Genomic DNA, 243,793 nt, shown 5'->3' on the forward strand with positions numbered 1-243,793 from the left:
GCATTTTTGAGCTCATTAAACTGGCTGCAATTGTTGCCATGCGTTGCGTGAGTACTCTGCTGCAGTTTCTGCCCTTTTGTTGGCCGGCAATCAATTTGCAGTCAGCAGTCAGCAGTCGACAGTCTGCAGTTTGCAAAAGTTGCAGAAATGCAAAAACGAAATTATATTTGCGGGGCCCAGGCACATCATTAAAATGCATCGACCTGCAGAACAAACGAGTCGAACACCTCTCGGCAAAAAGCTTCGCCTGCATTTGTGAGGAATTTCAGAAAATCTCCCAGCATTTCGAAGAGGAAATGGCCCGAGCCGTAGTCCATAATGTTTATAATCAGTTTGTGGCAAGCATGAGTTTTCCTCCACTCGGTAAAAACAAACTGTGAACAAAGAAATGGGCAATTCTGGCAGAGGTGAGTGCAATCAAAACAAACGAGTAGCCTATGGGTCTTAAGAAATTTTCAAATAAAATTCATATATTCAAAGCAATTTGAAGAAGCAAACGTTTAACTATGTACTTTTCAATTATTCTAAGCTGAATTGCTTAGAACGTGGCCTGATTGGAAGCCCTTTAAAATGGTTAAGCTAACTTATTTTATTTAATTACACATATTTCAATTTCTACTCTTTGTACGCAACCTGTGTGATATCCCAGAGAATTTTAAGTAGTTCTCCCCCTCTTTTGTCAACTTTGGTCCATGTTTTGTTTGGCTGATTGACTTTTGCATGCAATTTCCATGTTTTTGCTTAACGCCTCAATGATTGCCAACAATGGCGGCAGAAGTGGAAATCCATCCCGTAGTTTTGCCAAGATGGCGTGTGGCAGGGCCATAAAACAGCCTAAACTGCTTAAACAACCGTCCTATGGCGATTGTAAAAAGGGCCAGTCACACACAGTCGCAGCGACTTTTTCTTGGGAATGCGCTAAATGAATGCAATAAACCAACTAGAAGGGTCCCCAACTCTTTGTTTATGGCCACACTTCGCTGAACTTTGGTGGCAGCTTCGATGCCCTGTCTCTTTCTGTTGGGCTGTCTTCGTCTCTTTCCAACTTATCGGTCTCCGATCGCTGGCAAATGGCAACAATCAGCGTCTGGGAATTGCAACTGCAATACCAAAAGCTACACAAACTTCTGCTTGGACTCCAGCTTGTCCGATTTTGTTGCTCTCGAGAAGCGGGAGCAATCAACGCATTGTCGACAGGTGGAAAACTTCATGGCCAATGAATTGCAGTTGCCAAGTTTTAACCCTTTCACATACCCTTTTGTGGGGTATTTTCATTTGGGGTTTAAGATCTCATAAATAGTAAACGGATCTGTAAGCAGAAATATTGTATAATTTTTAAGGATACTTATAGAAATTGACGTACATTTTATCGATTTCAGCTTATCTGTTCCAACATCTTATACGATCTTCCCTGCCAAGGAAGGGTATTCAAAATGCTGCTGTTCGAAACTATCGTTGTTTTCCACTTTATTTCGTTGCTGGTGTATTTTGCTTGGCCTGAAGCTGATTTTGCTGCTGCCGCAGACTGACAGCCGCAGTTTTAACCTTTTTTTCTCTGTGTGTTGACGGCCAGTAATTTGTGTTGTTGCTGTTTGTTGGTTGGCTGTCGGCTGAAGGGAAACGCCAGCAGCAACAACAATGGCCACAAACACACATGCAATTTTGTGCATTAAAATTTCACACTGCGTTCGCATGTTTGTTTGTTGGCTTGTTGGTTTGTTTGTTTGTTAGCTTGGTTCGGTTGGGTTGGTCGAATGCCTTTTTTTTTTTTGTTGCTTTTCGGTCCCTTAACTTTTTTGGTTTTTGGCCAGGGGAGAGCTCCTTTGGCCTGATGCATTTACTGTTTAATTTGGCATGCATTTTGTAGCCACCTTCGTCCTTTCCCAACAGTTTCTGCTGATGTCGCCCGCCAGAAGCAGCTGACAACAAAATGGCGATAGTGTCATCCAACCCCTTCTCCTTAGTCATTGCACCTGGCTGAAAGCGAGGACATCATCGTCATCGTCTCCTGTTAACAGCCACGTTTCTGGCCCTAGTGGGCGTGGTCATGACCAACTGGGTTGGGCAAAAACAGGTTAAAGAGGCAAAGGGCGCCTTTAATTTGCCACAAATTTAATTAAGGCATCTCACCTGCAATCAACTCGGATGTCGACGAATACTGGCTAAAAGGAAACGGACTGTCTTCACAAATTGACAAATATGGTTAAGAGAAATCCTTTTACATCAAGCTCTTGAAAGATTGCCACTCACTGGAATTAATTTCAATAAGCACTAAATAAATGGGTATGCAAAGAATGTGATATATTTTTCATATGCCACTATTTTTGACCACGCACTTTCCGACATCAGCTACATATTTTTAATAAAGGACTCAGTGTACTGGTTATTTGAGTATACAAGTTAATAAGTGACTTCACTTTGGTGATAACCTCCCCGTAGTATTGAGTATATGTAAATATTAATAAAATCGCACGATTAGCCCAGACCTCAGTTCATTTTATTTATTTGAGTCGCGATGAAATCAGCTGCCTTTCTCGTCATAATCTCAGTATGCCAGTGGCTTTGCCGCTTTGGAGAATCTAGACTTCTGGAGCCAAATTGCGGAATTCGGACTATGCCGTCCTTTCACCGAACGAGAATCATCGGCGGCAGTGATGCTGAGATCACTTCCCATCCCTGGATGGCCTATCTGTACAACGAGTTTCATTATTTCTGCGCTGGCACACTGATAACCAATCGTTAGTATATTTGACATCCTCTTCAGCACACCACTAATAATCTTTAGCTCAGAATTCGTCCTGACGGCCGCCCATTGCATTGAAGCGTCTAAAAACTTGTGAGTAAATCGAGCTAGAATCCATTCTTAATTGGAAACTGAACTAATTCCTCTTACAGAACAGTTCGTTTGGGAGGAAGTGGACTTACACGAAGTGACGGATCCATGTGCCAGATCACAGCTGAGGACTACTCTGTCAGCATGGCCATCAAGCATAAGTACTTCACTCCTTCGATCATGCTAAACGACATCGCCATGATTCGCCTTGCGAGAACTGTGAAATTTTACGGTAGCTTTTATTTCGCACCCATTAATTAGCTCCAAAATAAAAAACATGATCCACTTCATTGCAAGATCACATCAGGCCGATCTGCATTATCCTGGACCCGGCGGTGAGACTCTTGCTGGAGGACGGTATGACGCTCATGGCCACCGGTTGGGGATTGGCTGACAAAAGAATGCATCCACATCTTCTCCAGGAAGCCCCCATCACAGTGATGAATAGGAATGTGTGTAGCAAACTGTATGACGTCGCGATAACACAGGGTCAAATCTGTGCCGGAGACAAGGAGACCAACACTTGCTTGGGCGACTCGGGCGGACCACTTGGAGGTGTAGTCAACTACTATGGAGATCTTCGGTTCGTCCAGTACGGGATAACAAGCTTCGGTGATATCGAATGCCGCTCACCGAGTATCTATACAGATCTGAGCACCTACTCCGGATGGATTAATATGGTTGTGAGTCAATATAGAAAATAATTTCTATTAATTATTACCATTAGGAATCTATTTTGAAAATAAATACATATTTAATATTTAATTAATTCGTTAAAACAAGAGATCCTTTAGTCGCTTCGTATTTCATATTTAATGCGTTTGAAGACCATATCTTTTTAGGATTAAAAAGAACTCAGAAAGAAATGAGCTTTAGATGGTACATTCATTTTCCTTCATAAATATATATCATGTTCGACTTATATATCAAGAGGTAGAAGACATTTGGAAAGTTTCATGACGATACCTTTAAAACCAAGAAACTGTTCTTGATACTGGTCGAGAATCTATTCTGACTAAAATCAATGTACCCTTTGGTGAGTATAAACTATGGGCAAACTATGGGGCAACCTGGGGAAATAGTGAAAGTGATTAGATATTAGGGTATAAACTGTGATCTTTGGACAGGATTCTGTTACTCTGCGACACTCTACGTATTTGGCAAAACAGAATATAAATTGAAAAGCACTCAGATTTCTTCAGAAGGATTTCTGAGAAATCCGAATCAACTGAGTTTTAAATAATAAATACTCTGGCTTCCCGATAAGTCCCATAATTTTACATATAAACACACTTTCAGTGAATAAACAAGTTCCCCATAATCGAAGCATGATAAGCACGGTGGTGGCTATAGATCCCAACGAATCACCAATCAGTTGCAAAATGAATGTCGTTGTGGTAGGACTAACGTTTTTCCTACTCCCGCTTCTGGGATCGACTCAATTTCTTGACATGGCCTGTGGGATTCGAGCTCATAGCCCCAGTGTTCCACGGGTCAAGAATGGAACTGTGGCCAGCTTGACTTCGAGTCCCTGGATGGCTTTTCTCCACTCAACGGACGGAAGATTCATTTGTGGCGGATCTCTGATCACGAATCGTAGGTAAATTGCACCTATTCGACCAGCCGTTTGTAATCTTGGTATTTTCGTGCAGGTCTGGTACTAACTGCCGCGCATTGCTTCCTTGATAGAACAGAGTTGTAGGTTTTGAACTAGTAAATCATTAAAAATATAGTTCATATAACATAATTTTATCCTGTAGAGTAGCTCGGCTAGGAGAGTATGACAGAGAGGAGTATGAGATGTGTCACGATAGTTACTGTACCTATAGAATAGAAGCTATGGTGGAGAGAGGCTTCCGGCATCGACATTACAATCCAATGACGATGGCCTACGATATAGCAATTCTTCGTCTGTACAGAAAAGTGCAGTACACAGGTTGCACACTATGTAGACTAAAAATATGCCTTTTACTAACACTCTATCCTATACAGATAATATAAGGCCCATCTGTATTGTAATAGACCCCAGATGGAGGAAGTACATCGACTCCTTGGACCCATTGACTGGCACTGGATGGGGCAAGACGGAATCTGAGGGAGACAGTGCCAAGCTCAGGACCGTCGACTTGGCTCGCAAACATCCGGAGGTTTGCCGGAGGTATGCCACACTATCCCTGACGGCCAACCAGTTTTGTGCTGGTAACGAGAGAAGCAATCTGTGCAACGGCGATTCCGGCGGTCCGGTTGGGGCATTGATCCCGTACGGAAAATCGAAACGTTTCGTCCAGGTGGGAATCGCTAGCTTCACAAACACACAATGCGTGATGGTTAGCGTTTTTACAGATGTGATGAGCTATGTCGACTGGATTCTCGCAGTGCATAACTACCACAAATAACTACTTTCCTGAAATGATTCAATGAAAAAAATAAACGACTCATAGCTCTTTAATGAGATTTTTAATTTAATAATTTAATGCTTGTATATAAAAACTTATTGAAAACACTTTCAGTTTGAAACGCAGCCCTAAAATTGTCATTCTACAAAAGCTTGTTTTGCATTTGCTTCACATCTAATGCAAATCCCCCATTTTTGGTAATAGCAAAACACTTTTCACAATCAGTGGGCCATAAAAAGGAAGTTTTCCAACGGAATGCATTACGCTAATTAATTCTTGATATATGGCTAGGGAGCTGTGGCCAAAACGAGGCCACAAACCTGCAACTGGGCGTAAAAAAGAGACGGCGGCAATAAAGGGGAAAAAATAACACAAAAAAATGGAGTTTCATTTGCTCCATTTTTTTTTTTTTTTATTCGTAAATTTACTGGACAGTTTCTTCTTGAGCTCTCTGCAAATTCGCAAAGGCAATTAAAATTTAGCAGACTTTAAAGCTGCGCTCCAGTGACAGATGCCGCGGTAAAACTTTAATGGCAAAAAGGGAAAAATATGAAAAAGCCAGCAGGCAGGGAGGAAATGACGGGGGAAACAGCGAAAGTGAACAGTTGCCAGGGTCTGGGCGGTGTATCCTGGCACGGATTCTGCATCTTCAGCCTTAAGTTTTTTATTCATTTTTGAGCGCCACATGTGTCCCCATACACAGAGGGCACTCCCCATTCACTTGTCTTAAAGTTTATTCATAAGTTAAAGAATACGCATTGAAATATTTAAAACCATGACCAACGTTTGTTTAAGTACTTCGAAGTGGTATCCTTTGAAAGATTTGAGATTTAATCTCTATATATATTACATTATCCCTAGTCTGATTTCTGGCAGTGCATTTATACACTTGTGGCAACGTATTTCCGACAGGAAACCATTCGCAGCCACCGCCAAAATGTGGCAACATCGCCAGAGACAACAGAGGATGAAGGAAGCTTACTTCCTATTCCTCTATGTAGACCCGCGCCTGGAACTCCACATACACATCCTCGCACTCCTCGTCCTCCTGGTACTTCGCTAACCAACTGCTAAACGCACTGAGAACTTTCCCACACACATACTATACTATATGCCACATTCTGCCGCAGCGAAAGTGCGCGGAAGTAATAAAACATGCGTGAGGCGCGGAGGCTGCAACTTTGCGACGCTTGTTGCACTCGCTATTGCAATTGTCTGGAAAGTGTTGCGACATTGGTGGTGCAGCAGGAAGATGGGGTGCTACAGGGGGATGTGTGGTGGGAGGGGTGCCCGGTGGGTGGCAGCATTTGTGCTTAAGTGCCGCAATATTTGTAGAGCGGCAAATATTTTCCATGTAATTTATGTCTGCGGTTAGACAAGCATATGGAAGCTAAATCATAACTATATGTCTTAGGATCAGAACGCTAAATCATAACTATACGTGTTAGAATCGTGGAATCTATTATGCAGTTAAATGCAACAATTATAAAAATTCAGTTGAATTTAAAATTCGCTTTTATAAATTTCGAATATTCAAAAGGAATCAACCTTTTTTGAAGACATATGTACCTATGTATACAAAATAAATCACACAGTTCTTCTGGCATATCCGCTTTAGGGCGAATAATTCAGGACCTTTGAAATGGGCATCTTGCAACCGATAATTGCCAATGAGGCAACTGTATCAGGTGCTATTCAGCATGATTTGTGTTTGCCAAAATAAGAGTAGGAATTAAGTCATCGAAAGTGAAGTTAATGGCTGGCCGCAAGAGTCAGGCAGGATACACCTACTGGCGATTCGACGGAGGAGGATCCTGGACAACAGCTGCCACACAGGCACACCGAGCACCTCGATCTCGATCTAATTTAGGCGTATTAGTTGCCCCGCAACAAAGGGCAGGGTGAATTCGAATAAAGGCAAGAACAATACTTAGACGGACCTTTTGTGCTCCGACTTGTTTCGTTTCGAGGATCCTTGAGCACTGCGATAAGGCGCTGCTAATGGCTTCATTAGGCTGTGCAGGTTCAAGTGAAGGTTCATCTTGAGGTTCTCATCTGTTTGCCACATGCCGGGAGGCAAGAACCCAGCGATCTGTGGATCTCTATGAGGACTTTGAAGTAACCGCCGCTGAAGATCCTTCGTCTTGCGTCTGTTTAGATGCAATGCAATGATTACAATTCGTTTCGTGAAATTGCTCAAGAGGCAGCAGCTAATATTTTGGCATCGCTTGAAGAGCATATGAGAAATACGCGGCGAAGGGGAAGAGATTTCCTTTTAGAAAAATATCCCCATAAAAAACGTCTGATGATACAAATCAAATTGCCAACTCATAAAGTGCCATGGATAGAATGAAACATTTAATGTCGGAAAGTTTTTATTACAGTTTTCGTTTTCGTTTTCCTTTGCTCCTTCAGCTGGGTGAAATGCCCAGGAAATTCACACCTTTTGGCCACAACAAGGGCCACGGCCCGATCTCGCCATTTTATAGCCCCCACATTCGACTTTTATGGGCAGTTTTCTTTTGAAAAGAAATTAAAATTATATAACCGCATATACCAAATATATAAATATACATTATCCAATAAAGATGTGACCCAGCGGAGAAATCATTTAGGGAAAAATGCACAAATTGTGTTTTTGATTTGAGTGAAACGCATTCCTCGACAAGTGTCATTAAAAATGTTCTCGACTACACCGCACTATATGTACAAAGATACAGATACTTAGAACCGAATTTGTATGCAAAAGCAGTGTTTGGGGTCTCGTAAAGCATCGTCTGAAGTGAGTGCACATAAAATTTGTAATCACTTGGAGTACTTACATGCATAAGAAATGTTTCTTTTGTTTGAAGGGTTTCCCCAACCCAATTTCCCCATCCATTTTTTTGGTCATGTTACTTGATTAGTCAGAGGAATCGTTAAAATTGCTCATGAACTTGAATCGTAAAATCGTATATCGGAGCAGATATGTGCATCTATATTATTTCGTTTCATAGAGTTATGATTGCTGTTTGGGTTATAAAAATGTTAATTGAAACTTGAGGCGAAGTAAATGCACTTGTAAATTAATAGGCGAGATATATATGTATATCGCGTTTTCCTAAGAAAGCAGATGTATCAATTCACTATTTTTATGTTATAAATGTAATAAATCTTATTCACGAATCAATTCGCATCGCAATCAACACTTGCGATCCGAAACTCTTTCTTCCAATCCATAAAACAAACATCCAGCCTGACATCACATTGTTAACAAATGTTTTCTTACAAGTTCACACCAAATGTTCACACTTCAGAACAGAAGGCAGTCGATTCTGATTCAAAGCAACAAAAAGGGAAAAGGTGTTAGAAATCAAAGAACTTGGCGCCGCCTTAAAGATGCAACAGCCAACGAGCCATGGAAGTGGCATATGTTGGCCATATACATAATTTTATTTAAGGCTCCTTTTATGGGCTTTAATTGCATTTCGATGGCCAATAAAACGTTCAGATTCAGCCAAATTAACGACGGGAAGTGCCAACAAGCCTACAAAGCTGGAACTTAATTAGCGTCTTCTCAAAAGTCGGGCCCTTTGAAGACCTGAAGTCCAGGTGGCGCCACAAAAAAGTACTCATTATTATTGTGGCATAAAACCACGGTTCAGATTACAAATTCAACCATTTTTGCATTGCAAATCCCAGTCGATTAATTTGTAATTTCAATCTCTGCTGCATTTGTGCCATGTGTAATGCGTAAAATGCAAAAATTCAGTTTAGTGGAAAATTATAAAAATTATATTGCCACATTTTGAATTGCACTCGGCCTATGCCTAATTGAATATTTATCAAATGGATAGTCTGGGGGCCAGTTTATGCAAATAATCATGGCAAATGAGCAGCGAATGCCCGGCATTAAATGAATAAATTGTTGATTTCGATTGGGGAATTCCGGTCGAGGGATTCGAAGTGCAGAAATGCTATGTAAACTCTCGATGACAATTTGAGGCTTATATTGATTGCTGGATATGTATCGCAGGCCCTTTCCACTATCTCATTCATCTGCTTCACATGGATAAGCATCGCAATTAGCCTGTAAATAGTAATTGTTTTCTCGATAAGTTACCTTCTGCCATCTATCCTAGTAGCCAAACTCCCTCGATTACCGAGTGTGTGGATCTACCTCATTAAAGTGCCGGTCTGTAATGGTTCCAATCTCCTTAAACGATTTTCCATACATAAGTGTATGTGCCGACAATAAGTGTGTCTGGCTTTGGTTACCACTGCCACTTGAGAGTAATTAAGAATCCTTTAGCATATTTTCTTATCTCGCTAAATGGCCTGATGATAGAATGGCACGACAATCATGGTTGGCGCTTAAGGGGGATCCAATGCTGCCTGCGCTTGATTAATCTCACTTAAGGATATACTATTGATATACTTAATATTACCTTCGTATGTGATAACCGTCTTGGATGGCTTCTTTTTTCACGATCCATCTTCGGAGTGCTCCCAAAGCCGAACCAGCACCTGCCTGAATTATCGCAACCTCTTAACTGCTGTGTTTACCTTGACCAGCCCACACGTTTTTCTCTCTACCGGGAATCCCTTTTACAAACAACGCCCCTTCTCCGTGGACGAACCTTCAAGTGCTCAATTGTGCAAACTCCTTGAATGGCCAGTAGATGGGGAGACCCGCCTCTGCTTGGCCAGCTGCTCCGCCACTGACTCCCGTGGCAGAGTCTCCGATCCTAAGCTCGAGCTCAGACTAAGGCTGGAGATCATTGTGAAATCGACACTGGGAAAAACAATTACAATAGCTGTCAAGCTCGAATATCAATAAAAGAAATTTTCAAACTATAAGAGAGCATTGAAGTTGGAGCTGGTTTCTTATCATATCATTCCGCAATGTTTCTTACTGTTTAAAATTAAATATATCAAAACGCAGTAACATGCTCCATCTATATTTTTCCCAGTGCATCCCCAAAGTCTCAGGCAGAGGCGCAACCCAACGCATTGATGTCGTTTGTCGTCCGTCTGGCTTATCGCCACGCACTTATCTTCCTGGCTGACGACAGGCGGATAATGGTGGCGGGATCGGGTAATCGGGAGGGATGGCAACCAGGAATTGGGATTCGGAACGGGAATGGGAATGGGAAGGCTTGAGGACCAGCGAGGAACGCTTGAGCGATCGTTGGCTAGATGCGATCTTCCTGGCGGAGGCTCCTTGGGCATGTTTGTATCTTAATTTCCAGGCGCGCATACGTGGAATTCTCGTGGGTTGTTGTTGTCCGGCGGCGTCTGAGTTACGGGTTGATGGCGCTGAAAGTGACACAAGTCATAAATTCCTTTTGTTGTCCCTTTTTGTTCGGTAATCGTCCTACTTGAATATTTACCTCCGCACACATGCGATCGTTTATATCGTTGACAATTTCGCCTGAATGGAGAGCTGAATCGGTTTGGTTTCGGGTTTTGGGAACGTTTCTTATCTGCAGTCCATTGCTCACCGATCTCAGCTGAGCTCTGGATGGGATTACCCAAGACGATCGATCGGTAGCAATGTCAGTGGTTCCTCCTTTATTTATTTTATTTGTACGTTTTTATTTTTTAACCTCTGTTCTGAGGATTTTTGTGGTCAATATTTGAATTATTTTTCGGCGCCTCGATCAGACAGGAAGTGGGTCTAATAAAATCATTTTGTGTGGCTAGGCTTAGGTGTTTGATGGCATAGATTGACATGTTGAATAAGATAGTGTGTTTTAGGGTTCAAACGTGAGGGTATCTGAAATTATCCCAAGAACTATTCACCATGCTTTCGCTCAGGGATATAGTTATAGTTATGAAGAGATACTATTTTATTTCCTATCACAAGCACTCATGGAATGTCGAGCCGTATACATTTTTAAATAGATCCCTTCATGGCATCGTCGCCTTCCATGTTTTCTTACCCATCGATCTATGGCTTTCCCTTCGGTCATTATTCATATCTACACCCCAGCATCGCACTCATAAATAAGTATAAGCCGGGAAAATGCATCCCATTGGCACCGGCTACTACTACAACTTGTTTACAATATCCAATTACCCCCAGAAAGGCCCCCCGAAGTGACAACCAAACAAAGCAAACAAACACGAATCGATCCGCGGAGATCCCAAGGAGATTCCAGTCAGAACCTCGCATGCAAGGAGTAGATGTCAACAAGTCGCCTGACTGGCAGCTCAAAAAGTAATTGTCAGGGGGGGAAATCGATGTTGGACCCCGACTTCACCTGACTACCTTCTATAAATTATGGAGAGCAAAGTCCCGAGACCCAGAGTCCCCATCGCGTGTGTCTCTCGGAGATCACAGACTCCCTCGACTGCAGAGTCCAGCCATCTCACTTATCTGATCATTGAGTGACTGCCTCCAAGTACGCTGAGCTCTCTGTTATCAACTCGAAGTCATCTGGGCATCAATAATGTCTTTGTTTAGGACAGCAGAGCCTCGTGACAGGTCCACAGGTAACCTGTACCCGTACCGCCCCCTGTCCACGTCCCCGGATCTGAACTCCATCTGCAATACCCCGACTTGGATGGGGAATAAAAATTCAGTGTTGACATTGCGCCATAAAAATAAAAACAATAAGGCAGACTTGAGTTCGGTGCGGTTTCCAGGAATTCTAAGGTCTGTGTAGCAGTCTGCGGCATAACTAGCAACTGGACCTCTTGATACACTGGAAAAATTAATTGCCGACTATGAAAATTGTATCGCAAAGCAGACCCTAAGGAAATTGTATCTTAGTTGCAGAGGAAGTACCTATTGCTGTCAGTTTGGTAGCAACCACTATTTCTCTCAGTGCACAGATGGACAGGTGAGCTGAAGGGGAGGAAGGGCCCTCGTTCTGTCGGTGATAAATGTGGATGTTGACATGTTTGTTTACACAAACTAATTTCTGGCTCCGTCTGCGGAACTCTCTCAGCCGGCAGTATTACCTAGATGTATCTCTATCTAATAATCGGTTGCTTTTTTCCCTCGGAATTCGCCTGTCTCTTTCGACATGTAAATTGCTGGGGCTGTCAAGTTTTTCCTTGCTTATTCTTTTATTTTCCATTTTCCAGCATTCGCGTGCTGTCCTCCGGTTGAAGTTATTTTTTTTGCACCCTACATGTTGTTGGGGGACTCCGAGTACTCTGGTTTATTAATTCGGGGATTTGGGGAATTAGCTTGGAGAGCTTGCTGGCAGTTCTGTTCTGTTATTTGTTTGCATTCGAAATGGACATAAAATAAATTTTGCTTCATAAATATGCATAAATTTATGTATCTGAAATAAATATATTTGTCCAAAAATGAAGCCTCATCTCGAGGGGATCAAATGAAGCGCATAAACAAAATTAATTGGACCAGGGACTTCGGCCAAAAAAGAATTGGGCCTGAAAACCAATGAAACAGAATCTGGCCAAATTAATGCAATCAAATGTGAAATTATATTTGGCCTAAATGTAGCACAGAAACACTTGGCAGTCTTATGAGATTAACTATGTTTTCTTGACTATTCAAGGTGGCTTAAAACCAATTGGTAATTGGCAAACTGTGTAAATTAATTGAATGTCCTGTTTATTCAATCATCGAATTGGGCCACTTAAATGTGAAATTAGTGTAGGATTACAAACAACTTTTGCCACAACCCAAATTAAATATGCATACAATTACTCTCGTGTAATATATTTATTGACGCACCTATCGGTTATGAAAGGTTACTTCATAATTGTTGGCCTACCAAATTGAAAAATTAAATTCAATGGGGCTTAATTAGATTCGGCGGTTGGTCCTGGCTTTGGTTTCCTGATTGCTTAATTCAATCGAAATTGCGGATTGCGGTCCACTCGATGACTGTGGGTGTGTGAAATGCAATATCATTCTAGTTTCCGCCACCAACAGACCACAAATGACACAATTACTGCAGCAACTTGTCAAACCATATGGGGCACATATCAAATCAAATGGCTGCCCATAGCTGAATAATTGCAACGAGGAGCTGCCACTCCGCCAGTTGCGCCTAATTTAGCAAGTGCAATGGCAGTGCCACAAGTGCCGCATAAATGTCTTGTCAAATGATGCGACTTTTTCGAGGAGCAGCCAAGAGCCCAACAGCAAATTGCATTATTAGCTGCAGCCGTAAAACGCCAGGGCCAGGCACCCAAGCCATCATCATCATCATCATCATCATCGTACTCATCATCGCCATATTCCGAGGATGACTTGGAGACGAGAGGCGCAACTCCTGCATCCCATCCTCCCCATCGAGGCCCATTCAGTTTGATGTCTGCCTTTTAACGGGAATGTCATGCAAAATACTTGCAGATACTTTGAATATTCTTTCCGTGCTTCACCCGCCGATTCACTCCTCGATTCTTCTGAGGCTTTGACAATTTGCCTCCATTGAGGCCAACAATGGATGCAGTTGGCGAGTGGAGTGGGAGCACCAGAGGCTCCAGCTCCATCCACCAAAACACGGTCGCACTGAAGAGCAGCACTGTCAAATCATAATTGGTATATTCTGATCATAATGGGTAATATCGCGATGGGCAGATGGAATTCCTTAAATTGCACAGCATCGCGCTGAAATTACCATTAAAAAGTGATCGCAAATTAATGATAATGAAATGTTAATACTTTCAATATAGAAAATCTTTGAAATAATCGTTTCTTAGTATGTTCATAAAATGGGTTTTCTTTTTAGACCAGAAATGAAGACCAGCTGCTTACATTTTGCAAAATCATTTGAAATTTCCCCAAGTGTCATTCATTCATCAATCAGTTTCAGCCCGAAATTGCACGTGCTGGAACGCACCAATAGGAAACTGAAGAGTCTGGTCGAAATCTGATTGTAAGCCATCGATAACCGATGTGCATATCCCGTTGTGCCCCCGTGGACTTCAGACAGTGAAACCGTTCCCTGCTGACCATCAAGTGCATCCTGCAACATCTCAATTTCAATGCAACACGCAGCGGGGCAGTGGCAGGGAAACTGAGGAAGGTGCCGAGGTGCTCGTTGTTCGATGCTCCCTTTGCCCAAAAAACCCGCCCAGAGCTAATGACAGGTTATCCACAAGAGATGCAAAAAGGAAACTGGGAAGCCACTAGTAAGCCAGTGGGCAGGAGAAGCTGTTCCAGTGGCCAGAGCTGATCGGCAGCTCCTGGCTACCTGCTAACAGCAATTTTCGGACGTTCGGAGGGGTCCTGCCCCTGTTGCCAATAAGTGTCTAATGTCTAAATTTCTGTGTAGCCTCGAACTCAATGGGACCTTTTACTGGAAATTCTCCCCTTGAGACGGAGCGGCTTGAGTTGGTATTTCGATTTTCCTTGTGTTTTTCTTTTTTTTTTTTTGCCATTGCATAACCCATAATTACCCAGGGACTGGAAGTCGGATAGAGTGAGTGATGTGATCCGACGCCTTTTGTTTTTCGTATCTTCCTTTTTTTTGTGGTTCCCAACTTTTGCCTGGTTTGGCTGGTTTTGGGCGCTGGGCTGGCTGCTTGTCTTGTTTTTCGGGTTTAACAACTAAATTTGAAAATTTGACACAAACAATGTCCGCAGTCGGGACTCTTGACAGCGTCTGAGGACGAGGATCGAAACTCTGCCTCCGGGTAGCCCGATGATTCCGATTCCGCAGTCGGAGCAGGTCTGGGCATATTTAATTAATTTATTTCCATCCGAGAGTCTGGCTGGCTGGCTGGCGTCGTGCCTGCTTTGAAGTGTTTCGAAATTAATTCGGATCGTCAGATCGCCGAGGTTGAGGCTGTGGATGAGGCCCAAAGATGAGGATGCCCTAACCGCAGGGGTGCTAAGCACTCCACTCCAATTTCTGACTTTGGACAAAGGCTTCCTGCGAGGCGCGTGATTTCTCGGCTCTGCTGCCCATCTGATCCCTATATGCGATATATATATATGTATTTTTTTCGATTGAATTTCTCGTGATTAGCACACGAATGAGAGTTGGGTTTTTAGTGGGGGCGTGTCCATGTGATTTGGCTGCCTTGCAGCTGCGATTCATGATCGCTTGAATATGTATGGGATTTATTTGGTTTTGGAGCAGCAGTATAACTCAGATTTTATTGGTCTTATTTTGTGAAGCGCAGTCTGGCAGGATTCGAAATGCATTCTTCTTTATTTTACCCAATTTAAATCCAATTAGTTACAAATGTTTATAAGCTTTACAGCAAAATCGAAATAATTGTTTGTGTTTCCCACACTATCGCTTGTTTTCTTAGTTGGTTTTAGGAAAAATTTTTGCGTCAGACATTTTTATCCTTTGAAATTCCTAAAGTGACACTTTTATTCCTTTCGACACAGCACACACCTCCCAAAATTAATCCCTGTCATCTAGAATCCCCAAACTAATGCAACAAACTCCCTAAAAGTGATTCCCCCTTTTTGCTGAATAAGCCCCCATTGTCAGCTTCCACATCTGCTACAGATTATATAATTATACAATTATATTTACATTAAAAATCTGTTGCTTTCAGTAATTTGTTACACAAATCGAGAGAAAACACACAACATCCAGAGCTCATTGAGTTCTGGAGAAGTAAACTAAACACATGTTTCTGGGGAAACCACCCCAGCGGTCCACGATATGAACTGTAAAACAATTCTTATTTTGTATTTTCTAAAATATTTCTGCTTTTTGTTATTTAATTTTCGAGAGCGTTGACAAAGAATTCTGGACAAACAAACAGGAAACCACAGAGAGAGCACCTCGATCGCCCGGGGTGACATTTGTTATGTCAATTCCCCGTGACACCCATCAATCCAATATCCAGTGTGCCATGTTCGACGGCTGTCAGCGCTTTTCCTCTCGGGGGACCTCCCTGAAAAGATCCCACCTTGTCCGAGGGAAGCGTTGAAGACCTTATCTTAAGTGCTTCTCCCTGGCTGCGCTGAAAATTGATTTCTGCGGTTGCGAAAATGCATTAGTTCCATGTGGCATGCCTAATTGCGTCCCTTTCACGATGTTCTAACTGTACTTTCTTCTCCGTGAAAGTCACTCAATCATCTATCTAACCGTAGCCAGTGCATATTTCTGCCAAAAATCGCCACAGGTAACCGGCCACTGTTGCCGGCTACCTGCAACACTCACTACTCAATGGGGCACTGCGAAAATTGTGCGGATTTCGGTTGGGTTTTTCGACCTATTGTTGCGGTTTTCCCAATGCGGATATAAAATAATATTATTCTTATTTAATTTTTAACAACTCGGAATTTTCATTCGTTTTTTTTTTTTTAATCTTAATTGCTCATCAGACCAACTGTTGTCCTTACCCCTCCACGGGTTTTTTTTTGGATCCTTGCAACACATGTTGTCCTTTTAATTTTTGTTTTGTTTTCCCTTTTGCTGATGACAATTTCTGTTCTAGTTTTCATGTCTCTGTCGTTCAGATTGTTATCTTAATGACTATATACCTTTTTGGACGGGAGACCCACCAAATGTTTAGTGAAAAATATTTCATTTCGTATTTTATTTCAACAACTGTTCTGCTCTCGAATCCTTTTGTTTGGCTCACATTTTCCACTTGGCCAGCGATCTTGAAAGGAAAATGTTCAAGTGCTTCAGCGTTCCTAGGGGGTTTTCTCATGCGCAGTACGGATTTTCCGGATTGATTTATCAATAGGCTTAATGTAATAATTTGTTTCTAATATGTGGTTTTTAACAGAAGGCAGGTAGTCGAAATCTGGGATTTTTCGAGTGCTTCTGGCCACCAGATGGAAGAGATCAATTCCGATGGTCTATCCAGCTCTCGGCTAAATTCTGCATGGATTAACTTTGGGCAGAAATATTGCTGACTAGATTTCCACTTTCCGGTGACCTGTTTGACTTTTCATGGCGCCTTCAATCCTGGTGGCAGCAATTAAACCCGTCACTGAGACACGTTTATGAGGAGCATTGAGCACCATTGTTTAGCTCTGGGGGCCACACACATGGAGCAACCCATTCAAGGTGTCCAGGAGTGGCGTCATCCATTGACACACACGTACGGATTCAGGAAACCCAAGTTCAGCCTCAAATGGGGAAACGCTCCCATCAAAAGTTACGATGGGGGGAAAGCGTTCAAATCCCAAGTTGCAGTTCCCCCCTTCAAGTACTCCTTCCCTATTACTCACTGCCCCTCTCACTCACTCATTCATTCATTCATTGCTATTCATTTAGGTTCTATGCAGGGTACTTTCAGAAATAGGGGTATACTGTACGCAAATATTATACAAGCAGTAAATGTTGATTGTTGTAAAATTATTTTAAATTTTTACTTTCACCACCATGTTGTGTGAACAAATTTATCAATTAAATTAGAAGAAAACAAGTAATATTTGTATTATCATTCGCAAACATCTCTATATGTAGAGTAAAATAAATGTTCCCTAAAATAATTTCTTAGAGTAACTAATGGATAAAGGGTATCTGGTAGCCAAAATCCCCAACCATTTCTTTCTCACTTGTTGTTACTGTTTTCATTTCGCTTTCAAAATGTGCCTTCTTATTCCCCTTGGAGCGGCAAAAACTCGACGCACTTTTCCAGTGCGTTTTGACAAACGACTGACATTCATCAGTGTCAGCCCAGTGCCGACACCCCCCATCCGTCCCCCCGAGTCACTGCATGGTCATACCCCCAAATCCCCTCATCCACCACTGGATTGCGGAGCCCCAACAAATCAAAGGCGCATTCCAGCCGCACTCCTCTCGTTTTTGTGCGAGTGTCTGTCAGAGCATCTGGAGCGCATTAATCGACACATTTTGTATGAGTTGATCAGGCGGCACACAAGGGCAGGGGGTTGGAGCTCGAAGAGACACTAAAAAAACCAACGCACATCCTGTACAAACGCTTTGAAGCCGCCCCCCAAAAAACGGGAAAAAAGGGAACCGAAACAAAAAATTATAAAACACTGCCGCATGAGCCGCACAAGCAACTTTTATTATAAACAAACGGGGGCAGCACCAACCACCCCCCGCCCATAGGAGGCACACCGCCGCACCATCTCCCCCTCACCCTGGCAAACGCGACTTGGAGCGGCAGTAAATTTTTGCATGACAAATTGCCGATAAGATCAGCGGCAAGCAGCCAGCGACAACGGCATCACTTCTACTAGCATCCAAAAAAGAGCAAGAAATAACTTAACTTAGTTTCGGAAATTCTCATATGTATACTCTTTCCAAGGACAAATAATTTAAAATTATATTCAAAATGTGGCACTATTATTTGGGGACCCAATTTAAACGATTCATGAATAGCTTATCAAAGTATTCATTTTCCTGAAACTTGAGTGAGTTATAATCTCTTTATAATAATTCTACAATCTTATATATTATACCTTATAATATTTTCTAATCGGCATCGTGGAATTGCTTTTTCAGAAAAAAAATACCTAAAAATTAGGTTTTTATATTTTTTTTGTTAGTTTTGCGTATGATTGTTACTCCTTAATTTTAAAGGGTAATGCCAAATTGAAGGGCCAGAAAACTCTCAGCGAGTGTGACGAACGATGAGTGCAAGGTTCTGTTGCCTTCACTTCTTGGGCAATCCATCTATCTCTTTTAGCTCACTGTGTCTTTCTCTTTCTGCGAGTGCTTTGTCGTGACGTCGTGTGCTGTGTGGGGGCTTTTGATGCCGGTGTTTCTGCTGCGTGGAGCGGTTGTTGTTGCACAACGCAAACAATTTCGCTGCAGCTCGTTGAAGTACAGTGGTTGCAGGTGCAATGAAAACATGCATTCATTGCAAAGTTAATGAATTGAGTAGACTGCTATTTCATAAAGTAATCTGGAAGAGAAGGTTATGTGGCCTGTTACATCTCACTGAGCATATATTTTCTTACATTAACAATGCTGGTCATATGAAAGCGTTTTTCCGAATAGATTGATGCATCCTTTTTCAACGACTTTGAACCACTGTGCTGCAAGTACCGCCTATCAGAGGGGTACGTAACCGTTTTTGCCCCGGGCTGGCGATGCAAAAGAAGGGAGCTCGCCTCCGAAGACAAGACTCAAAGTGAACTCAAGCCAAGCGAGTCGCGATTCGCAATTCCTTTTAACGATCGCTCATTTAACGCGTTTTGCTGTGCATCGTGGTTTTGATGAAGACATTGGGCCCCTTCTCTACCGCGATTCCCCCTTTAACGAATGCAGGCAAATTGAGACATTAAAAAACGCCAGTTTCGCTCGTTTCTTCGGGCTTCGTGATGATCTTCGTGTGGCCAGGAAATTTCACGGTATCAAAAATGGGGGGGGGGGGAGGGAGAGGAATAATATGGGGGCAACCTGAGCGAACGGAAGAAGGAAAGCAGAAACGAAGGGAAATTTAATTAAGGGCGTTTGCATTTCATTTGTTTTCATCGATGCGAGATCCTTGCCGAGTGGATGCCACTTCCAGCTGCATCTTATCTGTGGACAGAGGCGGTTGCATCATCCAGGCCTTTGGACATCCTCAACCGCAGCATAATCATCATCAGTTGGTCATCAATATGCTATCAATGTTTACGCATACATTTAAAATACATATCAAGTTACGCCACCCTCTGATACACAGAGAGAAATGGTTATAAATGCGAAAATCTAACTAAGATACTAAAAGAAATTGTGTTGGGATATTAGCATCTTTACCGGTAATATTGTCCTAGTTTTATGGTTATGTTGATTAGTTTTCACTTTTGGTGGTATTAATATAATATTAATATTAATATTAATTATATTTTTTCCAGTGCATAAATATAACAAATTCCGCTTAGACAGCCGCCCGCAGATCTTGCCGTGGTCCTCTCTTTCACAGGGCTAGACATTAACAAATGATATTTGATTATGAGACAAATTGTATGAAGCGCCGACAGAGTATGGATCTACCCTCTCTTTCTCCGCACATATAGCCATCTCTCTCGCTTATCAGTAGCCTGGCTGCTCATCCTCGCACTCCCAGCCTCCTGGGGATCATCAGACACTAGATGTGTTTGCTTTTAATTAGGCAGCGTGAAGTGATAGAGGGGGATGGGATGGAAGGGGCCACGTTAACGAGAATTTATGGGAAATTATTTTTTGTTGTTAATTTTTAATATTTCCCTGATACTACCAGCCAGCGCTTTTCCAAAAGTCCCCCCCATCTTTTGTTTGTCGAACTTTTCGTTTTGTTTGTTATCGCATTAGGATGGCGACGGGGGCGTGATGCACTCGTATTGCTTTTCTTTGCAATTAAATCAATTAACGCTGGCCTGGGTCAAATGCTTGCAACTTGTTCTCGTTGTGGTTTCGAGTGGGTTTTGTTGCAATTGAATTGATATTAATGCTGGATTAATATCGCAATAAATCACGAATTAAGTGCACTGTACGAGCAGAAGCAATAAAACTGCATGATTTGAAAGCAAATCTTTTGAAATTTTTGGGCAGTTTTCATTTTGAATTTTATATTTCAAGCGATTTTAAGTCGGTGAAACGTATTGGGTTAAATTCCTGTGAAACGATCGATAAGTTAACCAAATTTTCCGAATTTCGTGTTACTCCTATAAATGTTTCACCATAAAATTGATTTTAGCTAACCTTCAAGTGATATACAGCCCAGTTTGCCCAGCATCAAACCCCAGAACTGTGTGACTAACGCGAATTTGGCTAACCGTAGAAGCATAAGGAGCAAGGCTACCTTGCCAGAAACTTGACCTTGGCACCTCTGGAGAGGTCGGTGGAAAACCGAAACCAAATCGGAAACCAACTACCCAGCTGACAGCTACGCCATATGATATCATACTGTTTTAACCGTCGATAATTTGTTTATGCTCGGTCATCCCGGGCATTAGATGAATTCCCGAATGCATCATGCTGAGAGTGAATCTCTTGAAGGTTGTAGTTTAACAGCCTTCCAAGGTCGTAAATGTGCAAGGGCAATACAAATTGGCAACTACTAACTGGGCTCATAGAAAACGGGGACAAGCTCATACTGTGGCTAGCTGCGATGGATTTACGATCTTTGCCACGTCATAAACCATTTGGGTTCTTTTGCGACGAGGCCAAGCAGCTACAATGACAAAGACCATAAAAATCAATTACGACACGTTTGTCCCTCAACTTTGACATGACCATAGAGACCATAGAGAGCTGTCTTCTCTGTTAGTTTCCCTTCCCTTCCCTTCGACTACGACTTCGACTTCGACTTCATCTTCATTTTCATCTCGGATGCTGACTTCGACTCTGACACTGAGGATTTTATGACAACTCATCATAGCGTGACATGCCTCGGAATACATAGCTTCAACTTCAGCTATTCCACAAAGTCCGTCTATAATTAGTCATTAAAGCGTGCATTGTGAGGAAGATCCCTTGCTTTCCGTTCTATCGGAGATCTTGGGTGATTAGATCGGATTGTAGACCCAGAATTCGGATTCTCGGCGCAGAGAACAAAAATATCAGTACACAGCATTGAGCATATGCAGTGCATAAAAGATACATTTGGGATTAAAGATAGATGTAGTTGGAGTTATAGGAAAAGTTATTATTACATTTATTGATTATTTTTCGATATGGATAATTTTTCAGTAACACTGAAAACTTATATTCGTTTTCTTATTATTAGGATAATGTGTATCATGTCATGTGATGCACAGTAAGGGCCCAGTTGGGGTTGAGGTTCCATTTGAGGTTCCTTTGCGTGCTGCAGATTGGCGTGGAAATTCTTCACGCTACCATTATCTCGGCATCGACAAGTTTACAGCTCAATTGGCGTTAGTTCGTTTCCCGGATAGTTTAGCCATGCTGGATTGGGTTATCAAACTCCGTTTGAGTTATGGTTGCCCATAGGATGTTGTTTCAAACATTTTTGTGCCCAATATCCTGGTGAGTGGGTCAGCGACTCTAATTTGCTGCTAATGACGTCGGTCGACCGTCGATAATTGAGTGTGAACATTTTCCCAGGTACCCGCTGGCGGTCAAGGACATTTAAAGTGTTTCCGATTTCCCGAAAATATCCCGCTGCTCGGCCAGCCTCAAAAACTCTCAGAAAAGTTGTTAGGAATCATACTCGGCCATTAATTCGTTGCGGTAACAAGGTCGAAACGGAACCAAGCGACCCACTCACAAAACTCTATTTCAGCACTCGGGCTCCTAATTTCATAAATCCTGCGTCATAAAGTTATATTTATACATTTTCGAATATTAAACTAAAGCCCACGGAATCCCCGGCTCCTCTGGGAGTCCAATGTTTATGGCTAATGCCACTTCCATCGGTGCTTCGCCAGCCCCCAAAGGGGTGTAATTACGAGCCATAAAAAGCGACCTGACCGAGAGTCGACTGAAGCATGCTTTGGGTATTTTGCGCCTCGACTGCGTCAAAATTTTCCAAATATTCTGACACACTCGTGGAGAGCACAAGGAGTAGGTATGATGCACTCAGCAAAAAGTTGAGGAGTTGAAACAGAAACAAACTCAAGAGAGCCAATGCAAAATAAACAAACAATCTCGAAAGAATTTAATTGGTTTCCCCCCGTGCCTGATTCTTTATTAGTTGAATTTTATAATAAAGATAATAAAGATTTTCCAAAGTGTATAAATTCTCTAGCTCACCTTGCAACTCTCGTCAACGCTGTTGGTTACCTTTGACCCCTTTTCCGCGCCAGGACGATGCTTTAATCAAATTATGCTACTGTAGTGAACAGCAGTGGCCTTGCAAGCGGAATTTTCCGCTATTCGCAAGCCAAACATTTTTGCCAGCGCGGACATCAATTTTAATTATTTGAAGAAGGAGCAGGTTTTGCATTTCACACGGCCGAGGTTAAGGCTGCGGTTTAGGAGCTTTTCCTTTTCCGCGGTCGGTTTTACCCCACCCGATTAACGCGAGCTAACCAAAATCTGCTCAAAGAGATTCCCCAGATTGCCGGTGGATTTCCCAGGCAAACTGAGCGGCTTCTAAGGCTGCCGCCCTAAAAATAGTTTTGAGGTAACAATTGTTTGTTTGTTTCGCAGTCAAGCATAAACATTTTGTGACAAACAATCAAACAATTTGGCCTTTGATGTTGGATCGAGTCCTCTGCTGATTTCTGGCGAAAATCTCCAACCTCAGAGAAGCCGCCGCCTGCGATGTGACTTGGTTTTATGTTTAATTGTGCCAATTGCACAATGAAGTTTTCGCCGTCTTGTGTCCTTTTGTGCACTCGCCTGTGAAAGTGTCCTTTGAGGTTTGGTTTGGTTTGTCCTGGCTCTGCTCAGCCCTACCTGTTCCCTCAGAATTTTGGCCTTAGATAAACGCCGCCCCAGTTAAGATAGTAGAACGATGATGACAATGTCTGAATGTCTCAATTGGAATCGAAGCCCTGTCAGTGTGCTGTCTTTGACCCCAGAATTGAGTTGTCTGTGCGGCAGGTTAAAGGATTACCTGCTCATGTGCCGACCAGCTCCCAAGTCAGCACTTTTTACTGGCCTCTTCGGAGCGGGCCATCATTTGTCAGCGGCCCAAGCAGCCGAGCAGCCAAGTCGCCTGTCACCTCCGCTGTGGTGACACCATAATTTCTCGGCTAACTCTGAATTGTGGCCTTAATTGTTTGACTGACTTGTGGAAATGGGTAGCGGAATCAATGCAAGTTGCCCGGCGATTGTTTATTGACGTTTGAGCCAGCCGACAAAGCCGATCGGCTCGGATGAAACTGCCGTTTAATGGGCTACTTTAGGGCCCACAAAGGATTACGGATGGAGCGAAAGGAGCTGGAGGAGCAGGGGCACCGATAAGGTTGCCTAATGAGAAGCAAAGGTGTAGCCAACTTTTCCTCTGTTCCGACAAAATTAAGGTGATAATCAGACTCGAGCCGAGGACAATTAGTCGACGGGCTCAGGTGGCAAATCAATCGCGTATAATTCATGGATTATTTTGTCTGGCATTTAGTCGAGCAAAATGGGGTGAAAGTGATTGGATTAAAGGGAAATCCTGGCTGATATCGGTGGATATTTCACAGGAATTCCACGATTACATAAGAAGAAGGTGATGCAGTAGAAACATGAATAGTATTGTAAGTAAAAGGTTTTGACCCTTAGTCCAAATTACTTCCTATATATATAAAGAAAATGTTGAAACGCGTATGAAACTGTAGTCTGTAACATATGTTGGTCTAAATAAATTACGAGTTTCCAATGAGTATGCTCATCAAAGCAATATCAATTACAAGCTACAATTCCATTTTATTTAAAGCAATTAACGCAGCAAGGAAATGCGATTCGATTTCCCCAAGAGACTTTCGCTTTCATATTTCCCGCTCCCCTTTGCTTTCTCAAAGGGGGCAACACTTTGTGCGAGACTGTCTCAATTTGACACTTTGCAACTTTATTTCGCAGTGCCAGCCAGCCCCCGCTTTGGCCCACCTAGCACCCCTTTTTTTTCGGCGGTGCACACACCATTTGCCGGTACAATGTAAAGTGCCGTTGGAAAAATGTTCGAAATTTAATTAAACTACGCTACTTGAAGAGTGTTTGCCTTGGCACTTGTAAAAGCCCGTTGCCCGCACGCCCGCTCGCCCACTTTCCCGCTTTTCCAGCTGTCAGTTTTTCGCCCCGCCCCACCGCGGCAGCTGTTAAGTGAGCGTTGCCAATTTCTGCATGCGTCACTCAAAAAGCAGCAACACCAACACCAACACCAATAGCCAGCCAGCCAGCCAACAACTCAACTCGACTCGACTCAACTGAACTCTTTTTTTCCGCAGCTCGGCCCGGAACCCCCTGGATTTTTCCCTCTTTTAGCCAATTTGCCGCGCTTTTGTTGTCCAATGCGACAGAAGTGGCAATTTCTAATTAAATTATTCAGTTTTTTGGCCCCGCCAGCGAAAAAAAAAGAAACCGAACTTTGATGGCGACCAAAGGGGCGAAGAGGTGCGGAAAGGGGGCTAAAAGGGGGCGGATATCGCTGCGGGTGGTCGACTTCAATGGCCTTCTCACTTGCATTTGAGAGACAGTCCAGCTGTTTGCCAAGTTTCCTTATTTTAATTTGGCGCTCCTCAAATTTTTATGAAATGGCTTTGTGAATATTTTCCTCGATTGCCTTTCTGAGTTTCTGAAGTTTTCTTTGTTAAATCTTGGCATTCGTTGCTTAAATTTTTGTTATAGGGTAATATATTTTTAAACATTTCACATGCTTAAGTCTGTCAAAACGTTTCTTAAGCCTTAAGCTGCAATTGATATACTTCAATACAAAATATGTATGCATTTTTAAAGAAATCAAGAAGTGATGAATTGAAATATTCTCGATGCTCAAAAAAACTTTCAACAAAACCGACCATTTAATTCAGTCCGCAAAGGAAACCATCATTATATCCTAATTAGATTGAGATATCTAACAATTTCCACCGCAATCCGTTTGCAGCAAAAAATAGACTAAAGAAACTTTTCTTATCACATTGCCAAAAGGGGAAAAAACTGGGAAAAATACGGAAAATTACATTTGTAGGAGGGGGTGCGGTGGGGGCTAAGGGTAGAAATGGCGAAATAAAATTGCAGACGCAGTTTGAAATTGAACAACAAAAATGCATTTAGAAAATATGAAAAGAAAGGAAGGGGCGAAAAAAGGAACCGGAAAAAGGGACGATTCCAAGGCAGGAATGGCAGATAGACAGAGGCAAACTCTGGGTGGAAAATGTGGGTGGAAAATCGAGAAGGGCGAACCCACTGCCAGTTGTCAGATGTTGGGAAAAAGTGTTTTCCACTTCTGCTGGCTGTTGTCTCGCCCTGGTGCGAATATTTCCGTTTCCGCATTTGCCAAATATGTTTGCCTTGGACCCTGCCACGCCTCTACCGCCCTTGCCGACCACCCCGCCCCCTCGCTCTTGTGAGACAACAAACACTCGCACTTTCGAACTTGCTTCTCTGGATTTGAGGCACAAACTTTTATGGCCATGCATCGCACATAAATGAAAGTTTTCCTTTTTTTTTGCCCGATCCTGGATCCTTGTAAAATGTTGCCAAAGTGTCTTGCAAATGGTCATGTCGTAGTCCCCTGATGAGGGGAGGTGTTTGCGGTCAATGGGAGTGAGTGAAATCAAAGCTTTTGTCAGGCAAAACAAGTAGTGTGGAAACTACTGAGTGTGGAAATAGTCGACCGAAATGGGAACGGAGTTAAATGAGGATAATATGTGGTGGGGCAGCAAGTTTAAGTGCGGCTTAATGTGGTCTTGAATAAAATAAAATTATTCAAGCACAAAACTCCTTTTGCAACATACTGCTCATGAAAATTCTAAGGAGCAATCACATAGTAAGTTTAGTTCGGTATTTAAATTGTTTCAGAATGTTTTTAATGAAATTATATTAACTATCTCTTAAATAAGTTCGAAGATATTGGTTATTTGCTCATACTCACCCACTCTTAAGTGCAAACTTATCCTTCCAGTTGATTGGCAAACTTCGCTGATGTCGCCGCATATATCTTCCTTGGCCATCTACTACTCCACCTCCAACTGCCATCATTCCACCCGCTTCTGGGTCATAATTCTTCGCATTTCCCGCTCTTTTCCCCACCGATTGCACTTCAATTACACGCTTGCTCCACCCTATAAATTCTTAACACTTCCTCTTTCTGGCCAGGTCAAGTCAAGGTGGAGAAGCCCCATCATGCCCACTTCCAGTGCCCAGTTCCTCCCCCAACTTAACTGGTTTCCCCATTGAGGCTTAATCGTTTAATTGCCTGGCATAATTACGAAATGCAGCTCATCATCAGATTTCAGCTTGATTTCTTTTCACTCCCTCCTTTTCTCAGGCTTCTTTTCCGCTCCTTTTCTTCTCCATTTCAAGGCAAAGTTGCTCGGATTGCAAATTGACCCCACAACTCTCACTTAAACTCGCCCATTTGACCAGCCACACCCCCGAAAAAGTCATCGAGCTAAATTGTCCTGCCGCCTGTGGGCTTTCCCTTCAGATAGAAAAGAAGCTGTCGGAAAAGAAGCTGGAAAAGTCAGAGGTTCATAACTCACGTCGATCGGAAAAATGGGGGCAGGGAGTGTCGCATGAGGAGGGGAGCTGGAGAAGCTTATCTAACTGCAACAACTATAATTCGCTTTCAATTGATTTTGTTGGCCCTTTTTTCACTCTTCAGCTCAGCACATTTTTCTTCATTGATTTTCCCGTTTTTCTGTTGGGCATTTTCATAAATCGTTGCCATCCCCCGGTGTTTTTTTTTTTTTTTTGTACAGGGTGGGGCTTTGACACTTGTTACAGTGTGTCCAGCCCACACCAGATTTCCCGGCCTGGACAAATGTGCATTAACGCCTTTGACCTGCATTTCCCGGCTTTCCATTTTGGGGGTGGCTTTTCCTTCGCTGGGGGGAGTGATTGAATTTTGGTTGTTTTCGCAAATATCCTTCTGCCTTGTAATGCACAGCTGACAGCTGCTTTTTCTTCATTAGCCAAGTCAACCCTCGTCCGGAAAACCGTACTCCCCCCCATTCAAATGGAAGCCCCCTTTCCTTTTCGCTGGCCAACGTCTTTTGTTATTTCTTTCGGTGGTGATTTTGAGGCGACCTTTTAAATTAGTTTACATGGCTGCTTGTAATGGGTTTTTCCTCGGCCTGCTTCACTCAGTTGGGTGGCAACTCTGTTCGATTTGCTGTAATGTCATATGTCTCAGCCACAGGCGGTCTTTTCGAGCGGGTGGACATGGGAGGGTGGGGTTCATGGAACCGGGACCGGGAGCAATGTACAGCAAAACTGTAAGTAGTTTTGTGGGCAAGTGGCCATAGTTGGTGTGGCATTATCTTACGGGTAGTGGTGAGCGGGGGCTGCTTTGTTATTGATGTCCAATAATTTGTTTTCTGCAATATTCATTGCACGCCCTGCAGCCAACGGGATGTTAATTAGGGATAAACTTTATATGATGTTTATCCAGCTCACATTGCGATACTTTCATCTGATTATAAGCTTAAACTTATTTGGTTGGGCAAAACTTATTAGTAATTTGTATACTTTAAGTTGTATTTAAGTATTGTATCCATAAAACGTAAATTGCCCTTAAATCTTCTAATTTAACACCTTAAACTCTCAATGTGGAACTGGAATCCTCAATAGATCAGGCTTTTAGCAGTCCCCAACGCCCATAAACTGGTGCTTTCTGGATTTCTTTGCAGCCAAGTTCGCCATAAATAGCAACTACTTACAGGACATAAAACACACCTCTGTATGTGCCTGACCCCGAACAATTTATGGCCGCCCCGATAGCAGAGTCGGCACAAAAGGGGGGATTTGGGGCCGAGTGGCGAGTGTAATTATCAACGGCATTAACACCTTTAATTACGGCCAACTGCAGTGTGGAATGTGGGCTAAAAGAGGCGAACGCCTACCCATGGCAGGGAAATGGCCAAGGTGGGCGTAGTTGAGAGTTGGCTAAAAATGGACCAGCTGAATATGCAAATCACTCCCCACAACCGAACGCACCCACCACTCGCATTAAGGTCGCAGATCGGACAAAACAATAAGGAAGCCCAATGCCCCACATGGACATTAGAATAATGCAACAAAAGCGTATCAAGGATATGCATGCGAGTGCAGAAGGCAGCAGGATGCCAGCATGGCAAAGAAAAACCATTGGCAAATATGCTGAATACTGGACACAGTTGGAGAGATTTTTGGACGTTGCGAAAATCCCCTCGACTTCCCCACAAAAGGTGACACAGTTGGGCGCTGATTTACGAGCCATATATATCTGCAATATATGGGGGACTAACAACTATATAGGTAGCACGGTATCTTTGTAAAATGCAGAGAGAAAATCGGAAGTATAAAGCCGAAAGGTAACAAATTTAAAATAATATGGAAATGAATTCTTTTTAAACTTATAAGCTCAAAGTTATGAATTGTTATAAGATATATATATGATTCTTTCGATTTAAGTTTTTGTTATAATTATTTGTTCAGTGCACCTATGCTGCGTGTGTTTTCCGCTTCTGGTGACTTTGCATATTCCACTTGGGCGGAAATTTATTAGAAGAGGTCGAAAAACTGTAAAGTCATGTGCCGAAGGACGTGCAGGACACACTTGCACACCTCCAGTCGGCAACCTGTCCCCAGATCCACCCCTTTCCTTACCCCTTTCCCAACCCCTTTGCCCACCAACCTTCCAACCTTCCGTTTCCCGATCCCGATCCTGACCGCACCGCATATATATGTACATATATCTCACCGCTCTTTGTATCTTCCTGCCACTCATGCATATGCAAATTGCACTGGCTGGCCATGTGACCCAGTTTGATTGTGGGCGTATAGCCAGCCCTCCAACCCCTCCACCTCTGCCTACGCCTATCGTCCTTGGAGCCTTGCCACCACCCACACTTCGTGCCTCGTTTTGTTTGCGTATTTTTCCCCATTTTGTCGCTGGAGCCTGCCGTTTCCCATTGTCGATTGTTTTTGCCTGTTGATGTTTTTGCATGACAAACAAAAATTATAATTGCACTTGAAATTGGCACATTGGGGCGGTGGATGGGTGCGTTTGTGTTATCTCACACGGGAATTGTGCGAAATCATTCGAGAGATTATTTCAGAGTTTCATTTCCCCACATGCTTCATGCCACAAACGGAATGTGTAGAACCTTGAACTACATAGATTGGGAAAACTCTCTACGAAGGTCAGAAAGTTTGTGAGTGATAACGATAAGATATAAGAACTGTCTGTTTTCTTAAGATACGGATACGGATGCAAATAAAATGCAGCCTTTTATCTTAAGGTTGCATTTTCAATGATGAACATATCATTGAGATATTTAGATAATACCCATCGGCATCGGTAAGGGTTCACCATTTTTTGCAATTAATGTCTTTAAACTGTTTTATTTTCGCAAAACTATATTGTCTTCTCAAAATGTGGAAAAATAATATTTTCCTTAGACCTAATGAAGTTGCAGCAATAAATGTCAAATGTGGAGGGCACATGAACAGCTGGTAAAGTAAGCAAAATTTCAATTGAAAAGGGGAGAGGATGGCTTGCAGGATGTCCAGCTCAATCTCATACAATCATTAACAGGACCTCTTTTCAGGGGCGGGGAATCGGGCTCAAACCCAATCTAAACGTATTTATGCAGATGGTTTTGAGCGTTTCGAAATGTTTTTTGGCTGGCTCACTTTTTCCGCACACAGATTTCAAAATTCACGTGCGTGTGTAGGTGTTTTTGTGTTGGGTTTTTGCGAACACATTTTTCTCCTCTTGCCGTTTTTGGACCGTATCACTTTGACAAACATGCAGATTATCCCGGAATTATTAATTATTGTATCTGCAAACAAGCCTCGCCGTCAGCTGTCTTGTCGTGTGTTCATGGGAGAGTATGCCGATATACATACATACATAAAAGAGCATTTTGTATTATGAATTTTTGGCAACCGGCAAACAGGATGGCTAATTGGTAGACCACGTGAGATTTGTTATCCAAATTTTACATAGCAACGTTGAAGAGTTTTAGTGCTTATTGGCATTCAATTAAACTTCAGAAGGCCTATATGGCACGGCTTATAAAAGAATATGTGCATTTTTCAATTAAAATTTATCTTTTTCTAAACATTTCCAATTTAAAGATGAAATACAAAATTTCTGATCCCATGTATATTTATATGTATGTATTTTATAACTTTTGTGTGCTAGCAAATACTTGCGAAACTATTGTACCCACTAGCTACTTTTCAGCACTCGCATTTTCATCCGAAAGATAAATCTAAGCTTAAAAGATTCTTTTGCAAAATGTTTGTTTTGGCTGGAGCTAAAGCTATGTTATATGAATGTTGTATGAACACATTTGATACACTTTTAAGTCGCTATACTTTGGTATCTCTGGGTTTGGCAATTTCTCCAGAGTGCTGGCAGCCTTAAGATACTTTTCAGTTTGCATCTTTTCTGCGGTTTTGCTCGAAAAGTTCTTCGAGTTTTCAGAATGTGCGTGTGGTCGCCATTTCCCAGCAATACCCCGCAGTTTTCCCCCCTCCGTTGGGTCAATCACTTAATGCGCCTTTAATTTGCATGGCCTTTTCTGCTTTTGGCCCCCAAGTTGCAGGGAATGAGCCGCTAATGTGTTTCGGTTTGGTCCCCGGGTAACAGGCAAAGGCAAACATATCACTTGACACGCCTAATGAGTCTGGGAGGGGTGGACTTTCCGGGGGGTTGGGATTTTCCGAGGAGCGAAGCATGGATATTACCGTTAGCGACTTTGACTAAGTTGCGGCCAAAAGCATTTGTCGCTGCTGCTGTCGACAAATAACTATTTATAAAGAATTTCCCTCCGTTCTGTAAACAACTTGTAAGTGCACAGAAACAAAAAGTAGTTATAATATTTTTGATTATATTTGATGATATTTATTGTAAAGAAATAAATAAATAAATTTTAATTTTTGTTACATTTGGTAAATAAAAGATATATATAGAACTATATTAGGCCCTTAGATATATTACATCAAAATTCCTTTAAGTGTAGCCCATTCAAAAGATAGGCTTCCTCATTTTCCACTCTCCACCTAATTTTTTCATCTGCTTTCAGCAACTGGCACAATGGAATTGCATTGAAAACAAACGGTTAAGAATGTTTATAAACAAAACACAGAAGGAATGCGGTGGGTGGATGGTGGAAAAGTGGGCGGGGCTGGGGCCAAAGTGGCGCAGAAGGTGAAAGTATAACGATAAACGTAAACAGTAAGTGGAGGTGCGAAAAAAATGCGTAAACACAAATCGCATTGCAACAAAAAAAGAGTGTGCACCAATCAGCAACATGTTGCTAAGACACCAGCAACTTCTACGGCAATTGAGCGAGAGAGAGAGAGAGTGAGCGCGAGAGAGACCGAGTTCATTTTCGAAGTTCAACTTCGAAAGAGAGTACTTCTTGGGTGATATGAGAAATAACATTGAATTTTCATGCCGGCTGGTGTTGTTGTTATTGCACTTTTACATGCAGCTGAAAAACAGCAACAAAGAAGAAAAAACCAGGAAAATGCTGAAATCGCTGCCTCCCCCTGTTTTCGCCACCACTCCCATCAGACATTGACCTTGATAGTGGTCGTTGTTTTTGTTGCTCTTCTTCACTTGATTGAACGACAAAAAGTTGTTATTTTTGCTTACCGGTAAAAAAAATGGTAATCGATATGATGAAGTATAATTTAGTTTTATTGGGACATTTTCGAATGATACATTTTTAATGGACAGGTGCAGAAATTGATACACTTAGATGAGTAATTTAATGAGCTTATTATTTAAAAAACTAATTGCTAAATCTGTTTTCAAAAATCAGTCATACTTATTATCGCTCGACTGTCTTTAAATCTGCTTTAAGTTTTTATGTGTTTAATAAAAAAAGAAATTAATCCCCAAGCTTAAGCAACATGAGAAATGTTGAGTTACCATTTCAACATTATGTGTTCATATTTTTACAATGGGCTTGGCTTTTCTCAAATATGATTATGATGTTTATCATGTTATTGACTGTCACAATATCACAGCCAAGGAACTACCTATGTTTTCCTGAAACTTTCCATAAATCGTCTTAATGGGCTCGGTAGATAAATAAAACGAGAACAAATAGCAAATACATACAAGTTTTTGGGTGACACTCAAATATAATTGGAATTGATTAGGAATTAAAATAATACTTTTCAACGGTTGCTAAACTACATGATTGTACATCTTTTGGGATATGTACATAAGAGTTCAACGGCATACGATTTTAAATGCAAGGTAAACAAATCGTAAACATTCTTTGGTTGGAAAAGACAGAGCTAGGTGTGCACTTTTAAATAAAAATGTGCCAAGCAATATTTAAAGTAAATTTTTTTATGATTTTATTTGTACTTTCGCCAGCAACATGGACAATTTTCCAGCGCCAGCGAATGTCAACTGCAACGAAAATGTGCGAAAATGCCGATTAGAACGAGCCCGAATGAGTTCATCCTCTCTCTCGGGAAGTTCATTTCCCCGAACTCTCTCTCTGGATTCGGCAGCGGCAACCGATGTCGATGTTGCTGTCGTGTTGTTGCCGCTGCACATGTTGCAGATGTAGCTGCCGTCGTCAGTCGCTCGAAACGAATTTGGAATTCAGTTTTTGACTCGACGTCGCAGGAAACGGACGTGAGTGTCTCGCATGTTGCCACAATAATCGAAAAGAAAACTCTGAACGGAATACGAGACTTTTTTCAAGATATGTGAATCACTAGTGGATTACTGAAAACGAAAATAAATACCAACGAAAATATTTACCACAAATCCCAAGCAAACGATACGCGCGTCGTGCAAACTAATAATAATAAATCAAATACCACAAATATTCTGTGTTGAGTGATACTCGAAAAGTTGTCAAAAATCAAAGCGAAATTCGCAAGCAATACATTGGATTAACAATTGGCTCGAAACCGATTTGATTAGCTAGCAAAAGACAAGCAGAAACAGTTTATCAAACCACTTGACAAATATCCGTTGGACTATAAAAGCAGAAAAGCGGGTAAGTGGGCAGGGAAATGGAAAATGAAAAATCAAACCTGGATATGCCGCTGAGAAATTGAAAACTTTTACGCACCGGATTAGTTGGCGATTTTGGGTTGAGCTTCTGTAGGCGAGTGACAATCTTCTTAGCAAAGATCAACGGAATTTCCCTTTGATTTGGGAATTACAACATTAAAGTATGTTTTAAAGTTGAGTTTTCTAATCTTCAGAGTGCAGTGCTTACTAATTGAAACGAACTGAAAAAAGGCATTCCAGCGGAGTGAGGCCGTAAAAAACGAGATTTATAGGAGGAAGTTGGGGAATTATTCAAATAAGCAAGTGAAGGATTATATCCGATTCCAAACAAAATTCCCCGAAAGTGTGCGTTGTGTCTATCGAACAGATATGTTTATCCATATAAAGTTACGCCCGAGTGATGAGTGATTTTTGTGGAAACAGCAGATAGCTGTGCAGCTATCTGCTATCAAGCCATAAAGCACAGAACTCTTGTGGCGACCCATGCGGCTCCATCAGAATGTAAACAAATCATCTCTGGGTTTCGCTGGAGCTGCGGCTTCTTCCCTTCTTCAAAGCGTAGAAACCGCCAAAGAGACGAGAAAATAAAGAGAAGAAAAGACTGCGAGGGACCTTTAATTATAACCAAATACTAGTTGAGGCGACACCTTTGTTTACCTGCATTTTCGAGCGCTGTGTTTTTCCATTCTGTAAATTTGTTTAAATTATTAGCAAACGCGCAACAAGTGCAGCCAGTCGAAGTTCATTATTTTCCCCAATTCTTTGGCGTGTAAATCCTTTGGTAAATAAGTAAAGTATACCCCGCCTGTCGTCGGCGCAACTCATAAATTCACGCAAAATAAAATTTATGCTTATGGCTGGAGCTGGGGAAGTCGGACAAGAAGATGTACGAAGGATCGCGATAAGATCTGGTCTTAAATGAGTTGTTAAACGGGAATCGTGGTCGCCATGGATATAAATAATAATAACAACTCAATCTGGAGTGGCGTGGGTAGCTCGAAAAGTCCTCGGACAAGTGAACTGTTGCTTGCGGTCACAATGATTCTGGGTACTGGATTTTGAATCGATTTGAATCGTGTGAATGGGAAGCATTCTACCTGTTTGGCAAAATGAATTTTAATTCGGAATTGAGTCGTACACATGTCGGCCCTTTTTCACAGGATTTCCGCTTGCTGTTTAGCCTTTTTTTTCGAATGAAATCCCTCGGCTAATTAGTATGCCAAGCGTGTGCCCCTGAAATTTATAAGCCAACTGACTTTTCTCTGTAGTTGAAACATAAATTTCAGTAAAAGTGTCGTCTGTGCACTAGAGCACAGCAAGAAGTATAGGCCTTTTTATAAACTTGATGTGCCAGTGATGAATATTTGAGTGCAGACGATGACTAAAAATATCTTATTTGCTTTCTGCGGCAAGTCTGCATCAAAGAACTAAGTTCATTGAATAGGCCAACTTATGGCAATTCCTAAGCTACTTACAAGGTAAACTTCGCTCAGACCTCAAACAGAAAGTATCTTATGCAAATAAGTCGCTATATGGCGGACAGAAACAAAACATTCGCGCAGGAATATTAAGCAGTAAGAAATTGTAAACACAAAGGAAAATATTTGTTATACGCTTGTAAATTTATAGCGGCAGCAAAGTCCAGCCAAGCAGAGGAAAGCGTAGGAAAAGCGAAAGCGCACAGAAAAGCCGGGGAAAATTCAGGAGGCTGTTTTTCACGCTCAGCTGCCCGGCGGCCGAAGAGGAACTGGCGAAAAAGGAGGAGGCGAGCCTGAATAACAAAAAAAAAACTTTATCGCAGTGCTCGCAGGACATGAATTTTCCCCTCATCTCCCACCACTTCTCTTTCAGCCTTAATGCTGAGTGACATTGATGTGACATGCCGTCATCTTGCCTCTCCTATTGCCCACCAATCTTTGCTTTATTTAAAAGTTTTTCCTTCCCTCGCATTTTTCTCGCCCAACGCCTCGGGGGCGTGGCAAGTTGTGTTTGGTTAGTAGAGCACTTACACCTTGTGGAAAACAAGGCACCTCGGGACCCTGGCCCTCGCAAATAATAAATGATATGTAAACTAAGTCAAAAGTTGCCGTAGGTTGGGTAAATCACAACTGAGGGGCTAAAATCCGGGCCCAGATCCCAGTAATTTGTGCGTGTGGCCAGGCCCTAAGGCATTTCCATAGATTAAAGATGAAAAACTAGGGAAAAACCGGCTTTAATGTAGTTTAAAATGCGTGCAGAATAAATCAAGGAAAATCAGGACTTATACTACAATCCTGGACAAGCTACTGATAGGACAGCAATTAACATTGAAGTAGTTTAAACATAATTATAGTATCATTCACCAGTTAGACAGTACTTATCTGAATCTCATAAACCCTCCAAGATTTCGCAACCATTATTTCCGAGGATAATTCCAACTGTCTGCCACATTTGTTCCACTTACGAGTCCGACAATCCCCCGCTGTGATATCAATGCCCTAACTATAATGTCTCAATATCCGAGCGACCAAAAGTAGAACGAGTGCGACAGAGGAGAAAAGCGAGATACAAATTCTTACCTGAGCCTGGCTTTCCATGGGCCAGACAACAACGACGCACCCATATCAATTTCCTTCGTGCGACCCAAACGAATTAAAATTACACATAGACTGGCGGTCAAAAAAAAAAACAAAAAAAAGTAGAGAGGGAAAATATACCCAATAGACGGTAGGGATTTCGGAGATCCTTTGCCTTGAATCCGAAGGCCTGTCGCCAATGCCGGAGAACATTTATCATGGCAGCTAATAAATGCGTTTCCCTTACCTGACCGACACGAACCCAATTGCAATTGAGCCATATAGCCTATAGCCACATAGCCATATAGCAACCCCCGATATGAGGCTTGACTTTTGGGCTGTGTCCATCTAATTTTACTTTTTCCATTCTCTCTCTTTTTATTTTAACAATTTCCCAATCAAACAATTCAATTATGAAAGTGTATAAATTTGAGCCAGCTGTTCTTGTACTTGAACCGCAATTGTCTTTGTCAAGTAGTGGAAAGAAGTTCTCCCGGAATAAATCAACTGCGAGTTGAAAGTGCGAGAAAGTGAAAGGAAGACGGGAGAAATTGCATTCATTTTGGGGAAGAAATGGAAAACCCTTTAATTGGTCTTGAAGTGTTTGAGTTATGATCAGAAGGGGCAGGGAACTCGTAATCCCGAGCCGATCCAATTCTATTCGATCTTAGAGACAGCTGTCCTATAAGTATGGCCAGCTTTAAAGCAATTATCCGAGTGGGCCCGGCTTTAAGACAATTATCTAAGTGCTTTTGCCCCTGCCTCTGATTTTGGGTCCATTCATTCTTATCGAAACGAGTTGCCCACGCTAATTGCCCACCGAACTCCTGCACCTGATTCGGTTAGGACTTTGATTTCCATTACGCTTCCTTTTGAGCCTGTCCATAACATTTCCGTTTTACGCTTCAGTTAAGTCCGTTTCTTGGCCGAAAAGGAGGAAGAGTAGAGAGTTGGGATTGGAATAGGGATGGCATGGAATGGGATGGGATACGAGCAGTCGACTTAATCTCAAAACAAATCGATTTCGTTGACTGTCTGTCTTGCGTTTGGGTTTTCTCGGGACTCCCTCTGCTTAACTTGGCTCTTTTTCAACACGATTTATTTCATTATTCTCGGCCGTTGTTTTTTTTTTTTAAGTTTTTGTCTGCTCAAGTTAATCACCCAGACCAGACAATTCAATCGATTTCCAAGAGAGCCCAGCCGTAACTAAAGCTTTAAGTTTTGCTGAGTACATTTTCTTGAAATTCAATCTTGTCTTTGGAGATTTCTTTTCCGTTTTTATTTCGATTTTACTTTTATTTTCGTACGATTTCTTTTGTTATTTATTAGTTTGGTCTGCGCCGGACTTCAATTCAATTCAATTCAATTTTCTTTACAACATTTCATCTTTGACATGTTTTGTGTGTCCGTCGGACTGTCTGTTTGTCATTGTGTTTATATCCAAGAGCTCCTCCTCCGTCGCCGTCCTCCCGTTTCCTGCCGCTTCAGGCCGTTGTCGTCTTCGTTTTTAATATCTTTTAATCTCCAATGTCAACAGCGGCTTACATTTGATTGCAAGACAACACACACAGATACTGTGTGTACACACATATACATTTTTTGTCGAGATCTTATCAGGCTGCAGTGCCTCGAATCGAGACTCTCTTCGCCGTTCCTCTCCAGAGCTGTCAGCTAATTAAACGAAGCCAACTGGCAACATATGTTGGGAATGGGAATAAGATTCAGCCTCAGAACGAGATTCAGAGTCGGCTTCGGATTTGGATTCGGAATTGGAATTGGAATCGGACTCGGGAATCACAATGCCAACCTTGGACTTGGACTACCCCACACAACAGATGGGGAATTCTTGGGCTGTCAGTGCAGCTGAGCTGAGAGACAAGTCCCACAAACAGCAGCCGAATGTTGAATGTTGAAGTTTCGATTCAAACCCCATCCACTCATGTATCTGTATCTACCTACCGCGCCTCATAATATATCGGATTGCCACGCAGGACCATCAATCATCCGTCCTAACTCAATTGAACCCCCGAAACCTTAACGCCGAAAAAGGTTTCACCAAGTCAACCGTTTTTTCTCAATTATTTTGTCAGCATATGTGTGAAGAAAAAACACAACCGCAGCCAAAAAAAAAGGATAATAATAATAGAAGTATTGAAAATAGAAAACACGAAGCACACACGCTGAAAAAACCTGGGGTAAAACAATTGCTAGTGAGTCGACGGAAATCGGAAAATCGGGGTGCAAAGGGATAAATATAGCAAAGCTAGCGAGCAAAGTAAATAAAAATAAATAGCAAAAAATGGAAACGCATTAAGGAAAATCAATAAAAATTAACATTTGGCCACAAAGGGGGTGCTGTTGGAGGTGCCAGGGGGTGGTTGGGTGGACGATTTTGTTCCATTTGATTTTATTTTTCAGTTTGCATTGGCTTACAGTCGTGTTCGCGGGGAAATGGGCAGGATCAGGCCAATTAAAGATAGAAAACCCGGCAATTGTTACGTGCCAGGACATCCATGTGTGAGATAATTAGCACACAAAAGGAGACAAGGCCGCATGCTGAGTACTTTTCAACTAACCAGAGTCCTTTTCTCCCTCTTCCTTTTCAGCTACAAGGCCGCCAATGAAGGCTGTCCAGATGACAGCGATCGGGCAGCGAATTTGACACGCACCCAAAAACATCAAAGCGACTCGCAACCGAAACGGTTAACCCCCCTTATATAGATAATTCCCCGCAGTCCCGAAGATCGAGGAGGTATACCACCTATACCACTCCCCGTCCAGCCGAAATCACACGTACTCAATGTGGAAAATGCTGGATATGATGGAACTGTCCGAAGCAGAGCTCTTCATGTTCGACTGCGACGATTGCTCGGGCACGCCCCTTGCCCCACCGCCCCAGTTCCTCATCCCACCGCCACCAAGACCGCCGGCCCTGGCCGAATTCACGGTGGTGCCGCAGGATTGCAACGAGGAGCAATTGGCCCAGCAGCAATGGGAGAGCGATGTCTGCCAGGCAATGCCGGTAAGTGGGAAAATCTACCCAAAATATGATAAGCCCATTATAAAAACTCGAAAAATTCTCCAATATTAAATCTCTTGCTATTTAAATTAGTTGAAAACAAAACATTATTTATTCAAAGCTCAAAACTGTATATTCCTGCTAATGCGCAGAGTTTTCATTCCTGACCTTCGATGACATTTCCTTCCCCAGTGCAACTTAGGCTGATTATAATTTTGAGGGCGTTGCAAATGGGATTTTCCAACCCGACCCCACGGGTGGATGATTATGCAACCCAACCCTCTCCGCAGTGCCATAATGAGGCCTGCATTTTGGCACAGCTGTCGAGATTTTCCCCTGTCTGTTGATTTTCCGCTCGCCGAAACGAGTTGCAAGTGATTTGGCTTTTTGTGTGAGGTGTCAGAATTGTATGTTGCCTCATTGAATTATGTGCTATATGCATATTACAATAACAAAAGCCTTCTTGTCGCTTTTCAAGTGGTGGGTTGTGGCTGTGGGCGTGGCCGGAGGAGTTGATTATGAGCTGGTAGAGCTGAAAATAAATGTTAGCAGTTGAGTAGGCACTCGAAATACCCGGCGAAGGATGCGAATTGATTTATTGACAAGCTAAAATTATGCCACCTGATCGAAAATCTGTTCGATTTGTGGCCTAAGAGGATAATTGCTGGATAACAAATTATTATTGACATTATTTTGCTTAGCCAACAAGCCGCCTGAACTGGAAAACACATTCGAGTTATCTGAAATACTAGTAGAAGGCATTCAAAACTCTATGACCTCTTTAAGGCCATTAAACTTTAAGTTAGCCATCCGAAAGCACAAAAAAGGACTCGATGAAAAATTGCCAACCTGCCACGCCCACTCGAACAGACGTAGCCCACAATTCGGGTGCCGGCAGGAACCGCAAAGGAATCACTTTAAAGCAAAGTGAAACAAATTTCTTTTCGTTTCAAGTCCTTTTGGCCTCCAGTTGCCGGAGCAACAGCTGTTGCGCCTTGGCGTGTTGTTGTTGCCCCCATCATTATAAGGACGAATAAGGACGATACCGACGATGCTGGCCATCCCCTTGGACAGTGGAAGCCCAGTAACAGTTACACTGGAAATTACAATAACAATGAAAAGTTAAACGGCAGCAACACAACACAAAAAGGACAACAAGGAGCATTTTTCGGCCGCCAGTCGTCGGCAACATATGGCCCGAAATCAACCCTCAACTTTAAAAGGTTGTCAGCGGTTACAAAGGCAAAAAACAAAATAGATATTTCTATATAATTTCTGGCCTCAGACCGAAAACAGCCAGATAGATAATTTTCCATGTGGAAAAACTGTAACTCGGCACTCGTCTAATCTGGGGCAAGTGTTTGTTTAGGCGCTGGCGATGATGGCTGGGGGTAAACTTCTGGTAAAACAAAGATCAAATTCCACATATCAACACCGCAGCGGTCATTGATAAAATTTCACGTGCTCCAAAAATGGAAAAATAGAAAGAAGAAAAAAAAGCGGCTCCAACCCCCAAAAAATCGTTCGACTCCAAGTGCTTTCCACTTAATTCTCAACATGATAAATTTAAATAAATACGAGTATAACCCAAAACGAAACGAAATGGAGCGGGGGGAAAAATGTATCCATATAAACCGGATCTGTGTGTGGTCCCCGTCATCTTAGCGCATTTTCTGTGTGGGCACTTGAGGCTGTCGCCGTTGATTTATGCTGACAAATCAAATGTTAATGTTAACATGCAGTTGATGTCAGAAACTGTATCTCACGGCCCTCGTCTATCGAGAAAAGTATCTAAAATCCAGGCACGGGATTATTTTGAATGTAATATGCGTTTAGATCAATGGGGAATTGCAAGTCCGCATAAATCGCAGGTAAACACATTAAAATCTCGACGAAATCAGCTTAAAATCAATTTGAGCAACCGAATCAATTTAATGGATTAGCGTTGACGAATAAAATTCAATGGCGGAAAGCTCTGTCGCCCATCAAATTGATAAGTTTATCGGGAATTGTGCCAATTTGGGAGTGTGCGAGTGTGCGTGTGCCTGTGCATGTGGATGTAATTGTCAACTGGCAGAAGGAAAAGCAGCGAAGGAAAAAGCCGAGAGGGGAAATCTTGAAAAAATCGGCGAGGAAAAACCTTTAAAAGGCAAGCGGAAGTGGCATCCTCGCCAGACATGCGAAATTAAATTTCCACCAAGAGTGTGCGACTGTGTGTATGAGTGTGTGTGTGTGAGCGAGCTAAGGAGCAAAAATACTTGACAAGCAGCTTCTGATTTGCTCCAATGGGCGTGGCAGCAAATAATCCTTTTTCCAGCTTTCGCTTCCTTCTTCCTCGTCGCAATATATGTGAGCATGTATGTGTGTTGAACCGCTCCTTTAAGCAGACGAGAAACTGTTGAAGATGATGACAAAGGAGAGTATTTCGGGGGCCGAAGGACATCCAGACTGGGTGTGTAGCAAATAGCATGACATTGATATCAAATGTCGTGAGAATGCGAAATTCCTCAGCTACATCTTCGTCTATATATAGCTAAATTCTGTTGCCTTTGGCTTTTGTTGTAGTCTGCTTTTGGGCGCTTTGGCTTTTGGTTTCCGTGGAGTGAGTGGGTTGCTGGCCTAGTGGGCGACTGAGTGGGTGGTGTTGGCATGGAATGACAAGGCCGTTGTTGTTGCTGCTGTTGCTGCTGCTGCTGCTGTTTAGTGTTGATGTTGTTTACAGTTGACGTAGCCAGACACAGCTGCAGACAGTCGCAGAAATCAAGCGGAGAAGGGGAGCTGAATGAAAAATATTTGTGTGCACAAAAATTGAATTTTCATGTGAGAATGGATGTCCTGTTGAAAAATATGAAGGCAACTCTTTTGCTCGAGCAGGCAAGATATTTATGTGGCCAGAGGAAAACAGAAGATGGCTTTTAAAATTTGAAGCTGCCCTAAGCAGGTTTACATTTAATTTGTAATACATTGGATTTCTCACCATCATCTTGTTAAATTCCATATAACCTGACTGCGTTTTCCATTTTCCGATGCACTTTTCCACTACCCCATTATCGGCGCCATCGCAGCCACATCGGCCCAACAAGTTTCGCAACTCATTACACCCCCCGAACATCTTATGGGAATGGGGCTCAATCACGAGCTGTTTCCAAACAATTGCACTGCCAAGTGGTTACAAAAACCCCGGGGGTTTCAAGGAGCTCCACTGGCGGGGGGGGAGCTATCCACCAGGTCGATTCCCGATATGCACGTGCAACGGAATCGAAGTTGGCGAGGGGGTGTTAAAAAAAAAAAGGAAAAGGGGGGAAAAAAGAAATAGAACGCAAAGGCGCCATCCACACATGCATCGCATGTTCGAAAAACTTTTGCCATGTTATCAAAGCAGTCAAGTTCTGGCCTTTGTTGCTGTTGCTGTTGCAAAATAGTTTTCATCCTGCAAGTGGCACGTGCTTGTTGCTGGCTTTTCCTTTTGTCGTGTTTTGATGGTGAAAACTTTTGTGTTTTTCTCATCAGGCACGAAAATGAAAACGCGCTAGTCGTTGACTTTGCCAGCGAAAAGTTGTTAACTTTAAGTTTCAGGAGCGGTGAGAACTTTTCCATAGGTACGAATGGGTGGCGGAATTCATTTTGACGACTGATTTTGATGACTTGCCAAACGGTCTTCCCAACAATGTTGCTCGAGCTTTTTTATGCACTTTGGGCACACTTAAAGATTTAGGTCAAAGGCAAACATTTCACTTAATGGCCTACTCAGGCCGCCTACTCAGGCCGCCTGTCGGTTGCCGCCCTTGAGCCTGGTGATTTTTCACGATTAAAAAGTTGCCACAAGGCCGGAAAAACATTTTCAGCACACACACACACACACACACACACCAGCCCACAGAAGCTCACACGCATAAAAGTAAACAACATTTTCCAGCTTTGGCTGCGTTAATCTCACTTTGCCTTATTCCCGCTTTTTATTATTATTATTTTTTCGGGTGGGTGTAAACTTTAAGCCATAATTTTATATTCCGCCCCGCCCGAAACCCGTCGACTAATGGCTTTTGTTGTCTGCGACTTGAAGGAGGGCTTAATTATTTTATCGGCCAAGTTGTTCTGGATGCACCGAGAGAAATAAACGCACACTGTTTGCGTTAAAATTGCACTTATAACTTACTAAAAACTCATAATGAATTGGAAGAACTTATCAACATGAGTTGATGGGATTGATTTTAAAATGTCTATTGAAATAACCTATTTTTTCGAGTGCCCACTGTTTGTTTGCCTTGTTTGCCTGTATTCCCTAGACATAAATCGTTCAAACTCTTATCGTTATCTTCTGCTTACAATGCCTACTCCTTTTTTCCTTCTTTTCTTCTTTTCTTTATTTAATTTAATTTATGGAATGCCCAGGGGCCAGGGAGTGTGTGTTTTTCAATGGGTAGCGAGGGGTGAACGGGCGGTTATTACAAACGGCCTAGATGGAAAGCCTTCAATCATACCGGTGGCACTGCTTATCTGGGCAAACAGCGAGCAACTCTACTTTTGTTGTTATCGATAATGCGACTCTGTTTGCTCTGCCGCTTGTATTTTTTATATTTTCATTTTTATCTTCGGGTTAATCCGTAAGGCAGCTGCTGGAAGCGTTTCGGTGGCAATCGACAACTGTCGCAATGCATACAGTTATTGCCCCCGCCTCGCGATTCCAGAAATAAGCTACATGCATTTGTTTGTTTGGCCCCAAAATGGGCATTACAAATAGGTAAACGCCTCGCGAGTCCAACAGCCCTAACACATGTATGTATTTTAGATTTATCGATTATCAACGCACGCAGTCGCACACAATGCAGTTCAAAGTTGAGTGGAAAATGTGTGAAGCGTACGAAATGAAAGCGGGAAATGTTGGCAGGGCGAGACAAAAGGAAATTGTTTCATTTTCTTTGCACTGATAGAAAAATATTGTGTGACGCAAGTGTGATTTCTATAAATTCAATTGTGAACTTAAGTTATTGTAGGGAATCGAGCGGGGCATATGCGTGCTGATAAATGTTACGTAACATTGCAAGCAATCATCAAATTAAAGGGCTGTTCATATAACAATATTCCTCAAAATACCTTAAAATATTCTATAATTTCCGTTACCTCATACCACCTTGGCGATTCACTTCGATCCCAGCAATGCTCCAAATTCAAATGAAATGATGAGAAAAGACGGAGGGAAAAACTCGTGTCAGGTCTCATTAATCAATTTGATTACGAGCATTTGAGCAGTTTTCCCCCTGCCAGATTTCCAGCTTTTGGCGTTGCACTGCACACACATGCCACACATAATTGTTTAATTTATTATTATTTGTATTTGGCTTTCGCCTCGCTGCGGAATCGATTTGTCTCTGAATGGGTTTCAAAATACAAATTTCTTAATTTTTATTTGTGTGCGTTTGGCTTGGCTGCGATGATAAGCGATCCAAATGCGAGCAGCTTTCGGGGATGCCCCGTTCCCCTTTTCCACATCCCCCCCCCCCCCCGGATTCGATAATTTAAACAATTTCGCCATGTGGATGTCGGCTGTTGGACTTCAATATTTTAATGGCTTATCTCTGGGGGCTAGATGTAAATGCTCTCTTGTAATGCTGTTTGTTTATGCTCTCAATCCGAGTCCGTATTTGTTGCTCTCAATGAAATATGAATAATATTTATATTTGCTGCGAGCGCATGATTAATTACTGCAGCCCAGCTGATAAGCGTTTGAATCGCTTTGTGAGTGCTTCCGCATTTTGCCGCGAACTGTGCCACTCGTGTTTGTGTTTGATGTGGGCAAATAAATCAAAATCGGAACGTTGGAAAAATGCTTTTAATAAATTAGTGAATGCACAAAATGCATTACGAGTTAAAGAGTAACCTACATTCGAAGACAAAGAGGGCCGCCTAAGTACACACACGCATACAGTCGCTGGCAAAATTATTTGCACAGCTGTCAAAGTTTGACCCCAATTTCCGTGTTTGGCGAAGCTGCGTCGCTCTCTTTCTCGCTTTCTTTGATTCCACCTCGCTCGCACACTCTGTGTCTCATGGCCAAAAAATATTTTCCATGTTTTTGAATGATTTATGCCACGCGTGTGTGTTTGTAACCCGAACGACAGGTGCATTTGTGGAGGAGTTTTTCCCACTTCTTCGTTTTTCGCTTTGCCTTTTCAAGTTTGACTCTCGGGTCAAACGGCCAACAAAAATGAAATAAAATGTGAAACAAATAAAAATACTTAATGCAAATATTTCACATTCGGCTTATCGTTTTTTGACAGAGACGAGTGAAGGCGGAGACCTGATAGGCAAATGTTTTGGGTTAAAAGATTAGGAAATGTATTTGAAAAAAAAAAACATTCAATATTTAAAACGTTTTTATCTTTGCTAACTTTTTTATTTAATTTGCTTTTTGCCTTATCCTACGCTTCATTTCCATAGATAAACCATTTCCACTGTGTCCTTATCAATCTTTATTCACTTGTCGTATCAACTGATTTCCCTCATTTATTCCCGACTTCATTATTTATTTAGCAACTTTTTTTGCATGCCCAAGCATAAATTCAAAGGCAAATTGCCTACCTTATCCCCACTCCAACTGACCTTAATTTCCTGGGCCTGGTCAAAGGCAAAAAAAAAAAGAAAATAGTTGAAAAAGGTAATACGCCCACACTCCGCACTCTGAGTTTGAGGAAAAGCCAAAGTAACCGAAAGGTTAACAGCGCAAGTCGCGTGCGCTGCGCTTTTGTTTGCATTTCGTTAGGCATATTTACGAAAATATTTCCCTGCCTTACCAACAGCTTGGTTTTCCTTTCGGCCGCGCGTTTTTGGGCCTTTGTTTATATGCAAAATGGCTTTGTGTTTGAGTTGAGCGTTGATTTACTCACACTCAACCACTCAACTTTTACTCTTACTTTTACCGCCGACTAAGACCGACGTTTCCCCCTCTATATCTTTGCAGATCTTGGATGCCAGCCTGTACAGCAGTCAGTCGTTGGCCACATCGGCCATGATAGCCGTGTTCTCGCTGCTCTTGGTCTTGATTGTTCTCATCTCGTCGCTGTTCGTTTGGAAGTAAGTACACTTAACAAAAATGTATGCATCAAAGGGGGAATTTCAGCTGAAGGCCGACAGAAGAAAGCTTTCATTTATGTATATAATAGATATATGACATAACTGCAGATCTTCGACCTAATAGGTATTTTTTCCAGTGTCCTGACCAAAGATATCCGCAATGACTCAATTACTTGGCCTGGCCCACACTCGATGATTTTCCCCTGCGAACGCGTTGTGTGGCTTTGTCTTGACTATTACAACGGCTTGTCCCCTTCTGGCAACTATTCTATTTTTTTTTTCCATTTTTCCTCTTTGCTTTGCCGCAGTGGAAGCTTTAAAGGAGGCGTTAACCATTGCCTGCAACATGTTGCTCTTTTGCCTTTATGATTTATGTGGCTCCAAACCGCAGCAGAAAAAATAGAGTTTTCAGTGGTAGATAGCTGAGATGCGATAAAGAGGCGGAGTTGCTGCATTTCATAGGAATTTCTTTCGTTTTGCGCTAAGGCGAAGCTTTTCCAAAGTGTTAGCCACGTAACGTAACAATTCAAATTTAAAAGTTAAGCCCCAAATTAAATTCTAAATATTACAAGCATGAACATATTTTAGCTCCTCCCGAAAAACATAATCAACTCAGGGGATAATAAATTTCGGGCCAACGCTGGCAAATAAAATACAGTGCAGGTGAAATCGCGGTAGCTAAAAGTGTTGAGCCGCAAAAATGTTCACGCCGTATAAAAAATGCAAGCAATGCATAAAGATTATAAAACTATATCAAAAATGTATGCAAACATGTGAAAAATGTGAAAAATAGAAGAAAATAAACTAGAGGAATAAAAATCCATTTGGTAAAGCTGTCGAAACAGGGCTAGCGAGGGAAAGAGACGGGGCAAGCGGAAGAAAGAGAAGCAAAAAACGCGTTGCCAAACGAAAATTAATGTAGTCTACTTTTGAGCGGAGCCACACTGACCTATATGGCAATGTAAACGTGTGCATTGGGTGTTTGTGTGTGTGGCTGTGTGGGTGCACTTAAAACCGAAACTAAATTAAATTGAAATTTTAAATAAATGTTGCTGCAGCAGCTGCAAGAAAAAAGCACGTGAGAAATGGCTCAGGCACACACACAAATCAACTTTTAGTTGGTGGTAAAAAAAAATCCGGACTCACATGCACAACACACAAGTAAAGATATAAAACAATTTACTTTTACAGTCTCCGCAAAAAAAAAGCAAAGCAAAACCAAAAAAAAAACACTCGAAAAAACTCAGTCGGATTGCAAACGAAATGAAATCTGCTGCAGAAATAAACCACAAAAGAGGAGCTGCAGAAAAAGGGGCGAATGAAACGAGTCCTGGACATTGTTTGCATGTAATGCAGTGTGAAAACAGAGCCATGAAAAGCTGGGAAAGCTGGAAAAGATTTTTGCACGCACAGCAGAGTAGAAACGAGAAAGGGCCGGCTAGATAATGGCTATGGGCAAGGCCAAAGCTTTACACCACATTTTTTGCCCTGCTCTTAAAGGGTTAAAGAGGAAAGCGGAAGGACCTTAAGGATGTGGGACTTCTGGGGGATAAGCTCATGCCCCCCGCTCATTAACATCAACAAGTGTTGAAGTTATATGCTCCCCAAAAAACCCAAGGCTGTCCCGAAATCGATTTTCCTTTCACCAACAATACGCAACTTGTTCGGCAATATTCATGGGTCCATGAGAAAAGCAGAGGAGTTATGGCTACAAGCGATTTTCATACATATTCATTAAAGCTTGCTGACCGCACACACGCACAGTGGGTGGAAAATGGTGGTGGTTGGGAAAATCGGAAGGTGGCGGAGAGGGAGGAAAAACAACACTGACTCTTGTTGTTGTGCTTCATCATTTTTGAGGTTATGCCTCGCCATAACAAAGGCAGCAAAAAATACAAGACAAACGGGCATCTTTATTACATAGTTATCTATGCATGCGTCTGTGTGTGGGTGTGTGGGCGTGGGTTTTCCAGCTTTAAGTGTCTAACTGACCTCCCCCGGAAAACTGTGTCTGTATATTTATGTCTGCGTGTGAGTGTGTCTGTGTTCGTGCCATTTTTGTGGCATTTATGATGTGGCACATTATTTTTGCGTTTATGTGTATGCGTGTCCTGGACCCTAACATTCGAGGAAAAGGAAAAGCAAGGAAAATAAACACACAACTATGAAGAGCCATAAATAAAATAGCAACTAATATTATTTATATTTCTGTTTGAGCTTCGAAGCAAATCAAATAATCATATTTGTCACTGTAAGAAAAAGTCGCTGGCTTTGCTTCATAGAATTCCAGAATCTCGTTTTTTGCACCCTCTGTAGTGCGTTTAAATTCTTTATAAATAATTAATTAAAATGCCCCGGACAGATTGCCCCCAACCGATTATCATATAAAATCCAAACCATAAATTGCATTTATTATGATGCATTTTGCCTTTTATTTTTTGTTCAACCCCGCTACATTTCCGCTGGTAATTACCTTAATTATTTTAATAAACCGCCAGAGTGTTTTCAGCACTCTCCGATTGCCACACACTTTGGTGCAAATGTTTGCATACTGGAACTTTATTAATTACACGAGATTCGAGTGCCATGCCATACCAAAAACCATATGCAACACGTGTGCGTGTGGCGGCAACCAACAAAAAATGATGATCTTTGAAAAAAAAAATCTGAAGCCCTTGTTATTAAAATTGTTAACATTGTCGTCAGTTAATAATAATTCAATAAATGTATATGCTTAATTTGTAAGCAAACATTTTCCCCCAACCCAAATTCGGGGAAATATTTTACAAATTTGAGGCCGCAACAAAGTCAAGGCCCCGTCGAAATGTTCATTCATATTAAATGAGCAGGGCAACCCCGGAAACCAGGAGAAGTAAGAGTTATGGCAGCATTAACATTGTTGACTGGTAAATAAGTAAAATCAATCTTTTTTCTCACTGCCTATTTGACTTGGGTATAACCTGTGTGTGCACGTTGTTATCAAGTATGCAATAACAATCACAATTTCAGCTGATTACGGCCAAGGAGCGTGGCTCAGCACGGTTGCATTGACGATTTCCCATTTAATCAAATGCAACTTCCAGAGTTGCCATGTTACTGTGTGACTCAAGCCGTCAACAGGCGTTCCTTCCACTTTTCCTGCTCTCCGTAATTTGATGCCTAGTCGGGTCTTGCCCTGCGGTTTTGTTTCTGCGGTCAATTTGTTTGTTGGCTGGCGGGCCGGCCGGCCAACTGCAGTGAAATTATGCAATGGTCATTCCGATGGGGCTTTCGAGTGTTGATCGGGGGGGCAATGGCAGGGGGAATGCGGAGCAGACCACCAAAGTGGCGGTGCTGGTTTTGTGGCCGGAGTAAGCAGTCAAATAGCATTTACTTTGACTGCAGTTCAAACGAAATTATTGGTTGGGAAAATGTATTCATTAACTGTGGTCGTCCAAAAACTCAGGAAACAGTTGACCTGCAAACAGAAATGAAAGTGTCGATTTTTTTAAGATTTTAATACAGCTTGAAAAAATATTTGTCTTAAACTTGAGTTTATTGATTTTTGAGCAGGCTTATTAAATTTCCAGTTCTTTCTTGTGTTTCAAAATGCTCCTTCATTCTCTGGCGACCTATGCAGATTATGAGCTTCTGTTTCCCTTGTTTCAATCTCTTTCGTAGCAATTTCCATATCAAAGTATTAACACGCCCGCTTCTGGCAACCATCTCCACCCTTTTTGCAATACCTTGGGAATATTTGTAGTACTTCTCCTTATTCTTTTGCCTATTTCTATTTGGTTTTGTTTTCTTTGTAGTTTGCTTTTTTACGTGTCAGGCTTTAGACTCTGCAACCCCCAAAAGGCGAGTGTGAGTGTGAGTCTGGAACTTTAGTTCAGAGTTCATAAATAAAAGATTCACTTCTTGCCAGGCAGTAACTCCCTCACACGCACACAATAACATTGTTGCCCCTTTCGATTGCCGGCTACTTTTTATTGTAAATTGCTTATGCCAAAGGAGAAACCCGTGTCTGTTTCTGCCCCCCAAAGGTATTTCGCATTTCGCATTTGGCTTAAGTCTCGCTTCAACCCCTTTCTGCATATATCGAGCATACAAATGGTTTACTTTCTTGCCAAATTGTACGACACTCTGGGGGATGGCCCCGAGTTCCATGGCCTCTCTTTATGGCCAGTTGGCCATAACGCTTAGAAATCAAACAAGCCTCTCAAAGGGTTAAGCCAACAGGGCCAGCTCCTCCTTCCACTTCTCGCATTCATCCTTGATTTCGTTTTTACGCCTCGTAAGTGAAATGAAATGAAATCAAGGGGCACGGGGACAAAAGTCGAGTGCGGAGTGCCTTGGTTTGTGGCATGCCACATTATTTAATTTACTTTTAAGAATATTCCAGCAGGCAGACAACTGGCAAGAAGCTCAATCCCCATCCCAATCCTCATCCTCCCATCTTCATTCCAAGGCATCTCCTCCTTGTCTTACTCTCACCCAAAAGTCAACAAGCTGCTCTTCAGCTGGCTAACATGAAATGTGAGAGGCGTGTGTGTGTGTGTGGGCTGTCTATTATATCCTGCAGGAAATCTGGAATACTATACTACATTGCCAAATAGAGTTTGTTAGTCAGCCAAAAAGACTTGGTGTATGTAATCTCGAAAGACGCAAAATGCTTCAATTTTAATTAGATCAATAGGCTCAACTACGCTTACTTATGAGCTCAAGCCTTGAATTATATTTTTAATGCAAAGTAACTTTGTAACGCTGTAAGAAATGTAGTTTACAAAATCCTAGGTCAAAGAAAATTCGTATATTCTTTTCCATCCTCCTTGGGTAAACTCTTAAAAGTAGACAGGCATTTTTAATGTCTTCCCACAATCAGTTTTCACGTGTGCGCCAGTGTTTGTGTTGGCTGAGGGTTTTTACGAAACAGGGCTGCGTCGAAAGACGCAAAATGCTTCAATTTTAATTAGATCAATAGGCTCAACTACGCTTACTTATGAGCTCAAGCCTTGAATTATATTTTTAATGCAAAGTAACTTTGTAACGCTGTAAGAAATGTAGTTTACAAAATCCTAGGTCAAAGAAAATTCGTATATTCTTTTCCATCCTCCTTGGGTAAACTCTTAAAAGTAGACAGGCATTTTTAATGTCTTCCCACAATCAGTTTTCACGTGTGCGCCAGTGTTTGTGTTGGCTGAGGGTTTTTACGAGCGACTTCCGTTTTGACATCGCAACATGTTTACCTACAAGACATTACAAGGATGTTTGGGGCTCATCCTTCCCCAGTTACGTGGCGTCAATTTAATTTCACATTTTTCATTATGCTTATGGCTGCACGAAGGAAGGAGACGCTCAAGGCTCTCTGTTTTCTTTGCCAGGGGCAACACTTAATTATGTTCATTATTTCCATGGCACGCGGTTGTCGCTCCTGGGGAATCCCCAGCTTCTCGAGCTTCTCCAGCTCATCATCATTCTGACAAGCCCGACGCTTTGTGCTCATTTAAATTGAATTTTTGGCTGTGGAGTGTTTTGTGCTGCTTTGGCATTCTTTATTAATCAAATTGTTTTCGGGCAATTTCGCAAGGAGGCGATAGCCCGGCCTTTGCCTTGTTTACCTGACATTTATCAAGGTTGCTCTACACCCTGTTGGTCATTACAAATCGATTTATCTTTGGCTTGGGCCAAAGAACTTATGGCTCTATTAGGAGGGGGGAGTTAAACCTAAAGCAACGCTAAATGTTTGCTAAAGCCGAGCAACATCATCATCATCATCAGTCTTCTTTAGCCATCGTAGAAGCACTTATTAATCGCTTTCTTTCTCTCATTTTTTTTGCAGAAACAAGCGGAAGGTGCAGAATCTGCTGCCCTGCAAGACACCCACACGAGGCCCCCTCAATGGAGCCATGCCCCTGGGCGGTGGCACTTTGGGATCGGCGCACCACCATCATCATCACGGGATGTACGAGGATCCTGATGCGCACTTGGGCCACCATAGACCCCTGGTGATGCATCGGCATCATCATCACCAGCAGCTGGCGCACCATCATCACTATCAGCAGCATCACTCCGAGGTTAGTATCTTTAGATCCATTATGAAGTACATATCCTTTCTGGCTTTCCCACCCTCGCTCATCAGCTGACAAGCCAACTGACAAACATTACGACAATCGCTGTCAAAACATTGCGCAGTCATTGTCTCGCGTTCAGGTTACTACTCTGTTTTTGATCCTGTCACATGCAATTCAATTGTAAGACGAAACCACATTTCCTTCTCGCCGAGGATATCCCTTTCTGCATATTATTCATTTATGTCTATGGTCCTTTATGCGCCCATTGTACGCCTCAATTTACACTTGAACTTGACATGGCACAACGTACAAACGGCGGACACATTCATAAGATATGTGAGAGTATGTCGTATCCTGTTGTTTGTCCCCTACCCTCCACTCAGCTTAATTTCAGCTCCTTTGTGTGCCTAAATATTTTACGACTCTGACGCCTCGAAGGCTTTTTCTGACCCAAAACGTGTTTTCTTTATGACGCGCTCACCCTCGGTTTTATTCCATTTTTTCATATTTTATGTGCGAGTTTTGCTCATTTTTTTGCCTGACTGAAGTGTGTGTTTATTTTATTGTCTGATAAACAGCGCCTGTAGGGGCCATATATGAACAGAAGTCTTAAGTATATTCCAGTTCAATTAGTTTACACATTATCCCTTCTTTTAAACCAGTTTTCTTGGCTAGAATGCAGATCCGACCTAGTTTTTAAGGTTCAATTGGTGGTAGGATATAACCAACTTAAACTTTTACTCTCAATACTTTAAATGGGTCGTTTTTTGCTTCCCCGTTTTTTTTTTTTTTTTTTCTTACCCATTTATTATTCATTTTCCCGTGGCATTTTAAACTTCTTTTTTCTGCCTTTGTCAGCTTTGTTCTGTTTCAACAACTGCTTATGCTGCTTGGTTGCCTTCCCTTCGACTTGCCCCTTTTACTGCTGCCGCCTTGTCCTGTCACATTTCAAAGTCCTGCCCGAGGGTACGTGGCAGTAAAGCGGCTTACCAAGAACAACCTTCTCCTTTCCCGCAAGAGGGTTGCAATGCCACACGGAGCACAAAAATGTCATAATGACAAACTCGACATTATTTATAAACATTCTCCTCAGCTTTGTTTACTAAACTTGCATTGAAAATCGTTTGGTTTTCAGATGAAACAGGAAACAACTATGATTGTGGGCAATGCAAATATTTTTCGCAGTGCAGTCGAGAAAGTAAAAGTAACGTCAAACGCGCTTTTCCTTACCCCTTTTAAATTTTCTTTTCTTTTGCAACATGTATCTAATTTATTTTTCCTCTTTCTCTTACAGCTGCTCCAAGGAAAGAGTATTCACTATCCCAGCGGCTATCCCATGACGCGTTCGCCACCGTTCTTGGTCAGCTCCTCACCTGGACCCGATCCCTATCGCTCCAATGACAATGTCTACGAGGAACTGGGACCGGGACGCGTTGATTCCGATGGCGAGTCGGAGCCGCCACTTCATTCAGATGACGATTTCGCCGAAGATGAACTATCCCTGCCTGGCGAATGCAGTTTCCAGAAGGAAACCAACCTGCCAGCGGCAGCCGGTGCCACGCCCTATCACGAGAGGGCGGCGGGAAGCAGCAGCAGTGGCACAGGAGTAGCAGGAGTAGCGGGAGCCACTGGATCAGTGGCTACATCCGCGAGTCTGCCACAGGCTGTTCAGGAGCGTCACAGTGTCCTGAGCAGTGGTTCCTCAATGGGTCAGGACACGTCCACCGCGACAGCATCCTCTGCCAGCAATAACAATCACGAGTTGGCATCGGGATCGAACAATCGCCGTACTGGCCGCACGCGACAAAGTCGCAGCTCTCAGGATCAGGATCTCAACAACAGCACCTCCACGGCGGATATTGCCGACCTGGCGCCTCTGTACGACAACCGCAGCAATCTGATGTCCCTGGGCTACGTGGCTCGCTCCACAGCACCGCAATTCTATAACACCTTGGAGCACGAAGTGGAGCGCAGAAATCGGATTAATGCGCAACTCAGCAAAGCCCCAGTTCCTCCGCTATCCACGATTTACAGGGAACGCATCCGCTATCCCCATGCCAGCCAGCAGTATCCGTCGAGTGTGGCCAGTGGCCTGATGGCCGCCACGATGAGGGCGAGAACTCAACCGAGGGTATTGGACCGTCGATTAGCACCACATCAGCATCAGCACCACCGCATACACGCTGCACCAATGGCCCAGGAGCCATCCTACTGCTACGCAGAGCCCATGTACAATGCCAACTATTACTACGAAAGTGCTGGTGGCGCCCGGCCTTATGCCTCCACCTTACTACCCACTGCTGCGGACTATAGGCATCCGTACGGGGACTCCAGTTTTGGATCCGATTCGGGATACAGCCACCATACGCCTGCCAGCTCGATTGGGCGACAGGACTATGACGTAGCCGAGCCACAAGTGCTAACCCAACCGAAACCAAGCAAACTTAGTTCCGCCCTAAACTTCAGTTGGAATCGCAACTCGCGGAGCAAGGGAACAAGTGGAGGAGCTATTGCCAAGACCTCGGGAAATAGCAGCAACAGTAGTGCCACCAGCCCCAACAACAACAGCAGCGCCTGCTCCACCGTCACATCCCAATTGGAAAACAACAATACTGCCAGTCTCTCACCAGCGTAGATAAACTAATCAAGTATACCCCATAAAATATCCTTGTAAATAGGGGGGTTTGAATACTAAACCCTTGTACAGTTAGTCATATCTCTTGAGCTAAGCATACTAAATATCAAAACTGTCCTGCGTGTACATCGTCAAAGCAATAGTTGTTTAACCAATATATATACTAAACTCGAAGCGGAGAGCCCAAAGTTTCTTGATAGGATTATCGGAGATGGTTGCCATACCACCAAGTTTTCGCTCTGTTTCAAAAGCAAGAACTTGTCGCAAAGCAAAGAACTTATAGGTCTTAAGTGTTTTTCCAATGTGATTGCCAAATTCTACATTATAATACTAAACTTTATTGAAACCTGCAAAACTAATTTATAATCTAGTTGTAAAATAGATATGACCATAATGTTACTTTTAAGTTTAACTTTAGTTTTGTTTGTTATTTTAGTTTTTAAGTGAAGTAGATAAAGAGAAGAGCTCCTAAAAAATAGTTGCACAGAAGGTCAACAAAAATATACCAAAATATTAAAAAACAAAATGAAATCAATGAAATGGGTTTTTATTTTTTCAAAATTTTACAAATTTTTAGTTGCTTGTATTTTGGGTTTTTAATGTTTGGCCATTCCAATTTAAACGCAGAACAAATATTTTTCTTTTAATACGTACAGCATACTTTTCGGCGCTGCAATTATCTGGACAAGAATTCTTTTGGTCTACATACTTTTCAGAGAAACTGTAATGTTAACTAACAAAGGCTCTGTTAGCTTACAGACAACAAAATAATATCATTTCGTGCAGCTGACTTCTTTTAACAATTATAATATTAGCACATTGTGGTGCACTGTTGATTTAATAGTAACTTTGTTGGATTTTGTTAAGCATAAGTGGCAATATGTATTGCATTTAACCGCATCCTTTGAGTAACGACAACCAAAGGCTCTAAAAAGACTGTTTACATATAAAAGAACAACATATTTTACTTATTACCGAAACAATAATATACTGTATAAACTAAATCATAGTTGGTAAAGCTTTGTAAACTATATCTTGGTAAGGAATCCATGCAAGAAGCGCAAACGAAAATCAGATAAAACACCCATTAGGTATATCGAGTGAACCACTTTAGCGGGTGCCCTTGTCAATGAATTCCCGCGACATAGAGAACACTTCCTAGGTTGTAACAGAACTGTAAATAGCAGATGGGGATCACTGCCTCCCCCTGCCAACGTAATCGGTAAATATATCCATATATCCTTACAGTCCCCAAGCCCATCCAGCCCATTTGCCCCAGCGATGTGTGAGCTGAAGCGAAATGTTAAATTTTCTTATATGAGCACAATGCAATGTATCCTATAAACCGTAGTCTATACATACATATTCGTACGTAGAGTACATATAGCTTAGAATTGAACAATCCCAGGAGGAGATATGCTTATATTGATAAGGGCCGATACCTAGACCTCCCCTCCCACGAGTAGAAACTTAAAAGGATTAAAACTTAGCCTAGATTAACTTCTTCAGCCATCAGCCATATGATATGCAATAATTGCTTTAGATCAAGTTCAAGTCGTTGTGATTTTTGGAAAACAGCCTATCAAATTCGAGGTCCCTATAAACATGATAAGGGGTATATACACATACGGAATCGGTATGAAAAGACCCAGACATTTAAAATGCAGTAGCACAATCATCGAGCGAGTGACAAAAAAAACGAACAAAAAACAGCAGCTTACAAGGACTAATCCTAAAATTAACTAGATGTATGGTTATCAGCCTATCATTTTATACAAAGTAGGGTATTATTCTCATCCGTATTTCTTCTCTTTTCAAATGGTTTCCATCGAACTCTATTTCAAAACTATTTTAATTTGAATTTTACATATCAACGATCGTATTTATGTAATATAGCACACCTGGTTTCTAATACTATCAATATCAGTACAAACACTATATTAAAGACGACAAACTTTTATCCTAAACTTAAACCTTCCAAGCAAACCAAACTCGATATGAAATTTTCCTCCATCGCAAGTTGTACATACGGACATCAAAAAGAAAATGTTGCTGTAGCTCTTCCAAACAAGTAAACAATAATTATAAAATGTTTAAAAAATTCCATAAAAACTTAAGTTAGGCAGCAAACTAAATTACTCTAGGTATGTAAATAATTGTTTTCATGTTAAGTTACTAATAAATTTTGGACAGCATATCAGGCCAATGACTCTAATTTAAGATCTTTCGTATACCAAATAATTTTCTACAACCGCTTGGATTTTAGACAATGAAGAGATTCTTTTCATTCAAATGCAAAGTGAAATAACTAAAAGAAGCGATTTAATCGAATTTATAATGTTTAATGACAGTTAATCGAAGTAAACAGGTGTGGAAAAAAAAACTCAAACATCAATATAAATATCAATTAAATTAACAAAATGATTAGCAATTAATTATGCCCCAACAACTAGTTAGTTTATACATTTTTTGTAAAACAGATTAAACAATTAGTTACACCTTTTTCTATAAGCAGATATTGATAATAATTAAAAGAAAGAAAAAGAAAATCCGAAAACCAATCAAATTATGAAATATAAAAAATTGAGTTTTATTATCCCTAAGCCGACGGGGGTGATAATTTTAATGGATATGAAAACAAATTTGTTTTCAAAACTTTAACGATTTGGGTTCTTTCAGCTTTTAAAGATTATACATTTTCTTGCGTGCGCCGCACTACTTTCTCTAGGCCTTTCTCCAAATAAGTCATACCCTTAATAGGGCGCGTGAATCTGCAACAAATTAAATATGCGCGCGTGAGCTCCGTGGAGAAAAAAAGGGGAGAAAGTGAGGCTACATATATGGTTGAGTTTGTTTTAGCGCTTGTGCATGCAGTTAATGTGCTTATTTTAAAATTTAAATTGGCTTGCGCAATGCGCACTTGAGTGGCAACTCCACAAAGGAGTGCGAGCTGGGTGAAAGGATGTGTGTGGAAGGATGCACACTCCGGCAGGACTCGCTTTAATAGAAAGTTTGCAGAGCTCTTTCTTTTACTTGGGGTTTTGCATAAAGCTCATGGGGTAATTAACAGTCACTTGCAGTGGCAGAAATGAGGAGCGATAGCTGGAGCCAGTGTGGTTGTGCCAAAGATATATGTATGTATATGTACATATACATACATGCATATACTCGTATGCCGGCGCTAAGAAAACCAACTTAATTATTTTCTCAAGGCGGAAGAGATGCACTTTCGCAGAAAAGGGAAAGCAGCCCCACTTCTTGAAGGCTGCAAGCTGTTGATGGAAGCCACAAGTCCGCAGTAATTTATCATATAACGAGCTCATTTGAGCTATTCGCGAGCAGAGTAGAGATAGTTAACCGCCAAATCTAAAATAATGTCAAGTCTATTTTAAGCTTAATCAAATCTATTGTTGTATACGCACACGTGTCGGCACTTTACAAGTAATTTTCCCGCACAAGGGACTTAAGTAGCTAAATTATATTCAGCTGTTTTGAAGCAATTTAATTAGAATTGAGCAAAGTTCACGTTCAAAAGCATAACTAAAACTGACCTACGCAACAAAGGTTGAGCACTTAGAATTAGCATTCAACAACTTGTAGATACATTCAGAAAACAATTTTAACATAGTAATTACAGACAATTTAGAAAAGGGTCATCATTAGTTAAAAAATATTAAAAGCTTAAGTCGGAAAGTTAAATTAATGCAAAAATTATAAATGTTTACAAATTGTATTATTTGTGTTTCTAAACAATATTCCACTAGAAATGCAATTAGTCCGGTCTCCTGGAAACCTCAACTCTATTCTGTGTTAATCAAAAGTTGCAGTGTTCTCTCACTTTTATCCCCGAAGCCCCTCACCTTTTACCGGCAAACTCGGAAAGTTATACTACCAGTTGTGCCGGAGAGCGTTTTGTCATTCATTACAAATTTTCACACATGGCCCAATTAAATTATTTAGCCCCCTACAAACGCTCATCCAGAATAGTTTTAATTAAATAATACATACAAGCTACCTCAGCTACGAACTCCAGCTGTGGGCGTGGCACTATTCTGCCAACTGCTAAGGCCATGTTTTTTTCCTCATCTGGTAGTTAACTTTTGGCAGTTGGAAAAGTTTTCGAGGATAAAATGACTCCCGAGACAAAAGCCTATGGCCGAATTACGTTGAATGTATGTCAACTGTACCAGAGCGCTCGGCACATGTTCATCTACCTATCTCTCTCTCTCTCTCTCGCACACCCATCCCCAACTCTTTCTTGGGGAGCTTGTAAGGCATTTAAAATTAATGTGCTATGGAGGTGTTTGAGAGCCTTACAAGACATGTCGAAGACAAGTCGAGGACATGCAGCCGTTAACATAATCGCTCGATCTAAGAGCCCTCTTATTCCCACCCACTACATGTCGCTATTCAACACTGTTCGTAGTAGTTGAAAGTTGACAGTATCAGCGCACAAAGCATATTTAATTCAAAAGCTGAAGATTTTCCTCGCAAAACTTCAGGTGGTCTTACCTAGATAAAAAGTTTGCTTTAGAACTGGTTAAAGTTTTTACAATATGGGTCAGTGTTGAAAAATGAAAAATAATCAAAAATGGACACCGTTAAAAAAATCTTTTAAAATACTTCAAGTAGTAAATTGTTCATAACTTAAAGTGCCGAATTGCTAAGAGTTTATCGAACAATGCCAATTCATTCATAGCATTTTCTTGGTAAACTTGAACAGCACACTGAAATGAGAGCAAGTTGCATTGTGCCACATTTTGTTTGCTAAACACTCAAACTGTATTGTGACACAAAAGGTCTTATTGGTTATCTAACTGACCGTAAGAACCTGAAGGCACATGTCATTATCATTATCACTCTTAGGGGATATTAGTAATTGCGACCCACGGTAGCCATAACACATACATATGTGTTTCACAATTCCTTTGGAAATAGATATAGAATATCTAATGATAGGGGGATTTATTAAGATAATATAGGATTAATAGAAAACACAATGTGTGTGTTCACAAATTTACATCGATAAAATGTGTACATAAAGTAATTCATTTATTAATCGTAATCACGCACTGTTGAGATAGTACTTGATTGATTACCGACGTATGTCAGACAATTACCTAATTACCAACCGTGAAGTATTCATTTCTTCAGTTCTTGATCTGAAGCCGGGTCACAAGCAACACCTTCACAATGGTATCAAATAGCACTTATGCTTTGGGTCTCCTTTGCATTTTGGTTTTTCTACAAGGAAGTACACCGATCCTAGCCCAGAGTAATGATTATGTGGCCCTATGTAACTTGACCGATAGCATTGCGGTCGATCTTGATCTGGTAAAAGACTAAACAATTTGGTGAATTTTGCTAAGACTAACTAGACATTTTGCCAAAGTTCTCTGGAATTTGGTGGGAAGTGGCTCGTCAGCCGTCCGGCATTGATTTTTGCACTGAGGTGAATATTACGGTGCTGAATAAAACCGAGGATAATGTGCTGATCGATACCACATATGCCGTATCTCCCGATTACCCGTGGGTGAATCAAACCATGAACGCAACCATCACTGTGGAGAATAACACGGCGGCCGCGGATGGCTACAACTTCACCTACTGGAACCCACCTGGTTATACCACCTATACAGTGTACAAGGTCCTTTACACTGACTACACCGATGTGGCCTTCCTTTGTGGCTATACCAACAAGACGGATAACGGCACATCCTTTGGAATTATCCTTGCTAGGGATCGTACCCCCACCACACAAATTTTGAATAAACTCGAGGGTCTTGGCTCTAGTATATCTTCAAACTTTTTAAATGGCACCATGTCAGCGATAACTCAGGGCGAATCGTAAGTTGAAATTGTATTATCACACTCTGAAATTGGCACTGATGAATTGGTAATGGCTATATGCTAGCCATAAAATATTCACAAAATATTATTGTAGAACAAATTGGTATTCTGTAATTGCATTCTGTATCAATTTGTGGTATAATGATCTCCAATATATCTTATAGTTTTGTTTTTTACAGTTGCTATGCACCATCCGGATCCAATCCTTCGACCATTATTTCCACAATGTTGATTGCCATGGCTATTATTCTTGGCATTTTTGCTGACCATCAAATAAATTAGATTATATCTTGCAAGGTAGATAACAACAACGCACCGAAAATATGTTTTGTTATCTTAAATGTTCTTTAATTTTTGCCTTGTATATAAGGTCCATGTAAAAGCTCTAATAAATAAAATTCATTCATTATCGGTGTAATCAATTATTTTGTTCGGGACTTACATATTAGGAAAGGCTTTAGCTAAAATTAAACATGATTTTATGTTTGCCGTACCATTTCGAACTGCTGATTAGAGTAGGAAATGGTGCTGATTGTTACTTTTTAAAAATGTTTCTTTATCGAAATGTGCGCTTCTTTCGACTCTCGCTTCTGTTTTCTTGTTTTTGTTTTCCACAAATGACTCACAGTCTGCCAGCGATAAAGAAATTTAATCCAGGAATGAAGACGTTTCCTCTGTATATGTATATTTTTTATAGGGTGATAGATCACAAAAATGCTTAGATAAAAGGCCCAGAGAGGGGGGCTTCAATTAAATTAATATTTGTTTCTGGTATCTACATTCAACGATAAGAAAACTTACCTTTCTTACAGCGTTGACGATTGTAAGAATGGGTAATGATGAGTAATGGGGAATAGTACACCAACTTTCTGACTGGAAGGGAAGTTCGATAAAACTAAAATAGAGTAAGATATCTACAACGCACTAAAAATTCGCAGTCTAAGACGTCATTTGGGCACAGAAATTAAATATAATGTTGAGCCTTTATAGAACACATAAAATTCGTAGCATAGTTGTAATGATCATAACAGACAATTAAACAATAAACAAACACCGTTTGTTTATACCTTTCAAGTGGCCATGAAAACCATAAAGATAGTTATACAAATTAAATGAGTACAAATGTACTTTTAATGGGGTTGCAATTGATATCGGGTCATTTGGACACCGAATCTATTTCTGGGCAGCAGAATCACTTCCTGGAAAAACATGTCAAAGAGCTTTGCAGGTAAGACAACCTATTGGCCAATGTGCAGGGGAGTTTTCAACGCAATAACAACACTATTTTATTCGCAGAGCCTCGTGGGGATTAGTCATTCCACGGGGCGATAACAGACGTCAGATGTACGTAAATTGGTGACAGAGCCAGGCGCTCCACAAGTGCAGGCATCGATAATGGGCGCAAAAATAAGGGAAAAGATACAAGCCTATAAAAGGCCGTTGCGGATGGGCAGACAGTTCAGTATTAACGACGCATTCGCAGCGAACCGATCGCAGAACCGGAACCTTAAAGCGGAAGATATAGAACTCATATAGACAGTGACATCATGTGCAATAGTGCGATCATCTGCCTGGCAATCGTGGCCGCCGTGGCCTCCATCTCTCAGGTTTCGGCCCAAGCCCAAACAACGCCACAATCCTGCGCCCAAGCCACCGGCATTAGTTTTAACCAGACCGCTGTGAGTGAAAGGCTCGTCATGTATTGTTACAGTCATAAGAAAACATGTATATGAACAAAATGTCTGTTTATAATGACATCGGATTTGCTCTGAATGGACACATCATCGCATACATTTCTAGGATACCTAAATTCCATAAGTGCTTTAAATTTCATACAATCGTAAAAGGATAGCTACAGTTTGATAGAAACTTTACCCAAGCGAATTAATAATTTCTTATTTAATTATCATAAACATCAGTGTGCTAATTATGATATATTAAATATTTTTCCTTAACTTCCAGTTTAGTGGTCAGTGGGTCGAGTTGGCCCGCAATCCCGCCTCAAATGTCTCCTGCATTTCCCTTAACGTGGCTTTCTGGAACAACAACAATTACATGCTGGTCAATGTCAGCCATTCAAGCAATGTCGCCTCCACTTTGGTGGACGTCTATGAAACTGCGAATATCACGCTGGTGGAGAACAACCTCAGCGGATACAATGTCACCCTGGTGAATGGCCAGAAGCAGGAGTACGTCTTCGTGAAGTTGCTTAGCTTTGTGAACTCCACCTATCTGGTTGGATGCACCTACACCAATGCTACCAACACATCAACCAGTGCTGGTTTTATTCTGGGTAGGTCCACCTATACTCCGGAAGGCGTAAGGATTGCCAACAATGATGCCTCCGTGTCCTTCAGCAATTTCCAGAACAACACCTACGGCAATGTCACTCAGTTGGAGTAAGTTTTTATGATTTAAGGTGGCTACAACTCCAAAACCATACTAATTTTTCAATTCTCAATAATCTTTCAGTTGCCGTGCCAGTTCCGCCGGACAGACTGTGCCTCTGACCCTGATATCTGGCTTCCTTGCCTTTGCCCTTTTGCTGATCAAGGCCTAAAAATGGAGATGTATCCAATGGCTGCTTTGCCTAGCCACCATAAATGAAAAAAAAAAAACTAACAAAATCCAATCACTTGCCTAAGTTATTGTGTCATACTCTTTATTTAGTTTTTAGTTGACTTTAAACACCGCACTCTGAAATCGAGGCAAGGCAAAATGATGTCAATAAAAGTAAACCGAAATGGGTGAGGGCCCATAAAAAGCCCCCACTGAAAAGAATACAATTCGATAAAGGCCAAGAGACAAGATCAGGTGTCTCAATGCTCTGGTGCAATCAGTGCTTTAATTTGCTGGCAACTTGTTAGAAGGTATGCGCGATAAGATAAACGTAAACGATAACAAAATATATGACTGTGCCACCCCATTCTCACTAACGGTCATAGATTTTCTATTTTTTTTTCCTTGCTAATATCTAACGAGCAGCTCATAAATCAATCAATGGCCTCGTGTTCACAGGCACAAATATCCGATACGTTTTGCCACTGATTAATTGATTGCGATTGCAAAATCACTACGCTCCGGCGTTTATAGTTGGCTAATTACAACGGTTCAGGGGCATTTTTGTTATCGCTTGTTGATAGGATTTAAGTGGGTTTATTCCAAATGATGTTAAATTTGCGATATAAGGAAAATTGGCTTAGTTCCGAGTAGCTTGTCACAGTTATTTGTTTACGTTTTGTCTGGCAAAAGTATAATCATACAAAAAGGCAATAAATCTTAAATTGATAAGATGAGATATTACCGAAATATATATATACAAATATTGATAAGTATGCTGAACTTGCATAGATAGGAATGTCGGGTAATTAATTAAGCGTAATATAAATATATTCTTTCACAATTTTCCTTATCTTCATAGTCCCAAAATTATACAACCACAAGTGTTATGTGTTGCAGAAACGTATGTCAGCATGTCGTTTGAGTTGCACTCAACAATTTTCTCTCGAACTAACAAGTGTTTTACCGTACTTGGTAAGATGTCCGAAAAGTATTCAACTACAATCCAAAGAATACGAATATTCAGCAGACACTTAATTGTCAAAAAAAAAAAAAAGAAAAGCCAGTTCGAACAGCAGGAGAACTGAGACAACTGAGTTAGCGTACACACTCGATGCTGTGATTTGTTTGCCACCCCGCTGCGGCAAGTAAAACACTTAAAGTCCTGGCCAAGTCTCGAATCAGATACAAAATCCTCGGGAGCTTCTGCCTCTTACACACTTATCGAGCTTCGGGCTGGCTGTTGCTGATTTCTTGTTTATTTATTCAGCTCCAACCCAATCAGCCCACCCACACACATCCCGATCCTGATGCAAACAAACCCACACGAATGTAAACACAAGGCCACTAAATCACTGAACACTCTCAGCTTTGGCATTTACACCACCTCCCCCATTCCACCCAGAAGTCCATCCACAGGACGACGGTTCCTGCTCCTGCTCCTTCTCCATCTCCTTTTGATCCGGCGACTTCTTTTGTTGCTGCGCTTGACCCGCGGCTCCGGGACCTCTTCTTTTTGGGGTTTGTTTATGTTTATTTGTTGGCACAATTTGGTTACATTGTTTGCTTACAATCTACTCATTGTTTGCAGGATTCGTTGTTGTTCTTAGAATCAAGTTTACATCGATTAGGTAGCAGTAAAATCTGTTGCCAAGAACAACACAAAGAAAGGACCAAGAAATCTATAAATTTACATAAAGGTTTAACAAAATTTCACCACCTTAACTACTTGGATACTTTCTAAGACGTCAATGTATTTTGCAAAATATTATTTCTACTACTCTGGTCTTGACAACTGCGATACATATCACGAATAAATGTAAAATATTTCCATATTTAACCAGCACATCCTGGAATATCTTTGAATGAGGCATGACATTCTTACACCTAACCCAGTAGCAGTATTCATGGCATTTTCTGGCAAACAACTAGACAATAATTACACAGTCTCAAGTAGCTAATCATCCAAGAAGCCCTACTCGGCTCAGAACCAAACCCACACCAAAGTCAACCGCAACAAAGTCCGGGGCCAGAGCTCTTGGTCAAATGCCAGACAAACAAAGGACGCCTCCAATCAATGCTAATAGCAATCGTCCTGCAATATCCTCAAAGTGCTTAGAAAACCGAATACCAAGAACCACACATACATTCAAAGTGGCCGAAATGGGTGAGTTGGCCGAGTTGGCCGAGTGTGAGGAGCTGGAGCAGACAAAACTATTAATTAATTTCCCAGTAACTGCAGGCCACCGACTTTGGGACTTTGGCCGCATGCCGTTGACATTTCAGCCAATACAGTTTTCGCAACTGATTCCAATCTCTGGGAAGGTGTGGTAGTTTAACGAATCTGCAGAATGGTATGAGTCTAGTTTTTATGTAAGATAAGGGAAGGGAACATTTTCTTCAACATGTTTGTTGGCCCTTCCAAATGTAGATGTGTTGGCCATGGAGCTTGCTGTTATCATATAAATTGAAATCTTGGCCAAGTTTGTGGCACTCAAGTCTCGAGTATTTGGCAGTGGCAATAGTCACTCAAGTGCCGCTGCTCCTAAGCTACTCAGAAACACTGAGAAATATATTGGTAGCACTTTAATAAACTATATATATTGCACTTGTTTGATTGACTTAAAAACAGTCAAAACTTTGCAAGAACAATGCTTAATTTATATCAGTGATTTAGTCTTTACGAATGATTTTAATGAATAATCATTACCACAAATGGTAATGTATTATTTTTTTCACTGCCTCATCTACCCAGCGAAACCCAAATTTATGCTGATCTCTGACCTTGCATCTAAGCGAATTTGCATAGATTTCCCAAAACTTGGCAACAAAAACATGATTCGATTTCCACTCGGCAGCTGATAATACTTCTCAATATGCTCTATGCATCTGATTATGTTGCGCCACAGGTGGGGGTAATTGAATGGAGGTCCTCAGTCATTTACATTCAATTAACAGTTGTAGACCAGAGCGAATTGCCATCTATGAGATACTTGTATATCTGGGCATTAATGGCCGACCCTCCATATATATTCATGGACAAAAGCATGGACGTGGTACAAAGAGGGTACAGGACACTAAAATATTTCGGCTGACAAATTGTGTAAAATATACTTTATACTACTTGCCATCAACATAACAATTTATTTGATTCTCATTAAAGATAATTCTGTCGAAATAGTAAAATTCACATGATAAGAAATTTATAAGTATATTATAAATATTTTTCAATAGGAAATTTATCAGAATTAATTCATTAATAACTTCTAATAATCATAAATAGGTTTTATTGCTTGTGTACTTAAATATTTATTACCCTTTCTACCGCAGCCCATGGGCAATTCACAGTTGTACCTAATTTATGCCACACGAACTTCGGCTTTTGTGTAATGGAACTGTGTTTTGTCTTTAGTTGACTTTGGACTAATGCATAGATAATTGCAGTTCCAGAGAAAGTGTCTTAAGAATTACATATTCATCAGGCTTTGATGAATTCTGAGTTATGAAATAGCCGAATTAAAGATAAAATTTCATATATTTCAACTTCAAACACACTCTATATTTAAGGTTAAGCCACAAGAACTAATGGAATAAATGGCTATGACAGAATTGTTATCAAAAGTATTATTTCCTATCAATTTGATTTATTTGATCAATAACTACTTATCACATAATTTAGATGCACTTTATGGGGACAGACATTTCCTCAATTTCTCCTCCCATAACAAAACCACCTTTTTTGCACTTAGGACACACATTATCTCCCTCCTTAATTCTGATATCTCACTTCGTTTTCTTAAAAGGCGAACGTGCGAATCCCCTTTTGACAGCTCGTCACTTCTGCAATTAAAGCAATTAATTAAGTTGGTTTTTCTCGCACCGCCGCAAGACTCGAACTGTAAAAGAAAACGATAACCCGAAGAAGAGGCTTTCGGAGCACTCACCTTCAACCCATACCACAAGCATCATTTTAAATGCCAATTACAGTTGGAACAGGAGCAGGAGCAATGGAGGATAAAGGATATAGGATATGGGGTAAGGATATAGGATATGGAAAGGGTGCTGGCGCAAATTGCCGCAAATCCATTCTACAGCACCTTTGCTCCGTTCTGTTCGCCGTCGATTTTACACCATTTCGTCTCTATGAGAGTGGGCTGTGTTGGCACAGGCATTATTCGTAACGAGCGACATGATCATAAAAATAAACGCAAAATATAACACAAAACGCAAACACAATAATGGCCTGGGAGTGCCTTAGTTTTTATTTCTACACCTGTTTACAAACAAAGCCAACAAAGAGAAAGCGAACGGAGGACGAGCAAATTTGACTGCGCCAGCACGCACACAATTAAATTTCCGGTACAACACCTACATGGGCATCCCCCGAAAAGCCCTCCAAAAACCCTCGAAGCCCCCTTAAAATACACTTTGATTTCCGTGCCACAACTGAGCTAGTGTTAGTGTGTGTGTGTGTGCAGCGTGTTTGAGCCATTAAAATTACGCCTAACGGAGTTGCACAAAACACACCCAAAAACATACACACGAATACACCGAGAAAATTTCTGGGGTCAAATAAATATTTTACATCCGTGCACCTGAATTCACATTCATATATCATGTATTCTTAGCCCACGAAGTTGCCTAAAATATCTCTTTATTTAAAAACATAAATTGCCTATTTTCACGGTGCACAAATAGGAGACGTAAAAATGTGCGAGGCTCACGCGGCGTATGAGTATTTTTTTTTTTTTTTTGACTCACTCTAACTGCTCTAACACGTTTCATTTGAAATCCATGGCACGTTTGCTCCAACAACACCACCAGCACCCGGAGACACGGAGCAATTTTCAATATTCCCGACTGGTGGCCGGTGGGTGTGGCAGTGGGCGGATATAATGCGGCGACGACAATGCCGCCTGAGTTGCTGTCAAAATTGGCAAAAATCGACAAGGCCTCCGCGCGCTAACTAAAAATCAAAGGCGTCTTTCCCACTTCGATTCCTTGGAGGGCAGCTACGTGTGTGGGCCATAATATTTATGCTGCTGCACAAACACCCAGGCAAACTCGAGAGCTCCTGCAAACTTAGGCACACTCACACGCATCCGCACACGTTGCGTATGCGTAATATTTGCCCGGGATTATTACAGGCTGGCACTTGAGACGCGCACACGTCGCAGCCCCAATAAAAATTTATATATGTTTATGTATGTGCCTGCACTTAATAATAAAATTTCGTTTAATTTCGAGTTTTGAATTTCATTTTTATGATTCCTGTCGCTTTCATTTTTCGCATTTCTGCCGCTTATTTATTTCTCTTGCCAGGTGTTTGCCGTAACGTGATAAAATTTTAATTATATTTGCTGCAAAGAAGATTGGATATTTACTCTGTATCCAATCATTGTGATTTCATTTTTAATTCTCTTTACACAGGGTATTTAGCTCCTTTCGGCGTAACAAAAATGTTGTCCTATAACAACAAAATAAGGAAAACGTAGAAAGTTGACTCACCTTTTTTAGCTGTCTCCTTATCTTCAATCAGTTTTAATTAAAAACCACTATCAATATTTTCTTGGAACTGCAGGCTAACAATAAATATCTTTAATACATAGATACTGATAAACAAAAAAAAACAGTGTAATAAATAAAATAAAAATTCACCTTAATTAGAAATAACTTGAGGTGCATACCTTTGCGGAAATGCACTGTGGGCTTATAAATTTCATTAGGGAAAAGCGAAAACATTTGACATTGATGTCGGCTTAGTCTGTCTGAGGAATTCACTGGACAGACGAACTGACTTGTCTGCCGTTTTCAGTTTTCCGTCTGAAGTTTGTTTATCTCCCTTTTGGCGTTGCCTAATGGACGCCTGCCAACAGCTGGCAGGACACTTTGAGCAACTCAGCATCGCTTGGAACCTGGCTGCTACTGTGAGTGGAAACATTGTATTCGAGTCAGGTGCGTTGTGAATTTTGCTGCAACAGTCATTATAATAATGCCACAACGAAGTGTGCTCGGAAATAATAATCAAGTTGCTCGTTCTTGTGTTTGTGGGGGGGAGGGGGCGAGAGCGAGTTGGAACACAGCTGCTGGCACTTGATAGTCTCGTGTTCGTATAGGTTGTAGTAGACCAGCCAAGGCACTTAAAATTTCATTTAAATATGGACTCCTCGTTGAATGTGCAATCGTGCATTGTTGCACTTCTGCTGGCGCCGTTGCAGGAGCAATAATCGCCTCAAATAATAACTTTAAGTGCATAATTTTATAAGTTCTTGCCGTAATAGCTATTTTTGCCATTCCCCGTACGTGAGTACATTTGCCTTCGGCTAACCAAAAACCATTATAAATTTAAGGCAAGGCAACACCTTACTAGATATATTTCTTTGCACAGAGTTAGATGTATTTTTAAATGAAGTATCGTTGGTAGTCCAACCTTACTCACTTTGCTCAGCATATAAAAATAATTGATTACCATAATTATTCTTCCCTAATCTGTATTCCTAACATTCGATTAGACTTGCAGCCTGATTTTAATTTGTCTAGGCCCATAGCATTTACATTTAATTGATTTTGTGTAATTGGTGCCATTGAACCAGCAAAAGTCGACCCTTTTGTGAGTTCAAAACCTTTCACACTCTTGTTATGGAAGCGGACTTAGCGCTAATGGTTAGTATTTTTCTATAAAGTATACTTTTTTATCGTTTTCGAAACAAATCGCGAGCCAATTGGTGAATGAGTGAGTGCAAAAATATCCGCAATTTATTTAAATATTTTTGACACGCATTGCACAAATGTTCGGTTCTGATTAAAAACAGATTGCTTCGGATTGGTTTTTTAATAACGTTACTATTCAGGCAATTGGCATTTTGGCATGGTGCAACAGTAACAGTCGAGCTTTGAATTGCAAATTCGTTTGGTAATCGGTTACAGATTTTAAATGATTTTATTTTACTACGAACGTTTACATGCATCTCCCATTTATTACAGAGATTGCCTTATGTACAGTAGGAGAATACTAATAAATTTAATTAAATTTGGATGGAAATATATTTTTAAGGAGCATTCAATTGAAATGCATAAAGAAAATCAAATAAGAGGCTTTTTAAATTTAATATTCCCTTTTATGTCATAGAAAACTTATGACGCGCAACAGATACGAGTATGGAAAAGTTTAAAGTCAATCAAACTTTTTAATTTTCATTTACATTAAAATTATGTTTGCATCTATTTGCCATTCCATTTGTTGGTGTCGCTCGACGCTTTTGATACAAAATTTGCATATAACAATTTTTCTTACTTCACTTTTCAAAAAGTTTGCCATTTTACATTTGCATAACTCAACATCCAGGCAAGAAAAATGGAAGGAGAGTGGAACCTAAGTAATAGCATTAAAAGGGAGAGTCACGAATAGCAAATATGAATCATACGCCATGTGTGCCAAATGCGTTGAAACAAACATTTGAAATGCAAAGAAAAAACAATTTGCAAGAATAAACAATTACGCGGAAATTATAGGTAAGTTTGGCAGATAAAAACAAATTGTGATAAAAAGTTATGTAAGTCTCGGATACATTATGCATTGTCATTTTATCACTTTAGTTTCCGGAACTAATGTTTAAAGAAGCAAAACGAGCTGAAAACAAGTCCACGTTGATTAATTTAATATAAATTATCATGATATTAAACAATTTGCATTTGCATTTGATACATATATAGATATAAGTTTATAGCCAAGATTTTCTTACCCCAATAGCTAAACATACAATTCACGTGCTGAAATCTTCGTGATATCGTCAATTGTTATACGTGTTAGCACTTTTTTCATAAATAAATATTGGCCCATTGTCGTTTGTTTGAAATGTGTCTGGTTGTGTTTTAAAAGTATTGCTTTTGGCTTATTTACTTATCAGTCAATAAATTGCGATTATCCTTTGGAAACAGATAAAGAACCTTCTTTATCCCAGTGGGCCAAGAAATCATACAAGTGGTAACAACTTGGCGATGTCGTCAATTGTTACACGTCGAATGACCAGACCTTTTTGGCACATTTTTCGAGCGTCTAATCAAGATATTATCCAATTAACAGGTCGGAGATAATTGAGATGGCGTCAAATGGGATCCATCTCGGAGAATTGAACAATCAAACAAGGGGGTTTAGACTAGATATATTTTATTACAGCCCAAAGAGAGCGAGTAATAAGTCGAGCGAGGCGCGAGAATCCAAGTCCGTCAAGTCACAATGCCAATTGAGGCTCTGATATGTACGGCAAACAAGAGCCGGGCAGAGAAATCTACAATCTCGAGTTCATTATCAGTGGGATGATCTCCGCCTTTGCTATCATTTGACAGTTGCGATTTGAGGCGCACAGACGTGCGATTGACCAAGAAACTCGAGTAACTTCCACATCGCAATGTATCCGCAACTGGAAACAGAAGCGGAGGCTCTGGAAAAGGCTACGGCACGGGCTCTTTTACCAGGTGCCATCAGCAAGCCCGCCAGTGAAGCTGGCAAGGCTCCCAGGATGAACAAATGGAAGCGCCGCCTGCATCGCCACGTCCCGGTCTTTCAATGGCTTCCCCTGTACAGCACCGAATGGGGCATCGACGACTTTATAGCCGGCATCACCCTGGGACTCACAATCATACCCGAAAGTATGGCCTGTGCCCTTCTGGCTGGCCTCCCCGCTCGATATGGTCTCTGTTCGGCGTTTATTGGACCGCTGATCTATATGGTCTTCGGATCGATCGACAAGGTCATCATTGGACCCACTAGCTTAGTGGCTCTGGTCAGTGTCCAGTTCACCGTGGGACGACCCATCGAGTTCGCCTTTCTGCTCACCTTTCTCAGCGGAATTGTACAGATCATCATGGGTACAATGAGAATGGGTAAGTTGCGACTCACTGGAAAATATTTTCCATGCTTATTTTTTTAAGAAAATAATAATAACGCCAAGCAAGTTATTCAAAATTACCAGTGGGATTAATAATATATTAAAGTTCGTTTGTATCATCAATGCACTTCAGCAGAAAACATAAATCGCCATATAAAATGCCTGCTTTTTAATTTTTTTAAATTTTTTCTGAGTGTATGTGACAGCTGAATTACGTGTGTGATCTCACAGATAAATTGCCTCAAGTCCGGCATGTGTTACTTTCCCCGTGAACTTGATCGCTGTCAAGACCAATTGAATTGAAATAGATCCGTTTAAAAGCTCACTTTAGGCACATAATTAAGTGATCTGCACGATAAGTGTTATGCGGTTTGCCCGTGATTAGCATTATTTGTATCAATTAACACTTCTTTGGATGGCATTCAGTGTATGAACTCGGATACGGAACTAGACTAGATCCGTAAAAATCATTGAGAAGGTAGCCAAAGAAGAGCAAACAAAGGCAGGTGTCATTGAAGCTAAATGAGTAATGTTTGTTTTTATTTATCGTCAGTTTGCATATTTCACAATATTAGACCTGCAATTGGCATTTCATTTTTCGTTGAGTCTATATTTTCAGTTTTTGACTAAACTAAAAGCTTTTGCCTGCTTAAAAATATCTAAAATAATCCTAATTTTTACAGGATTCATTTTCGAATTCATCTCCATGCCGGTGATCAAAGCCTTTTCCTCGGCCACTGCCATTTTGGTAATAGAATCCCAGCTGAAAGTACTACTAGGCATCAAATACTTAGTGGCCGGGCTAATGAACTCGGTTGGTATGCTAAGTTCCCGCATTGAAGAGTCGAATATGGCTGATCTCATCATGGGCGTTTGTGCCATAGTTTTCCTGCTCTTACTAGAGGCAAGTTTAAATAAATTATTATAATTTTTTCTGTAATTAAGCCTTTTATTTCAGTTATTGGACCGTGTGGCCAACAATGAGAAGCGAAACAAAATTCTAAGGATATTCTGTCGATATCTATCCACATCTAGGAACACACTAATTGTACTCATCGCAGCCATCGTTTCGTTTATTTGGATTCAAAAATGTGGTCAGGTTCCCTATGCTCTTAGCAAGAATGCTCTGTCCACTCTTCCCAATTTTACAGTGCCCAGTTTCCACATTGAAACTGCCGAGCGCAACTATAGTATTTGGGAAGTTTTAAAAGAGTTGAATATTGGAATAATAGTTATTCCAATTGTGGGCATACTAACGAATATATCCATTGGAAAATTGAGTAAGTAGGAAAAGCGAAACTCGTTATATATAATTTAAAAAAAATAATAAACTTGCAGCTCCTAAAGGATTGGTGGATACCAATCAGGAACTACTCACCGTGGGCCTCTGCAACATGTTTGGATCCTGCGTACAGGCGATGCCATCATCAGGAGCGTTTACCCGATATGCCATTAGCACAGCGTGTGGCCTTAGGACTCCCATGGCCAATCTGTATTTGGGTGAGTCCAGCTGAGTGTAGAAATCGAATGCAAACACTCAATTTCATTACTGCCCCAAAGAATTTGAATACACGTGCAAAACGAGCTAGTTTTCATGATATTATGTCTTCGTTTGTCTGATGATAATCCCCTTTATTTTATCCACCTTAATAGATTACAAAATTGCTGAATTTTCTTAATTTTTTCTCCCTGTGCAGGCATTATTGTGCTGCTTGCTCTGAGCTATCTGAGTCCGTACTTCAACTACATTCCGGAAGCGACGCTGGCGGCCATCCTGATATGCTCCATATTCACGCTGCTCGACTTCAAGCTGCCGATGCGATTGTGGCGGGATTCAAAGCGCGACTTTGCCACCTGGTTGCTGTGCTTTTGTGTTAGTGTGCTCTTTGGCGTGGAGGTGGGTCTGTTCGTGAGCATTGTGGTGACCGCTCTGCACCTGCTCTTCCTGTGGGCACGCCCCGAGATCCGGGTGAAAATTGAGCAACTGGACGAGATGCAGTACATCCGGGTGACGCCAAGCAATGGCATCTACTTTCCGGCCATCAATTATCTGCGGGAGCGAGTGCTCAAGGCCTGCGAGCAAGCGGACTTTCGCATTACGGTCGTGATCGATGGTCAGCGCATTAGTGGCATGGATTATACGGCTGCACAGGGTATATCGAAGTTATCCAGTGATCTGTGCCGCCAGGCAGATGCCTCTAGCTCCACGCTGCTGATCCTCTTCAGATTTCCCGAACACCTGCAGAGGCTCATCGATAACACGGACAACCTCGTGTTCTGCGAGAGCGAGAACAAGGTGAAGGAGTTCCTCACGCAGGAGTCCCTGCGCAATGGCTACATAAACCTGAAGGAGCACATAAGGGCCTCCATAGATCTGGGCTATAAAATCGACATCGATTAGGTGGAGCCGCCCCCCAGTTAGCTGCTTGTGTTATTTATTTAAGTTTAGTTTCGGAGAAATTGTCGTCGCTGGCTGCAAATGGAAATAAAAGTGAAGGAAAAGTGGAACAAATGCCTTGATGGCAGCAATTTATAAAATCCCCCCCCCCCCCCACCAAACCCGACAACTGACCTCTGGAGGAGACGGGGACAGGATAGATGCGGTGCCGCTGGCGACGCCGCCAATGATTGCCAAGCTAATGGATTTCTGTTTACTTTTTCACTTAGTCCGGGCGCCAAGGAGGAAAAGCGGCAGAATCAGGAGCAGCAGCAGAAGCAGCAGCAGCTGGAGCACAAGGAAAAAACAAGGTTTTGAAAAATAGCGCAAAAGAAATTAGAGGAAAGCGAAAGCGCTCAACTAACTTCTCTAACCGAAAAGGAAAAATAGGAAAAACAAGGTGTGCTTGGGAAAAGTGAGGAACACAGCTGAAAGGAAACTGCGAGAAATTAAACTAAAGTCCCGGCGTAAAGTGGATCAAACGCAGTAAAAACAAGTCATGACATAAATTAAATTAGTCCAAAACGAACATGGATTACTCTTTTAGTTAGAAAATATAATATAATAGGAAGAAGCTATATAAGTACACGAGTATCACAAATATTACTAATCCATGTTTTGTAAATTCTACATTTGAAATTTAAGAATGTATTCATTTTCAGTTTATAAGGTAAACTTTCATTGTAAAAATGCTATATGTCTACCATAAAAACATACCAAAAAAACACAATTCAAACAAGTTGAAATATAAAAATAGTTCCCTTATAATAATTTGTATACCCAGCTACAAATTTGAATTCTTGAAAACAGTTTCAAGTGGTAAGATTAAAAATCTTTTTTTCATAACGATGCTAAGCTTTAATTCTTAAGTCAGTTGACTTAATGTAACTTATAGAGCATTAGAGCAGGAATAAACGCCTGCGAGCTAGGCTAGTTAATTAACTAAGGTTAAGAGAAGAAAGAAAGAGACGGACTTAGTGAATGAAAAGGAAAGAGCAGGCTAGTATGACCGGACCAAGTGGGTCTTCTAAGTAGATTTCGAGCACTTGAGGCGGTGTAAATGAAATGCGGTGCTTCCCCCTTCCGGAAAAACCGCCCAACTCAGCCGTTGTTGATTGCATTGGCAAACGAAGTGAGCAGATTTAATGAAATTTAAAACGCTGTCCGGAACTTGGCCAAAAGGAAGGGGCAGTGGGTGTGGTTGCTCGAATGCAGATTTGCAAGGTGGCCTGGCGGTCAGGGAGAAGGCGAAAATCTTGGCCAATGCTAATGTTAATTATTTCAATGGACCTTATTTGCAAAGCTTTTCAGTTTGCACGACGATTTTCTGCATTCTTGGGCTAATGAGAATTTCAGCTTTCGGCATTGCAAGTAGAGCATAAGCAGTTAGGGACAATTATAATTAATATGCTAATCGAACCAATTGATAGAGAAATGACTTAATGGCCAAAACCAATGACCGATAACAGCGTCAATATCCTGGCAATATCCATGTCGACATGCCACAAAAACCAAATATCATTCAAATTGCGGTCTACGCAATCAAATTTTCACACACGGAAAAAAACGACACAAATTATCAAAAGCGTAACAATTTTTGAGTTGCACACTTTTGCGGCCATTGGGATCAGACTGCACTTGTTGACAGAACCCGCCCGATTTGGTCATATCCCTCTGATAAGCAAACATAAAGCCAAACCGCACTTGTTCTGTGCCTGTTTATTGCCAAATGTGCAATCAACATTTTTTCTGCCACATTTTTCAGTCGGAAAATAGCAACCAGATGCACATTCCCCGTAGATCGTAGGCTGGTCCAAAAATATTTATTTTCACATGCGGTTAGCTGCATGAAAATCATTTGCTTTGTGCGCAGTCAGGCTTTATTTAAAAAAAAAAAAAACATAATAGTTATTGTTAAATTTCAGAGCAGAAACATTAGAAAAAAGTAACCTTTGGTCGGGGCTACTGATCTGAACTAAGTAATAAATGCTTTGTGGACGTACATTATTTTTTTAGCTGCCAATTCCACAGTGGACAACAGACAGGCAGGCCAAAAAAAAAAAATACAAATTAAATTTTCATATGAATTATTTTGCAGGTCACGTATTGGGAGGAGTTGGGGCTCATGGGCAGGACATGCGAGGTGGTGTCCCAGCGGGGAATTGACCATTGATACGTATTATGTGACTGGCTGACCAAATTTCATTTCCTCAGCCGGCCCACACGATTTACCATTCCCCCCCCCCCCCGCAGTACCACAGTCAGACAGTCATCCTGTCCCAAGGACCTCCTCCCCTGTTTTACCACCAGCAGCAACTTAATTGCTTCGCCTACGTCAATGCGACAAAACGGCAAAAGACATAATTAATAGCAGTGGGAGGGGTTTTGGGGGGAAAAGCCTCTCTATCGATTTTCGGGCCAAAAAGAAACTTCGCCAGAGGCAAAAGGACTCGACTCTTCGTCGGAGACTCACTCAACTCGCTGGCAATTGGCCTTTGGCCATAAAGCGTTTTAATATGCGCTTAAGTAGTCAAAGCCTAATGGCAAAGCGAGGGAAAGCGGAAAATTCGGGGGAAATACGGAGTAAACAGCGTCGTGTTTGTCCCGTCTAAATTGTTTAAAATGTAAACTTGATTGCGCCTAATTAAATGCCCAAAATCCTCAAGGACAACAGACTCACAGTACAAATTCAGCGGGCATAACGAGCCGTGGCAAACAAAAACTTTCATAACAAGTACAATGAAAATAATTAACAATTCGTACAAAAACTCAATCGAAGGCAATGCCAATGAGACAGCACAATTAGCCTGAGGCGATTCAGTTGTTAGTAGCAAAATGTGGCTTCAAGGGGTTATTGTTAAGTGCTTGGCCAAAAGGAATTGGCTGGACACTTAATTCCAATTACAAGTAGATTTGTTTCGTGGCAAATAGGGAATTAGCTTGAATGAATTTAGAACAGGAAATCGACATTTTAATGCTAAATTCAATTATTTGATAAACATTTATTTATACTCTATAATGTAACGTTCTTATTTTCTACGTTTGACTTACTGTGCTTATTCAAATCTCATTGTTGCAGGTAGTTATTTATTATTTTTAAATAAGAAACATACTCATTCATCAATCAGAATGGCAATCAAAATGATGGCTTAATCTGAACGAGCGGCCACTTAAGTTGGCAAACATCTGCCACATTAAGTTGGAAGCCTTTCAGATACAGACTGCAGCAGTCTGAAGTGATTGCACTTGAATGGAAGGCCCAGTTGTTGGAATCACTCAAAACAAAAGTGGGGCAATCAAAATGTGGCCTAAATAAAAGTTAATGCCAGTAGCAGTTGCAGTGGCACTAACAGTAATTCACTTGAATATACACATATGTATGTATAAGTACGAAGCTCTTAAAGATACTAACCACAGCTGTGGATCGGCTTTATGACTGCAGTCACCCACCAACTGCCATAAATCCCCTATTCCATATTCTCATTTCTTTATATGCCACTTCTGGATTGTTTCCCTTGTGGCCAGGGCTTAAAGCAGCCAAAGTTAAGCGAACATCAAAAGCCAACTAATTTGCCTGTAAAAATAACATTAAATCACATTCAAGAGCAACGAATAAAGAAGAAGTACCTCTTTGTATATATCTGTTCTTATATATATATATATATATATATTCGTATATAGATAGAGGAAAATCGAACACACATGTTAGGGTTGCGCCAAGGTATCCACGAAGGTAAAGAGACCGACGCTCCCCTTTCGCTTTTTCGCCCCATCACGATTTGGTCTTTAAGCTTATGTTGCACTTGACTGAGTTTTATGCTTTGATGCTCAATGATTTTATTATTAAAAGCAACTTGTCCCGGTCCAAGGAATCTCCCCCTGGACTTCCAGCGTCTGTCTGCTCCGCTTTTCTTTTTTGAGGGTTGTGTCCTTTTTAGCCACCCTTGGTCTAGACTCTAGACTCTAGACTCTGGAAATTGCCAACGGCTTTTCCGGCTGCAGCACCTTCACCTTGGGAGTCGCTTAGCTGTCTAAATATGTCACTTGAATTTGATGACGGCCACTTGCGTAGCACCCAGCGACAAAAAGCAGGAAAAACTGTTGCCTCTTTTCCACCCACCCACACATACGATTAAGTTTCACCCCTCGTCAGTTGAGCTGAGTTTTCTTAAAATATTAGTTCCCTCCTTTTTTCGCCCGGGTTTCCTTCTTTTTTTTTTTTTTTTGTCCTGCCTTTGTTTGGGTCGTGGCTGTGGGGAAATTGTTTTGCTGCTTTTTATTGTCATCTTTGTTATTTGTTATGGCCACCCCCATCCATAGCCACCCACTTTTCCGCATCCGTATCTCTAGCTGTTATTTGCTCAGACTCAGTTACATCTACCTCGGGCCATACTCGCACATACTCGCATTTGAGGGCCAGAAGCCAGTTGTCATGAATAATGAAAAAGCAACGTGAATATATTTCCTTAGGTAGTTCGGCAGTGTCGAGGGATCGGCGGAGGTGGATTTGCCAAAGGGGAGATGTGGAAATGTGAAAATATATTGTATTTCACATAGAGTATAGTTCATATCAGGCAAATGTTACCATCCCGTTTCTTACATAATTAAAGAGTTTATGAAACGAAAGGTACAAATTATAGATACACTTTGAGTTTACCTATGAAAAGAAACTGGCTTTCTCAGTCATAAACTATTACTACAATTAACCTTATAAGGTATATATATAATCTTGATTAGAGTCAGTGCTGTTTAAAAAGATTTTGAGATATGTTGTCTTTGATTCTTCAGTTCTAAGATTTCCAAATGTTTTCTCTCTAAAACAAACTCGAACGGTTTGCCAAAGTCCTTTGCATCCACCACCATTTGCAATACTGAATAGACTTTTTTTTTTGGAGAAACCCCTCTGGTTTTTTCAATTTGCTGTAGTTTTGATTTTTTTTTTACCACACTCAAGGCATTGTCCGTTTTTTCCTTTTTATTTCAGTGCCTTCGATGGGTGCGTTGCTGTTTGCATTTCAAATTTCTTTGCCCACTCGTTGATAAAATCGAAATCAGCTAAGCAAATAAACCCCAATAAAGGAGCCGAAAGTGTCAATCGATGGGGAGACCTCATCTATCCGAGAATGGGAAGGACAACTAGATAAATCTCGATGCTAATTAAAAGCGAGCTGCGTAAACTTTAAATGAACTGCCAGCCGGAGAGGCCAAATGACAGTCAATGTCAGATGAATGCAAAATAAACAAAAAGCAAGGAATATTTTTCGCTTAATGAAAAACTTGGCCCAACGCAACGAAAAGTTCAATTCAGGCAAATGTCAGCACAGACAGCAAAAACAACAGCAACAGCTTAGAGGAGGCGCATAAGGGCGGCGCCAAATGAAAACTTTTCCCCAACCAAAAGAAAAGGCGATGATATTCGGAAGAGTGGAACCAGGCAGAGCATAGAGGTCGAAGGACTGCAATTTTAGCCTCAAACCAAAGACAACCAAAATGAGTCCCGGATGTGGTGCAAACAAGAAAAACAAAAATGCTAAACCAACAGAATATCACAACAAAACCGGGCAAAATATGTTGCTGTTGGCCCTCTGTTCAAACCGCAATACAGATAAAGGCCAAATTACTTTCTGGCCAAGAAGTTGCCGCCACGAACCGCAACTTGAAAACCATCGGACAAACAAGAGCCCAAGCCGGGGTCATGTTGTACTTTTCCGATGAGTTTATGGGCGGCGATCCTTTGGGGAAAGCTTCTCCGCCAGCTGGAAAACCTGCCCCAGGGACTAGGAAAGCGAAAAAGTCTGGAGAAGATTGCTCTAGTGAGTGCGATTCGTAAGGATCCTCGCTGAAGTCGCCAAGAGGACGTGAGGGAATCAACCACGTGGCAGGAAAGTTTTTACGGCTTAGACGTAAACAAGGAGTTCTTAAGCAAATTAAATTTGTATTATTTTCAAAAGGAAGATTACAAAACTAGTGGATGAAAGCATAATATTATGTATACTTGCCTAAGAAACAAAACTAATTTAAAACCAAAATATTTCCAATGGAATTATTTGAATTTCAAGAGATTTACCAACATTATTACAAGCACAAACACTAAAAATTAATGCATTTACCAAGAGAACCAAGCAACAGTAAATAACCCCATCGTAATCCCAAACTTCCTTCATCTACTTCGATTAGGAAAGTTTTGCCTTCGAGCTTAATCCGAGTTAAAAACTTCACCTGCAATAATCATTTGCTGTTGGCCATATAAAGTAGACATTAAAGTCACCTTACATACCTCGAACCGAATGTAACCGCAAAAACTGGCACACAACCAGGATCCGAAATCCAGCAGTTTCCCATGGCCATGGCAAAAACCCGTAACCAGACAATGTTCCTAGATGGGCAACTGGGAAACTTTCCCATCTCCGGGTGTCGCTCTATCTGTGCCTCTGTTTTCGGTCGCAAATTGCAGTTGGAGCTCGGTGACAACCACAAAAATAAGTGTTTACAGCATTGATTACAAGAAATGGGCGGGGGTTGTTGCGTTGAGTTGAGGCAGTGCCTCTAACATCAAAAGCAGGAGTGGCAGCGTTTGATGTTGATTAGAGCTGCACCACGCCGCAAACATTTTTGCATATTTCAAGATAGTCAACTGAGATGATTGCACTCAAAGAATTTATGTTAGGGATCAATGCAACATAAACGCAGTACACAGTCATCTATGCCCTTTAAAAAGGATTGCCTACTTTTGGGGGACATCCAGAATATTGTTAACATTTCCCAGACATTATGAAACATTATCAGCAAATAAACACGATTACTTCTCTAAATAGGCTTTCATACCTCGTTGTTATAAATTACGAAAGCTACATATATTATCACTCATTTTCTCCAGTGCACTTAGTTAGCGTGTCAGTAGTGCCAAGGGATTGACCAAGTCTGGTGTTCGGGGCAAATGGAGCAGGATGCGGGGTTGCTTTGGCTGGTTTTGCGGGAATTGGTTTAGGTGTCAACTCTGCGGCCGCACACAATTGACAAACAGTGAAACCCTTTTTGTGGCACTTCCGTTGCGTTTGTTTGCTAGTTTACAACCCTACAACCCCCACCCACCACCACCACCACCCACTACACGCCGTCCACTTGCATGTCCTTGCGCCTTGCTGCTGCCGGCTGCCTGTTGTGACAAAAGTTTATACCCCAAGCATTTGAACTGCATTTCATTACGGCAAGGACCCCAGCAACTGGAACTGCTTCTGCTCCAGGACTTATTGGCCAGGGGATGGGTGTTGCGGGACGTGGGCGATTCGGAATGCAAATGGTGTTGGCGCCATATTGAAAGCTCGGCAAAACTCGGCGGCCAACGCAGCCCACTTTTTTCCCCATTTTCCGCCCTGCCATTTCCATTGCCCGCATTTGCAGCCGCAGCGTCAGTCTTTTGTGGTTTTGCAAGGGGATACGCAGGGGCTGGAAAAACCCCCAACGAAGCGTATAAGTGGCCCTTATCCCCAGCTCGAAGTTGGGGGCTGTATATTGTATTGGCAAATATTCTCATGACAATAGGAATTTTTATTGAATTTATGCAAAAAATTGCAAATTTCATTTGCCACTAACACAAAAAGAGTTGTGTTCGCATTTGTGTGTAGTGGATGAAAAAATGAAAACATTTTCCATATTTCTGCAGTACTCAGCATGTTGTTTTTCTAGGTGCGTGTGTGTGTAACAAGTTTTTGTTTATGAAAAGTGGGCTGTACTTTTCGAATGCAAAGTGACACTAAATGAAATGGCAGGAAATGCATTCGTATTTGATTGAAATTTAAAATCTAAATTATTTACCCTTTTGTTTATAGTTTATATGCTTTTATTGCTTTACACAAGTGAGTTACATTGCAAATGATTTCAAATTTTCACCCGCGATACAAACTCTTAGAAAGGATATAGTATATAGTTCTGCTGTCCATTCTAAAATTCAGTTTTAAATTTCTCCAAAAAATATTCAATGTATTTTTTATCCTTCTGTGATCTGTTTAGGAGTCTGGCATTGGCGATGGCGATTTCGAATTCCGATTCATTGTTCAGACGAGCAAGAGCTCCTGCTCTATAGAGCCAGGCCCTCAAATGGATCGGATCGAGATTGAAGATGACATAGTCCAAGTCAAAAAGCGCCAATTTGAAATCTCTTTTCCTGGGATTAGAGCCATATAGAATTATTATATGGAATTATTATATAGAATTATTATATTATTTCGTTATCATTACGTGGCGACTTACTTTATTTTAGCTAGAGCTCTATTGCAATAAAGAACTGGCGAATCAGCCACATACTGAATGGCCTTTGAATAAAAGTAAACAGCCTTTTCATAATTGGTGCGGCGGTACTCCTCGTTACCCAACCTTTTTGGGAAGGAAAATAAGATTAATTTTATTTAAATATATATATTAAATAATATTTTACCTCCGAAAACTATCTGCAACAATTTCGCGATCTCGTCGAGCTTCGGCACGATCTTTTGGCGATACGTCAATTTGCCGCATAAAGGATATTTGATTGATATTCGACATCTTTTGGACCCTTTTAAGGTATCGTGAAGATTTCTTGCGAACGTCGCGGGCAAACACCATAAAGTTGGTGATTGTAACACCTTCGGAAGGGTCTACTTCCGGCTTTTTCTCCTCCTTACCTTTAGTGCCAGTGCTGTGGAAGAATCCGGTTAAGTACTGCGGTCTGGAAAGAGTTTCTGAAGCTACTCACTCCATTTTATTGGCATTCTGAAGATCTTCAAGCTGCTTCATAACATCCATTAGTAGAGACCGTTGATTCAAAAAGCTTTCATCAGCATCCATTTTTGTGTTTTTTTTTTTTTTTTTGAGTATGAGTATTTGAGTATTTTATATGTTTGATCTGTATTTGAAACTCAGTGTGTGAATCAACTGGCAGACCAGACTCTCATGTTTTTCCAATGGCCAACTTGGCTAATCTTGTCGAGAAAGCAATTATCATTAGGTTTAGTCCAATGCCTCCTGACTCCACTTCCCTTCATCACGCTTGAAACGTGCAGCATGCAACATGTGTATGCTGGCAAATTAGACAGACAAGCCAACTGACATCTGGCTCGTTAGCCATGGAGCAGCCTGTGGTTTTTTGGATTAGCTCAATTAAAATTTTGTGGCATTAAAATTGTCTTGCCAGACAGCCAGTTGCTTGATTCCGTGTGGCATATAAAATTGTACAAAACCATCATGCACCCACCGAAAACGCCCGCCATGCTGCACACACATTTTCATCTTTATTTGTGCCAGAAATTATTTAATTGAGTTTGTTGGAAAATTTCTTTTAAATTAAGAAAGTTCTAGCACGTGACGTTTTTTTTCACTCTCGCTGGTGATTCACAACTTTATTTGTCCCTGTGAAAAAGGGTGAGTTGGCTGCCAGGATAAAACTGACAGGATTGGCCGCACGTGCTACGCAGTTGGGAAAGTTTGCGCCCCCTTCATTTTTATACTTTTCGGTTTTTTGTTCTTTTTTTTTGTCTTGCATCTAGGTTAATCAAAATGACTATAATCACACGAAATCGCTCATATGTCATGTGGATGTGGAAGCTCAGCCAAATTATGGATAACTTAACTTATTAAAACTATACTATGTTGCTCTACATTGCAATCGGTTTCTCTTGATTTTCTTACAAGTATAAATTTAAATATTTATTTACAACATCACATGTTAAAAAGATAATAAAAAATGTAACCACTTCAAAGCTAGCCTTTACATCGATGACTTTAATACTATACTTTTAAAGTAGTGCTTTAGTTTTTTATGAGCGCACCATCTCGACTCATATTATTTTCAATTTTTGAATAAATGTTTCGCACGTCCTGCAGAATTTGCTCATTAATATTGGTTAAGAGTCGCTGAAGCTTAGAGTTCCTAACCCAAGGCGGCCAATGGCACAGTAACCCACTGCGTGCCGTGCAACACATCTTAACCCACTGAACGCAAGAGTATAATCCCAAGTCCCGACAAATTAGCAAGTATTATAAAAATATTGAGAGTTTGTTGTTAATACCTTCAAGCAAGAATCCAATAATATATTTAACTTATTTTAATCGATCTATTTTCGACCACTGCTTTTTAGTGGGTTAACCGAAGATATGGCTTGTTCGGACTAAATGTGCGAACTTTGCAAAAGCTTGGCATAGTTACAGGCGATGCTGCGCGCTGCTGTCACGCGGACATTGATGACTGCGTTGACAAGTTGCTCTCGGGCAGCAGGACGACAACAGGACCAGGACAGGATACGGGGACACGTGGCGACAGGAGGCAGGGCAAGGACGTGAGAGCGTCCCTGGAGAAATGTGTCAAGCGCGGCGACTTGAGCTGCATAGCCAAGCAGGAAGTGGCAGCTCGATGACGGGGTGCAAGTATTTCTGGCTCAACGCAAAGCTTGACATTGTTTCGAACTTTAAACTTTGCTGGCCCGCCTGCCAAGATGCTTGTTTTTTCTTCACTCATCAACTATGTTAAAGTTGCGGTTAAAGTTGAATGGGCTTTCCGTTGCGCTATCACAATCGCTGACCGCCTGCAGCAGTGCGACTTTTCAGCTTACCTTTTCACCTTAGAAGCGAGCGCGAAGATACAACAGAAGAAAAATTCTTGCTGAAAAGCCGACAAAGCATGGAGTAATTTCCATTATTGTATACCCTATTTCAAATTTATATTAAATATATTACAGCCAAAGAAAAAATGAATGATAGAATAGTTTGTTATAAAGTTACTATTTTATAACCTATTTTTACAGAGTTTATTTACAGACTTATCTCGTATACCCTTAATTAGATTACAATGTGTTCAAGTATACAGATTGTCTGGTTCCCGAAAAGGGCCTGTGCCAGTCAAGAGTTCAACTCCAGCGACAGGCGGTATGAAGCCAAAGACAAGCAAAGATTATACATTGCCCAGCCGGCGGGCATGCTTTGTAAGCGAGCTGGAAAAGCGAAAAAAAAAAACTAAATAAAAAGCCGAGCAAAAGGGCGCGAAGAACGTGCAGAAATAAATTGCATAAACGCCGGCGTGCGCGGCAAAAAAGCAAAAGGCAAACATGTTTAAAATGTTGTTATTCACACACACCGAGCTGAAAAGAGCAGAAAAAGAGAGGAAGCCGCGACCGCCGAAAGGACCTCCAGCATCGTCCTTGCCCCCCACCACCAAAAAAAGAAAGCCTTCCACTGAACTGACACAAAGATTTGCCTGCGTCCTTTTGCAACATTGTTTGTGGGCCTTGTTCCTTGATTTTAGCCCACTTTCGCTTTGTACTCGCCCCACCCCCTTCCGCTGTCTACCTTTTGGCGTGTTTTATTTACCTTGTTAACCTTTTTATGTTGACAAACTGCGGAAATGGCGCTGTGTGTGTGTATGCTTCTAAGATGGCGATATGAGAAGTGGAAATCTCTGGAAATTTGTTAAAAGCGGAAAGTGTCTTACTGTGGCTTTGGAAAGATATAACATAAAATATTGAAAAATATTTATAAATTGCTTGTGGGTCAGAGACAACCGTGCAACTTTGGTGTTGCATGCTTTTTTAAGTATATTAAATTTTATCAAATTTCAAACACAATCAAAGCCATAATATTATTATTATTAAAAAACTGAAAAGCAATTTGACTACACAAATTTAATATGCAACAAACAGCACACAAACAAAATTTGAATTCATTTTTGGCTTCGTCTCTTTGTGTACATATATTTTTTAATAAGTTTATCAGCCGAAATTGAGCGAGTCAAAGGCAGGCGCTCGTATTATACTTATCAAGTATACGCCATGTGTTACCCGCAGCAGAAGCGGCAGCGCTGAGGAACCAAATTAAATGCAAAATTAAAAAATAAGATCAAAAGGATTTGGGAGGCTTATGCGTAGGCAGAGAAAGAGAGAAATAAGCATTTTTCATTTTTCTCTTGTTTCGTAAATTTTAATATTGCGCCGTAGAATTTGCATTTGATATTTGCATTTTGAGTGTGCGCTAGTGTCCTTTATTGTGTGTGTTTCCCAGGACAGGATAAGCGTATTAACATGCAAGGCATATTAGGGATAACTGCAACACAGCAGACACACACACACACACACACTCACGAGTCGGGGGAACAAAACAGGACAAAACCAATAATGCGCATATTAGACTTGATGATGATGATGACAATGATGATGCGCCCACCCTGATTGCCTTGGAGCTCTTTCTTCTTTTCATACTCTATGAAAGATAAATATAAACTGATTTTTATAAAATAAAATAAATAATCTAAACTAAATATCATTCAATTTTCTTTGCAGCGCATTTATTGGTTTATTATATCATAAATCTTTAAATAACTACATTCTTAGCATTTACTAACTGAACATGCTATAGTTAAGCAAAGATTTCAAGACTAGATTTAGTTGGCTTTACTAGCTTTTATATCCTTAAGGGTATTCCAAATTTCGATCTCCAAAGTTGAACCTATTTCGAGCTGCTTTCTCTCCCTTTGAATTGATTGTTGTTGTGGCTATTGTTTCTTTCGAATTGACCGCAGTGAGCTCATGTCGGTTGCATTTTGCTTGTGTACGAAGCTGGACTGCATCCCGATGAGAGCAGGATGAGGGGGTCAGCGTTACCAGATGCTGGGGCAGGATGCGATTGGGCAAGGGAAAGCTCTGGCGGACGAGGGCCGGCACTTCGTCTAAGCCAAAAACGTGCACAGTCTCTGGCAATCAACTTTAATAACATCACAGAATGTCAATAAATCCACAAAATGGTTGAGCCATCCTTGCAGTTACTCCCGTCTACCTCGCCTCACCTCTCGTCCTTTTCATGTGGCATCCTTTCTGCAGATGATGACGATGATGATGATGATGATGACGAGGACGCTGCTGCTCCTGCCGGGACTTTTGCTGATGTCCAGCAAGAGTATCATTAACAAAAGGAACTGCGTGCTGCAGCTGACCGAAAAGAGATGCCACAATGCCGATCCATCTCCCCCAGTCCCTGGCCTCCGATTTTTCCCCATTGCCATTCGGGCAACCTCTTTTAACCGGATGAAAGCAACTCGAGCTGCTTATTGGATAGCCCTCTCCTCTGTCCACTTCCTCGTCCACGTATGGCCAAAAGGTCTCCAGCAATTGATGGGGGAAATCCTTAAAGTTCTCACACTGAAAGTATTGCTAAAACAGAAGCCTGAAGTCCGGCACGACAAAAGTTTTGGCAGACCAACGAAATTATTCGTGTACGAGCTCATTGCAGGAAAATGTAGCCGTCCAATAAAATGGGTGTTTATAAGTGCAATACCTGATCGAATTTAAAAGTGTACTGGAAAATACAGGTGTACAAGGAGCTCTCAGCCCAAATCACAGGCAACAAATCAAGAGTGCGCATTGATTTGACAACTTCAATTCACACTTAACTATTTATTAAATTATTTCAACTTATCGGCGCTGCAACATTGCGTTCCAAAACCCCCGGTGCAAAGCTGTAAATGTGCGGGTATTTGCACAACACACGCTGACCATAATATATGGTTAAATCTGTGTTTTATTTATACACACAATTGACAGTCGGCGCGACCCTAAGCACATTTATCATCCAACAATAATCCCCCAATCTCCCAATGGTGTGTATCAATTCCGCATTCCCCCTGAACTTGTGTCGCCTCAATGGTATTTCTCCTTGCCATCAGCTTTAAGCGACAAAATTGTTTATGATTATCATTTAGCGAATATTTATGGACAAAAAAAAACGGAATAAATAAATAAATAAGTGCAATATTATTTTCGTATATATTACATCATCGAGTATTTACATTATCTGCCGTTTATCGATAACAAAGCGAGTAAAACATGCAACAGTGATAAATCACTGCTTGGATTGTATACTGTGCGTGTATAAAAAAGACTTTGGAAAATAAATGAAAATATTGTAGAGCTCATTTGGTTAAATAACATATTTAAATGAAACTACTTCCAGGTAGTGTGACTCGTTTGAAACACCTCCAATCGCAGCACCACGCAATAAATTCCTCTATGTCTCGGCATTTGTTCGAATTCACATATCTCATCCTCTGTGCAACCTTGGGCGAAAATGCCTGAAATGTCTGGGAAATATTTGCGCAATGCATGCAACAAATTGCTGAACAGAGCTTAACCCCTTCTCATCTTCGGCCTCTCACCTAATTGTCCAAGTGGAAGGTGTGCCATTTATCATTTTGGCAGGGCCATTTTGCATTGCAGATGGTCACTTTGGTGGGAGCAGAGGTAGGATCTAGAATATTTGAATGGTAAAAATAATATTTAATGCCACAAGCAAGTTCAATCTTGGCGCAGTCCAATCCAAATTTATCATACGCCCCGTATGCTTCGGCCAATATGTATTTAAGCTCTTAAGCAAAAAGGCAAAAACCAACTCCACTATTTGTTCAATGAATGGTCAATGCACCATTGCAGCACAGCCCTCTCTGAAACGTGGCGATAATAAATTTATGGAAATGGCACTAAATATTTTATTATTGCTAAATATGCAACAATGCAGTATCGCTTCGGTGTCTGTGCAAACGCATAAAACAATCGCCTGTAACAACTGAGTGCACTGCCAGCAAATGGTGATGGCCGGAAGGGGGGGGGGGGCGGATGGGGGGAAAAAGGTGGGTGGTTGGGTGGACCGGTAAGCCAAGTGCATGAGAGATGGCAACTGCCAACCTGCGCTCGCTGACAATGCATATAAATTATAAATACACAGATACACCTCAGATACGCAATACGCATGCCAACAGCGAAATGGTGCGAGTCCAGTGATGGCAAATGGGAAGGGGAAATGGGGAGTGATTGAAACGTGGCCGGGCAAAATTTAATTTTTACTTGCTTAAAAAGCCTTTCACTCAAAATATTTAAAAATATTAACTGGCCAATTCTATAATGAAAGGTAAGTTATTAAGAGAAAATAGTCGCAAAATTTGTATATTTTAAGTCAAAAATATAAAGTTTATTTCTACATTTGTGCATGTATTGAATTTACTCACAAATAAAATGTAATTAAATAGTTTTATTTAATTTCAGGCTCATAAATAGTCAGTTTTATTTTTAGATTAAGCAAAAAGAATTAGCAAATATTTAAATTTACCTTCAATAAGTTCAAAAATATTCAAACACGGGTATTATTATTTTAATTAAAATGCAGATGAATAAAATTGAATACTAGATTAGCCAAAAACTCATTCAAAAGTTTCCGGTTTATTTCGATTATTTTCGATGTTTCTATTTAATGGGAACATTTGTGGGTAGCTACTTAGAAAGTATATTTCAGTTGATACATACATAGGGATATTTTATTATTGTACATTTTTAGTTATTAACCATATTTAAAATAAAAAGCACCAATGGCTTTAAATTTCAGGAATCCCTGCGAGCCATTCTTTATCTTCGCACAATGGCTATATGCAAAAATGCGCATACAATTTGAATGCAATTGTTGTCGTTGTGTTTTGGCTGCGGTTGCATTTTGAGTGCGTGCAGAGAAACGATTAAAATTTAAAATTTACACGCAATTGTCCAGTGGCCTTTTGGGGCCACCAAGTGGCATGGATTGGCTGCCTCCAAAGTAGAACAGGCGGAAGTGGCGTTTATGATTTGGAACTAATTGTAGCATTGCTCGACCAACAAACACAGCGAGAGAGAGAGAGTGGAGCAGAAAAATTGGGTAGTAGTGGGTGGGCAAAAGGGCAGTCCTATCGATGGGATGGAGTTGGGCGCCCATTCTGGTGCGGAAGCTATTCGGGGTAATTACAATTGCATTGCGGTTAACGGGCAAGGCACACGCTAAATCACCGAGTGGGTGGGATGGTGTTCGGTAGCTGGGAAGGGATTTTCCAATTTTGAATAATGCAACTGCACAGCCCAGGGCCAATGGAGAATGTAAGGGGCTCCCGGAGGGGAATAAGGGTACAAGTGCCTCTGCAGGTGGGCCCCCAAGAAGCCCGAGTCGCTGCATAAATCAACAAATACACAAATAGCCTGGCGGCCAAATTGGCGACTCGGAGACTCGACTTTGACCACAAAATCTGCCCCTTCCACGTTTGCCATCCAAAAGTCCTCGGGGATCGGAGAATCGGAGAATCGGAGGCACCCTGGCCAATGTCCGAAAGGAATCAAGCGGCAGCTGGTTCCAAAAGCCATACCCTTCCCACAATCTCCCCGAGCATTATGGAAATCTCTTGTTGACCTCCACAAATGAGCAAATGCCTCCCGTTTCAGACATATGCGATTTGCGTATAAATATTTACGCGGCTTTGGCGAAATTAATGGCCTCCCCTTCACTTTAAGTGCGTCTTTGTGTGATCCGTGCTCCATAAATATTGAGATTGGCTCAGTTTTCAAGCAGAATGGATTTCCTATTTAATGCGTGGCGAAATACAATAGAGTCCTAATTGTTATAGTTGCTAATTTGGTAAATATAACATAGCTAATGGATGTTAAATAAGGTAGATACAAAGAGGGAAATCATAGTTTCTGATTTAATTAAAAGACATGAAGCCATGTTTCATCTTCCTTTTTTTTAATTATTTTGAAAATGACGCAATTCAATTAAAAATAAGGATTTTCCATATCCGTATACAAATTTGTTATCAAATTACATATATTTAATCAGAATAGCAACACATTGTTTAAATCCGATTTTCTCAAATTTTGCACGTTTTTATCTGATTACAAATTAATGAACTCTACACAAATATTTCATTATTATTTTGCAATGTCATCGTTATGTTTGAGATACATAGAACATAAAAAAAAAATTCTGCATTGTAAACAACAGAGGGGATGTAGGAAAATTTCCTCGTTAAAGTTTTAGTATAAATTATTCAAAATTCACAATGGACTTTCTATTAATTTATGCATGCCCGAATATAATTAATAAATGCATGCAACGCCGGAGTTTCTCCGCCAACTAAAAAATTAAATAATTAAATGCGATTAAACATTTTTGCCTGCTTAAACAAATTGAAGGGGGTGGTTTGTCCAAGAGTGAGAAGTGCAGATAGAATGAAAATCGAATTAACAAATTGTGCAGTCATTCAAAGCCAGTGTGGCCTTCGTCGGTGGAAAATTCAATCAAAAATCTGCAAATTACGTACGGTATGGAAATAACTTAATGAAAAGTGCACGGAGCTGCAGCTTCATTAAATTAATTTAAAACATGTTAGAGGTGAGTAAATGGTGTACGCAGAGTAAATTTAAAAATTTCCCATAAACATAAAACTCATTTAAAAAGGGCTCTTGAATTTACGGAACTTCATCTTGTTATTCTAGCTGGCTTTTTTAAGTTTTCAATACGTAAATTATCCCCCAATTTTCAACTTCAAAGAGTTCTTATCTGATTGTCACTGATGTATTTCAATAAAAATTTGTCGGAGCTCCAAAAAAGTGAAGGCGATTTCGAGTTGACAGCAATTTGCTGCCAGTTAAGTTGAATTGAATTTTCTGCGGGTCTTCGGATTCGAACAATACAAAAGGATTTCACAGATTTGTTTTGCTGTTGTTTCAACGGATTTAGTCCCGTCTGTCTGCCGCACCTACCCACCACCAACGCTACCCCGTCCCGCCCTTTTTGGCCTTTATCAGGCTGATATGCATATATAGATTTTTCTTTAATTTTATTGTTGCTGCTGCCCAGACGGCCAAATCCAAACACAGACGGCCACAGACGGCCATTCGCATAGACAAATAAACAAATCTCGTCAAGTGCCTGCAACGCACACAGCGGCACGTGGATGCAGATAGATGTATATCCTTATATATATGTACCTACACGGATACAGAGTATCTGGCGGATGGCGAATGTCGGATGGACCGGCAAATGTGTTTGCGTTTGTCACTTTTGGGGCTCTGCGGTTCGAGATTCGCTGGGTGGACGGACGACTATGGGTTTTTCCGGGGCAGGGCGTAAAAAGCGGGTAGCTGGCTTAGCGAGCGTCAACATTTTGGTAACACACACTTACTCACTCACCCATCTCAGTGGGCCACTCGATCCACGCAATTAATTTCTGTATCACAGCGCAAGAGCAGTTGAAGTGGCCAAGCGGGTTTTGGGGGGTTGGGGCTTAGAAAAAAGATGGGGTGTTGTCCAGCAGGTGTGAGTTAAAAATTCCACACAAGGGTTGCGAATAGGGGTATTAAAAATGAAACCAAAACAAGCAGCCAACATCAAAAGCTGCCGAGTGGCGCGACAAAAGCTGGGCAATATCCGTCCGCCGTGACCACCTTTTTACCCCCCCGTTCTCTCCATTTTCCCCATTTCCCACCATTTTTGCGGACCGCCATGGCTGTCTGATTTTTAAGCTGATCTCGGTTTCCGGTTAAGTATATGACAGTTGCAAGGGCCGTTTTGTAACCAAAGAACCATGTCACACGGGCAATAGCCGAGTTGGAGTTAGTAGTCCTCGAGTGGTCTGGAAACATTTTAGAGAAGGTTTAGCAGGTGCGAGAAAGTGGAAAATATGGTCTATGGTATCGGATTAAGTGGCATACAATTTGCTTTAACGAAGTTTAATTGCTGAAAGGGATCCAGTGAAGTTGTAGAAAATTCCAGAAAATATTAAAACGCCCCATATGTTAATAATAATCCATGCCATTAGCAACTTTAACTCACTTCCAGAATTTAAACAGAACTTGAAGCTATGCATATGCATTAGATGGGCAGCCACGCGACCGTGTGGCCCAAACCGCCAACCAAACCCCAAATCGCAAAACAAAAAAACGAAACCCTCGCCTAAAGCCACGCCCCTTTCTCTGTAGAATTACCCCTTTGGCCGGCAGCCTCAGAGTTTTGGCCAACAGCGAAAACTGATGTTTTTCACGCGCGAGATTTACGAGCGACGTGCATTTTGGGCTACAACGTAAACGCACTTGACGCTCTGCAAACCCATCTCCTTCCCTTCACCGTGAAATCCACCTCTGAGTGCACTGAAAGAAATCATTAGAAAATTAATTAAATATAAAAAATAAATTTAAGAAGACATTTAAATCAAGACATATAAGCATAGATAGATACCATATAGATAGAATGATAGATTTGAAACATGGTGATACTTTTTAAAGGACTAGTTGTTAAAATATTATTTAATTAAATAGCATATTTTCTTAGAGTGTCCCCTTTCTGTTTGAGTATGTTTATCTTGGACTGTGGCTCCTGCGGATAGGCCTTTTACCATATGAGGGAACAACAAAAATGCGGGCAGACGCTTGTACAAAACTTTTGAACAAAAATAAAGCATTGAAATGCGCTTTTGTTGGTTCGCTGCCCAGGGTTTGGGGACTTTAAAGCATTCATTCAAGTATCTGGCCAGGGGAAAACATTTAATTTTAAGCGAAAACAATGATGGCAAACGTTTGAGCGCGATCCACGCGAACCTACGGCCAATGGGCAACATTAAAAACTTCCGTTTCCGCTGGCAAACAAGCACAAAAGAAATGCACCGGAAATGCCACAAAGTTCAAACAAGAAAACCAACGAACTGGCCAACAAACAAGCAGGAAAACCGCCAGGCAAACACTAACAGCATTAAGGAAGAAGCTAAGGTCCTGACCGTTTCTTCTTCTATTTTTTCATTACCCAGCACAACTCCTTTTCCAGCTGCACACTCATTACCAAAATTGCAATAAATTTGTGCGCACTGAAATTATTTGAAGTGCCCGCTGCCATACACACATAAAAACGTCCATTTCGGAATTTACGAGAGTGTCCAAGAAGAATGTGCTAAACTTTTATACGCGACCAGGAGACAGGAAAGCGTAACTCGTAGTTGTAGTGTCAAGTGTTTGGGCGTTCGTTGGTGCTCGAATACTCCAAAACAAACCACCGATAGGAAAACGTTTTAATTGCTTTTCGTTTTTGGGGGGGAAACGTGAAACTGCTTGCGAGGGTTAAGTCTATACAGCACCAAAGCCAACTGTCGTGATCGATGAGTTATGGGTTTTTTGGGGGGGAAAAATTGAAATATCGACAGGCAATTGAAAAGCTCCAAAGATACAGTTCCTTGAAGTTGGAGAATATTAAGGTAGAGGAGTACCTTCCAACAAATCGCTGCTACATGTTCAGGAAATGGAAATCAATTTAGTAAATTTCCTAGAAATACGCATACGTTTATAAAAAGGGATTGCTTAAAGGGTTTATAAGAGGCCTATAAATTAATGTAGGTTTTCAATCAGTTTTCTTTTCTTCTTTTCTTGTTGATAGATAATTATGCTGAAGAGTCATAAAGGATATGCCATAACAGCGCTGCTTTCTGTCCATGTTAATTCATTTTCTGCACCCAAGTGTAGTGGAAATGACCCTTGATGATGTAAAAGTATAAAACGTAAAGTAAAGTTTAAAAGATTTAAACGCAAACCCACTGTTAATTGCACTTCTCGATGGCGGAGCACAAAGGAAGGGTCTCGCACATGAGTGCACCACCAACTGTCAGTGGTTCTCAGTGGGTCGGTTCCCCACTTGGCCACTTTAATACTCTTTGTGGACTGGCCGAGCTGTTCAATTTATGCATATATTGGAGTTTTTTGTGGCGCTCGCAATGATTTATTAATGATGCTTATTATTATTGCTTAATTGCGGATATTTGCATTTCCACACACCAGCAGCGGGGGGGGGGGGGATGGTTGCGCCCTTCTGTGCATTACAGCAGCGCATTTAATTGGTGCCAAGCGAAAATATTCAATCGGTTTTCTGGCTACGATTACCAAAACGATTTCAATGCTGCCCGCCGATTATATTCAATAATTAAATTTAAATAAATTTGCATTTAATGACATCCCAAACATGCTGGCCCACCTAGACGCATATTTGATATGCGGTCGGCTTTTGTGCGCTCAACTTGAAATTGTTTCGGTCTTTTTGTACACTTTCATTTCGCGATTTCGGCTTTCAGCGTGATATGAAATTTTAATTAATTCGATTAAGTAGCGGATTTTCCACTAACAAATTGCATGCGGAATGCCATAATGGATTAATCAGCGTATGAATAATCGAAAAAATAAGTGAGCACAATGATTGTTTTAAGGCAATCAAAGATTTTTTTAAAAAAAATAGTTCGTTAAAGGCTTTCAAAAATATAATAAATAACTACATTAAGTAAGGTTAATTATATTCATTGAAGCATTCAAGTAAAAAATTTATTATATCAAAACTTTCGATAAATTATTAATTTAACAGCTATCCATTGCCTAAAAAATCGCTTGATACTTGCTAAAAATATTAATTATAATTTTTTAAACTGGAACTTAATTTATGTCAACATATACACATTTACTTCAAAAATAAAACCTTAAAAATGTCCAGCCATAAAGCCAGCCCATTATAAATCGATCTATCAATCTTTCAGCAGGACTCGTAAACAAAATACATACAAGGACATACGCAGGACTCACTATGAATCGCATATGGAGTGCGATTTTAAAGTGATTTTCCGTAAAACACATTTAATTAGTGCATTCAAATGAGGTAGACTTAAACCATCATGCTTCGCAAAGAGACGAGTTTCCCCTTTCATTTACGTAGTCCGATAAATACCATAATCAGTTGTGTGGATCAAATGAAAAATGCCAGTATTCAATTTACACTCAAAGAATACCTTTTATATTAAAAACAAATGAGTGTGTACATTTTTCAAAATATATTTCTTATTTAAATTTTTAAATTTCCACCGCTGGATCAGCGGACAGTCGACAGTCAGTCGTTAATCAACGCACTCAGACCTGCAAAGAGTTGAGCAGACTTTATGTGCATTGTCTCGCTTGATTATACGTCGCACCCCCAACCCACTGAAAACGCAGTGAATCTGATTCTTATGCAGGTTTTTTACGCGTCCGCGACATGCAGACACATAAATTTGCCAGGCGCGAACTCATTCACACACACACACACACAAAAAAAAAACCACCCACAACCAAATGCACTGAGAACAATGGCCGAAAGATGGTTGGTAGACGACCAAAAATAAAGGAGGAACAAATATTTATATGGTAATTTGCGTCTCGAAACGCGGCCTTAAAGGTGGCCACAGTTGGCCCCCGCATAAGCGGACAGACAATGGGGCTCTCTAAGGCAAAAAGAAGCGAAGAGCATAAAAGTAAATGCGAATCCGAAGCCGCAGCCGAAAACGAATGGAAATGGAGCGTGTTAACCAACCCCAATAATTTAAGCAAAATTTATGGCATTAAGATACGCATAATAGTCGAGGAGGAAGGACAAGGACCTCGGTCAATGGTCCATTGGTCCATTGGTGGGCCAGGCAAATGTTTTTTCGTCCTTTGCCGCCCTGTTATTCTTTTCCCACCAAAACCCACCCGCCGCCCAACCATCTAATCCTTACAGGACACACGCACAAAGGCGGCGGCTCGAGCTGCTCCACACACATAAATCAAATGCCAACACACACTGGGTGCGTTTGTGTGGTTGGGTGTTAATTAGTATTTAATCTATGAACCATAAATAAATCCCTTTTGCAAGGACACTCAATTTCCGTTTGCTTGAGCACAGAAGTGAGACAGTTCGTGGCTGGAGGCGGAGAAAAATGCCTTTTGTGCTGTGCTTAATAAATTGGCAATTCTATGTCACAGAAGTTAAGTCAACTAATTGCACAGTTTACTTTTTTGCGTATGGGACGTTCAAGTGTTTATAGGGTAGATGGGGTGCTAAGTGCGTTGGGGAAAAAGATTGTAAGAGTGTTGGGTGTTGGGTGAATCGAAGTACTTACTTGCAATTTAATACTTTAGTCTCTTAAACCCCAAAAGAAACGAAAAAATATATATTTTTAAGCACGCAACATTTGCTAAAATACAAATTTTAGTGATATACTAATACGATAAAATATTACAACATTTTCTTCTTATTTAACAGAGTACTTAACTGTCCCTAAGGACATTTCCTTATCTCCTTCTTAAGCGATTTTCACTGTGCAGTGTGTTGGTGTCAAGTGTGCGTGTGTGTGTGTGTGTGTGTGTCTGTGTCGGAGGAAAAGTGTCAATAAACCAGTTTAATTGATTGTGCGCTAAGCTGTTGCCAAACACTGCCAGCTTGATCTGCAATCTCACCCCGCGCACGCACCGTACTGTACATACACTGCGGGCCATAAAAGTATTTTCATTTCGCGGTGGCGCCATCTGTTGACAGCGGGCGTTTGCTGACGAACTAATGCTTGACATTTGCATTGCAAATTGAGCATTTTGAACAGCGCGACAATTACAGCCCATCCCCGCGACCAGCATTTTCACCATTTTCCTCAGTCTGTCTTTAAAAGCAATTAGCGATTAGCAGGCGAAACTTTTCAGCTTTTCCTCGGAAAAGTGATGTGAAGAGGGGTGAAATGTGCGTATGTTGTCAGCTCAACATTAGTTTGATTTACATTCAGTTCATTTAATTTCAACGCGCTCAACTTTTTTTTTTTTTTAATCTGCTGTCTTGTTTTGCTCTTGTTTTAAACCCCTCGCTTCGAATTTTTCCAATTTGCATTCACAATTGCTCATTGATTTTCGCATTTGGATTTTCTCATGGCTTTTAAATGCATTTGGCAATTTCCTGACTTGCCGTTTTAATTGTGTGTGCATTAAAATCAACGCAATGATGCATTTTTAATTCAAATTAAAAATCGCTCGCAGCGCACAGGATTTTATGCAAAAATATCCTACGGCTCCGGAGTGAAGAAGCGCAATCACAGAAGGAAACTTGCCAATGGGCGGGGAATTCGAATCTGGTTTGGTTCGGTTTGGGTTAAATCGGGTTTTTAGCTGGATTGGTTTTGGTTTTGTGGCGGAGCGCAAAAGATTCTGGGTCGCGACAATTTAATTTGCTGATGCAAAAGTCAATTAATTTGAAAGGAATATATAATCAGATGATGATGTCAGGAAGTGGGTGTGAGGGGCTGGAAAAGGCAAGAAATAACGATGACAAAAGGAAATGAGCAAAATGGGAATTATAAAATATATTGCATTAGGCTTAGTCGATATCCGCATGCAGTATTCCGATTAGAAATGATTTTATTGTCAAATAACAACAGTGTATTAACACACAACATCACACGTTATTATACTTAAACACAATAAAGTAAAAAAAAAATATATATAAAACTTAGAATGCCCTTAACCACCAATACAGTGGACAAAAAAAATGAACACGAAAAACCATTTGGCTTAGAAATACCCAAACCAGAGCTATTTATATATCAGCACCCCGCAGCCGATGAGTCCTTTCTTAAAGAACAACCTACCAAGGTCGAAGATGTGATCGAGTACCTGGATGTGCTTGAAAACGCCAACAAGACCGAGTGGGTAGTTAGTTAACCGGTCAGTCTCATTTCTACTAAAAACGAATTTTCATTTTAGTTCGTCAAAAAAAAGACAAAAATCTACGATTACCATGGATGACATAAAATGTATTGTGACACGGCGAAGTGCTGTAAGCACGACAACATTTCGTCGAGGCAAAGCAAAAAGAGCCTTAATTAACACGAATCAATTCACGTTTATGCGTCAGATTGATTCGGAACCCGATGATCGTGTTTTGGCCAGAGAACAGCGTGAAGATGTGGCCGAAACATTTCGTCGGATGGGAAATTACGAGTATCGTAAACTAAACTTCAGTTTAGCCAAAGACTACTATTCAAAGGGTATACAATACATAAAAGACTCGCCTGTCCTATACGTAAATCGAGCCCTTTGCTTTATCAAGTGAGTATCTTATATAAATCGTTTGGAGTTCTCAATCAATTTATACTTTAAGGTTACGCGAATTTAAGCTAGGTATCATAGATTGTGATTATGTGTTGGCCAAAATTGACGAACATTATCTGCGTGCTTGGCTTTATAGGGCAGCTGCCTATAAGCGTCTGAATGATGAGCCAAACTTTGAATATAGTGTTGATCGCGCCAGACGATTTAACAGATCGGATGCTGACTTTATAGATGAATTCCTGGACAAAATGAGATCGCTTCTCTAAAAAATTATAAGTAAATTAAGCAATAAACGAATGAACAAAACCTTGAAGAACATTTGGTTGGTTGGTTCAATCATTTCGCTACTCCTCAGCTGATTTTCAAGTCAATTAACTTGAAAATCATTTTGTATTTTCTTAGCTGATTTCAGCTCACTTCCTGGATTACCTCATTTCCGGTTCGAACACCTTTGAGTTGTCTGCTTCCACAGCATTCAGCTGATTAGCCGCCCAGATATTGCTATCCTTTCACTCTTTTATTTCCTAATTAACTGGCAGCTCATAAAAGAAAAACTCCAACAAATTGATAAGGAATGAAAAGCAACCAAGAAAAGAGCCATTGAGAAAGTAAATTGAAAAAATAAACTTTTGTCTAACTTTCTCTCCTAACTTTCGACTTCCTCAAGGTGAGCTGAAGACATTTATTTTGCGCTTAATTTTTTGTGCCATTCATTTTGCCCCTAGGCTTTCCATAAAATGCACTTCAGATGTCCGAAAGCAATTTTGTAAAGTCTGATAATTCCATCTGACTGCCTGGTACTCGTTTGTAGCCTTCTGCTGGCCATTAAGGCGACTGTCGACCGGCAGAAGTTGACCCAAATATTACTCAGCACATTCGTAGGCAACAAATTGCGACTCGGTCGGTCTGTGAGTGCGGCTAATGTTCAAGTGGATGCTGGTACTTCGGTCCCGACTTTTCTCTCTCAGTCAATTTGATTTTTTAATTAAATTTATTATGGCAAACAGCATAAAATTTTATGTGGTTAGTCCATTTCTGGGTCACATTGCTAATGACTCTTTGGGCCAGAGTCGGATTTCGAGATGCAAGCTGCAAGTTGGAGCAGGACGTGACCCCCAATCGTCCCGGCGACTCCTCCCGACAGTAATCTGCTGCTAATGCCTTTTGGTTTCTGGTCTCTCTGGACCCGAGCTATGTTCTGTTTATTTAATTATTTTTTATGAAAACTGTATTTACCATTCGGCTGCCTTTTGAATTTATGGAATTTCCTTGCACACACATAAGTTGCAATATGTGTATTCAACAAATAAATAAGTGGAAATTCATACGTCTAGATTTTGCTAGAGCTAAATCAGAAATGTGAGGAAAGCAATATTTCCACTAAGAAAATTTGTCAATTTTAAAAGTATTTGTAATATATTGATTTGACCAATTTTATAGAAAGTTTCATTAATGTGTATAAATTGAGATAGTAAACACAAGAGCATTTTCTTACTTCTTTAATTAGCAATTAGGGAAAATTAAGACCGTGTATGCGTAAACCTATTTGAACCTCTACTAAATTTGTGGCATTTACCGAATATTGGCAGAAATTAATTTGTCTTTTAATAAATTTCCTCATTTTTACCACGCACCTGAGACCAGGCTTATGCTACACCACTTGCTGGACATAAAATAAAACGAAATTTAATTGCATGCTATGGAGAAAGCCAAGAGCATGGCTGTGGCTAAACATTTATGCCATGGTCGTATCTTTAAAAAGAAATATGTACGCTCGAATGGGCCACGCACCATTTACGAGGCTGTGTTGGCCGGACGGCACACACTGCGTATACGCGACATGCACGCAGCAGAGCGAACACATTGCGTATACGCATCATGCAGGCAACATAAACATTCACAAATTAAATGTGTTTAATTGTAGCGAACAGAAAAAAAAAACCAACCTAGAGAGATGAAAAAACGTAGAAGGCGAGACACTGGCTAAGTCCTGCGACCAAAACGTAATTAAAGCTCCCAGTGAAAGTTTTTACTCTGCTACATTGTTGGTTCAATCGCTTGGAATAATTTATTAATTAACTACAATTCCAATGAATGAATGAACGATTACTGACATTGGGCTGGGGTACTTTCAGTTGGACCTTCAAGACAATTCCGCTTCCGATTCTCCAGCGCACGTAACAAGAAAATCAATTAAAAGCGCTTTATGTGCGCGACAGTCTTCGTTTTCGTTTGCGGCTCTCGACTGTCGCCTTCGATTCGATTCGGTTCGCTTGGGTCTTCGAGTCCTGGGACAAGTTTAGCGCCTGCCAAGTGGAACTTTGTTAGTTTCTAATTAATTGTTACAGTTACAGACGAACACTGAAATTGACTGCAGCAGCAGCTGCTTAACCATCCCGACTCCCGTTTTCCTCCTGCCAATTTTAGCATCCCCGGTTATTTATGTCGGATGCTCGGCATTATTTATGTTGCATATTGGGCGCATTGTAGTAAATTAACCAACGAACAGACGGGAGTTTAACCCCTGTCCCTTCTCCTCCTCCAATGGAGAGACACAGCTGGCATTTTCCCTGCTTTTCGTTTATTGAAAATGTCACAATAACTTTGCAGTTATGACAATTTTATGGCCAAGATTTGCGCCCGATCGCGGATTCCTTTTCGATATTGGTAGCGCTAATCAAAACGCTCAGCGGTAATTGAATTTTTGACTTGGATATAAATTTCGGCTAATGAAAGTCGAAGCATAAAGGAAATACTTATAGTGGGTAAAACTTCAGGAACGTGGAATTTATTGAATTTGATTAAGTAACGGTACTCTTTAATAAGATAAGACTGGTAAGTCAATTTAATAGAACCTTAAAAATCTTCTCAAGTTTTTTTTTTTTTTTTTTATTTTACTTTGCTTTTATTTATTGAATCTTCTTGTATAAGAACTAACAATAAGTTTAAAAATCTTAACTATAACAAGTATTTTTTGAACAGTTGTATTATTTTTCCAACTGTTCTATGTTTAAACGGCCCTAATAATTTATTCGCTGGGTTGGTAGGTCCTTTCGCCGGAGACGGGAACGGCTGCTGAGCTGGATTAGACCTCGCGCTAGGTGGTTGGGGTGCGTGTGAAGCTTGCTATGGTATTTTTCCTTAAGTTCCGTGATTGCGTTGGTAACTGATGGGATATTTAAGTCTCTTTGGATGTTTTCACTCCGAACGTACCACGGTGCCCCAGTGATGGTTCTCAGAATCTTTGATTGTGCTCGCTGAATGATGTCAATATTGCTGTTGCTGGCATTGCCCCATAACTGTGAGCCATAGGTCCAGATTGGTTTCAATATAGAATTGTAGAGCAAGACCTTGTGATCTAGGCTGAGCGGAGAACCAGAGTTGATGAGCCAGTGTAAGTTGTTGGCTTTGAGTTTAAGTTGGGTTTTTTTGGCTTCAATGTGCCTGCGCCATGTGAGTCTTCTGTCTAGGTGTACTCCTAGGTACGTTACCTCGTCTGCTTTCGGGAGTGGTATGCTGTTCAACAAGAGCGGAGGACAGTCTTGTCTGTTTAGCGTAAACGTCACGTGCTTGCATTTTTGCTCGTTTACTTTTATTCGCCAGTCAGAGAGCCACTTCTCAATGTCGATGAGGTACAGTGCCAACTGTGCTGTAGCTTGGATAGGGGACCTTGAACGGCTAAGGATAGCTGTATCGTCGGCAAATGTGGATACCGTTAAGCGACTATTTGTAGGGATGTCGGCTGTATAGATGAGGTATAAGGTTGGCCCAAGAACGCTGCCTTGGGGGACTCCAGCCTCAATTGTATGAACAGTGGAAGTGGCAGTGTTGCACCGCACTGCAAACTTTCTGTCATAGAGGTAAGACTTTAGAAGTTTGTGTGTGCTTTCGGGTAGGGATGTTTTAATTTTAAACATTAGGCCGTCGAGCCAGACTTTGTCGAATGCTTGGGATACGTCTAAAAATACTGCTGTACAGTATTCGCGATATTCAAATGCAGTTCTTATTTCCGTTGTAATACGATTCACCTGTTCAATGGTTCCGTGGCTTTCGCGAAATCCAAATTGGTGGGCTGGGATTATATTGTGGTATATCAGATGTTGATTAAGTCGGATCAGCAGGCATTTTTCGAATAGTTTCGAAATGCATGAGAGTAGACTTATTGGTCTGTAAGATGAAGCGACTGTGTGGTTCTTACCAGGCTTTGGAATCATTATGATCTTCATCATCTTCCATCGTTGTGGAAAGTAACCAAGTTTGGTGATGGCATTAAAGAGCTTGGTTATGTAGCGAACTGCAGAATGTGGCAGCTGGATGATCATTTCCGGTGTTATAAGGTCGTAGCCGGGGGATTTTTTCGGGCTGAGATTGTCTTTGATTATTTTAGTTATTTCTTTAGGACGAAACACAATTGGGGTGTGTTGCTGATGGCGGTTTACGGGATAGGACGGTAGCGCGAATGTGCTAGTAGCCTGGTTTGGCGTGAACACATTTTGTAGGTGAGCGGCAAATGTGTTGGCTCTGTCTTCATCACTACGGGCCCAGCCACCTGATGAATTCCTTATCGGCAAAACGGTTTCAGTCGGTGGGCGAAGAGTTGAGTGGGCTCGCCACAGTGACTTTTGTTTTGTGCCTGTTGGTGTGAGTTGCTCTATGTATCGGCGCTGATCGTCGTCCTCTTCTTGTTTCAGAGCGTTGGCCAGTTTCCGTGTGGCTACTTTTAGCTTTTGTTTTGCAGTTGGGGATCTGGAAGATTGCCATTCTCTGCGTAAGCGACGTTTTACGTGGACGAGTTGCTCGATTTGTACGTTGGTCTTTTTTGAATTAATTGTATTATTTGTTATTTTGGGTGTTGCAGTAAGAGCTGCTGCAGTAAGGATGGATTGCAATGCACACGTGCAGCTCTCTATATCAGATTCAGTATTGAGTTTTGGGCTTAGCTCAATATGTGAACTTATATATTTTTTATACCTGAGCCAGTTTGTTTTGCTAGAGGTCAATCTGGTTGGTGGTTTCACGTTTTCTGCGTATCGGCGGAGGTGAATTAGTACAGGCGAGTGATCAGATGAGAGATCCGGCAGACATTCAGCTTTAACCAAACTGCGGGAAATATTTTTCGTAACTGCGAAGTCGATCAGGTCTGGCAGCTTATTGAGGTCTGATGGCCAGTATGTAGGACTCCCGGGGGAAACATGGTCAAGTTTATTAGTGGCTTTTATTATCGTCTTATAAAGCTGTTTTCCTTTTGGGTTCACAAGTCGCGATCCCCAGTGAGTATGTTTAGCGTTGTAGTCGCCTGCTGCAATGAAGTGTGGCCCTAGTGCTTGGAAGAAATCCAGGAATTGAGCTTCTAATACTGTGAAACGGGGGGGGCAGTATACGGCCGCTAGTGTAAGGAGAGTGTTGTCATCCAGCTGAATGTTGATAGATGTGGCCTGAAGATGATTTTCCGCAAATTCTTTGTAAAAGTGGTGCTTCATACGGTTCCTTATGAGTATGGCGGTGCCACCGTGTGCTTTTCCGTCGGGATGATTTGTACCGTAGAAATGGTAGTCTCTTATTTGAAAATTGTATTTGCTTGTGAGATGAGTTTCCGAAAGAAGCATTACGTCGATATGCTTCTCATGTAGGAATTGAGCTAGCTCAAGTTTGCGCTGTGAGACGCCATTGGCGTTCCACGTAGCTATGCGTAAGGTAGCCATTATTTATTTGATTGTTGGGCTACAAGCATTTGTATCAAAAGGTTTTGATTACGCATCATGTCTTGAATGGTGGTCTTCATAAATGTCATAAATTCCATCATGCTCTGTTGTAAGGCTTGCATCATAGCTTCAGTTTTTGTTTCCTGCTGCGCAGCTGGGTGATAGTTTTGTTGTGTGTCTAATTTTGTGTGCACTTCATGTGGAGTTCGGGAGTTTTGGGTTGGAGGCGTCATACCTGATTTTAAAACGTTAGCAAATGTTGTCTTGTTAGTGTTGAATGTAGGCCAGGGAGCGAAACTAGCTGCTTTCGAGAAAATTACTTCAGGATTTGTCTCTGATGGTATCAGGGTAGCTGATCCTTGGTGTGCCCGCGCCGTGTTCATTCTTTTGTGAAGACGGATTTTCAGCTCTTTGTAGATTGGACAGCCTCTGTAGTTTGCTGTGTGATTGCCCCCGCAGTTATTACATTTTTTCTCGCATGCATTTTCTTTGTTAATTTGACACTGTTTGGAGTCGTGGAGATCTCCACAGACTACGCACACCGGGCGAAGTGTACAATATGACCTCGTGTGGCCATACTCTTGGCAGTTTGTACATTGTACAGGAGCGTTGCGTTTGTGCGGCTCTTCTACCGTGATCCTACGGTGCAAAAGGAGCTGGAGTTTGTAAATTGGGTGAACCTCGTTTTTTCTAGGAGGCTTGTTTTCTGGTTCAAGCTCAATCTTGAAGAGTGGTTGGGGCTGCCTGTTTCTGTTTTTGATATTGAACACGTTTTTGGCGTAAAATCCCTTTTCCTTTAGCGCCTCAGTTATCTCTTCGGGCGTAACATCAGACTCAATGCCCTTCAGGACTACTTGCAGGCCCTTGCTGCTTTTAAGCTGGTAGGTGTAGAAGCCTATTTTTTGTGCGGTAAAATAGTTTGTGACTTTTCTGTAGTCGTCCTCCGTTTTCGTCTGAAGTTTGATTTCGTTGATAGTACCTCTTACGAGGGGAATTATATGAAAGCTATCTTTCCCAATAAGGCCAATCAAAGTATTTACAAGACGGCTTGTGCTCTTCTCGCGGATGTATATTGGCGGAGGCTTTGTTTTCTTCGGTTCGATATCAACGGATCCCAGCGGCACGTCCTCAGCGGTATCTACCAGCAAGGCAAATCTGTTGGTATTTGCAGGGGCTACATTTTTGATCAAGGTAGAGTTATCGCGTGTATTTTTCGGCTTGTTTCCCAAATCTGAATTTTCCGGGCTGAGCTTTCGCTTTATTGTAATGTAGCGGTCCATTCCAGTCTGCCAGGTCGACCCAGCTTTTTTGTTTACGTTTTCGTTTTGTTTTGCTGGCAGTGCAGCAGTACCGTTTATTGCTAGCGGTTTTGCTTTCGCTGACTTAGTCAGACCGTGAGCGGGTGCAGCCGATGACGAGGCAGAGCGGGCTGCCGGTCCCTCTCCAGCTGTTGTTGTTGGAGGTAGCGGGGCTTCTGTCGGAGCCAATAGAGCGGGAGAGCAGGAGCGCGCTCTTTCTTGATTTGTTGGTAGAAGAAGGTTTCCTGGGCTATGGGTTATTGACCGCTCGATGTCTGCGTTTGGGATTGTCGGTGAGACGTAGGAGAAGTACGCGTTGTTGCGCTGAATTGAGAGTCGGCGTTCGTCATGCTCGCGCTGACGCTGGGCGCGAGTGTCATTCTGACTCATAGTTTTATTATTTAAGATAACAATTCACTATGTATTTAAGCGATCTTGCATCGCATAGAGCGTCTCTTTCGCTTTCAGATTTTTTATTTAGTTTATTTTATTTGGCGTTCACTTCACTCAAAACAACCGATTTTGTGCGGAGCACGATAAAAACGTCTTCACACGTCGGCGATCGAATTATTTTTCCCCTTCTTCAAAGGGACGGCACATAAACATACTTCAGATAATCTGCTTTCACATCTTCTGTCTCATATATCGAGTGCTTAACCCTAGGGCTTAATCTTTAATCTATCACTCACTTTTCTAGCACTCCCGTTTTCCCCAATGGATACTCAATCATCGGCCATCCGCTCTCCCCCTAGATAGCACATTCGATAATTACCCGTAAAATGTCTAGCTACCACCAACAATTGGCAACACTTTTCACATCCCAGCCAGCACAGCTCAAGCACACACACACACATGAAGTTGGCATCCTCCGAAAGCCAATTGAATGGAATCCCCATCTTCATTTCCGTTTTGATGGCCATAACCAGGAAGCCCCAGCTTTCAGCCCCCAATCCCATGTCCATGTCGTTGGTATCCAATACTACCAATACTTAGCTAGGCGCCAAAGTCAAGTCATGAACAGCACGAAAATAAACGACAACGGAAACGGAAAAGGCTTAACAGCTGCGCTCACCCGTACACTGAGAGATGATGATTGGGGTAGGGAAGGATGCCACGGAGTATTGCGGACTGGAGCTGGACACTCTCGAAATCCGTAAGCGCATAATCATGAAAATTGTCAGTACATAATGCCTCAAAAGGGCCGATAGGAAAGCTGAAAAGGCGGAAAAGGTTTTTACTCGCATCTTTACTTACTTTACACGCTTGACTTTGTGGATGGCCAAGATTGCTGACTTCGATGTGGCACAGTGCGGCGAAATATGCAAATGTGTAAGCCAAAATATTAAAAATCCCAATATATATGAAACATATTCTTTGGTCCTGTTATACTATTTAATGTGATCACTTATCTTTTGTAATATTATTGTTTAATTAAAAACAAATAATTTCCAATTAATCTGATACCACTGCCAGTGTGTCGCTTACCCTCTCCAAAAATTTGTAGAGCGGAAAGTAATTTTCTTGCGCTTTTTATTCGCTCTCGTTTTTTATGGGTCGATTCTGCCTGTCCTTTTCAGCCCACTCCCCCCCCCCCTCCGCTGTCCACTCTGCGTCCTCCTTTCCCATTCCTGAGTCCTTTGCTGTCCTCATATTAGCCTCCCACGCTTTGCAGAAGAGCAACAGAAAAGTAGTGAAAGGTCAAGCCAAACTTCGCCGACTAAGAGATACCCACTACCTGCTGTTCATTAAACGTATCTATTACGGAAAAACACCACATACCTATTTTAATTTGAATTCAAACCCCTTTTTTCTATCAAAACCTTTTCCATTTTGCAGATTTTCAATTCTCCCTGTTACACTTTATTCCACAAATAGATCACACACTTTATAAAATGGGCATACGAAGTAAGTTAACATCCCATGCCGGCCGCCCTTTGATTTTGTTGTCTAACTTTTTTATTTTCCCTTCGATTCCATTTGTTGTTGGCCTCGATGGGCGAATTCTTCAGCTTTGCTTGCTGGTGTTGGCAAAAATCAACTTTTGCACGTTTCGATTGTGTAAAGTTTTTATGGCTTTTTGATTTTTTTCACTTATTGCCCAGCACCGCTTCGGGCGAATGTGAATGGACGTGGTTGGGGGCCAGAACCAGACCCACTGTCATCATCAATAAGGTGCCTCATTGAAGGCACTTAAATAATTACAAAATAATGGATGCCAATGGCAAAGAGTCGAAGTCACTTTTTAGCCACTTCGATGGCACGAGGGAGATTCGACGAGTCGGTCCTTAATGCAAATCGTGCCCAAGTGCCAAGGACTCGGTTTGCGAACTCTTTCACGTCAAGTCAAAGGGATATATACTCGTTTTCATTCTCTGGAGGAAAATCGGGCGAGGTATGCAAATATTTGGTTAAGCGAAAATCAGTAAAAGTTCTGGGGGAGAAGCCTCAGTTTGTTGTCACTTTGATTTGTTTGCCTCATTGTAAATATTTAATGGAGCTGAAATAAGTGTGAAGGAATTGAGATCTCTCGAGAGGTGGAATAGGGTTATAAGAATCGGTTTTTATTTTGAAGCACTTTCCATTTCTGCGCTTAAAAGGGATAACCAAATCAATTATACCGAACTCAAAGCTCATAATCACTAAATTGTTTTTATATTATGATATTTTGTTTACACATAAAACATAAGTTTCTGTCTTAAAATAGCACATTAAAATGTATTACGTATTTTCACTGCATTAGTTCATAATAATTTGTTTGCACTTTGAATATTCATGTATTTTGAATTATAAATATTTGTTCAAAAAGCGTACCACTTAACAACAACGACTGTTCACTACGTTTTAAGCCTTTTTATTGTAATTGTTACAATCCCATTTCAATTCCCCCGAGGTGGCAAACGCACACAACAAGAGTTTAAGTGAACATCCGAGCGCCCCACCAAAAATTGATATTGCTCAAAATATTAAAAATTTATAGTCCACTCAACTCCTTTTTGATGTTTTTGTATATTTTTTTCGTCTCATTTTTAAAACGTAATAAATAAAATTAAATTATATGCAAAATGCATAAAAACCATGAGCAATTAAAAAAATAAACACGATAGTACGAATTTCACACACATGCAAACAAAAAGAATTCAATAAAAAAAGCAGTAAAACACAAGATAAATAAATAAATTGTGCATCGAAATGCAATTGAATTGTTTTTTTTCTTTTCTGTTTATCCCTCGATGTTTTACAATTTTTACAATGCTGGACAGTAAATATTTTAAATGTTGACGTATTTTTTGTTTTATTTATTTATATACCTTTTTTGTTGCATTTTTACTTACTTAGCCCACAGTGTTTTTCTCTTGTAGCGTATCATTTATATTTCAATTTTAATTTATATTCATTTGGATATTTGCTTAAGAGCGGGCACAAAGTTTTTGCAATACCAGAAAAAGTTCATAAGTTAATGGAGGTCGAGTATTGTAAATTTAATTGTCCTTAAAAGCGAACTCCTACTGAAACTACACTCTATTTGTTTATCCAATTGCTGATTCCGAATTTTATCCGGAACTTTAAAACTTTACCACAATTGGGTCAATATTGTTTACCTTAAAAAAAAAGGTAAGTGTGGACTTGTGGCAGAGCAACAGTTTGTTTTGGTCGTCGGAAAAATAACAACACGAGTTGCCATAAATAATAATTGGATTTACAAATTTACAAAAAACTGGGTGACAGTCGCAATCAATTCAACTGCATGTACTTGATATTATTAAAATATAAAGGTCTTATTTTAAAATTTAAATAACTTGGTATAATGGATTTTAAATATGTCCTTGCAATTAGGCGTGATCGAGTTGTTCTCGTGGGCACTTTTGCTATTTACTTATGATTATCATGTCGAATACCCATTCCAAATAGACCAACGAAATTCGCCTTTCCCTTTGAGCATTTGTGGTTTTCTGGCAAAAGTTCTGCGGCCGCGTTGAGCTTTGATTTGCAGAACTTAGAATGCGGGTGGATCCCCTTATATTTCCCCTTTATATTTAAGCATATTACATTAAAGCAAATGGCTGAACCAGACAGACAGACAGCCCACCACCAGCTGCTGGCTGAGTGATAAATTTAAGTGCTGGCGTCTAAATAAGTGATGTCTTCACCACCGGGAAGACGAGGTTTTGGCTTATGAAGTGGCTAGTGGGCTGGTGGGTTGCTGGGAAAGTAAAAAGCCCGAGCCGCGACTGAGCTGCTGAATAAACAACTTTTGCATTTGCTTTCATGAACTGCGACTGAAAATCGGCTTAGAGGACATCTGGCAATCGTCATTCCCATTGTCATTTATGCTCTTTCCACTGAGCGTATTAGCTTCCTTGCTAAGCTTTAAGCATTTGATTACATTTCCAAAAGTCTTAAGCAATAGACGGAAGCTTAAGCAAAAGATTTGCATTACGAGTTAATTTCTCATTTTTACAATGATTTCGTTTCCAACAAGGGTCGAGTACTTCGGTTGGGTTGTGAAGAGTTCTCGACTAACAGATACCCGAAATTCAGCAAAGAATCTGTTTCTTAGATTGCTCACAACTCTCTGTAAAAATCGATAGGAATCGTCATTGAAAGATTAAAGTCTGAAGTTCATTGGTTCTCGCATACAGACATCCTTTGAATTTAATCAAGAAATTACCCAACTTGGTTCAGTGATTTGTCGCTAGAGATTATCCCATCCATAACTCCACTCCGTGAGTCAGATAGCAAACCAAACCGAATGCGTCCATGAAGACCATAACCCTGGCCACACGCGAATGTGGCTACATACATACATACATACATCATCATCATGCGCATCTTCGCAGCTCCAACCATTATCCTTTAAGAGCTAGCTTGGACTCGCTGTTTAAATATTTCATGTCCTGTCGAATGGACAAGTAAAGAGGGGAAAAGGAGCAAGGGGCAGGGGGAGGCCAAGGAGGCGTCGGCGACAGACGAAGAGAATAAAAACCGAAAGGCAGAAGACGATGGCATATAAATAATGTAAAAAGTGTGAAATGCGCCTAATGGTGTGACAAGCCTGATGTAAAAGCGGAAAGGCTGGCGAAAGCAAAAAGGATCCCACGAAATGGCGCATAAAATGACAATTGACAGCTGATGATATTTTTGCTTGAATGCGCTGTCTGTAAGGCAAACGGCCCCAAACCATTCATGTATATCATAAATATTTGATCGAACATCAGGTCTATGTAACATTTTCGTTTCTTGTTGCCAGCAAAAGGCTGAGTAAAAATAAAAAGCAACAGTTTCAGTTCAGCTTTCAAAAAAACGCAACCAAAAACCCCAATAGCGCAAGATCAATACCAACTTTCACATAACACTGGTTGCCGTTCCTACCACTTCACTCCAGCAGAAGCCATCCACCATCGATATGTCATGCAAGAATTGCCCTCCCTACAAGAACTCCGAATTGGGCATCTTCTTTCCGGATTGCTTCGAACGCGTCAGCGGTCATTGCAACAAGAAGAATCCCGGCAATGTCCAGAATCTCCACATCCTGGCCCATCGGGTGATGCCCAAATTCTACGATGGCATCGAACTGGACTACCTCCACCGCCTGGCACCCAACAAATATATCACGGCCGCCTGGGTTCTCAGTCACATCAGGCCATCGGGTTTTCGCTTCGGCGGACTATACACGTTTCGGGTTCAAGACGATACTATGGTAATTAAATTTATAATTTACAAAAAAAAATTAAATTATTTATTACATGATGCAAAGGTACAAATGTAATTCTTGTTTTATATATTGCAGTACACCCCAACCATTATGGGCGACATACATCCCACTTCACTCGCTGCCAACCTGAACATACTGTACTATCCTTTTCAATCCCTTCGCATGGAGGCCGTGCTGCAGAAGGCCAGGGAGGCCGCGGTGGAGAGCCAGTATACGATCGAGTGGACGAGGCCATGCGACACGTGGACCGCCAACTTTTACAATGTGCGGAATGAAAGTGGACGTTGCACAATGTCCGTGATGAGATCGGTATCCGCACACTGGGCCCTCGGCGGGGAACTTCTACTGGAGTGGAACGATCCCCAGAAACTGACTCCGGATCTGGCGCTCGCAGCACGGTAAGATTGTAATAATACCATAATCAAAGAGCCTTAATTAATAGAGATTTCTTATAGTTACTCCCATTATAACTATTCCTTGGCTGCCACCGCATCGAGGCAGGGATTGGATGTCACCTACTGGCAGCGCATTCATCCCCATATCCAGATGGCCAATCTCTTGGCGTGGAATCGTAATACCCGAAAGACCATTGCCACGATATGCTATCAATGGAACTTCTGGAACTCAGCCGTCCATGGGATGTTCGATTCGGATGCCTCCGTGGGCTTCATGTGGACAAAGTGAGTATAGAATCAATCTCGAAAGACTGAAGTTAATCTTGTTTTTCCCCAGATACCTGACGCATTTGCCACTGCAAATGGGTTTCAGTGTAGTGATGAATCTGCCCACAGATCGATTTGCTTTCGGCATGCGTTTTGTTTTGGACCCAAGTGGATTGAGACGTGGCGAGTAATTTTCTGTATTGGTTTTACTACATGTGTACAACAAAATTATCAATTGCAAGTATTAGTCCAGAGTTCAATGAATTACAAAATTGGCGTTCGGAAAGGTTTTATTTCATCATAGATAGAAAGGAATTGTCTGATACTAATTTTAATTTTTTCTCCAGTCTCTTGAATACATTTGCGGTGCAACTTAGTTCCGAAATATTTCTTATTCTAGCACTTTTTGCCACACGCTGCACATTAAAAGCGAACACATACTCGCAAACTCAGAAAGTTTTCCTTTTTGCAGCGAACAGAGAAATCTCGCATGCATTTGATTTATGCGCTGGCAAGTCTAGACACTGTAAATATTTTTTAATGCCGCACGAAAGACCAGAAATCTCGGCTCAAGAGGGAGCTAAGAAATTTATATGTACTTATACACGGACATATGTATCTATAAATCTAAAATAAATACAATTTACACAATAAATTTCCCGCTGCGTTGAGCATAGATTAAGCCAAAAAGATAATGGCTCTTAATCCGATATAGAGTTCACAGATACACCCAGATGCTCCACTACATGACCCATAAACCGAAAGAAAAAGAACAGAGAATGGAGTATCCAAAGCTTGGGGCGAAACTTTGAATTGATTTTTGGTTTTGGCCGGAATGAGAAAAACTTTTTAGCCAGCTGAATTTTCTTAGGCAGACATGGGTTGGCTTTAATTTGCTGGGTGGTGAGAGTCTGCATGTGTGTAGCTTAAGTTATGAAAAGTTTTTTGCTCGCACACACGGACATTCACTCATACATATGAGCACATAATAATATTTCAATAAATGCTGAAAATCCTTTTCCCAGCCTATGCTGAAACCCCAAAAAATCAAGGGGGTAAGGCGTTGTAAACTTTTCCCGAAGGACCCCAGGGCCAGTCTGTTTTCCCTTTACACTTTTCCCGCTTATCGACGCCTTTACAAATCATTAGATTTTCATATCCGATGAATTTCACAACGATTTACACAACAAAAAGAAACGAGACCGAAACGCAAATTTACTGTCTCCTGCTTTTGCAATTTTTCGGCCTCGATATGTCAATTTGTTGTTTTTCCACGCTCATATGTGGGCAGAAGTGAAAAGTGGCATGGGGAAAAGGGACACATTTCCACGGCAGTGTCGCCCATTTTATGTTTATTTAAACTTTCCTCGGAGGCGGCAAAGTGAGAAATGTGAAAAAAGAAATCCAGGAATCAGCCACAACAATGAGTGCAGAAAAATAAAATACAAAAGTGCCCTACACGTACTTTTTCCACGGAATGTGCTGAGTGTGTTCTTTTATTACAATTAAATTAATGTATTAAAATTAATAAAATAACATGCGAATACTTTTCATTCATTTTCATATTCCATATTTTTCCATATTCAACTTATTCGGGTTTTTAACTTATAAACTTTATATCGGTTGGTATAATATATGAACGTAAACTAAAACTAAGCATATTGTGAAAGATTTTTTCCTAAATAGTAAGCTAAACAAGAAAGTAAAACAAAAAAAAAAAAACAAATTGTAAAACAAGCAAAGAAAAGTGGAAAGTGAAATGCTTGTTAGCCTGCCACACCGACCAACATTTATGTTTATGTTTCGAGTGAGGAAAAAATGCAAAAAAAAACACAAACACACACCCAAAACACACATAATGCTTTGCTTGTTTTTGTTTTCCTTGGCGTTTTGGGTTCGCCGAGTGGAAAACATATTTAATTAAAGCTATCCGCATATTAAAAACTTTTTCTTCTGCTCCTTTCCCTTCGCTGCTAATATTTTACACTCGGCTTGAGTTTTTCCGCTGCATGCTCGTACTTTTCAGCTAGCGAACTTAAGCTCGCCACATTACGAAGCATAAACAAGAAAATTCGGAAAGGGAGTCGCTTTAAAAACAAAAGTGCCCCAAGGCGGCAACGGGGGTCACTCTCCAGTTTTATAAATATGCAAAATTTTAATGAATTTTTGTTTGCTGCCCGCCCGCAAATTGCCTCCCATTTGGCCCCCCTCAAAAAGCATAACCCTCGACCACGCAGCACAATATTCATTTATTTCAATGGGGGTCTGCCGAACATTTAAGCAGCTTTAAAATGCGGGTCAACTTGGTGAACCTGAAGCTCGTCGCTCTCGATAAGAAGGCCAAAAGTGGAAATTAAGGCAAACAAAGGCGAGGGAAAGGTAAAAAACCAAGAAAGTGAAAAGCGAAAGGAGAAAGTGTATCTGTGGCCAACACGACCACATAATGCTCTTTAATCAAAAGTAAATAAATTAAATAGATAATATAAGTACTAGTTCTTGTAACATTATAATAACTTTTTTATATACTAAATATCAAATCGCTAATGGTCTTACAAGTACTACAGAATTATTAAAAATAAGTACTTCACTAGTACTCAGGTAGTAATTTTTTTTATTGTATTAAAAGTTTATAGTTTGAGCACATCATTCACAGAGCCAAAGTGGAATTTTAAGGACTTTCCCTTATTTCCCTTATTAACACAGCAGAAAAAGAGTAATAAGAAAAGTGCCGTAAAGAGAGTTCAAACACACACACACATACATACTTTTCCCGCTTGACCTGTTGGCAATTTCAGCTCTGTAGTGAAAGCCATAAAATCGTGATAAAATTGGCCAACTTTTATTTTAATTGCCAGCGCACTTTTAACTCCGAACTTTGAGAGTTTATATTTCGGTAGTTCCTTAATTCAATTCCCAGCCACCACAAATGCTTCTTGACTTGCCATCGAATTAAACGGGTCCGCGCATTAACATAATCAGCTCACATGTGTGAGTGGGCCGTGGGGCCAGCAACAAGTGGGTGGTGATGGGCGATGGGCGGATGGCAAGGCCACAAGGCATTCAGCTGAATGGCAAGTAAGTAGCTTTCTGGCAGTGGGAAAAGTAAATGCGCTTAAACGCATTTAAAGGCAGCAAAGCGTTTGAGCTCGCCAGGTTAGTGGCAATGGTTGCAAAGGGCTGAGCAGACTAATGTCCTTGGTAAGTGGCCGGGCTAATGTCCTGCTTAGCCCCATCTTTGGCCCATGATATGCGCTTAGGCAAAGAAGGTAAGTCAAGGAGCTTCAATCTGGCGAGCACTTTTCGATGATGATCAATTATTACATCAGCTTCTTTCCAGGAATCCTCAAAGGCATACAAACAAGAATTACCTTGAAAATTCAGTTACATTTCGACGAGAAGAAAATTTCTACTTTGTGGATATAATTTTAATTTGTAAATAAAAAACTGCTGTTATATAAAGTATGTGTAAGCTCTTATATTTTAAGTGCTATTTACCTAACAAGATAACCTCTTAGGCTAATTTAAGCCAATATGGGAACCAATTTCGTTTTCAATCTCCAGGTCCACAATTTCATCCATTACCCGGGAATTTCAAGTGCTAGACCCCAGAGGTACGCACTTTAACCACAATTGGCGGCCATTTTTATTGGCGCTATTACGCCGACGTCTTCGTAACAACAAAAGCGGCAGAAAGAATAGGAAATGAAGGGCAAAGAAGTGGAGAAATCGCCAACGGGGCAGCTGTTCATCTTACAACAGGAAACGGAAATTGTCTATGGGTTCCGCCTGCCGTTGGTTTCCTGTCTATGTGTGTGTGTTTAGGAGAACAAGTGCGGGTCCGCAAAAGTTTTTCCTTCACTAGGTGAGCTTCGCTTGTTTTCTTTTCTTTTCGGTGCTTAGTTTTCCAATCGAAGTACTGATGCTGTTCAGAGCCAAAGCACCAATTGAAGAAAGTAAAATGGTGGACCCACAAAGTAGGCGGCTTAAGTGACGTCTTTTAAGTTTATTAACACCAGGAATTGATTTAAAATAGAGAATGATTCCATTAATTTATGTCACAATATAATATCTTAATCTTTAATCTGTGAGATTATATATTTATTTCAGAATAAATAAATAAATAAATAAATACGATTAGAACATTACCCAGAGGTTGTGTATGAAACGTAGCTTAAATTAGTTGAAATTCCATACTTATTGGCCAGCCTTCAACGAATATTCATATAATAGTGGTGGCAAAAATGCGCTTCAATTACGTTTTTAAGCAACCACTGAAAAGTGTTTGTCGGTGGAGAGGAAAAAATAATTAAACTGTCAGAGGTGCTGGTGCTGTCAATTACAAGCAGCGCTTCCCCAGCGATTTCCAGCCCAAAGGCGCAGCAGGAAAAAATATTGTTCATATAAACTTGGCGGGGCAAATGCCAACTGCAGTTGAATGCAAATTTTTTTCTCATATTTAAATTGAAAATCAAGCAGCGCTTCAGCTGTCGAAATTCGATGTCGATGTGGTGCAGTTGAAGTGCTAGCTGCATAGAACTCGGTATTGCAAAATAGAATTTCAATTAAATTCAATCAATTCTACCGCATGTGCCTGCCAAATGCATTAACTCGTAAGTGTATGTACAAAAAATGCGTATACGCCGTGTGGGTTCCGGGAAAAACTACTTTAAGTACCCGGGCAACTTTTCAATTGGCAAATGAAAACGCTGATGAAAGGAGCCACGAGGTGGCAAGCTGATACGCCCAGTCGACTTTTTGCGCACTTTGCCACTTGTTTATTTACCGCTCCGCCTCGTTGCCGCCCAGCAACGGCAATGGCAACAACAACAAGAGCAACTCATCAGTTGCGGTTGCAGCTCATAAACGTTTCGCACTACATTAAATTTTATTTAGCACTCTCCCAGTCCGTCTGCTCACCAACTGCCATCACCATCACCAACGCCATCTCCCTGGCCCGCATTCATATTCATTTGTGTTAAACGCAGCGTGGCACAGACTCCCATTCCCAGAAACAGAAGGATGCTCCCGGGAGTACAGCCAGATTCTCCAGCTCCACATCCCATGGTCGTCCTCCACTTTTAAGAGCCTTTCAAAGTTTGTTTGGGATTTAGAAAGAAATGAACTTTAAGTTGAAACTTATTCTCAAGTTGCGTACTCATCAAATTTGACTTTGATTGCAGTTGCATTTTCAAGCAGCATTACCCTGAAATCTGCTGGAAATGGATTTTTAACCTAACGATATTATTATATAGTTATTCACTTTGGCTTATTACTCCAAATCATAATCTGTCTTCAACAATTTTTCATTAATGTAATGTAACTCGTAGAAATGCGACTTCAAGGGGTATAAACATCAATACTTTCTTATTTGTATAAAATATTCATCTTCCAGCGGCAGACATGTCCAGTATAAGCTCAATAAACGCCTCATCAGTTCGCCTTCAGCTCGAAGCACGCACATCAAATGAACATTACGCATACGCCATGTTGTCATGCTGGTGGACAATACAAGGAGCACAACAAAGGCTGTCATTTAAGTCAATTGCCAGAAGTCAACAAACCCGAACGGCAGGCACATGTCCATGTGCACATATACACACGCAGAGAGGTAAATTTGAGCAGATCCCAATTCCCATCCACTCGCTCTATAGATATGGTCAACAACTCATGCAATTGCGTGCAAATTACCGAATTAGCCAGCGTTCACCTCAACGCTTTTCCCGTGATGTTTTCCTTTCAATTAAATCGACCCAAATGGATCAGAGGGGCAATTCGAGCGGTGGAACGGAGTCGAATGTCCAATAAAAGCGCCGAATGACAACAACGTGCTATAGAAAATTAACTTGGCCAGTCCAGACCGACTAGACCGGAACCTGCAATGCGCATCATTCTTTTTTTCGGCACGTTGATGCTAACCGTTTTATAGCCGTATTCATGGGTGATCTCGTGTTAAAAAACATGAGGATAAAATATTCTATAGCTAATAAGATATTCATAGATAACCACTAGGCAAATTTATCCATAAATTTACAGGGAATTCATGGATTAAAAAATGAAAAATCTATGAAAAATCATATGTTTACAGAACTTTAAATTATTTTTTGTGTTTATTTTAGAATTAGAAAACATAGTCCGTAAGATGAAACAACATCCACCCTAAAAAAAATCAGCCAATCGCCCAACCTTTCACCTGCCATCAACGGTTGGCAACACGCGTGCGTGACGCTCACGTAAGCAATCAAAAAAGGCAGAAAGGAAAAACTTAAAATAAAATAAAAGAAGCAAACTCTGATGCTTCTATTAAAATCGTCTGGCACGTTTCGAGTCAAAACGTCATTAAATGGAGTTTTTCCAGCATTTCCCGGGCTGGCATTAAGTTGTCCGGTTTCAGTATCGGTTTGGCCTTTTAAGGGAAAATCAATTTTCATAAATTTTACAACCATGCGGCAGTTGCATATGACTGCCACGCCCTGGAACACGCTGCTCTTTTCACCTTTGTCACGAACTTCTCTGGCGGCTTTCGGCCTTTCCACCATTTTTGGTGGCAAAGTTCGAGGCATTGGTAAAGTTTTTGCAGCACCGCTCAGTTTTCCCATTTTTTTGTTTTTGTTATTTTACTTGGCAAACGTGGCGCATTTTTAAATGGTCACGTTTGGCAGTTTAAGCGCCTCGGTGGGGCAACGAAAATACATCAAAGCGGCGCGAAAAGTGTAAACAGGCGCGTGCTGCGAAATGGGCGTGGCACTGTGCCCCCATTTCCACACGCCCCAAATCGACTTGACGGTGGCCACAAAGTTGCAGGCGGCGTGAAAAACTGAATTTGCAGCAGACTGGCGAAAAGGAAAAGACGGAAAAGCACGCTGAGAACTTGGCGAAAGTTTGTAAACTTTTTAAACGCGCATTACACGGACTGAGCATGTTCGAGACTTGCGATTTAGCCATGGAATGCGGCAGGAGATGCCGGGAAATTGTAACTGAAATTTTTGGCAGAATACGAAGCGAAATGCGATGCTTCGGTATGTTTGATGTATTCGACTGTACAGCGAACCCTTTTCGATTAAGCCAACAATAAACATTCGACTTTGATTGGATCTCCAGTTTGAGGATGGAACTCGTGAGCTCTTCAGGGCTGCTAGCAAACGAGTTTCTGGTAATTGAACTTACAGATAAGTGCGTAAAGTCCCAAGGAAAATTCGCAGAAAATGGTATTGAAAGTGAAAAAAATCAATTCCTTTGGAAAAATGTAAAAGTAACTTGGTTTCTATAAGAAGATTCAAGCTTGAGTTAAACTGGTTTGCATTATCAAATTATTTTCTTAAAAAAATCATTTCAGTTAATAAAAAGGCATTTTTTATATTAAATAACGCAAAGATATAGATCAACTGTATACTGTTGGTATCACCGAAAAGTGCAGTTAATAAAAAAAAATATTGCAAACATTTCGCTCAACAAAATCCCGCATCCCAGCTCAAAAATATTCAGCTGATATAACAAGGTGTCATCCAATTTTAAGCCAACTCAAACACCCAGTTAACAGAACCGCCACGGAAGTTGGCCAACCTTCACCTTTCCGAGTAATTTCCCCCCCTTTTGAAACCCCAGAAACCGAACCACCTGCGAAAAGAGCGAAAAAAATAATATGCCGCCATTTTGGTGCAACCACTTAAATGGCAACTGTAATTAGCATCATGGCCGCATGGCAGCTGCTATTAAATAGTCCGCACTCAAAGAGCGGAAAGGGCGGATGATGCGGGGGGGGGGTTGGGGTTTTGGCCAACATAAACTGAGCCGAGGCCGACGTGGCGTATACGCAACGTTGGGCGACAAGCGCGACAAGAGCAGGCTCTGTGTTGTCGTAAACTCTGCTAAACTGTTTGCCACTTTGTCGCGCAAAATGCTAAACTTTGTCGGCGGCAATGGCGATGAACTCCACGAAGGGATCCCCAGCGAAAGGGGTTGTGGTGGAGAAACCATGAGGAGCCATCATCAAAAGGCTTAAGCAGCATCAGTCGCAGTCGCAGTTTGCCATCAGAAAAATGGGCGATGGCGCAACGCAAACTTTACGAAATAATTTTGCATAAATTTTCGAGGCGAAATTTGCTTTTGGCTTTCACGGTTTTCCCGGTTTTCCCAGCCATCCGAAGTCCGTGGCCTGACCTGCTCGTTGCTCCCAGCCAGCTGCGGCTTATTTACAAGTTGCCATAATATTCTGCGTGCCGAGACGAGGTCCGCTTCGCACTGAACTGCCGCTGTTCCTCCGATTTTCCCTCGATTTCTCCACGCTTTCCCGCTCGGCGACCATGCTGCTGTCTGTTGTCGACAGCCATTTTCACGCTTGAACAAATCACAAGCTGCTTAGTTTCATAATTAGAAGCGTCACATTTTCGGGGCGCGCGCACTCTTACACTCTCGTGCTGAAACTCGTTGTGCATTATGGGCCAAAATAACAGCAGCCGGGCCCAGATGAAACTGGCCAACTTGCCTTGGTAATAGCGTTATTTTGGCCAACATCGTCAGTTAAAGTTGAGTCGTTCAGCTGCCCTTCACATGGAGTGCATATACTTGGGGATGGCAAATTTTGAACAGTGGTGGAGACATTAAGAAAAGGGAGTATAATATAATAAAAATAATTTTGATTAGTATAGATATCTCGTAAAGTATTCCACGAGAGGATAAATGTCCTTTGGAAATCCATAACTCCATAGCTTAGATCCTTGGGTATAATATTATACAATCCCCATATTCCAAGTTAATTATATCTACCCAACCTCTGTCATCATGCTCCTTTTCGTGTACATATAATGTCACGCACAGATCATCCAGCCGAATACGAACGAGTATAAAGGTGACATACCACTCAAAGCCCAAGCCGTCCTACAAAATCCGACCGAGCATCCTTCCTGCAGGATCCGAAAGTGAAGTGAATAGGAGGGCAGCCTTCGCTGGCTTGTCATTATTTTAATAAAGTTATTTACCTGAAAGTATGCAGCAACATTTGTTTGCCAGCCAAAGTACAGCATGAAATTAGGCGCAATTGTAACAGAGTTGCCAACTTGCCATAAACACACCGGCAATGACTCACAAATACACATGCCGTCCCCAAATACAGTGACAAAAAAGGCAAACTTGGTCCTTAAAGTGGGCCGAGTTGGCTGAGTGCTGGATGAGGGAGAGGGTGAAGGGTAAGGGGAGTTAAGAGGTCGGTGGCAGGGCCTGAGCAACTTTTGCTTATTTATGTTGATTTTGCAGCCAGCCAGACTTGGACTTGGACTTCGGTCGGAAATGGCAAGCATAAATTAAAAGAGTTTTTTGACAACCCTTGGAAAATTATGATACTTATTATTTTGAGCAAAAGTTTTCATTACAACTTCGTCTCGAGAGCAGGTGCGATGGCAGCAGGAGAAAGCCAGCTACAAAGTTGAGCAAACATTTTTGGCAATTGAACGGGGACGGGTGCGTCGAGGATTCAGTGCATAAATTGCCAAAGTCCCATGGCCCAGTTTGGGCTTTATGCGCCACTGATAGCCTGCTCACCAGCCCAGCCCCATTTTGCAACTCAATTCCAACATACATTTGCATGTCAGGACACCTAATCACAAACGGATAATGTCCCATTTGTCCATTCCACTACGAAAATGCATTCCGTTGCGGGACAAAGGACTTTGACTTGCCCTCGCATCGAGGACAAGAAATCTTAAAGGAAAATTAGCTTTTGGCTTTAAGGCTTAAGCTTTTTGGCAACGGCAAGCGAAAATCCTTTTTGGCTGTCAGCACGCCACTTGGCAAACAAGGAGGAGCTGCAAGATCCTTGCCAGACGGGCGGTCGGAGGACACTGGTAAGTAAAAGTGGTTCTGCTGGGCTGCCTGACTCCTGGTCGTTCGGTTGGCTGGCTGGATGGTTGGTTGGTTGGTGTGAATCCCAGCATCTAAGTCAGCATAATGCGCTAACAAACACTTTACTTGCCAGTCTCTCACTGAGTTTGAGCCACGACACTGGGTGAAAAATGCGCAGGAGTGGGATTGGTCGGAGTTGAAGGCGAATCCCTTACCCAGATGGGGACTTAACGAATTCAGTTGTTTTCTATATCAACCATACTCGCCCTTCCACCGGAAAATCTCACGATAAATGACCAAAAAAGATTTGCAAAAGTACACATTGATATTATAATTTTGAATATATTTCAAGGGAGCTACTAATGGTAATAAAGCTTTTAAGTTTAGTTTGGTGTTTTTGTACCACTCATTCTTTAATAATCTTTGATATTCGATGTCTTAAGGCTTGCGATCTGACTTAATTTATCTAAAAGACCTGCAATCATATTATCCTATTTCAAAAAAAAGAAACCTAATTGGGTTTCCTGTTTATCCCCCTGTGTCCTCGTGCGGTTACCGAATTGTAAAAATTCCTTTTTCCTTGGCCTCTAGCCAAAGGTGTCGCGAATTTCGTGTGCCAGGCAAATTGGCATCTGTTAAGCCCAAATTGTAATTGGGTCAATTCTATTTTCTCCACGTTTGCTTAAATATTTGCCAAAACTGTGTGTTTTTGTCTGACGGCGACCGCAAGGCGTACACAATTATTTAGCCAACAATTTGGCGAGATGGGAAACTGCCAATGCCAAACACAAACGGCTATAACAACGAAATTTCTCGTTTGCTTCCGTGGGCTCAAACTTTTGCATCAGTTTGCATTTGGAAGTTTTGTGGAAACGACTTTCGGCAGCTGATTCCTTCGGCCCCACACACACACACACATTCAAGCAATCACTTCGATAAGGCATCTGAGATCCATAGAAAGTTTATTTTGCCTGGCGGATAGTGGAGCTTGGGTGATGAGAGAGAACCTAGCAGGCTAAACAAACCCGACCATCTATCTATCCATTTTTCTTTATCAGAGATGCAAAATGTTAGATGTTATGTTATGTTAGAGTAAAATAAATAAATAATAGATTAATAGTTACGAAGTTCGGTTGCATATATTAGCTTTAAAATAATTTCCTTTGCTTTTAAATATGCCACCTGTCATAAATAGTACGACCTTCTATTAAATATATATTTGGTATATTTGTAAGTATTTAAACTATATTTAAGTTAGATTCGAATTCCTAAACCAACATTTTCAATATATGATTAAATTTGCATGCTTTATATCCGTATTTATTTTTGATTACGCATATGCAGTGCAAGGAAATGTGTGAATTTAGCATCCTGAATATTTTGAAATCCATATCGGCTAGATGACGTACCACATCGGCATCTCTGACTCCCAATATCTATATCTTATTGGAGAAACTTTGACTGGCGTTGACACTGCCTGAGCGAAACACTGAGCGAGCTGCAGATGGAGTTGCCCCAAGTGGCAAGTGGTAAGTGGCAAGTGCTTGTTGCACGCCGAAGAGCCCAGTTTCTTGCTGCTGTTTGCTGATTAGATTCGGGCTTATGGCTATTTGAGTTTGGCATTTATTGATAGTTGCCGACTGCTGGCAGCTCTATAATTAAATAATTGATTGGCATTGGGCATTGGTTTATCAATAAATTAGGTGCTAAGTGATGGCTAGACAACTCTTTCGGGCAACGGCATAGAGTTGGCTTAAACTTTAAACAAGTGAAAATAAGTTGCAAATGGCAGTCGCATGTATTCTCTATTTGCTGAGCGGCAATTTGATTAGTCCACTCAAAAATGTTGCCAAAAAACAAATCTCACACATGAGTACGTACTGGGGAAAAAACATTTCATAAATTCACAGAAATCGTTTGGGATGCAAATTCTAGCTATGCGGTTAAAAACGAAATGAAAAATGCAACATTCAAAAGGCCCAAAAATCAGGAATAAATGTTTAAAAATGTATAACTCAATGAACATGCAATGCAAAACAACAATATGCAATAAGCACAAAAACAAGCAAATATTTCCACGCAGTCAAAAACCGCTTCCATTTTTTTTGTAGCCTTTATTTGAATCTTCTCTGCTGTTAAGTCTCTGGCAAAAAACAACAAACGGAAACGAAAATGTGTTCAAGTGAAATAAATTACTTTATGTGCTGCCAACACAACGAGGAAAAAGGAACAACAGCGGCAGAAAAATGCAGAGTAAAACGCGGAGCCCACAAAGCGAAATCACAAAAAAAAAAAAAAAATAACAAATGAAATAAGAAACAATAAGGGAAAATAAGATACAGGCAGCCCGCGCCGCGAATGGCAAATGAAAAGCGCGTAAAATAAATAAATAAAAACTCAAACTGATTATGCATGGCGGAAAAATCGGATTCTTTTATTCAGCATAAAAAAGGTTGCAGCGGGCAGCACTCTGCCCGATTTTCCGATTTTCGCGGCCACGCCCACAACTAAACTGCGAAACGGCAGCCAGCAATCCACACAAATCACAACAGAAAGTAAAAAGCAGCAGAAAAGCACAAATTTGCATTTTAATGCGCTTCACTTGTTTTCCCAGTGCGCCAACAAGCAACAACAAAGGCAAGAAAAGCAGACTTTTCTTTTCGGAAAAGGTTGGTCCATAGCATCCAGCAATTGCAGAGGCAATCCTTCGACTTTTCTCCATTTCAAACAAAGGATACAAGTGCTGCCAATAGAACCCTAATCTAATCTAATAATTAAGTGAATTCTAACATTTTAATAATTACTAAAATAATAATGAAAAGTTGCAATTTTTTGCATATTAGCTGCATTCCCCAACATTTTTTGTAATAACTAGGTGAATAAAAAGTTTTAACGTACAACTTTCTGGACCCAATAATATTCTGAGCATTACGCTCAGCTTTTTTATGTAGATTACCAACAATTTGTGTAATATTATGTTCAAAGTTTGAACTCGAAAATAAAAAGTTCCCGAATAATATCAGAAATAAAGGCACTGGAAATGGAAAACTTTTGATGGGCCCGGATGGGCAGAAGTGCCTGTACCGATTTTCCCAAATACACTTTTGCACACCTCTTTTTTTTTTTTGTTTTCATGGTGACCACTGCGGTAGTCGTCTATATAAAGTCTGATATAAATTCTAACACAATAATCAAAAATCATGGCAACGGACAGTGAAATGACACCTGCCTGCCAGTTGTGTAGTTGTTGGTTCGTAGCTTCGCTTGATTTGGCTCGAAAACTTTTGAATTTGCATATTTTAGTAGCCGGCAAAAGTTCCTTTCATATTTTTTAACCCACTGGCTATCGTCTGACAGTTGCCACAGTTGCCTTCGCATTTCCCATTGTTTGAGAACGAACGGCGAAGGAGTGGCTTTTCCGATTCGAAAAGATGTTGTTGCACCACCTCAGCTATGCATCTAAATGTATTTTACAATATTCTTTTCATTTCCCCCGGACCAAAAACTCGCTGAGTTACTGAGTGTCTATAGAATTATTTTGCAGCATTTCTATGCATTTATTGATTGAGGTTGGCAAAGTGAAAATAAGCAAGAGAGAGCACAACATCGAACATGATGACCGAAAACATGACAAATTCATAAAAACTGGATACAGACTGCACTGAAAAAAATACATTTTCCTATGAATACAACTATTTAGCTCTATATTCGGTTTTTACACTAATCTCTCACATTATATGGCACAAATAAACAATTTCAAGGACATTTAAGTTGATATATTTTATCCCCTGTTTTGAGACTTTTTGCAAGGACAGGAAAATCCACAATTGTTTGGCAAGTGCCACATGCCAGTGGCTAAAGCTTATTGAATCATTCCACAGTAAAATGCAGAAGGACAAGAACTTCGTGCAGCGGTGGCAATAATAATCAGCATATGCAGCTTCGAACAGCAATTGACGTTTGGCAGAGGATAACAAAAGGGGGGTGGGGGCGACGGAACAAGGGGGAATATGCATAAAACAAAGCAATATGAATGCGTTGGTGAAAAAGTTTAACATCTATCTTTTACGTCCGTATGCTTCCCATCACATCCCAGTCTTCTTACCCTGCTCCCCAATCCTCACTTCTTATCGGTTGGCTGTCATAAAAGTGCGGAGCATTTTCAGCTACATCATCATCGGCAACAATGATGTGGAAAAGGCAGGGGATTCCACCCACTCGACAATCCAGCACATGCTCACCCTCATATCTTTTCAAGTTTCCAATGGTGAGGTGGTATGGTGGGGTGGGCAAATGTTTAGAGTCTATAATCTTCAAATAATGGAAAAACTTTTGCTGTTAAGCAAGAGGAATGCCAAAGCTTAGATTTGTCTTTTATTTTGGGTTCTTCATTTTTTCTTTTGTTTCTGCTTTTACCCCAACTTCAGAGACTGAAAACCAAGAGTTTTGATATTTTTGTTATGTATCCCCCCTGCCCGTGCAGTTGACAACCCTGGCAAGTGTTTTTTGTTGTTGCCGCTGCTCCTGCTACTCACTCGATTTTCAATTTATTTCGTTTGGTTGCTATATGTGGTAGTTTCAATTTTTTCTCTGAATTTTCTTTCGTTCAGTTCTATTTTTTTGCAGCTGCTTCTTTGAGCGAAAACTTCATCAACTGTTTTGCTTCTACCTGTGGCTTAAAGTCTCCAAGCCAACACCACAATCCGTACATTCCCACACACACACACACACACACAATACCCCCCTGAGCAATCAGCTAACATTTTTTCGCAAGCATTTTTTCCTCTTGCCAATATTTTTCCTTTTTACCGTATTTTTGCTGCAAATTAAGTTTGTGTCAAACGAGTGGGCGGTGGGTTGGGCAAGCAGGAGCCAAAGCATTTATGCCTTTGTGGCAAGTTAATTTCAATTTTATTGCCAATTGATTGAGATTTGAATGGAATGGAATGGAATGGAAAGACCCGCTTTTGGTAACGTGTCGCCATTAAGCCATTGGCAAGTGGCATTGGCCCTTCGCCCCATCGCTGATTATTAATTTCTTAGATTTCGCCCGGCGAATCAATTGAAAACTCGACCGTTCAAATGTCAACAGCAAAATGCGAGTAACAAATTTGCTCGTTTTTTATATTTTTCACCCTCCTGTTGTCGCATAAAAGTCAAGAAGTATTTTGAATTGGCGATGGCAGCGCAATAGCGACAAATTGCTAAAATAATATTTCTATGAATCATACTGATTTATTGGAAACATACAAAAAAAAACACTGTTATAAGTTCGGGTACTGCCGCTACTTTACATTAGGTTTAATTCTTATTCATAATCTTATAAAATACTATGGTAATATTTGAGCTTTTACCATCTAAAAATTCGACCCATCTCTAAAAAGCATAATAAGGTCAAATCGAATTGCTGCAGGCACTCAATTTTAAGCCATACAATAAAATGCCCTGAAGCGTGGAAAAATCAACCTTTATTCGCAGCATAATAAAAATCAAGAACATTTTTATCGAATTTCCAAAAGTATGTTGTTAACGAAGCAGCTTTTAAAATGGGTCAATTGCACCAATAAAAAAATTCCTCAGGTCGAAGGTCAACGAGTACAGCAACATAACGCCTGAGCTAATTTACTTAAAGTGAGCAGTTATTTAAATCTGAAAACAAACTGTATGAGATTAAATTCATTGTGAGAGAGTGACTTATCTTATCAACCGCATAAACGACAAAAGGCAACGCACAATTTGGCAAGTTTGCGCATTTGTGCTGGCATTAATTTCGCATTGGCAGTGTCAATAAGCCAACAATCAATGCACTCGACGGCATTTTCACGTACCGCATATTGTTGGCCGGCGGCGAAAAAGCAAATTAAATTTCCCTGAAAGGTCTCAGCTGAGATAAAAAACTGAAAATGCAATTTGCGTTTGGCGCGGGTGGCGCTGATGGTGTGTGCCACCAAATCGTTGCATCAGCTGCACTTGGCTGCAGTTTTATTGGCCTCCGCCATCCGTATTCTGGTTACGTTGACATGTCTTCTCGCCCAATTCCCGAAACCAAGCCCCCGCGGATCCCCCGTGTGTTTCTGTGGTAAGTTCTGTTTGAGATTGCACCTGCATGGATATCCGTTGCAGGTCTGACTGGACTGAATCCTCCTCCCCCACCCGGCGCATTTTCCATTCCCCTTTGCCCCATCGTGGTCATCATCGGCGGCGTTCGTTGCATATTCATACGCCCCATTGTTGTTGGCATGCAGTTGATGCGGGCGAGCTGATTTTTATGTGGCTGACCAGGCAGCAGGTTTGGTCCGTTTGGACATTTTCTGTTTGGTTTTTATGGTCTCAGCGAGCGGAACAAAAAAGGGAATTCAAGCCGGTCAATTAGGGTGGGACAAGCTAACCGATTAGTTAATGCTCTTCATCACCAGGTAAAAACATCAAATTATAAATTGAGTGATTATGTTTTATTTCACAGAAGATGCAATCTATGAATCTATTTTAATGAGTTGTGTTGCCTAACTCAATCCATTCTCTTTAATTAATATAAATTTTAAAATAATTATGCTAAATGCTTAATAGTATAAGAATAAGTTTTTAAAGTGGAAACAAGTTAACAAAATGCAGAAACACCTGGCAAAATCAATCCTTCCTGCGTTGAAAAGGGCATTCGTATAACTCTCGCTCCGTTAGCGAGATATCATGGCGTGTCTGGATGGGATGATGGTTGGTTGGATGGATGGGATGGCTTGATGGTTGGGTGGATGATGTGGGGGGCCAAAGGAGCGCCGGCGTGTGTCACGTTTAAAATATGCGCATTTTTGCAAATGACATTTCAGTCGCACCGCACTATCACTAATTGATATCATATGATGGAATTCATGCACAGACACCAACTGACCGGCGATGGCAGGCGGCAAAGGACTTGCAGGACCTCCCGGTCCTGCCGATCGGTAATCGGTGCTCGGTGCTTGGTGCTCGGTGCTTTCATGATTGTTGGAATGGCGGTTGCTGGTGGCGGCGAAATTGTCGGGTTCATTTTTGCCCTTTATTGTTGCTGTTGTTGGTCGATTGCCGTTTCGCTTTTTGCGGTTTGTCGTCGCGTCAGGACCGCCATATGCCCCCGTGTCCATCGTCCTGTGTCCATTGTCCTGCGTCTGTTGCCTGCTGTCTGAGGTTGGCCGCTCTGCGGTGCCGAGACTGCGGCCCGATCATTCATTTGTCAAGTTGTCAGGACACGGTTCGGCAGTCGGCGAGATATCCTGTCGCTGACATCAAGAATGCCATTTAGATTTCACAGCTGCCGATGTGGCTATAAGTTCGTGGTTGTACCTCCAACGTCACCCCTACCAAATATCTTCCCAATGATTAAGTTTTTGCGGACAGAAGACAACCATTTATATTTGTTCATTCGAACTCAAGTCTTAAACAAATCCAACCCATTAAATACTATACTTTCAATTGAAAATTTGAATATTGTGGAAATATATTAGGTCCCACCAGTTTTCAGAAAGCCTTCAAAGAAAAGTTCATTCTAGTTCGAAAAAAATTCAAAGTTAGACGTCAAGATAAAATCAACACACACGAAGAAATGGATTTCGGTGAAAACGTGTTTGACCGTTTGGATGCGTGGACTAAAAGTGAAGTGAAGCCCGGTGAAATGGGACGCATCTTGGCCGTTCTTCTGACCCTGATAGTGATCAGCTTTGCCATTGTCGTTGTGGCTCGCATCCTGGTATCTCTGGCCATACCAACATTGGTTATTGTGGCACTTTTGATGGCATACCGTTTCGTCACTCTTTCGGAAATGAAAGATGGTCTCATGGCTGTGCCCGATATTCTAACATCGTGTACGAACTTTATATCTGGCCTTTTTTGCCAGTTGAAGGCAAAGTAAAATTCTTGTAAATTGTTTATATATTATATATATATTGGATACTCTTCTGCTATTCATAAAGCGTCGCTTTAATATACAAATTTTTAAAACAAAAAGTTATAAACAAAGTTTGGTTCTTTTACAGGAATACAATTGTCTACAGTCTATACAGAATCCTTTGACACAGCTTCACCATTACTAGAAGTTATTTCGAATTGTCAGCCATTCTTATGTGGCCTCTCGAATAACCCAACATCATTTTAGTCCTTCACACTGGCCCATTATTTATTTATAGCCTCAACGTTGTTCACATATCGATAACCGAGTTTGCCATCAACATTCCTGTCAGGACATTTAAAGGCCTAACAACCGGACAATGAGTGGGACAGAGAGACAGCTACGGCACAGAAGTTGCAGCCCAGACACAGGATCCATGTTTATGTCCTGGCCGGTCAACAAAAATGCCAAACTGCAGTGCGACCCATGAAAATCCCCCTTCCCCGACACTCACACCCTCATTTAATAGTTTGCTTGCCATTTTTGCCCAGTGTGTATGTGAGTGTGTGTGTTGGCCAAGTTTTGTCTCGTTCAACGTTTCACCATTGGCCGTGACGCTCGTTTCGACGGCGCGATTGCGAACTTTGTTGCTATTTTACCAACTAGCCCCACCAACATCCCCTTGGATGCGGGTCCATCTATGGAAACGTGCGTTGTCTGCTACCTGACGGTTGACTTTCTTTCTCTAATGAAATGCGGTTACAAATGCAATTTTACATTTTTCACAAAAAAGCATTTTATCTGTCGACACCAGGCCCGGCCCGAAAACGCAGACTCGAAAAACTCCAGGATGCGACTCCGGAGTTTGCAGCACTGCGGGAAAATAAGTCACAAAAGAAAATACAAGTAAATTTATAAATATTTTCAAATACTTAAAGACTTCAAATTGTTGTGTAGTGGATGATAGATGAACACAAAATCTTAGAAAAATGCTTAAAAACCCTCCGTTTTGAAAGGAGTAAGAACGAGCCTTAAAAGGCATATATATTAAATATTTTTTCAAGTGTACTTCTTGCAAAAGCACAGGCAGACAGTCAGTGCACGTGACACTTCCAAGCGTCGCTGTCCCTTTGCCGGTGGGTGGAATTTCCTCTATTGTGTTTGTGTTTCGAGCGTGTTCCTGTTCGGGCCGGTACTCCCATTGCTCGGCTCTTGGTCGCCACGTCCACGGTTGCCCACACCCACTCCCCACTCTGACTACCGTGCCCACGTTCCATGTCCCAGATCTCCTCCTGCCGACCAGTCGTCAGCTTGTTTGCACCTTGTCGAAATTAGTGTTTGTACCGAAATGAACACGATTTGTTTGACCAGCAGGTGTTGAAAATACACTGTTCACCATGCTCGAGTTGGTTGTCTGTTCGTCTGTTTGGCCCTTCGCCCAGTGGGTCCATGTCCACCCTTTTTATCGCCCATCTGCTCCGCTTTGCCGTGTCATACGCGGCGTATGGGTAATGTTTTTCAAATTGTTGCGGTCAGTTTGAGAGACATTTGGTCGGAATTGCTCTGTTTTGTTTCGGTTTCTATGCTGGCAGCGGTTTCAGTTGGTTGTTCTGTTCTGCAATTTTATAAACATCATGAACACTTTGCTATTTGTGTTGTACAATTTGTATAAGCGTATGTGAGTTGTCAACCCTTGCTGAAATGATTTGACCTCTGGCTATAGGTAAGGTAAAATAGTCGAATCATAAAATAAATCTAATTAATTTGTAAAATATTCTTGTTAAGTTTCCACTTATTAAGAAGTTGTTATAAGCTTTGTCAAACTTGATTTTCCTACAAGGAAACTCAATAACAATTTGTCAAATAGCATTACCATTTCCTTTTAATAGGATGACATGTTTGTTAAATACTTCAGGCACATCCAGTCAGATGATTTAAAAGGCATCATCCTCAAGGTGAAATATTAATGTGCAACATCATTTTTCCATTGCCATTTTTCATTGCCAACGACCATCAAAATGCTGAAGTGCGGCCAAAATATGTCAGACTGCAAATCAAAATGGCAGACAGGACTGACAAATAAACCAGACGAGTGCAGCAGATGGAGATACATTTCAGACAGCAGGACATTCAGACATTTGCCAGTGATTGCAGCAAGGATTCCGTTTCAATGCCAAAAATTCAGAAGGTAAGTAAGTGCAGCATAGGCCGTCTGTCATGAATGAGTGCCTGATGGTTGGATATGGATGGCTAACCCCCACATCCCGGCAAACTCATTAACAAGTTGGCACATAAAAGCCCAACAACTACTCGGCGGTAACCCAAAGAAGTCAATGCCTTGGCGACAAGCTGCCGCATCAGCAGCCGCAACTAATGGCTGCCAGACTTGTGTCGGTTTAGGAGTTCTCAGACCACAGTTCTCAGTTCTCAAGACTCAGGACTCACATCTCAGAACCCAGACCTCCAACTTCCCCGGTTTCTCAAAGTTCTTTTTCGGCAAGGCCAAGGCAAATACTTGGCGGCTGTGTGCAAGTTTTATTAAAAGCCAACAGTCGGCGACATCCTGCAAGCGGTTGGCCAAAGTTGGAGGTTTTGGGCGAAGGGACACGGTTTGATAAATACAGCCAAAATTATTGCGGCACTAAATACAGGGGAGATTCCCAACATAATCCAGCAATGTTGTAAATAAAAGTCCTCATCCCATTCCTCCAACACTATGTTTTAGGAAGATTGTAATAATCCTAAATTATGGATCAGTTTAGTTCGGGAAAAAAAGTACCCACAATGCAATAGTTCACCACAGCCAATAACCACTTTATTTGCAATCCAAGAGGCAAGTACCGCGAAAATTATGGCTCACATGTGTTGCCAGTCGCAAACTACTCATTGGAACTGCGGATTTCTGGAGCGACGCCGGCAGTCGAAGAACAGACGGAGGAAGTTCTGATTTCCTTTGCCAAGATGGAGTTCCAAGTCGAAATTACCAGCAGGAGTGGCTCGGAGTGGGCTGGGCACATCCTGCATTCCCTAACTCTGCAAATGATCCTCACAGCAGGCCGTATGGGTGGCATAGCAACGGCACTGGCCAGTGGGACAGCAGCACTGCCTCAGGATGGAGGTGCTGTAGGGGAACACGATGATCTTCCACTGCTGGTCAAGTTCCAGGGTCTCGTAGTGATAACCTCGCTTGTAGACCACCATGGGCGTGTGGTCCAAGTAGTGGGGCATAATCTCCATCAGGCAGGCATCCATGCAGTTCACAAAGAACTGCACACAATTGATGAGCTTGGCCAAGATGTAGACACCTGTGATGGTCTCATCGAAGAAGTAAACCGCATCGAATTTGGGCGTCTCCTTGCCAAAGATCAGCGCCACCTCCCGCATGCTACTGAAGGTGTGCAGGGTGGTACATCCCGAGGGTCCGCTGGGAAAGAACAAGTGGGTGACGCCTCCCGTCACCAAGATGGGACTGGCGCAGGCCGGAGCATCGGCCACATCGGCCAGAATATATTTCACTGGTCGCAACCCATACTTTAGCTCATTGACGGCTCTTATGAAATTCGGATGATTGGCCACATGTGGCTTTAGCTGCCTGAACCGACTCCTCACCCTCTCGATGAACTCGTCCCGGATCGAATGATGCACTGCCACGGTGGCCATGGGAAATGGCTGAAACGGCTCGTGCATCAATTCGGCCAAACAATATGCAGCCGTATTCAAGTCTCCCTCCTTACAAACGCACATAAATCGCGCTCCGGGCCAGGCTCTTGTCTTTTTCATGAGGTGCCGCTAATCGGAATTCAAACATTTGGAATAGGGAAAGCTTTTTGGGTAGGAAAATCTCTTCGAACTTACAACCTTCGGACTGCGCTTATTGCAACGCAGATTGTGCACCAGATCGTGTGTCACGAAATTTTGCTTTATTTCACACATATTTGGTCAGTTTAATCACAACTAGTATTCACAATAAATTTAGAAACAAATATTGACTTTAAAATCTTAAAAACATATTTTCAAAAAGTAAAAATCTTCAAACTTGAGGATAAATGATGTACAACGCTACCAAACCAAGAAAACAGCTTTATACCATGGCAACAAATATGTCTTATGATGCTCCGATACCAGATAGTACATATAAATTGCAATCAAACTGGGGAATAAGCGGCGAATTTAATATGCAAAATTGTGGAAGCCGTCCAAATTGAGCAATCAAAAGTTCTGGGAAATTAACTCCCAAAGCTGGGAGCTTCCACACTTTGGAACGCCTGCTTTTGGGCGAAGTCAAGTCCCTTTCTTCATAATGTATATCGCATACTCACTTATGGCGAAAAGTTAATGGAACCAAGGAAAGGCGGGATTTCCATAGAATAAACCAGCATTTTCGCAGGCACAGACACACAAACAACTATGGAAAACAAATCAAGCGCAAAGTAAACCCAGCCGAGAAAAAATAACATTTTGGCGCGATAAGAAACTTGCTCAGACTTTTCACAAGGAATGCAAAGACATATATATATGAGAAAAATAGAGTGGGAAAGGCAGCAGCCAGGTCCTTAAGGATGGAAAGACAATGCTAATGCCATTTGCTCAAGTGCCATCATCGGAGGCAAACTTGTGTCATATAAAGTCTAAACAAAGGTAATAAACAAGTTAGTCTTTGTTTTTGTGCGCTAGCAAAGGGTACTTTAATTTACTTAAAGTGTTTCAAGCCTTTCACTGATAGATATTTGTAAATTTAAGAATTTTGTTTAAAAAGGAAATACATTAAGATTTCCGCTTTACTAACATAGCAGGCTTAATGTTTGGATACTTATTTTGCGGTCTTATTTATATAGTTTACAACATTTTCGAGCTAACAAAGCAAATTTAATTTAATTTAATTGAATTTGCTATTCATGTTTATGATTTGTAAAGGGTATTTAAAATTCCACCAAAAATGGACATATTTAGTAAATGTAGTCCTTAATAAAGTGGGCGTGGCACAGCCAAGTTGAAAAGCACATAAAGTTCAAGCATTGGTGACCATAAAGGAGATTTATAAAACAAAAAAAATAAATTTGCCCATCATATTTATTTTATGGATTTTGTTATTTTAGCAAAAGCTGAACAAAAAAGACAAACAAATATAGCTTTAATATTCAACTGAATGCAATGAAAATTAAATTACTAATTTGTTTTGCGGTTGATTTGTTTACTTACTAGGAAATGAACAGTAACAGGTTACAGATACAGTGGCAGCCAAGTAAATAGTACTCTGTTAGATTAAACTAAATAAAAGAATTAAGATAGTAAAAATTCTTTTTAAATATTAAATATGATAAATATTTTTAAAACTCTTATATTTTAAAATAAAATCAATAAAACTTTCTAATATTCTTCCGATTTTGGTTGGTTTCAACAAATTTGTCTATAGTTGTTTTTTTTTTTTCCAAGAGCAAATAATATAATTTAGTAACCAAGCGGACTTTTACCGCCCATCTCCGTGTTTTGCCAACCAATTGAGGCGTGTCAGTCTGAAAGAGAGCGGCGATGGCAAAAATTAACTAAACCATCCGTCGGTGCAGCTAGTCAACTGCCATGGTCCATTCAATTATTCATTTTGCATGCAATTTCGAATTTGAATTTCATTTATGCAACGTTTTAATTAAATTTTTTGCTTCTTTTGCAGCTCTAGCCACACTCACACCCCCAATAACACGCACACACACACACACACACTCTAACACAACAGCAGCTGCCGCTTAAAGCCACAAAAATTACGCATACGCACTGTATATATTAAATTAAAAAAGTTGACACGACGAGAGCAGATGGGAAAAAAGTTATACGACTTTTTGGATTTTGGTTTCCACATTTGGAAATTGAATTTCGGTTTTCATAGTTGTTTTTGCATTTCCACTCTTGCTGGCAGAGCGCGAGATGAGGTGTAATTTGAAAAATGTTTGACAAAATGACAGGGGCAGTGATTTTGAAATACAATCTGCTTGCCTAAATGCGATTCACATTTGCCAGTGAAGGTCAAACACAATCAGTCTGCCCCCACGCATTAGGTCTACACTTGAAGAAATAAAAAAGGAAAAGCCAAAGTGTAATTAACTAAAATGTATATGAAACATAAAACTCAAAAACTAAGTGTTTTATTTAAATATCATAATATGCTAATGGTAATATTACTTTTAGTACACAAATAACTAACCACTTTTTATTCTCAGTGTCGGCACTTAACGAAGGGGCGCTCGGTTTTTGGCTGCGAATCCAGCCAAATAAAATATGAAAATCCTTGTGCCCGGCATTAAACGCTGTGATCATATGTCCACCGCCCCTCCGCCTTTGCCCCACCAAAACTGGGCGTGGCAGGATATCTGGATATCTGGCTGGTAGCCGGGAATCGGGAAGTGCAAATAACTGTTGCCAAACATTTTCAGCGAAAATGTTCGCATTGCATACATTTGGGGTATATTGGAGGCTGGTTCGGATGGCTGGCAGGATGGGAGGATGGCAGGAGGGGAGGTGCTGCTGCAGTGACTGCTTGTAGCAATGCAAGCAAACAAGATTTAACGATAAAATTTTAATTAGTGCATAAATGGGCGCCTGATTGTGTGGGCGTGGTCGCATAGAGAGCGCAAGACATGTTGGCCATACACGAGTATTGGTAGTAGTAGCTGTACCCACACTCGTATGCCATGCCATGCCATCCATGAACCCAGAGCCAGACACATTGCGGCTTTGGCACTCTGGTGCTTCCATTTGCCAACGCACAGGCATCGCATCGAGAGTGCCGCCTGAAAATCGAGATGTGGAAATTTGGAGATCCAGTGAGTTGGGGCCCATGAGTGGGGGCCATGAGTTGGGCACTACCCGGCTGAAATTAAGAAATTTTGTCCCGCTGCCATGTGCCGTGTTTGCAATGCCATCGATGCGGAACTTTGCGCTGCAAGACTCTCGATAAGCGTTCATTTTGAATTCTCCGCGGGGTTTCTGCTATATGTATATTAAAAGGAAAATTCACGATTTATATGCCTGTATTTGCACCTCAATAAAAAGTCATGTTCTATAATTTAATATTTAAAAGAAATATTATAAATATTTCAATGCCCTAAAAATCGTATAAGTCCCAAGAATAAATATTTCAATGCTCTAAAAATCGTATAAATCCCAAGAAACTTTGAATGAAAGACGTAAAAAACTAAACATAGTCTCAACACTATATACATATATATAAGCAAAGTGAACACGATGAGGCGCAACAGACCGCCAGGTACTAACTTTATTCAATATTGCAGCTTTTCGCTATGGCTTCTTGGCTCGTTTGTTTTACCTTTTTCTAACATTTTTTCCGTTTCATTTTAGCCGTTACTTGCCTCAGTTTTTTACAGCTTACCTCGATGGCTGCTCGACATGCACTTTGCATACATTTTACCTTTACGATCTGGCGCTGCGTTTAAATATTTAGTAGATAGTAAACTATGCGCTACCCATGTTCATCTCGGTGCGGTGATGTGCGTGTGTCTGATGAAATATTTATTAAAATAACCAAAGGCATGCAAAAGCATCGAACGACTCAAAGAGATGTGCCTTCAAGATAGAAGATTGGAGTTCGTTTGGGCTGGCAGTGAAACTATCTGAAACTGTGATAAGTAACTGTTTCGCTTTTAGAATCTTTTTAGGATCTCGACGTTCATACGGACACATACGGACGGTCATACGGACTCCGCAAGTGATCGCGATCAAGAATATATATACTTTCTAGGCTTGTCGCAAACGCTTCTTCTACTTGTTACCTACTTTTCAATGAATAGAATCTACCTATTTTATAAATAGGTTCTGCAACACTGTACTCAATGCACAGCATTCAAATAAAGTTACTATTTGATGAAGTTAAAAGAGTGATTTTCGTTCAATCCACCCAAAGCTGAAAGCCAGAAACAATTCGAAATTGAATCACAGTGACCACTTTGTGGCATCACTAATCAAAAAACGGTCAAAATAGAGCTGCATAATATGCTCTCTCTGGCTTTTCGCACGCAACCGATATTCAGCTGTATGGGCAAAATGCAGAATTTATGTTTTAATTAAAATATGTAAATGCGCCAAATCGTGTAGAAAGCTTCGTCAAGAGCCGCTTGGCCGAAAGTGACCGGGCAAAATCAGCCAAAAACATTTCACACATTTACCAATAATGCGATTGCCGCAAAAATTAAGAGCAAATCCGCCGATGTTAGTGAGTTTGTGTGCTGAACAAATTTGAAAATGTGCGCCGCTTGTTCAAAAACTGCGAACCGCGAAACAATTTAGTTTATTTGCTTCTAATTGCAAACAACAGTTGTCTGATTTCTTTGCATACATACATATATGGTTGTATATACGACTATATGTATATGTTATGTTTCCAATTTCCCTCTCTGGCGAACTAACGAATTTATTTTGGCCAGCGAAAGTGGTGCTCTTTGATATTTCAGCTGGTGCAGTCAAGGCTGAAAATCGATCCCAAATCGCAGATGGAACAAATCCACTGAATTGCCCGCAATACTTTCAACTATTTCAAAACATTTTCCGAAGAGTTTAACTTCATTTCGCCCGTTCATCCTTGACCAGAGCCCAATTCGTAAAGTTCACTGCCCCATTATTATGCATGCTTCAGTGGTATTCAACATTTGTGCTAAATCCAAACTCAGGCGTCGTCATCATCATGACCAATAAATTCGCCGAGATGTCCATTTTTATTTATTCTCGCATTTCCAGTGTTTAGTTTACGCTTGAGAAAATCGCCATTTTCCCAACTTCATTGTGAAGAAACATTTATATATGCAACTGCAGGCAACATGTGCCCAAGAGTCCTGCGAAGAAGACCAAAGTCCAGGCTCTGCTACCAAGCAAAAAAAAGAAGAAATAAATAGAGCCCAAGGAGCAAAAGGAGCGAAAGGAAGAAACAAACTCAACTCAAGTCGACTCTGTCATTGCCGTTTCAATTTCCGTTTGAATTTTGCACTTCATTTCGCAAGTTCGCAATTTTCCTTAGAAAAAATCCAGTCCAAAAAAGGACGAAAAAAAAGCAGAGAACAGAAGGCAATGCAAATACGAAAGTGTATAAACAAAACAAAACGAGCATACACTCAATGTGAAGCAGAAGATGACAATAAATTGTCACAGAGGGAAAAAAGGAGCGTTGGAAAAATTGTAAACACGAACAGCTCTCCATTCTAATGATGGAAAATCATGGGCCCAAGCGGGAGACAATTGCACGTAACAGTGACTGGCAAGTCTTCTGTTTTCCAACGAAGTCCCCCAAAAAATCCCCATCATCCACACTGCGAGAAAATGTACTGAGCCAAGTGTGCTATAAACTTTCTAAATGAAATTTAAAGTAATTTTAAGTCACAGATTAATGTATAGTAATGTATTAGTTTACATAACTATCTATTTACTTATCTGTACAACAGTTTGATATTCCAATGTTATCAGCAAAAAATTAAATTCTAATTTTTCTAAGTGCACCGGCATTGGCATTGCCTGCTGTTTATTTGTTTGACAAATAACGAGCCAAGCCCATAATGAAGGAGGTGCAAATGATGTTGGCATTGTTTATTCGACTGCGAAATGTAATAGGCGCCTTCAAGGAGCAGGACCAGAAGGATCCAGCTGGGCGGGGTCATGACTCCCAGATTTGCTTTACGTTTTTTATGGCTGATTTGACGGGAAACGGAAACGCGAAATTGCAAAAGCGCAATAAAGTGTAGCATAAACAAAGGCGCGTACGCCGAATGACTGCCTGCTGGATGGAAATATATATATATATATGTACATAGATATACATATATAAATGCTACAACTTGAAAGTAAATTTGTTTGCCTTACTGTTGGTGCTGTTGGACTTATGCTTTATCTTGTTTTATTGCACGCAACGAACAGATTGTTGTTCATCTTTTATCCGCGTTTTATATTCAATTGGTTGGGGTTTCCTGTTTGGGAAAGTAGCAAGCTGCACTTCTGGCTTACCTCTTTCAATTTATAGTAATTTCATTTAGCATTTGCGGTTTAAAGAATACATAAATATTCTTAAATCAATCTTTTCTCCCGTGAAGCATAATTGTGAAGCATTATTTACAGTTTGCTCTGCTTGGACTGTTGTTATTTTCCACTTGTTTTTCCACTTGATGGCGTTCGAATTTGCACTGGAATAACAAAATTCTACAGTCATGTCTATCACTCGAAATACATGTGTTTGTGAGCCATTATGCAGTGTCAGCAGAGTTGAGTGAAAACAGGAGAATTCCTAAAGTATGCCACCCATGCCGAGGCGTTCGGATTGACGCATGCATTTCTCGCCGGAGGCCGCCTGCATGCATATTTATGATTCGTGTGCGTCTTATAAATAAAGAAATTGCAAAATGAAAATGCAAATGCAAAAACATCAGTTCCTGTGGAACTGTGTCAACAACGCGTGCCATAAGTCTACCTGTGCTCACCCAAAACCGAGCCACAATCTGACCAGAGTCGTCTTGCACTTCACATTCAGCTGGTGTTAAGTTGTTGGGTATATTTTCATGTCTTTTCCAGCTGAATAAGAAAAAAAATCTAGCAATAAAATGTTTAATTTTTTTCTATGAGTTGTAAGCATGCTTATTGAACTGATATTATTAATAGATTATATTATTTAAACTGTTTCATGAAAACCACATTCAATTATACCCCAAAGAAAAAATATTTAAGGGGTATGAAGTCCTGCTGACATCATCGGAAAATGAGAAGACGATATCCCAAGAATTAAGGGTGGCTGTTCCGACGTATCAACAGTTGGTTCCCAGCTGCAGTTGAGGGCAAGGATACGGATAGGATTGCGCACAAGTATCCAGAAGGGGCGCTTTCTGGGCGCAGTGAGGCGTGGTCGAACTGCTTTATCGACGCTATGTAGGTTGCCAAGCGACCGTAACCAAGCGTTGCCGACGAAAACAGAAAAACGCAAAACACACAAGACCCAAACACCGAGGAGCCAGCTGGGCAGTAAGGAGCGCAAATCCCGAGAAAACGAACGGCTGTGCGAAAAAATGGTAAGAAATGTGCCTGGAAAATGTTATCAGATACTCCGAAGATACTTATGTCCCTGTCCAGATACTTTCGCGCGGAAAAACCGACTCGGCGAGCTCGAGAAATGCCAGCGGAGGTCCTGGCAGTGGACTCGGCGTTGGAAGGCAGGCAAGGAAGACTCCGGCACCGGCCTCCCTAGAGGATTTCATCATCAGGCGGGACTACACGGGAGCCCGGGCTTTTCTGGAGGTGCGTATGGATTACTTTTGCCCCAAATTCAGTGGACAATCGTTGCTGAGTTTTCACATTTTATTTTCTTATACATGGCAGCATTAACTGCCGCAGCCAGTTTTAATTTAATTGGTATGGGTTGTTTCTTTACCTATATACATTATTTTCAACTAATTAGTGGTGATAAGTACACTTTTATGTGCTAATGTTGATTTTAGTTTAGCTTACAAAAGCTTTTTATAGCCAAATCTAAGGCGACTGATTAATTTCTTGTCAAAACACAAATCGATGGAAACCAATCAAATATTACATCAAAACAAATTTGTTTATTTGCTTAACTTATAAAGCAATAGTGCACAATAAATTATTCAGCTTAATTCGCGTTCGTCGGAATTACTCAACGAAAGTGAAGTTAAATTATCCAGAATACGCCTCGAAGGTAAATTCATCGAGAGGAACAGCAGGTGCATCTTCCGGGAATTGATCTTTGAAATTTTCACACAATTCCGCATCACTTATTTCATCCAGGCATTTTTGAAAAGACGGCGATAAAGGATCTGCCTTAACTGCGATTAGCGCGATTAAAAGACACACAAACAGAGACAAGAATTTCATGGTAGAGATCACAATGCATTCTGACTAGATGTCAGCTGCTTTTATACCAGTTTGGAAGATGTTGAATTTGGCCTAGACTCGTTTTTTTGTGACTTACTTATATAGATTAATGACGCGTATAACTTTGCATCTCTTAGTCCGAATACATTAATCGATTGATAGCCATCCATTGTTTTCTGAACGACCACTGTAAAATTTGAGTCTACTGAAGTTCAATCTGTGAATTAATATATTGTGGTTCAAAGACATGTTACCTTTGTTTATTCATAATCGATTTGTGCTACCACAGAGCATAGTATTAGTTTTATCAGAAAACCACTTGCTGTGTTTGCCGAAACGGACCTGTTTTATACATAACTTGTTTTTCGATTAGCTAATTTTTGCATTTATACACAATGCTTTTATTAGTCACTATTAAAGCAGTGACGTTAAATGTCGTGATTTTTAACAAACATGTGTAACTCTCAATAATGGTATTAAAAGGAAAACAAATTATATATATGCGGTGTGTCAAGTGTAATGTTAAATCGAATTGTAGAATATCTAACTGGTCCATCCATTTCAGTTCGCCAACGACGACGAGGACGAGGAGGAGGGTGCTCATGGATCCAAGCAGAGTCAGGTGGATCAGTGGATTGCCTTTTGCAATTTCCATTTGGGTGACTACCAACAGGCGCTGGCCCAATACAAGGCCATACAGCAGGGTTCGTCAACTCCTGATGGGAAATTGGATCTCAACCTGGCCGTGTGTATGTTCTACTTGGGCTTGTACGAGGAGGCCCAACAACTGATGGCCAATGCGGCTGACAATCCGCTGAAGCAGCGACTCCTCTTCCACTTGGCCCACAAGCTGGGCAACGAGGAGGAGTGGAGCCAGCTGCAGGAGGAGCTGCAGGATTCCTCGAGCTTGGAACAGCAGCTCAGCCTGGCTTCGATGCACTACATGCGGGCCCATTACCAGGAGGCCATCGATGTGTACAAACGGGTGCTGGTGGACAACAAGGAATACCAGGCCATCAATGTCTATTTGGCCTTGTGTTTTTACAAGCTCGACTATTACGACATGTCCCAGGAGGTCTTGGATGTGTATCTCAGTCAACATGGCGATAGTACCATAGCTATTAACCTAAAGGCTTGCAATCGATTTCGTTTGTTCAACGGTCGTGTGGCCGAGCAGGAAATCAAGAATATAGCCGATAATGGCACCTTCGGAGCGGATCTTCTGCGTCACAACTTGGTCGTTTTTCGGAACGGTGAAGGGGCATTGAGAGTCCTGCCAGGATTATTGAATATCATTCCTGAGGCTCGCTTGAATCTGGCTATATACTATCTGAAGCAGGGCGATGTTCAGGAAGCTCATGCTCTGATGAAGGAACTACAGCCAACTTCGCCGCATGAGTACATACTCAAAGGAGTGGTCCATGCCGCCCTGGGCCAGCAATTGGGATCGGTAAGGAAATGGATACAGATCTCGATGGGGAAAGCAATGTTACCATATCCTTTTCCTTATAGAAAGAGCACATCAAGACGGCCCAGCAAAACCTGCATTTGGTGGGCAGTTCGGCAACAGAGTGTGACACTATACCGGGTCGTCAGAGTATGGCCTCCGCCTTTTTCCTCTACGAGCAATTCGAGGAGGTGCTGGTCTACATGAACTCCATTCGCAGTTACTTCGTGAACGACGATGTTTTCAACTATAACTTTGCCCAGGCGAAATGCGCCACAGGATATTACAAGGAGGCGGAGGAGTTGCTGATGCAGATCTCCGACATGGATATCAAGAACCAGCATACCTACTGCATGATCCTGGCCAAGTGCCACATACATTGCGGTCACCCTGAGCTAGCTTGGAATGTATTCATCACCAGGGATACGAATGCGGAGGCATTTATCCTGTTGCAACTGATTGCCAATGAGTGTTACAAGTGTGCCGAATTTTGGGTGGCAGCCAAAGCATTTGATATGCTCGAAAAGTAAGTGGATTAATTAAGTAGCAAAATTAAAACAATTTACAAATAATTGGATTTAACAGACTAGATCCCAGTCCGGAGAATTGGGAGGGCAAAAGGGGCGCCTGCGCCGGAGTTTTGTTCGCCTTGTGCACCAAGGCACAAAGAGGTCGTCCTGGTGGAGGAATCTCAGAGGTCATCGGCATCCTACGCGACTCGTCGAACTCGCAGGCTGAGGCCATGATCAAAACGATTCGAAAGCACATCAATCATTTTAAATAAATAATAAACTGAAGGCAAAATTAGATTTTGTTTATGTTAAGGCCAATTTCACACATATTAATACAATAAAAAGTTACTTTTCAAAATCAAATATTTATATGATAAGCTTGGCAAAATTGTGGTCGCCTTTCAATGCTTAAGTGAAATCACTTAAAATTGGTGTACTATTTTAATAATTAATTTAAATTTGGTCAGCCGCAACTCAAGTCAAAGACGATGGATTTTGGAGAGCTTATTTAAAATGGAAATAGCTTCTAAGTGGTGAAAAACGATACTAATTCATTTGCAATTGGCCTGGCAGCAGTTTTCACATGATACCTGATTAATTTGCGGCATACACGAATATAATTTGTATCCGCAAAACAATTTGGTTAATTAATTGAAGAGCAATTTTATCAAGAAAATTGAGACAGGCATTTCAAAAGTTATGCCAGTGCCAGCCGCTGTCCACTTAATAAATCAGGCGCAGCAACTTTCAAAAACTAATTGATAATTAATGAAATAAAATCCCGTCTTCATCTTTTGTTGCCTCTGACGCGCTGCCAACGAAATTCTCGGCTCAATTTAATTCCCTTGAGAGGCAATTATGCCTGAAAGGAGGAGGCACTCCTCCATTAACCCCCTAAAGCCCCTATACACACCGCTTTCTTTGCCTGCAGTTTGCTTTTGTTCAATTTGCTGGCCATTTCGCCTGCAGGCCAAAGGATCCAGGATTCTGGCCCTGGAATGGAAACAGAAACAGGACCAGAGGCCCAGCAGCAAATGGGGGAAAAGCATAATTAATGCGATTAGCAAAATGCGAAAGTGTCACTGAAATAACAACAATACGGCAATGATAATAGCCAAAAAGGAAGCCATTCCGGCAAAATAAGAAATACCCTTTCCATTCACTATTAAAACAGATAGCTTAAAAACATCTTAAAAGTGTAAACTGAATTTAGAGGCATATAGCACATATATTAAATAAAAAATATATATTAAAGGAATATTATAGCTGAGAAAAATTCAACTAAATTTTGAATTTAAATGCAATTTGATTATCGATTAAAATAACGATTTGTATATTTAGATTAATTTGGATCTCAACTGCTTTGAAGTACTGAAATGCATTCAGCCTTAGAGTAAGGATATATTTCATAGGCAAAACATTTCTTTGGAAAAACCCTCTAGTAGTTCGTACTCTTCTCATTCGAGGTCAGTTCAGGTCAGGCTAAGTTGACCCCGATGCCACTTAACGGGTTCGAGGCTCAGCAAACCAGCGGAAATGTGTCGCAGCCATTTTGGCTAATTGGCTTTGCTTTGCTACACCAATAAAAATTGGTAGCAAGATAAACCGGAAATGGCGCAGCATTGAGCTTAATATATAGATATGTTTATCTACCAAATTTCGCCAGGATTTTTTGCTGCCTTGCCAACACTTTTGCTAATTAGTCGAGCAAATATTTAAGCGAGGGCTGAGTGGAAAACTTTAAGGCTAATGCGGCTGGCATTTTTCACCGATGAATTTTTGTGCTCAAAAAACTTTTGGCTGGCTATAAATCAGCTGCTACCCCTGCCCGGCCATTCGCTCTTAACAATTCCATTACAAAAATTAAAAGCAAATGCAAAGATAACTTTTTCCAACAAGCCTGGGAAAAAATGGCAAGAAAATAGTTATTAAATATTTCTTTGGCTCAATCGCCGAGCGAACTTTTGCAGCACCTACACATAAATGAAAAGAAAAACTCACCAGCCAAAAAAGCAACCAGAAGTTGATCCTGATAAAGTTTTGTGTATATTTTTTTCTACCATTCTCGTTAGCTTTTTTATAAACTCTTATAAACGTATTAATTTGTGTGATTATCGCCCTAGAACTTAAAAGAGCAATGGGTTTTACAAAGGAGATTACCAATATATTATTCCACAACAAAAAGAATTTTGATATTTATTAAGTGTTTTTTTTTTTTTTGTTTATAAAAAAGTAAAATATCTTGTCTACAGGTTTCCTTACACCGATTGAATAAAATTCTCAGCCAAAACTTAGGTTCAACAACTTCAACTAATGGCTAATATATGCGCAGACTGACCAAACTTCAAGGTTATCTGAATGATTAACGAGTTGGACTGATTTGGCAAGTGAAATAAACTTTCCAGACATTAGTAGAAAACATGGAGAGTGGCCAATAAAATTCGAATGATCTCAATCATTAAGGAGGCTGTGTGAAAAAAGGCTAAGCTGAAATTTCTAGCATATGCCCACAACTAAACTCGTATTCAAATTGAACGTACATAAATTGTTGAGGTCATCAGTGTAGATATAAAATTTATAAAGTGTATGTTTTGTTAACTTAAATTAGTTTAGTACAAAATTCACAACCATGAGTTCGCATAAGATTAACCTGGAGAATGCCTACCAGAAGATGATAGAACAGAATATCAAAAGTCAGTTGGAGAAAAATGGAACCATGGCGGCACTACGGAGCGAAATGCACGTGAAGATCCTCCAGATGATACGTGGCCAGCAGAATAAGTCCAAAGTCCAAGCACTAACTGGTGGATCCAATCAATCGGAGGATCACAGCCTGGTCAAGCTGATCAACCAGATGATTATGGAGTTCCTCGATTGGTTCGGCTACAAGCACACCATGGAAACATTTCGCATGGAGACGGGTGAAAACGTGGCCAATCGCAGGGAGATGGAACAAAGTCTACACATCACACCCGAGTCAAAGGATTTTCCGCTCCTGGCTCAACTAGTTATGCGCGATTGGAAGTTCGGTGTGCAAAAAGGAGGTTCCAAAAAGTTGGTTCAGCTACCGGATCCTATGGAGGCCACTGTGCAAAGGAGTCGAAAATTGGTACAGGAACTAAAAGTTATGAGAGCACAAAAATCAGAAGTTAACCAAGGCAGACTAGTTCAAAACAATCGAAAACTCATCACTAATAATACGTTCACGAAAGGTCTCACACCCAAGAGCATTAGTACTCCACCTCGTTCGATCAAGAACGAGAATCCGAAGTCATACGTAGATAGTTCTGAATCCGATGTCCTGGAATCGGATTACAGCGAAGAAGAATCGGAGGACAGTGACGCATATAAGGACATACCCGATAGACAGATATTTATCGATGACTTGCCGCCAGAGGGAAAATATGCCCCAAATTATGGAGAAGAAGGTCCTTTTGAGGGTAAACAAAATCAGGCAAATGAACGCGACAATATTCCGAGCACATCGAGGAAGCAACATTTTTCAAGGAAGCCAGAAACTGAAAGTTCCGACTCTGATGATAAGCCTTCGATCAGTGGAATAAATAAAGTTTCAAGGCAGGACTATTGGAATTCCCCGCGAGGAGTGCAACTACGGAACAAAAATACCTTAAAACCGGAGGAAGAATGTGATACCCACATAAGAAAAGTCAATTTAGACAGCGATTACAGCTCGGATGAAGATTGATCAATGCCAGAAGTTCCTTATTTTTAAATTAGAAAGTCAATTTGTGTATGACAGTTGTCTTGGAAATTTCTTGCAGCTACACTAATAAACAATACATTTTGATTGGAGCATTTTTTTTAATTTTTAAGGATATTAAGGATTCTTAATGCGCATCTCTTACTTGCGAAATATTTAGATATTTACTGCCTTGCCTTTCAATTAATTACTGCTGGAGTTTACTGCTGGTTTTCTATTTAATATTCGAAACACAAACCACGAGGTTAACAATTAGTTAACTCGCCTCCGGGTCAACGGGGCTAAGGGTAAGGAATGACCAAAATGGCAGTCAATGGGGGACCGGCGACCATTGTGTTACATCATTATAATTGAAATCAATATCCCCCAGACGATGGCCACCCCCGATGGAAAGGGGGTGGTGGCATGAGGTGCAGTAATCGCGAATCGGATGCCGCCTGTCAATTCGATTGCATTAAAATGGCGTGCGAGTCTTAACACCATTAATTACAACGGCAATGAGTCAATATTATGACAGTTGCAACTGTGACCCCGACAACAAAGCGAACACGGTGGTGGCCGAAACCAAAGCCGGCCGACAACATCCTCAATCAATTAATTAGGCCTATCGGGAATGTCGTCGGAGGTCTCTGACCCTCTTAAGCAATCCGGTGTGCGATTGATTGATTTTATGCAGATGGATGAAACCCGAAAAGATGAATGGCGAAAACAGATATTGTTCAGGTGGGGTTTTCAAAACAAAGAGGTAAGTATTTGGAATGAACAATCTATTCACTTTTACAAATAATCTAGTTGCTTAAATTCCTTTCATTTTATGGTAAGAAAACTTGCTCGTAATAATACTAATACCAATGATTGCAATCACATCCTTTAGTTTGCTCTACTCTATCCAAACCAAACGGCAGGCACTTACATACAAGCACCCAGTAAACGATGGCCAACTGGTGCCTACATATATACGGATATATACGGATATACGCGGAAATATATACGAATCCACATGGAGCATATCAATAACCTGTACGGAGCGTACGAAAAATGCAATTTTAATTAGCCAGACGTGCGACAAACGCACGTAGAACGCATAACCGCAAGATGGTGCTGCAATTAGGCGAACCCATCCGAATCCGAATCAGAGTACGAATCCGTAGCAGGAGCTGGAGCAGGAGCAGAAGCAGGAGCAGCTCCCCGGGCCAACCAGTCGTCCCAGTCACTCAGTCATCGGCTACGTGCTGCTCTGCCAAACAAAATTATGTGGCCAAATGTTCGCGAGATGGGAAAGGGGAAGTCGGTTGGGTTGGGGTTGGGTTTGGGTTTGGGTTGGCTATGGCCAAATTACTTTATCGATTTGGCTCGTACTCGTACTTTGTACAATTCGGCTTGTTGAATACATTACCCGCTGAATGAGCCAACGTGGGTGGACACATGGACATGGCTGTGGAAGGATGAAGGGCTTGTGGGTTCAAAAGGGAGACCGTTGGATGACCACGCTAACGAGCCTCATTAGTGGCATGCGTGGCATCATTCTGTTCTTCTCGTTGACATTTGCAAACCGCGTGGAACGTGATTTCTTATGCGATTCAAGGCAGTAATGATTGTCCGACGACGAAATATTGAAGAGCAATTCATAAGAAAACTATGAATCCATTCCAGGTTTTTAAATAAATCTTAATGCATAAACCTTCAAAAAACCAAAGTACTACATGTACATTAATCGAAGTTTTAACTCAGTAACTAATGCAGCTCATTTAATTTATTTATATAACTAATCCCATTAAATACCAAAATGTGTTAAATTTAACTAAATTTCGAAACTCTGAACTTTCAATGGCATAGAGCACAAATTGCCTCTGTCTGATAGGGCTCACATGGCGTATGTGTAATATTTCAGTGGTCAGTTATCTGGTCTTAGCTTCAGCAAAACTGCCCAACGATTTGCGGTTTTGCTCGAGGTCGAAGGACGAGAGCTTATGAAAATATGTTCGGTTCGCCCACATTGTTTACAGCAATTTTATTGTGGCCAAGTTTCGACTATCATCCTGTGGCTTCTTCCTGTCTTAACTCGACATATGAACACATATAAATGTTTAATCCAAACGGCCACGCCCACACAAGCTGTCACGGAAGGGGGCGTAAGAGGAGGTCAGTTGAACTTTTGTAATGCCAAATCTTGGTGAGTTGACGAAAACCGAAAGAAACCGAATATCAAGGACATGGGCGATCACCGAAAACTTAATGACACTTAAAGTGAGCCAAACACAAAGTGTATATATACATATATATGTACATGTGGTACGTACAGTGTGCGACATAACGAGCTGGTTGCAGCGATGCGGAAACGCATTTTAGTGTTTTTTAATGCGAAAGCAATTCGAAAAGATTTCCTTTAAGCAAAAAAGTTCTAACGATAAGGAGGCATATTGGATTTTTGGCTCTGAAAAGGGGACGCATATTGCTTAAGAGACTGATTAGATATAACCACAATATATTCTAATATAGTTCTTATATATCTTGTTGTATAACAACTTAATACTGTTAGAAGGAACTAGTCATTAGATTTTCCAAAAGACTTGAGCAACTTAATTGCGACCTTTGAATTGCCCTGCCGTTTATAATTAACTTAATCGACTATGTTCACACTATTTCCACAAACTGAGAACGAGTCGACTGAAAGTAAGAAGCTTAGTGCACCCAGTAAATACATATATTAATACCTTTCGGCAGGTGTGATTTCCCACCAAACCAATTTAAGCAGATCATACATCGCCGTATTGGCAATAGTGTCTGATTTTGTGGGGATTATCTAAACAAGGGATGGCAATCAATTGCGAGTGCAATTGCTGCGATTAACGTTTTGCTGCCGAGTGTCGGGTCCTGAAAAGTCCTTCGGCAGTTTATATTCGACGACTGTCTATTAAGTTTTCCATTACAACTGATAGCGATCAGGACACGCCCACTCGGCAAACAGTGCAAACAGTCCCTTCCCCATCGTCCCTGCCACATGGGCACATCATATGGGGTAACTTCAAACGTAAATCGAATGAAAGGCCCAAAGTGAAAGCTAAAGACGTCAAGCCTTCCACTCCTCATCGCCTTCGTTGTGTGTGCGTGAAGGTCCTGGCAAATGCAGTCTTCGAAGTGTGCCTGAGTGTGTGTGGGTGTGGGTGTGGGTGTGAGTGCCATGACAACAATGGCATTTTGATACTTTTGTATGAGATTTAATGAAATTTGAATCCTTTTGTTGAGTGGAATAACAACGGCAAGGAAGCTGTTCTAGAGGGCGAAGAGAGAAGATGGGAAAACTGACAGGAAGCTGGTCGAAGGACGAGCAGAACAAGAAGCATTCGCCTGTGGGCAAGTTTCGTGAAAGTACACTGCAAAAAAATAAGATTCTTGCTGGTTTCAGTGATTTGAATAAAGATTTAAAGTAAAAATTTAATGAACTTTAGTTTTTAGAAAGAAAATAATAGTCTCGGAAATATCCTCCTTCAATGCCTTTATTTCTCTCAGTGCATTCAGTTTTCATGTAGTTAAAGTAACTGCGTGGCTGTGTTGGTATTTATAAGTATAGATAAATGTGTACGTTTTGGGTGTCTTACAACAATAGTAAAACAATCTTCTTAATGCACACTTTGGCCTAAAGGAATTTTTCCACTTGTAAACCGATACTCGTCGTAGGCCACCAGAGAGATATGTGTTCCGGGTCCGGATTCCATCACCATCCCGTCCCTTCAGCCGCCTCATCAGCATCGTCAATTTGGCATTGGATATACAAACATACATATACAGACTTGTGCGTATATTTACAGATGGGCCAATATATATGTATGTATGTATGCAGATATATTGACAGAGAAACATGTTAATAAACATCTGGAAGTTTGGTTTATTGTCATCGGCAATCTCTTCACAAAGAGACATCAAGTCGATGGGCATAAATTTGAAGAGACACCGAGGAGCAGACACTGAGACAATATGCTCGAGGGAACTTGCCCAAAAGGGTTCTCTTGTTTGTCCGGGGTTTTTGGGCGGAGGTATCAATAACATTGTTGTCCTGGCAAAAAGTGGATGGGTGCACAACATAGTAGCTCCTCTCCGTGATATTAGTGCCATGGCAAAGATGGCAGCCAAGGATGATGTGAGTGTGCGTTTTAGCCAGGCAGCTTCATCAATATTGTCAACTGCGGATGCTCCAGTCAACCTGGCCCACTTTCCTCTTGTTTGCCCGATAGTTTAAACCAATTTTCTAGTCTAATTCTGTGTTGCCAATACATTGTGTGGGTGTATTTTGGTTTGCACCATGGGTTTTCAAAGATACTTTTTTGGTACTTCAGCTAGGCTAAATGTTTTAACCAAAAGGATGTTGGCAAGGGCAAGATCAAAGGGCAATGTCTAAGGCTTCTTGTGGTGTGTGACATAGAGGAATATAGTTGTTTAAAAACACTAATTAATACATCTGAAAGCGTTCATTGTCGACAAATTAAAAAATATGCTTATTGATATGGAAAGTGCACTCTGAGTAGTACTTTAACTTATGACCCTGGTCCAAAATATCCCATTACCCCCTTCAGCTTAACCAGAAACTGACAATACACATTTGTCTCGACTGCCGCACATGTAAACCGATCTGCTGGCAAATTTACATTTAATTTTTGGCCAGACAAGACACAGAACATGCAATTACTACTGGCCCCAAAGAAAGGAAGGTTGCTTAAATGGGCGACTTTAAGGCAAGTTGGCCGTAAGAGACTGAGGCAAACGGAGGTGTTTTAGTTCTTAACTAACATTTTAGCGGTTTTGGCTTTTGGGTATGGCAAAGCTACCTTTTTTAGGGATTTTAATTAAAAAATTACTCATATCACCGAAGAGATGGAGATGGAGGATATGGAGCTCAAGCAGCTTTCTTGCCGTTTCTGCGTAAGATAAATTTGCCGGCTTGACGAAATATTCGTGTGGTTGCTTCATTCGGTAAAAGTCTGTGGCAGCGGCTGCCTGAAATTGTGCTGCAAGTTTATGAAAATTCCTTCTTTATGGAAAAGGTGGGTGTGCGTGTGTGTGTGTGTGCGAAAATGGTGTTGGCTTGTTAATTTTGCGCTGCTGCAGCGTTGCTGTCAAATTTATATGCTGGTTAGCTTAGCTAGCAAAACTTTTCGGTTTCTGGCCTGAAGAATGAGCATTTGTATGCGTGCTTGTGTGATTTTCTAATTTATGAGCCCAGTTAGAATTGGGACAATGTCGGCAAGCCAGAAAGTTCACCAAAAGCACTTTGACATAAAGCAGAACTCGTGCGATTCTGCTAAAGAAAAATAGCACACGGTTTGATGAAATTTAGTATTAACTAAAGTTGTATACTTAGTGTTCCCGATTTCTTAACTCCTCCGACGTCCGAGATACCTAGACTGTCCTAGCTACTTTTAAGTCCCACAGCCATACTTAAATTCTTCTTTTAGATATTCAAATATTACGAACTATAATTAGTTATAATTATTATATAAGTGTCATTAATTTAATTCATACAATCATTCATTTAATTCAAATCAATCAAAGGCAAATAGAGTAGCTAGCATTTATACCTAACAATAAACATTTCTTAAGCACAGTTTGAAAAATATTTATATTCCTATATAATATTTAAATATGCGCGCCAATTCTGACAGTGCAGCGAGTTGGCAGGTTGGCGTGTAACAGCTGTTAAGTCTGCACTGAGTTGACAGCTCTGACTCAAATCCTAAAAATCTACGTGGAGCAAAAATAAACAAATAATGGCAAAAAATCCAAAAAAGGAGGAGGACGGCGGTAACGACTGGGCCCAAAGTGACGAGGACGACAACTGGGACGATTGGGGCGATGACGATGACAAGTTCGTTCACGTGGAGAAGGAACAGCAGCCACAGGAGAAAGTCTCGAGCAGAAACGACGCAAAAGGAACGGCGGAAAATCAGGAAAAGCTGGAAACTCCCAGAATTTCTGCTCCAGCAACAGCATCCGCCACATCCTCGTCCTGGGGTCTGTGGGGCGGTAAACTGAGCTCCGTGCTAACCACCGCCACGGAGGGATTGGGCACGATAACCACCCAAGTCAACCAGGGGCTTAATCAAATCATCGGAGTGCCCGATCCCGAGGAGCTGGCTCGCATTAATGTGGCTGAAAAGGCGGAAAAGGCTGCTAAAGCGCCGCCAGAGGAAAATGTCGACGATGAAAAAGAATCTTCGGCCGCCTTTGGCTTGGACTTTGTCACCAATCTGGGCTCCAAGGTTCTCAACACCGGACTGGATACACTCGAGGGCATTGGCAAGAAGACCATGACCATCCTGCAGGACAACGATCCCAAGCTGATGAACAAGAGGAAACTGCTCGGTCTGGAGGCCAACTCGCCTAATTTGAGTGCCGTGTTGCTGGAGGCAAAGAAGGAGGCCGACCAAATGGAGCAATCCCTGCAACAGCTACAGCTGAAAAGACAGAAGGCGCAGCTGCGTTTCGAAATCCTTTTCGAAAATTACTGCGGCCTGGTGCACTTCGAGGCCCTGGAGATCCTTTCCAAGGAGTCACGCCTCAAACTGGACACCCTACTCGATGCGGTTAGTGGCAATGCCCGTGCAGAGTTGCAGGAAACGATAAACGAGGTGAAGGAACTGATCGAACTGGAGGATCTGGATGTGGAGAGTGAAGGTGACTACGAGGCGGAGGAACTGAGCGAGCGATTGGCGGCCACAATCAAGGACGCCGAGCTGGGCATTCAGTTTGACGACATAGCCAAGTAAGTTGTCGGAAACTAATATTATTTAAACATACCATAAACCCAAATCTTTTGTACAGTCACTGGACGCAGTCCCTCAGCTGGTTGACCTCAGAGGAAGCAACTGCCGCCGATCTGGAGCAAGCCTATGCTAAGAGCATCCACGCGCTGAGTGAAGCGTGCGCCCTCGAGATGTGTAAGCTGCACAAAATCGCCGAGCTGTTGCTGGTGAAGCCACATCACAGCACCGCCAACGAAGTGGATGGCGTCGTCAATCTCTGCCAGCAGTTCAATGGACACCTTCAAGGACTTAGCCACCGCTTCGCCGCCGTTCTGAGCGGCAAGTCAGAAACGGAGGAATCAAAAGGCCGGGTCAGCACATTCTTTTCCGAAATGCTATCTGCCGTGCAGTTCATCGAGAAGGCCTACAAGCTATTTACACCCATTCTCCAGATGGGAGCTGTGTAAACGGATTTAAGATTAATTGTTGTACTTTCTACTTTTACTATTGCCTGGTTAGTGTTCTCAACTCACTTGTTTTTCCATATAAATGTACAAAATTATAAATGATTGCGTTGCAAATGCTTGTGATAACATTCCCGAAATTATTGAGAAGTTTTTTCAAAGTGCAACTGAAAGTTCGGTAGCCTGCATTCGTGTTTGGTTGGATTAGAGCCACCTAATAATAGTTGGCTTCAATGTGATGAACTATTTTTAAAACCCGACTCTCGATAGGCGCGGCAATAATTTTCAGGCATTATCTATTCTATGCCCTTTCTATTCGAACTATTCTATAAATCAAACGCAAAACACGAATATCAAATTGTCCATTCTCTAGTTAAGTCCAGCAAAATTTAGTTAGAATCATGGGAGATCGCAACAAGCAGCCGGTTATTCTGCTGAAGGTTCCGTCCTCCGATGATTTCTATGGTTCGGCGTTGCGCAGCCATAACCTGGATCCCATCTTCATTACTCCCTCGCATTTTGTGTTCAAGAATCTGAAGCAATTGCAAGCCAAGTTGCATGAGCCGCACAAATATGCCGGGATTATATTTGCATCCCCGCGCTGTGTCCAAGCTGTAAACGAGGCACTAGGAAAGACACCACTTCCTAGTTGCTGGCGTGCGTTACACAATTATTCCCTAGGCAAGAACACGCACAGCGCCGCCTGGATAACATTCCAGAATCTTCCGACTCTGGGCGATCATGCCGTGAATGCAAACAATCTGTGCGATCTGATCGTGGAGACGTTTGGACCCAAGAGGGATCTGCCACTGCTCATGCCCTGCGGCAATGGCGTGGGTCAGACACTGCGCCTCCGTTTGGTCGCCCAGGGATTCCGGGTGGATGCCTGCGAAGTGTACGAGAGTCGGTCGCATCCGGATTTCGTCAATCAGATGCGGCACGCCCTCAAATTCAAGCGAATGGAAACGATTGTGTTCTTCGGACCCTCCAGTGTCCGCAGCTCCTTGGAGTTCTTTGGGAACTACAACGTTTCGCTTAAGGATCGCAAGCTGATAGCCGTGGGCAGTGGCACCAGGAAGGCAATGGAGGAATCTGGAATTAAGGCGGACGGAGTCGTGAATGCTGCTGACGTCGACCGCCTGATAAATATCATCAAAACATAGTTTAGTATCGATCATTTTACGTTTTGTTTTTACCAGTTTTTACTTTTGGTATGATTTCAAAATCTGTTTGGTGTCCTTTAAAGAAATGAGGACAAAAGTGTGTTATTAATTAAAGTGTTTCAACAAAGTACATGTAATGTTTTTATTACAAAAACTATAATCAAATAGATTGGATCTATTTGAACAAGATACTTCAAGATATGAGTTTTAATTTAACAATTAGATACAAAATGGGATTAAATAACATAAAGTAATCATGTTCTTAAAAATAGCTTGCCAGTTTCAGACAAGTTTTCAAAGAAGTACAGATGTTTAAATGATGATGGATCTGAATGAATTTCTAAGCTCAATATTCTTCCATTTTACTAAAAACAAAGTGTAAGAATTGATAATGTTGTCTGTATGTTCGTTGTACTGCTTAGTTATTTAGAATTCTTCAACATGTCGAACATATCAATATTATTTTGTGGCTTGATGGGCGCACATAATTTGGCACGTTTGCCGCTTAAAGAGTTGCCCACGATCTGTAATAAAAGTTCAATAATTTAATTTCGATTATAGGTGCAATTAACAAATACTCACTGGTATATCATCGCCGCTATCAAAGTCGGAGGAATATGTGGTAATTTTTTGACGACGAGCATTACGCTTTCTGGCAGTGCTTGAAAATTCGTCTGTATTTTCCGGTTGCACCTTAGTAGGAATGCTCTCAGTTCTGGTTGGCCCTTTGGAATCTTTTAGCTGTTTAATTGTGGTCACTGGTTGGTCGATCAGGCAGTTAATTCGATTCATTTTAAATTGTAGCACAGCCATTTCATTCTGTTGGGCAATTTTAAATATATAACATGAAATATAATGAGTCCGATAGACTTACGTTCTTTTCACGCTCAAGTTCAATCAATTCGGTTTCTTTTCTTTTAATTTCAAGCTCCAATTCGGATACCTTTTTCTATATAAAAATAATAAATCATTTTGTAGAAAAAAGGTTAATGAAAAAGAATTTATAAGTCTTACCATTAGGTTATCTTTCTGAGACTGTAATTCCTCGCTAAATTTAACTTTGGCCGTGGATAATTCACTCTCGATTTCCTTCTTTTCAGCCTGAAGATTGATAATAGCGCTCTTTAGCGTATCATGATCACTAATCAAATATTCCAATTTATCCTGTTGAGCCTTAAAAGCTTTATTCCTTTCTTCGAGTTCAGATTTAAGTTTTTGTATTTCAACAGCGTTTCGCTTATTTTCGCTCTCAACTTCAGTGGCCTTCATCTGCATTTGATTAGCAAGCTGCTCCTGTTGCCTTTTGAGTTCTTCTTCAAAATTATGAGTTTTTTCTTGAATTTCATTACCAAGACGCTTTATTAGCTCTTCCTGATTGCTGCGATGGGACACCATTTCTATAAGTTTTTCCTGCAGTTCGGAGACCTGCAGAAGGGTTTCTTTGTGTAGCTTCTCACTGTTGCTTTTTAGCTGAGTAAAATCAACTGAAGCCTTGTTCAAGCTCTCTTTTAACTCTTGAACAACAATCTGTCAAGGAGAATAAATAATCAAGATACAATAAAATATGAATTTAGTATTTTTCAGACCAACCTCGTAGGCATCTGCTTGATCTTTTATTTCCTGGGAGTGCTTCAATTTTGTTTCAGTCAACTCATTGATATAACTTTCGTTGATATCAGCGAGCTCGCTCAATCTCTCCGTCATTTGAGTTAGTTCATCACTTAGGGAAACATGTCTTCTTTCCTTTTCCTCAATAAGAGTCTTAAACGTATTTATCTCATTGCGAACAAGTTCGAGTTCCCTCGTTGCCTGATCAGTCAATCGTTGCTGATCCACGAACTGCAATTCACTGGCTTCTAAATCACGTTGCAGTTTCGACAAAGCTTTGTTGGCCTCTATTGGCAGCTGCTCAATGCGATCTTCAAGCTGGGCGCAGTCAAGCATCTTTGCATTTAAGTCGCTGCTTAATTGTAAAATGTTTGCCTGTGGAGAACATAATGTTATAATCTAATACAAGGAAAGCCAGTGTAACCCACCTCAAACTTTTCCTTTTGTGCAGACACATCTTCAAATTGAAGCTGTAGGTCTTCGTGGAGCTCTTTGAGATCGGTAAGTTCATGTAGAATCATAGATTTGGCCACTTCTGCTTCTTCCAAATCCTTTTTATAATTCTCGCAGGCTCCAGCTAACTCACGATTCGTTTGCTGCATATTATTCAGCTGCAAAGTGAGATACACATGTAGATATATATAAATTTATATCTATATATTTTAAAATATAGTAAACTCACCTCTTGCGCCTGCAGGGCCATCCGGGATTGAGCATCTCGGAGCTCTGAATTTTTCTTCTCAACACATACTTTAATGATTTCCAGCTCCTTGTCGTAATGTTGCTCGCAGTGGGTGTACTTTTTGTTGATTTCCGTGTACTTCTGGATGTTCTCTGCGTTCTTCTCCTGCTGCTCGATAAGATCAGTTTTCAGTTGGGTCAGCTCCAGTTCCATATTTGTCAACCTGAAAGAATAAGCTCACTGCAGGCAGGAACTGTATTGAAGAAGGAAGGTCTTACTTTTCCTTCAAGCTGATATTTTCCGATTTTTTCTTCAGCGAGTCCATGGCGATGGCTCTCATTTTCTTGCTGACCACCAAGTCTTTCTTCTTGAGATTATTTAGCGATTCGTTGTACTGCTTTATGAAGCTATGAATTATTATTCCCGTGTGGGGCGACAGCTTCTGAATATCTGCCCATAATTCTCCCTCGTTTTTGGGAGACTTTTTTAGACTTTTTGTTGAACTGTCTATGGTGGCTGCAAAAGTTTGGTCTTCCTGTGTTTTTTCCACAGCCTGAGAAGTTTGCGCTTCAATTTTTGATTGCTGAACTCTAGGAGCCACTAGCGGAGTTCTTTTTTTGGATGGCTTTTCGTTTGATCTTTCGAAAAGTTGAGTTTTTACATGATCCTTTTTCCAAACAGTTGGAATTTGGCTGTTTTTTTCTTGGGCAACTGTACCTGGTTTTGGGGCTTTCGAGTGAGCTGCATCCACTAACGGTGCTCCCGATCTTTTCTTGGCGCCCGTCATTTTGCCAGCTAAGCAGTTGTATTAGCGCAACTAATTTATAAAAGAAATAAATATATATTGTACATTACAAACGTTTTGTTTAGTTTACCTAAACTTTTACCAAGTGCGTCCTGCGTTGAAAAGCAACGGTAAACATTAGCTAGAGATGAGCTTGATGACCTACAGTATATTGTTGTTCACAAGAGGTGTGTGTACTGTCTAAATACTGACCTCACGGTATTTTCTACTGAACGCCCCTGGTTTTGCGTTGTCGCCCTGGCTACGATAACTATGTTACAATTTAATAATAATTCTATTTTGGTTGTCAACATTCAGTTTTTGCTAGCTCTATTTAGAAATTTGAGTGCTGCAAGGAATCTAAGTGGCATCAGAAATCTGATCACGACTACATAATGGCGGGATCTGGAGTTGCCAAGCAGATATTTGCCCTCGATTTCGAGATCTTTGGACGAGTGCAAGGTATGCAATGCATTTTTCTGATTCGGCTTGTTAAACAGCGTATTAAATTTTGCAGGTGTGTTCTTCCGCAAAGTAAGTACTGGGAGGCCTATATATATATCTGGAAATCAACATTTAACTTATGTACATTTTTGGCTTAGCACACGTCGCATGAGGCTAAAAGATTGGGAGTTAGGGGCTGGTGCATGAATACCCGGGATGGGACCGTCAAGGGACAACTGGAGGCTCCTATGATGAATTTAATGGAAATGTAGGTACCGCTGCACTCCACTAATTCAATCATTTAACCATCGCCCACTAATTTGAAGGAAACATTGGCTGGAGAACAACCGAATTCCCAACGCTAAGGTCTCAAAGGCTGAATTTTCGCAAATCCAGGAAATCGAGGACTATACGTTCACTTCCTTTGACATAAAACATTAAAAACGAATTATTAGCTCTTTCGTTGTCCATCCAATTCCGAAACAAAGTCTAAATAAATTACCAGGGCTGCAACTTGCGTAAGCAGGCATATCTGCATTGCTATCGACTGAGTCGATAACATTCGATAGTATGAACATAAGAAATATTACGTTTCGCAAAACTGAACCCAGTACTGAAGTACAACAATAAATAAATAATAAATTATTTAAAACAAGGCGGAAAATTATTCCGAGAATCGATAGTCGCTAGTCGAAAGTGCGCACCACTCCAGTATCTACTCGATATATTGCTATCACAGCCGATAGTTTGCAGCTCCCTGCCATAGACACTGGTCATCTCGCTCGCACACACAACAGTGGGCCGCGCCACCGCCATAGGCGGCGCACGTGCAAGAGCGAGACAACCAGCTGGGCGACAGCGCACTTTGGTCTGGCACAGAAACGAGTACAGCTTCGATACACGTCGTTTTGCCAAAAGCGTAGCAGAGCAGTCTAAGCGATGAAAAAAATAAATGAGGAAAAAAGTCCGTGAAGCGAAAACCGTAATTCCTACAGTGCGAGTCACGCCATTGTGTTTGCAAAAAATATTTGCCAATTGTGCTACGGGCAATTTTTCGGAACGGCCGAATTGTGCGTATAATGAAAAAAAATACTACTTAATTTTTAAGCAATTTACAAATTCTTGCGTGCTGCCTGCCTGCTGTCGGTGTGTTCTTGCTTGCATGTGTTAGTGAGTACGATTACTTTCGCGCTGAAAACCTTTTTCCACTGCCCTTTCGCTGGAATCTGGGCGAATATAGATAGGACACAAAGCACATATAACTGATTTTTACTGCAGAATTGATCGAGACATGTGGAATACAATAAATGAGATTGTGTAAATAACTGAATATAGTGGCGCATACAGTTGCACGTGTGTGTGTGCTAGCATGTGCGTGTGTGTGTGTAAAGGCGCGAGTTTCCGTTTGCCTAGGCTAATTGTAGTGGAAAAACTCAATAAACGGAATTACATAAAAACATGGTGGCATGATCGGCAGTTTCCCGCCGGCAGAAGATGCCCAATCTTGGAAAATTGTAATTTTCGAAAGTAACCGCAATGATTTCGTCAGTATGTAAAGTAGTCTGTCAGTCCCTGCATATGTTTGTGTGTGTGTGTTCTATACAGTTTTTTTTATTGCGCATCATGGTGTGCAATAGCGCGCTTTCTGACCTCTCTCTCGCTCTCATGGGTTCTCTTGTTGGCCAAAGCGACGCTGTGTGTGTGTTGTGTACGCATATGTAGCATATGTACATAACACGCCGGAAAAGACAAAAAAAAAAAACCATTCCAAATTTTGAAATCTTACGGAGGCGGGCGGTTTAAACGAGATAAAAAATAAATACACCAATATTGTTCTTTTATATGATAACGCAGTAGTCTCGGACCGAATAGTATGCCTTTATTTTGTCGTCCTAACGCTGAATTGCCGAAAAATAATAGCCCGTTTTTGGAAAATTCTCGACAGGATTAGCATAAAGAGACGCCTTAGGAGTCGAACGAACCAAATGCCGCAGCAGCCGGCCAACGTATTAGCATCAGAACGATGGCCCCAGCGCTCACAGCCGAGCCACTAAGTCCAAAGGAGAAGCTAACCAGCACCGCCTCGCCCTCGGCCCGCAGCTCCTCGGAAAGCGGAGGAGTTGGATGTGCAGTTGGCTTGGTCAAGAAGCCGGCAACACCCACGCCGGCCACGGCCACCACGCGGATTACCCGCTCATCAGCGGCAGCGGCCTCAGTTACCGCTTCCCCGCATCTACAACAGCAGCGATCCTCGCTAGCAATCAATAACAAGCGAAAGTCGGGCAACGCTAAAGCCAGCAATGAACCAATGGGGCTGAGCACAGCCCCGACTCCACACAGCACCACTTCACCAAATCCCTCGACGGATACTGCGGCAGCCTCCACCTCTGCCGTGGAGCACAACAATAACGACAGCAACAGTACCTCCGCCGGCAACAGCACCTCCGCCGACAACAGCTCCACGCCCAAGGACAACTCCACCGCTCAGCTACTGGCGGATCTAACCATCAACTTTGAGGAGACCATATCCGCGGAGATTTGCCTGAGGAAAACCCTACCCGATGTGAGTCTGGGGAAAGAGCCGGTTCCGCCTGCCTCGGTGCTGGCAGTGGCCACAAGTTCAACGAGTGCTGGCAGCGCTCTATCCTTATCTGCAGTGGATGAGGTGACCAAGATAGAAATAGATAATATAGAAGGTGGGTCTAAGGAATCACTCCAAATAAATAGTCTTGACTCAAAATTTCTCTCGCCCACTGTTTCAGAGCGTCTCAGCCAGCTAGATGGGAATGCCACTGGAAGGCCCGAGGAGCATGTGGCACCACCTTCTGTTCCGGTACCCGTGCAGGAGGCGCCAAACACGCCCACCAGGCCACAGGCGCCACCAAGTGCCCATCTTGAGTCTCCGCAGCCGGCGCGAACACAGCAGCAGTCCATTCAACAGATGACGCCGCAAAGCACCACCAGTTCCAACAATTTTCTCAAAGACGGAGCAGCTGGTGCTGTTCTAGAGGATCAGGATATCGAGGAGGTGCTTAAAGCGCTCAAAACATTTGACGGTGGCCATGTTAATCCAGATACCATTTGCGAGTTTTTCGACGAAGTTTGGGAAGAGGCAGCACCGGCAGCGCCATTGCCGCCCGCGCCACCCGAAAATGTGGTGGATGTGCCGGGCGCGAAGCCCAGCTGCAGTGGCATCCTCGTTAGCGGCAGCAACATTTCCCAGCCGAATGTGATTATTAAGCAGGAGCAGCGGCCCTGGCAGGAGAGTCATGCTGAGTTGGAGCAGCAGCAGCACGTTATCTCGCGCAGGATCGAGTTTTTGCTACGCAGGATGCGCAAGCTCCAGGCGCGAGCGATGTGCCGTCACGCGAGCGAGGAGGTGGTTGGTATCATGGAGTGGTCTGCCCGCAGTTCCCATAAGGCTCCAGTTCCAGCGAGAAGTTCCACGCTGACTGAGCAGGAGGCCACTGTCCTATCGATTGTCTCAGGGCGTCCGAGCTCAACCTTCTGGGAGGAGCAGAACAAGCATCCGCTGCCTGCTAGCCAGATGAGTAATGTGATCCGGCATATTGCGACGGCGGCAAAGCATCAGCAAATCTGCCACTCAGCCAGCGGAAGCTCTGCTACTCTGGCGCCATCCTCCAGCTGGTACAACAGCTGCAACAGCTCTGCGCTGCCGATGAAGCGTCCACGAAAGAATCAACTTGATGCTTCGGTTGCAACGGGTGCCACACCCACTGCACCTGCGCCAGGAGCGGTAACATCTAGACAGGCAGCTGGCACGACGGGATCCGCAACGGGTTCGAATACACCGCGGGCGGATGATATCGTGCCCGGCTACGACACCTATGTGACTAATGAACTCACCCATGTGTCTGGCCTGCTGCACACGGAGCTTCGAGAAGTACAGAATGCCATCGACTCGGACGCCACGGAGTCAAGTTCTGGTGGAGAATCCGCTGACGAGATGGTAACCTACAACAACAACCAGCAGCTCTCGCTACCAATGTGAGTACTTCGTATTATTTATGTACATACTTAGGTTATCGGGAATATTTTACAAGTAAACTTTCTTCCATCTTTTTTTGAGGGGGGTTTTCAGCTTCTGTCATCTTTTTAAGATCATTCTTTTGCTATAGAATTTGTCCGATTAATGTTGGCTCGGTAGTTTTCTTTCAAAATTGTTTTGCTTTGACAGGCATTTTAAACATGATTTAACGTCGTCCTTAGCAATTGAAAAGTTGTAATAGGCTTTGATTAGAGTTGTTGTACCTAATTATCGCATTTACAATGCGATATTTCAACTATTTCAACAGTTTTTATTAAAATTGTTAATTAGCGATTATATATTTCTTTTAGCTTTTTTTTTGTGGTATTCTCTTTCCTAATGCTCTTGAAATTTGATTCTTTGCAGCACTCGACGCGCTGTCTGGCGATATTCGAGAGATCGTGCAGCCATTGCCCTGCGCTGGTCCTGGCTCTGCTCCCAGCTGACCGATTTGGAGATGAAGATCCGTCAGCACAGCGACCTTTACATGGATCTAACTCAGTCCAAGGGCGAGATCCAGCTGGAGTCCACAGCTAAGACCTCACCGTCGCTAGCACAGCCGGCAAATGGCATTAAGGAGGAGCCCGGATCCGACTACCTCTGCAGTCGGGCACGTCCATTGGTGCTGTCCGAGTTCCGCAAACGCAAGCTCTTCCAGACCACGAACATGCACACGATTTCCAAGAAAGCCGCACGCCCCAGCAACATTAAGTGTGGCTGCCAGTGGCCGCAGGTGCCATGCACACTGTGCACGGGTCGGACAGACCCTACGGCGCCCAGGGATCTGGTCGAGACGATGATGCCGCAAAACCGGGTGGCATTGCTCGATGCTGGCTACCATCCAGTGCTCAGCTTCGCCAGCGGTGAGTGGGAGGTTACACTGAGTGGACCCATTTGGTTTTCGTCCATGATTATTTCTTATCATCTGTGATGGTTTAACATTATTTATTCTACACTTGAGATTTGAACTGAATTGATTAAAAAGTAAAACTTTAAAATGCAATACTTGCAAATAATTTTTATTCGAAACTAAAACATTAAAATCCTCGTATTCTTTACATTGGATTCCAAAATGAAAAGAAATAGTCGGATGATGACAGCTAAAGTGGAATTATGTTTGAATATATTCTTATCCCTATCATTCTTGTTTCCCAGATGTCAGTCAGTCGGTTCACTTGGAGGCCGTTGCCCGCCAGCCGGACTGGCAGTACCGCGTCATGCGCAGCCAGCCCAAGGCCATTGTCAAGGCCATGTGGAAGGCGGAGCGCGAGACGATAGCCTCAGGCGGTGTCGGCGGACAAGGTGGCAGCCGGCGGTCGGGCGATGCGGCGAAGCGGCGTTATATACGACGCAAGGAGCGCAACAACAACTCAAATAAGGAGGCTGGGAGCGGAGCTAAAGCTGCTGCTGTCGCCGCAGGAGGAGCAGGCGGAAACGGAAGCAGTAGCGTCGGGGGAGGGGATAGCGGAAACGGTACTGGTACTGCTACTACTTCTTCTTCTACTACGCCTACTACAACGCCACTTGTGGCCAACAGTAAATTATTGTAAACATGACGAAATTCGATAATTGTTATTAACATAAAACAACAACAATCTTTTGCATCTCTTCTTCTTCTTTTTCTTTGCATCGATCAACCAAAACACGAAATTCCACCAACACCATCAACAAACACCACCACCAACAACAACAACGAAAAACCCCACCAATTGTTTTATTTTGCCATTCCGTTCTTGTCTCCGTTTCGTCCCCGTTCCGCATCCAAATCACGGACTTGACGCAACATCAGCAGCGGCCAGGGGCAAGCGGCAACCACAACACCCAACTGGAGCGAACAGTTCCAGCTCGCTGTGGCCAGACTCTCGCCAACGCCAACGACAACGCCACCACAGTCCCTCCTCAACCTCGATCTCGGCACTGAGCGGCGCTAAGAAGGCACGCAAATCCGCAACCAACAGCAGCAGCAGCAATTCCACACAGCAGCAGCAGAATCACCACGGCACCAAAATCAACAATCATCATCTCAATGGCTACGGCGATCAGTGGGGGGAGCAAAGCAGGAGTCGTCGCAACTCTTCGCCCTCCAACAGTCATAAAAATGAGAGGTATGTTTCGGATTCAATAACTGATCCCAGGGATTCGCGATAAGTAGTCCTGCTTTTTTTTTATAAGATAGATTGTTATATATAATTTATATGTATGTTTCCCTTGCAGAACCTCTGAGCGTCGCGTTCGTCCCATCTACGACATCAATAACATCGTTATACCCTACAGTATGCTAGCCCAGTCGAAAATGGAGATAATTCCCTACAAGGAAATACCCATACCCAAGTAAGTATTCAATTTTGCGCTAAGTCCTTATTTTATATATATATGTCGCATAATGTAAAATACCAAGATTTGTGTATATCTATTAAAATCACCCATTCCATCTTTGCTTTCAGGTGGCGCATTGTAGACAGTGATAACGATAAGGGAAAACATTCGTCAGATGAGTCAATGGAGCGCAAACTGAGCAATGGCTGTGTCGCATCAAAGTCAGAGGAGCTAGCCAAACAACAGCTACCACCACCACCAGATCAAGATCAAGAGCAGCCGGCCCTGCAGCCTCCGAAGGTTAATGGTTTAAAGGAAAATCAAGCAGTCAAGCACAATAACAATAATAATACAAACAATAATAATAATAAAAATGGACTGGTAAATGGTAACGCCAAAAAGGATGAACTTAAGGCTGCAGAGGATCACGATACGCAATCAAAAGAAGACGACGATCCAAAGGAAAAGGTGGTCAAACCCAAGCTCAACGGAAACTTGATAAAGAATCCGATTGACAAAACTGCCGAAACGCAAGACAAAATTGCTCAGCCAGCACCAGAACCACCACTGCCAAAGCGACCCAAGCTGGAAACTCCAACCTCCAACGAGGTCACCAAGGCTAATGGGCAGTTGGTGCAGCAACAGCTGGAATCCCGTGAGAGCGAGGAGGAGCCACAGCATGTCGACGAAGATCTTTCGGATGAAGCGTTTATTATGCGACATCAGCGAGCTCTTCTCGAGGAGCGACGCCGCTTCGAGACTTTCCTTAAGTTCCCCTGGAGCACCCGATCGCGTGCAAATAGGCGCGTCGATAGTCGTGCCGAATCTAGTGGCGCCAACACACCGGATCCCGCCTCACCAGCTCCTCATCTAGGCGGCCCTGGTCACGACAACGAAAGCATTCCCTCGCCGCTGGCGTACCCACTGGACGCTTTTAACGAAAGCGGTGAGCTGCTGACTGGCGGACAGGCACGCCAAGCTCGTCGTCGGACTACGTCTAGCAAGCTTAAGGATCAGCTGGAACGGCGCAGCACCACGCCCGATCTGCGGGAGGTAAGTCGATGTCCAAGTTTCACATTTGTTGAACTCATATATAAAATAAATTCTGGTTGTGCCTATTACTTTTGCCGAATTTTGTTTTCAAACTGCTTTGAATGTTCAAATACTGATTGTATAGAATAGTTTTCTAATTGAAACCCTTTTCCTTTTTGTATAGTCTTACACTGTGATGCCATCTCCCTTTGAGCCCTTGAACTTTCCGCTCTCCGACGAGGTCTACCAGCGATTGCTAGCCGAGACATATGCGCCGCCCAGGTCAATGACCGTCTCAAAGCGGGCCAAAAGCAAGTCGATATCCTCGAACTGTGATGGTGGGAACACCTTCACAGGAGGCAGCGGCAGTCGGCGCAGCAGCAAGTGCAAGATTAAGCCAAATGGTCAGCTAAATGGCCAGCTCAATGGCCACCCTGCGGCGGCGAAGTTGAACGGAATAGATGCGGCAAATGAAGGTGGAATTTCTGAGCCGGAAGAGGAAGAGATGCTGCTAGAAGACGAGGATGACGACTATCCCAAGCATCATCTGGCGCCGCTGGATGACGAGGAGCCGTCGACACCAGATGTCGAGCATGAGCTTTACGACTCGGCGATCGATGCCTATCTCGCTGATCCGGAGGCGCTAGAGGAGGATATGGGCGAGGATCCCTTCGAGGACGACGATCCCAACGATCCGGAGTGGAAGACACGGACCGAGGGTGTTCGCAGCAGACGCATCTAAGACCAAAATCCAAAGTTTTCGTTATTTAAGACTTTTAAACGATTTGTCAATTTTTAAAGCCACAACACACACACACCCACAAATCAGCCGGAGCAGACCAACAAATTTTAATTTGTTTCAAACGGTTTGGTTTGCACTCACAACAGCATTGCGTACTCTAAGCAATCGTCTAAGTTATTTAGTTCTACGAGCCCACAACAAAAAAAAAAAACACAGATACGCTACACACAAGTACACAACAAAACAAACACGAAGCAGAAGCGAAAATCTTGAAACAATGTAAATACAAGCTAAACGCATAGAGCTAAGCAGTTACTGATAATTGTACACTAACCAACGATCAAGAAATCATCGAACGCACCCACCACGTCGCGTGGACGTGGTGGATGCGGTCGGTTGGAGCACTGGTCAGCGGTTAAGTAGGCACCACAACAAACCCACTTGGGCTTCAAGCCGAAGTGCGCTAATGATAAAAATATTAAGCTAATCTAAATATATATATATATACGAAAACATTTAAATATATACCATATGCATACATTAACGTGTAAATGCCGAAGAGAGCAGTTAGCTGAAGATTTGAAATGTATTCGCACCTGCACACAAACGATATAACAACTAAGCTATAGAAGGCAATTATCTGTAAATTGATCAAGCTTAACCATTAGCTAACCAACCATTAGCCTTTAGCCCAGCAAGTAATCAGTCGGCGTTGGGGCCGTGTTTTTCTTATATTTTAAAAAGTTTATCAGCTGTAAATGTATAGAGCGGAATTCGAAAGGCGGTGTGTGAAAATGGATCGAACGATAAATGTATGTATATGTATTTTAGTTGCTTAGGCGTTTTCATTTCTACCTTATAAACACGTTAGCGGCTAATTGTAGCAATTAATACTATAAAACACAAAAAAAAAAACAAAAACAAAAAACAACAACCATAAGGAAACCTAGCGCGGCTATGTCCGTGAAAATGTTTATTCTAATTTCGTTTTTACTATCTACTGCGTATGTTTCACCGCAAAGCTAGAATCCAGTTTAATTCGTTAAAACTTGAAAAGAAATACAACAGAAATGTGAAGATTAACTAAGGACCGCAAAAATACAGAATTATATATTCTTAAAAATGACACATGGAGCGCCAGAAGTGATATGCTGGGACCACCATCGCCAGATGGTGGAATCTGGCCAACATGTGTGTCGAATAGTTTCACTAGCTGACTTCACCAGTTGACTTCAGTGGGCGATTGAACTTGGAATCGAAATGATGGTAAGGGCGGACAACGCACTGGCGGCTTTAAGGATACTGACTCCCTTTCAAGAAGTTTTCATTGCTTTTTCTGCTGGCCTGGAGCTGTGTGTTTCTGGGAAGCACGGGTTCTCTAAATCGGATTGGGAATTCTGATATAGGCTTTAAATCCTTGGAGGAGCTAGTCTTGATTAGAAAGACTTTGGCTGCACAGGCACTAAAGCTAAGGGGCTTGGAGATAAATCTGCATCGCGTGCTCAGCAAGGTGGTGTTACTCGCCGATGCAGTTGTGCAAGTACCTGGAAGATACTCCTCCAAAGAAGATCCCCTTGCCGTTCTATCTGAACGTCTAAATTTGTTGCTGGAGCGACTGAACCAGGAAGAAAGAATATCTACGAATTTGCTGGAACTCAAAGAGTGGTCAACTAAAGTGTGCCAAGAACCTTCCCCAAGCCAGACCTTACCAAAGGAACTTACTGAAGAAAAGGACGAGCCGAAAGTGGGCAAGTTATAGTGTATCATTTTCAAGTTTCATCGACTCACCCGGTGACATTTTCCAGACTTTTACCAGCCCGCCAAATCCGATTGCCATGAGCTTGACGAAGGTGTCCGGGTGGATGGCGTCTATAGGTTTCTGGTTCCGGAGCGCAATGAAGTCCAGCGTGATTTGTACGAGCGTTATTGCGCCTTCGCCACCGACGGCCCCGCCTGGACAGTGATCCAGAGTAGAGGCGGCTCCTTCGATCCGCACGAAAATTTCAATCGCAGCTGGGACGAGTATCGCGCGGGTTTTGGTAACTTATCCCGAGACTTCTGGTTTGGCAACGAGTTCGCGCACAAGATTCTCTACCGCGACGATCATGAGCTGAGAATTGAGCTGCAGGAGGCAGGGGAACCGCTGGATTGGGCGGAGTATCCACTCTTCTGGCTAGACAGCGAGAGTTATAACTATCAGCTTTCGGTGGCTGGTGAATTCCGTGGTTCACTACCGGACGCTCTGGAGCAGCACAATCGGATGGATTTCAGCACTTACGATCGGCGAAGGAACCACGCGAAATCGGCAGATTCCACCTGTGGCGAGGATTACGGTGGTGGCTGGTGGTTTGATCGCTGCACACAGTGCAATCTGAATGGAGAACATGGTGTCCACCAGAGAGCAAGTCCAGCCATTATCTGGATGAACTGGCGGACCGGGACCGATAAACCGAAGAGCTCGCGGATGATGATTCGACCCGTAAATCCCACTCCGGGCGATAACTCTGATGGGGATTAGGCGGCGGAGAACTGGGAAATTTAAATAGCAATTCCAATCAAATGTTGCACGTATTTCTGCAATTGAACGTTACCGATAGTTGGCACTGCAAATAAACGTTACCGATAGGAATCGAATTTACTGGCACTTTCTAAATAATTCTGTGTTTATTCCTGATTTAAGCTGTTTCCATTATTATGAAAATTGGAAGGTATTTTCGTATCATAGGATTTCCTTAATTTGTCTAAAATTTGAGGAAAGCAGGAATTTATCGAGTATTATCGAATGAATGTGAGTGAAAGCAAGAAAAGTCGCGAGCTAAGCATTATGGGGCGCCAAATTTATGAATTTCAATGATTAAAATGAAATATGTTTAAAATGATCTTGGGGCAACTGTTTACAAAATTTATTGAGTCATTATTATAATTATTAAGATAACGTTTCTTCGACAAGAATTGCACACAATTTACTCAAGTTTACAATGTAGTTACCACACAATGGCAAAGTTTTGCTTTTGGCCACAAAATAACCTTGCACGAAGCTAGTTATAACCCAGCGACCTTAGATTATTAATAAAATTTACCCTAAGATTATAATAATTTCATTAAAAACTGCAATCAAAGTTTCCCTTTTTGTTCGCATTGGCGCTCAATGTGGCCGCAGAAAAATACCGCAAAACGACAGTAATAAAAAAAAGTACTAAAATGTACACATATGACTAAAACCAACGGCCAGTCGTCGATAAATTTTCAAATCGTTCGGTTGCGGGCGGATGATTCTTGATTGTTTTAGTCCTAACAACATTGCCGCTCGGACGCATTGCGGCATTTTATTGATTCGCGATAATCCTTGTGATAATCAATAATTAAGCATAGAGTCAGCGGATAAATTAAACCAATAAAGCACATATCCTATGTGCCGTTATTGGCCGACGACTGTAATTGTTTTTGCGCGGGTGTAAAGTGCACGTGTGTGTGTGTGTCAAGGATTACGGCAAAATTGTAACTGTTTGTCGTGGGCATGTGTGTGTGCGTGGGAGTTTGATGGAAACCGTAAAGTTATAAACAAAAGCCGAGTTCCACGAAAGGTGAGAAATCGAAAGCGCTGATTCGCGGCACTTGCCGCAATCAATATAGAAACCACCCTCCAAATAGCGTCTGTTTACTATGTCAAAAAAAAAGAGGATGGAGAAAACCGGATTTCTCAGCCTCGAACAAAGGAAATTGGGTGTTTTTCTGGGCTCGGGGATCCAAATTAAGTTATCCGTCTAGACCGATTCTGCACTCGATTCGCAATGCGATTGGTTATAAATAAAACCAGCGCAGGAATCGGAGCAGACAAAGTGCTACAAACTTGCTGTCGCCAGAGGAGGGGAATAATGGACAGGCGCCTTGTCTTGTCTTTAATTTATGCAGCTCATCTTTATTTAGCCCAGCTCGATTCCCATTCATTGAGAATAGTTTCATCTTTTACCATATACCATACCCATTTATTATAACATACCTCATATCTTTAAACCCGTTTAGGCATCTCGTTTTGGTTTCATTTCTGCTTTTGTTGTGCCATGCAATTCGCTTTTATTTGTGCTCGCCGAGTGGCTGGCATTGTATAATTCAATTTAAATTGATTTTTTCATTGTTGCGGCGTCCGTTTCACTTTTTCTCGCCCAACGGCCGCTTGCCATCCTGCTCTTTCTATCCCCATCCCCTTCCCCACATTTGAGCCCCCCCCCCCCTTCCTTCTTATCCCATCTTCTGGATATTTGGGGTCCCCTGTTTGCTGTTTGTCTCTACAATTGGATTTTCGCACGCCTGTTATTTCTACAACAGCTTTGTGGTAATTAGAAGCCATTGGTCTCAGTCGCTTTCAATTCACGTATGTATGTTTACTTTTACTTTAATTTGTTAGTTTCGTGTTAATTATTTGATTAAACGTGAGCACTTAATAGTACTTTTCAGGCTTTGATTAAGTTATCATTTGTTGCGGCTGAAAAATGATATTGTTAGCAGCTAAAAAAATACCATCGTGATGCGCTTAATCTATTATAATATTATTACCATTTGTTCTAAGAGCAATAACAATGGATTTAGAAAATCACATAAGAAACGATTTTCCGCTTTCGAATTCGTACTCTAATTGCAATTTATTCTTCTCTCCACTTTAATGGCCCTAGTCAATTCTTAGGAAGAAACATTACTTTTTGCCGACAGGTAGTAAATCCATTTTGGGTGAGATTTTATTTCTTTGCGTGTCGCGTCGAATTTAGTTATCCACACTAACTTTTCGATTAGAATCAGACTTCGGCAGCAACATAAAAGTGGAATTCCAGAACCGAGGTTCTCAAGTTGATTCGCCTTCGATTGTTTTTGCTAATTTGCAACTTTTGGACATTAGCTCGTATTTATCGCCTCATTTGCATGGACATCCCATTTCACTGGCAGGCAATAGTTGCAGTTGGCGAAAATTTTCCCATAATCATAACAATCGATCGATCATCAAATGTAATGACCGAAAATTGTTAGCCCCTCTTCGGCGTCGCTGGTCAAGTGGCCAGGTTGCTCATGGAGCTGAAAGGATTTGGTGTGGGCCGGAATATTAGATGCCTGGCAGGCAGGTTCATTGACTTCCCCATGGTGCTCTAGACGACCGGGGATGATGATGATGATGATGACGTTGACGGAACCGCAACAGTTACTGCACCAACAAAAGCAGCACATAACCCGACAAAAACAGCAATAGCAGCAACAAACCCAGTGGCACTTGCACTCAACAGCTGGCAAAAAAAAGGAAATCAAATACCAACCACAAAAAATTAAACCAACAAAAAGTCCGGAAGAAGAGCCAGGTTCTGGGGTGTTTTGAAACTTTGAATACTCTTGCAGAGTTTTCCCAAACATTTTTAAATTGTTGACATAATGTGCATACTTAGATAAGATACTTAGAGTTATTAGAATATCTAACTTACAAATAACTATTAGTTTATTTTGCAATTAAAGTCCCCAGAACCTAGATTACTTGTATTAAAAATGTTTAAGAATCATCAACTAGATTGCATAACAAACTAGTTTAGCATTTTAAAACCGGTTTTAAGGTGCAACTACAAATGCGTTCCATTTCTACACCATCTGATGAGTAATTTATTATTAAATTATTTCGCTGAAGGAATGTTTGTACATATACAATGAAAAATTCTTAATATCCCACTTTTGAAGTGTATGATCCAAAACAAACCGAAACGGTGGCTAAACGAAATAAAACGAGATTTCAATGCAGGAATTTCCATTACAAATGTTGCGGTTGTTAATGTTATTGTTGCTGCCACTGAAGTCTGGTTTTGTCAACCGTCGTTGGGGGCCATTGGGGCGCTATGCAGCGAACGGAGGATTGGGGTCTTGAAACGGGAAAACAACACTGCACTCTCGACGGCAACTGGCAATTTGACAAACGTTGCACGCACTTGGCCGGAATGGGGCTTCCATTGGAGGTGCCTCAGCGTCGTTGTTGCACGTTTAGGCCGAGTGCAAAACTCAAATGTCGCTTTGGCTTCGAGTACTGCCAACAAGGCGGTAGGATGCAATTGACCCGAAAACCGAACACTGCAAAGCCAAGTGGACAAGTCGGGGGAAAGGAGCCACCATCACCACCATGGCCACCACTGCAGGGCGCAAAAACTCGTTCGAGTTGATTTGGCATCTTTGTATTCATCTTGTGGTTCAATGAGTCAGGCCCAGCAGTCTGGTCCGGATTTTCGATGCTTGACAACGTTCCGCCTTTCACCCGGCCACTTCTTTCCGCTCGAAACCAGGAGAGGGCCTCCTCATCCTTCGAGTCCGAATCTCTGCCCTCAATCGCTCGGGTGCCAGATGGCCATTTGGCAGGCCGTAAATGCAAAAGGGATTGGCCAGGGGATGGGGGACACAATAAATGGGTCCGGGTGGTTCACAAAGCAGATGTTCTGATCCATTCAGAATTAAACTTTTATGCGGAGAGGTGCTGCAACAAAGTTATCAATATACACAGCGAATTAAAACTTTGCAGACGGCTTTCTGCAGTTTAATCTGTATGAATGAAAACGAATCATTTATCAGCAGAGTAATAATAGGTGCTTGGTATTTCAATATCAAAGATTCCCATAAAATTCGTCCTTTGATACCTTGTTATTGCTATGCTTATTGATTGAAATAAATCAGTTTTGATGGTCCTTTCGAAAAGAAATACTTAGAAAATAGTTCTTCATACTTTTTTGGGATACATGAACTTAAAACCATAGAAATTTCTTGCAGATAATATAGCGTTATAAGTTATACATAAGTAATATGAAAATAAGTTATTTGTCATACAGCATTATGGTTGGTAAATGATTATCTATAGTGCCTGCCAGACTTTGATCTTAATTCAAGAACACTGGTCCCGCCCCATCATCAGTCGTGCCCATCCTGCTAATGCCTTCACTTGCACTTGCTCCGTGGCCGTCATCATAATTATCATCATCGCCTTTGTGGCCCATCTTCGTTGTCGTTTGTCGGTCGTCGGCGTTGTCTCATTTGCGTGGGCTTATACTCAGCAACAAACAGCAAAACAACAAACAGAGGACTGAGCACTGAAGACAACAACTTTTTCAAGGGCCTGTGCCAATTCTCGATTGCTCTCTTTCCGTCTCTGTTTTGTTCGGCATTCCACGGTCTTGGTGTTGCCTTTTATGGCTGCTTTACTTGGCAATCGATAAACAACGACCTTCCGCCCCACAACACCCCCCATTTTTTTCCAACTAAAATGGCTGGAAGTTACTGGGATTACTTGGAGGAGCATTCTCCAGTGTTCTGGTCGGACTCCTTTGTCTTGTCCCGTTTAGGAGAGCTTATTCGCCACTTGAAGCTGCCAGCCAAGTCAGCCACTCGAGCTGCACTCTCCTCACTTCTTCCCACTTTATCCATCCCACCCATCCTCCAACACTCATCATCCATCAGGGAGGTGGCCTCCTGGCTTTATCCTGCGTCTGCTCCCGCTCCTTCTGCCACTTGTTTCCAGGCATTTTTCAAAGTTAATTGCTCGCTGGCAGTCGGCTGAGAAAAAGTGCTGAAAGTGCTGAAAGTCCGTCGAGGATTAGTACTCTCCAGAGGGTAAACAAAAGCCATACTCCAAGATTTGTAACTGAAACTATTGACATTCATTAGCTCCCCATGCGGAAACTTTCAAATTACCAAAAAAACAGTCGAGATTCCATAACTCGAGCTTAGTATTCTTAGTATTAGTATTAGTATTGCCTTTTAAATCATTTAATCGACGTTCTTATGCGTTACAAGTAAGGATTAAGCGAACGAAGTGCTCTTTAATTTTCTGATCCCGATTCTGGACAGGAAAAGGCACCTTAAATGAGTTCGCAGACCAATGCCAAAGTAAAGATTTCCACGTTGTGGCTGTAACGGAACCAAAATGGGTTCGCCAATAGCCAAAGACGTTCAAGAACTTTACAACAAATAAAGAAAAATATTATGTATGTACAAACTAAAATCTCATAAAAGATAGTGGAAATGAACAGCACAAATGAATTTTTAAGGAGCTGTGAAAGTAGTTGAAAGGAATACCTCAAAAAAGCAAAGATAGCAGTGAAGTATCTCACATTCTAAACACAATATTGTAATAGATGCAATATAGATTTAATCATGCAGTAGCTCAGAATCTTAGACATCTAAATGACCCTAGAAATGCTACTTAAACATTTTTCTTACAAGTCATCACATTTTCCATGCCGTCTGGGTTTCTTTTTCAAATAATCGCAAGAAGCAACAGAAATAATTAATAAGTACAGCTGTCAACACTTGAGTAAAAAGCAACAACCCAAAGCAATTCCTTCCTCTGACAAACAGGAGAAACCGTAGGGAATCCCAGTTGATGCTTCCCACCTCAACCAGTTGTAAAACAAAAGTAATTCCAGCTGCTGCTCCAAGTCGAGATGAGAAAAAGGGGCGATTTGGCGAACACCTTCGCACTCCAAGGGGCTTGCAGGGGGATGACCTGGTGCAGGGGTGGTGGATCATTCCAGGCTGTGACTACATGGCGCTGATGTTGACGGCGCCGACAAAGCAAATACTAAAGCCCAAACTGGCCAACAGAAAAGAACCAGCAACAACTTGGCCGAATAGATCGCAGCTGCCGCGTACTAGCGATGCTCCTTCTGGCTAAAATAATTCTTTAAATCCTTAACTAAAAATATTTCATCTGTTATAATTCAAACAGATGGTTCAACATTCTGCTTTATCGGAATCTAAAAAAAAAATTCAACTATACAGATGCCTTAGAACTTTATAATATGGTTTATTTATAAAGTTTATTGTGTTTACTTAAAGTTTGCTTTCTTATCAACGAGCACTTTGCTTAATCGACACATTTTTTGGTTTCCCCAAATAGGAAATGAAATAGAAAGTCAAGCCCGACAAATGTATAGTCTTGAGAAATAGCTTTATGGCAATACCATTATATTTTTGAACATTGTAAAACTCGGTATGTATGTACATATGTGAAAAAAGAGAAAACAAGGGATTATTTCTTATCTTTTCAATCATTATATGTCAGACTTTTTTGGTGGTCCAATGTTCCCTTAGACAGATTGAGTATATTATATATACTATATATGATATTACATTATGTTATATTATTATATTATGTATACTATATATGATAATATATTATATTATATTATATATACTATATATGATATTATATTATATTATGTTATATTATATTATATTATATTATGTTATATTATATTATATTATATTATATTATGTTATATTATATTATATTATATTATGTTATATTATATTATGTTATATTATATTATATTATATTATATTATATTATATTATATTATATTATTATATTATACATGTTTTTTATGTCCAAGTGGACAGCACTGGTGAAGGGACCACCACTCGTGGGCGGGAGGGCGGCGTGTGGCTGGTGCTGCTGCTGCAATTGCCGGCTGCTAACGAGCCGAGGTGACCCGAACACAACCCGAGTTCCGGCGTCGAGGAGAGCCTGCCACGATTCCTGAGGCTCCTCGTTTCGCGGCTCAGTTGCTTTCGGTCGCTGGCAGTGGGTGCGTCGCTGGTCTCCTGCAGAGACAGCTGTTCCATTTGATCCTTTTCTTGTCGGCAAGGACAACGCGAGTGGAAAAATACAAATAAATTGAGAGGGAAGACTGGAGGATGGGCGATTGTTACAGCAAATCAGAGTGAAAGGTCAACAATGGCTTTGTAGCTTTGTCTCTAATTACGAGTATTCCATTCGGAGCCAATAAAGGTTTTAATCCGACGTGCATTCATTTAAATTAAGCGAGAAAAACGTGGCAACTTTCCGCATCCTTTTTCTTGCTGCATTGTGTGAGACAAGGAAAAACTTTTAGCCCAGCGTTTTGCGAGTGTCCGTTTGGTGGTGTGTGGTTGTGTCTGTGTCTGTGTGCAGGCGCTGATTTATGTGTTTTGTCCTTGTTCCGCGCCAGGACGAAAGGACTTTTTGCCATCCCGTTTCGTGTGTAAGTTGGTAATGTAAGTTTATGTAATAGACATGTAAATTGCAGTTTATTTTAAGGTCTAACAATGAGAAATGTTGGGACGCGATTGCTAAATGGGTTTCTTTGCGGTTTCCTAGGTGATTCATGCTGCCAAGTTTAAATAGTTTTGCATTTATGCTTTATTAATAGGAGACGTTGTCATTTGTGATACATAAATACATTAGAAGTAGGAAGTGTACATTTTATTGCAAAAAAACTAGTCACTAAGCATTTCATTTTGGATTTCCTTGCAATTTTTTCTTTTCCTCTACAAAGCTCGTAATAAATTTCATATTAATTTAAAGCCACACATCTTAATCAGCATTTCTTTGTAATGCATATTTTTCACATCGCATTGAATATCTTCATCATTCCAGGGCCAGGAACTAAGAGTTGATGCCTCAAGTTTCAGGTTTCTGCCACAAGCTGCTGGTGATCATTCCCCTTTCAATTTCCCGACAGCTTGTCACTGCAGACAGCTGGTGTATCGATTTCCATGATAAGTGTATTTTCCCGCTTTCGTGCCACTAAAATTAGCCGAATCAAACGCGACCCCCCACAAAGACAAGAGTCGGATGGAAGTACGACTTCGACTATAACTCCATGCGGTTATTATTTATTTCCATTAGTTCATACTTAAATTTACCCCATCCACATTGGTTGGCGGATGGCGTGCCGGTGCTGTCAATTTTCCGGTGGCAGGTTTTTGGTTATTGCGATGTCATGTCATCATGCAATCGTATCGCTTTACCGCATAAACCGACTCGCACAATGTAATCATTCGATTTCGATCCTCTATCCGCCCGACATGTAGATCTGCCTGGAACATCGTATATACATATTATATATATACATATTAGTACAAGGCTAATGATGCGTGAAGAAAAAAAAACAAGCGGGGAGTTCGCCATGAATTGGCCAAAACGTATGGGACACGTCGCTGATGGATGTTCCGGATGGATGTTCCATTAATATCGGAGTAATCCCAGTTAGCCACGGCTCGCTGTTGGCCATGTGTCATTCGGTTTGGGCCACAGTTACACTTGGTTGGCGGGCACGAAAGCAGCTGTAGTAATAAGCTTGTGTTCTAGCGTTTTGCTAAATAGTGCAGAACCCGCTCTGGGTTTAAATGGTCATCTTTGACCACTCATCGGTGGATATTGAAATTGGTTTTTTTTCTAAACAGTCACCATGGAATTCGTTTGGAAATCGATTGGCGGAAGGCAACAATTGATACGTGAGTGAAAATGAAGCCATAGAATTTTCATAAAATGTCAAAGCTTAACTTGGCAAACAAAACAATAGATTCTAGCAGTTTATTTTCAACCATTTAACAATGAATAATTCATAAAAGCGGTTTCAATTTACAAATTGCTAGCAGCCATTAATTCAAACACCATTTAATTGGCACTGGCAATTATGAAATCAAAGCCCAAATAGTAAAGGAACCATAATTTATGTTGTTTTTTATGTGAGCTAATTAAAAATAATACAAGCTGAAATTTTTTACATCGAAGCAAAATTGTTTATTAGAAAAAAGGAAATGCAATTCCGATTGCGAATTTGTAGTTGTCATAGACATCGCGTTTAATGTAAATTATTTATTTATTTCATAATGAGCACATCATCAATGATGTTGAAATATATAAGAATTAAGAGAGCAAAGGCTTATTATTAAATACCAAAACGGTCTGTGGCTTTAAACTTCCTAATTCTTCGTAATTTAAAGGAAATCCGCTTTGTAGGTCTCATTACCTTCAAGCTCGCAATTAGTTAACACTTTAAAGCAACAGTGAGTTAGAACTTTTATTTCGTTAGGTAAACAGAAATGAGACAATAGACCCACTTCACATTAGTCTAGTATCTGTGATCTTTGGGGAGCGAATGGTGTCAAACCGCTTGAGCGGGGGCTTCCAATTCACTCAAAGTTCCCACCATATGAGGACCTAAGTCATTTCTACTTATATGGAAGCGATCGGTAACTGTAAACCTGCCTTATATACATTACAATCTAGGGGGGAGGGAGTGAGTCTTTTCCCACCGTTTAGCTCCATGAAATTGAAACGGAAAATTTCATAATCAAAGCCATAAACGTTGTTATTGTTTCGCACTGCTCCCCCAGCCCATTTTCCTTTTGTCTTGGTCTCGCGTGAAAAATATGGAAAACAAAAACAAGAATTAATTTTCATTTCATTTTCCTCTGCGTACTTTTCGCCAAACAATGCAAAACCCAGACAAACTCAAACGCCAAGGAACCATCCGCACAATGTAAAAAGTCTCACGTTCCGGGTTAGAAAAAAAAGACGCACATTTTATGAGGCGACTTGTGCTTTGTCAGCATCTAAAGCATTTTATAGCTTTTGGCGTTAAGGTCTTAGTCCGAGCCATATCAATAAACTAATGGGGGGAACCCGCTAACAAATGTAATCATAAATTGCTTAAATGGTCGCTTTAGGAAAGCTGAGAAAGAAAGTACCTATGGATGTGCATTTAAAGTTTAAACGCAACATAATCATAAAAAATAATGCTACATATCAGTAGTTTTGCGGACAATTTTAGCTTTGTATTCAGGATAAAATTATATTATTTGCAATTATCCGATTGGCGCAATCCACACGGCTTGCATAGCGATTTCATTAATTAGTGGCAAATCAATTGGACTCACCTAATTGGCAAAATGTACCGTGGTCTATTTGATTAGTGTTCAAGTGGCCGGAACGGAAGAGCTTTCTGTTTATCTCTCTCCCTCTCTCTGTGGGCCACTTTTGCACCAATCAATTGCAGATATTAGCAAATGAGTTTTGATTGCTTAATAACCGAAACCGCTAGAGGAAATCAACCATAAACCGTTGCGATCGAGGAGCGACTTTCTCCACACCATTGATGGGTTCCAATTCCTGTGGGCATCGTGGAAACCCATCGATATGGATGTTGGCTACACCGTATGCTCTAGTATCGCATATAGCTCCGCTCGTATATTGTGTTTTTCCTGTTGACATTTAATCAACATTGGCGCTACTCCCGCTGCTTTTTCCCTCCCACCATACCAGGCAATCCCTATATGGTCCGGACTGGTCGTGCTTTTGGCCAAGTTTATGGGCACAGACTGTAATGTTTTTGTATTTTTTTTTGTTTTGTTTATGTACCTTTGTCCATATGTCACGTATGGCATCGCTGCATAAGTGAGTAACTGTGAATTTGAGGGGCTAGCTCCAAAGTTCTGCTTGTCTAACGGCATCCAGTCCATTGCTACATATGTATGTATGTACCATCCATGCTCCTCCGTACCCCGTACCCCCTCCCCCCCCCCTAAAATTTCCTCGTTCGCTTCGTTGGCTTGCCATTAACAAGGGGCCCTTCAGCAGCGGGAGTGCTTTTTTCTAATTTTTTTTATTTTGGTTCCATTTACTCAATTGTGGGTGAGTCACAAAAGGTGCGATATGTGGGCAGCGACTTTGTTTTATGTGTTGTGGAACATAAAATAGAACAGCATAAATCTTGAGAAGAACACAACGGGTAGGTTTTAATGAGGTTTCTAAAAGAAATATTTTTAGATGTCGTGGGCAGGTACAAATTAAAAAAAAAAGTATTACATTAAATTATGTTGAAAATTAGGGAAAAGTCTCTAAGCCCAATATTATTTAAATAAGGCATGCCAAGTATATAAGTAATTGATAGTTGTAGAACCTTACTTATATATAATTAGCCATAATATAAAGTAATTGCTTTCCATAAACTACAGTTATACTAAGTGTGTGCTATTATAATCTAAGTGAAGTTCGGAAAATCTCCTTGCAATTATGAATCTCAAAGTGGACCCATAATTTACTGCTATGCATCTTTTGATGGTTAAAATGCAATTATAAAATGCGAAATGAAAAGTGGAACAATCTTGATTGCAGTAATCTTAAGCCAGATCTTGACAACTTCCTCTGGTAATTGCCCTCCATATGTCGCCCCCACCCGAAGCTACTCATCATTTGTAGGCCTGATTTTGGGTTTTTGCTTCGCTGACTATGCTAATGACCTGCTATAGTTTGGCCCAACTTGGCCCGGCTGGTCTCAAGTTATTTTTATTTTTTTTTTTTGGCTTGTTTCTTTTCAGTCTCATATGATTATATGTATGGTGGGCACATGCCAAGCACACACGCTCTACTGGCGACTTAACCGGCGCATTACTCATGCTCATCTGCTCGGGAAAATTGCCATAACTGGTTGTTCACCCATCCACGCCCATCTGCGCCCCTTCGGTCGCTTTGGTCGCTTTGGTGCAACGTTAGTTTCTTTAATTAAAAAAGCATGAACTCTTTGTAAAGTTCTGGGACCTTGCTAAACTTCTTGCCCCTATGGCGTGGCTCTCATTGCCCATTTCTCTGACATCGGCAAAAGGCGAGCAAAGGGAACCCCAGCTGCCACTATTAAAGTCCAAAGTCAGAGTTGAAATTTGCTTTAGTATACTTTGGTTAAGTTTTCAACTGTGTTTGAGTGCTCTTATAGGCTTTATAAATGCAGAACTTAATATGAGATAAAGATAAAGGTTTGCTAAAAGCCTATTTATGCAACAATTAACTTCTGAGGTGTTTTTATGCTCTAATATAAAGCGACCATATAACTTGGTTACTATTAATTTCTATATGATTATGGAAGGGTATTAAAATGTCGGCTCGATTTCCCCTTTACGTTTTTTCTTTGCTATTTTTTGGGGAACTTTTTTGCGTTTGCCGCTAAGAAAACAGTTTTTTAACCGTTTCAGTTTGTTGAGGCGGCCCTCTTTTCCTTTTGCCTTCAGCTGCAGCTGCAATTTCCGTGCCATTTATGCAAACTATTGTTTTTGCTCTTGTTGTTTTTTGGCCCTCCAACGTTTGCCATTTTTGAACTGAATTTACGTTCACAGTTCTGCCTTCTGTCCTTTTTCTTGGCCTTCTTTTTCGGCCTTCTAAGGTGATTGCAGTGACTTTCAATTAACTTTTTGCCAGAAACTTTTAATTAAAAGGAAATGACTTTTTTTTGCAATTTAAAAGGTCGTGATTATGCTCTAACATAAATAATAGCAAAAAAGCGACTAATTTGTTTCCCTTTTCAATTGTAGCGAAAGTTTGTAAACTAAAATTCGATTGGAAAAGTATTATGAAATTGAATAACATCGATACAAAAGTTCGACTTCCACCTATAAAAAAAAGGAAAATAGCTAACAGCAAAGTTTACAATTGATTCGTAGGGCTTTCAAAAAAGTTTTCCATACACAAAACTGCAAATTTGGTTGGCAGGAGCACAAAGAAAGGAAACCGAACCAACCAATACATCATTGACACAGTGTCTATCAGGGGACGCGACTATTAGATACCCCTTGATCGTTAAGTTTTTATTTACTTCAGCCACAACTTTAATATTAGTAAAAAATAAGCATGCCGATCAATGAAATGAAACAAAAAAAAACCTGTGAGTCATAAGGCCGAACTACCCACACCCATACCCTGGATTTTTGCCACTCAACAGGGTGGCAAATATATATCCATTTGCATTGAAAGCATTCACATGGGCGCCTCAAGTTGCAACTCCAAACGAAATTAAGCTCCTTCAGGGGGATTTCAAGGGGCAGCAGAGCAAAGGGTAAGGACGAAAAGGAACTAGGATATCAGCAAAGCTGACTTTTTGAGTTGGGTCCCCTGTTGAATAGGGATGGCTAGAATATCACACAAACTCGAACGCCCACAATCAGCAAAAGACTGGAAAGGAACTGAGGGCAAAAGGAAGCAAAACAAAGTCATTTTCCAATTCGAAAATTTATTGGGCAGAAGGAGAAAAGTGACGGAAAGCAGCCACAGGAGAAAAAAAGGATAACACGTCAAAGGAAACCGAAGGAGCTATACGTGCCGCCTCCCAGATGAAGGTTGTCATCCATTCGGAGCTGACAAAATGGTTGACAAAGTGCAATTTGCAATGGAATCAAATTTGCCAGAAAACTCTTCTCAAAATTCGTGATGACAGCAGCTAGAAGCAAATTCGTAGTACTTTTAAAATAGATACACGGAAAAGAAAATCATAATATTTATATTAATCAAATTATTTTATAGTATGAACAACTAAACAGTTGAACTGTGTCAACGTTTTCCGTTGATGTATTTTAAACGCTTTTTTAACTTTTAACGTGCCATTTTTTTTTTTGCTGGAGGTAACAAAGTGCTGTTTACAAATGAACTTTAGATGGGCTCCTATTTTTTCTGTGCACTTATGCAGAATAAATGTGCTGGGAAAACGTTTTGATGGGGGTCAAGAACGAGCTGCCCGGAGCAGTTGACGCTTGCCATCTTCGGTTTGGTTTCCTTGGGGCAGGAAGTTATTTAGCTCCTTGGTCGGAAGGAAGTGAAAATATTCGACTAATTGAAATAATTGAGGCAAACTTTGTTGGGAATTGTTGCTGCTGAGAAGTTTTACAGTATCAGCAGAGATATCAAAACGCTGGTCTGGTTGCCTCCAAACCAGAATCTCTAACAATTTCTCCCATCTGAGCATTTTCTAGAGGACTTAAGCTTTGGTTTCTCTGTTCTTTTATTATTTTTCTTTTTTTTTTTCCTGCAGCACACTTGCCACACAATTCTCTGTGGAGCAAAAATGAATGGGGGGAAATGAATGGGGCTCTTGGGACAGGGGAACCGCTTAAATTACCATAAGAGTGGTTGGAGGAGGGTTGTGTGGGTGAGGGATGTGGTGAGTGGTTCCGTTGGGTGACAGGTGGTGGCTTGTGGCAACATCAGTTAATGTCCGCTGATTAGCATAGGATAGGACCCCTTTTTAGACCAGTGGAACATTTGAATGGATGCAACGATGCTGGTGCTCGTCGGACCTTAAATGCTTTTAAATTTTAATTAAATTGAATTCAATGTTCCGTGGTCAGGAGATAATGCTTTTCTCTGCGCGTCGAAGTGAAATAAAAACCTAAATTATGGCGAATGGCAAATAATAGTGAATAAATCATGTGCAGCTGTGGAAATTGTTAACTTGTTTAACATTCATTTTTGTCTCTCATTTGTGGGCCATTAATTTATTTGGCCGCAATGGGTTGGCCATGGATTGTGTGGAGTTCATAGCTCCATTATGGTGAAAAAAGTTTGTGGCAAACTATGCAATAATTTCATCATTGTGAAAAGTTCTGCGAACATGTGAAGAGTTTTTGATTGAGTTTGCAGTTTGCATAGTTCGTTTCGTTAGTTTGACTTGCGTGCTTGGGCAATCCGGAAGTGCTGACGTTTCTGTGCTGAACTTTGAACTCAATCACGAATCATGGAAGATTATGAAATCTCTACATTTTTTATCTTTAATTCAAAATTCGTATGTTTTTCACATTTGCAAGTAAAACGTGGCCAGAGGATTGTCATTTCTTTATCTATTCCGTTCTACATCACATTTCTTTGTTTTTAATTTAAGAGGCATACAAGCACCTTGCTTCGAATTTTACATATTCCTGACAAGCATTTATGCATTCCTTACCACCAGGCCCCAGGCACTTTTTCCTCTTCCTCGCTCTTGTTATGGTTTAATTAAATTCTCGACTAAACTTCCTGCCCTCTTGCATATGAAATATTCAAACACTCTTGTGGCAAGGACAGCCCAGGCAGGATTAGTGAGGGGAAAATAAAATCAGAAGCAGGATTTAGCTTGGTATAAATGTGTGGTTAGCTACCTATTTTTAACGTTTTGTGCATGTATAAGCGGCTTAAATGCTAGTTATTTAGGTTTAAATGCAGTGCAGTTCAAAACAGAAGGTGTCTTTTTAAAACATCATGGCATTTAATAATATTTTCCTCCCATGGGCTATCTGTAATAAATCTTTTTATATCCTTTCAGATGTAGAAAACAATCAAAGTAAAGAAGAATCCCAGCAGCGAGTTCTTTCCGGGGAATCCCAGCCGGCGACAAACAAGCGCAGTCCACTGACGAGGATGTCGTTCAAGCTATTCCGTCGCGGATCGGCGCGCTGCATCGGTCTGCTATCGGCGTTCGTAACGATCCTGCTCTGCCTCTACTACATCTCCATTGGCCAGCCCAATCCGACGCCCATTTCCGAGACGGGTGCCCCATCGGCGGCGTTACGGGGATCACCACTTAGTGGCCTAACTGGTTTCAGCGTCGACGGAGGTTCGTCCTCGATCATCCACCAACAGAAGCAGCAACTTGTGATCGCCTCAAACCAAAAGAAATCCTCGGAAACAAAGTCGGCGCAAACATCGGTATCGCCGGAGGAGCAATCAGAGGAGCAGTACACCAACAGCAATTGGGGCGACAAGTGCTACGAACTAATCCAGAGCAATACAAACATAACCGCTAGCGAGGAGCACAGCAAGTTTGACTTTCAGGTACGAAGAAGCTCTACTGCCATCTTGAGTAACACATTAATAATAAGAATTTCTTACAGCCGGAATGGATGCGATCGAAGGAGTACTGGGATCGTGGCTTTGAGGAGCGATTTGATGCGCAGAAGAAGGACAAGCAGCGCCCGCCACTAAAGATCATAGTGGTGCCGCACTCCCATAACGATCCTGGCTGGCTAAAGACCTTTACCAACTACTTCCAATCGGATTCTCGGCAGATTCTTAACCTACTGGTGACCAAGATGCAGGAATACACGGACATGACGTTCATTTGGTCGGAGATCAGCTTCCTTCAGCTGTGGTGGGATCAAGCGCATCCAACCAAGCAACGGGCACTCAAGCGTTTAATCGACGCTGGTCGCATTGAAATCACCACCGGTGGATGGGTGATGACGGATGAGGCGAATGTCCACATCTATCCGATGTTAGATCAGCTCATCGAGGGCCATCAGTGGCTAAAGAACAACCTGAATGTCACACCGAAAGTGGGCTGGTCCATAGATCCATTTGGGCATGGCAGCACGGTGCCTTATCTGCTGTCCGGAGCGAATTTCGAGGGAACAATTATCCAGCGGATTCATTACGCCTGGAAGCAGTGGTTTGCTCGCCAACAGTCGGGTGACTTCATCTGGAAACCCTATTGGAGAAGTAGAAAAGACAAGGATAGTGAAGCTGGTAGCCTTCTCACTCACAACATGCCCTTCGATATATACTCGATTAAGGGATCGTGTGGCCCACATCCCTTCATATGTCTGAACTTTGACTTTCGCAAAATTCCAGGCGAGTACACCGAGTACTCCGTTAAGGCGCAGTTCATCACAGACGACAATCTGGAGTCAAAGGCGCAGTTGCTACTGGAGCAATATGCCAGGACTGCCTCGTTGTTTCCACATAATGTGGCTCTCATTCCAGTCGGTGATGATTTCCGATACAACAAGGATCGCGAGGTGGATCAGCAGTATCAGAACTACAAGAAGCTTATTGATCACATCATGGCCAATCGAAGGCTTTACAATGCTGATATCCGATTTGGCACTCCCAGTGATTATTTCGAGGCCATCAAGGAGCGCATGAAGGATCATACCCCAGGATTTCCCACCTTTAAGGGTGACTTCTTTGTTTATTCCGATATCTTTTCGGAGGGCAGACCGGCCTATTGGTCCGGTTACTTCACCACGCGTCCGTTCTACAAGCTTCTGAGTTCAGAGCTGGAACATCAGCTGCGATCTGCTGAAATTGTCTTCACCCTGGCCTACAACACAGCTCGACAAGCAAAGCGAGAGAATGCGATAAAGATATACGAGAAGAACTACGAGCTTATTATTAATGCAAGGCGAAATTTGGGGCTGTTTCAGCACCACGATGCCATCACTGGTACATCCAAGGCAGCGGTAATGAGGGACTATGCAATGCGCCTGTTCGAGAGCACGCAAAACATGGTCAAGATGCAGGAATCCTGCCTAGAGCTCCTTCTACAAAAGGGCCAGCCTAGACATCACGGTTTCCTGCTCAGTGAATTTGAGCGAGATAACTTCAACAAGCTGCCGCGCAAGATGCCGATTCAGATGGCCAACGGGGACGAGTCCACGCCCACTGTTCCGGCGGGAGAAGGCGGAGCCGGCGGATCATCTTCCAGCGGTTCGGTAGGCAGCTTTGTCCTGTACAATTCGCTAGCTCAGAAGCGGTTGGAAGTCGTCACGCTACGCGTCCAACATCCCAATGTAAAGATAGTCAACGATAAGGGTGTAGAATTGAATCACATCCAGATCAATCCAGTGTGGAACATCACGGATACCTACGAACAGGGTCTGGGCACATCCGTATCCGGCACTGTGGGTCGCATTCGCACTTCGACGCGCCAATTCGAGGTGATGTTCGTGGCGGAGCTGGAACCTTTATCGCTGAGCACTTATCGGGTACAGGTGGACGAGGTCAACTTCAAGCGAAACATAGCAACTATATACTGTGACGATTGCACAGAATCGCAGCCAGCATCAGTGAGTCCGCCCGAAGAAATAGAATCCTCACCGACGTCAGTATTTGAGGCGCGTGGCAAGCCAGCGGGTGAGTTTTTTTTACAAAATAAATAAAGTGAACAAGTTAAAATAACGTTTGTTATACAGGCGATATACAGTTGGAGAATCCTCACATGCGATTGCTGTTCGACGAGAAGAGCGGTTTTCTGAAGACCATCACGCGTAAGAACCAGAAGAAGGAGTTGCTCAAGCCGCTTCAGTGCAACATCAAGTTTGCCGCTTATCGCAGCGCCCAATTCCACTCTGGTGCATATCTCTTCAAGACCGATCCCGAACAAAGTGAGGCCGAGAAAGAAGTGCTTGAGGGCTATACGGACATGCGCATCATTATTACCTCGGGTCCCATAGCCAGTGATGTGACTGTCATTTATGGACCATTTTTGGCGCACACAGTGCGCATCTTCAACACGAGAACTCATCTGGATGCAGCGATATATGTTGAAAATGATATAGATTTCGAGCCTCCACCCAAGAATCGGGAGACGGAGCTGTTTATGCGATTTGTCACCAACATAGACAATATAGCTCAAGCTCCGATGCAGCGGGATCCGCTTAAGGAGCCGGTCGATGCGGCTACCATGCCGGAGCTTCCCGTCTTCTACAGCGATCAAAACGGTTTCCAGTATCATGAGTAAGTCAAGAAACGCAGGACCATAAAACACTTTCTAACTTTGTGCTTCACACTTTTAGACGTATCAAAGTGCCGGCTATTGGCATCGAGGGCAACTACTTCCCGATCACCTCGGGAGCTTTTATTCAGGACAGTCGCCTTCGCCTCACCCTGTTGACCACTCATGCCCAAGGAGCAGCCAGTTATGAGCCTGGACAGCTGGAGGTTATGCTGGATCGGCGCACCCTGTACGACGATTATCGGGGAATGGGCGAAGGCGTCGTGGACAGCCGTTTGACGCGGCACAAGTTCTGGCTGCTCGTGGAGGACCTCCCGGGTGGTCAGCATGTTACGCAGCCACCGAGTTACAAGGTTCTCAGTCAGCAGGCTCAGCAGCTGGCAAATGCCTTGCGTTACCCGCCGAATCTGTACTTTGTAAGCAACCTGGAGCAGCCAGAACTGGCCGCTGCATTGCTGCCTTTGGTCAGGCTTTTGCCTAAGGGACCGCTGCCCTGTGACGTACACCTAACCACCCTGCGTACCCTATCCGATCCGGAGTTGCAACTGTTTCCGTCCGCCTCGGCGCTGCTAGTTTTGCATCGCCAAGGATTCGATTGCAGTGTAAGCGCTGGCAGGGAATTGTCTATGGAGGCCATATGTCCCCTGTCCAGCAAGGGATTGGGTAATGTGCAGCTAGGTCGGCTCAGCCTGCATACAATCGAAGCCACCAGCTTGACGGGGACGGAGCAGAAATCGTCCAGGGAGAGCTACCACATACGCTCTCTGGCCGAGATCAGTCTGGAACCAATGGAGCTACGCACCTTTAACCTTACTTTCCGCTCGGAGGTGTAAGGTGGCTGCAGTGTATTTAGCGGAAATAGTTATCATATTTATTTGTGGTTTAGTTCTAATAGTTAGTGGTAAACGCCAAGTGCAAAGTTTTCAGCTTTATTTAGTTCTCGTCACGTCTAATGTCTGTCTCCAACAGTTTTGAAAGTACAAAGCACACGACATAGTTATAAACATACAAACATAGGGTGGTTAGGTTTTTTTTTTTTTGTTGATTCATGTAGAATGAAAGTTAATGACTAGTTCGAATTCTGTTCGTCTGTTTAAAAGATCAAAGCGTAAGAAGAAACGAGGCTACGTCTAGTTACCTGTTGACTTTTCTAAAAAACGTATATTTTATTCAAAAAGGTATAATATTACAAACTACATGTTAGCCAGAAATTCTTTAAACTCTTTATTTATATAAATCGACCCACCCAAATAAACCTTCAGCTCGACTTAATGCAATAGGCCAAAATACCCAACTCGACTGCCCTGAGCAATGCATTCCGCTTAAGCCTCCCAGCTTCATACCCTAAAATATATGTGCAATAAACTTGAACTAAATCGCACCATGGAAATGAAACAGCTTAGATTAAGAACTAGCTTGATTTTAGAATGAAATATTTAGAGAGCAAATTAAATCAATTTTTGTTTTCGTTTGCGCGATTAGCGTTCGCATCGATTTGTTTAGACTGATTAGCCTAAAACGATTGCAAAATTGGCATGTAATATTAATCTCAATTAATCTATTCACTCCTAGCCCTTATCCAGAATTAACCAAAACACAAGTGTATGTAGGATATAAGTTTTAAACGAGCAACGTAGTGGGGTAGCAAAAGTATAAGCCAAATATTACATTACATTCACTAGCAATATTGTAAATAGTCGAATAGGATTTCCAGGCACGGTAAAAATAGCTCTAATATCCGATATACCACTTATAGATTTAAGCTAAGCCCTCTCTCAGCTCTGGTATTGTCGTATACGAGAGTCATTCAAATAGTTACTACTGAATTCAGAAACAAAGCATTCAAAGCAAGCAAGACATAAACTCTAAAATATCCAGAACGTAGGGATAAAATGACGAAGGATGGGATGGATTACTTCTAACGGAAACAACTGTTTTGTGTATTTATTTATAAAAACTTATTACTATATATCTAATTTTATGGATACAAGAAAATAAAGTATTATATGAAACCAATTGTGGAATGTGCGTTTGTCATTGAAACGAATTGCAAGAGCGATTCTCCGAGAAGATTTACTTCTTATCTTTAAATATTTTCAACGAAAGTACTGGGCAAGAATATATCAAGTGAAATTGATATGGTCCCGAAAGTATGCTTATTAAATTTAACTTTATAAAAATGTAATCAATATAACCACAACTAGAACGTAATGGTGTGAGTTTCAAACAGAAAAATGTTTTCCATGGCATTTATTATTAATTGCTAGACGGCTTGGCTTGCCTCATTTTAGAACCCACTTAACTTATAGTTAACCAGAAACAAAAACCACAGACGTTAGCCAAATATTGGCACTATATCGTTTGTCATTTGCCTAGTCCGGAACCACTTCGTACATGTTTGCGCCCTTCATGAGCAAATAGCCACCCAGGTTAGCCATTTCCACCAGCTGGCTAAAGCCAGTCAAAATGCCAGCCCGGGTTCCAATTTCCTTTAGCTCATCGAATTCGAAGATGCGTCGCCCCAATGCCGCCGAACGTCTCTTCGTAAGCTCCAAAAAATTGCGCAGTTGAGCGCTCTTTCCGGCTCCTCCTCCAGCGCCGCCTCCTCCTCGAGTTCCTTGCCTGCTGGAGCCCTCCTTGAGGCTGGTCTGGGTGATGCTCTCGGTCAGCAGGGCGATCACATCGCGCACGTGCTGCGGACTGACCACGTGGGATAAATCCAGGCGAGCACGTGCCTGCGACAGGTGAATTATCGCAAGAAGTTGCCTTACAAGAAGAATAAGCCAATATAAGTGTTACCTTATAATTTAAGGTTCTTAAATAAATCTTACAACTGTATAAAATTGCCTTTAGGTATTTCATAAATGAAACACAAGCAGACTGTGAACACCTTAATTAGTATTTTTTAGATTAGTATTCTTATAGTAAGTAAACATATATATGGGCAAAATTGATAAAGCAGGTTTGTTGCCTAAGTCTTTTGATTTCTGACCTTTTGCCAAAAGTTCTTCAAACGTGTATTCCATTTTGTTTCCATTTTGAGCACAGTTTTCAAATTTAAGGTCCCGAGGCCGTACGTGGGCCTCATCTTCTTGACCCTCAATTAATTTCGCATCTTGTTTTTCTCATCATTTACGCCGTAGGTAAACATTTCTTTTCAGAAGTATGATAATATATGTATCTCCATATTTGCCGAAAACTTGTTTTGGCAGATGAATGTTTTTAATTGTATTTCTAAGTCACCCAACTGGTCGTACAATCACGCCCAACACTTTTGCTAATTAAGCTTTATTCTGGCGTACTTTAAATGGATTTGATAAAAATATTTGATTTTAAATTTAAAATTCCAGCTCCTTTTCGTAAGTTTTCGCCCAAAACAAAAATAGGTATAAGTGGGCAACTCTGATGCCCAATGAAAACTAACTCGATCGGAAACCCGAAATGTAATCATAAATCAGTTGGATGTGGGCGACTGAAGAGCCCAGCATCGAACATGTTCCAACGCATTTTTCCCTTTGCCTTTTTATTTTATTTTTCGGAAACCAACGCATTTCTCGGGGGAGTTTTGAAACCCATCATCATTACAGCAACTGCATCGACAGAGGCAGAGGCCGAGGCATAGGCAGCGAAGCCCCATCTCATCCAGAGGCCCTAGACGCACGCATCTGTTCGGACCGCATTTCATTCTCGGCTCGCACGTTGGCGCAAACGGTTCATTAGCTGGCGGATCAATTCCATTCGGTCGGGTTTCGATTGGGTTTTGGGCCAAAAGTGCATTTCCTAACATCGGCATTGGCCGGACAGCAGAAGCCCCTGGGTCTGGTCATCTGCTTTGTTTTTTTGCTTCATTTACCTCGAGTCGCGTCGGTTGATGAAATTCCGCTTCTTATTGTTATTGGTGCGCTGGCGTTGCATTCGATTGGAGTTCGAGTGACGAAAGTGCCAAGAGTCGAAGACAATCAATTAGAGGGTGCATTACAATCGGCGATTCGATGCATCCCATGACGATGATGATGCTTCACATCGTGATTTTAGCAGCCACTTTTACGGCTGCGCAGTGTTTTCAATTGAACAGTAAGTGTGTATTACAATCAATGGGAAAGATTTATGTTCCGTGTTAATTTTGTTTATGAGCCTATTAAAAGTTCTGATAGTTGTTAAATAATCAGACTAGCAATATGTAAATGGTGTAGGAAGGCTTGTGCTAAGTAGAGAACGTAATACTCTTCTCAAATCAACAATTTCATAAACTAATAAATGAGTTCTAGTATTTGAGTAACTAGAGTTATAGGGGAATTATAGAGCTTGTATTGAATAAATATTACAACGTAGTTAAAACCACAAATCACGTAAAACCCATGATTAATGCAAGTTGAATAAGCGTTTTTCGTGCTTCCTTTGGCAACGGGGAAGTTCTAAGCCGACAAATTGAAAACCATTATGCAGTTCCATTTGTTCAGATTGCATGTTATGCTTGTCAATCGATATAACTATAGAACACTTTGCCAACGCTAGCATTATCCCAATATGCACCTGATCCGCCTATTTGCGTGTTCGGCTCCAAAAGTTCCCCGCCCGAATTCGGGCTACAAATTTGATGACGAAGCAGTATTTTGACAAACAATTAACTCAGCCAAAGTGTCTGGAATTTGCCAAGAGATTGAGGCACTCGAACTTGACTTGACCAGCAAAAAAAAAAAAAAAAAACCAAAGGCAGTGCGATTACAATATTGACATATGCTTGTTTGGTTGATTCCATCAATCGGAATAGAGAAGAATCGGAAGAATCTTCCAGCAAATGCAAAACAAGTTCAAGCTCGGGCAAAGGAAACTAGTTTCCTTTCACTTGACTGACCAGCCAATGAACCCGGACTGCAGTTCTAGCGAAAAAAGGACCTGCCCAGTTCAGAAACTTGTTTCCCACTTAATGAGCCGATTTATCCGACTGATTCACCATATTGTTTCTTGATCTGCTCCGTTCCCTTCCACTTTGCAGTGACGCAGTTCTATGAGATGCCTCCTCTATACGACTTGGATGACTATGATCGTTGCCTCCAGGAATTGAATGGCCAGGCGTCCACTTACTGCTTCGTCCGCGCGGAAGTCCAGCCCGATGAGTCTGTAGCGGCATGGCGGGCAATTGCAGAGATTTCGCAGTACGATCGCCATCACTTCGATCACCGACAGCTCTATTTCGGTCTCTGCCTGCGCGAATGTGAGGCGTCTCTGGCCGGGTTGAATAAAAGCGAACTGGAGGCCCTGCAAGCCGGCCTGCTATCGGAAAATGCAAAGGTAAGGCCACACGGAGGTGTCACCTCATTGGTAGCGATTCAGCTGCGGCTAACGATCGATTTAATTCAATCTTCGAATTCGCTGCTGGGCAGATACAGATACAAATACACATATTTCAAAACCCATCCGCTTGCCGAGGCGTCGGCCGTAATGGTCAATCAACAATCATCGGACACAGAAGCCGGGATAACAACGCCAAAGTTTATTCAACTCGAGCTCCCCGTGAGCTGCACATTATGTGGGCAGTGGCGCAGTAAAGGGGGTTTTAGTTCACATATTTGTCATTGGCATATACAAAGGTTTATATCTGCTTGCTATAAAGAGCTATCATGTTTTAACTTCTTAAATATTCGAGTATGTTTTTAAACAGGTTTATCGTTTTTTGAAAGTGGCCAATTTCAAGGGTCCCTCTCACAACGAACATAAAATGAATCCCATTTCAAAGATCCCCCTTGCAGACGCCTCTGGCTAAATGCGTGATCTGTATCTTCATTACCTATAAATATTGCATAAATTACAGCCGGAAAATCCGCTGATTAAACATCGGATAGCGGGGCAATGGGTGCTGCCAGCAGATGGGAGATGGGGATGGGGAATGGTGTGGCGATGCCATTGATGCAGTCGCCATCAAAATGCATTTACGATGGCTGATTAAACAAAGCGCTTATATTGGCTTAGGCGTTGGCTAAAAATGGAAATGGGCGGTCAGACAGCGAAATTCGATCCAATTCCATCAAATCAAATCGAACTCATTTCTTTCAAGGCCAAGGGCCTGACGTTGACATTTTGGTATTTTAATGATCGCAACATGGTCAATGCAATATTCGGCAGGTGAACGTATATCTGGACTTGTTCTCGATGGAAGCCAATAACCGCCAACGGCACCAGCGCTTGACAAATGCCTGCCTGAACTGGCGTCTGCAGCGTCGTGGATTCGGGGTGCTGGCCAAGAGCGTGGTGGAGTACTGCGATGAGGCGGGACATCAAGTGGAAGATGGTGAGTCACAGATTATATCATCGTGTAAATAATGTTTCTTTGCATTAGCATCCAAAAAGTGTTATGCATTTAATGGCGATGAGGTAATACTAACGACCGATAAAATAAATATTCCTTCTCGGCTTTAGATGCGTGGAACCTGACCTTCTACGGAATCTTGGGCACTCTACTGGTTCTGGCTTGTCTGGGTAGCTTAGTGGATCTGCATCTAAAGCGAAGCCGTCATGATAAAATGCTCAAGGAGCGAGATCACTACAAGACACCGCCCAAGAGCACTGCCCAACAGGTGCTGCTCACCTTTTCGGTGGCCCGCAATTGGTACCGACTTAATCAGGAGCCAAGTGGTAAGATCGGTCGCGAGCTGAGATTTCTCGACTGCTTCAAGTTCTTTGCCATGTTCATGGTGATATTTGCGCACACCAACTGGGTGATTTACGAGAGCGCCATCAGCAATCCGCAGGATCCGGAGCGACTGCTTCACACGGCAGCTGGCACTTTACTCGTTTCGGGATCATTGATCACTGTGACCTTTTTTGTGATCAGTGGTTTGTTGCTTACCATTAACTGGCTGGCCGTTTCACGTTCGCTAGAATCTAAAAAGGACACCTGGAGCTTCGGCCAGTATGCTTTGCTATTTGTCAAGTTTAACATCTTCCGATACATCCGACTGACGGTTCCATATGCCTTTGTATTGCTCATGAGTGGCGTTTACTTTGAGAACGCTGGAGGTCCACTGTGGCGGCACATCTTTGAGCGGGAGCAGTTGGCTTGTCGACGCAACTGGTGGACCAATCTGCTCTACGTCAACAACTTTGTACGCACGGATGAGCGGGTAAGTAATGAGTGCTTTATCTAATTTATCATCTAATCCACTCAAAATTCCATTCGGGATGCAGTGCCTGCTCCAAGGTTGGTATTTGGCAGCGGATACTCATTCCTTTGTGCTCAGCTTGGTGCTGCTGATGCTGGGTCACCGGTTCGTCAGATGGAGCAAACAGCTCTATGCGGGCATTTTGGGTCTTTTTGTGGTGGTGCCAATGGTGCTCACATATGCCATGAACTACTATCCCATTTTTGTACCCACGCCACAGTAAGTGATCGGACTTAAAAACTTTACTACTTGATTACAATCATTCTACCCATCTACCAAACAGAACCCAGAAGGATTCCTTTATCGGAGATCGTCAATTCACCGAATTCTACACGTCGTCCTTTATGAACTTCGGTAGCTATTTCTGTGGAGTCCTGGCCGCTTTGGTTTACGATCAGTTGGCATTGAAGCAATACAAACTACGGGAGTTAAAGAGCTTCCAGCTTCTTTGGTTTACACTTATTCCAGTGGGGATTCTATGGCTGTTTAGTGCTCATCCCATCTTCCAGCACTACTACGTGACGCCGTCGGCCATTTGGGGAGCATTATATGCCGGCCTGCAGCGAAACATCTGGGGCTTCGGGCTGGGAATCTTCATCGTGGGCATGGCCAGCAAAGTGGGATGTAAGTATCAACTGCGAGATATGCTTGGTATATCCTTGGCAAATCTTACTGTTCTTTCACAGGGATTTTCCGTAAGTTCTGCTGCTTGCCCATTTTCCGCATTTTGGGACGCCTCACTTATGGAGCCTTTATCGTCCACCTTCTTGTGGCGAGAATCGTCTTGGCCACAGTGCGGGAGCCCATTTATTTTGGCACGGGCATGATGGTGAGCTCACTTCTGGCATTCAATAGGAATTGGATTTTATGTAACTCAAATTGTTCTCATCTTATCTACAGTTTGCTTTCATCTTTTTTACGGTGACCGTGTCCTATCTCTGCTCCTTCTTGCTGGCCATCTTTCTGGAGCTTCCCGTCTCCTCCTTCCTCAAGCTTATGAGGTAGCCCAATGTCCTAACTTAAAGATTACTTATAACTAGAATAAAAGACATAACTTAATTAAATCCGTCACCAAAAAATTTCACTTACCCTGCGCCAATCTGGCTGGAAACGTCTTCATCGAGATTGCAGCTTCCTTTGAGCTCAAGGAAGTAACGCAGAACAGCATTGCTGGCGTCCTCGTTTAGGACCGGATTTAATTCCTGGCGAGCATAGGACAAGAACTTCTTAATCAGTATGGGTGGGAGCAGGTCCAAGTCCCCCTCCTCCGGAAGTACCTCCAGACGTTTGTCAAGATCATAATCCTGCTGCATAATGCTGTCATTATCGTCCTCCGTTTTGATTGTGTCATCATCTTTTCCCGCTGCCGGCACATTAAGGCTGACCTCGCACATGGAGTCGCTCATTTTGGGCTTAAGAGCATAGCGGGCTGCAATTCTCGCTCGTTTCCTAGCGCCCGCATGGAGAGCCCTTACGTGGGCAGTCAGCGACATATCTCTCTCCGAGGGCTTGTCCAATAATATGTAAACCAAATGGAACTCCCGCAGCAAAGAGGGTGAAATATTAATATTCTGTAGAAGGTAGCGCCCCTCATCGTATTGTCCTCTTTGTGGATTTGCGCACGCTATCACCGAAGGTTGCGCCGGGAATGAGGCAAATGCTCCTGCAAGTGGAAGATTTACTTCCTCTGATTGTAGGCACTGCAACAGTACGGCCTGCTTGGAGGCAAGTTTATCCACATCATCGAGGGTGCAGTGACCGCCTCCACTGGCCATCATCAAGGAACCCGCTTGTAGCACACGCTTGTTACGCCCAGCAAACGTAACACCCAGTTGCTGTGCGGATTGAGCCCCACGTTTTCCACTCACGTGGGCACCACGTTCAGCGATCTGAGCACAACTTTGCAGAATCTTGGTCTTTCCAATTCCGGGATCACCCACCAGGAGCACGTTGATGGCTTCAGTCTCCGCACCTTTCCCGCCGAGAAGGGATAGTAAACAGGCGGCTTTGGGTAGCTCATGTCCGTATACCTCCGGGGCAATGGATTGCACCAGTAGCTTAAAGCTGTTGGGTTCCGCATTGATCATGACAATCGCTTCCAAGTCACGTTCGCTGAACTCCCGCTTGATGCTGCTCGCATCGCGAATGCTGACTGCCTTGAGATAGGGCTGCATCTGGTTGGAGGTGTCTCCAGTGGTGGTATCGTCGCCCAATTCCTGCAGCTTAAGGATGCCAGTTACCACGACCTCCTGTCCGACACGCACAGCATCAACTAGATCATGTCGCAGCTCCACGTCCATTTCAGCAGGCATGCTGGTCTCAAAGTCGTGGACCAAGTTCAAACTGGACTCCTCCACGCGGATAATCTGTCGGATTGAAAGCCTGGTGTATGGGGAACTGCGAAGAGGCACGAATTCGTCACGAGCCACACACTCCGACCGCTTGCATTGATAAGGACGTGGCTGGAAGGTTCCCCGTTGGCGCATGGCAATCTCCATCTGGCAGCGACTGCAGCGAAAGGCTTGCCACGTGAGGCTGTAGCTAGGCTCGCCCACATTGCTCACAAAACCCCGGATGGAAAACAAAGTGTCCACTCGGGAATGGCTTATTCCTTCTATTGATTCCACAGGCACAAAATCATCCGGTCGTGCGTAGATCTTGCGTACCCGTGGGGTTGGAAGGACGTACTGTTCCGGAGTGGACACCATAGCTGTGGTGGAATCATTACAGTCCAGCTGGTGATTGACGACCACAGTGTGCATAGCCAACGACAGGGTTCCTAGCGTGCGAAGCGGGTGCTCACGGATGTCTTCGGACAAACTAGGCCAAACCTCCTTTAGCTGGGCATCTGATTTGATGCCTGCTGCGCAGAGGGGGAAGAATCCCCGATCCCGTATCATCACAAAATCGAAGGTGTGAGGATTACGTTGGTAGTATGCCTCCACGGCCATTATCCTTGTGGCCAGTTCGTTGCCCTCCTCGTATTTCTCGCGCAAGAAGTACAGTCGCCAGCCGGAATAAGCCCGTGGATTATCCACCGCAATGCTCTGCACCTGGAGCCCGTCTTCTGGTGCGGCATAGTTTTCCGGCCGCAGAAAGCTGCAGTCCAAGTGAGCATTGCGTCCTCGCTTGCCGGCTGTGCGGCTCCAGCCCCTGGGTTGCCGAGTTGCAGGCGGAACAGAAGGAGCGTCTGGTGCTCCAGGTTCCCCTTGGTTGGGTTGTCGATTGCCTCCGGCTGGGATCACACGTCCATTGCGCCGAAAGTAGAAGTACGGACGGTAGGCTCCGCCTCCGCGACCACGACCACGCACAAATCGCGATGGGGCGCCCCCCCGGGAAAGCGTTGGATTCATTTCAGCTGGGGAAAGTTTACAAATTTGCCCGCTTTTAAATAGAGATGATACCTATATTACAAATGACATGAAATATCGATAACGATCTTTGGCTAAGATATTGAACCCTTAACGATTTTATATTTAAACTTATAAATCGATGTAATAAAATTATTTTGGAATTATTTCGGCGGACACTTGTGATATCTTCGATTCTTGCTTCAGTATGCTCAGCTGGGCGGGAAGGTAGTGTTCAAATACACCCGATAGCTTCGACTTGACCTCACGAAATGTTTCCAACACTTTTATCTCCTCGTTCTCATCAGTGGGCTGCACGGCCTTTAGTTCATGTAGTAATTCGGTGCAGCCGTCGAGGAGCATCACCTGCTTCAGGTGAAGCTTAAGCAGCTCCTGCTGAATTGTCTTGATGCACTGGATTTGTTGGTCCATGCGCAGTGGAATCGTGGAAAGAGCCAACATTTGCTCCATATGCTTTTTATCCTTCACGAACATTTTAGCAGCACTTTCCATGGCTTCAGCAGGTTTTGCTTCAATCTCCTTGGGATCTTTGTGCTTTTTATCCTCCACGATCGTTTTATGAATAATTTCCATGTTTTCAGCAGGTTTTGCTTCAATCTCCTTGGGATCTTTAATGCACGGAGCTTCCGTCTCGGTTTTAGCTGGAATCTGTAAGGGAAATTAGGGCTTACTAACTAACTAGCCTTAGAAATTGACAGCTATCGCCTTTTTTTTTGGTTATCTACAGCTTTGTATTTATTTATTTTTTTTTTTACCATTTTGTTCTCTGCTGAAAAGTTTTAGAGACCGTATGCAACCAATGATAAAACTGAATAGCAGATCGAATACTAAGTCAAAGCCTCCTTTTAATAAGAAACTCATAGTTTTTTACAGAACATTCAGAGCGATCTAGGGTTCTGGTTTCTGGTCACCTTTTTTCGGGAAAAGTGAACTCAGATTGACGGGACAGTTGTCCAGGCGGGCCAGTTGCTTAACCATGTCATCCAGGAGCAGGCTGTTCCGCTCGTCGGAACCCTGGATGAGCCCGTAGGCCTCTGCGTTGGCGATTCGGTGCTGCAGAAGCGGCATGTAGGGTCCATTGAAATGCGGCTGTCCATTGGCCAATTCCGGCGGAGGCTTAGCAGTGGGAATAAAGTCCGTTTCCGACTTTGGGGACCGGCAAGTCGGCTGGTTTGGCCGAAACTTTGGAGTCCTATAGCCCAACTTTCGCTTCTTTTCCGCCTGCAAGTGATTTTCGCTCACGTCGTCGGACTCGTAATGATGGTTATAAAACCGGATGCCGTATATTGCGGGCTTTGGCTAAATTAGGTAGATTTATCTTTAGATAAATTAATATTTTGTGTTATAGATAGTGTTGATGGTTAGAAACTGAGACATATCTCCAAATCTCCAATACTCACAGCTCTCTTGCGCTCCTCATCGTAGCCATCGTCATCCGAATCATCATCCTGTTCATCATTGTCCATTTCAATGGGAATCCGGTCACTGGTCACCGGCACCTGGGGCACGAATTCTGAGGCACTTGCTCGGAGTCCATTAGGGGAGACCGCGGTCGGCGGAGAAGCAGAAGCCGAAGTCGGAGGAGTAACGGCTGGAGTCACCTCATTGCTCATGGACTCTAGTTCCAGACATAAACGTTTGTAGGCCATCGTGGTTCTTTCCAAGTGGTTGAGATCCAATTTGCCAGCGATATGGGCAACGTTCTGGAGGAATTTTTTACTTTCATCCATAAAGAGCGAAGTCACAATCAAATTCCTTTGTGGATGGCGCAAACATTAAAAATTTTAAACATTTAACACAAACTTGATTTGTTTAGCATTCGATGTTTCGATTCGATTTCTGACAGAAAATCTGGAACTGTCAAACATATTTAAATTGGTTGATGTACAACAATTTATAAAAAAATATTAATAACGAACTAAAAAACTTGTAGTATTTAATGGAATTGTCCACAATTTTAAAAATTTAGCTCAGTGTGACCATTTCGGTCGCGACTTATCGGTCTTGTCGATAAATTAGAGCTGCAAAATTTGTAAACAGTGGACGCCTATAATTAAAAACAATATTTAACATCGAAAAAATAACGTTTTCAACGTTAATTTAAATAATTAATTTAAAATACAATTCAACATGCCGGTTAGTGGATACTTGCGCATCAAAGGCAAACGAGTTGGCGTTGAGATATTCCCAGTTCTTTTCACCTGCTTTCGTGACCCCCTGCCAAGCATAAAAATTTCCAAGGGAAAAGGCAATCTTGTAAATTAACTATGCTTTCAGGCCTACCACTCGCAGATCAAGGAAGTGCGCCAGCAGGTGGGCAACATGGCCATCCTGCCGCTGAGGACGCAGGTGCGCGGGCCAGCGCCCAGTGCGAATATTGAGAGCGACATCATTGATGAGTCACTGTACTACTTCAAAGCCAATGTCTTCTTTCGCACGTACGAAATCAAGGTGAGGCCGTAATCCGGGATTCAGAACCATTACCTGGTCACGTGATGGTCATATTGAATCCTTATGCTACTTGCTACTTGAATTCACAAACTATGTTTTACCATTTTCAGTCCGACGTGGATCGCGTGCTCATCTATGTGACGCTCTACATAACAGAGTGCCTCAAGAAGCTCAATCGCTCCACGAGCAAGGCCCAGGGACAGCAGGACATGTACAGCCTGGCCATCTCCAAGTTCGACATTCCCGGCGATGCTGGCTTCCCATTGAACGCCGTCTATGCCAAGCCGCAAACGGCCCAGGATGCGGATCTGATGCGCCAGTACCTGCTGCAGCTGCGCCACGAAACCGGCAACCGGGTACTGGAGAAGGTCTTCAACACCGAGGATGGCAAGCCCAATAAATGGTGGACCTGCTTCGCGAAGAAAAAGTTCATGGAGAAGAGTCTGGCTGGACCTGGACAATAAACAGCTATCCACAATATCTGGTATCTTGTTTTGCTTCTACGACGGGTAAAAATACCCTTCAATTAAGTTTTACTCGCAGCGTGGTCCTAATTTGCAGTATCACTGCCAACGTGTCACAATTAATTAAATTCATTAACCACTAAATAAATTATTTGAATTTGTAAGCCTTTCTGTTTTAATTAATTTATGTAAATTCTTTTTACAAAATTAACGTGGATAAAACTGCAAGTAACTTTCATAAATAATATCTGTTTCTAATAACTGACCAGCAAATGGAAGTTATTGCCTATAATTTGTGTAATCAAAATCGGAATAGTAAAGTATTAACTAAGTTTCATTTATTTGTAGTCGCTCCGTCATTGGAAAAAATGCTTTCTATTGGCCTGTTAATTAAATAAACTTTGTCATCTGTCGAATACAACGTGGAACTCTTTGAATATAAATAATTTATATTTATTAGGCCAGTTGAGTAATTAAAAAAAATACAACTGACTTTCGCTTAAGACGAAGCCACAGCAACGATCTTTAATTGGAAAATCGTTCTAAACAAGGAATTCTAGGGGTACAAGCAACTTTAACGATAGAGATGGTCGGCCTGCAAGTTAGAGGCAATCTCGGACTCCCACTTGTCGCCGTTGCAGAGAAGCTTCTCCTTGTTGTACAGCAGCTCCTCGTGCGTCTCCGTGGAGAACTCGAAGTTGGGTCCCTCGACGATGGCGTCCACGGGACAGGCTTCCTACGCGGGGGGACAAAAAGATGCAATTAGTTTCTAGTAAATTGTGGCGCCACTTTGCTCCTCCTCACCTGACAGAATCCGCAGTAGATGCACTTGGTCATGTCGATATCGTAGCGTGTGGTACGTCTGCTGCCATCCGCGCGCTCCTCCGCTTCGATGGTGATCGCCTGTGCGGGGCAAATAGCCTCGCATAGCTTGCAAGCGATGCAGCGCTCCTCTCCACTGGGATAACGACGAAGGGCATGTTCTCCGCGGAATCGCGGGCTCAGTGGTCCCTTTTCAAAGGGATAGTTGATAGTGGCCGGTTCCTTGAAGATGTGCGCCAGGGTGACGGCAAATCCACGTAAGAGTTCACCGAAGAACATGGTGGATGCAGCACGGTCCGTGATGTCGGCAAACTCCATGCTCAGTTCCTTGTTGTTTACATACACATAGCCCTTGGGAACCTCGACGATATCTTTGGGTTCTGCTCGCTGGGCGGCCAGCAGCCGGGCTCCATGGCTGCCAAACAGGCGCTGTCCTGTGGGGAGAACATTTTACCATTAAATAACATGCTTAAGTCGAAAAGTTATACTGAATTAAGCGAGTTTAGACTTTTGTTTTGGTATGACATAAGCTTACATAACCTCACTCGCCGCGATTTCCACGAAAATGGGAAATTTCCCGGAAAACAACGGATGTGAGGGGATGGGTCGCCACCTACCGTTGCGCGATGCGGTGAAAATTCGCATAGTTAGCGACATTTTTGCGACCAAATTAAACTAAAATTGCCAAAGAAGTTGTTTTGCTATTGAATTTGCCCGAACAAATTAGAGCTGGGTTTCTTTCGATTACCCACATAAATTCAATGCTCAAATATCGTATTCAAATATATCGTAGTTTCTTAATGACATAAACCAAAAATAAAATATGAGATATAAAATATAAATAATGTAACAAAGAATTAAATATTCGTGTAAAAATAATAAATAATATTAACAAATAATCCAGAAAGACTGTGAGAAAAAAAAGAAAACATTTTTTTTATACGAATACCCCTAATAAAAACCTTAAAGCTTCGATAATGGCACTATCGATATAAATTCGCACTTTTACACTTTTCAACATTGACTTTGAAAATCCCCACCACTACAATTTACAGTTTAACTTTTCCCGCTACGCGGAATTGTGAAATTTTTCATTGTTTATGTCGGAAAATGGATCAGGAGGTTATGGATTTCTTTGACTTCTCGAAGGAGTTGAAGCGCGTGGCCGCCGCCCCGCAAGGCTACATCAGCAGCGATCCGAGGCTAATGGCCACGAAGTTCAAATCATCCGAAGTGCCCAACCGCGAGTTGATCGGCACCGACTATGTCAGCAAAATCGTCGCCAAGGAAAAGTGTCTCCTGAACGGGGTGAGAACTGGAAGCTTGCGTCAGCACTTCTGTTTGTTTATGTGTAATTCGATCCAGACGCTGCTCAACGAACAGCCTCAAGGCAAACGCATTCGAACGCTGGACGATTTGGACACCGACGATGAGGGGGAAGAGACCGAAATTCGCCGGGATGACGAGTACTACAAGAAGTTCAGATTCAATCTGAATCGCGACAAGAACTTGTCCATCTACGCCAAGCGCGAGGAAATATTGGCGGCCATCAATGCTCATCCGGTAGTCATTATTAAGGGCGAAACAGGATGTGGCAAGACCACGCAGGTGAGCAAAACTTAAATAAAATCCTAACTTTTTTATTAAGTCTATATTTTAATAAAGCCAACGCAAGCGAATTATAATTAAACCTTTTATCCTCGACTTTTGAAATTCAAATCCAAACTAGTCGAGAGTATTTAATATTATATAATAAATAATAATCTTCAATATACTTTTCAACTCTTTATATAAGAATAGCAAAGCCTAGGAAACTTATATCCTATATAGTTATATATCCTATCCTACATACTTAAATACAATGAATATTTTATGTGCAACAGATAAACAAGATCACATCGCGCAAAAATGCTAGTTATTTAATTATGTAAAAGTTTTATAAACTAACTCAAGTATCCAAAATAGCTTTGAGTTCTTCTTCCGTGACCTCCTCGCTTTCACCCACTTCCATTTCCTCGTCGTCACTAAACTCAATCATCTCATACTCTTGCTGCACGTCTGCTGGAAGTTCCCTCTGAAAAACGGTGGCCGAGGACATGCGGCGTTGATAAGTCTCGTTGACCTCCAGCTGCACTTCTAGTTCATCCGCCTGGTTTTGCGGCTCCCGTTCCTCGACGCCGTACATGGCCTTGTTCCGCACCCTCTGGCGCACTTCCAACTGGTTGCCTGTAGATGTTGTGGTACAATTCTCATCTGGAGTACTCTTTCTAGCTCCTAGAACACTTTGGATATCGGCAAAGACTTCTCGCAAATGGCCGAATATTTGAGAGGGCGGCAAAGCGTGCTCATGACCAGCCGCCAATTGCTTCTTTTGGGCATTGTATGCCGCTTCCAGTTCACACAATGGCTGGCTTGCCTGGTCCAGTGCTCGCAGACCCTCCAGTTCGTATGTGAGACTGACGCCGTTCGCACGCTGTTGCTTCTGCATCAAGGCACTCTGCCTCTGTTCCTTGGCACCCGCTACGGTCTCCACACGGTCGTAGTCCACCAGATTGTCCAACCCCTGGCAATAGTCGAGCGCGGTGAAGCGGAAGGCCTGCTCCTGGGTCAGGCGCCACAGCATGTAGGCGATCTGATGAGTGTCCTTCCGCTCCGGACTATCCTTGCGCAGATCTAGAGCGTAGTCTGTTAGTTCTTGCCAAGTGCGCGGTGAGACCTCGATCTTAATAAAGTTGTGCGTGGGCTGCTTGTAGTAGATTACGTAGAGCAGAAAGAAACCTCCGATCCTTTGAGCGCGAGATGCCGGGAAAACGTCCCCGGTGGTGCGTCGGGAGCACGACAGTCGCTTGGCCACATGCAGGGCCGCCAGTGTGGTGGCTATCACCTCTGTGTGGTTCGTCTGGGCAGTGAAGAGGTGCTGCAGCTGCAGTTCTCGCCAGCACCGGCAGAACACCTCGAACTCGCAGTTTTCGCCATCATTAACCAATCGCTGAAATCGTTGCACCAGCTCCCAGCAGTCGTCAAAGATATTCAGCTCCATTCTGAATCTTAATTACGCGAAATATATGCGCATCTCTCATTCAAAAGAGCCTCAAAATATAAACAATAACATTCGCCGGGAATAAGCTTTTACAACACTAGCCGGGGAGTTCATCGATAAATATGTAGTGTTCATAACTGCTTAGCTATTTTCAAAAAAAAAGCGCAAAACTATAAAAACTGTTTGAAAAATGTGTAAAAAATACAATTACATTTTTGTTCTGCTTTGTAAATATTTAGATATTTTCTTATAATTATTATTAGTATTCAATCAATTATTCTTACAGGTGCCCCAATACATTTTGGATGAGGCCTATAAAAGCGGTAAATACTGCAACATTGTGGTGACACAACCCCGGCGCATAGCTGCCATCTCCATAGCGAATAGAGTTTGCCAGGAGCGCGAGTGGCAGCAGAACACGGTGTGCAGCTTCCAGGTGGGCCTGCACCGCCCGAACTCTTTGGAGGACACTCGTCTGTTGTACTGCACCACCGGGGTGCTGCTGAACAATTTGATTAACAACAAGACGTTGACCCACTACACCCACATTGTGCTGGACGAGGTGCATGAAAGAGACCAGAACATGGATTTTCTTCTGATCGTGGTGCGTCGCTTGCTGGCCACGAACTCGCGGCATGTAAAGATTATCCTGATGTCGGCCACCATCGATGCCAAGGAACTGTCCGACTACTTTACCACCACTAACTCAATTCCGCCAGTGATCACCACCAATCATCGACGTAAGCACTCGATCGAGAAGTTCTACCGTGACCAGCTCGGCAGCATTATTTGGAATGAGGAAGATGTGGGACACCAGCAGGTGCCAGAAATCAACAAACACGGTTACAGGGCAGCGGTAAAGATCATAGTGATTATTGACAACATGGAACGGAAGGCTGCAATCCAGTCGCGGCAGAGCTATGACGAGGCCCTGCGCTATGGAGCTGTGCTCATCTTTCTGCCAGGCATCTACGAAATCGACACGATGGCAGAAAATCTTACTTGTATGCTGGAAAACGAGTAAGCATTGTTATCCGTGAGAATTGCTCACTGTACAAATTTTGAAGTAGCTAAAATTGTATCATTATAATTTCCAATCTTTATTGTTTAATTGCAGCCCCAACATTAAGGTCTCTATTGTTCGCTGTTTTTCGTTAATGACACCGGAAAACCAACGGGATGTCTTCAATCCCCCGCCTCCCGGTTTCCGCAAGATCATTCTGACCACAAACATTGCTGAGAGCTCCATCACGGTGCCAGATGTCTCATACGTTATTGACTTTTGTCTTGCCAAAGTAAAGGTAACCGATACGGCTAGCAGCTTCTCTTCGCTCCGCTTAACCTGGGCGTCCAAAGCCAATTGTCGTCAGCGTGCCGGCCGCGTTGGTCGTCTTCGTAGTGGACGCGTTTACCGTATGGTTAATAAACACTTCTATCAGAGGGAAATGCCCGAGTTTGGAATACCAGAAATGTTGCGCTTGCCCTTGCAAAACTCGGTGCTCAAGGCCAAAGTGCTGAATATGGGATCACCGGTGGAAATCTTGGCATTGGCTCTATCTCCGCCGAATCTGTCGGACATACACAATACAATATTGCTTCTGAAAGAGGTGGGTGCTCTGTACTTAACAGTAGACGGCATCTACGACCCGTTGGATGGCGATCTTACCTACTGGGGCACAATCATGTCTCGGCTGCCGTTGGACACACGTCAGTCCCGGCTTATCATATTGGGTTATATTTTTAACATGCTCGAAGAAGCTATTATTATAGGTAAGCGGGCAACAGTAGTTAAGCTTTAGGATAACGGGGGGAATATTCTTTGTCTTGCATTAATGATTTTTTTTTTAAATATGTTGTAGCTGCTGGCTTATCGACGCCTGGCTTGTTTGCGCACGAAGGTGGTAGGTCTCAATTAGGCGATTCATTTTGGATGCACTATATCTTCTCCGATGGATCTGGCTCCGACTTGGTGGCCATTTGGCGCGTGTATCTGGTAAGTTATGCGATGCATTACTAATAGCGTAATAACTTGTTTCTTCGGCAGACATATTTGAACATTGTGGAAAATGGTCACGACCAGGAGTCTGCTATCCGTTGGGCCAAACGTTTCCACGTCTCCTTGCGGTCACTTAAGGAGATACACTTGTTGGTGCAGGAACTGCGTGTGCGATGCACGCATCTCGGTCTGATTCCGTTTCCTGTTAATCCTAACCAAATGATGGACGATCGTGAAAAAGCGATCATGCTCAAAGTGATCATTGCAGGTGCCTTCTACCCAAACTACTTTACGCGTTCCAAAGAGTCGTGTGCAGACACAGATCGCAATATATACCAGACAATATCGGGCCACGATCCCTGCCGCACCGTATATTTTACCAATTTTAAGCCTGCCTACATGGGCGAGTTGTACACTAGGCGCATTAAGGAGCTATTTCAGGAGGTCAGGATTCCGCCGGAAAACATGGACGTTACTTTTCAAGAGGGTTCGCAAAAGGTCTTTGTCACTTTCAAACAGGATGACTGGATTGAAGGTTCATCTAAGTATGTTCCTGTGTCGGGCAGAGTTCAAAGTGAGGTGTACAAGGCAGTTATGATGCGACAAAATCGTGTCGAACGGCCAATCCACATAATGAAGTGAGTTATCAAGGCTTTTACTATCGATTATGAAGCTTATGTTTAATCATTTACAGTCCGAGTGCATTTATGAGCTACGTACAGCAGCGAGGGATTGGAGATGTGATTGAGGGCCGTTGGATTCCACCCACAAAGCCTTTAAACGTCGAGCTTCTTGCGCTGCCATCTGTCTTTGACAAAACTATTTCAGGGTCGATTACTTGCGTAAGCTGCTGCACCACACAAATCTAGAGAATTTCAAAGTATTTTTTTTATTTTTCCTATCTTACAGATCGTCAACTGTGGCAAGTTCTTTTTTCAACCCCAATCTTTTGAAGAGTGCATTCGAAATATGTCTGAAATTTTCAATGCTCCACAGCAACTAAGAAATTACGTAACTAACGCGAGTGCCATCGCAAAGGGCATGATGGTGTTGGCCAAACGCGATAGTTATTTCCAGCGCGCCACAGTGATCCGGCCAGAGAATCAGAGCAATCGCCAACCAATGTTCTACGTTCGCTTCATCGACTATGGTAATTGCACTTTGCTGCCCATGCAGCTAATGCGTTTGATGCCGAGAGAGCTAACTGAACAGTACGGCGACCTTCCGCCACGTGTTTTTGAGTGCAGGCTGGCAATGGTTCAGCCCTCTTCAGTGGTCAGTGGAAACAATAGGTGGTCCACCGCGGCTAATGATATGCTCAAGACAGTGGCCCAATGCGGTCTAATCGATATTGAGGTGTATTCGCTTTTCAATAATGTAGCAGCTGTTCTCATTCATATGAGAGATGGCATAATCAACGATAAGCTAGTAGAGCTTATGTTGTGCCGTCGATCCGACGAAGATTATATGTCTAGAAAAGATCATGATTTCCGTTTGCGACGTCAAGAATCTGCCCGGAACTTGAGCACGGCGCAGCGTCAACAGATCAATGAGGAATATCTGCGATCCTGTCAGCTGCCGCAAGACCACGATCTACCACCGCCTCCGCTGGAAAAGTGCAAGACCGTTGTAATGTTGAAAGGACCCAACAGTCCTTTGGAATGTACTATGCGATCCATTACTCGTGTGGGCTTAAGTAAACGGGTGAATATAGACCATTTGTCCGTTAATGCACTTCTCCTGGATGCTGATCCTCAAGATCACCACGATCATTTGATAGTGGCCCACGAAATCGCGGAGAGTAGAAACGGGCAGACACTGACAGCCCGTGGAACCACCCTGATGCCCAATGTGCAGGGATTCGGTGCTCTAATGGTTATGCTATTTAGTCCCACTATGCAACTTAAATGCAATAAAGAAGGCACATCATATGTCTCTGTTCTGGGAGGATTGGGTTGTGACCCGGACACAAACGAGCCCTACTTCGCAGAGCATGACGTGTTGATTAATCTGGATGTCAACATTCTCGAAGATGATGTGATTTTGGTGAGCACGCATAGTACGAATATATACAGAATTGCATTAATTTTCTGATATTTATTTTAGATTAATCAAATTCGCTACTATATAGATAGTGTCTTCTTCAACTTTAAGGAAGAAAACAATCCAGCTGTTAGCGTAAATGAACGTGTTTCTATATACACTCAGCTGCGTAGCCTTATAAATAGGTAAGATTGCTGCGCTTAAAGTCATGCTAATTAAATGATTTCACTAAATTTGATTTCGCAGGCTCCTTTGCAAGGATCGTAGATATATCGAAAGAAATATGAGCAATGCGGATTTTGAATGGGAAACCAATCCCGAACTACCACTGCCGAATGAACCTTTTGGCAAGAGGGCCATATTTCCGATGCACTCACTTACTGAGCTCCAAGAGGAAGACACGGGTCGCTTGGTGCAACTGAGAGAGAACTGCAGCATGTTGCACAAATGGCGCAACTTGTAAGACTGGTGCTTGTTTACAAGAATATATTGCATTACTTATATTTTAACTTATATTTTTAGCGAAGGCACTTTACCCCATATGACTTGCAAACTGTGCAATCAGTTGTTGGAATCGGTTCCCCAGCTCCGTTTGCATCTCCTGACCATATTGCATCGTGATCGTGAAAAGCAAATCGACTATTGCAACCAATAAGAATGGTTACATCGTTTAATATGAAAACAGCTGATTTTGAACTTTTTGATTTCTCATTTCTTTTCTTAAAGGACACACTTCACTTGTTTGGTTTAAAAAAATGACGTATTCATGGAATGAAAACAAGTTTTGAATTGAATCTAAACCTACAGAAATCTTCATTACGTTAAATATTTTCTATGTTATGTTGAATGATCTCTCTTCGTTCAATTACGAAGTGTAAAATGTGAAATATAATTTTTTGTTAATTACATCTTTAAAGATATCATTAAATACGAAGACAGCTATACTAACCAGTTCATTACAAGCAAAAATCCATAAACTGCTTGCTGTTTATAAAAATCAAAGCCCTGGGGCGTGCATGTTCTCCCTTTTTGGGCTCTTTTTTTTATTTTAGATTAAACTCACACATTATATTTATGCAACTACAACTACATCGGAGGAATTCTGCAGCGGCACAGGAGTTGGAGTGTTTGCCTCCAGCTCGCAGATCGTATAATTCTGCATGCGGTTTAGGGGCTTGCTGCACAGCCCACACATCTGGTGCTTATACACGCCGTATATCTCGAAATTCAGGATGTTGTACAGATCGAACTGGATGGTGGAGGACAGCTGCGTACACTCCACAATTAAAATATTTTGCTCGTTAAGTTCCACGCTGAAAGGGCATATGGCGTTTATAAAATTGTATATAAAAGCTAAAAAGCATTCTTACCGGAAGTCGTAGTCACTAGTCTCAATTGGCCATTGATATGGCTTTTTGCGCACGTTGTGCGGTGTTTGATCCTGGTTAAGATATATGAGCACTGGTTCATCCGTGGGCAGGCTGCTGTTGTCTGTGCGGGCGCGGAAGTTGAAGTAGTTTTGCCCGATATGGACTCGTAATCCATAGTTGGTGGACAGTCCTTGAACAGGCGAAGGCGTAACAAACACTGCAATCTGTGGCAATGGCGAACAGTCAGCCACCAGCAGCGTGAGACAGTCGGGACGCACCGCAATCTCTCTGAGATTGATTAGGTAATCATCGAAGGTATTGACTATGCCATTGATTACTGAGCAGGAGCGCTTAAGTCCTGAGTCGAAGGTAAGCTCGTGGGAAGCGTCGAACTTCGAGTCCAGCTTGTAGAAGAAGGGGATCTGATGGAAACGCCACTTCACTCCGTTGACCTCCACAGCCAGCCTGAACTGGTCCTGAGGAGTTTGCATTGATATATTTATCTCCTGGCTCATATGCAGACTGTCCACCTTGTCGGCGGATAAGGCGGACACTAAGTGGTCCAGTCGATTCGACCACAGCTCGAACCAGGCGGGCATCTTAAAAAATATAAAGGTGAGTTGATTGGTCTTTTATATATCTTTTCGGAGCGGAAAGTAATTTGATATATCTGATATACTTACATTGTCAAACTTCAGGTCCATGTCGTATTGTGTGATCGAGGTGAAGTTCTCAAAGTTGCTACGCTTGCAATACCTGGAAGTGGGTATGGGCGAGAACTTCAGTACCTCCTTGGGACAGAAGTCGGTGTCCGTCAGCGAGATCTTGTCGGAGCGGAGGAAGGCACGGGCATGCTCCGAGGGCTGGCGAGATGAAAACGTTGGGTTAAAAGAGAATCCACTTCGGGCTTATGTACACTTACACCAGCTCTAGCTGCAAACTGCACCGTGGAACCCTTCTCCGGGCACTCGCTCTCCTCGGTGGCCAGGCCAAACACCACATCGCCATTCAGAGTGTGAGGTCGCTTGGTAAACACCAGCGGTTCATAGGTCAACTTGGTGCAGGCCTAAGGAAAATTATGCAAATGAGTGAGAAAATCCTGTATCCTTAAGTGAAACACCATGTGTTTTTTTTAATGCTTTTTAAAATAAACCTAAAATCTGTCAACTTGATTTTCCAATTATGAAATATGGAATACAATTTAATTTCCTAGCCGGTGGTTCTTCACACAGTATGTCCCAGTAGGTCAATAGCCAGCTATGCTCGGCACGAGTCAAGTGCTCCTTTTGGGTGGCGGGTGTGACACCCTGTAAGTATTATGTAGTTACACTGCTTTCCTCAAGCGTGGAGGCAAGAAAATGTGGGGTTCAGCTGTTCGCTGAAGCTCCAGGCGAGTGGAGTGGGCCACATTACCATGACGAAACAGCAGACAACGGAGCCACAACAACTGCAGCAACGATTAGCGAACCCACACACATCCTGACTGTATGATTGTATGGCCCTCTTCCGCCCCACCGTTCGTGCCTGCGTGCCACCTTACTACACACACACACACACACGCAACCCATCCTTTCAAGCACTCAAGCAGTCGCCGCAATTGTTGGCCCACATTCGTGGGTTGTTTGCGTCCCGGAATCGAGACCGAGAACCGAGTCTGGCAACCGGACTAGAGTAAAGCAGGCCTGGCGGTGTAAGTAGCCCCGTTTGATCAATACGACTCGGTGGGAGCTCAGTAGAAGGCATCCAGTTACGCTACTGTTCAGACGAATTTCTCCTGTCGTAAATTTGTTTTGGGAAAAAATTACATTTTCTTTTATTTTGTAAGAACGCTGTAAAAATCTGGAAAAAAGACCCAGTGCTCTCGACCTATTTTATTTCGGTACCGCCATCGGGAGCATTCAGTTGCGTTGCTTTTATAAATTTATGTTTACTTGATTCTCGGTCGGACAAACTGCAAAATGACTTCGGTAAGTGATATATAAGAAGCATAATAGATATGGATTCTTATGTAGCCACTTTACCTGCTTCTCCAGATCGAGTCAAAACGCGTCCAATATCGAAAGTATTTGGAACGCGCCGGAGTCATCGATGCCTTAAGCAAGGCTCTGATTAAGCTTTACGAAGAGCAGAATAAGCCGGAGGATGCCATTCGCTTTGTACGCAAGTTTATGTGCGAGAGCTGCCCGGACGATGCCCAGTACGATGTAATGAAGAACGACCTCGAGGAGGCCAAGACCCACATCTCGAAACTGGAGCAGGAGCTTGAACGGCTACGCGGACAAATGTGAGTTTCTAAGATCGCGTCTTGTCTGTCCAGTCTTGATTTAGATTCTATTTACACTCAATAGCAAAAAGTCACCGGAGGAGTACCAGGAGCTCACTACTGAGGGCTACAAATCGCTCATGGATGATGAGGAGAACGTGAGCTCACTGCTGCGCAAATACCTGACTCCGGAATTGCTGGAGGAGTACATGCTGGTCACCACACCTGCGCCGGTGGATGCCTACCTATACGATTGCGCCGTCTCCGGATTCGAGCACCACGACGCGCCCGTGGGCATTTTCGCGGCAGATGCTGACAGCTATGACGTGTTCAACAAACTCTTTGATCCGATCATAAAGGACTATCATGGCCAGATGGACAACGAGAACGATGTGCTGCAGAAAGACCCAGACTTTGGCAACGTGGACGAGATCGAGAACTTGGATCCGGAGCGCAAGTACATTCTGTCCGCACGAATCAGATTGGCTCGCAATATCGAAGGTCTGCCCTTCTTCCCCAAACTGACCGAGAAGCAATTCATAGAGGTGGAGGAGAAGGTGCGTTCGGCCACGGAGACAATGGATGGCGAGCTGATTGGCTCCTATCTGACAATGGCGGACATCGATGCTGAGACCCAGGCGGAGATGGTCAAGAGACATATATTATTCCAGCGCGGCGATGAGAAGCTGACCACAGCCGGCTGCTATCGTTTCTGGCCAACTGGTCGTGGTGTCTACCACAATCCCGCCGAGACCTTCTTGATCTGGGTGAATCGCCAGGACCATGTGCACATTATGTCCATGGCACAGTGCGGCGACTTGGGCGATGTTTACAATCGCCTTGTCAACGGTCTAACCGAACTGGAGAAGACGTTGGCCTTTGCCCGGCATCCGCGTTATGGAAACCTTACGGCTTGCCCCACCAATTTGGGCACCACCCTGCGGGCTTCGGTGCACATCCGTCTGCCGCTACTCAGCAAGGACCCCGATCGTCTACTCGCCCTCGCCGAGGAACAGCAGCTGCAGGTACGCGGCACCGATGGCGGCGAGCTGTCCACCGTGGAAGATGGTGTCATGGACATATCAAATAAGAGGAAGCTTGGTTTCACCGAGTTCGAACTGGTCAAAACTCTGCAGGATGGCGTTGTGACCCTGATTAACGCAGAGGAAGAGCTCGAAATATCCGGACAGGAGGGTTAGAAACAAATAGCCAATACTTAAAAACCTTGTAAAGCAATTAATATCACTATAAAGTACTCACGAACACTCACAGACGAACACTTAGAGAAACAGGAGAAACGTATCTTTGGTTAAATAAATTTGTCCCTAGCCACAGACAATCACTCACCTTCCAGTCGTCCTCGTCATCCTTTGAATTTCGCTGAACCTGGCCGGTCAGCTTGAACCAATTGGACTTGGTCGATGCCAGCACGTCCAGGGTAATGTTCCATCTATGAAGTGCATCCGCAGCATGATTTTCGTTCATGTGGTCCGTGTGCTCCAATGTAAGGCCGATCTGCTTGCCTTTCATGTCCGACGTTTTCAAAACGTCTTCGGCACAAAAGTTACCTTCGATCTGAACGAAAATTGGTTTTAGCTTTAAATATTGTTAAATATTTAATTTTATTTCTCACCCTGGTGTTCTTCTCGTTGTACATAAGCATGGTAAAGTTGCGATCGTGGCCCAGGTGTATGGAACTTAGCTGGGTGAAGCCAAATATGTACATCAAAGCATTGACCACCATATTGCCGGAGAACCCACTGGAAGTGAAGTGATTAGCTGAGTAGCAAATCGGTTTCGAAATTCAAAAATTACTTCTCCGTGAACTCGGACTTTAGCAGCATCCCCCTGTACTTGATGAGCTCGTTGAGATTGGTGGTCATGCTCAGTCGGACGCCCAAATCCGTCATTGGGTAGCTAAATAGTTGAACCTGCGAGCTTGACTTTATTATTATTCTTAATTTTACCCATTTTCAGATGCTTAAAGTAGTTAATTAAATTTAGTTAATTTATTTCATATATTTTGGTATTATTTTTCTCAACAAAACACTTACCACATCGTTCCGACCCTCGGGCACCATGATCTCTTCGAAGGGCGCCGCCGCTGTCTTCGTGATCAAACCCCTGGTCTTGGTCACCGCCCGCGACTTGAAGGACAGGCCACTGGTCAGGTTTTGGGGTCGGGAGAAGGAGTAGCGCCTGCACTTACTGCCACTCTCGTTCAGATGCAGTTCGCTGCTAAAGGGGATGTAGATGAGGAAGCCCTGCTCCCGGTTGATCTCGTGATCGAGGTTGAGGAACGGATTGTAGCTACGACTCCGCACCGAGGCGTATGAAGAGTATCGGGCATCGATTTCCAGCGTGTGCTTGGTTATGGGCGAGTTCCGCTGCTCTGTTATATTACCACGCAACGAGGTTAGTACGGTGGTCTGCAGCAGGACGTCGGAGGAGGTTCCCAGCACCGTGGGCACCGTGTAGCGATTCATGAAAGGCCAACGAACAGTCTGCATGTTTATGTGACTGTCTGTCCGAATGATTTGCTGCATTCTTTCCAGAACTGTGGAAAACGGGCATGAACCGCACATGGCTGATGGTCAAGAGGTCAATGTACTCACTGTTGTCGTAGGTCAGCTGCCGGAACATCCGCTGGTTGAGGTAGTACGACAGCACCGTCTTGCCCTCCATTTGCAGGATGAACTCCAGATGCAGGTCCTTCGAGTTGATGATCGGAGCCTGCAGCATGGCCAATAGAGCCTTGATGCTCTTAAAGGTAAAAGGATCGCTGCCATTTCGCGATTGCATCTTGTTCAGGATGGTATCTGGCAGCCCACGTGCCTTGATGTATAGCTGGAAGAAGTAGAGATGGCTTATTTGATTCTTGAAACACCGAGAGGTTGTACTTACCGCCAGTTGTCCTGTGAATTTGCCTAGAGCTTCGGTGTCGAATTTGAAGAAGGCCACCACTGGCATGTCCGACTTTGGATCGCCCACGAGGAATACCTGAAGCATTGCACCGATGCCGAACTTGGAGTCGCGATAGTCAAAGATGTAGTTACCGGTGACCCAGTAGCGTGACTCGGGCTTCTGGGGCAGATGACGATGCATGTAGGACAACAGACGGCGTCTAAATGAAGGATATACGACATCTGTGGATGGCTGTGAATTAGGCTGAGTTAGATGACTTACAGGTGCTGATAGCAGGGATATGTTGTCTCCGAGATGCTCGTCACCGTCGTCCGGTAGTAGTTAATCATGTGAGGGTCCGTCTCGCTCTGAATGATGCGATGGATGCTGATGAGACGGGCGGCCGTGGGGTTGGAAATCAATAGCAGCGTAACCGCTGCCACACGAAGTTCTAGGCTGGCATTTCGGGACTCAAAGATTGGCCAGTAGACCTCGTATATGCGCTCCGCTCGACGATCGGCCAGTGCCAGGGTCGTCCAGGCGGCCTGGAACTTCAGATCCTCGTGCTCGTTGGGGTCCTGAACAATGGGCTCCAGATAGTTGGCCACGTTCCCCAATTGCAAGTTGTTTAGACCCTGCAGATACAACATCTTCTGGTCGAAGTCGCGATCGCCTGCGATGAATGATATTAGTTTATATGGAACTCATGGTTATTTGGAACACTTACTTAGATAGGCATTAAAGTACTTCTGGACATACTCCTCAAACTTTTCCTTATCGATGCCCTTGGCCACATAGACATTATGGATGAGCGTGGCAAAGCTAAGGATAGCGGCCTGCCGCACATCCGGGCGATCGGGTCCGATATTGAGGAAGTCCTCGCACTTTTGCACCAACTCCGCCGAGAGCTCGAAGATGTGGAATGGCATGGGTATGAGCAGTTGCACAGCGATTTGCGGCTTAGTCAATTTGTTGAGCACCAGGTGGTGGGTCAGAAAAACGGATGCTTTAGTTCCAATGCGGGGAATGATTTCATGAAAGATGTTGCGAATGGTCTCCTGGCGATAGGAGGTGCCAATGTCCACCTCCCGATAGAGTTTAGTGAGCGAATCAAAGTCCATCTCGCTGAGAAGCTTGATCACGTCGGAGAGAGTGGAGTCGTAGGGCTCCGAGAACTTGAATTCCGTTGTCTCTAGTGCTTCGGCCAGACTGTCTAAGAGCGTCCCCGCCTGGGCAATCAGCGTCTCCTGCTGCTGAGGGCTACGACCTCCAGTGGGATCGTTGGGATCCAGCCGCTGCAGCTCCAGGTTGGATGGCTCTGCTGCCATTGAGGTTTCAATATCGATGGGATTGTCGATGGGCGTCTCGTTAAGGAAATTGAGCAGCAACTCCGAGTTAATGAATTGTGCTTCTCCCGTGGATTCGAACGTGTGGATCAGGGTTGTGCCCTTGGCATGGGCCATGCTCAGATAGTAACCCGTTTCGTTGTGCGGTGACATCCCGTAGATGGCCTCATTGCCAATGATCACACTCTTCTGGTGATCGAATTCGCACGTATTGGGCGGCACGTTGCTGCGTGTAGTGTGAACCGCCTCCGAGTACGGCTTGCAGGTCTTGACCTCCGGCGTTTTGCGGATGGAGATGTAGTTTGTCCTGTTGGACACAAAGTACTCCGTGCGGCAAGTGCCGTGAATACCCAGCTACCAGTAAAAATAATAAAGTTTAAATTAGGAATTATGTATATCGGATGGTATAACTTACCTCATCCACGACGAAGGCCCCGCTGGACTTCATCTGGAACTGCAGCACCGATGCGATGGCCCGCTTGAAGTTCATGCTCCATATGGGATCGCCTTCCTTGAAGACCACATGTGAGATGGCGCCATCCTTGGTGAGAGCGATCTTGAAGGGCTTGTAGGGCGGGTACATCTCCTTGTTCTGCAGGAACTTCTCGCCGGAGTTGTTCAGCGTTACATCGTCTATGACCAGCTGTCGGGTAGAGAGCGAGCGAGAGAGAGAGAGAGCAGAGCAGAGCAGACGATTAGCCGGGAAAGCCCTGCAATAATGCTGTAATCTTCTATCGACCAGGGTCGAGCCCAACTGAACCGGCTGATAAGACGCGCCGAGACGCCGTTTATCTGGCCAGCAGAAATTAGTCAGATCGGCGCTCTCATATGGCGTACATGCACCATACCATGCCCAGGCGCAGGTCCAGATGCCTGATCACTGATAAGCGAGGGACTCTCTACTCCTAGAGAGTCACTCTCAGTCAAAACAATCAGAGCTGATTAACAAAAGGGAATGGCATTATCTGTGGGGGCTCAATGAAAGAAGTTCACAACCGAGTTCAGTTTATTGTGGCGAATCCGCTCCGATCTTTTCCAGAGTCGCTACCGCTCAGTGAATGGTTAAATTGTCTTTAATTCATCTGCGAATTCTTCTTCGTCTGCGGAGGCTGACAAGAAGTCGCGCTGCAGATGGTGATGGGGAATGGGAAGTGGAATATGGGAATGGGGGCTATAGAATGCGCCGATTGGATCGTATAAATTGATAATGAAATCAATAAATTGATTTGATTTTTCACCGATTTCCAATTGATATACACATTCTTCTACATACAAGAAGTATGAGTAAATACTAGTATGGATCGATTTGTATAAACAAAAATAATATTGAGAAACGCTTGCCGGAGATCAACTGAAACATCTCCGAAACTGGAACTGATCCTAGACAACTTACCGCCGCAGCCAAGACCAGCTCGCTTTGCCGCTGGAGCGTCAGCTTGCCCCGCACAATCCATCCGGTGGTGGGTGGCGCCTGGTGGCCCTCGTCCTGGGGCTTTGCACCCACCAGGACATTGCCCTCGTACTCGTAGAGCATCTGTTTGTTGAGGCCAATGATGCTGAAGGCATGGCCGGCATCGAAGATCAGGAACAGATCTGCCGGATAAATAGATAAATGGGAAATTGAACTTCAATTCGATGGATGCTCCTCCCATCCGCTCGTGTTCATCCATCCCTCCCGCCATCTATGTCGCATTCGCGCGGACGGGCAATAAACTCTTCAATTATCAATTGAATTTCTTATATATATATATATATAGATATATACTAAATGTGCATGTGTATATATAATATATATAAACATATTTGAATGATCGCAAAACGCTTTAATCAATGTTGCTTCTAGGTTTCTTTTTGATGCGCGCCTCGTCAATGAATAATTACGTCATATTCTTTTATTAGTTTCTGATACAGTTGGGATTATCAACTAGGTTACTCTCACGTACACACAAACACGGAACACTTGAGTAGCCTCATGGCCTGCTACTTGCTACTAGCTACTTCCTTCCGAGGTCGTGGCACTCGCTTTTCCACAGATCTTCCGACGCTTTTCACTTCGCGCACAGATTTCTCAATGTAGTATCAGTGAATATATGTATATATATTATATATAATATATATATCAACGCGACTGTATATTATCAGATTTTTCAAAGAAGCCGACGCTTTTCCTCCTTTATCGCCAACGCGTCTAATTCCCGGATCACAGCTCGACACGTCCGCTCTGTTCGCGATCCAAGCTCAAACTGAGCGGACATAACAGCCGGATGGTTGGCCTTGCTGGAGGTTTCGTTGATAAGAATCATGCTGCGAAGAGCAGCTTGGCAGCTGGGCTCTCTTACGATCTCTTGGGAAATGTCCTATAAATAGATTTTTGCCGCGTCCACTGGAACAACGTCTTACGGACCAGAAAACGGATTCTCAAATCTGATACATTCTGTTTAGAGGATTTTAAGATATCTTGCATAACATTATCTTACAATATTCCCAAGGACAATTTCGTATCCCTTCAAGACTTAATAATTTAATAAGGACTAGAAATACACAATATTGCGCTATTTATTTGGTACCAGACACATTTAAATTATATTAAATCTCGCGGATTGTCTATAAAAATCTACGTTATTTATTAGTATAAGAGTAGCATATAAGGTTACTTATAGACGAACTAAGACTTTGACGAGCTGCTCTCATACGTATAACAATACACCACAAATCACATGGAATCAGGAATATCAGAAACTACTCTGTATGTCACTTAAGGCTAGCGTGCTCCCCCATGAGCATGTCCTGCCCTGAAGTGGGCACCACCCGTTCCAGTACCACTTGGTCCTCCTGCTCCTCCTGCCCTGCGTTTCTCCGATCCCGATTCTGCACTAGCGTCTCCGTTATCAGAACCACCACTCTGTTCTGCATCTAGATTCTTGAGTTGCTGTTGCCACATGTCCGCGTAGATGCCATCTTCGCGCAGCACAAGCTCTTCGTGTCGCCCACGCTCCGCTATGCTTCCCTGCTGCAGGACCAGAATCTCGTCCGCATGGATGATGGTGGAAAGACGATGGGCAACAATGATGGTGGTACGATTTGCGCACACCCTGGCCAAAGCAGCCTGAATATTGCGTTCTGTGTGGGTGTCCAAAGCTGAGGTGGCTTCATCCAGGAGCACAATAATGGGCGCCTTAAGAAGCGTTCTGGCGATGGCTACGCGTTGCTTTTCACCTCCACTGAGCCGCAGACCTCGTTCGCCCACCTTTGTCTCATATTTCTCCGGAAAGCCGAGAATCCTTTCGTGAATGTCGGCGGCGCGAGCAGCCTCATAGACAGCTTCGTCCGAAGCGCCCAACTTGGCATATTCAATGTTGTAGAAGATGGTGTTGTTAAAGAGAACCGTATCCTGGGGCACCACTCCAATGGCCTTTCGCAGACTCTGCTGCTGCACAAGCTTGATGTTTTGTCCGTCAATCAGGATAGCACCAGTCTGCACATCGTAAAAGCGGAAAAGCAGCCGCATGATGGTGCTCTTACCGGCTCCAGAGGGTCCAACAATCGCTACCGTCTTACCGGCCGGAACTGTGAAGCTCACATTGCGCAGCACTATCTTCTCCGGTGAATAGCCAAAGGTCACGTTTGAGAACTCAATGCCACCGCCGGCAGTTAGAAGGGGCGAACAGCCTGGGGCATCCACAATCTCTTCCTCCTCTTTCAGCAGATCGAACATGTTCTCCATGTCCACGAAGTTCTTCTGTATGGCTCGGTAATAGGTGCCGAACCAATTCAGTGGCATGTACAATTCCATCAGATAGGTGGAGAAGAGCACAAAATCGCCCACGGTGAGGGTTTGATGGTGAACTACCAAGTATACACAGAGCAGCGATCCGGCCAGTAGGCCCAAGCACAAAATAATATTCTGGGCTGTGTTCAGCATGTTGAGTGTCAGCATTGAGAGGAACTCTTCCTTTTGGTACTTGAGAATGGCCTCCCTGTAGCAATCCACCTCGTAGTGCTCCGCTCCGTAGTACTTGACTGTTTCGAAATTGAGAAGGGAGTCCACGCTGCGAGCTCGCTGCTCATTGTCCGCCAGGTTCATTCTCCTCTGGTACTTGGTTCTCCATTCAGTGATTGCAATGGTAGAGGCTGTAAAACGGAAGGATATTTTGAAATACGAATGGAATTAATCGAATAATTTTTATCACTTACCTATATACAGGAACATGGTGAGGAAGACGATTAGGCCAAACCACCAATTGAAGGCGTAAACAAAGTATGCCACGGCAACGAGTAGATCGAGAATGGTTGGTGCGATCGAGAAGACAATATAGTTGAGGAGGTTGTTGATCGAGTCCGTGCCGCGATCCATGACACGCAACACCTCTCCCGTTTTGCGTTGCAAGTGCCATCTAAGCGAAAGCTGGTGCAGATGCCGGAACAGCTCAATCTCGATCTCCCGGGTCGTGTACTGTTGAACCCGTATCCAGAGGAAGGTGCGAAGGTTATTAAATAATCCCATGCTACCAGTGCCGCCACCCTGGAGGAAGGACAATGCCACATAGATCAGCACAAAGTCCCAGCGAAAGACGATCGGTGCAATGGTAAGACTGTCAACTGTCGAAACAGGAGATTAGCAATGAATTACTTAACGAATTACGTTCATAATTCTTGACCTACCCAACTTCTTGCGATAAATCGGCAAAAACAGCTTTATGACTCGACCGGCAAGCAGCAGTATAATGCAAACGATGACGGCTATCTGCAGAGCAATATTCTTTTTAGGCCAGAGGTACGGAAAGACGGTGCGCAGCTTGCGCCATCCGTTCCTGAAAGCAGATCCTGTCTGCACGTTTCCCTGCGATTCGTTGGCGGTATCATTGTCCAGCCGCTGATGTGGATTGTACGGGGCCATGATGCCAGGAGCTTTCAGACCCAAAACGAAGATGAGCAGGGAGCACAGGAACCGGGTGACAAACAAGCCCATCTCAATTTGATCCTTGTTCCTGCGAGTAGTAAAGGCGGTACTATAGATTATCCGTTTTACAGCCGTTTGCATTACTTACGTTTTTAGGTGGAACCACCAGTCCTCGTGGCGCAAATTTATGAAGGCCAGCGACTCGTTAATGAAAGCCAACGTCCAGAATAGCAATAGAACAAGTCCATGTCCTCGGGTGGGCATTGAGGGCAGCTGGTAGTAGCGCTCCTTGAGTATCAAACAGATGCTGAACGGGTAGGAGAAGCACACAACGCAAGTGGAGAAGATCTGCAGAAAAGATTTCGATCAGTAATTGTTTCTTCTTGATCATTTTCATACTTACCATATAGCCGTACACCGCACTATCTGGATAAATACGTGCATTCATCAGAAACCGCAATAGAGCCAAAACCGGGAGCAGGAGCAACAGAAAGAGTTGCATCGCGAACAGTCGTGACTTGGAGATTTGCGTGGGATCCGTAATCCTGGTGGCATACTTCCGGTACATCAGCAACTGAATGCTGCCGAAGAGCAGAAGGAATCCACCGTATACCGCCGGTCCCACGGTGTCCATGAAGCAATGCGAGATGCCATGCTGCGTCCACACCTCGCTGAGGGTCACGTTGGGCGGGCAGTACAGCATGGTGAAGTCGGTGTACCTGCGCGGCGACGAGGAAAGGCAATTGCGGAACGATAAGCTCTGATAGAAACGTGCCAGATAAAGTGGAGCTGTCACTGGGAAACAGCTCGGTGAACACAATTGCTTTGTTTTATGGGCTGGCGGCAATTTCGCAATTATTCACCCAAATTATCAGACGCCCCCAAAGGGGAAATCACTATTTTTTTCCTCCGGGTAAGCGGAGTGCAGATTGTGAATTGATAATTGGTGCCCTTGCAGCACGGCACCAAGAGATCCGAAATACCCTGGAGTCCGGCAACCGTGGAAACTGCAACTCATCCAGCCCATTGGATATGCTAAATTATGCAATGTTGCGTATGCTCGATTCGCCGGCGGGTCTAGTGCTCCCCTCTTACCCGCTATAAGAAGTCGCGATCTGGTGGAAACACCGCAATCAGTCGTGTGACAGGTGATAACTCAACTAATGGACAACTGGCGGGCAACTCCGACCCAATCACCACCAACTACGATCAACATAAATAATTTTGACCCAAGGGTTCGGTATGGCCGTTTCTGCTTACACACAACATACCACATACACATTGTACAGTGGAAACAGGTGAGATTCATTTAAATGAACATAGCTTAATATATAACATTTTCGATTGCTATAATAAATTCAGGGAGAGTTTGTTTAAGTGATTTAATTTTAAGCTATCAAAGGTTTAAAGTAATTCTCTTATCAAATTGAAGGTAACAAATTTTCTGGAAACGGTCACGCTAGCTTTCAGCCCTGGTTTTCAGCTTGGCGCCCAGTTTTCAAACCATTTTCTTATCAGAATTTGCGATTACTTTACCATTCCTGGTTTTCAACACACCATCTTATCAGAAATTGTGATTATTTCAATATTCCTTGTTTTTAAAACCCTATTTCGACATACTGCGGGTAAAATATACAGATTATATAGATTTCTTTATTCGTCAATTCTCAAAATAAATATTCAATGTTCATCTAATACTTTACATTCAAGAAATTTTCACAAATTGTCTACGCTTAACCTTAGGTAATAACTAAGCTAAGTTTTTGAGTTTGTAGAGAATGAATATTCAAAGCACAAGGAACAAATTGATTGGGAGTAAGTTTCTATTTACATCTAGAGTTGCCTTTTTTGTTTTTATTTTTGTTTAATTTGAGGTTTGGTTAAATATAAAATTCGCTACTTATGAGTAAGGGGATGGGGCGATTAAAACCTAGGAAACATTTTAGAAGATTTCCCGTACGAATTTCGAATTTGATTCGGTCGACTATTGACTAACCACTAACTTGTTCAACTTGGGTTTAACTTATTATCACAAACAAGTACATTTAATATGCATATGATTACAGTGAAGAGGGAGTCGACTCCCCCCCATACAGCTATGAGTTGATCTTGGCCAGCAGTGGCTGGGTGACGGCACTGCCCGCCACCGGTGGGCACTGCTGCTTGTAGCTCTTCACCAGGAAGCCGTAGTGGCTGCTGTCCGCCGGAATGTTCTGGCCACTGCCGCTCCGTTGCGGACTGGCGGCCACCATCTGTGGAATCGGTGGAGGAGCAGCCAGCGGCGGCGGTGTGGGCAGCAGTGGGGTCTCGTCTCCTTCAGCAAACTTGATCCTCAGCTGCCCACTGCCCATGCTGCCCGTTTCGGGGCCTGGGGAGGCATTGGCCTCACTCCTGGCGCTTGTCAGCAGCGTTGAGATCGTGGGCGAGGGCTTCAGCCGGGTGCGTTGGACACCCAGTGGCGGCGGCTGCAGGATACCGCTCAGATTGGAGCTGGAATTCGAGTGCACATAGCCGTGGCTATTGTTATTGAGGTGATGGTGGCTCTTGAGTGCTCCGCTCAGCGGCAGCCGGAAGTGTGCCAGCTCCCAGCTATCGGAGGTTTCCTCCATGTCCCTCAGACTGCGGCTGCTGTAGATGTCGCAGTTCCTCTGGGCAGCCGCCGCCGTATCCAGATAGTGGTTCTCAGTCTTGTGATAGTCAAAGCCGCCGCCATTCAGCTTGGGTGAACTGGAGCTGATCTTGCGTTTCACGCGGAGATTGGGCGAATCCTTGGACGGCGACGGTGGCGGTGGCAGAGCGATCGCAGGTGGCGGTAACTGGGGTGGTGGCGAGGCCACCACTAGTTCGGAGTACTGCTTGTGAAGATTATGCGATTGGCTGCGCTGCGGTTGTTTCAGTGAGGAGCGACGCGTGAGCATCAGCTTGCTGGGCGAGATCAGGGAGTTGGGGCGGGGTACCTCGCCCTCCAGCCAGTAGGTCAGCATCTCACCTTTGCCCTTCATGGGCACAAATCCGCGGCGTGTGGTCACAAAGGTGCCGAACTCGTCGAGCGCCTCCTTTGTGGTCTCACTTATGTGGATCTTGAGCGCTTCACCATTGGACTCCATTCGGGAGGCAGTGTTCACAGTGTCACCAAACAGACAGTAGCGTGGCATCTTCAGGCCCACCACTCCGGCCACACAGGCACCGGTGTGCAGGCCTATCCTTAGCTTCAACCGATCCTCCGGACGATGGTGGATGCGGAAATTGTGCACCGCCTCCAAGAGGGCCAGTGCCAAACGGGCGATCTCCCGGGCGTGCTGATTGCCATTTCGAATGGGCAGTCCGGACACAACCATGTACGCATCTCCAATGGTCTCCACTTTGTAAACATCAAAGTTCTCCACAATGGAATCGAAACAGGTGTACAGGTCGTTCAGGAACTGCACCACCTGCATGGGCGTGCTCTCCGCCGAGATGGCAGTGAAGCCCACGATGTCACTGAAGTATATGGTCACCTGGTCAAAGGTCTCCGCCACCACTGGCTGTCCGCTGATGAGCTGGGCGGCGACGCTTTGCGGCAGCAATTGGTACAGCAGCTTCTCGCACTTCTTTTTCTCCTCGTGGTAGTCCTGGGTGCGCTCCTCCACCAGTTCCTCCAGATTGTTGGCATACAGTTCCATGCGCTTCAGCAGATTGTCTACAATGTTTCCCGTCTCGTTGTCTCTGTAAAGCAGTCAAAGTTAGTGAGGAATCCATAACTATGGATTCAGTTAGTACTTACTTATTAAATCTGCGTATCATCGATTTCAGGGTATTAAAGTCCGGACGCTCGGCAGGATCCTCTGCCCAGCAGCGACGGATTATGCCATTGATGTCCGCCTTGGTATCACCGTTTGGTTCAAGTTCAGGACGGAATGGTTTCTGCATTCTATGAGGATTGTATCCCTTCACGAGTTCGATTATTTCTGATCGTACGACAAACAAAATAACGTTGAATTAGCCTTCAATTTGGAAATAGTTTTGTGTAAACATGTTATGTAAATTATTCGTGTTAAGTGCAGTTTTATGTTAACACCAGACTGGATCCTTTGGTGGATTCCGAATTCGGACATCTAAACACCGTTCCGCAATATGAGCACGGGAATGGAATATCTGGACTTGGTCAGCTTCTTTGCACATGCAAAGCCTCCGAAACCCCAGGAAATGAGGCCTTGCAACCAGCACGAGATCCTGCTGCAGCTCATCTGCAATCGCCGGCAATCGCTGAGCAAGGCCCAAATGGCTGATCTCCTGTGGAACATGACCAGTGGTCCGAAAAAGAAGCTCAAGAGAAGGCAGTGCGGCGGCATGGACAACCGGAATCCATCAGAACCGACCGATATTGAGGTGGTGTTCGGGTGCAGGGAGAAAACACCACCTTCCACCATTTCGCACAGAGGCTGGGAAAGATCACGCATCGAGTGGCTGCGCAAGCTGGAGGTTCAGCGGAGGCAGTGCTACCAGGCGTGGCAGGAAACACCCGGACCCGATGCCAGCATCAACGCAGGTATGAAGTCCAGCAAGAAGGAGAAGGAATGCGGAAAATCCCCAATAAAGAACACGCCATGCGAGAAACACAACAAAAACCAGAACCAAGCCGGCGGTAGAGAGAAGGACAAGCACAAGAAGAAGACCAGGACCAAGAGGAAGCTACCCGGCTGCTGGGCCTTCCTGCCCTTCGGATGCGGCTTGAACCTCGCCAACGATTCCAGCTGCCAGGACGTGCCCCACCGCAGAGAGAGTTCGTGATTTGCCTTTTTCGACCAGCCAGCACTTTGATTTCGATTTCCAGATTCGCTGGCACCGCAATTAAATTCGCCTACAGACGTCGTCTAGTGCCAGATGCCAAAGTTGCATTCTGCGGCCTAAGGACGAGTCTGATTCCCAGTCACGGCCTAATTTGATGAAATCGTCAAGTGCCAAGTAGAAGGCAAAGTTTTTGAAATCGGCGCGGAACTCGAAGTTGGTCTGCGGTTCAACAGGGCAATGTGTACTTCAACCAGGAAGATAGAACATCATAAAGGCTAGCAACATACATACTTCAAAATACAAGTACTTTGGGTTTCGTGCTTGATGCAGGATCTTTAATTAAATAGAATTGCTAAGCCGAAGGCTCCTATTTTGGTACATTTTTATTAGCAGAACATTTCGCTGACTACTTAATTTGGTCTTTTAAGTTCGTTTATAAAATGATTTGAGTGAATTAAATTTCAGCATCCAACTAATTTTTTAATGTTTACCCTGTTTAAGATTATACAAAAATATTGGCATTGGACACGGGCTTTCACTATTTCGACTGCGTATTTTGCAGTGCTCCTCCTTGCTCCTCCAACCACAACCGCCTTAACCACCAGCCGAGTGGCCAACTGACGGGCGAAATAACCGCAACATGTGCAAAAATCTGGCATTAAAATTCCGCACAGACAAAATCGGCCGCAACACGAAACGGCCAAGTGAAAAGGACACTCGAAGGACGAGAGGAGGGTATAGAATGTGAAACACTTGAATAGCATACCTTGTGGCGATTTCTCGTACGCACATCTGCCCAGGTAGAAGGGTCCTTGTCGCGTGGTTATCTCGTGCACAATGATTCCAAAGGCGTAGACATCACCCTTCTGTGTGCCCTCCGGCGGACGATTGTGCTCCACTCTCAGCAGTTCGGGGGCTGTCCACAAGAGCTCTGTACGGGAAAATAAGTTACATATATATTTAAAATATATTTCGAAACTTGGAAAATAATATTAAATAAAAAAATTTACAAGGAAATTCTTGCTGCATTCAATTAACTTTTTGTTCAGTGCACTGCACACAGTAGCAAACTGGGACTACTTACTGCTCCAGTAGGCGTGGCTATTGCAGTTGCCCCCATCACTTTCCAGGTCGAATCTCGTCCGCCGCAGGGTGTGCAATCCAAAGTCGGTGATCTTGAGCACAAATCGGGAGTCGACCACGCAGTTCGAGGACTTCAGGTTGCCGTGAGACCGAATGTCGGAGCTGTGTAGAAACTGCATTCCACGCACGATGTCGTGCATCAGCGACAGGCGGAACATCCAGTCCAGCTGGAACTGCTCGTTCTCGAGGATATCCTGCAACGAGCCCTTGGGACAGTATTCGGTGAGCAGGAAACTACGCCTCTGATCCAAACACGCGCCATAGAACTTGACCAAGTGGTCGTGCTGCAAGTCCTTCATCCGTTTCAGTTCCAGCATTAAGCTGCGAGTCAGCAGGCCCTGAACGTTGTCCACCTCCACTGGCTTGATGGCCACTTTGCTCTTGCGGAACATGCCCACTGGTATGAAGATTTGGCGATCTCCGTTAATGGACACCATGTCCTCGGACATCAGTGTCAGCTGGGAGCTTTGCTTGACCAGCGAATGGAAGGAGCCTCTCAGGCCACGCTCCGCTGCATCTCGGAACATCACATCCTCCAGCGACACCTTCCAGCTCATCGAGTTAATCTCCGCCTCGGCGATGTAGTGACGATAGCCGAAGAAGAAACACACGGCCATTACGACCACCATGGTGCCCAGGACTATTGACAGGATTGCATACCCAGGAAGTGCTGAAATTAGACACATACATCGGGTTACCATATCTGTATTCAAGAGTTTTCAACGAGAATGTTCAATCCTGACTTTTGTGTCTTGTATCTTTCAACAGGCCGAATTTCATATCATAAACCACATTAATTATATTATTATTATATAATTTGCAGTAAGTATACTTACAATTATCGGGGCATAGGGCGCCATCGTAGCCGCAAATGGGTCGATCTGGCGGCGCCTCCTCCCGGTCGCCCGCCCAATGGATCTCCTTGTTGGCCTCGAACTCCAGGCGATTGTGCAGGAAATGGGCCACGATCTCGAATCGGCCGGTGGTGGGATTCATGTCCAGCAGTGAGTAGGCCGAAAGCCGGTCGCCGTTGGCATCGATGGTCACATTGCCGGTGATGCCAGTGAAGCTGCGATTCCACATGCGACGCACCATGTCGGTGCCGTTGATGGGCCGTGTGAGCATGGTCGGATCCTCACGGATGCTCTCGTTCAGGGCATTGGCGTAGAGCAGGACCCCGTCGAAGAAGGAGGTGACGAATGCTGAAATCGGCTCGTTGTCGCTAAAGGTGTAGTTGTATTTCTCTGCGGCAATGGCTTTGATCTGCAAATGGCAACGGGCAAATCGAAACGTATTAATCTCTCTGCAGCTGAGCTATAAGCTTTCCCTCTGCCCTTTCTAATCCTTATGGCTCTATTCTATGCCGAGGGGCATCAATTCCTGTCCGCTTTCCTGGCACTTTTCCCCCCTTTAATTGCTTTGGCCCCCGTGAAAATTCAATTACGCGTTCGCTCGCTCGGAACGAGGGAAGAAAGGACGGAAGACGATGGCTCTGGCCCAGGACGTTTTGTCACAATCCATGTGGAAGTTATTGCACACCGCACTCCGATGTGCCAACGGCGGTTTTCACTCGCCATTCTCCTTTGACAAGCGGCGATGCTGGGATTTGGACGGAGCAGCGCTTGCAAATGTCCATTGAGCGTAAGTTTTCTGCCAAGAAAGCCGACAATTTAAGCTGCAATCCTTTAAGGATGCAGACGTAAAATATAGATGGATTGTATTGTATGCCAGGTGGTTAACTGAGTACTTTCAGCTAGCTATTGCCAACAAATTGAAATCTCAATTATTTCGAATCAAATTTTTAAGGAATGTGACAAAATCAGACTATTTAAAGACGTTAGTTTTGTATCAAACGGCTTATTAAGAATATGTCTATAAATATGCGTGTATACTTAATAATAAAAACTACATGTATACCCTTAATCTATTAGCTTTATAGATTTTATCCTTCCATGGGAATATTTTTGGGAAATAATGCAAGCTTTTGCCATGCAAAAAGCCCTCCCCCGCTTAGATATATACCATATTAGTATCTTAAATGCTAGCAAACATTGTGCTAACTTGTACATATAAGATGTTGCCAAAGGAAAACGATGTCGTGTGCATTTTACCATACATCCCGCCCCCTGCACTTTCTTGGATAAGTAGAAAACATGGGGTGTAGAGCGTCATTAGCCAGACGGACCGGTAGTCCAATGAAGCCTCTTCAGAGGTGGCCACTGCCATAGTTGGCCCAGGCTGCTTATCAGCAGCTGTAAGAGCAAATTCATTCGGTTTTCAGGTGGCTGCCCCGGCTTTTTGAGGGCTCTTCGGGTTTGGAGTTGGCCAGCAAATGCTCTTAGGTGCTGTCGGCTTTGTTTGTTGCACATTTGCCATGCAGCAACAGAAAAATGTTTACAATTCCTAGCCCCTCGCTCGCCCCGTTGCATGTTGCCTGGCAAAATAACTTGCGGTTGGGCTGGGACGTGTGCTGGAATTGAGTATGCATGAGGATGGCCCAAAAAATGGGAGAAAAACACACACAAGAAATCTGCAAAAATTTTCAAATTGGCTTCCACATCCATTTCCATGCAAATGCATGCAGAGCCCCCTTAGTTTTCCGGCTTTTCCTCCTACTTTTCCCAATTTTACACTCACCTCATTGGAGACCCGGGTATACTCGTTATCATTCGGCTGTTTGGGGGTTACGGTCAGCATGGCCGTGTAGGCCTTCTGGGCACGCTCATTATTTAAATCCGTATCGTTCTTATCGTACCACGGCTGCGACGTCAGATACTGAACCCTGTGTAGTGAAAATAAAGATATATTAAGTCAGTGTCTACAGTGGTCGCTCGAGAGGGTGAACTAAAGACAACAAAGATAGCCAACTATTTTTATTGTTTTAAGCCAAGTTAAATATGTTAATTACTACTTTTCGGCTATTTTGAATTTATGTGAGGTTTTAAATTTTTATTTTGTCTTATCAATGCGCCTTTGTGCCCGCCTACGGGTTAGGTTTATTACCAGCTATTGATATGCGTCATAAATTGTTTATAAATAGAATTGTTAAGTGTTCGGATGCACCACACACTTGCACTTGCTGGCATATTGCAGTCCGATTTGAAGTAAATGCATTTGGAATCCATTAGCCCCTCCCCGAATCCATTTGCCCTGTTATCATCTGAGTTTCGAATGTGTTTCATTTGCTTCAATGTTAGCGGCTAGTGACATTTAGGAATATTGATTATGAATTACACTATAGTTGAAAACTAAAGCCGTGCGGCTGTAAGAAATTCACAATTTGTTGTGAATGGAAAGATTGACTACTTTTGATCCTAAACTTATAATATTTAATTTATAACTTTTCGTCCATGATAAATAAGTAGTAACTAAGTGTGACAACATTTTCAAAATCGATAGTATTTTAATCATCTGGTGGCTTACAGTGATAAATGGCAGTTACAAATCAAAAGGGATTCTATTAATAAGTTAATTATCTTTCTGTCTGTTCGCTTTGAGCTTTTGCGAGCAGGAAATTGATTAGCTAATCCATATATGTACATATACCGGCATTCACACACGCCTCGTCGCACTAGTATATAGATTAGTATATATACGCAGCATTTTTCCATTGATTGCGAGTGTCATGAAGGTCGGGTGATTAGAATGCATTTAATGCACATGCAAATGATAGTCGATTGCACTAAGGCTCTGGCTCTTACGAATCTGAAAATTGAACCCATCTATTCCGAACTTTTCCTGGGATGGAACTCCATTTTTTGGTTGGTCGAACAAAGAGCTGGTATCTTGAGGGTCGAACAAAGAAGCTGTGGCATTACTCAGCACTAATGATTGTGGATAATCATAATAAATATGAAGTTTGTATCTGTATCTGAGTCTGAGTATGAGTCTGAGTCGAAGTATGAGTGTGAGGGGGGCACTTTGCTTGTCGTCCATTGTTCGGGCACGGAGGTTGACTGGCTTTAATCGATCGAGCCATGTGCCGAAATATGGAATTTCCTCAATTTATAAATAGTTAGGCTCTTGTGAGTTAAATGCAGAAGCTATTTATAAAGCGCGCTTGGTACATTTCATAACATTAACAACCTTGACTAATGCTGCTCATGCGCAGTTTGTAAAGAATATTTTTCGAGAGTGCGCGTGGATTTTTTCCCCATTTTTATACGATCAAAGTGAAAGGCAGCAAATTGTTCGGCAATTGCCATAAATGATCACCTTTTGTCCGCGATAGTAATAGTGTGTGTGTGTGCGTGTGTTGTTAAGTAATTCATATATATGGTATTTGCTTAGTGCTGCGATACTCACCGCGAAAATAATTCAATATTGATGAAAACATATTCGCCGCTATCGATCATATTCAACTCCTCGGCTGTCAGCATAATTTGACGTATCGACTGCGGATCGGCGCACATTATGACAACTGCAAAAATAAAATAGACAAAAAAAAAAAAAACAACGAGATGGTTAAAACCAGATGGTACACGTTGTATATGTATGTATTTATGGTGGTCTTCTTTTTGGAAGCTAGCAGGCGAGACAACTCAGCTCTTGTCATTAAAAATGTATTAATTTATTAAAAAGTTGTCGAGCTTCTCGCGCCTGAAATGAGACTTGTAAACTTGTCAGTTTCCTTGACGTCAGCGAGTGCAAAACGTAATTCCGAGAGTGAAGCACACAAAAACAAAAACACATTGTTTCTTAAATAAAAACCGAAAAGATCGTAATGGTGCTTCAGTTTCGAGTTGATATGTGTTTGGCAGTACTCAAAGATGTTTTGGATATGTTGCGGATCAGACGAAATGGGGCTATACAATTTATATACACCTATAAGACAAATAAGCTGAATACTTACTCAAATAAAGCTATGTTTATCTAGAATTTGATTTCCCCACAAAGTTCATGTTAATTTTATCAATTACAAATTGCATGTCATTGAAACTTATAAATAAACGTTCATGTTGCATTCCATAAGCCAGCATAAGCTGGTAAATGTAATTGCGCATACGACATGTTGTGCAGCAAGCATGATATGCAAATAAGCTTGAGTATTTGCTTGTCAAATATGTTGCAAGCAAATGCTGCATTAATTGTGAAACCTTTGTTTTTATGGATACCTTGATATCAGCCTATTTGTGCACATAAGACAATCAACTGCAATTTTGTATCTTCCCTCTACGAATGCCTACGTCATATTTTGCCTTTTCTCGCTTAAATTTAATTACTCGGAAAATGAATAGAAGACAAATGGGCTAGACAATTTCAAGTTCAGAGCAAAAACGTGCAATTGACTTGATTTAATTGTACAATTTTTATTTTCTTTTCTTTTTCTCCTCCTCTCAAATATTGCATTTGCACTTTTGCTTTTGTTGACTTCCGAGCTGTCACTTGAGTCATTTCGCGGTGAAGCAATTTATGTTTGATTTCGGTATGGTTTTAATTCCAAAAACTCATTGTAATTGCAATATCAGAACTTTTCTTAGCTCGAACAGTGTGCTTAATTTAATAATAAATCACTTGGCAAGGCAATATGAATTTGTCAAGGCAATAAAAAGGCAATATGCAAAAACAATGACATCGGAAAGATATCAAATTTTGAATACAATAATTTAATAAAATCAAAAGCTTAAATTAAGAATGAAAATATTTCGAATGAATTTCCTGAGCTGTAAATTCAATTCTGCTTTGAAAAATTAAATGGCTAATAAATCATTAGTTTATTAAGAATACAAATCACGAAGAGATTTATTTAAAAACGATCGAATATTTTTTTGGGCACTTCAAAAGGAAAGTATCGTTACTCTGTCCTTGAACTCTGTTATATTGTTAGATTATGTATCAATAAAATGTATACTTTCTTGTCGGCATCTTTAAAATATTATTCTATATGCCAATTGAAATTCGGGGCACATCAGAGCTATCATTATGTGTTATTTAAAAAACCATTCAATTCGCCATAATTTATTGGAATTGACACCCGCAGCGGTTTTAAATCTATGAAATTATTTGCCCAGTTTCATTTCCATTAAATTAGCATTTTAATTTTAACAAAAGCTAGATTTTTATATCAGTGCATTATCATTAAAATGCCATTTGATTAGTCACGTTACCGAGGGAGTTCCCTAGTCGATTGCCACATCTTCTTTTCGGTTCGCATTGGTTTTCCATTAAAATTCAATTAGCATAGAATTGTGAATCGCTGCGCCGCGACTGCCGCGAAAAATATGCATAACGATTGTAATTGTGTACGGTGTTAATTGTCAATAAATGAAATTAAATGAGCTGTAATTAAACAATAGCATTTGATCGTATGGGCGCACGCTGCGTATGCTTGATATGCGATATAATTGGTGTCTGAAAACTGTGTGTGACAGTTGACGGCTTCATATCCGCATCGTTTACCAATGAGACGAGTTAATTAACTTACTTGGCCAACATCAGCCTGCCAACATTACTCATACGCCCCATGGTACGTAGTGCACGGGCTGTCTATAAATACAATCGAAAATTTCAAATTCACTAGCTGCGTTCTGATGAACTGACCATATAATAGGTATCTGTTTGGTTTCTTGAACCTATCTTTGTCGCCTTTGCGAAATATAATTAGATCAATTTCACTTTCAATGTTGCACGCAATGAGGTTACAGAGTTCAGGGTGTATGCATTCTAGAATGCATTGGCAAGTGCAGTTGCATCCGATGGCGAGCGAATGCGACAAGGTTTCTATCGTATTCCTAATAATCGTATCTAAATTTAAAAAGAAATCTATTGTTACTAATTTAAAATTCCTTGCTTATATGGTCTATGGTTTGACAAAATCATTTAGCAATGTACTTGGGATTTATAAAAGGTTGCGAATTCTCTTGCGAATATTAATAAGACTAGACAATATAAGAAATAAAAGGAACTGAAGAAAATCATAAGTTGGTCAGTGGAACTAATTCTAATATGCATGTACTCCATGCTTATTTTTTAGTTAAGATTTTAAAAAACATATTGATTAGCAGTTCACATCATCCACCACTTACTTCTCGACTGCATGGCCACGTTCTTTAGCATCCGCGTAATGTCCGCCTTCGTCCAGGTGGAGGTGTCGAATCCCAGCTGGTAGACAGAATGCTCCTCGATGGTGTCGTGGATGGCGGCCAGGCAGAGGAAGCACACCGAGTTGCCCTTGACCTTGGCGTTCTCATTCTGGTATATCAGCGCAGTTCGTGTCCAATTGAAGCTGTTGAGTATTGCCCGCACCACGTTGCCCAGATTGTTAACCTGAGCTCCTTTCAACCGGGTTAGAGTGGAGTAACTCTCGGATTTCTTGTTGAACTCCTTGGCGTTGCCGCCGGTGGTGAGTACGGGCACTTGCCAGACATCTGCATACCTCGAGATGGGCGCCAATACATACTCGCAGGGCAGGCCAAAGACTGCATTCACCTCTGGCCACTGGGTGTAAATCTCGAAGAAGCCAATGGGTCCGTACTTCGAGGAGCAGAAGGTATCGCGCGATATCAGCTGGATGTCGAAGTGACTGCCGCCCACGAAGCCCATACGCTGAACATGCCGAATGGCCAGCTCGAGCACGGGCAGCACCTTGGGCATGATGCAGTCGTTCTTGTTGTCCGATTCCACCGATGGCAGCAGTGCGACGAAGACCAATTGCCTCCGGGCACCCAAACGCCGGTGATCGGGCATGGGAAGGCTGGGAAAGTGCTGGACCAGTTCGGTGCTCTGCGACTTGTGCGAGTTCTTGGTCTCTGGCGTCTTGAAGCTGTGCTCATCGGACCCGACTCCAATGCTGGCCACTCCGCCCACGGATTCGGCATCGTAGAACCAGGCTGCGCTCGGAAAGAGATGAGCCTGCAGCAGGCAGAGGATCAGGAGCAGGCTCAGTCCTTGGCCAGCTTGGGGCATCTCGGACGGAGAGGATGTCCTCCCGTGCGCTTGTATATTCTTGGAGTCTTTTTTGTAATCTCGTTCGTATGTTTGTCAAGCGTTGCTCTTTGTCACTGATTTTGATCGCATTATTTATGCGAATGTTTTTACAACACTTTCAACACGCGGCTCTGCTTTAATTCATTTTGCAACGAAAACCTGCGGCAAATTGAAATTTTTGTTTATTAATTGCACTGTTTTGTTTGGCTCAATTTTTATTAATCACCGACGATTGTTCAAATTTAATTAGCTATCTCGGGACTTTTCATTAGCAAACTGGTTTGTCGTACGTATTTTCACCCTTATTATTTTGGGCAATCGATATTAATTAACACTTTTACAGCAGGAAATTTGGCTGGCATTTATTTTGTGATTGTCTGTCTGTCCAATTTACTGAAGCATTCAAAGATGCTTTACGCTCGAGCACATACATACATATATGAACAGCCGCAGATGGCAATTGAATGGGAAGCCGAAATTTCAAAACAATATTTACTATTCGTATTTTTAAATGCAACCCCTGAACAACTGGCCAAGCCATATTGCAATTTTTCCTGTAAAAACACTTGTGTGGGCATGCAAATTGTTTGTGGAGCAACAAAAGCCCAAAACGAAGGGAATTAACAGGCAAACCGTAGCTGAGACACACTTTCTATTCAGAATAAGTATTTCTATATCTTTGATATATTGATCAATTTATATTCTGCTATTATATATTTTTAGCCAGCAAGGCAGCTAGTTTGACTAGATCTCACCCATTCATAAGTGTGTCCATTGTAAAAGGGCTTGACAAAAGGCTAAAAACTGTTTGGTTATTTTTAGAAGAGGAACTTTGAACTGAATGAAGCCGAATATTTTATGCGACTAGAAAGTTCAAGTGATTCACTCATAAATTATTTCATACCAAGTGCAGCCATTGGAGTTTCTACTTCAAATAAACAACACAATTTGCTAATTATGATGCAGAAAAATAAATTTCTCAAGTAAAACAAACCCGCCTGACATCTTTTTTCGCCTGAACTTTGTGTGTGTACAGAATACACGAAATAATTGATTGAGAGTCGTAAACAAAATATAATTTTTTTTTTAAAACACACTCCACTCTGACAACGCATTTAAAAACAAAAGGGCTAAAAATAATCCGAAATGCCGTATTTAAAATTCGTTTGACCTTCACCTGTGCGGGGGTAACATTTTTGTTGTTGCTGACACGTATTCGAGTGGCTTATTTTTGTGGTTGGATATTACAAAATCGGGAAGCATATAAGTTCCCCTAGGTTTAGAATTCGTTGCACATTTTACGGCAATTAGAAAAGTAAGTAAAGAACGCGGAGAATCGCTTTGTTGCAGAACCAGAAGAATAATGATTCGACATATAATGGGCCAATCTCTTTATTGGGGACAGTTCCTGGTCGCGGCGCAAGTTCGGTTAACTTTTGACCAATTTTTCCATTCGCCGATTATAGCCGCGGCTATCCGTTCATTAAACTTCTTTCCAAAGCCTCTATAGCCGCAAAGATATATTTTTATATCTAAAAATAGAGCCAGACAAAAAGAGCCCTCCAAGGCATTCAAATGTGGCCAAAGAGCGTCTAAGACAAACAAACAATGGCAATAAATACAATGCGAAATAAAAAGAGTGGTCACAATGCCATTTGCCCGTAGGAAATCTATAAAAAATACATACAAGAGAGAACGCTATTGTCGAATTCCTCGACTATCAGATACCCGTTACTAAGTTTGTGGGCGTGCCTGAATCAAATTTTAAAATTCTTTTTATATAGATAAATAAAGCCAAAAACAAACAACGAAAATATTTTTGAGCATGGTAGGCCTTATTATTTTTGAGTTCAATGGAACCCCTCACTTCTTAGAGGGACAATTATTTAGTTTTTTCTTGTATCGATAGAAATTGGCAACACATGCTTAATCTGCAACTTGTAGCTGTTAACACACGGCTATATCCTTCCTCCTATCTGTTACATTCTTTTCAACGAGTCTAGTATACCCTTTTACTCTACCAGTAACGGGTATAATTAAGGCTCCGTAATGATGCCCTTTGGCGTTGCTAAAAATATTTTCTATATAAGTCGATATTTTCAAATCAATCATAAGGATAAATGATTTTCATCAGTCTAAGTAGTACATTGAGTTATGCCTTTCTTTTTTTTTTAACATTTTGCACTTCAAAACATTTCCAAAACATTTCAATAATTTTTGAGACCTAGCAGGCATATGTTCGTCTTATTCTCAAGGTTGTCGTATTGGACAGCCAGCAAACAATTCGTCAAATGCCAAAACTTACAACAAATATGGGTCAATTACAGACTTGAGCTGCTGCTCTCCCCAAAAAGTTCGGAGTGGAGAAAGGGGCATTTGCAGGCAGAGATGGAGAGTGTTTTGTTCCGAGTTTTTTTTTTTGTTTATTTTTTTTTATTGTACAAATAAGCCTTTGTTTTTTCCTTGATATTTTATCATTTTTGTTTTGGCTTTGAAATTTTGTACGCTATGGATTTTTTTTTGGGTTTTAAGAGGGTACACGTGCCGCGGATTAACCAAGCAATCCCCTCGATCTCCAGCTGTCTTCGGACAGTGCCGTGTCCCTAATTTCATACTTCATTTAGGTAGCAATCGATGCACGATAAAAAAATAGAAGTGAGATACTAAATACTAAGATATATTTGATAAATTTGAGTCATAGGAATATATCTTTAAGTTTGGCTGCTACAACAATGCCCTTGTTAGGTTAAATATCTTTAAGATATTACAAGTTGGTACTTAGATCATGATCTGTTATTTTCTCTGTAGAACAGATTCCCTCGATTCCGTTAGCCCCTGGGTCTCTGATTGAGTCGAATGATTTATGAGGTTTTAATCTGTAATTCACCCATTTCATTGGCTCCAAGCCGCGATGGGTATCAGTCTACTACCCAGCTGTTCACCGGCTTATGCTAATTCACTCATTTGTTTCCCTCGCCTCTGACTAATGAAGTTCACGCTTTATTAATAGGTTGTTTAACTGGTCAACTGGTCAACAGCTTGGCAGCCAGTCAAACGTCACCTGTCGCATTGTTGTGGCTATTTTTGGAGCGTAAGCCCCACGTTTAGTGCCGTATTCCCCCGTTCCCTTGGCATTTTTGCTGTCATCGCCTCGGTTCATGTTTCTTAATTACTTTTCGTAGCTGAAACTATGCAAATAAATCGACACTGCTTTGCTTTCCATTTTAAAAAGCTGACAATTTGGAACCGTTAAGTGTCGTTAAATCGATCATTTGGCTAATTAAAAAATTAGTTCTGATGGTTATTTATGGATTTATTCATCGGGCCAGATTGAAATATTCATTCATGCCTAAGTTTTGATCAAATGAAACCAGTTTGATGTTGACTTGTGTCAATTGTCACAAATGTGGTGCTAGGGTATTAATTAGTCGATTTTTATATCTTAACTTAATAGCCTTCTTCGCGGTCATTACTACTCTCTTTATTTGTTGACTAATATTTTTGTTTTGGTTTCTACTCGGTGGATTTTGTGCTTGCCAAGCTGATTGGATTGTTTTGGTTTGTTCTTTCTTGGTGCGAGAAATATGAGCTGCATATTTTGTGAGTATTTTTATATTTTTAGCTCTACTAGAAAAGAATGAAAACACAATTGAACGTCGCGTAATATCCATAGTTAGGTAATCGAAGGCGTAATTGTCGTGGAATTGTTCTCAAGATTTAGTAAAAAGCACATATGATTATTTGAAAATACGATTCTAAAGAGTGTTAGCTGATCATTAGTTGATTACTAATTATCCCACGAGCGCAATATCCATTTCAGCGATTACTGTACTCATTTGTATCACAACAGCTATGTGATTATCAATCAACGGAATTAGCCATTAACATGTTTTGATTCACCGCAGACACCAGAGACACGTGACTGAGTGTCGCCGCAAAGTGGCTGGGTGAGCATAAATTAAGTGCACTTTTCGTAGGCGTTTAATTGCTCATTGTGAATGAGCAATGTGCCAGCTGGAAGTGTTCCATTTACAAGGAAACTCTATACAAATATTTGCTCAGAACGTTTATTTGCACATCGCCCTTTTCATGCTGTGAAAATTCACGCAAACGAAAAAACCAAAACAAAACGGTGTAAATGAAAACAAAATGTGAGCAATGCTGAATATTCAATTTAGAAATCGAAAAACATTTGGCGGAAACCGGGCTTTGAAATGTTCCAGTTGAGATATTTTTTTTTTTTAATTGAAAGATACTCTGCAGAATCTGAGACTATTAAGTGCAGAGACTATGGTGGGTGGTGTGAATTAGTTTAACAATTTTAATTATTTATACTTAAGATTTCAAAAATCAGTTTGAAAAGAAATATATATATAAAGGCATTAATAATTTATTATACCTTTAAGCTTTAAATCTTTTCTTTTTCCCGAAATTTCTGAGTTCCCTAAAAGCGTTTAGAAAAATGTGAATACGTTTATTCTCGTTTAGAGCATTTCCGCCAGCAGAATAAACCGTCGTAACGCCTAACAATTTGTAAAGCAACCCATTCTCGCTTGGCAACATCAGCGGCAAATATTTTACAAATTGTATTTCAAGTTCAACACGTCTGTCAGCACTGTCGAGTTAACTTCCCTGCCCCAAAAGGGGGGTGAGGTGGGCATATCCCCTTGGGATATGTTCACTCGCATCGATAGCTTAAACAATTTTGCACTTTGCGTGGTTCTTTTTAAGTGCAATATTTAAGTCCGGGCCATAGCAATTAAACGAATCGGATTTGAAAAACGATTCGAAAAGTACATAAACCAAATAAAACATGCAGGTTGTGAGCCAACCAACAAATTTTGTTTTGCAGTAGCAAACACGTTTGGCTACTGCGACTGGAGTTTGCTGGCAACGTATTTTGTTTGCTCGTCACACAATTACAAACATTAAGAAGATGGCAAACAAATCAGATGGAATTTAAATTATCACAAACCGAATTCGTTTCTAGTAGCCGTTTAAATGTACGATCAATTAAATTCTAGCACTCAATTCATTCAATGAATAGTGCATTTTGCCATGGATAAATTAATTTAGAATTTAGTGTGTATAGCTGTGGCCAGCTTGTTCGATTAATCAACATTATTTGTTGGCATAGTAAACTGAAATGGTAAACAAATCCACAATGACAAACAAATGAATGCAATTCCATAAATATTGGGAAAACAAATCCAACTAGATTGGTCGGTCAGTCCGAAAGGTGTTCGGCTTATTGATTAACATTGATATCGATGCGACCCATGTGTTAATTGTGAACATGGTTCAAGCACTTGGATTCACTCAATTCAATTTCAATTTCACTTTTTTTTAAACATTATTATTTATATCTTGCTTGCTGCGGCTGCACATTTCTCAAGATCCAATTGTGCCTTAGTTATTTACTTTTAATTATGCGCTTTTTATCTTATCGCGTTTGTTGTTATTTTGTACAGCTGCTATCGAAAAGCCAATACCATTGAGCATACAGTGTAAAATAATTATGCAGCCGAGAATCGCAAAAGTTGCGTAGCACTCAAAACACTGAGTATTTGCGAATTTTGGAAAACGCGCCGCTTGCCACAGATTTTCCCGTCGAACTTTCGCTGCGTTCCGTGCGCAGTTTTCTGAGCGCTTCGCACACGCTCGACTCGCCAAACCGAACTGAACGCCCGCATCCGAATCCGAATCCAAATCGGATTCGCAGGCAGGCGGTCGTCGGCGATTCCGCCGCTCAAGTTGAACGCAGCAGTCGGCGGCGGCGTTGGCGGTGACTGCGGCAGAACTGCGACCGCGGCAGCGACGCCGGCTGCTGCGTACCTGATCTGTTTCTGCTACAGCTACATATATTAAAATAAAAAAGTTTTATTTAATTCCGAATTTTATCAACAATTTAAGCTTGACGAGCGACAAAGCAAAGAATATGGTATGTATCATTATCAAAAAAGTAATAAATAATGCAAAATACACTCCAGATAAGACTTCCGAATTTTATACATTTGAGATATTTTATCTATTTTCTGAACAATTACCTAAGCAAGCATTCAACTTTTGAAATTTTTCTTAAATGCACACCAGAGGAGACTTAAAATCTGTTTTATCGAAACTGGTTATCTACCTTTGAAATAACAGTGACTTGAAATGATTTATTAAATAGATACTACCTAAAGGTAGCTATTTTAGCCCATGTCTTCTCTATGAGAACAATAGAGTAAAACCATATTTTCCAGCCACCTTTTTCTCTTGGCTACTGTGTGTTACTTTTGAAAATCAATTCATGACTGTTTTCGATCGCAGATGAATAATAAATCATAATCAAGAATGAGTCTTGGGAGCTCGCATGTGTTCAACCTAAAAGCTGTTGGCTCTTCGCTCAGAACTCTGAACTCTCGCCGGAATGCATGCATGTATGTATGTACATTTATTCCTGCCCGTTGTCCATTACATTCGCAAATCCAATTTGAATTTCAACTACGAACCAGGCACACTCCTTTGCTCGTCTGCTCGTCTGCTTGCCTGCTTGCCTAGTGTCCTTGGTCCCTGTCGTCCTGTTCTGTTTTGGCTTAGATTACACACGCATACATGGGATGGATGGATAATACGCATACGCAGCGTGGTACGCATGAAGTGTTGGACACCGGGTTACTTTGGTCGGCA

General features: G+C 42.2%; 34 protein-coding genes, 4 long non-coding RNA genes and 3 other non-coding genes across 66 annotated transcripts, besides 3 other annotated features; 25 read left to right on the forward strand and 16 right to left on the reverse strand.

The window, feature by feature from the left end:
* Positions 1-2,515: 2,515 nt before the first annotated feature.
* Positions 2,516-3,537, forward strand: CG43335 (uncharacterized protein; the record flags this gene model as incomplete). The annotated part of the gene is made up of 4 exons (NM_001260192.1): positions 2,516-2,738; positions 2,791-2,836; positions 2,896-3,065; positions 3,131-3,537. 4 exons carry the CDS (start codon positions 2,516-2,518, stop codon positions 3,535-3,537), a joined length of 846 nt encoding a protein of 281 aa, NP_001247121.1.
* A 678-nt stretch (positions 3,538-4,215) lies between these two features.
* Positions 4,216-5,229, forward strand: CG43336 (uncharacterized protein; the record flags this gene model as incomplete). Its single annotated transcript, NM_001260193.1, has 4 exons — positions 4,216-4,429; positions 4,486-4,531; positions 4,594-4,769; positions 4,826-5,229. The coding sequence occupies 4 exons, from the start codon at positions 4,216-4,218 to the stop codon at positions 5,227-5,229; spliced, it is 840 nt and encodes a 279-aa protein (NP_001247122.1).
* Positions 5,230-33,230: 28,001 nt separating this feature from the next.
* pxb lies at positions 33,231-57,561 on the forward strand. 2 transcript variants are annotated; one of them, NM_001275680.1, is made up of 5 exons: positions 33,231-33,634; positions 38,813-39,228; positions 46,184-46,296; positions 52,118-52,352; positions 53,644-57,561. In NM_001275680.1, exons 2-5 carry the CDS (start codon positions 39,007-39,009, stop codon positions 54,982-54,984), a joined length of 1,911 nt encoding a protein of 636 aa, NP_001262609.1. In that variant the 5' UTR covers positions 33,231-33,634; positions 38,813-39,006; the 3' UTR covers positions 54,985-57,561. The 2 variants fall into 2 exon arrangements, with proteins under 2 accessions (NP_001262609.1, NP_788681.1); NM_176504.2 differs by having other exon boundaries at positions 53,644-55,499.
* Positions 35,026-35,724, forward strand: lncRNA:CR43849 (long non-coding RNA:CR43849). The gene is made up of 2 exons (NR_074016.1): positions 35,026-35,225; positions 35,281-35,724. It is a non-coding gene; the product is annotated as a long non-coding RNA:CR43849 (long non-coding RNA).
* Positions 57,562-60,133: 2,572 nt separating the features above from the next.
* CG31446 (uncharacterized protein) lies at positions 60,134-61,242 on the forward strand. Of its 2 annotated transcripts, none has more exons than NM_001275681.1 (3): positions 60,134-60,318; positions 60,377-60,831; positions 60,999-61,242. In NM_001275681.1, the coding sequence occupies exons 1-3, from the start codon at positions 60,178-60,180 to the stop codon at positions 61,114-61,116; spliced, it is 714 nt and encodes a 237-aa protein (NP_001262610.1). In that variant the 5' UTR covers positions 60,134-60,177; the 3' UTR covers positions 61,117-61,242. The 2 variants fall into 2 exon arrangements, with proteins under 2 accessions (NP_001262610.1, NP_732053.1); NM_169666.2 differs by having other exon boundaries at positions 61,014-61,242.
* A 1,046-nt stretch (positions 61,243-62,288) lies between these two features.
* CG5399 (uncharacterized protein) lies at positions 62,289-64,190 on the forward strand. Of its 2 annotated transcripts, none has more exons than NM_001275682.1 (3): positions 62,289-62,513; positions 62,797-63,233; positions 63,307-64,190. In NM_001275682.1, exons 1-3 carry the CDS (start codon positions 62,382-62,384, stop codon positions 63,392-63,394), a joined length of 657 nt encoding a protein of 218 aa, NP_001262611.1. In that variant the 5' UTR covers positions 62,289-62,381; the 3' UTR covers positions 63,395-64,190. The 2 variants fall into 2 exon arrangements, with proteins under 2 accessions (NP_001262611.1, NP_650481.1); NM_142224.2 differs by having other exon boundaries at positions 63,307-63,613.
* A 131-nt stretch (positions 64,191-64,321) lies between these two features.
* lncRNA:CR45635 (long non-coding RNA:CR45635) lies at positions 64,322-64,922 on the forward strand. The gene has a single exon (NR_125167.1). It is a non-coding gene; the product is annotated as a long non-coding RNA:CR45635 (long non-coding RNA).
* A 406-nt stretch (positions 64,923-65,328) lies between these two features.
* On the forward strand, positions 65,329-65,554 carry lncRNA:CR45636 (long non-coding RNA:CR45636). The gene has a single exon (NR_125168.1). It is a non-coding gene; the product is annotated as a long non-coding RNA:CR45636 (long non-coding RNA).
* A 6,169-nt stretch (positions 65,555-71,723) lies between these two features.
* On the forward strand, positions 71,724-75,482 carry CG5404 (uncharacterized protein). Its single transcript, NM_142225.3, has 5 exons — positions 71,724-72,276; positions 72,965-73,185; positions 73,240-73,561; positions 73,620-73,781; positions 73,979-75,482. Exons 1-5 carry the CDS (start codon positions 71,802-71,804, stop codon positions 74,680-74,682), a joined length of 1,884 nt encoding a protein of 627 aa, NP_650482.1. The 5' UTR covers positions 71,724-71,801; the 3' UTR covers positions 74,683-75,482.
* Positions 75,483-82,552: 7,070 nt separating this feature from the next.
* On the reverse strand, positions 82,553-83,633 carry CG31294 (uncharacterized protein). The gene is made up of 4 exons (NM_169667.2): positions 83,450-83,633; positions 83,153-83,392; positions 82,969-83,091; positions 82,553-82,882 (listed from the first exon to the last, which is right to left on the reverse strand). Exons 1-4 carry the CDS (start codon positions 83,539-83,541, stop codon positions 82,660-82,662), a joined length of 678 nt encoding a protein of 225 aa, NP_732055.1. The 5' UTR covers positions 83,542-83,633; the 3' UTR covers positions 82,553-82,659.
* A 15,160-nt stretch (positions 83,634-98,793) lies between these two features.
* CG34274 (uncharacterized protein) lies at positions 98,794-99,742 on the forward strand. The gene is made up of 3 exons (NM_001104337.2): positions 98,794-99,025; positions 99,084-99,428; positions 99,481-99,742. The coding sequence occupies exons 1-3, from the start codon at positions 98,835-98,837 to the stop codon at positions 99,695-99,697; spliced, it is 753 nt and encodes a 250-aa protein (NP_001097807.1). The 5' UTR covers positions 98,794-98,834; the 3' UTR covers positions 99,698-99,742.
* Positions 99,743-102,304: 2,562 nt separating this feature from the next.
* Positions 102,305-107,000: a mobile genetic element.
* A 4,701-nt stretch (positions 107,001-111,701) lies between these two features.
* Positions 111,702-113,459, forward strand: CG4520 (uncharacterized protein). 2 transcript variants are annotated; one of them, NM_001300411.1, is made up of 5 exons: positions 111,702-112,129; positions 112,220-112,542; positions 112,600-112,824; positions 112,877-113,093; positions 113,154-113,459. In NM_001300411.1, the coding sequence occupies exons 1-4, from the start codon at positions 111,836-111,838 to the stop codon at positions 112,995-112,997; spliced, it is 963 nt and encodes a 320-aa protein (NP_001287340.1). In that variant the 5' UTR covers positions 111,702-111,835; the 3' UTR covers positions 112,998-113,093; positions 113,154-113,459. The 2 variants fall into 2 exon arrangements, with proteins under 2 accessions (NP_001287340.1, NP_650483.1); NM_142226.1 differs by lacking the exon at positions 113,154-113,459 and having other exon boundaries at positions 112,877-113,071.
* Positions 113,460-130,162: 16,703 nt separating this feature from the next.
* CG12784 (uncharacterized protein) lies at positions 130,163-130,599 on the forward strand. The gene has a single exon (NM_142227.2). It carries the CDS (start codon positions 130,217-130,219, stop codon positions 130,520-130,522), a length of 306 nt encoding a protein of 101 aa, NP_650484.1. The 5' UTR covers positions 130,163-130,216; the 3' UTR covers positions 130,523-130,599.
* A 2,694-nt stretch (positions 130,600-133,293) lies between these two features.
* CG5623 (uncharacterized protein) lies at positions 133,294-134,486 on the reverse strand. The gene is made up of 2 exons (NM_142228.1): positions 134,354-134,486; positions 133,294-134,287 (listed from the first exon to the last, which is right to left on the reverse strand). The coding sequence occupies exons 1-2, from the start codon at positions 134,429-134,431 to the stop codon at positions 133,526-133,528; spliced, it is 840 nt and encodes a 279-aa protein (NP_650485.1). The 5' UTR covers positions 134,432-134,486; the 3' UTR covers positions 133,294-133,525.
* A 3,660-nt stretch (positions 134,487-138,146) lies between these two features.
* Positions 138,147-138,295: a mobile genetic element.
* A 2,828-nt stretch (positions 138,296-141,123) lies between these two features.
* On the reverse strand, positions 141,124-141,763 carry asRNA:CR45206 (antisense RNA:CR45206). The gene has a single exon (NR_125169.1).
* Ttc26 (Tetratricopeptide repeat domain 26) lies at positions 141,464-144,688 on the forward strand. The gene is made up of 5 exons (NM_142229.4): positions 141,464-141,546; positions 141,608-141,772; positions 142,935-143,819; positions 143,882-144,342; positions 144,402-144,688. The coding sequence occupies exons 1-5, from the start codon at positions 141,544-141,546 to the stop codon at positions 144,598-144,600; spliced, it is 1,713 nt and encodes a 570-aa protein (NP_650486.1). The 5' UTR covers positions 141,464-141,543; the 3' UTR covers positions 144,601-144,688.
* Positions 141,820-142,390, reverse strand: CG45207 (uncharacterized protein). 2 transcript variants are annotated; one of them, NM_001382128.1, is made up of 1 exon: positions 141,820-142,390. In NM_001382128.1, exon 1 carries the CDS (start codon positions 142,367-142,369, stop codon positions 142,172-142,174), a length of 198 nt encoding a protein of 65 aa, NP_001369016.1. In that variant the 5' UTR covers positions 142,370-142,390; the 3' UTR covers positions 141,820-142,171. The 2 variants fall into 2 exon arrangements, with proteins under 2 accessions (NP_001369016.1, NP_001369015.1); NM_001382127.1 differs by having other exon boundaries at positions 142,029-142,390.
* A 2,164-nt stretch (positions 144,689-146,852) lies between the features above and the next one.
* On the forward strand, positions 146,853-148,140 carry CG5614 (uncharacterized protein). The gene has a single exon (NM_142230.2). It carries the CDS (start codon positions 146,958-146,960, stop codon positions 148,032-148,034), a length of 1,077 nt encoding a protein of 358 aa, NP_650487.1. The 5' UTR covers positions 146,853-146,957; the 3' UTR covers positions 148,035-148,140.
* A 5,610-nt stretch (positions 148,141-153,750) lies between these two features.
* On the forward strand, positions 153,751-155,387 carry CG9590 (uncharacterized protein). Its single transcript, NM_142231.2, has 2 exons — positions 153,751-154,806; positions 154,866-155,387. The coding sequence occupies exons 1-2, from the start codon at positions 153,812-153,814 to the stop codon at positions 155,251-155,253; spliced, it is 1,383 nt and encodes a 460-aa protein (NP_650488.1). The 5' UTR covers positions 153,751-153,811; the 3' UTR covers positions 155,254-155,387.
* A 181-nt stretch (positions 155,388-155,568) lies between these two features.
* Uros2 (Uroporphyrinogen III synthase 2) lies at positions 155,569-156,542 on the forward strand. Its single transcript, NM_142232.2, has one exon. The coding sequence runs from the start codon at positions 155,652-155,654 to the stop codon at positions 156,411-156,413; it is 762 nt and encodes a 253-aa protein (NP_650489.1). The 5' UTR covers positions 155,569-155,651; the 3' UTR covers positions 156,414-156,542.
* On the reverse strand, positions 156,521-159,627 carry c(3)G (crossover suppressor on 3 of Gowen). 3 transcript variants are annotated; one of them, NM_142233.3, is made up of 9 exons: positions 159,591-159,627; positions 158,982-159,520; positions 158,704-158,926; positions 158,450-158,632; positions 158,004-158,396; positions 157,428-157,940; positions 157,288-157,362; positions 156,996-157,232; positions 156,521-156,937 (listed from the first exon to the last, which is right to left on the reverse strand). In NM_142233.3, the coding sequence occupies exons 2-9, from the start codon at positions 159,488-159,490 to the stop codon at positions 156,836-156,838; spliced, it is 2,235 nt and encodes a 744-aa protein (NP_650490.1). In that variant the 5' UTR covers positions 159,491-159,520; positions 159,591-159,627; the 3' UTR covers positions 156,521-156,835. The 3 variants fall into 3 exon arrangements, with proteins under 3 accessions (NP_650490.1, NP_732066.1, NP_732065.1); NM_169671.3 differs by having other exon boundaries at positions 159,579-159,627; NM_169670.3 differs by having other exon boundaries at positions 156,544-156,937.
* Positions 159,628-159,735: 108 nt separating this feature from the next.
* On the forward strand, positions 159,736-160,535 carry Acyp2 (Acylphosphatase 2). Of its 2 annotated transcripts, none has more exons than NM_001275683.1 (4): positions 159,736-159,949; positions 160,005-160,021; positions 160,090-160,199; positions 160,258-160,535. In NM_001275683.1, exons 1-4 carry the CDS (start codon positions 159,883-159,885, stop codon positions 160,370-160,372), a joined length of 309 nt encoding a protein of 102 aa, NP_001262612.1. In that variant the 5' UTR covers positions 159,736-159,882; the 3' UTR covers positions 160,373-160,535. The 2 variants fall into 2 exon arrangements, with proteins under 2 accessions (NP_001262612.1, NP_650491.1); NM_142234.2 differs by having other exon boundaries at positions 160,258-160,459.
* A 294-nt stretch (positions 160,536-160,829) lies between these two features.
* Positions 160,830-169,150, forward strand: nsl1 (non-specific lethal 1). 12 transcript variants are annotated; one of them, NM_001275684.1, is made up of 9 exons: positions 160,830-161,001; positions 161,877-162,627; positions 162,694-163,939; positions 164,346-164,842; positions 165,135-165,452; positions 165,769-166,084; positions 166,194-166,310; positions 166,424-167,348; positions 167,512-169,150. In NM_001275684.1, the coding sequence occupies exons 2-9, from the start codon at positions 161,955-161,957 to the stop codon at positions 168,067-168,069; spliced, it is 4,650 nt and encodes a 1,549-aa protein (NP_001262613.1). In that variant the 5' UTR covers positions 160,830-161,001; positions 161,877-161,954; the 3' UTR covers positions 168,070-169,150. The 12 variants fall into 12 exon arrangements, with proteins under 12 accessions (NP_001262613.1, NP_001163622.1, NP_001163623.1 ...); NM_001170151.3 differs by having other exon boundaries at positions 160,830-161,248; positions 167,512-168,973; NM_001170152.2 differs by having other exon boundaries at positions 160,830-161,101; positions 165,135-165,458; positions 165,772-166,084; positions 167,512-168,973.
* Positions 169,151-169,322: 172 nt separating this feature from the next.
* CG9593 (uncharacterized protein) lies at positions 169,323-170,701 on the forward strand. Its single transcript, NM_142236.2, has 3 exons — positions 169,323-169,335; positions 169,388-169,817; positions 169,875-170,701. The coding sequence occupies exons 1-3, from the start codon at positions 169,330-169,332 to the stop codon at positions 170,585-170,587; spliced, it is 1,149 nt and encodes a 382-aa protein (NP_650493.2). The 5' UTR covers positions 169,323-169,329; the 3' UTR covers positions 170,588-170,701.
* Positions 169,902-170,543, reverse strand: asRNA:CR45891 (antisense RNA:CR45891). The gene has a single exon (NR_133405.1).
* Positions 170,702-171,295: 594 nt separating the features above from the next.
* On the forward strand, positions 171,296-191,166 carry alpha-Man-IIb (alpha-Mannosidase class II b). Of its 3 annotated transcripts, none has more exons than NM_142237.3 (5): positions 171,296-171,653; positions 185,964-186,472; positions 186,532-188,551; positions 188,611-189,154; positions 189,214-191,166. In NM_142237.3, exons 2-5 carry the CDS (start codon positions 186,059-186,061, stop codon positions 189,983-189,985), a joined length of 3,750 nt encoding a protein of 1,249 aa, NP_650494.2. In that variant the 5' UTR covers positions 171,296-171,653; positions 185,964-186,058; the 3' UTR covers positions 189,986-191,166. The 3 variants fall into 3 exon arrangements, with proteins under 3 accessions (NP_650494.2, NP_001262614.1, NP_001287341.1); NM_001275685.1 differs by lacking the exon at positions 171,296-171,653 and adding an exon at positions 177,641-178,100; NM_001300412.1 differs by lacking the exon at positions 171,296-171,653 and adding an exon at positions 179,171-179,355.
* lncRNA:CR45211 (long non-coding RNA:CR45211) lies at positions 178,696-178,956 on the reverse strand. Its single transcript, NR_125172.1, has one exon. It is a non-coding gene; the product is annotated as a long non-coding RNA:CR45211 (long non-coding RNA).
* Positions 190,067-199,680, reverse strand: rec (recombination-defective). 2 transcript variants are annotated; one of them, NM_169674.2, is made up of 2 exons: positions 197,402-199,680; positions 190,067-191,918 (listed from the first exon to the last, which is right to left on the reverse strand). In NM_169674.2, the coding sequence occupies exons 1-2, from the start codon at positions 199,663-199,665 to the stop codon at positions 191,525-191,527; spliced, it is 2,658 nt and encodes an 885-aa protein (NP_732072.1). In that variant the 5' UTR covers positions 199,666-199,680; the 3' UTR covers positions 190,067-191,524. The 2 variants fall into 2 exon arrangements, with proteins under 2 accessions (NP_732072.1, NP_001262615.1); NM_001275686.1 differs by having other exon boundaries at positions 191,326-191,918.
* On the forward strand, positions 192,795-197,369 carry CG4576 (uncharacterized protein). The gene is made up of 8 exons (NM_142238.3): positions 192,795-193,226; positions 194,149-194,444; positions 195,276-195,441; positions 195,570-196,273; positions 196,338-196,531; positions 196,596-196,936; positions 196,999-197,141; positions 197,213-197,369. Exons 1-8 carry the CDS (start codon positions 193,145-193,147, stop codon positions 197,315-197,317), a joined length of 2,031 nt encoding a protein of 676 aa, NP_650495.1. The 5' UTR covers positions 192,795-193,144; the 3' UTR covers positions 197,318-197,369.
* Positions 199,681-199,755: 75 nt separating the features above from the next.
* CG43318 (uncharacterized protein) lies at positions 199,756-200,480 on the reverse strand. The gene is made up of 2 exons (NM_001260198.2): positions 200,439-200,480; positions 199,756-200,331 (listed from the first exon to the last, which is right to left on the reverse strand). Exons 1-2 carry the CDS (start codon positions 200,439-200,441, stop codon positions 199,816-199,818), a joined length of 519 nt encoding a protein of 172 aa, NP_001247127.1. The 5' UTR covers positions 200,442-200,480; the 3' UTR covers positions 199,756-199,815.
* Positions 200,481-200,509: 29 nt separating this feature from the next.
* CG43317 (uncharacterized protein) lies at positions 200,510-201,473 on the reverse strand. The gene is made up of 2 exons (NM_001144586.2): positions 201,084-201,473; positions 200,510-200,982 (listed from the first exon to the last, which is right to left on the reverse strand). The coding sequence occupies exons 1-2, from the start codon at positions 201,411-201,413 to the stop codon at positions 200,572-200,574; spliced, it is 741 nt and encodes a 246-aa protein (NP_001138058.1). The 5' UTR covers positions 201,414-201,473; the 3' UTR covers positions 200,510-200,571.
* A 222-nt stretch (positions 201,474-201,695) lies between these two features.
* Arpc3A (Actin-related protein 2/3 complex, subunit 3A) lies at positions 201,696-203,069 on the forward strand. Of its 2 annotated transcripts, none has more exons than NM_169675.3 (3): positions 201,696-201,819; positions 201,961-202,134; positions 202,245-203,069. In NM_169675.3, the coding sequence occupies exons 1-3, from the start codon at positions 201,814-201,816 to the stop codon at positions 202,596-202,598; spliced, it is 534 nt and encodes a 177-aa protein (NP_732075.3). In that variant the 5' UTR covers positions 201,696-201,813; the 3' UTR covers positions 202,599-203,069. The 2 variants fall into 2 exon arrangements, with proteins under 2 accessions (NP_732075.3, NP_650498.3); NM_142241.2 differs by having other exon boundaries at positions 202,245-202,760.
* A 26-nt stretch (positions 203,070-203,095) lies between these two features.
* On the reverse strand, positions 203,096-204,165 carry ND-23 (NADH dehydrogenase (ubiquinone) 23 kDa subunit). Its single transcript, NM_079980.4, has 3 exons — positions 204,038-204,165; positions 203,403-203,854; positions 203,096-203,334 (listed from the first exon to the last, which is right to left on the reverse strand). The coding sequence occupies exons 1-3, from the start codon at positions 204,075-204,077 to the stop codon at positions 203,173-203,175; spliced, it is 654 nt and encodes a 217-aa protein (NP_524719.1). The 5' UTR covers positions 204,078-204,165; the 3' UTR covers positions 203,096-203,172.
* On the reverse strand, positions 203,335-203,402 carry mir-4911 (mir-4911 stem loop). The gene has a single exon (NR_048405.1). It is a non-coding gene; the product is annotated as a mir-4911 precursor RNA (primary transcript).
* A 301-nt stretch (positions 204,166-204,466) lies between the features above and the next one.
* spn-E (spindle E) lies at positions 204,467-211,463 on the forward strand. The gene is made up of 11 exons (NM_057393.4): positions 204,467-204,728; positions 204,786-205,028; positions 206,747-207,480; positions 207,578-208,230; positions 208,320-208,453; positions 208,505-209,094; positions 209,151-209,298; positions 209,366-210,502; positions 210,563-210,684; positions 210,746-210,958; positions 211,022-211,463. Exons 1-11 carry the CDS (start codon positions 204,531-204,533, stop codon positions 211,152-211,154), a joined length of 4,305 nt encoding a protein of 1,434 aa, NP_476741.1. The 5' UTR covers positions 204,467-204,530; the 3' UTR covers positions 211,155-211,463.
* Pbp45 (PSEA-binding protein 45kD) lies at positions 205,194-206,563 on the reverse strand. The gene has a single exon (NM_142242.3). The coding sequence runs from the start codon at positions 206,458-206,460 to the stop codon at positions 205,369-205,371; it is 1,092 nt and encodes a 363-aa protein (NP_650499.1). The 5' UTR covers positions 206,461-206,563; the 3' UTR covers positions 205,194-205,368.
* Positions 211,464-211,513: 50 nt separating the features above from the next.
* On the reverse strand, positions 211,514-220,629 carry cv-d (crossveinless d). Its single transcript, NM_169676.2, has 15 exons — positions 220,326-220,629; positions 219,776-219,975; positions 218,798-219,025; positions 217,764-218,736; positions 217,319-217,709; positions 217,037-217,256; positions 216,748-216,979; positions 216,187-216,689; positions 215,948-216,063; positions 215,766-215,892; positions 215,480-215,707; positions 212,792-212,935; positions 212,553-212,732; positions 211,870-212,468; positions 211,514-211,812 (listed from the first exon to the last, which is right to left on the reverse strand). Exons 1-15 carry the CDS (start codon positions 220,354-220,356, stop codon positions 211,572-211,574), a joined length of 4,413 nt encoding a protein of 1,470 aa, NP_732076.1. The 5' UTR covers positions 220,357-220,629; the 3' UTR covers positions 211,514-211,571.
* Positions 213,582-215,484, forward strand: CG4546 (uncharacterized protein). The gene is made up of 3 exons (NM_142244.2): positions 213,582-213,836; positions 213,903-214,153; positions 214,218-215,484. The coding sequence occupies exons 1-3, from the start codon at positions 213,828-213,830 to the stop codon at positions 215,329-215,331; spliced, it is 1,374 nt and encodes a 457-aa protein (NP_650501.1). The 5' UTR covers positions 213,582-213,827; the 3' UTR covers positions 215,332-215,484.
* Positions 220,630-220,915: 286 nt separating the features above from the next.
* Hmt-1 (Heavy metal tolerance factor 1) lies at positions 220,916-224,518 on the reverse strand. Its single transcript, NM_142246.3, has 6 exons — positions 224,378-224,518; positions 223,686-224,001; positions 223,431-223,630; positions 223,045-223,370; positions 222,577-222,981; positions 220,916-222,513 (listed from the first exon to the last, which is right to left on the reverse strand). The coding sequence occupies exons 2-6, from the start codon at positions 223,983-223,985 to the stop codon at positions 221,144-221,146; spliced, it is 2,601 nt and encodes an 866-aa protein (NP_650503.1). The 5' UTR covers positions 223,986-224,001; positions 224,378-224,518; the 3' UTR covers positions 220,916-221,143.
* A 400-nt stretch (positions 224,519-224,918) lies between these two features.
* Positions 224,919-242,987, reverse strand: CG31183 (uncharacterized protein). Of its 2 annotated transcripts, none has more exons than NM_001300413.1 (9): positions 242,626-242,987; positions 236,221-237,280; positions 233,501-233,615; positions 231,833-231,977; positions 230,032-230,458; positions 229,137-229,865; positions 228,819-228,983; positions 227,046-227,229; positions 224,919-226,987 (listed from the first exon to the last, which is right to left on the reverse strand). In NM_001300413.1, the coding sequence occupies exons 2-9, from the start codon at positions 237,098-237,100 to the stop codon at positions 225,379-225,381; spliced, it is 4,254 nt and encodes a 1,417-aa protein (NP_001287342.1). In that variant the 5' UTR covers positions 237,101-237,280; positions 242,626-242,987; the 3' UTR covers positions 224,919-225,378. The 2 variants fall into 2 exon arrangements, with proteins under 2 accessions (NP_001287342.1, NP_650505.2); NM_142248.3 differs by having other exon boundaries at positions 225,149-226,987.
* Positions 227,244-228,526, forward strand: CG9632 (uncharacterized protein). Of its 2 annotated transcripts, NM_169677.1 has the most exons (2): positions 227,244-227,655; positions 227,824-228,526. In NM_169677.1, the coding sequence occupies exons 1-2, from the start codon at positions 227,396-227,398 to the stop codon at positions 228,050-228,052; spliced, it is 489 nt and encodes a 162-aa protein (NP_732079.1). In that variant the 5' UTR covers positions 227,244-227,395; the 3' UTR covers positions 228,053-228,526. The 2 variants fall into 2 exon arrangements, with proteins under 2 accessions (NP_732079.1, NP_650504.1); NM_142247.1 differs by having other exon boundaries at positions 227,244-228,526.
* Positions 238,809-239,126: a mobile genetic element.
* Positions 242,988-243,793: the final 806 nt, after the last annotated feature.

This window comes from Drosophila melanogaster, chromosome 3R (assembly GCF_000001215.4).
Source record: "Drosophila melanogaster chromosome 3R".
Lineage (NCBI taxonomy): Eukaryota > Metazoa > Arthropoda > Insecta > Diptera > Drosophilidae > Drosophila > Drosophila melanogaster.

Excerpts from the sequence above, each read along its gene's own strand:
- pxb (NM_001275680.1), top strand. The coding sequence starts at position 39,007 with ATGTGGAAAATGCTGGATATGATGGAACTGTCCGAAGCAGAGCTCTTC. Across the intron at positions 46,297-52,117 it reads TCGTCGCTGTTCGTTTGGAA|AAACAAGCGGAAGGTGCAGA; the intron begins GTAAGTACACTT and ends TTTTTTTTGCAG. Across the intron at positions 52,353-53,643 it reads ATCAGCAGCATCACTCCGAG|CTGCTCCAAGGAAAGAGTAT; the intron begins GTTAGTATCTTT and ends TTTCTCTTACAG.
- CG31446 (NM_001275681.1), top strand. The coding sequence starts at position 60,178 with ATGGTATCAAATAGCACTTATGCTTTGGGTCTCCTTTGCATTTTGGTT. Across the intron at positions 60,319-60,376 it reads TTGCGGTCGATCTTGATCTG|TTCTCTGGAATTTGGTGGGA; the intron begins GTAAAAGACTAA and ends ATTTTGCCAAAG. Across the intron at positions 60,832-60,998 it reads GCGATAACTCAGGGCGAATC|TTTTGTTTTTTACAGTTGCT; the intron begins GTAAGTTGAAAT and ends TATATCTTATAG.
- CG5399 (NM_001275682.1), top strand. The coding sequence starts at position 62,382 with ATGTGCAATAGTGCGATCATCTGCCTGGCAATCGTGGCCGCCGTGGCC. Across the intron at positions 62,514-62,796 it reads TTAGTTTTAACCAGACCGCT|TTTAGTGGTCAGTGGGTCGA; the intron begins GTGAGTGAAAGG and ends CTTAACTTCCAG. Across the intron at positions 63,234-63,306 it reads GGCAATGTCACTCAGTTGGA|TTGCCGTGCCAGTTCCGCCG; the intron begins GTAAGTTTTTAT and ends ATAATCTTTCAG.
- CG5404 (NM_142225.3), top strand. The coding sequence starts at position 71,802 with ATGTATCCGCAACTGGAAACAGAAGCGGAGGCTCTGGAAAAGGCTACG. Across the intron at positions 73,562-73,619 it reads TATATCCATTGGAAAATTGA|CTCCTAAAGGATTGGTGGAT; the intron begins GTAAGTAGGAAA and ends ATAAACTTGCAG. Across the intron at positions 73,782-73,978 it reads CATGGCCAATCTGTATTTGG|GCATTATTGTGCTGCTTGCT; the intron begins GTGAGTCCAGCT and ends CTCCCTGTGCAG.
- CG31294 (NM_169667.2), bottom strand. The coding sequence starts at position 83,541 with ATGGATGCTGATGAAAGCTTTTTGAATCAACGGTCTCTACTAATGGAT. Across the intron at positions 83,393-83,449 it reads CAGAATGCCAATAAAATGGA|CACTGGCACTAAAGGTAAGG; the intron begins GTGAGTAGCTTC and ends ATTCTTCCACAG. Across the intron at positions 83,092-83,152 it reads GTTGCAGATAGTTTTCGGAG|GTTGGGTAACGAGGAGTACC; the intron begins GTAAAATATTAT and ends CTTCCCAAAAAG.
- CG34274 (NM_001104337.2), top strand. The coding sequence starts at position 98,835 with ATGCCCTTAACCACCAATACAGTGGACAAAAAAAATGAACACGAAAAA. Across the intron at positions 99,026-99,083 it reads GAAAACGCCAACAAGACCGA|TTCGTCAAAAAAAAGACAAA; the intron begins GTGGGTAGTTAG and ends TTTTCATTTTAG. Across the intron at positions 99,429-99,480 it reads CGAGCCCTTTGCTTTATCAA|GTTACGCGAATTTAAGCTAG; the intron begins GTGAGTATCTTA and ends TTATACTTTAAG.
- CG4520 (NM_001300411.1), top strand. The coding sequence starts at position 111,836 with ATGTCATGCAAGAATTGCCCTCCCTACAAGAACTCCGAATTGGGCATC. Across the intron at positions 112,130-112,219 it reads GGGTTCAAGACGATACTATG|TACACCCCAACCATTATGGG; the intron begins GTAATTAAATTT and ends TATATATTGCAG. Across the intron at positions 112,825-112,876 it reads GTGGGCTTCATGTGGACAAA|ATACCTGACGCATTTGCCAC; the intron begins GTGAGTATAGAA and ends GTTTTTCCCCAG.
- CG12784 (NM_142227.2), top strand. The coding sequence starts at position 130,217 with ATGGATTTCGGTGAAAACGTGTTTGACCGTTTGGATGCGTGGACTAAA.
- CG5623 (NM_142228.1), bottom strand. The coding sequence starts at position 134,431 with ATGTGTGAAATAAAGCAAAATTTCGTGACACACGATCTGGTGCACAAT. Across the intron at positions 134,288-134,353 it reads ATAAGCGCAGTCCGAAGGTT|CGGCACCTCATGAAAAAGAC; the intron begins GTAAGTTCGAAG and ends AATTCCGATTAG.
- Ttc26 (NM_142229.4), top strand. Across the intron at positions 141,773-142,934 it reads GAGCCCGGGCTTTTCTGGAG|TTCGCCAACGACGACGAGGA; the intron begins GTGCGTATGGAT and ends CATCCATTTCAG. Across the intron at positions 143,820-143,881 it reads TGGGCCAGCAATTGGGATCG|AAAGAGCACATCAAGACGGC; the intron begins GTAAGGAAATGG and ends TTTTCCTTATAG.
- CG45207 (NM_001382128.1), bottom strand. The coding sequence starts at position 142,369 with ATGAAATTCTTGTCTCTGTTTGTGTGTCTTTTAATCGCGCTAATCGCA.
- CG5614 (NM_142230.2), top strand. The coding sequence starts at position 146,958 with ATGAGTTCGCATAAGATTAACCTGGAGAATGCCTACCAGAAGATGATA.
- CG9590 (NM_142231.2), top strand. The coding sequence starts at position 153,812 with ATGGCAAAAAATCCAAAAAAGGAGGAGGACGGCGGTAACGACTGGGCC. Across the intron at positions 154,807-154,865 it reads CAGTTTGACGACATAGCCAA|TCACTGGACGCAGTCCCTCA; the intron begins GTAAGTTGTCGG and ends TCTTTTGTACAG.
- Uros2 (NM_142232.2), top strand. The coding sequence starts at position 155,652 with ATGGGAGATCGCAACAAGCAGCCGGTTATTCTGCTGAAGGTTCCGTCC.
- Acyp2 (NM_001275683.1), top strand. The coding sequence starts at position 159,883 with ATGGCGGGATCTGGAGTTGCCAAGCAGATATTTGCCCTCGATTTCGAG. Across the intron at positions 160,200-160,257 it reads ATGATGAATTTAATGGAAAT|GAAACATTGGCTGGAGAACA; the intron begins GTAGGTACCGCT and ends ACTAATTTGAAG.
- nsl1 (NM_169672.4), top strand. The coding sequence starts at position 161,955 with ATGGCCCCAGCGCTCACAGCCGAGCCACTAAGTCCAAAGGAGAAGCTA. Across the intron at positions 163,940-164,345 it reads CAGCAGCTCTCGCTACCAAT|CACTCGACGCGCTGTCTGGC; the intron begins GTGAGTACTTCG and ends GATTCTTTGCAG. Across the intron at positions 165,516-165,768 it reads AACGCCACTTGTGGCCAACA|CAGCGGCCAGGGGCAAGCGG; the intron begins GTAAATTATTGT and ends ACGCAACATCAG.
- CG9593 (NM_142236.2), top strand. Across the intron at positions 169,818-169,874 it reads AAAGGACGAGCCGAAAGTGG|ACTTTTACCAGCCCGCCAAA; the intron begins GCAAGTTATAGT and ends GACATTTTCCAG.
- alpha-Man-IIb (NM_142237.3), top strand. The coding sequence starts at position 186,059 with ATGTCGTTCAAGCTATTCCGTCGCGGATCGGCGCGCTGCATCGGTCTG. Across the intron at positions 186,473-186,531 it reads ACAGCAAGTTTGACTTTCAG|CCGGAATGGATGCGATCGAA; the intron begins GTACGAAGAAGC and ends AATTTCTTACAG. Across the intron at positions 188,552-188,610 it reads GGCGCGTGGCAAGCCAGCGG|GCGATATACAGTTGGAGAAT; the intron begins GTGAGTTTTTTT and ends TTTGTTATACAG.
- CG4576 (NM_142238.3), top strand. The coding sequence starts at position 193,145 with ATGCATCCCATGACGATGATGATGCTTCACATCGTGATTTTAGCAGCC. Across the intron at positions 193,227-194,148 it reads GCAGTGTTTTCAATTGAACA|TGACGCAGTTCTATGAGATG; the intron begins GTAAGTGTGTAT and ends TCCACTTTGCAG. Across the intron at positions 194,445-195,275 it reads TGCTATCGGAAAATGCAAAG|GTGAACGTATATCTGGACTT; the intron begins GTAAGGCCACAC and ends AATATTCGGCAG.
- rec (NM_169674.2), bottom strand. The coding sequence starts at position 199,665 with ATGAATCCAACGCTTTCCCGGGGGGGCGCCCCATCGCGATTTGTGCGT. Across the intron at positions 191,919-197,401 it reads TCCAGCCAGATTGGCGCAGG|GCAACTTCTTGCGATAATTC; the intron begins GTAAGTGAAATT and ends TCTTCTTGTAAG.
- CG43317 (NM_001144586.2), bottom strand. The coding sequence starts at position 201,413 with ATGGATGAAAGTAAAAAATTCCTCCAGAACGTTGCCCATATCGCTGGC. Across the intron at positions 200,983-201,083 it reads ATGAGGAGCGCAAGAGAGCT|CCAAAGCCCGCAATATACGG; the intron begins GTGAGTATTGGA and ends TACCTAATTTAG.
- Arpc3A (NM_169675.3), top strand. Across the intron at positions 202,135-202,244 it reads TTCGCACGTACGAAATCAAG|TCCGACGTGGATCGCGTGCT; the intron begins GTGAGGCCGTAA and ends TACCATTTTCAG.
- ND-23 (NM_079980.4), bottom strand. The coding sequence starts at position 204,077 with ATGTCGCTAACTATGCGAATTTTCACCGCATCGCGCAACG. Across the intron at positions 203,855-204,037 it reads TTTCACCGCATCGCGCAACG|GACAGCGCCTGTTTGGCAGC; the intron begins GTAGGTGGCGAC and ends TTCTCCCCACAG. Across the intron at positions 203,335-203,402 it reads TCTACTGCGGATTCTGTCAG|GAAGCCTGTCCCGTGGACGC; the intron begins GTGAGGAGGAGC and ends CCCCCCGCGTAG.
- spn-E (NM_057393.4), top strand. The coding sequence starts at position 204,531 with ATGGATCAGGAGGTTATGGATTTCTTTGACTTCTCGAAGGAGTTGAAG. Across the intron at positions 209,095-209,150 it reads CGGCCAATCCACATAATGAA|TCCGAGTGCATTTATGAGCT; the intron begins GTGAGTTATCAA and ends AATCATTTACAG. Across the intron at positions 210,959-211,021 it reads TTGCACAAATGGCGCAACTT|CGAAGGCACTTTACCCCATA; the intron begins GTAAGACTGGTG and ends TTATATTTTTAG.
- Pbp45 (NM_142242.3), bottom strand. The coding sequence starts at position 206,460 with ATGGAGCTGAATATCTTTGACGACTGCTGGGAGCTGGTGCAACGATTT.
- CG4546 (NM_142244.2), top strand. Across the intron at positions 214,154-214,217 it reads GAACGGCTACGCGGACAAAT|CAAAAAGTCACCGGAGGAGT; the intron begins GTGAGTTTCTAA and ends TACACTCAATAG.
- cv-d (NM_169676.2), bottom strand. The coding sequence starts at position 220,356 with ATGAGGCTACTCAAGTGTTCCGTGTTTGTGT. Across the intron at positions 218,737-218,797 it reads GGGCCTTCGTCGTGGATGAG|CTGGGTATTCACGGCACTTG; the intron begins GTAAGTTATACC and ends TTTTACTGGTAG. Across the intron at positions 215,708-215,765 it reads ACAACGAGAAGAACACCAGG|ATCGAAGGTAACTTTTGTGC; the intron begins GTGAGAAATAAA and ends ATTTTCGTTCAG.
- Hmt-1 (NM_142246.3), bottom strand. The coding sequence starts at position 223,985 with ATGCTGTACTGCCCGCCCAACGTGACCCTCAGCGAGGTGTGGACGCAG. Across the intron at positions 223,631-223,685 it reads GTGCGGTGTACGGCTATATG|ATCTTCTCCACTTGCGTTGT; the intron begins GTAAGTATGAAA and ends TCTTTTCTGCAG. Across the intron at positions 222,982-223,044 it reads GATTTATCGCAAGAAGTTGG|TTGACAGTCTTACCATTGCA; the intron begins GTAGGTCAAGAA and ends CTGTTTCGACAG.
- CG9632 (NM_142247.1), top strand. The coding sequence starts at position 227,396 with ATGAGCACGGGAATGGAATATCTGGACTTGGTCAGCTTCTTTGCACAT.
- CG31183 (NM_001300413.1), bottom strand. The coding sequence starts at position 237,100 with ATGCCCCAAGCTGGCCAAGGACTGAGCCTGCTCCTGATCCTCTGCCTG. Across the intron at positions 230,459-231,832 it reads ATACCCGGGTCTCCAATGAG|ATCAAAGCCATTGCCGCAGA; the intron begins GTGAGTGTAAAA and ends TGCCATTTGCAG. Across the intron at positions 229,866-230,031 it reads CGCCCTATGCCCCGATAATT|CACTTCCTGGGTATGCAATC; the intron begins GTAAGTATACTT and ends GTCTAATTTCAG.